General features: G+C 41.1%; 2 protein-coding genes and 1 pseudogene across 5 annotated transcripts; 1 reads left to right on the top strand and 2 right to left on the bottom strand.

Annotated features, from left to right (window-relative positions):
* Window positions 1–70,065: 70,065 nt before the first annotated feature.
* Window positions 70,066–86,512, bottom strand: LOC126484383 (uncharacterized). Of its 4 annotated transcripts, none has more exons than XM_050107874.1 (6): window positions 86,266–86,512; window positions 84,574–84,725; window positions 84,188–84,439; window positions 78,327–78,395; window positions 78,165–78,233; window positions 70,066–72,330 (listed from the first exon to the last, which is right to left on the bottom strand). In XM_050107874.1, exons 2-6 carry the CDS (start codon window positions 84,667–84,669, stop codon window positions 71,899–71,901), a joined length of 918 nt encoding a protein of 305 aa, XP_049963831.1. In that variant the 5' UTR covers window positions 84,670–84,725; window positions 86,266–86,512; the 3' UTR covers window positions 70,066–71,898. The 4 variants fall into 4 exon arrangements, with proteins under 4 accessions (XP_049963831.1, XP_049963830.1, XP_049963832.1 ...); XM_050107873.1 differs by lacking the exon at window positions 86,266–86,512 and adding an exon at window positions 84,866–86,245; XM_050107875.1 differs by lacking the exon at window positions 86,266–86,512 and having other exon boundaries at window positions 84,301–84,439; window positions 84,574–86,248.
* Window positions 86,513–121,138: 34,626 nt separating this feature from the next.
* Window positions 121,139–121,256, bottom strand: LOC126485790 (5S ribosomal RNA; annotated as a pseudogene).
* Window positions 121,257–145,464: 24,208 nt separating this feature from the next.
* On the top strand, window positions 145,465–267,568 carry LOC126484380 (protein FAM219A). The gene is made up of 4 exons (XM_050107868.1): window positions 145,465–145,738; window positions 209,430–209,508; window positions 221,401–221,557; window positions 267,167–267,568. Exons 1-4 carry the CDS (start codon window positions 145,586–145,588, stop codon window positions 267,357–267,359), a joined length of 582 nt encoding a protein of 193 aa, XP_049963825.1. The 5' UTR covers window positions 145,465–145,585; the 3' UTR covers window positions 267,360–267,568.
* Window positions 267,569–269,202: the final 1,634 nt, after the last annotated feature.

Below are 269,202 nucleotides of genomic sequence, written 5' to 3'. Positions count from 1 at the left end.
CGCGCGTTAATGGTTGTGGTTTGTTGACAAGTTTGTTTTATACTAGAAAACAGTTCGGTACGTTAATGTTACAAATGTTAAATATTACGTAACGTAAAGGAATACCATGTTCTTTTACGTAGAAAAATTGAGCCTGGATAAAAGTGAAATGGATTACCAGTTAAGAATACATATTACAAGTTGTTGTGCAAAAAGAGGTCATTTTAAACTAACTCTCTAATACGTGGCACAAATAAATTAAAACTTCTTCATAATTTTTTCACACCATTTCCATTCTGATATTTATTTAATTAATTAGGTTCAATAAATTCAGATTAATATTTATATAGCTTAAAACAAGCTGTAAATACCAGGCTGTATTCCACGTGTGTAGATACAGCTGGAGCCAAGCTTGATAAGTCAAGCTTGAAATATAGCTTGAACTCTGCCAACTTTGATGTTTGTTTCAAGCTTGAATCCAGCTAACAGGCCTGAATATTCCAGCTTTGATCAAGCTTATATACTTGAACTTTACAGCTGGAAACAAGTTTGAAACCGGCTTACTGTGCTATCTGGGATTGCTCCTCTGCTCGTCTCTTTTTACGTGTGAAATGCAGCTGGCCACATCACTGTAGGCTAGGTGTACCAGCTGACCGGCCAGTGCTGTCCAAGTTAAATGCGTCAGTAAAGCTGCTGTCCCGTATTATCGCTAAGTTGATGTGCACATTACGCGCAGCACTGAACGTACCCTTATTATCGTACTTGACAGTACTCGAAACAGCTTGGCTGCAGTCCCATATGAAACGGAAATCCAATGAGGTTCCAACAAACTCAGAAGAATATGCAGTGCCATGTTTACATCAGGTTTATTCTTATGGTGAACGGATTATAGTAAGGTTTCTTCTCCAGCAGTTTTACCAATGAGTTGGTAACTTATACCGATATTTGTTTCTTGTTTCATAATCATGCTTAAACAGGTTATCCTCAAAAATTTGTGGGTTTTGTTTAGAAAACTTAATTGTCTCATAGATATAGGGGCCAGGAACAGTCACAAGATCAAGGGCATTGTCTTTTTTCTGCAACTGCCATGGCTCTAATGATTTTTTTTCTGCAGCCTAAAGACTCTCTGTAAGTTTTTTTTCTCTGATGCCTAAAAAATTATACCATATCTAATCACAGATACAAAATATGCATGTATACAACTTTTTTGACCGGTGTTTCTATTATACTGCTTATAACATTCATTGCAAATATTAGACTATTTACACAGTGACACATGGCATCTACATGGTCTGTCCGTGATATTCTTGTTCAGCATTACACCTAGAAAGTTGGCTTAGTTTGTGGTGGTAAGGTGATTGTCCTAACCCTTTCAGGCCTGGCGTCCAGTATATTGGACATTGACTTTTATCCACATTTTATAACAGTAAACGATTTCATTCACCATTGAAACCCAGTTGCCTGTTTACTGGACATCTCTCGCGTTAAGTTCTATGCATCTTGCTGCCCTCTGTTGCTGGAACTGTGTACTACATCGAAAAGCAATCAAGATGGCGGACCCGTTGCGAAATCCTCCAAGTAAGTCATATTTAGGTGTTAAATACTGCAATATACTCGTTTCCCGGTGCTCAAAAAAATATATTAGATAAGAGCCATCTGTAAAGATTGCGTTTAACGTAACAGATGTGCGATTATGAACATAATTGAGCTAAATTACATCGTCCAAAATTTTGGACATCAGGATTCGGGGGTAATATTTTTTCCCTAATAAGCTGCAGTGAAGTCGTTGATATAATGATTGTTTTCAACCTACTACTGTCTTATAACGTTGTTGCGTTTCTCTTTCGATTCATATCATAATATATTAGCTAATAAATTATTTTATCTCTGGTATCCAGTAATTATCTTTGTATTTTATGATGTTTTCATGTGTAACATACATGCAAGTTTGCTAAAACTCGGTTTTTGTTTGTAGATCACAGGAAGGGTATATAACAAAACAAATCCAGACCACATCAAGGAGATCCTGGACCTCTTAGCAGCAGGAGATGTTTCTGATATCCATATTTCAGATGACGAGGATCATCTTGAAAATATTCCAGGAGCTTTTTCCACAACTCCAAGGATAGGAAGTGAGAAAATGACAGCTAAAGATGATTTCTTGGTGACACAATTTGAATTCACAGAAGATGCAGTGGAGGTAGCGTTGTTTCATAATGATCTAGAAGGTGACGAAGAGCCACATGAGCTATCTGTACCTGCATGTACTGTATGTAATAGTGAAGTACACTTGGAAAAGGCCAGGTGACAAGGGAAGATTTCAATTAGATTACATCATGGTGAGACAGAGATTCTGAAATCAGATACTGGATCGTATGGCGTACACAGGCACAGATATAGACTCAGATCACAATGTAGTAGTGATGAAGAGTAAGCTGAATTTTAAGGTATTAATCAGGAAGGATCAATGTGCCAAGAAGTGGGATACGAAAGTTCTAAGGAATGACGAGTTATGCTTGAAGTTCTCTAAGGCTATAGATACAACACTAGGGAACAGCTCAGTAGGCATTGCAGTTGAAGAGGAATGGACACCTATAAAAAGGACAGTCACAGAAGGTGAAAAGAAGGTAACAACGAAGAAACCATGGGCAACAGAAGAAATACGTCAGTTGATTAATGAAAGAAGGAAGTACAAAAATGTTGAGAGAAATTCAGTAATTCAGAAATGCAAGTCGCTGAGGAATGAAATAAACAGGAAGTGCAGGGAAGCTAAGACGAAATGACTGCATGAAAAATGTGAAGAAATCGAAAAAGAAATGACTGTCGGAAGGACTGACTCAGAATATAGGAAAGTCAAAACAGTGTCCGGTGAAATTAAAAACGAGGGTGATAGCATTAAGAACGCATCAGAATTGCGCTGTTAAATGCAGAGAAAAGGGCGGATAGGTGGGAAGAGTACATTGAAGGCTTCTAGATGTGAGAGAAGAAGAAACAGGATTCGATTTAGAAGAAATAGGGATCCAGTATTAGACTCGGAATTTAAAAGAGCTTTGGAGGACTTAAGATCAAATAAGGCAGAAGGGGTAGGCAACATTCTATCAGAATTTCTAAAATCGTTTGGGGAAGTGCCAACAAAACGTCTCCTCACGTTGGTGTGCAGAATGTACGAATCTGGCGACATACCATCTGACATTCAAAAAAATACCATTCACACAATTCCGAAGACTGCAAGAGCTTTCAAGTGCAAAAACTATCGCACGGTCAGCTTAATAGCTCGTTCATCCAAGTTGCTGACAATAATAATATACCGAAGCATGGGGAAAAAATTTGACGATGTATTAGATGACGGACATTTTGGCTTTAGGGAAGGCAAAGGCACCAGAGAAGCATTTCTGACATTGACGCTGATAATCTAAGCAAGACTAAAGAAAGATCAAGACACATTCATAGGATTTGTCAACCTGGAAAAGGCGTTCAACAGTGTAAAACGGTGCAAGATGTTCGAAATTCCGAGAAAAACAGGGTTAAGCTAAAGGGGAGGCGGCTAATATACTATATGTACAAGGAACAAGAGGGAATACTAAGACTGGACGACTAAGAACGAAGTACTCGAATTAAAAGCGTTACAGGGATGTAGTCTTTCGCCCCTACTGTTCAATCTCTACATCGAAGAAGCAATGATGGAAATAAAAGGAAAGAAGTCGTCGAGACGAATACCGAAAAATATTTTAAACAATAAATTGCGGCAAAATACCATCGAAAGTACTTAAAAGTATGCAGTGGCGGATTTACATATAGGCCCACTAGGTACGGGCCTAGGGGCGGCACCTTAAGGGGGGCGGCATTTTTTGCTCTGTACTCTTTTTAACTTTTTACGTTTTAAAATAACTGCGCTTACAAACGACAAAAATTTTTGATATTGTTAAACAACTTGCTAGTTTAAATAAGCCTTAAGAACGAAATTCGACATACAAGCTTGGAAATATACATAGTTTATTTGGTGACTGAACGGAAATTTAACAATGGTTTTCTGCCTGATATCATCTTCATGACTGTTCAAAATATTTTGAAGTAAGCTGTCAGGACGGCAATCTACAATACAATGTTTGAAGCGTTAGATTCCAATAATGTTATCGGGTTCTACTTGACCCTACCATATTTTCCCCGTGAAAATACCGGGGAAAGCTGTGATAAATGAATCAGCAGTTTCTTAAATACTGTAACATGTGTGGGCCTCAGTATGTAAAACCCGACTCTACTTAAATTTCTTGTAGAAATTACGGCGAAGTATCAGGTCAACCCCTCATTACTGTAATTAATGTGAAAACCCTGTGATCTTCAATATCGGAGATTTGATTTAATGACACCCATCTAACAAAACATGCTGATACTGGGAATGTTTTACATTTTTAAACACATGTTTATATGAAAAGAACATAGCAGAATATCTAATAATGTGTGAAATACACCTCACAACAGTTTAAAAATTTTATTTATTTATTTACTTAATTACTTTTTCTAGCGAAAAAAGAAGAATAAACCAACTTTCGTTTGTCTCATTTACTGTGGTGCCGCCTACACTCTATGCAATCGAATAGAAAGTGGCATTCCAAATTTTATAGGTACTAAACTTCTTGACAAAGTTAGTTTTTTCGAGGAAAGCTTATTTTTATTTTATTTTGGAACAAAAGGTGCATTTGCGTGATTGTGTTCACACAAATGACAACATACCACATCAGCTGCAATCAAGACTACTTAAACTTTGTCTTCTCTGCCCACAAAACCGCTAAAATGTTATAAGAATAAATGGAATAAGAATCTATCCAGCACACCTCACTGTAAGAAATTGTAAAAATTATTTGCTTTTTAAATTAGAAAGACAGTGTCAAGAATATTCAGAACATTCTGCGTCCCAGCTAAAATGCCGGCGACGCAGGAAAGAGAAGCCATAAAAAGGACCGTCCCGTTTTCTTCTAGAGACGAATTCCAGCCGGCAAGTGTGCTTCTACTGTTCACTGAAAACAGAGAAACAGGTGACAATGAATTTAAATTATTCTGCATTGTCGTTCTTTCATAGCACAGTTATGTCGAGTAATTCGAGTTGGTTAGTTCATCGCTCCGTGTTTAAAGGAAAAATTATTGTGCTCGTGTGCCGTATTTAAAGTTAAAAGATTTGTGCTCATGTGCGCAAAAATGTTGCTGATTCAAGTTCAAGTAGTACAGATGATATTTCTGGCATTGCAGCGGCTGTAAAAGAAATAAATACAGACGAAACAAAAGTTAAAAATGAATAAAAGCAAATTGTTCCTGATTTCGAGTTCACGAAAAACGAAGCGTCGAGTCAGACATCACAAAAAGAAATGACCTCGTTAGTGATGATCCTCCTGCGGAATGGTGTGTCAATGAGTCAACAATCGACATTCTTTTAAAACCTGGCATTAATCAAAATTGTAACGGTGATTTTTCTAATTCAAGAAGATCAATACATGATAGAACCAGATATTCCAACAAAAATGAATTTTACCGTACACTTTTAAGTGGTGAATCAACTTTGCGTGATTTTCCAGTATACTCCTGTAGCACCGGTGCTATTTTGTGCACCATGTAAATTGTTCGGAGGTAAGGCCGCGATTGCTACTAATGGTATTGCAGATTGGACAAATATTTCTAAATATTTTATCTCATGTGAATTCGCTTGAATATAAAAATTCTGAGTTATCACTCTTAACAAGAAAAAAGTCACTTGGAACAATAGATAACCATTTCGAGTCATATGTTGAAACAGAAAAAAATGTACTGGCGTTGAAAAGGGTGTTTGCAGTAGTGAAGAAGCTAACAAGTAGTGGACTTCCCCTACGTGGACACGTTGAAAGATTCCATTCATTACATAATGGTCAATTTATGATGTCTCTTGAACTTATAGCCGAGTTTGACCCTTTTCTCGCAGAGCACACTGAACAATATGGAAATCCAGGGCAAAGACGTACAAGTTACCTTTCTTCAACAACCTGTGATGAAATAATAGAGCTTCTGTCTGAACGAATAAAAAGAATTATCATAAGCGATATAAAACAGGGCAAATATTTCTCTATAATAGTAGATTCTACTGTGGACATTTCACTTATTGATCAATTATTTTTCATATTAAGATATGTGAACGAGAATGGTGAACCTTTGAACGTTTCCTTCTGTTTTTACCAAACCCAGGACACAAGTCCGAAAATTTAACTGAGGCCGTACTAAAAGTCCTGTCTACAAATACATTGATGTTACTGAGCGTAGAGCCCAGTCATATGACAAAAGTAAGCAATATGTCACGAATCTACACTGGTTTGCAGGCACGCATTAAAGAACGAAATCCGAAAGCGCATTGTGTGCCTTGTGCAGCACATTCTTTGAGTTTAGTCGGCACTAGAGCTGCAAGCTGTTGTCTGGAAGCGTGTTCATTTTTCAGTTTAGTGCAAAACCTTTATAAGTTTTTCTCTGCTTCTACACAGCGCTGGTATAAATTTCTTTCTTTCATGAAACTCGGAAGCAAAACAGTAAAAAGTTTATCACAAAACACGTTGGTTAGCAAGAGAGGAAGTGTATGTAAGTCTATGTGAAAACTGGGAGGGCTTTATCAATGCCCTCACACATATTGCCAGTAATACATTTGGAAAACCACTTGTGCGAAAAGAGGCTTCAGCGTTGTTGAATCAACTCAGCAAACCAGAAACAGTATTCATGATGACAATTTGGAAGGACGTACTCCAGAAATTTAACAGTGTAAATCTCAAATTGCAAAGTGTAAATATTGATACTAAAATAGTGCATGAATTATATGAATCACTTGTAGGATTTATTGCATCTATTCGTGGCATGTTCGACTATTATGAAAATAAATCCATGGAGATTGTGACTGATATAGACTATGAATGCGCCTATAAAAGATCACGAAAACGCAGAGTTCATGATGACGAAGAAGCGGACTCTGAAGAAGCTTTTCGGACTGGAAGGGAAAAATTTAGAGTCGAAACATTTCTCCCAGTACTCGACAACTTGTACGCCCGAATTAGTGAGGAGGAAGGAAAGCTGTAGAACACTGTCGGACTCCTTCACAGTTTTCAGTAACCTTAAGAACAGTTGCCGGCCGTAGTGGCCGAGCGGTTCTAGGCGCTACAGTCTGTGTGATGTTTGTAGGTTAGTTAGGTTTAAGTAGTTCTAAGTCCTAGGGGACTAATGACCTCAGAAGTCAAGTGCCATAGTGCTCAGAGCCATTTTTTTTAAAGAACAGTTAACCTGACGATAATGAACGTGCAGCAAAACTCCAATCATGTGACACAGATTTAGAGCCTTCCTTCCCTAGTGAACGTGTACATTTCACGGAGCTTTCGAAATCTTCTGAGATTAGTGATATACCAGTCGAAATGAGTAAATTTTTACGAAAAGAGAGGCCGTGTTTCCGAATGTTGACATTTCTCTTAGAATATTTCTATGTATGGCACTCAGAAATTGTTCAGCAGAGCGCTCGTTTTCGGCTCTTAAAAAGACTGAAACCGTACCTACGCTCTGTGTTCTCTGCGGAGAGATCGAATGCCTTGTCCATTCTTCACATCGAAGTCGATCTCCTAACTGATAACCGTCTGAACTACGAGGATATGATCAACGAGTGCCGTCAAAGTCAGACGCAAACTTTGCTGACTGGTGAGTTTGTTTATTCATTCATTTTAGTTTTAAAAATTTAAGATAATAATGTGATTTTTATTATAACTTAGAGCACATTCATTGGATTTACAAACTACGTATTACCTGTTTATTTTACAATTTCCGATGGCAGAACGCAGAACTGAACCTCGTTTACGTCCACTTCACAGTCTAATATATTACACTGTGTCCACTTGACCGAAGGCGCCCGACAGTACTAAACAATACCCGAATGACCCAGGCCGCTCGGCGCTGTACAGTCAAGTCGTAATGATACTGTAGTGTATTAAAACTGATCCGTAATCTTAGCGTCTGCTGAAATGCGTAGTTTTCGCGAAAATATACGTTATCGGAGAGTACGCTCAGATGAAAAAGTGTTAACAAAAAACGTATTTCAGTTCTGTCGATAAATAGGTAAAAGCTTTGCTAATACCGTTAGAAAGAGCTATGGTGAGAGCAGTAGCTGCAGTACAAAACTGTTCAGCCCTTACATGGATTAAATATATTGTGTACACTTATTATGCACCTTCTAGCTACACAGTCCCTAATGCTTTACACGTTAACTATCAGATTATAAAACAAATTTGATTTTTCCTTACTAGTCTGTAAAATTATGTAATTAGCAAATCCAGTTGTGTGTTTGATCGTCTGTATTTAGTTATTAGTTCGTGCACCGAAATGTCTATTTCATTTTCATTTCTTACGCTTTCCTATAGGTTCACGTATTAATACCGAAGCTACACATTCAAGTTATTAGATCGTAAAACGACAATTTAATTTTAATTTTGAATGCATCTGTTAGAGTACGTATTAATTTCTAGTGTATGACACGTTCGCTTCGATTTTTAGATCGTAAAACAACTTTTTCACTATCATTTTCAACAGTTTCGTGTAAAACAACATATTAAAAGTGAATGTATAACAAATATCCGTTGCCTCCTACAAGCTCTACTGAATTTTTAGGCCATAAAAGAAAAGTTATTTTCGTTGTGTTCGTTTCTGTTGTCTTTCGACAGAAGAATGTCTTAACAGAATGTAGTTCTAAGTTTGTGTTATCCGCTGCCGTACACCAAGTACCCTTCAGGAACCATATTAAATTTTGATTGAGCGTGACTAGACCGCTGATTCGTCCTTCTGAACAACGAATTGCAGAGTACGGAAACAGCTCATAGTGCTCCCACACAAAACGACAACTGTGAAGTGATCGGGCAGTAGCTATTATTTAAAACATTTTTTTGGGGGGGGAGGAGGGGGGCGCACATAATATGGTGTGCCTGGGGCGCAAAATTATTATCCGCCACTGAAAATATGTATGAAGTGCCCACCCGGCTAGCGCGTCCCCGGCACGAATCCCCCTGGCGGATTAGGTCGAGGTCCGGTGTGTCGGCCAGGCTGTGGATGGTTTTTAAGGCGGTTTTCCAATCCATCTGCCTCGGCGAATGCGGGCTGGTTCCCCTTATTCCGCCTCAGTTACACTATGTCGCCGATTGATGCGCAGACACTGTCTCCACGTATGCATACACCATTATTACTCTACCAAGCAAACATTTGGGATTACACTCGTCTGGTAAGAGACGTCCCCGTGGGGGAGGGGAGGGGGGTGTCCACTGGGGGCCGAACCGCACAATAACCCTGGGTTCAGTGTGGGGCGGCAGTGGAGTGAGTCGACTTCTGTAGCTTGTTGTGGGGTTGTGAACCACTGGGGGCTCCGGCGGGGACAAAGCCCAAAGCCTCTCCGTCGTTTCTCGGTCACCAGTTCAACATCTGTATTACTTGATGGCCTTCTATACATCCTGCAGTCTGTCGTGTTTTACAACAGTGGGATGAACTGAAATTGCATTTCTCACTATGTAAAACTAGAGAAAATTGTTACAAAGCCGAACTGGTCCTATCTATGATCACAGATACAGACAATTTGCTGTACTTATTTACAGATTTACAGAGTGTCTTAGGTGAAGTCCAAACAGCCATGAAAGCATGTGAGAGTGAAAACTCCAATACTACAAAACTGCAGGACACACTTACCGTTCTTTTCCCATCAATTTGTAAAAGAGCGATTTACGAGCCTGCTATTACAATGAATGTCGTAACTACATCTGTTCAGGGCAGTGGCGGATACATATGGGGGGGGGGGGGGAGGGGGGGGGGGCCGCTGCCCCTTGTGGGGCCGCCCGGCGCTGCCCCTTGTGGCGCCGCCCGCATCACCACCCGCGCCGCCCCAACCAGTCAGCCCTCATGCTATTCCTTCGTTTCTTTCGTCAGTCGACTCGACTGAATCGAGCTATCGAGTAGTTGTACTTTCCTAGGTTGCACGCGCGAGGTGTCATCGTATTTTATCTGGTTCTGTCTGGGACGTGCTAGCCAACACATGCCTACGAGAAAAGTCGCGGCTATTCTAGTGTTCTCGATACGTTATTCTGTCTGGCATTTGATCTAGAAAAGTCGCGAATATTCTACTATTTTCTTGTACAGAGAACCTTCGATACGTAGCGTTATAAATACAGACTATTCGCCGAATAGGAAGCTAGTTTACATTCAGAAGCAGGAATATTAAGACTTAAGAATAAATAAGTAAAAAGTCCTAGTTGCAGCACGTGCATTGGAATTGTCTTGTATATGTGTATAATCAGTTTTAATAAACCTTTCTTAAACTTTGCATGTGACGTGATTATTTTATATTACGGTGAAAGTAAAATTAGCTCAAGAAATCTTTAGCGCCCCCTCTTTGAGGTTTTTCTGTATCCGCCACTGGTTCAAGGAGGTCATCTTAATCCCTATAGTACACTCGGCTACGCTTTTGAAACCTGTTGAAAGTGGAACCTATCTGACGACGGTGTGAAATTGGTACCAAAACGATGTATTGACTTCACAGTGAAGCTTAAAAAAGAATTACAAAATAGACTTCCACCCAATATTGAAATTTTAAGCAAGATGAACAAATTGTCTGTAAGAGAACTTTTACGAACTAAAACAAGCATTCATGATGTCATTGACCTAGGAAAAAATCTGAGATAAAATGACATCAGTGCAATAGAAAAAAATCTCCCAACAGTGGAATAATATCGGATTCATTCGGTGGCAAAACATCAAGAATATAGTTGATTTTTGGACAGAAGTTCGATCCTATGGAGCTGCTTGAAATCGAAATCGATTCAAAGACTTGTGCACTCTTGCATTTACTGTATTGTCATTGCCACATTCAAATGCAGGAAAAGAATAAATTTTTAGTGCCATGAGTTTGGTCAAATTAAAACCTCGCAATCGCCTTGGTCTTGCATCACTGAATTCTATTTTGTTGATCAAAAGCACTGTAAAATGAATGAATAAAAATGTTTTGTCTATGAGTTACCACAAATGTACTAAGACTATTGAAAACAACAAATGATACTCATTTGGGAGAAAAGATGATAGTGAGCTAAGCCATTAGCTTCAATTCTGGGGCAACTTCGACCCCTCAACTGACAATTCCGACAATGACGATGAATAAGTTGTTTTTGTTCTCTTCATTCTGAAATAATAGAAATGTATATAAATATTTTTGTGTTCCAATCCGTCAATCCCATTACATTATTTTAGCGACATCTAGTGACTTTTCACCTTCAGTCTAGCGTCATTTGGTTCAGTCTTCTTGGCGACATTGCCTGTCCTAGGGTAACTTCTTCTTGTTACTTTGGTTTCTTTCTGACTTAAGCTATCTGGAAATTGAAAAGCTCATTCATTTGACGTTTCTCGCTGTTTTTGATAAAGCACCACCACAGTTAGATTGTAATCGTTACCATTAGACGATACTTTTCGTCTCTCTTTCGTTTTGCTTAAGAATGACGTAGTCGGTAGATTACTGGCGGTAACTTTTGTTCCTTGTTCCACATTCTCATCACAACCGCTTCTCCTTTCATATTATCAGAATCTGCAATCGAAATTGCACTTCACTTATTCATTTGTTAAATTATCATCACGGCTTTAACGACCTATTTTTCGTTCATTTCGAAAAATTGACTTGCACGGTTTGCTTTTGTGATACGAAACTGTGTGTTATTCGCAACATATGAAATCAGATTATAAAACACGAACATCCGCAACCAGCGCTATGTTGTCTTTTCATTTGTGTTATAATGCATTACGCATGGTATCAGTGCAAGCAATCATAAGGAAAACTGTTTTTAAGCATGTAATATTAAAACGGATGTTACTTATAATTTTAATAGCACCTGGTGATGCTGACAAAGCGATTTACTTCCAGTGAATGAGTTTTGTAGTTTGCAGTTTCCTTAAGCCAGAAAAATAAAAATACCTGCTGCAGCTACAAAGGAGAACCGCCGAAATGTTCAAATGTGTGTGAAATCTTATGGGACTTAACTGCTAAGGTCATCAGTCTCTAAGCTTACACACTACTTAACCTAAATTATCCTAAGGACAAACACACACACCCACGCCCGAGGGAGGACTCGAACCTCCGCCGGGACCAGCCGCACAGTCCAACAGCCGAAATAATTTTTTCCGTCCTTTATTTGTGATGTTCGAGTTGTGGTGTCGCATCTGTATATTATTCGTAACAACGCTGTAGACCCAAATCATAGTTGCAGAAATACGAACAAAAGGTATTCCTGCTCCACGTTAATGCAGTGTCAGCCGGCTACACCGTGTGTGCATCGGATAAGCTACACGGATGCTTGCCACCACAAGATTCACATCGGCTGAGCAAACGTAGCCTGCCTGTGCTCATTTAGTGGATAACGGGCAACTTAGCAGAACAAGTTTGGCAATCATGTGACCATAGGTATACTTCCTAGTCTGGTTATCCTGCTAAATTCGCTCGATATTTTCTTGCCATTTAGATTAAATATTCTGAATTTTACTCACTTTATGGATGACAGAGGTAGCAGATTCATAATTTTGAGTACAGGAAGCTCTTTTCGACAGAAACTGCGGCTTACTTCGCCACTTACGTTGCTAAATATCTGTCTTAGCTGTCACTAGGACAACAAGACAGCACTCTTTGACATAATTGTATGTTATCTAGGGCCTACATTTACATGGACACCATACCCTGCATACCACATTCAAGTGCCTGGCAGAGCGTTCATCGAACCACTCCGATCACGTACAGCGCGCAGAAAAAACGAACATATACACCATATGATCAAATGTGTCTGGACCCCTGGGTGAAAATGACTTACAAGTTCGTGGCGCCCTCCATCGGTAATTCTGGAGTTCAATATGGTGTTGGCCGACCCTTAGCATTGATGACAGCTTCCACTCTCGCAGACATACGTTCAATCAGGCGCTGGACGGTTTCTTGCGGAATGGCAACCTATTCTTCACGGAGCAATCAGGAGAGATATCGATGTTGGTCAGTGAGGCCTGTCACGAAGTCAGTGTTCCAAAACATCCCAAACGTATTGTGTAGGGTGCATGTAAGGACTCTGTGCTGGACAGTCCACTACATGGATGTTATTGTCGTGTAGCCAATCCGCCACAGGCCGTGCATTATGAACAGGCACTCGATCGTGCTGAAAGATGCAATCGCCATCCCCGAATTACTCTTCAACAGTGGGAAGCAAGAAGGTGCTTAAAACTGTAGACCTGTGCTGTGATAGTGCCACGCAAAACAACAAGAGGTGCAACCCCCTCCATGAAAAATACGACCACACCATAACACCACCACCTCCGAATTTTACTGTTAGCGCTACACATGCTGGCAGATGACGTTCACCAGGCCTTCGCCATACCCACACCCTGCCATCGGATCGCCGCATTGTGTACCCTGATTCGTTACTCAACACAACGTTTTTCCACTGTTCAATCGTCCAATGTTTACGCTCCTTACAGCAAGTGAGGCGTCGTTTGGCATTTTTCAGCGTGATGTGTGGCTTATGAGCAGCCGCTCGACCATGAAAACGAAGCTTTCTCACCTCCCACCTAACTGTCATAGTACTTGCAATGTATCCTGATGCAATTTGGAATTCCTGTGTGATGGTCTGGATAGATGTCTACCTATTACACATTACGATCCTCTTCAACTGTCGGCAGTCTCTGTCAGTCAACAGACGAGGTCGGCCTGTATGCTTTTGTGCTGTACGTGTCTCTTCACGTTTCCACTTCACTATCACATCGGCAACAGTGGACCTAGGGATGTTTAGGAGTGTGGAAGTATCGCCTAAAGGCGTATGACACAAGTGACACCCAATCACCTGACGACGTTCGAAGTCCGTGAGTTCCGCGGAGCTCCCCATTCTGCTCTCTCACGATGTCTAATGACTACTGGGATCGCTGATATGGAATACCTGGCCGTAGGTGGCAGCACAACGCACCAAATATGAAAAACGTATGTTTTGGGGATGTCCGGATACTTTTGATCACATTGTGTAGCCTATATCTTTCCGTGCGAGCTCTGATTTCCTTTATTTTATTATGATGATCGTTTCTCCCTATGTAGGTCTGCGTCAACAAAATATTTTCGCATTAGGAGGATAAAATTGGTAATTGAAATTTCGTTAGAAGATTCTGCCGCAACGGAAAAGTCTTTGTTTTAATGATGACCACCCCAATCTCTGTATCATTTCAGTGACACTCTCTTCCCCCGTCATTCCTATATCGTAAGGATCCGCAGTATCCTAAGACGACGGACAAGCATAATGTAGGCAGTCTCTTTACCAGATCTGTTACTTTTCTGTGTTCTGCCAATAAAACGCTGTCTTTGGTTTGCCTTCCCCACAACATTTTCTATGTGTTCCTTCCAATTTAAGTTGTTCGTAATTGAAATTACTAGGTATTTAGTTGAATTTACGGCCTTAAGGTTTGATTGGTTTATCGTGTAATCGAAGTTAAACGGATTCTTTTTAGTACTCATATGAATGACCTCATACTCTTCGTTATTTAGGGTCAATTATCAGTTTTTGCACCATACAGATATCTTTTCTAAATCGTTTTGTAATTTGTTTTGATCTTCTGATGACTTTACTAGTCAATAAACGACATCATCATCTGCAAACAACTAAGACGGCTGTTCAGATTTTCTCCTAAGTTGTTTATATAAATAAGGAACAGCAATGGTGCTATAACACTACGTTGGAGAACGCCAGATATCACGTTTTACTCGATGGCTTTCCGTCAGTTGCTACGAATTGTTACCTCCATGACGGGAAATCACGAATCCAGTCACGTAACTGAGACGATATTCCAGAAGCACGCAATTTCACTGCAAGCCGCTTGTGTGGTACAGTCTGGAAAGACTTCTGGAAATCTAGAAATACAGAATCAATTTGAAATCCGTTGCCATTAGCACTCAGCACTCCACATGAGTAAAGAGCTAGTTGTGTTTCACAAGAACGATGTTTTCAATCCGTGTTGACTGTGTGTCAGTAGACCGTTCTCTTAGAGGTAATTCTTAATGTCGAACACAGTATAAGTTCCAAAATCCTGTTGCATATCGACGTTAATTACATGGGCCTGTAATTTATTGAATTAGTCTTACTACATTTCTTGAATATTGGTGTGACCTGTGCAGCTTTCTCAGCGGTAAAATGCTCTCTCTTCAAGTAGAAGAGTGTTTTAGTTTTCGGTTCTAATTTCACTGGAGTCAAGATTTTTACATGTTCCTTGAAAGATCCACCAGCAGGCAGATCGACAGTAAAGAAATCGTCAGACAACTTCTCCCTCATAAGTTTTGTCGCTAGCTTGATTTTGTGTCCTGTAGATCTAACGGTAAAAAACTTGCTGAATTGCGCGCTTGTAAGTGCCTGCTTTCTCTGATTCTGACAATTCTATTGACTTAAATGTGACATCGAATGATTTGTTATCTGGATTTAGCTACGTGTCTAAATGTACTGCTATATTTGCATTCTTTCATGATAGTCCTGTAACGCTACTAAATACGACTGTGGACTGAATGTAGGCACAGACCGTTCCGAAGGCGAAAGTGCGTATTATCCTGCTAATTCGTGACAATTTTATTAGAAACAATTTTCTCATAGTGTTATCAGGAGAAGTTGTAATTCATTTGCAACAGCACAGTGCATACTAAACACAGTTTATTAGTTTATTGAACACAGCAGAGAAAAATAGAAGAGACAAATAAATACGCAGCAGTATAGTCTTTAACATTATCTAAAACAGTCTGAATTTGTTCGGATAGTTCTTTGGCTTCACTCCTGTAGACAATATGTTGGTAACATTTCGTCTACGTGCACGTTATGTTGCGTTAACAGACAGTAAAATTGTCCATTTCAGCAAAACGATGAGGCGACCCAGCGTTCTCGCAAATTCTGTCACCGACTGCACAGTAAATGTGTTCTGCTTTGGGAACGATTCAGAATAGGGCACACGTTTTTTGTTTCAAATGAGTGTTCCTTCCATATCTCTGAATATTTACCTTTCCTCCTGGGTCACACTGTATAAAGCCAAGATATACCTTCGCTGTGCAACAGCACTGGTAGTGTTACGGACGACAGCACCACAAAAGTTAAGTTAGCTTTCCGAAATTCTTTCAGCGGAGAAGATAAAGCAATTATTCCAGAATTCGTATCGAAAACAGCTGCAAACGTGAATAATTTGCAGGTACACATCTTTAAGTCACTTAACAAAATAAAGCTTGTGCTCCGGAATGTTAAGCAACGACATTCCTTTCAGAGTATGCTAATGAAATAGCTCAATTTTAACAATCATATACAACCGCTACATAACTAACACTGGAAAGTTGCAAAGGGCACGCCGATTCACCAGAAAGATAAGAGAAGTAATCAGCTGAATTATAGACCAATATTACTGATATAGATTTGTAGTAGAATTCTGAAGCATGTGCTGCTTTCGAATATTATGAAATACTTCGAAGAAAACGATCTATTGATACCCAACCACTGCGGATTCCGAAAAAATCGTTCTTGGAAGCACAAGTAGTTAATACCTGCTATCAACAGAGGAACTACAGTTGATTCCATATTTCTAGACTTCCAGAGGAAGTTTGACACTTTTCCCACAAGCGCCTTCTAATAATATTGCGTGCCTGTTGAGTATCACGTCAGGTGTACGACTGAATTCCTGGTTTCTTGTGAAAAAGGGCGCGATTCGTTGTAACTGACTGGAAGTCATATAGTGAAACACAAGTTATACCTGTGGTTCCCAAGCAAGCGTTATAGCCTCTCTGTTGTTCTTATATCCAGAATGAATAGACATATCAAGGTGAGTTTTTCACCAAGTTATAGCGGCCAATTTGGCGAATTTACTAACGTTCGCAAGTAATTTTTATCCTTTATACTCACCGAATTACGAGACCGACTTTGTTATTTTTTGCTAATGGAATTATATACGTTCTTCCGTAGCGTTTGAAAGGCGCCTCTAAGACAACTTCAACGACGTAACGTGTATGGGAACTGATCAAATACGCACATGAAACAAAGTTTTGCATCACCCCAGTTCCCGACAGCCGATCAGTTCCAGTCATTACACCAGGAAGGAGGTACACGGCTCATATTGTCTGTAGTTCAACGATGCCTAGACGGTCAATACCGCGGTTCGATCGCGTCCGCATTGTTACTTTGTGCTAGGAAGGGCTCTCAACAAGGAAGTGTCCAGGCGTCGCGGAGTGAATCAAAGCGATGTTGTTAGAACATGGAGGAGACACAGAGAGACAAGAATTGTCGATGACATGCTTCGCTCAGGCCGCCCAAGGGCTACTACTGCAGTGGATGGCCGCTACCTGCGGATTATGGCTTGGAGAAACCTTGACAGCAACGCCACCATGTTGAATAATGCTTTTCGTGAAGCCACAGGACGTCGTGTTACGACTCAAACTGTGCGCAATAGGTTGCTTGATGCGCAACTTCACTCCCGACGTCCATAGCGAGGTCCATCTTTGTAACCACGACACCATGCAGCGCGGTACAGGTGGGCCCAACAACATGCCAAATTTACCGCTCAGGATTGGCATCACGTTCTCTTCACCGATGAGTGTCGCATATGCCTTCAACCAATCGTCGGAGACGTGTTTGCAGACAAACCGGACATGCTGGACGCGCTAGACACACTGTCCAGCGAGTGCTGCAAGGTGGAGGTTCCCTGCTGTTTTGGGGTGGCATTATGTGGGGCCATTGTACGCCACTGGTGATCATGGAAGGCGCCGTAGCGGCTGTACGATACGTGAATACTCTGACCAATAGTGCAACCATATCGGCGGCATATTGGCGAGCCATTCGTCTTCATGGACGACAGTTCGTGCCCCCATCGTCTACATCTTGTGAATGACTTCCTCCAGGATAACGACATCGCTCGACTAGAGTGGCCAGCATGTTCTCCAAACATGAACCCTATCGAACATGCCTCGGATAGATTGGAAAGGGCTGTTTATGGACGACGTGACCCACCAACCACTCTGAGGGATCTACGCCGAATCACCGTTGAGGAGTGGGACAATATGGACCAACACTGCCTTGATGAACTTGTGGATAGTATGCCACGACGAATACAGGCATGCATCAGTGCAAGAGGACGTGCTAGTGGGTATTAGGGGTACTGGTGTGTACAGCAATCTGGACCACCACATCTGAAGGTCTTGCATACATAGTACAACATGCAATGTGTGGTTTTCATGAGCAATAAAAAGGGCGGAAATGATGTTTATGTTGATCTCCGTCCCAATTTTCTGTGCAGGTTCCGGAACTCTCGGAACTGAGGCGATGCAGAACTTTTTTTGATGTATGTGGATCAAGAAAAAACAGCGCCGCGAACCACTGTCCCGCAGTCAGAAGAAGATGTTCCACATGCGTCTCCCGTGTTACACGAAATGTAAGCAAGCACGTGACTCAGGTACGGTTCGTACGTTTATTATCACAGCTGTCATACCAAGTGCTCAAAATGTTGACCTGAACATTGCTACACGCTGTAAAGGGACCTTGGAGGAATAATAAAGCACGTTGCAGACTGTTTTGTGTTTCCTGAAAGACCGTTCCAACGCTTGCAGAATGTTCTCTTAGGACGGTCTGTCGTCGCATGTGTGGAATGGGAGGGACATCCATCATTTTGATACCACACTGTTTGCCATATATCCAGGGTGCTGTCTCCTGATAAATGAAGCGGCAGTACATCCTAGGAACTCGAATTACTTGAGTGTATTTAGATCCCTATCAATAAAACAGGGACTAATGATGCAGGTCGTGAAAACCGCCCATCAAACGTTGGTAGACCAAGAGCGTAGTTTTTATCAACTTCTGTGAGTTAGCGTGGAGTTCCAGCTGACGATAGTGCATATTGTGAAGACTGACTTGCCCATGGTTTGTAAACGATGCATCTTTGTGAAACAAAATTTTGCTTAGTTATGCCACATTACATCGCACTTGTAGCAGATAACATTTGGAGAATTGCAACCAATTCTGGAAGTCACTGCCATGAAGTTAGCGAAATATAAAAAGGATGAAATCCCATGGAATATAGTGGAACAGAACACTCGTATGGTTTATATGAAGAGGGTATCTGTTCTTTCGGATACGTCCGAAAGAACAGAGACCATCTTCATATAGTTAAGGCTAACCGGCCACTGACCTTCTTCTTCTGTGCTGGATGCACACGCATTGCCCGAATTCTTACGGGACTCGGTAAGATTGTCTGCCGTGAGTAACGGATGTAGTGGGCAGGGGCACTACTAATGTAGTGTGTGGACATTATGTCAGGAATGTGGGTCTCACGGGGAGCGTGCAAGGGATAAATCCCTGCAGTCGCACTATCCTCTGTTCCCTCGGTGACTCAGATGGATAGAGCGTCTGCCATGTAAGCAGGAGATCCCGGGTTCAAGTCCCGACCGGGGCACACATTTTCAACTGTCCCCGTTGATGTATATCAATGCCTGTCGACAGCTAGGGTCTTGATTTAATTATCATTTCACTCCTCCTGTTGGTTCGTTGATTTGGAGGAGGGGACCAAACAGCGAGGTTATCGGTCGCATCGGATTAGGGAAGGATGGGGAAGGAAGTCGGCCGTGCCCCTTCGAAAGAACTATCCCGGCGTTTTCCTGAAGCGATTTAGGAAAATCACAGAAAATCTAAATCAGGATGGGCGGACGCTGATTTTAACGTCGTCCTCCCGAATGCGAGAACAGTGTACACTCGTTTGGTTGATACCTCTCGGACATCCGAGATGCCTCTTAGTGACATTTGTATTGAATGTTACTGCTGCTAAAATGTTAGTTTCATTTATTTCAACAGTTGCTCTTCTTTTTCCTTGGCTTATTTAATTCTGCACACTTACAGCTTCTAGAACTTACTTTTATAATGTTTGCAAAGACATATCTTGAGTGCTTGGCACTATCTGGATACTTTTCCACATACAATGAGTATAGTGACTTTTCTGGAGACTAGAAATCTACTCTGTAGGAATCAGCACGGGTTTCGTAAAAGGCGATCGTATGAAACCCAGCTCGCGCTATTCGTCCACGAGACTCAGAGGGCCATAGACACGGTTTCCCAGGTAGATGCCGTGTCTCTTGACTTCCGCAAGGCGTTCGATACAATTCCCCACAGTCGTTTAATGAACAAAGTAAGAGCATATGGACTATCAGACCAATTGTGTGATTGGATGGAAGAGTTCCTAGATAACAGAACGCAGCATGTCATTCTCAATGGAGAGTAGTCTTCCGAAGTAAGAGTGATTTCAGGTGTGCCGCAGGGGAGTGTCGTAGGACCGTTGCTATTCACAATATACATAAATGACCTCGTGGATAACATCGGAAGTTTACTGAGGCTTTTTGCGGATGATGCTATGGTATATCGAGAGGTTGTAGCAATGGAAAATTGTACTGAAATTCAGGAGGATCTGCAGCGAATTGACGCATGGTGCAGGGGATGGCAAGTGAATCTCAATATAGACAAGTGTAACGTGCTGCGAATACATAGAAAGAAAGATCCTTTATCATTTAGCTACAATATAGCAGGTCAGCAACTGGAAGCAGTTAATTCCATAAATTATCTGGGAGTACGCATTAGCAGTGATTTAAAATGAAATGATCACATAAAGACGCCAGACTGAGATTCATTGGAAGAATCCTAAGGAAATGCAATCCGAAAACAAAGGAAGGAGGTTACAGTATACTTGTTCGCCCACTGCTTGAATATTGCTCACCAGTGTGGGATCCGTACCAGATAGGGTTGATAGAAGAGACAGAGAAGATCCAACGGAGAGCAGCGCGCTTCGTTACAGGATCATTTAGTAATCGCGAAAGCGTTACGGAGATGATAGATAAACTCCAGTGGAAGACTTTGCAGGAGAGACGCTCAGTAGCTCGGTACGGGCTTTTGTTGAAGTTTCGAAAACATACCTTCACCGAGGAGTCAAGCAGTATATTTCTCCCTCCTACGTATATCTCGCGAAGAGACCATGAGGATAAAATCAGAGAGATTAGAGCCCACACAGAGGCATACCGACAATCTTTCTTTCGACGAACAATACGAGGCTGGAACAGAAGGGAGAACCGATAGAGGTACTCAAAGTACCCTCCGCCACACACCGTCAGGTGGCTTGTGGAGTATGGATGTAGATGTAGATGTAGATACAACCGTGCCACTGTTCTAATGGTTTGGCGACAATCACCATATAGGATATTCACTTTTTCCCCTGTTGTATACATTATGAATGACTCAGTAGCCTTACGAGCATGTTATCTGATTGCTACAACAGCAGAACACAGAATGATGGGCTTCTAGCGTGTAGGTGAACAGAAGAACCACACCTGAGTTACGTGTTTGCTTACCTGTGGTGTAATAGGGCAGACGTTGTCGAACCTCTTCTCCTGACGGCGGGGCAATGGTTTGCGGCGCTATAACCTTGACACTGTTTGAGCGAGTCCCACACATGTCACGTCGCTGAATTTCTCTTAAAAGAAAGTCAGTCTCGTAATCCAACTACTGTAAACTACAAAAATTACATACTAACGTCAGGAAATTCGCCACATTATCCACTGTATCTTGGCGAAGGCCGCACCTCGATATATTTAATCATTCTGGATATATTTTGGGTGTCCTGTCTTAGCTGCCTCGCTCTGTATATAAAAAGTTTCGCAGATAATCTGACGCTGTTGTCTACTGCCCAGTAATCAAAATGGTCCAAATGGCTCTGAGCACTATGGGACTTAACTTCTGATGTCATCAGTCCCCTAGAACTTAGAACTACTTAAATCTAACTAACCTAAGGACAGCACACACATCCATGCCCGAGGCAGGATTCGAACCTGCGACCGTAGCGGTCGCGCGGGTCCAGACTGTAGCGCATAGAACCGCTCGGCCACTCCGGCCGGCTGTCCAGTAATCAGAAGATCAAAACATATTACAAAATGATTTACACAAGGTATCTGCGTGGTTACGAAAAGTGACTATTGAGCCTGAATAACAAAAAGCGTGAGGTCCTCCACATGAGTACCACGCTAAAAGGTTGTGATAAATTTCGGTTACCGGTACACGATAAATCACACAATTCAAGTAAACAGAGGGATTACACTTATGAACAGCTTAAACTGGAACCATCACATAGAAACATTGTAAGGAAAACATACCCAACACCGCACTTTATTGGCAGAACTCTTAAAGACACAACAAATCTGCTGAATAAACTGCCAACACTACGCTTGTTCGACCTCTTTTGGAACATAGCTGCACGGGATGAGATCGTTAGCAGATAGGATTGACGGAGGACGTGGGGAAAGTTCAAAGAAATGCAGCTCGTTTTATATTATCACGCAAGAGAGAGAGTTTCATGCATATGATAAACTGGTTGTGGTAGCAATAATTTAAAAAAAAAGTGTTTTTCCTTGTGGCGAGATATTTTTACGGAACTGCTGTCTCCAAGTTTCTTCTCCGAATCTCAAAAATTTTTTTGACTCACACCTACACAGGGAGAAATGACCATTGTAGTAGTAAAGGTATGTTGTATGTTAACTGGGGACCTAGAAACGACGGAGAGGCTCCGTCCCCGCTGCAGCTGCAGTGGTCCGCAACCCCACGACGACTACCACAGTCCACTTCACCCCTCCGCCGTCCCACACCAAACCCAGGGTTATTGTGCGGTTCGGCCCCAGGAGCCCCCCCCCCCCCCCCCCTCAGGGAATGTCTCACACCAGATTTGAGTGTAACCCCTATGTTTGCGTGGTAGAGTATTGGTGGTGTATGCATACGTGGAGAACTTGTTTGCGCAGCAATCGCCGACATAGTGTAGCTGAGGCGGAATAAGGGGAACCACCCAGCATTCGCCGAGGCAGATGGAAAACCGCCTAGAAACCATCCACAGACTGGCCGGCTCACCGGACCTTGACACAAGTCCGCACGGGCACCAGGCGCTCCTTCCCGCTCCGGAAGGCCGTGCGTTAGACTGCTCGGCTAAATGGACAGGCAAGATATAAAATTTAAAAAAAAAACAAAAAAAAACAAAAAAAAACAAGGAACTAGTCTGCCAAGCACTTAACTGTGGATTGTAGAGGAGAAGGAGGAGGAGATTAGCGTTTAACGTCCCGTCGACAACGAGATCATTGCAGACGGAGCACAAGCTCGGATTGGGGAAGGATGGAGAAGGAAATCGGCCGTCCCCTTTTCGAAGGAAGCATCCTGGCATTGTCTTAAGTGATTTAGAAAAATCACGGAAAACCTGGCCAGACGCGAATTTGAACCGTCGTCCTCCCAAATGCGAGCCTAGTGTGCTAACCGCCGCCGTATCCCGCGCGGTGAATAGAAGAGTAAACATATGGATGTGAATGTGGAAAAAGTCATACTGGAGCTTGCAAGATACTGACCATCGTATCACTGGCGTTGCCCATGCAGTAGCAGTCGGTTATTATAAGTAACTGGTACCATATTTCTTTAATACTCCTTATACGCCACCCAATACGGTCTGAGTCCACGTCCCAGACAGCTGCCGGAACTCTGAGCTCTGAAAACATTTTCAGTGTCTCCAAACCAGCTGAAATCCAAAACACGATAACAGAATAACAAAGCACGTCGCACTGTGCCTGCAGTACTAACTAGAGTGACCAAATACGTACAGTCAAACGAGCACGTGAAGACGACAGCCTGTCGCAGACGTTTGATTTTTATTAGATCAGAGATTAATTCCCGCGGAAGGATGTCACCGCCGTATGTAGTCTGTACCATTAGCAGAAAAGTTAACATACCAGTTAAGATAAACTCCATTTGGCAATAGTACGAGTCACTTTGATGTTAACTGAGTGGCATACTAAGTCGTACTTGATCACATCTTACTGAGAGACAAGGTATCTTTCGTAGATAAGTCGATAATGTGTGCAACACACGTGTATATGTTTCACGAGTGTAGGGTACAATATAGAGGAGGGAATGGCGTTTTCCGTCGGCACCGCACAGGGCACAACGCAGCTCGATGAACGTGATGTCTGTTATTTTGCAACGCCCTTACCTTAAACCACCTTTTAAACTGTCGGAGACCCGTAATTTGGTGACGATTACAATTCCGTATTCGTCGATACTTCACAGCTGACGAAAATGTTTCCGAATTCCTCGTGTTGCGCAGAGTACGATAAAGTGTAACAATATATGATATGCGTCATTTTGAAATTTCCTTATCTACTTAAAAAACAGCACTGCACCATTATTTCATGTTATTATAAAAATTACATACCTGTACCAAAATTTTTGCTGCGGTGAACGAGTGGCCTGCGAAAAGGAAGTTGGTGCGAAATAGTAGGCTCCACTGTAGGAACGAACAAGCACTTCGTTTTTAAACCAATTTAGCCGAACAGAGTCAGGTATATCATTGTGCGAGTAAGGTGTACACTGTCATTATCGCAGTTCTGTTGGCATAGCGTGAGAAGTGCACTGAAATTATGCACCAGCCATTTCAGTAGGTATTAGGGACATTTACATTGATTCAAAAATTTTCGCTTGGAATCGAAAGCACCACTGGCTGTTTCTTTTCGTTAATAGCCTTTTCCTACAGATGTCCGAGGACTGTATCACAACAAACTTTTGTATATGTTTCAAATTAAAGATTCATTACACAAACAGTTTTACAGCCATCGTTAATCCACACTCTGATATGACTTATCTCCCAGGAATATTTTCGCGAAAAGGATTCTCAACTTTTAAAATGAATTCATTAGTCCGACACTATACGACCAACAAACAGACTACCCAATAATAGTGAATAGCATAAGCCGACATAAATCCAACGTAGACTATGCGCCTATGCGTAGGTTTCAGAATGTAGTCTAATATCATGAAGCAAAAGTCTGCAGTAGGCTGCGATTAGAAATCAGACAGGAAACTGGAAAGCCCCAGATATTCAAAAAGAAAATGAAAGGAATTCCTCATTAGGCAGTCTTTTAATAATTCTTCAAAATCTATGGGCTCGTCGTTGTAAATTCCGTTTAATAGTAATGTTCAAATTAAACAGGTTGTTATCTTTTCCAACATAAAGTATTTTCTGAAATCAGTTAAGTTACATAAATGCCTAGTATGAAGTACCTAATGAAAATAAGGCTGGCAATGCGAATACAATAAGAGCAGGAGCCCTGTTACTTGTTTTAAGTAATCAATAAGTGATCGTTGTAATTATCGGTATGAATAGATTAGTACTAGCCATAATCTGTTGTTAGTGTACTCTACAGAAGTTGACACAAACCAAAAGAAATTCTGATGGCATGTGAAGGTTTGTAGTTGTATCAAAGTTAGTGTCCAGTGGCTAGAGAAGAGTCAGGAACTGAAACTGAGGGTACCACAGCAAAAGCTGAAAACCTTAACTCTGTTTTCAAATATTCCTTTACAAAGGAAACCCCAGCCGAATGGCCCCAGTTTAAATCTCGTACCACTGAAAAGATGAGTGAAATAAGTGTTAATGTCAGTAGTGTTGAGAAACAGCTGAAATCGTTAAAACTGAACAAAGCTCCAGGGCCAGATGGAATCCTCATCATATTCTATATTGCTTTTGCGACTTAGTAGGCTCCTCTTCCAACTATAATCTACTGTAGAGGCCTCGAACAAAAAACCGTGATCATTAGTTGAAAGAAAGCCACAGTTCACAACCGTCTGCAGGAATTATGGTAGAAGTGATCCACAGAACTACCATCCAGTATCCTCGGCATCTATTTGTTGTAGAATCTTAGAACATTTTCCTAGCTCAAACATAATATGTATCTCGAACCAGAATGGATTCCGAAAACATCGGTCATGTACAACGCAAATCACACCTTTCTCACATGACATAGTAAAAGCTTTGTAACAAGGTAGTCAGGTAGATGCAGTATTTCTTGATTCCCAAAATGCATTTGACTCGCACCTACACTTCCTGCCAAACGTACGATCATATGGGATCACAAGTGAAATTTGTGACTGGATTGAGGACTTTTTGGTTGGGAGGACGCAGCATGTTATCTTGGATGGAGAGTCATCGCCAGATACAGGTTTGCCCCAGGGGAGTGTATTGGGACCCTTGATATTCATGTTGTATTTTAATGACCTTACAGACAATATTAGTAGTAACCTCAGGCTTTTTGTACAAGGTGTACAACTTTGCTTCCACCGTTTGCCGATAGGTGGCGACAACGGTAAGAAGCGATCGAAAGAAACAGATCGCAGACGGCAGGCAGTTAGCTTCGACCTCGATCCACAAAACCCCATTCAAACATTAGCCGATTTGTGTCTCCGTCTTGAAGTTGTTCTTGATTGAAATGTCAGTTTACTAGCCTAATTCTCGTCATTTGCGGGAGGTGTTACTCTTTTATTTCAATATGAAGAAAACAGCGGCTGAGTCTCATCGAATGCTCTCAAGTACGTACGGTAAGGACGCTATTAGTGAAAGAACGTGCCGGCCAGAGTGGCAAAGCGGTTCTAGGCGCTACAGTCTGGAACCGCGCGACCGCTACGGTCGCAGGTTCAAATCCTGCCTCGGGCATGGATGTGTGTGATGTCCTTAGGTTAGTTAGGTTTAAATAGTTCTAAGTTCTAGGGGACTGATGACCTCAGCAGTTAAGTCCCATAGTGCTCAGAGCCATTTGATTTTGAAAGAACGTGTCGTGAGTGGTTTCAGCGCTTCAAGAAGGTGAATTTAACTTCGTAGACCGGCATAGTGGTGGAAGAGAAAACATTTTCGAAGATGCATAATTGGAGACATTGCTGAGTGAAGACTAGCGTCAAACTCAAGAAGAATTGGCGCATTTAGTGGGAGTGACACAGCAAGCCATTTCAAAACGTCTCAAGGGTATGGGCATGATTCAGAAAGAAGGAACTTGGGTCCTGTGTGAGCTGAAACCAAGAGACATTGAACGGCGTTTGTGTGTTCGTGAACAGTTGCTTCAGGGGCAGAAACGGAAAGGATTTCTGCATCACATTGTGACCGGGGACGAAAAATGGGTTCATTACGATAGCCCTAAACACAAAAAGTCATGGGGATATCCCGGCCATGCTCCCACGTCGAAGGCCAGACCGAATATTCACGGCCCCAAGATCATGCTCTGCATTCGGTGGGAGCAGCTCGGCGTCGTGTACTACGAGGCGTTAAAACCAAGTGAAACAATCACAGGTGCTCGTTATCGAACGTAATTGCTGCGTTTGAGCAGAGCATTAAAAGACACACGGCCGCAGTACAGCGAGAGGCACGATAAAGTAATTTTGCTACACGACAACGTTCTACCCCACGTTGCAAAAGAGGTCAAAACGTACTTGGAAACGTTAAAATGGGAAGTCCTACCCCACCCGCTGTATTCTCCAGACATTGCTCCCTCTGACTGTCACCTGTTTAGATCAATGCCGCATGGTATGACTGACCAACACTTCCGATCTCATGAAGAAGTCACAAATTGGATCGATTCGTGGATCACTTCAAAAGATGAACAATTTTTTGAACGCGCGATTCGTACACTGCCCACTGCCCGAAAGATGGGAGAAAGTAGTGGTCAGCGATAGAAAATACTTTGAATCATACACGTGTAACCAATTTGTTTTATTTAAGTCTCAAATTTTGGGGGAACGGCGGCAGCAAAGTTGTACATCTTGTAGATGTTGCAGTTATCTATAACGAACAACTGTCTGGAAGAAGATGCATAAATATTTAGTCACATCTTGATAAGATATCAAAGTGGTGCGAAGTTTGGCAACTTGCTTTAATTGTTCAGAAATGTAAAATTGTGCACGTCACAAAACGAAAAAATGTAGTACCCCTATGAGTATAATATCAACGAGTCATTACAAACGGCCAACTCCTGGGTGTAAGGCTATGAACTGGAACGATCACATAGGGTCAGTCGTGGGTAAAGCTGGTGGTACACTTTTTGTTTATTCGTAGTGTACTGGGGAAATGCCCATCTATTCTACAAAGGAGATTTTTTACAAATCATTCGAGGGACTGGATCTAGAATATCACTCAAGGGTGTGGGACCCATGCCAAATAGGACTAACAGGGAATACTGAACGTATACAGAGAAGGACAGCACGAATGGTCACAGGCTTGTTTGAAATGTGGAAGAGTGTCACAGAGATGCTGAAGATGACTCTTGAAGATAGACTTTAACTATCCCGTGAAAGTCTATTGCACAGATTCAAGAACTGGCTTTAAATGATGATTCTAGAAATATACTACAACCCGTACTTATCGTTCACATGCGGATCGCGAGGACTGTTGTTGTTGTTGTTGTTGTGGTCTTCAGTTCTGAGACTGGTTTGATGCAGCTATCCATGCTACTCAATCCTGCGCAAGCTTCTTCATCTCCCAGTACCTACGGCAACCTACATCCTTCTGAATTTGCTTAGTGTATTCATCTCTTGATCTCCCTGTACGAGTTTTACCCTCCAAGCTGCCCTCCAATGCTAAATTTGTGATCCCATGATGCCTCAGAACATGTCCTACCAACCGGTCCCTTCTTCTTGTCAAGTTGTGCCACAAACTCCTCCCCCATTCTATTCAATACCTCCTCATTAGTTATGTGATCTGCCCATCTAATCTTCAGCATTCTTCTGTAGCACTACATTTCGAAAGCTTCTATTCTCTTCTTGTCCAAACTATTTATTGTCCATGTTTCACTTCCATACATGACTACACTCCATACAAATACTTTCAGAAACGACTTCCTGACACTTAAATCTATACTCGATGTTAACAAATTTCTCTTCTTCAGAAACGCTTTCCTTGCCATTGCTAGTCTACATTTTATATCCTCTCTACTTCGACCATCATCAGTTATTTTGCTCCCCAAATAGCAAAACTCCTTTACTACTTTAAGTGCCTCATTTCCTAATCTAATTCCCTCAGCATCACCCGACTTAATTCGACTACATTCCATTATCCTCGTTTTGCTTTTGTTGATGTTCATCTTATATCCTCCTTTCAAGACACTGTCCATTCCGTTCAACTGCTCTTCCAAGTCCTTTGCTGTCTCTGACAGAATTACAATGTCATCGGCGAACCTCAAAGTTTTTATTTCATCTGCATGGATTTTAATACCTACACCAAATTTTTCTTTTGTTTCCTTTACTGCTTGCTCAACGTACAGATTGAATAACATTGGGGAGCGGCTACAACCCTGTCTCACTCCCTTCCCAATCACTGCTCCCCTCGACTCTTATAACTGCCATCTGGTTTCTGTGCAAATTGTAAATATCCTTTCGCTCCCTATATTTTACCCCTGCCACCTTTAGAATTTGAAAGAGAGTATTCCAGTCAACATTGTCAAAAGCTTTCTCTAAGTCTAGAAATGCTAGAAACGTAGGTTTGCCTTTCCTTAATCTTTCTTCTAAGATAAGTCGTAAGGTTAGTATTGCATCACGTGTTCTTGAAGTCTGAGGGTACTTCGTCTGTCTCATACATCTCGCTCACCTGATGGTAGAGGTTTGTCAGGACTGGATCTCCCAAGGCCATCAGTAGTTCTAATGGAATGTTGTCTACTCCCGGGGCCTTGTTTCGACTCAGGTCTTTCAGTGCTCTGTCAAACTCTTCACGCAGTATCGTATCTCCCATTTCATCTTCATCTACATCCTCTTCCATATCTATAATATTGTCCTCAAGTACATCGCCCTTGAATAGACCCTCTATATACTCCTTCCACCTTTCTGCTTTCCCTTCTTTGCTTAGAACTGGGTTTCCATCAAAGCTCTTGATATACATGCAAGTGGTTCTCCTTTCTCCAAAGGTCTCTTTAATTTTCCTGCAGGCAGCATCTATCTTGCCCATAGTGAGATAAGCCTCTACATCCTTACATTTGTCCTCTAGCCATCCCTGCTCAGCCATTTTGCACTTCCTGTCGATCTCATTTTTGAGACGTTTGTAATCCTTTTTGCCTGTTTCATTTACTGCATTTTTGTATTTTCTCCTTTCACCAATTAAATTCAATATTTCTTCTGTTACCCAAGGATTTCTACTAGCCCTCGTCTTTTTACTTACTTGATCCTCTGCTGCCTTCATTACTTCATCCCTCAGAGCTACCCATTCTTCTTCTACTGTATTTCTTTCCTCCATTCCTGTCAATTGTTCCCTTATGCTCTCCCTGAAACTCTGTACAACCTCTGGTTCTTTCAGTTTATCCAGGTCCCATCTCCTCAAATTCCCACCTTTTTGCAGTTTCTTCAGTTTTGATCTACAGTTCATAACCAATAGATTGTGGTCAGAGTTCACATCTGCCCCTGGAAATGTCTTACAATTTAAAACCTGGTTCCTAAATCTCTATCTTACCATAATGTAATCTATCTGAAACCTGTCAGTATCTCCAGGATTCTTCCATGTATACAACCTTCTTTCATGATTCTTGAACCAAGTGTTAGCTATGATTAAGTTATTCTCTGTGCAAAATTCTACCAGACGGCTTCCTCTTTCATTTCTTAACCCCGATCCATATTCACCTATTATGTTTCCTTCTCTCCCTTTTCCTACTCTCGATTTCCAGTCACCCATGACTATCAAATTTTCGTCTCCCTTCACTACTTGAATAATTTCTTTTATCTCATCATACATTTCATCAATTTCTTCATCATCTGCAGAGCTAGTTGGCATATAAACTTGTACTACTGTAGTAGGCATGGGTTTCGTGTCTATCTTAGCCACAATAATGCGTTCACTATGCCGTTTGTAGTAGCTTACCCACACTCCTATTTTTTTATTCATTATTAAACCTACTCCTGCATTACCCCTATTTGATTTTGTATTTATAACCCTGTATTCACCTGACCAGAATTCTTGTTCCTCCTGCCACCGAACTTCACTAATTTCCACTGAATCTAACTTTAACCTATCTATTTCCCTTTTTAAATTTTCTAACCTACCTGCCCGATTAAGGGATCTGGCATTCCACGCTCCGATCCGTAGAACGCCAGTTTTCTTTCTCCTGATAACGACGTCCTCCTGAGTAGTCCCCGCCCGGAGATACGAATGGGGGACTATTTTACTTCCGGAATATTTTACCCAAGAGGACGCCATCATCATTTAACCATACAGTAAAGCTGCATGCCCTCGGGAAAAATGACGGCTGTAGTTTCCCCTTGCTTTCAGCCGTTCGCAGTACCAGCACAGCAAGGCCGTTTTGGTTAGTGTTACAAGGCCAGATCAGTCAATCATCCAGACTGTTGCCCCTGCAACTACTGAAAAGGCTGCTGCCCCTCTTCAGGAACCACACGTTTGTCTGGCCTCTCAACAGATACCCCTCCGTTGTGGTTGCACCTACGGTACGGCCATCTGTATCGCTGAGGCACGCAAGCCTAGAATTTTAGAACATGTTTTTTGCTCGAGTATCATGTCGTTTTTGGAAACCCAGAATCTACTATGTAGGAATCAACATGGATTCCAGAAACAGCGATCGTGTGAGACCCAACTCGCTTTATTTGTTCATGAGACCCAGAAAATATTAGATACAGGCTCCCAGGTAGATGCTATTTTTCTTGACTTCCGGAAGGCGTTCGATACAGTTCCGCACTGTCGCCTGATAAACAAAGTAAGAGCCTACGGAATATCAGACCAGCTGTGTGGCTGGATTGAAGAGTTTTTAGCAATCAGAACACAGCATGTTGTTATCAATGGAGAGACGTCTACAGACGTTAAAGTAACCTCTGGCGTGCCACAGGGGAGTGTTATGGGACCATTGCTTTTCACAATATATATAAATGACCTAGTAGATAGTGTCGGAAGTCCCATGCGGCTTTTCGCGGATGATGCTGTAGTATACAGAGAAGTTGCAGCATTAGAAAATTGTAGCGAAATGCAGGAAGATCTGCAGCGGATAGGCACTTGGTGCAGGGAGTGGCAACTGACCCTTAACATAGACAAATGTAATGTATTGCGAATACATAGAAAGAAGGATCCTTTATTGTATGATTATGTGATAGCGGAACAAACACTGGTAGCAGTTACTTCTGTAAAATATCTGGGAGTATGCGTGCAAAACGATTTGAAGTGGAATGATCATATAAAATTAATTGTTGGTAAGGCGGGTACCAGGTTGAGATTCATTGGGAGAGTCCTTAGAAAATGTAGTCCATCAACAAAGGAGGTGGCTTACAAAACACTCATTCGGCCTATACTTGAGTATTGCTTATCAGTGTGGGATCCGTACCAGATTGGGTTGACGGAAGAGATAGAGAAGATCCAAAGAAGAGCTGTGCGTTTCGTCACAGGGTTATTTGGTAACCGTGATAGCGTTACGGAGATGTTTAACAAACTCAAGTGGCAGACTCTGCAAGAGAGGCGCTCTGCATCGCGGTGTAGCTTGCTCGCCAGGTTTCGAGAGGGTGCGTTTCTGGATGAGGTATCGAATATATTGCTTCCCCCTACTTATACCTCCCGAGGATATCACGAATGTAAAATTAGAGTGATTAGAGCGCGCACGGAGGCTTTCAGACAGTCGTTCTTCCCGCGAACCATACGCGACTGGAACAGGAAAGGGAGGTAATGACAGTGGCACGTAAAGTGCCCTCCGCCACACACCTTTGGGTGGCTTGCGGAGTTTAAATGTAGATGTAGATGAAGCCTCCCCACCAACAGCAAGGTCCATGGTTCATGGGGGGAGGGGGGGGGGACTAGATTAATCACAGCACGCACAGAGGCATTCAAACAATCATTCTTGCCGAGCTCCATACGTGAATGGAACGGGAAGAATCCCTGATAACTGGTAAAATGGACGTACCTTCTGCTATGCTCTCCACGGTGGTTTGCAGAATGTAGATGTAGATGTACAGGGTGATTCAAAAAGAATACCACAACTTTAGGAATTTAAAACTCTGCAACGACAAAAGGCAGAGCTAAGCACTATCTGTCGGCGAATTAAGGGAGCTGGAGAGCTATAAAGTTTCATTTAGTTGTACATTTGTTCGCTTGAGGCGCTGTTGACTAGGCGTCAGCGTCAGTTGATGCTAAGATGGCGACCGCTCAACAGAAAGCTTTTTGTGTTATTGAGTATGGCAGAAGTGAATCGACGACAGTTGTTCAGCGTGCATTTCGAACGAAGTATGGTGTTAAACCTCCTGATAGGTGGTGTATTAAACGTTGGTATAAACAGTTTACAGAGAATGGGTGCTTGTGCGAAGGGAAAAGTTCTGGACGGCCGAGAACGAGTGATGAAAATGTAGCACGCATCCAGTAAGCATTTGTTTGCAGCCCAGGAAATCGACTCACAGAGCTAGTAGAGAGCTGCAAATTCCGCAATCAACTGTATGGAGAGTCCTACGAAAAAGGTTAGTTATGAAACCTTATCGTCTGAAATTGGTTCAAGCACTGTCTGCAGCTGATAAGATTAAAAGAATCGATTTCTGTGATTTTATCCTTGCTCAAATGGAAACAGATGAATCTTTCGTTTCAAAGATTGTGTTTAGTGATGAAGCAACTTTCCACACTAACGGGAAAGTCAACCGTCACAATGTCTGTATATGGGGCACTGAGAATCCGCGGGAAACAACTCAGTATGAACGTGACTCGCCTAAGGTGAACGTTTTCTGTGCCATTTCAGCCAATAAAGTTTTTGGTCCCTTTTTCTTCGAAGGTGCTACTGTAACTGGACTACAGTATCTGGAGATGTTAGAGAATTGGCTGTTCCCTCAGCTCGAACAAGAAGCACAACAATTCATATTTCAGTGGGATGGAGCGCCACCACATTGGCACTTATATGTCCGTAACTACCTGAACGTCAATTACCCGAGGCGATGGATCGGCCGCCAGGCAGCCCGTGACAGAGCACTTCGTCACTGGCCGCCAAGAAGCCCTGATCTTACCCCATGCGATTTTTTCTTATGGGGGTATGTTAAGGATATGGTGTTTCGGCCACCTCTCCCAGCCACCATTGATGATTTGAAACGAGAAATAACAGCAGCTATCCAAACTGTTATGCCTGATATGCTACAGAGAGTGTGGAACGAGTTGGAGTATCGGGTTGATATTGCTCGAGTGTCTGGAGGGGGCCATATTGAACATCTCTGAACTTGTTTTTGAGTGAAAAAAAACCTTTTTAAATACTCTTTGTAATGATGTATAACAGAAGGTTATATTATGTTTCTTTCATTAAATACACATTTTTAAAGTTGTGGTATTCTTTTTGAATCACCCTGTAGATCTAGCTGCATCTAACTCGTTCAAATCTCAAGTTTCAACTTGTTCCAGTTCTCTGAAAGTTCGCATTCACAACGAAATACGCAGAATACGACATGTGAAGGACTGCATGAATGGAGCTTTCCCGAGGATGAACAGACACTAATTAATATCTCTGCAAAATAATGCTATGCCCTTATCTTCGTGAGATACGACGATCGCTAGCATTAGAGCGTACATTATTTGGATGCAAAGAAGATCCCTAGCTTAGTCTGGCTACTTTTCCCACGCAAACACGTGTATAGCTTTTTCTGACAGCTTTGGAATATGTCTGCTAAATACACTCCTGGAAATGGAAAAAAGAACACATTGACACCGGTGTGTCAGACCCACCATACTTGCTCCGGATACTGCGAGAGGGCTGTACAAGCAATGATCACACGCACGGCACAGCGGACACACCAGGAACCGCGGTGTTGGCCGTCGAATGGCGCTAGCTGCGCAGCATTTGTGCACCGCCGCCGTCAGTGTCAGCCAGTTTGCCGTGGCATACGGAGCTCCATCGCAGTCTTTAACACTGGTAGCATGCCGCGACAGCGTGGACGTGAACCGTATGTGCAGTTGACGGACTTTGAGCGAGGGCGTATAGTGGGCATGCGGGAGGCCGGGTGGACGTACCGCCGAATTGCTCAACACGTGGGGCGTGAGGTCTCCATAGTACATCGATGTTGTCGCCAGAGGTCAGCGGAAGGTGCACGTGCCCGTCGACCTGGGACCGGACCGCAGCGACGCACGGATGCACGCCAAGACCGTAGGATCCTACGCAGTGCCGTAGGGGACCGCACCGCCACTTCCCAGCAAATTAGGGACACTGTTGCTCCTGGGGTATCGGCGAGGACCATTCGCAACCGTCTCCATGAAGCTGGGCTACGGTCCCGCACACCGTTAGGCCGTCTTCCGCTCACGCCTCAACATCATGCAGCCCGCCTCCAGTGGTGTCGCGACAGGCGTGAATGGAGGGACGAATGGAGACGTGTCGTCTTCAGCGATGAGAGTCGCTTCTGCCTTGGTGCCAATGATGGTCGTATGCGTGTTTGGCGCCGTGCAGGTGAGCGCCACAATCAGGACTGCATACGACCGAGGCACACAGGGCCAACACCCGGCATCATGGTGTGGGGAGCGATCTCCTACACTGGCCGTACACCACTGGTGATCGTCGAGGGGACACTGAATAGTGCACGGTACATCCAAACCGTCATCAAACCCATCGTTCTACCATTCCTAGACCGGCAAGGGAACTTGCTGTTCCAATAGGACAATGCACGTCCGCATGTATCCCGTGCCACCCAACGTGCTCTAGAAGGTGTAAGTCAACTACCCTGGCCAGCAAGATCTCCAGATCTGTCCCCCATTGAGCATGTTTGGGACTGGATGAAGCGTCGTCTCACGCGGTCTGCACGTCCAGCACGAACGCTGGTCCAACTGAGGCGCCAGGTGGAAATGGCATGGCAAGCCGTTCCACAGGACTACATCCAGCATCTCTACGATTGTCTCCATGGGAGAATAGCAGCCTGCATTGCTGCGAAAGGTGGATATACTCTGTACTAGTGCCGACATTGTGCATGCTCTGTTGCCTGTGTCTATGTGCCTGTGGTTCTGTCAGTGTGATCATGTGATGTATCTGACCCCAGGAATGTGTCAATAAAGTTTCCCCTTCCTGGGACAATGAATTCACGGTGTTCTTATTTCAATTTCCAGGAGTGTAACAACCTTGATACTCGTGCTCAAAACTGTAGACTTTAAGGTTAAAACATTGTGTGCTTATAATTTTGTCCCTTAGAAAATTTCCCTATTACGTTTCCGACATAAAAAAAATTCCTGCTGTACATTCATGACCAATTTAATTATAAATCAGTTTCTGCTGCGGAGGGTTAGTGTTTCCATTGCTATGGCGAATGTAACAGTTCGACTTCTAACGTGACTGGAATGTCGAAGGACATCGCACTTGCCGTCGGCGTTACAGTCGAGCGCCAGATGGGCAGCATCGGCGCATTCGTTTATGACCAGTTTGTAGGTTTCCGTCCCACGCAAGCGTCAGGGCATTCACGAGTCATCTTGTGATGAGTGTGAAAATGATTCTGAGAAATATTCTGCCGCCAGAGCCTATAATATGTTTCAGACCAGGCTCATAGTCAGTTGACACGGATCGTAAAAGTGGATAGAGCGGTGATGGTTGACTACTTCCTCTGGGAATATGTCAAGACACCGGTGTACGGAACGTCGGTGACAGTGCTGACGAACTTGGTGCACACATCGTGCCAGCTGCTGGGGAAGTCCGGGACACGACGGGAATTTTCCACAGCTCTCGTGCATCATGGTCCAGGGCTGCAAATTCGAACACCATTCTTTGAGAACGATTGTTGTCTGTTTTTGTTCTATTTCTTGGTATCTGTTGTACTAAGTATAATAAACATGTTTCCTCACCCTGTTCATGTCCTTCATTTCTCGTGTTTTCTGTCGTCACTACCGCGTCAGGAAAGCGTTTCAGAACATGCATTGCTGTGTGATTTTCCATCGTCTACGTGTACTCTCTCTCTCTCTCTGCTGAAAGTCTTTTACCTTTGTTCTCAAACACTCTGTTCTGCACAGGACACTACTTTTGGTTCTTACGTTGTGTGTCCTGTATTTTAGTTAGAAAGGCTTTAGTCCGATAACATATATCTTCCAGTAGTTCGTACATACATATAACGTTCTCTCGTCGACGGTGCGCAACTGTATCGAAAGCTTACCAGAAATTCAGCTTCAACCTGAGTCTGTTATAAGCAGCCTTTCAGGCCTCGCGCTGAGTTGAGTTTCACATGGTCAACTTTGTGGATCCCCCCCAAACATCAAATTTTATACCCCCAAAAAAGCCAGAATACCTGAGCACAAAATGTATTACATAATTCTATAGTGTGCGTCACCAGTTTGTACGGTGTATCACAATGATTCATCTCCTATTGATCATTTCGAACGATTTTTTTTTTTAAAATTCGAAGACTGAGTTCTCTATAATAATCAAGTAATACTGCACTGCGTAAAAAATCAGGCACAGAAACTTTTCAGATGCTCTCAGTACCTTATGAAGATGCGTGTTTGTCGAATGTGCTTGTCTTTGAAAGACATACGGGAAGGTCTGGATTCTGTGGAAGCTGACAAACCATGCTGTCGCATACCCGAGAGATCAAGGGAAATATAACAAAGCTATGAGATGTAACACAGAAAGGCCAAAGACTGAATGTTCGCAGTATTGCTGAAATTTTGCAAGTGGCCAGAGGAGAGGTTTGACATATCTTTACCTAAGGAGTTTAATATGCGACAGGGCTGTCGCAACTTTTCACTGTTGAACAGAATATTATATCATGTGACTAGTCCATGTGAGTGGGAATTAGACGAATGTGGTATTGTAGCGCGTGCGTGTTTGAAACAGCCACTGTTCCGTTCACATCCTTGTACTGTGTCTTGTTACACGGAGATCCATGAGAGTCTGTTCACCGTCATTGTTGAGTGCTTCATAAATAAGCCCGTATTTGCCTTACTAGAAACGTTTGCGTGTACTAGGGGAGAGTGGGGCAAGATGGGGTACTTTAGCACTTAACAATTTTTTATAGGCTTACAAAATGCTCAATAAAAATACCAGATATTCCACCTTAAACTTCAGTATTTCTAGAGTTTATAAAAAAATTAGGACCAAAAAATGTTAATATTTACTATTAAAAAATATTTTTTCAGGGTTTACCAAGTACCCCATCTTGCCCTATAGTGAGGGAAAGATCGGTTACCTCAATACTGTATAAGGTAAACGTCATTAAATGATTCAATGAACACAGGTTTAACAATTTATAAAAGATTTATTTTAAGATCTAATGAAAATGCATTAAGTAAACGTTATATGATATTAAAGTTCAGTAACTATTAACTTTAAAATATTAACTTTGAACATTAACTTTAATTACTAAAGATAATTCCAATAACTAAATAGAGATCATCTTTTTAACATTGTATTATGAAGAAATTATATAAATAGGCTACTAACTTAAAAAAGTAATTGTAACATTAACTTCAGTACCTAAAACACTGTATGATAAAAAGTTATATTAGTTACACAATATATTAACTTCAATAGGCATTACTAAAATAATTCTTGTAAATGGAGGATAAAGATGTTCAAATATTTTTACTTTAAACGCTAGTAGCTTTAGTTTATTGTTATTCAGTTACCATTGTCTTTATGTAAGCAAAATTCACAGACATATGTACCTCAGCATCTTCGTCCTCTTCTGCTGCACATGAGCAGTGAACCCATTTTTTACAAGAGATGCATGAAACCCATCCTTCTGTTGACTGTGAGCAGAAATAGCCGCAATATAGGCAAGCAGTATCATCTTCTTCTGATGTGATTTGTTCCTCATTTTTCCCCATTTTGATCTTCTTTGCCAAGTTTGTCATTGATTTTTTATTTTTCCCACTTTTTCCGTTACAAACAAAGAGAAATTTTTTTAACATTCTTCTCGGGTGCACTCTTTCCTTCTTGTTCCTTCTTTTTGCCAGGCTTAACTTTACTTACACTCTCCAGAAGCGCTCTTTTGTAAGGGGAGCTAGTAACAATAAGTTTTTCCTTTTTTGTGGCCTGTTTTTTGGATGCTTCTCTTTCTGACATGAGGTGTGTGAAATCTTATGGGACTTAACTGCTAAGGTCATCAGTCCCTAAGCTTACACACTACTTAACCTAAATTATACTAAGGACAAACACACACATCCACGCCCAAGGGAGGGCTCGAACCTCTGCCGGGACTAGCCGCACAGTCCGACATGAGGGATCGGGACAATTTGTTCAGGTGAAACAGCAAATGACCTTAATTGATTGGTGTTGTTCTCAGAAGCCTGTTTGTTTGTAGTGGGATAATTGGGGCTATTATCATTCCAAAATTAGCATTCAGGGCTTAGGCCTACAGCAAGCACATCTTGCTCTTTAGGACCCGCTTGGTAGACAGGACCATCACTTTTCTCTGCATAACCTGGATATGTGAGCCAACTGAAGCCTCCTTTGGTCATTATTGACAGTAACATTAGTGGCCTCACTTGTAGATAAAGGAGTGTCTGTAGTGGCAGAAGCTTTAAACACTGAATCTGGGAAGATGTCTGGTTTGAAAGGGCAAATTCCCCTTTTTTTGAAACCGTTTGTGGCAGTCAACATGATTGCAGCTCTGAGAAAAGTTTTGCCCAAAATCTCTGCAACCTGAAATGTGGTAACAACTTTACCAGCTCTTGATTATAGTACATGCTGAGAGGCTTCATGAATGAAACATCTAGAGGCTGAAGCCTATGGATACAATGGGGTGGAAAACAGAGGATGACCACACAATTATCCCTTGCTCCATCAATTATAGTCAGGCTCTGCATATGGGTTGAATGTCCATCCAAATGCTTTAGAAATTCAATGAATTTGTCGAACCATTACTCAAAAATGTCTTTTTGCATCCAACCAGAGACATGACATTCCACCCATATTCCAGGTGAACAATTGTTAAGTAGTTCCAGCTTGATTCACTGGTGAGGATACACTAACATGAGTGGTATAAAACCTCCAGCTGCATTCATGCAAAATTCAACAGAGACAGTTTTCCAACTTTCGGCAGATGATAACGAGCCTACTTGTTTTCTCCCTTACGATGCCAATATCTTGGAAGTGTTCTTTGAAACAGCAGAAATCCCACTTTCATCACAATTATAAATTCAAACTGCTGTAAATTTGTGCTGGTCGTATAGTTCCCCTAATAAACCAAAGAATTTGGATACTTTAACTTTGTTAAAAGTCATTGCTCTAGCTGCGGAGGTTTGCTCAGGTTTCCTAAATGATAAACCTAGGTTTCTTTGCAAAAATCCCCTAAGCCAATCCTTTCCAGCTGATTCTTTGGTCTGGTTAAAATTATGCTGCTTGTTATTTCTCACAGCTAACCCGTATGCCAGCCGCTTTACATCATTACCAATCAAACCAAACAAATGGCTTTCCATATTCTTTATATAAATAACAAATTCTTGTTCTTCTTCAGGGCTAAATAAACTTTTGTAATGTCCCAGTTTATCCTTTACAACAAAAGATTCACTTTTTTCAACTTTATTAGATTCTGATTTGAATTTTTTTACCTTACGTTCCAGAGTTGTTTGGGGCATCTGAAATGCTGTTGCTGCTTGATAATAACCCATTTAACCGTTGACTACTTCAGAGGCAGCATTTTTCAAAGCTTCTTCACTCCATGAACGCCTCTCTGTTTTCCTTTTATATGTCCAAACCATTTTCTGGAAATAAAAAATATAATTAGATTTCTTGCATTATGTATTATGTCATGTGGGGCACCCCATCTTGTCTTCCCTCTACGTACCCCTTCTTGCCCCCAGGGACCATTTTTAGGTTAGGTTAATATTATAGCACAAAGGATACATTCAATTAGTTATTGCCTGCATTAATTTATTGCTAAAAAAGCGCTTTTTGCAATGATAATACTTAAGAGTACGAGAAACAATTACTTCTCTTACCTTTTCATGTCTGAAAACGACAAAAAATTACATCAGCACAGACGAAAACACATTTTGATGTATAGGCCTATACTCTGAATGGTTTGCTCAAAATGGCTGCTGGCACTGTCAGGCATAGCAACAGCCTACTAGTTCAACTATTCCCCACTAGGTTGCGACATCTGCCATGGCAGCACTTACAAAAAACCAGTCTTGCCCTCCACCCCATCTTGCCCCCACTTTCCCCTACTACACAACTGGCGACGAGTTTGGAACCGTTTCCACTTATGCACTCTTTAAGTGCGGTTTTGTCAGATTTATTCATTATGCTACCGGCCCTGACTGAACAGCTTACCGTGGTTGTGGCCCCTTTGTTGGCTTCCATTAACAGGGAGGATACTGTTCCACCTGTCTATCCACTGGCGTTCTCTCCGTGTGATTCAGCTGATGGTTAGGACACTTAACGAAAAAAAGACTCAGACACCATCTTTTTGGCTTTCGGTGTGGCAAACTCGAATTTGTGCAAAGCCTTCCTCCTCTAGTGAATTCCACCTAAGGTGTCAGCTTGCCCCTTAACAAGAACTGGCAGATCTTACTTTTGAACACAAGTGCAATTCATTGTCCAGCTATTGCCGCAATAAAAGGCATGTCATAGCGGCGCGAGTAGAATCCCACCAATGCCCCAAGAAACCAAACCAGTCATACAGGGCCTAGGCAACCGAACTTCATGGCCTTACCCGTAAGTATCAGTTCATTACTGATGCTCATAATGCACATTATGCAGACTGTATTGTGCGCAATGCAATTATCTGTTTAGCTCGGACAAGGAAGTCACACAAGAGGCTAGGACACTCTGTAAAAACTCGCCATTCACAGAAGCTTTGCAAATAGCACTGAGCCATGTGCGGCTTGCGTTCTTGCTGTTCATAACTTGGCGTCTTGTATTAGTGGTAGTGGCGTCTCGTTTCCTTCTTGTGTTAATGGCGCCACTGAGTTTGGTAGTATTGTTCGTCCGTGAGTGGCAGCAGCAGCGGTTATCGATAGCCAGTAGTATCTTTCATGCGACTGCTTGTATTTCCGGTTCGTCGTGTGTTTTGGGCAGTTTGGCATCGGACGGAGCAGCGAGGAGGTCCGCAGTGTGAGGGCAGGCCGGGACCCCTGGCGGCTGGCAGGCACTGTCGAATCGAGGAGCTGTAGCCGATGACCAAACCCAGGATGTTTGAAGTTGAGTGAACCTTATCCAGTAGTGAAACCTCAACTGCTTGAGATCTCACTGTTGTTTGCGTGTTGTTGCTCCCAGTGGCGGTGAGACCAACCGCAACAAGTGGAGTCTGTCAGGTTGGTGGAAGCTATTAGCCACCTTCTGCTGCTTGATATTGTTTGAATTTGGTGTTGTTATTGGTGAACTGCAACGAGCGGTATCTTACTGTCTAGTGGCCACTAACGCCCCAGTTACCTGCCCTGGAGGTTAGCGTGATTTCTGGCACTATACTTTTCCTCGTCTTGCCAATGCTGTTCGGCATGGCGTGTAGTTTGACAGCTCCTTGATTGGGGTATGGATAATTGTTTTTCTTGTCTACCTTGGTTACAGTGGTTCCTTCTTCCTTTTGATGTTTTAAACACCGAATTCTGGAGACACAGTGCTGTCTGTCATCTCGCCCTCGCCTGAATTATTCCATCGTTGTACTGGTTATCTGGCGTTAGGTGGATTTGGTAAGAGGGTTGATCGGTGTTTAAACCGTCTCTAGTTTGAGTTGCCCTCCTTAGGTGAACATTACTCTTGGCTGCCAGTCTCACCACTTGCACAGCTGTAGTGACCTTCCTCAGGTCGATCTTTGGAGCACTGTCTGTGGATCACTCCGTCTTACTTGGTCAAGTTGCCTTAACTGTTTAAAATTTACCTTAATGCTTTAACGAGTAATTGCCTTCCTCATTTGTAATTCAGGCCTTCAGCCATTAATTGTTTGTAACATTGCTTGTGGCTTTCAGCCGACAAATAATTTTCAATTCTGTCTTGATAAGGTTTTCAGCCGTCACTATAGCTTGTTACAGTTTGAGATTGTGAAAAAAAGGTTTTAGTATTTTTAACGTGTAATTGCCTATCTTATTTGTAATTCAGGCCTTCAGCCGTTGAGTATTTCCGCAGCCTTCAGCTGTCAAATAATCTTGAATTCTTCCTTAAACAGAACTTCAGTCGTTAATTGTTTGTAACATTGCTTGTGAGTTTCAGCCGACAAGTAATTTTCGATTCTGTCTTTATAAGGCCTCCAGCCGTCACTATAGCTTGTCACAGTTTGTTAAGATTGCTTAAAAAAGGTTTTAGTATTTTTAACATGTAATTGCCGTCCTCACTTGTAATTCAGGCCTTCGGCCGTTGAGTATTCTGAAATTCTTGTGGCCTTCAGCCGACGAATAATTTGCAATTCTTTCTTAATAAGGCCTTCATCCATTTCTATAGCTTGTTACAAGTTTTTGATTCTTTAAGAAGAGAATATCTTAGTATTTGTTAACGTGTAACTGTTTTCCTCACTTGTAATTCAGGCCTTCAGCTGTTGAGTATTCTTAAGTTGCTTGTGGCCTTCAGGCGACAAATAATTTTGAATTCTTAATTAGTAAGGCCTTCAGGCGTCAGTGTAGTAAATTCCTTTAAAATGATTGTTGAAAATTATTTCCTTAAATAAAGTGTATGTGTTTACTGTAGCCAACGGTAGCTGATTACGGCCCCATCCACAATCGTTGCCTTATCCTGCCTCTCCCTGATGACTTCTAGGTCTCAATTGGTAGCAGAGCGTGGTTACGATTGTGATATTGCCATTACAGTAACTGTTGGTTCAATTTTAATTCTGTCACTGTTACATGGTATTTGTTTCTGGTATTTGGTTGTCTTAGGTGAAGAGTTACAATGGCAGTCAGGCAGTGTCCCGGCATCGGCCTATTCAGGAGGGACCACCTCATTTATGAGCTGGCGGTAAGGCACAAGCTTATTGAGGGTAGTGTTCCGGACTTCAGCCTGTTGACGTCAAGCTGGATATTGTGGGTGAGGCAGAAGCAGCCATTGAGTTTTTATTTACGGCCATTAGGAGCCTTGAGGACACCATAGGCTTCTTGGAGAACACTCAACCTAGTAGCAGTGAGTTAGACAGGGTGCGGGCGCAGTTAATGCATTTAACCAACCAGATAGCGGATTTAGGGGTGTTAAGGTTGGAGGATCGTCATAAGAGATTAACAGCCGAATTGGGGTCCTTGGTTAATGGATTGCATTTTAAGCTTACATGTTTAGAACTTGATGGGAAACGGACTGAGTAGCGGGACTTGTTATCTCCAGGGGGGTGCGGGAGCCGGCCCGGGAGTGATGGTCTTGTGTCTTCCGAAAAGTTAGATGCAGTGTTTGCTAAATTGCCTAATCCTTTGGTGCACCTCCTTCGAGACATCACATAATTAGTTATAGATCGACTCGAGCAGATTTTAATCTTATTATGGTTGTTAGTTCGCCTTGAGCAACAAGCTGCTGCCTTTGGCATTTCGCATCAAGTAGTTTTGTCCCTATTGTATCGATTAGTTAGAGGCGAATTGAGGACCCTTGTACCTCGAGCCATGGCAGAGGGATTCTCATTGCAGCAATTGAGGGAGCTTGTAAGCTCGTAGTTATCGAACGACTGACCATGGGGGTTCGCAAACAGCTCGAGTGTCGCTATATTTGGCAGATGCCAAAGATTAAGCGGTGTTACATCAATATGTGGACAGAGTTAAGACAGCCTGCTTGGCCCTGTTGGTCGATTTGCCAGAACGGGATTTGGTTTCTATTGTCCTGAGGGGAATGCGGACGGCGGATAAGTCGCACTTTGTTTTTCGTGATCGTCCTTCAACCTGGGAAGAGCTTCGTGCCACTGTAGTAGCGATATCTGCGTTACCACTCACGGGCAATGCATGTCCTAAGGTTAAGGTTCAGCCCATGGGCATTGTCAAAGAAAACTCCGAATTATCGTCTTCGGCTGAGGCTGCTAAAAGAGAACCATGGCGTTGTTTCAGGTGTAGTCAGATAGGTGATTTAGTTCGTTCTTGTGTTCAATCGCACACACCCAGAGCCAATAAGTGACGCCAGGCTGGACAGTGACTTCGGGATCGAGCCTTTAAACATTGGTGTACCCGTGTCGCCGCCCCATCATCACCGCCTTTGCCTTATATTTGTTCTCGAGTAGGTGGTGAACCTATTTGTGCCCTTTTGGATTCTGGTAGCTCCTTTTCGTTGTTGAGCTTGGAATGGTTTCTTGAATTTGGTCATCTTACGAGACTTCAGTTGGTCCCTTCTCCGGTGCAGAGATGTTGGTTTGCCAATGGCCAGGTGTTGCCTCTGCATGATTGGGTCCAAGGGAGTATCTCGGTTGGGGATTTCTCCTTGCCCTTGTCTTTGGCCTTGGTTAAGAAGCTCCCGGTTGATTTGATTTTGGGATGTGATTTCATCGATGAAACTGGTCTTGTTGTGGATTATTCCGGACACACCTTCTTCTTTAAGTTCGCTTCTCTTCAGAAGTTTGGGTTTTGTGAATGTGCTAAACGTATGGTGCATGAAAATGGCGGTATGCTGGCTGTTGATACTAATGTTAATAAGTTTGATCTCACCTATTCGTCATCACAGCAGGCCTCTGAATTGGGCGATTTGTTGGGGAGGTTCCCTGAGCTTCTCTTTGATAGACTGGGGGTTACTAATGTTCTTAACTAACACATTCGTCTATCTGACGATATTCCAGCCAAGCAGTCCCCATATCGTCTCTCACCGCATAATATGAAGATACTAAGAGCAAAGATATCTAAAATGCTTGAGCAAGGAGTTATTAGGCCTTCTACATCTGCTTATGCCTCCCCCATCTTCCTTATTCCTAAAGATCAGGGGCGGGATTTTAGGCCTGTTGTTGAGTACTGGCGCCTGAACACCAAGGTTGTCCTTGAATCAGTTACTCTATCTGATCTTCATGACTCTTTTACTTGGTTCGCCGGCGCTATTTGCTCGATTTGAATCAAGCCTATTATCAGATTCCCTTAGTCCTACAATGTAAGCACGTTACTGCATTTGGTACTGATAGGAATCTGTTTGAGTTTAACAGGGTTCCCTTAGGGTCGGCCACTGGCGCGGCCGTCCTTACGCGTTTGCTGGATAATATTCTTGGGGACTTGAAATTAGTCTGGTGTTTACAATTATTTGGACGACTTAATAATTTATGGCCGTTCGTTCCAGGATCATTTGGATCACATTTAGCAAGTTTTTGCTAGATTGGAGGGAGCCGGTTTAACTGTTAAACCCAGTAAGTTGACATTAGGCAGGCAGCAGGTATCTTTCTTAGTCCACCTAGTATCTGGCCAGAGCATTCGAATTGACCAGGAGCGGACTAAAGCATTGAGAGCTCTCCGCCGCCTACTGATAAATGTGGAATCGTCAGGTTCATAGGCATGGCGAATTATTTTCGGAGTTTTGTCCCTAATTTTGTTCACTTGGCGGCTCCTTTAAATGAATTGTGCCGGAAAGGGGTGCGTTTTGAATTCGGACGTGCCCAAGAAGTCGCGTTTGAGTACATTAAGGCAGCTATAGCCAATCCTCCGGTTCTCCGAGAGCCGGATTTCAATTAAAAAAAAATTCATTGTACAAACAGACGCAGCTATTGCGTGAATTTCCGCCGTCCTCCTCCAGAAGTTCGAGGGACAAAGGCAGCCATTAGCGTACGCGTCTCGTCGGTTAACCAGCGCCGAACTCTAGTATTCTGTTTAGGAGTGTGAGGCGTTGGCCGTCTTGTTCGCGCTAGAGAAGTATCGCTTTTACCTTGAAAATAGAGTGTCTCAGTTAGAAATCGACAATCAAGCATTAAGCTGGGTATTAGCCAGACCGCGTAAAACTGGCCGTATCAACAGGTAGGCAGTACCCATTTCAGCGTTTCAGTTCGAAGTTAAACACATAAAGGGATGAGAATGTGCTCGCGGACGTCCTCTGCCGTATGTTCACTGGACATCCACCTAGTGAGCGCGTCCAAGAAACGGAGGCAGGCGATCTTAGTTGTGTTGTGTTAGGCGAGATCCCTCATTTGTTTGGTGATGTTGCCGAGCATCAGAATCAGGACCCCACTTGGGGACGGGTTAAGGAACGCCTATCGGCTGGGGAACGTTTGGATGGATATGTTATCAGGAAGAGCATTTTGTGTAAAAGGGTGGGACGTGCCAAGGAGTGGAAAATCTGACTACCAGCCACCCTGGTACGCCCCATTTTCCATTACTTTCGTTGATTGGTGGGCACTTAGGAACGTATAAGACCTTGCAGAAAATTAAGGAACATCTGACTTGGCCATCTATGGCCCGAGACTTTAGAGAGATAGTTTCTCAGTGTCGGTTATGTCAGGTGGCCAAACCTAAGAACGCTCTTCAGCAGGGTTTCTTGAGTTCTGAGCGCGAATCCTGCGCCATGCACAAATTCTATATCGATTATATGGGATCCTTACCTCGCACCAGGAGAGGTCATCGGTATGTACTGATTAGTACTGACGCGTTTTCGAGGTTTACCTGGCTTCTTCCGAGTCGTAATGTGACTGCTGTTAGCATTATCTTGCATTTAAGTAACGTTTTTAGTGTTTTCTGACCCCCTAAGCAATTCGTTAATGATAATGCACCAGCCTTTCTTTCGGCTCCTTTCAAAGCCTTTTGTTTTCAGAACAGTGTCAAGCACGTGACTACCACGCTGTACTACCCACACGTCTCCTTTGTGGAGAGGGTCAATCGTAATCTCAAATCCGCCTTGATTATTTTCCATCAGAAGACGCCCACTAAGTCGGGCTCTAGTCTCCCTTGGCTTAGCTTCGCCTTCAGTACTGCCAGCCATGAGGCTTTGAAGGCTACTCCGGTCTCCTTTATCTTTGCTTACACTGTTAATCCCCCCTTTCGAAAAATCCCCTTGGTAAATCCATACCTACATTAACCCAGATGTATTTTCCTGGACCTGATGATACATTATCTTGTGAATTAATATTTAGTGTGCATGTATACAGTTTAGCTGGTAAGATATACAAGAGGGGTACATCTTGTGACATTGTTTCCTGAGTAGCTCTCTCCCATAGCAGAAAGTTCCAAGTTCAGTCGTGCCTGACAAAAGATCAATTACAGTGCAATGTTTACCCAGAAAATAGAGTCGAAAAACTGAACAGTATCCCTTAATGTCATGTTGTAAAACATTCATGTGCTCCTTAACTGTTCATCCACAATGCTAAGAGTGAGCAGACTTGTCCCCATTGATTCCACCTGATTGTTACCCATCCACGCAACTTATACTGTACAGACTGAAGTTTCTTCCTCTCTAAGAGGCTCAGACCAACCACTGACGCATGTGCACCCAGAATTTATGTTCCTTGGTATTCACTATGTCAATGAACCAACAATCCATCTCTGCACACATCCTTGCAGTGTAACATTTTATTGGGAAAGACGTCTGACACTTGAGGCAATCCTGTCTGCATTTAGCAAACTCTTCTTTTTATTGAGCTTATCCTGCTTTCAGCTTTTGCAGTAAAACATCTTATACTCATCATCACTACATTCAAAGTACTGTGGATGGCAACACTGCTTCTTCACATGGCCTTCGTGTCCACATCTGTATCATTTGACATCAAAGGGGAAGCCCCCCATGGTCACTCCATTTCTGAGATGCAATATCTATCTCCTACAGCTGTGTGGTGATCCTGATAGCCGAGGATAAATAACTAGTGTTTTCTATCCCCGACCATTGTGAAGTAACTGCTGAAATACCTCTCACAAATACATCTGCGGTCCTAGTCTCTGCTTCCTGCAAGAGGATTCTGTCTGCCCATGCACTGTGCATCAGTTTGTTAAGTCTGGAAGTTCACTTTACAAATTCTGTCAGAGAATACCTCTACTGGCTCATTAGGCTTTTGTGTTAAGCCCATGTGCTTTCCTCTCAAAAATATGGCTCTGTTTTGTTTGTGGCAGCATCGGGTAAGCCCTTCAGCCAGTTTGTATATGTTTTACGAAGGGTTTCATGGTGTGTGAAATATGTTTTAGTATCAACTGTTAACCATAACTAAGCCGTAGAGAAGAATGTCGCAATGGGACAATTCCCTGACCAAGCTGTTTCGTTCACATCTTCCAGAAATGCTGATACATCCCCATATGTTTTCCCAAAAAAGGGCATAATGAGACCAACTGCCACTACGTTGGTGAATGGAACAGAAATTTTAACTATGGTCTTGGTACCCCGTTCCTGGGATTGTGTCAGCCCAGTCGCAGCACGTAATGCTTCTAGTTCTTTCTGCATCTTTTTGCTAGTCTGGCTTTGTCCTGTTTTATACTGGAGGGATGTGAATATCTGACATTTCAAAACATCGACAGCTGCACTCCAAGTTGCTGAATGTGTTGCTGGTCATTCTGTAACCACCATTTTTAATTATACTACAGAATAAGTGGAAACCTTGTGCACTGAGATAATACCAATAACTGAAAGACAACTACATTAATCTTTTCTATATGTCATGTTACAGTGGTATACGCTGCACTCCCATACTTTATTGCCAAACCTTCAAGATTCACACACTACTGGCACTGCCGTAGTACACAGTAATTAGTGCCCTTACAATACTGGCACCTAGTTGGCCATAAGTACTCTCGTTTACAGTTACCCTGGAACTGTGATAGATGAGCAGGTTCTTGTGGTCTCAACAATGTCACTTTGAAGCTTCTGTGTGGATGCTTCCAATTCGACATGGCCCCAAAGCAAAAGAAAATGGGCCAACAAAAATCTGTTACTTACCACATCGCATAATGACAGATGTTGACAGCTGCCATCAGCAATCCTGGTGCATAATTTGTTGTACTTTAGGACTCATGAGTTCTGGCTGTCAAGTTGTAGGACTGCAGGTTCTTCTGACACAAATTTATAGGAGCCTGCCAGATGTAGCCTCTTAATGAGTTTAGGATATTTGAGAAAAGGTGTGGAGTCCTGTGGAGGGTCAGGGCACTAATGAGACATCCTTCAATAAACACTCATTTATTTCCAACAGTTTTACTATCACTGTATCTTCTTCCAAGTGTGGCCTGACAGCAGCCATGCAGAGTCTTCATTGCACAGAGGCGCATGGTAGCAAGTCAGCACCCGGCAGGGAAACTGCTGGTGCAGACCACTAGCACTGTCCAAGGTCAGTGTTGCAGTGGGTACAGTGGCCAGTGCATAGCTGCAGCCTGGTGTGGCTGTGAACAGCTGTCAGGAACTCAGTGTTCTCAGAGAGTGAAGCTGCAGTCAGTCTTGGCCCCAAATATCTGCCTGCCCCTGCTGTCAGGTGTCAAAATGGCACGTAAGCAGTAGACTCAAAAATAACATGAAGGGCATTCCAAAAGGTGATCCTAGCATATGACCAGTAAGGCATTACTTGCACTGGTCAGGAGTGGCAGCACAGGCACCCTGCTTCCAAGTTTAACAGTTTGCAGACTGGCAGATCAGTTCTTCATCCAAAGAAAATCTGCCCGGCCCTCATCTTTGGGTAGTTACAAATGTGACTAACAGGAATACAGCTTGCAGCTTGGTTACATCATGATTGCATACTCAATGGGCATGCTCCATTTAGCATCATCCCAGTCAGTTCCAACAAAATTTTATTCCTGCAGTTAATTACTATTCTGCTGTGCAACTGGACTTAACTAAAAGCTTGTAAGTCCATTTATCCATTAGGAGCATGTTATTAATATGCAGATAAGTTGTTGGATTGCTAATATTAGTAGTTTTATATACTAATATTAGTACTTTTATAAACTGGTAGTAAAACACTACCAACCACCAGTATGGCAGTAAAAATTGTAGTTTACTATTTTTGGTGCCACTTCTTCAAAATAATAACAATGAAGCATTTCATAAATTTGATAGTAGTGGTAGTCATATGTTTCTGAAATAAAGAATAATACTAATCTTGAATGTTCATTATCAAGGTGACTGCAGTCTCCATTTTTCTGATTCTTGGTTTTGTGCAACATAAATGTAACATTGTCAGTAGCTGAAAAACACATGACTTTCAATTCTGACTGAAATTTGAGGTGAATTTACACAGAACTCCAACATTGACATGTGAACATGCTCAAACACTGCCCAATACTATGACTCAACACTGATTGACATAGCACAGTGTACTGGAACTAGTTTGGCAGACACAGCCACTGATCTCTAATTGTATCGCTAACAATCAAAACCTGTTCACTTACTGCTGATATTACAATTTCAATTATGTTACAATTACCGAACATAATTACAAATTAGAATGCCATGCATAATGAAGTAAAAAACAGGTTGGCTATTCAAGAAAATGAAAAGTGTAATATTACAAGTATAATTTTACAATATAAATGCTTTTAATGAGTTATCAAACCTAATTTAACACACTGACATGCATAAGATGGATGTTCACTGCCACACTATCGTGTCAGGTGTGAGGCTCTGCTGTGGGCACCAGCGGCCTCATGACGGTCAACTTGTTAAAAATATAATTAATTCTTTAATTTCTTTGCTAATATTTATGGCAAAAAAAACAATATTACATATTTTCATTCAGCAAGTTTGTTTTCATATTAGTTTATGTATAAATTAGTAATATGATAACGTTTACATAGAAAAGAGAGAGCATTCCTGCAAAATTGATTAGTAACATCAGGCTTTGTCCTCAAGCATAATATACTGATCAGCAACTAGTATAAATGACTAAATAAACTCATTAAAGCATTTACAAATATAACAAAACGTAGCTTAAGCTATATATTTGTACTTGGTGCAGTGTCATATGTTGCAATATGTGCTTCTCAGCCTGTTACATTACAATAGCCAACCTGAAAAATCCCAGATACACAGAATAGAAATATGTGGTAGCAATATGTAGCATCATACACTTTATGTAAATCAAAGAATATGGCAATGAGATAATGTGCAGAGGTATCTTTGACTGCAGATTCTAGTCTTGAAGCTGAGCAGTGGTAGACCAAGATTCTCAGAAGCTACACTGGAATTAAGATAGTAGTCTTTGGATTCAAAGCATGAAAAGAGTTGCTTATCAACCATTCTCTCTAATAATTTAGGTAATATAGCTATTACACCAATTGGTTTGTAATTATCTATACTATGTGCACCTTTTCCCAGTTTCAAGATAGGTACAATAATGTCCTCCCTCCATTTTGGGGGGAAAACTCATTCTCACCATATTTGTTTAGAAATCTCTGAGATACTCTTTAGACTGCCGTTGCTCAGGAGCTGAAGCACCTGGTTGCATATTTCCTCAAAAAATGGGGATTTATCTCTACATGAAGCTTAAGTGCTATGGAGTTCCCACTTATTTAATGGAACATTAATAAATGAAAAGCACCATGGAGCATGTGTATCTAGATGTTGTGAGTTTAAGAAAAAGGTGTAGCTGTCTCCATCCTGAGAAATCTATACATTCATGTGGGTTGTTGATGCTTACAAATAGACCAAATTTTAGTTCATACATGAGGTGATGGAGTACATGTACACATAGGAGACATAACTTTCCCAACATTATTTTCTCTGTTTTTTAATTAAATAAAATGTAACTAAAATGGTCATATATGGATGGTGTTTATGGCATTGTAGTGTCTTTTCATTCTCAAATGGCCTTGGCTGTTTCATCACATCAGGGTATGGGCTTCTGTTTAGAGGGGTCTGTGGAAAAAGGTCTCCTAGTTTCTAAAGCACCTATAATTGCAAAAATAGTATCCTGCACAACCTCATTGATGTCTTTCTCCTGGATGATTTGAGTCCGCACTTTGGATGCATAGGCTGTCCATTTAGCTCTTCTAAGGAACCACTGTAGTAAAAATTTGTCAATGTACCAATTCAATAGGGACAGTATGATCAGGAAGTGATCACAGTCACATAGGTTTCCATGGACATTCCACTGGATCACAGTGTCAATGCTTTGGCTACATACTGAGAAGTGTACAGTGGAGCAGGTATCTTAAGTGGCACTAACATATGTTGGTGCTCCTGTTTTTAGTAAACTGAGTTCAAATTACTGTAAGAAATACAGCAGCCAGTGTTCAGATTCTGAAGGATGTCTTTCTAACAAATGTCATTTACCAGTCTTCGGGCTACTGCTCCACAAGGGATTAGGAGCATTTAAGACTTTTGGAAGCTCTGTTACAATGGTCACTATCAGTAAGCGATGTCTCCATAATGTGGTAAACAGACACTGCATACTGTTGTTTTTCATGATATGTGGTTAAGGATACTAACTGCTTCTAGTTTGCGATCTCAAGTTTTTATGGCGTATTTCCAACTTGAACAGTTCTCGGGTATCCCACCAGGTAGCATCGTAATTTCTCCACAATATTTCGGCAGACATTCACGCTGCCATCTTCAGGTAGTTCTTGATGAATGCGGTGCTGTTCCTCTCGGTGCCCTATATATACTAGCCATTACCCCCTCCATCATTCCTCTCCTGGTGTATTTGGTGCGGTCGGTGCAGCGGCTACTGGAGGTGGTGGGGGAAGCGGCACCTGGGTCTGAACTGGGATCTGCAGTCTTCCTGCTGCCGCCATCGGGGGCGGTCCTTGATCTCTGGGGCTGCATCTTTCTCTCCAGGCTGAGTGCAGGGTTCCAAGCCTGACTAAGTTGAAGGCCGCTGTTTTTATTAATTAGATCATCCTGTAGTCAGATTTCGATGACCTCTTTAGTAACACAGTCCCAGAAGAAGGAGGATTGACAGAGTATTTTTGTTTTTTCATAGTCCATAGTATGGCCAGTCTTTATACAATGGTCAGCCATGGCTGATCTAGTGGCCTGGTGTAATTCGGTAAGGTGCTTGTGTTCGTGACACCTCTCTTCTACAGTGTGGACTGTCTCCCCAATGTATGATTTTCCGCACTGACAGGGAATTTGATAAATGCCTGGTTTTCAAAGGCCTAGGTCATCTTTGACTGAACACAGTAGAGTCAAGGTTTTTGCAGGGGGTTGGAATACACATTTCACATTGTGTTTCCCCAGGATTCTACCAATTTTTCTTGAGGTGTTTCTGACAAACAGAATGCACGCCAATGACTTGTGTTCTCCTGTTTCTACTTCTTGTTCTCTTGGCGCAGTCTGTCTGAGTGCGTGTCTTATTTGCTTCTGGTTGTACCCATTTTTCCGAAATGTTGTCTCGAGGTGCTGCAGTTCTGATGGAAGGCTCTCCTGATCGCAGATCGTTCGTGCCCTGCGAACAAGTGTGCGCAAAACACCTTCGTGCTGGGAGTTGTGGTGCCAACAGAAGGCATTTAGGTACAAATTGATGTGTGTAGGTTTTCTGTATACACTGTGTCCCAGCTTGCCGTCAGGTTTCCCTTTCACAGGACGTCAAGAAACGGTAGGGCACCATCCTGCTCCACCTCCATTGTGAACTGTATGTTGGGGTGCAGCGAGTTGAGGTGTTCAAGAAATTCATTTAGGCTGTCCCGTCCATGTGGCCAAACAATGAACATGTCATCCACTTAGCGGAAGAAACAAGTTTTTTTTGTTTGGCTTGTTCTAGTGCCTTCTCCTCAAAATTCTCCATAAAAAAGTTGCCTACAACCGGTGAGAACAGGCACCTCATGGCAACACCATCTTTCTGTTCATAACAATTTCCATCAGACAGGAAGTATGTTGAGGTGAGCACGAACTCGAAGAGCCTTGTTAGGTTGTTGTCGAATTTCTTGCTTATCAGAACGATGGAGTCTTTCAGTGGTACCCTAGTGAAGAAGGACACTACGTTGAAGCTCACTAACAAGTCGCTATCCTGCTGAAGCCGAAGTTCTTGTATACGTTGCACAAAGTGGATGGAATTGCGGGTGTGGTGTTCGCATTTTCCCACAAATGGACTTAGGAGACCTGTCAGGTGTTGCGCCAGTTCATGTTGCTGACTATTGGAAGCATACGTGTCCCATCCTTATGGACCTTTGGTAGCCCACACAGTCGTGATGGTGCAGCCGCTCGTGGTCAAAGTTTCTTGACAGTTTTTCCATCAAAGGTACTGCGAGGAAGTTCAACAGTTCTTCTTTGAAGGCGACTTGTCGGGTCTCCTTCTATCCTTCTGTACGCTGCGCCATCGAGAAGTTCGTACATTTTTCTCTTATATTCTGAATGCAGGAGGAGTACTGTAGCATTGCCTTTGTCAGCAGGCACGACCACCAACTCAGAATCGCTGCGTAACTCACGGATGGCCACTCTCTCCTCCTTCGAGATGTTCTGTTTCAGTGGTGTGGCCCTGGTGAGTGCACGACACATTTCACGATGTATTTCTTCTGCTTCATTGGCTGGCAGAGTGTAGGTGGCCTGCTCCACACTGCTTATAATGTCCACAATCGGTAGAGATGTCGGGGTCGGGGCGAAGTTGAGTCCTTTCTCGAGCACCGACATTGCTGTGTCATTGAATGTTCTTCCTGTAAGGTTGATGCCAGTACGCTTAGGTGGTTCTTGCATAGTCTTCTGTCATGCTACAAGGCGTTCAAACTTCGATGTCTACTTACTCATAGCTTTTATTCGTATGCTGTCTGCTTGTGTCCAGGTAGCAGTGTCAGCCCATTCCCATAACAAATGGGGAGTCATCCTGCTTCATGTTACAGTGGTTTTGCCAAAACCAGTTTAGATGAATGAAGGTATGGTTCATTTAACAAGGCCATTGTGACAGCTATTCCACTTCCTTCTCCAATGTAGCACTTATCCTGGCTCACAGTATACAGGATACAGGATGTCAAACTCAACCTTACTTCATTCTTATTCGCTTTGCTTGTACACTAGTTTAATTGATAAAGATTGTTACCATATTTTTCAGTTAAGATTGGTCAAATTAAAATGAAAGTCAGGAAAACACTAGAAACAGCCACACTTCCAGGCTCAGGGCTGGGTCTAGTTGGTGGGGAGTGTGGGGAACTGTACCACTGCTCAGGGCAATAGGTTTCTAGAGTCTCAAAATCTTAAATATTAATATGGTTCCAAGGGTATAAAGCAATAATAGTTTTGCTAAATAAAGAACTATAATACTAAGCTGGAAATACAAATCATTCATAAAATCTACTGAAAATTATCTATGGTATTGTGAAACAGATGACAAACAAAGCAGCCAGGATGGTCACATTGTTTGCATGTTTCCAAATAACAGAACCTGCTAGCGGCAGTGTTGTCAACTTAGTTTCTACAACCCATGTACCCAATACTAGGAAATCAACTATATTAGCTTGAAAGCCTCCACAGAAGTGAACAAATCTATAATAAAGATGATTATCTGTATATGATGGTCTAACAAAGCCTTTATAGCAACCTCAAACATCTATAGCAGTATCACTAAGAAAGATACTTTGTAATAAACGAACATAGTATATGTGAAATATGCACTGCCTGTCATATGACATAGTCTTCTGAACCCAGAGAGTGTGATCAAGTGGTGTTTAACATAGAAATACGCATGACATCCTCTCCCCCCCCCCCCCCCTCCCCCCTCTCCTTTGGATCTGCCATTAGTACCATTTAAATTGCTCTCTTTCTTGCCAGTCTCCTCTTAATTAGTTTTGTTCTGATTTGTCTGCAACTTCTTTGAAGTGTTCTCTCATTCCCTTTTCCTTCTCGGTCTTGAAGCTATAATCAACAGTTGTTGGGGAATATAGAGAGACCTTCCGAAGCTCATTTTGGAACTGAAGCAAGTAAACCACACTGCGCAAACTGTTTATCCAATTTCATTATATTTCATGCTTTTTGCAGTCCAACAACTTTACTGATGTTCTAATTGTTACTTTTCACCACAATAAATGAAAAGTGCTTTCTGAACTAATTGTCTTGGGCCATAAACTGTGGTTATGGCATTTTGGAAAGCACACCTGCTTGATATCTGACCATAACCCTTTTTCCTTTATATACTACAGACACACTAAACAAGCACGGTGATTTTTTCAACAGAGAAAGCATTTGTACGTAAGTCATGTAAGTCACTCAATGTCTATAACCTCCCACTTTGCATAGCAGACGTGCTGACAATACCGCTGATGATTAGTACTCAGCTGTGCTGCTTGCTACAGGTCTTGTGCTGCAACTGTTGTTCCAAGTATAGCCACTTTGTCTCCACAGTGATGTTGCAAACTCTCCTCCCCTAGTCAACAACAGCCATTTCATACCAGTGTTGTTTAATTTTTTTTAACCAGATGATGAACATGCAGTGCTGAATCAAAGATGGAAATGTCACTTCTGTAACAGATATGAGAATGAAACCAGAGAATTGCCATTGCAGTAAGAGAGAGAGTGTGTTGATTTGGTGTCAGTGGATAATGTAGGCAACATTTAAAATTTATAAAACATTAACATTTTTATTTACTTACTTTGTAATTTTTCTTTCTCACCTGAAAGGTCCCTACATTGTAAAGAAAGAGAGCTGAAACTTCCTACTAAGAGGGACGTATTCTTAAGCAGCATATCTGATGCATGTAAGACCCCTATGTGTTCATCATTTCTGTGAGTTACAATTTCTGTTTTCACCCCAGGTCACCTGCTGATCCATCAGTTAACCACTCCTGAACAGCATGGACAAAACTCCTGCAATGGCTTTCTTCATTCTGAAGTATAATATAACTGAAAATAGTAATTAGCTGGATGAAAGAATTGGTTCAACTGATGCAAGGTGGGAACAGACTATTGTATGACATGACATTTGCAACAGTGGAAGACACTATCAGAAACTTTACTTGAATGTAATTGTCTGATTTCCTTGACTTCAATTATTGAACCAGTCATAAAGACATGGATGGGCTAAGGACATCAATACTGTCAATTTTAAAGATGAACTTACATTGATTTCAAAATAGCACACGAACTGAAACCCTGAAACTGCTACAAGAGTATAGCTTTGTACCCAATGTAGGATCAAGAATTTTACCAACACAACCAGTAACAGTGGCAAGTGGAAAAATAAGGTTTCTGAAGCATAACGTGATTAAAACATACCCCAAGATCAATAACAAGATACCCCGAGATCAATAACAAGCCAGGCACAACTGTGTGGGCTGGCAGTGGTGTCGACTGAACATGAGATAGCTGAATGTTTGGATTTCAACAAAGTCATACAAGAGGTCACTGTTGCCAAAGCAAGAAAAATGTCTTAAGTAATTGTGAAAATATATGTTTTTCATTAAATTTAGTTTTTATGTTTTATTCATGTTGTGCTTTTTCATTTTTTTTACTTAATAAAGATTTGTTGTAGGGTAGACCTACATTTGTTCTGTTTTATGGTGAAGTAGGCTGCCAAATGTCACCCGCCTGTGCAAACCCAATGTTTGAACTGCTATTTCACATATTGTACTCTTTTTACTTTTTCTTGTTCCCTGAGATCCACAGTTTTGCTTGCAACTCACTGACATAATTCAGAATGTTTTGTGCCCTTTGAAGTTTCTGCCAACATATGCAATCTATCATTGTTCAGTGCTGCAATGAATAATCATTTAGTGTGCAATGAATAGGTGTGCATTTGTTTCTTTGTGTTTGTGGTGTGCTAAGAATATGTACCACATATGAAGATAAACATGTATATAAATTCATGTTTTTAGAAAACCTATCTCTTCTGCTCATCATTTACTCTATATCAAGCAATCAGCACAAAGCACAAAATGTGAGCATTAAAAGAACTGCAAGAACTTTACTGTCCTCTATTGCCCAGTTGTTACTCTGCAAGCAGTAGCCATGGTACTCCTCCCTCTGCACTGCATGATCCTCTCTGGGAAGGGAATAAGGAAAACTGAACAGAATTTAGCTATATACTCTGTGAATGACACAACTTAGTCTTGGTTGACATAACTAATTTTCAAGTTATAATCAAAATCCTTTACTCTGTAAACGTTTCAGTTCTGTTTCACTCTCTGGTGCCCCACACCCGGCTCTGGTCTTAAAGATGTATTCCATTCAAAAAATGGCATATGAGTAAAATCAAACAGTGGAAACTCCAGGTTGGGATATCTACTGTGTAGGAAAAGGTGGATTGTTGCTTATCATAAAGATGACATTTTAAGTTGCAGACAGGCATAATTTACAAACACTTACACATAAGCTTTGGGCCACGAAAACTCCAATTCTCTGGTTTGTTCAAGTCAAGGACAGCTTTAGCTATGCCACTATTGCAGTGGATGTGACTAAATTTGCACTGCTGTGTCAACACTATGCTTCCAAAGTTCAGGACATAATCATGGCTCCACTGGTTGAGAACGCCTAAAAAAATTAAAGATTGAGCTTATTTACACAGTTGCAGTGTTGCAGGAAGACCGTGACAAGTGCTGACTCAGGAAGACACAAGCAACAGAAAACCATCCCAGTACCTGCGTCATATCTGCAGCAAGGTGCCTGACAAGTGCCTGAAAATCTCTTGTACACTCTAGGATTAGCTGTCTGCCACCACAGTTAAAGGTAATCATCACATAGCTGGCAGAGATGTCTCTGGACGCTGTTGCAAAATTGGCTGACCACATCCAAGAAGCCATCACTATGAATCAACAGGTCAGTGTTGTGACAATATCTGGTAGTGGTGTGTCCATGACCCTTCCCATCTCATGCACCGATAACAATACTCTTTCCACCAGAGTTGATAGACTGAGTGCACAGATTGGCACATTGAAGCCACAAGCAGGTTCTAGTTGCTATTGAGGATGTAGCCGTAAGCAATCTAGGAGCCTTTCTTCAACTCAGTCTGTATCAGACACTGGTCCATCAAACTGTTGTTAGAGAAGATTCAGCAAGCAGGCTAAAAAGTGCACTAGCACCTGTGCCTACCCAAATATAAATGGCAGTCAGTTGCAGGCATCACAGACTGCCCAACTATGTCCCAGTCCTAGTCATTATCAACAGGGTATCAGGCTGGAAGTATTTAATACACACAGGGTCCAGTGTTAGTATCTCGCCCAGAACATCAGTACACTGCTGCAGACCACCCACTGCATTTAGCTCGCCTGCTGCAAATAATTTAGTAATTGCGATGTATGGCACATGGCATGAAGAGTTATATTTAGGACTCTGCTGTCAATTCACATGGAATTTTAAGTAGCGGACGTGGTCAAAGCAATTATTGGTGCTAATTTTCTAACTCATTAACAGCTCCCACTGGATGTAGCAAATTCCTACCTAATGGACAATATTATCTAACTTACAGCTGCTGGGTACCACATGGTGACAGGACATACGACGTCAAGGTCATATAGGTTGCAGATGAGGAGTACTGCTCACTGCTGCATGGGTTCCCAACCTTAAGGAGACCTCCAGACATGCCACAGGAAGTTTTGCACAATCTGGTCCCCGACGTAAAAACAACGGATGGATTGCCTGTTTGTTGCCAGCCAAGAATAGTGCCTCCAATATGCCTCACCAATGCTAAAGTGGAATTTGATGCAATGTAGCAAGAAGGCATCATCTGTCCCCAGCAGCTCATGTGCAATCACACGGCATTTAGTACCCAAAAATGGAGGCATCTGGTGTCCATACAGCAATTACAAAGTTCTCAGCTCATAAACCATGCCTGTTCAATTCCCTGTGCCACTATTAAGAGATTATAACTGTGCACTGCATGGAGCCACTATATTCAATGTTATATATTGTATGAAGGCATATACCCAGATTCACATGGAAACAGAGGACATTCCAAAGGCCATGATTATTATGACGTTTGGGCTGTATGAGAACAAGTTTATGATATTCGGCCTACGTAATGCTGCACAAACCTGGCAGCAGTTCATCGACTGTCTTGGGTTGACCCTTTGTTTTGCCCATTTGGATGATTTGTTAGTGTATTCATTGTCCAAGGATCAACATTGCCCCTACCTTGTGACAAAGCAAGCTGAGATCTCTTTACTTCTTCTTGTTTTGCCATCTGCCCCCATAAATTCAATTTTTTTCATTTTTGACTAATTATGACTAACATACATGTGTATAATCTGCCTTTTCATAAAAGAGAAAGGTTGGCCCTCAGTCTTAAGAACTATTGTAGCAGTATGCTGATGTTTGACTGCAATCTATTAATGAGGCTTATCAAAAGTTACCAATAGTGAACTGGCCAAATAACTGTGTAATATTGGGGGTTGTGAATAGGGAAAGTAAAGAACTGTGAAACACAACTGTGCAACTGCCAACTACATCATTTATTGTAGTCAGTGTTGAACTTCCACCCCCCCATTTTTCAGCCAGTATAACAATGCAGTGCGTCAGCACCAAGGACTATCAATGAAGAAATAAAGTACAAACATCACAACCTGAGAGAAGTTTTTGAGTGTTTCCCCAAAGTACAGTGTTTGTTGAACATGGCAAAATGTGTGTGTGTCGACAACCTGAAGTTGAATTCCTTGGCCATCGAATATCTTCAGCAGGCTAATTACCACTCACTGAGAAGATTGAAGTCATATTGCAGCTACCTAAGCCATCTACAATTAAAAATCTACATAGGTATTTAGGTCTACTCAGTTTTTACTGACGGCATTTACCATGCACTGCAGAGCAACAGGTGCCATGGAAGAATGCAGCACTGGCTAGTACCAAGGTAATGAGCAGGTTTCCTGTGCAGTGGATAGACGAGTTGAATGCAGCTTTTGAAGTGACCAAGAAGAGCCTAGCACAGCAGCACTGATGGTGCATCCCAAGCTCGAAGCTGCACTGGCTTTGGTGGTGGACGCCAGTCAGTTAGCCCATTAACAATGTGTGGGCAACATGTAGAGCTGCTGGCTTATTTTTTTGCACAAGCTATTCCCCTCCCAGCGAAGATGGAGCACACACGATAGGGAACTTTTAGCCATATATAAAGCAACCAAATACTTTCAACCTCAGGTTGAGGCAAGAAAGTTTGTGATATACACTGACCACAAGCCCTTAACATATGCTTTCAAGAACAACAGCACCACTTGCTCCCCGTGGCATTACAGCCAATTGGAATTCATTAGCCAGTTTAGTATGCACATTCATCACATATTGGACATCATTAGTGTGGTTGTGGACTGTCTCTAGTGTGGCCAGTCCCATGGCCTAGGAACATGATAGCGCTTTCCAAGGTACAAGAAGAAGATCCCGAGATGCACACCGTATTGCGTGATGACACTGTGACACTTATGTTACGTCTAGTCAATGTGCCCGTGAGAACAAAATATTGTATTGTGAGGTGTGACATTTGCAGAACACTCCCTTTTGCCCCTGTTGCACTTCACAGGATGGTGTTTCAGGCCTTAAAAACAATCTCTATCATTCTGAAGACCAGTCGACATTCAAGTTAGTATCTCAGCTGTTCATGTGGCCAGGGATAGAAAGAGACTGCTGCAAGCAAACAAGCATGTGCCAGCATTGCCAACTTAACTTTGCAAAATCACTTGCCTTTTCATCTCACAATTGGAAAGATCCTGGACACTTCTTCACGCTTCACCAACATTCACCTTAACATGGTGGGACCAATTCCTTCATTGGATGGCCAACATTGTTCAATTATTATGCATATTCAAAATGACTGACAGATACACATGATGGCCTGAGGCAGTACTTAGAGAAAACATCTTCATATAAACTAGCTGTCACTCTCACATTGACCTGGGTGGTGAGGTTCAGCTGTCCACCCCATATAGCTACCAACAGAGGCTGACAGTTCGAGTCAGACTTGTTCAAGCAGTTGGTGAAGTTCTGTGGCTACATCTATCACAAGACAACCAATTATCATTGGCCAGAAAAACATGATATAGAATCCTTGGTAGCAGAACTGGTTTATGGCAAGACTTTGGGCCTGCCATGGGAGTTAGTTGATGCCAGCATACTGTCAAAAAGAACACACACACACACACACACAAATGTTCATCAATGTGAATAGAAAACTGCCCACTGTATCTCTTAGGGGAGTGAAGCCTGCTTACATTTTCAAGTTCGAGAAGGCATCACCCACCTGGTGGTCAAGGTCTGCATGCCAGGGAAATGTGACATCCCAACTTCCAACCCCATTGACACAACAAGTCAAGCAGAACCTACGCACATCACCCACTCCAGTTGACATGTCCACTTCCAGACCCGGTTCAGAGTAGATGTTCCACATTCTGCTTTCACCAAGAGAGATCCTGTAGCAACCACTGCACATGTCAGATACTGTGGTCACATGCATTAGATCAGTTCATGCAATCCAGAGATGCAGTTATGGTATGGGATGAGTGACTGTGTGGTGACATATGGATGGCATCAACTTCCAAGTTTCCGTCGGCCATTTGGAACACTGTGTTAATGTTTATTACTTACTCCCGGAAGTTGTAACTCATTTACTTTATGTCTATCCTGTTCTCTGCTTGCTGTATTTGACGAGTCACCTATAAGAATACATTTTTTCCATTCTGTTATTTTGAGCTAGTGAAACTGTTCAGGCCTATTTTCAGCATGTGACAGAGCACTACACAATCTAATATCACCATCACCACAAAGAAGTAATCACACAATGAAGATTACCGTAATTATCTGGATAAAAGCCACAAGGTGTTGCCACTATTACAAATTGAACTGTTTATTTATCAGGCGACACAGAAGAACTCTGTTTCACTTTTTAAACAAGAATTTATGGAATATGGATTTAGAGATTCCCATATTAGCTCTTCTAGTCATTCACCTTAAATAAGTTGAATGAGTGGCACAAACTGAAAAACTTACAGGAAACTAACCAAAGGGAAAGTTTCCAGATGGTGGGGAAAATACACTTCCATAGAGATTATGGTTTTACCAAAACCAATAGCAAATAAACCAGGAGAGAAGACATTTAGGATAACACAGAGCAGACTTCTGAGTCATTTGTACAGTCTGCTATACACAGAACAAATGTTTTCTAAGAATGAATGTATGGAAATGCTGCAATTTCTATAACAAATTTGACTCCAGAGGAGCTGTAGCACATATTCTACTCCTGAAAGAGTTCCAAATTGTGAGATCTTTCTGTTTTTTCTCCAGTTAGTGATACTGATTTATCATAAGAACAACTGTAAACTGCTCTGCTTTGAGACCACTGTATACCGCAAAAGATGATATGACCGCCTATAAGCTGCAGTATTACTATTCACCAACTAGGTTTGATAGTGCAACCATCTTCTAGTGAACAATATAATACTACTGAAGCTATTTGAGTAAATAGTGACATATTGCAGCTTCTCAACCTCTATCTTTCTTTTTTCCTTCATGTACCTAGTAGCTGTGAGTCACCAGCTGTGAAAAATGTATCATTAAATTTCAGATGAATGCAGCTGAATTTTGTTATCTTAGTGATTAAAAAGCTGCTGTAGAAGTGACAGTTAGTTAGAAGTATCGTTTTACTGTACAGTTGACCCCATATGTGTGTTTACAATAATTGTCAAATAGCGATCATTGTTGAGTTCCTAGGACAACAATGCTAAATAGAGTAGTATTGTTGTAAACAATAACCAATATTTTCCAGAGCACTATTTATGTAGAGCAATTGTGAGCTTTTTGACAATTCAGAAGATAAAAATAACAAATTGCATTACTGTATTGTACGCCAAAGTTGTTCACATCATAGTTTTGAAGCAAACCCAATTTAACAAGATCTTAATCTCTGCTCTAGTGATGGTTAAATCACATTAATTAAACATCGTTTTACAAGGAAAATTTTTTGTAACTTAAAATTTAGCTAATGTATACATATTCATTGTTGTTGTTGTTGTGGTCTTCAGTCCTGAGACTGGTTTGATGCAGCTCTCCATGCTACTCTATCCTGTGCAAGCTTTTTCATCTCCCAGTACCTACTGCAACCTACATCCTTCTGAATCTGCTTAGTGTATTCATCTCTTGGTCTCCCCCTACGATTTTTACCCTCCACGCTGCCCTCCAATACTAAATTGGTGATCCCTTGATGCCTCAGAACATGTCCTACCAACCGATCCCTTCTTCTGGTCAAGTTGTGCCACAAACTTCTCTTCTCCCCAATCCTATTCAATACTTCCTCATTAGTTATGTGATCTACCCATCTAATCTTCAGCATTCTTCTGTAGCACCACATTACGAAAGCTTCTATTCTCTTCTTGTCCAAACTATTTATCGTCCATGTTTCACTTCCATACATGGCTACACTCCATACGAATACTTTCAGAAATGACTTCCTGACACTTAAATCAATACTGGATGTTAACAAATTTCTCTTCTTCAGAAACGCTTTCCTCGCCATTGCCAGCCTACATTTTATATCCTCTCTACTTCGACCATCATCAGTTATTTTGCTCCCCAAATAGCAAAACTCCTTTACTACTTTAAGTGCCTCATTTCCTAATCTAATTCCCTCAGCATCACCCGACTTAATTAGACTACATTCCATTATCATTGTTTTGCTTTTGTTGATGTTCATCTTATATCCTCCTTTCAAGACACTGTCCATTCCATTCAACTGCTCTTCCAAGTCCTTTGCTGTCTCTGACAGAATTACAATGTCATCGGCGAACCTCAAAGTTTTTATTTCTTCTCCATGAATTTTAATACCTACTCCGAATTTTTCTTTTGTTTCCTTTACTGCTTGCTCAATATACAGATTGAACAACATCGGGGAGAGGCTACAACCCTGTCTTACTCCCTTCCCAACCACTGCTTCCCTTTCATGTCCCTCGACTCTTATAACTGCCATCTGGTTTCTGTACAAATTGTAAATAGCCTTTCGCTCCCTGTATTTTACCCCTGCCACCTTTAGAATTTGAAAGAGAGTATTCCAGTCAACATTGTCAAAAGCTTTCTCTAAGTCTACAAATGCTAGAAACGTAGGTTTGCCTTTCCTTAACCTTTCTTCCAAGATAAGTTGTAAGGGCAGTATTGCCTCACGTGTTCCAGTGTTTCTACGGAATCCAAACTGATCTTCCCCGAGGTTGGCTTCTACTAGTTTTTCCATTCGTCTGTAAAGAATTCGTGTTAGTATTTTGCAGCTGTGACTTATTAAGCTGATAGTTCGGTAATTTTCACATCTGTCAACACCTGCTTTCTTTGGGATTGGAATTATTATATTCTTCTTGAAGTCTGAGGGTATTTCGCCTGTTTCATACATCTTGCTCACCAGATGGTAGAGTTTTGTCAGGACTGGCTCTCCCACGGCCGTCAGTAGTTCCAATGGAATATTGTCTACTCCGGGGGCCTTGTTTCGACTCAGGTCTTTCAGTGCTCTGTCAAACTCTTCACGCAGTATCGTATCTCCCATTTCATCTTCATCTACATCCTCTTCCATTTCCATAACATTGTCCTCAAGTACATCGCCCTTGTATAGACCATCAATATACTCCTTCCACCTTTCTGCTTTCCCTTCTTTGCTTAGAACTGGGTTTCCATCTGAGCTCTTGATATTCATACAAGTGGTTCTCTTTTCTCCAAAGGTCTCTTTAATTTTCCTGTAGGCTCTATCTATCTTACCCCTAGTGAGATAAGCCTCTACATCCTTACATTTGTCCTCTAGCCATCCCTGCTTAGCCATTTTGCACTTCCTGTCGATATCATTTTTGAGACGTTTGTATTTCTTTTTGCCTGTTTCACTTACTGCATTTTTATATTTTCTCCTTTCATCAATTAAATTCAATATTTCTTCTGTTACCCAAGGATTTCTACTAGCCCTCGTCTTTTTACCTACTTGATCCTCTGCTGCCTTCACTACTTCATCCCTCAAAGCTACCCATTCTTCTTCTACTGTATTTATTTCCCCCATTCCTGTCAATTGCTCCCTTATGCTCTCCCTGAATCTCTGTACAACCTCTGGTTCTTTTAGTTTATCCAGGTCCCATCTCCTTAAATTCCCACCTTTTTGCAGTTTCTTCAGTTTTAATCTACAGGTCATAACCAATAGATTGTGGTCAGAGTCCACATCTGCCCCTGGAAATGTCTTACAATTTAAAACCTGGTTCCTAAATCTCTGTCTTACCATTATATAATCTATCTGATACCTTTTAGTATCTCCAGGGTTCTTCCATGTATACAACCTTCTTTCATGATTCTTAAACCAAGTGTTAGTTATGATTATGTTGTGCTCTGTGCAAAATTCTACCAGGCGGCTTCCTCTTTCATTTCTGTCCCCCAATCCATATTCACCTACTATGTTTCCTTCTCTCCCTTTTGCTACACTCGAATTCCAGTCACCCATGACTATTAAATTTTCGTCTCCCTTCACAATCTGAATAATTTCTTTTATTTCATCATACATTTCTTCAATTTCTTCGTCATCTGCAGAGCTAGTTGGCATATAAACTTGTACTACTGTAGTAGGTGTGGGCTTCGTATCTATCTTGGCCACAATAATGCGTTCACTATGCTGTTTGTAGTAGCTTACCCACATTCCTATTTTCCTATTCATTATTAAACCTACTCCTGCATTACCCCTATTTGATTTTGTGTTTATAACCCTGTAGTCACCTGACCAGAAGTCTTGTTCCTCCTGCCACCGAACTTCACTAATTCCCACTATATCTAACTTCAACCTATCCATTTCCCTTTTTAAATTTTCTAACCTACCTGCCCGATTAAGGGATCTGACATTCCACGCTCCGATCCGTAGAACGCCAGTTTTCTTTCTCCTGATAACGACGTCCTCTTGAGTAGTCCCCGCCCGGAGATCCGAATGGGGGACTATTTTACCTCCGGAATATTTTACCCAAGAGGACACCATCATCATGTAATCATACAGTAAAGCTGCATGCCCTCGGGAAAAATTACGGCTGTAGTTTCCCCTTGCTTTCAGCCGTTCGCAGTACCAGCACAGCAAGGCCGTTTTGGTTATTGTTACAAGGCCAGATCAGTCAATCATCCAGACTGTTGCCCTTGCAACTACTGAAAAGGCTGCTGCCCCTCTTCAGGAACCACACGTTTGTCTGGCCTCTCAACAGATACCCCTCCATTGTGGTTGCACCTACGGTACGGCTATCTGTATCGCTGAGGCACGCAAGCCTCCCCACCAACGGCAAGGTCCATGGTTCATGGGGGGATACATATTCATAGATGGGTTTATTCTGTAAGTTACATACATAGTGGTACTGTACATTGTAGATTTTTTAATAAATAAAATTGTAATATGTCATGTAATTGCAATTTTTCATTGAGGAGCAACCACTAAAATTTTCTACCTCCCAGTGTTGAGAGCAGTGTATCAATTGTGGAGGAGAGTATTTTGAAGGAGACAATGTCAATAAGCAACAGGCAAGTGTAGAAAAATATTGCGGTCAAAGTTCTGGAATTTTTTTAATAGACATTGTATTTGTGCTAAGACTTCTTTAGAGTAAATGATTCTGAAAGACATAGCTGCTGAATAACAATAGACACATTTGCAACAATTAATGGAGAAACAAAAACCAGTAACTTGGACAGTACCAAGTTTACCAAACATTTGGGCTTTTCTGAAAAAAACATAAGATGTTTGTTAAAAGAGAGGGAGAGAGAGAGCTTAAATGAAGGACACCAAGGAATACAAACTTATTTCTGCAGGTATGCTATGCACAACAGAAGATCATCTAGAAGCCACAGAATCTGAACAGATGCACTTAAATGGGTACAGTTTAGTATCACATTACTGTAAGCATAGTACAAGGAAAGTAGAAGTGGCTATATAAACCAAAAGTGAAACAAAGTCACAGGCCACAGACCTCAGTTAATACTGCATCCAACAACTGTTTGAGTGCTGAACTTCAGTAACATAATTGAGATCTTACAAGATAGAAGCTTTGGAAGTCTGTAGGCCACCAACAGGATTTTTTTAAAAACCTAATTAAGCACTTACATGGATCACTAATAACACCTGGTAAAATATCTAAACGTGATTGTATGTGGAGATTTCAATACAGATTTACTCTATGATAGTTCTAGTCAAGAGGACCTACAGTTACTGAAGTCCAGCTTTAGTCTGACCCTCACGGTAATACTCCCAATAAGAATATGATGAAACAGTGCGACAGTGGTTGATGCCTTATTCATAAATCCTTCTGAATTAATAAAACAGACATGACAGCCACAAAAATGGTTTATCTGACCATAATGGATCAAATGGCATAAATGAAGCATCTCCGTCAATCATGTTTAACTAATAAAGAATAAGTAAAATTTTGCAGCATTGTGAATGCTGACAGCTACACTATTCAGAGAAAATTTACAGGATGAAGAATGGGAGAAAGTTTACCAAGGACATGCTGCAGATCAGAGAGTTAATTCTTTCTGTAAACATTCTTACAGCATTATAAATAAATCCATATTGTAGATGACAGAGTTAAATCTTTCTGTACATATTCTTACAGTATCATAAATCCAGATACCCTTTACTATGGGTCATGGACATTTGCAGTGCAAGCTAACATCTGGGCCCAAAATATCTTAGCCAGGAGAGAGAGCATTGTTTCATGCAGTGGATTAGTTCTAATGAACAGTTAAAAATTAATTACAAGCATTGCTCCAAAATTCTTCAGTGTGTCCTCAAAAGGCAAAATCATATACTATGCATAAAAAAAAATAAAAAAATCCAGGAAAAGTTCAAAAATAATCTGGGGCATTATTAAGCATGAAATGAATAAACTCAGCAAGGAAAAATCTTAATGAACTCCCAAATGAAAGTAGCAGCAAGATAGATGATACGAAATTCAAATCATTGACTAGAAAATTCAGTGAATTCTTATTAACAATAGCTGAGAGCACAAGCAAAGTGGGTCCAATAAACTTATTTAAGCAGGCAATGCATACTGCACCACTGCACATCAGTTTAGCCATCTCATCTGTTATAGAGATTACAAAATAATCATTTGGTCACTAAAAGCTAGTGACTCTTCTGGCTATGACAGCATTTAGCTAAAATACTGAAGTCTTGCTTAGACTTGGTAGCACTACACTTGTGTTACCTTTGTAAACAGTCAATTTGTATTTCCTGAAAGACTGAAGTATTCAGTAATAACACCAATTTACAAAAGAGAATATAAGCAACTGACCTCTAATTATAGACCAGTCTCCCTCCTTCCTATATTTTCATTTATTTCCTTTGGTAAAATAGCTTACAACAGTATAACTTTCTAAGAATAACCTTTTAACTGCAGCTCTGTTTGGCATCTTAATAGCTTTTCTTCTGAAAAAACAAATGCAACCACACAAACTGAATTTCAGTAACCAAGCAACAAAAGTTACCTGTTGACATTTTCAGTGATCTTGACAAGGACTTCGACTTTGTAGGTCATCAAATTCTGACAGGGAAACTAAAATGTTATGGCATTACAGGTCTTCCCTTGCACAGATCAAACCATATCCTGACTACAGAGAACAGAGAGTCACAATAAGAAATGATACGACAAGAATAAAATTAAATTCTGAGTGGGGAAATATTAAATACAGTGTTACACAAGAGTTTATGCATTGCTTGTTATGGTTTCTAATCTACATAAATTATCTATCTGGAACATGGAGAACTATTCAAAAACTGTAACATTTGCTGATGACACATATATTGATACAGAGCCCAAACACACCCACAGTAGGCACAATCAGCAGGCCAATGTAGCAGTCTTACACCCAGTTCACAGCTGACAGCTTAACCCTCAATGTTACAGAAATAAAATTTGAAGTGGCACAATTGTGTGGATATTAACAAATAAAGTTCAGTTCTGGCTGCTTTGCATTCAGAAATCTCTCTTCTGTGTTGACCTGCAGACTTAGGTGTCAGCATATTTTTAGCCATTTCTGTCCAATGGCATAACGTTCTGAGACATTAAAAGGCAAGGTGAAAAAATGTTTATTCTGCTGAAATGTGCACTAGAAATATTGCTTAAAGTTGACAACCAAACATCTTGTAGAAGCCCTTCCAGCATCCAAGTGATCCTTGCACTCACATACCAGTATATACTTCCTCAGGTGAATCCATCAATTCACAATAACAAAATTAGGTGCAAAATTAATTTGTATACATTCCAGTGCAGAAGTCTGAAACAAGTTACCAGTGGACATCAGGCAGGAAACTGAAAATATTCAAATACTTAAAAATTAAGTAAAACAACTTTCAGAATACTTAGGTTACAGAATGTAAATCCCGTGTAACTCTAATATTTCTTTTAAATAGATCCTGAGGTCTAATTACTTCTTTTCATTTCCTTGTGTTAAACATAAAATGTGTGGGCAGTAATTTTCATCACAGAAAGGAGCTATTGAATAGTTCCAAAATTGTGTTTTTGAGAGACCAATACCAGAGCGGAAAAAATGTTTCAAGAACTGGTCCACACTCATGTAAAAAGTGTGAATTTAAAAGGTAAAGATTTCTGGAAAAAAAAAAAAATTTTCTTCTCATTCTTTTGACTAAAAAATATGGTATGTAATATTCTATGAAATGCTTTAGGCCTGGTGGTGGAGACAAGCATGAAGTGGTTTTACTGAAAAGAAGCAACTTACTTGTCATGTGTGTGTAAATGCGGCTGTACAGGTTTTTTTATTATGAAGCAGAAGGTTGTATCCCTATCTGCCAGCACTTGTGACAATATGTTTCTGTGAACAGCAAAATAGTCTCTTCTGAGAAAGAACATTTGCTGTGAGGCCTTTAACAAATAACTAAAATAAGAAAGAGGAAGGTTAACACTTTATGAATAAAGAAGGTCACTCACGATTAGCAGGAGCGTTGTGTAGTTGGCAGGAAGACACAAAAACAAAAGAAAACTTGCTAGCTTTTGGAATAACTCCTTTCTGAAACTACAGAAAAAAACCACACACACACACATCTGTGCCCCTACCTAGTGCTGGCTGGATACACAGGTGGCATAGACAAGCTTAAATGTTATAATATTTCAACCATATTGAGGGATATCTCCTACCTCCGATCACACAGAATGTTCATCAAGACAATCAAAGATGAACTGAAAAATTTAGTGTCATCACACATAATCAACAGCAAAGTGGGTACTTTGCCTAATTATTTCAGGTTTATGTTGAATATTTAAAAAAAAGCCAACAGAAAAGATTGAACATATCATTTTCAGATGGCAACAACATTTAAGAGTGCATTGTAGTGTACAGTTCTCAGTACAAGAGGCACTAGTTTGTCAATGACTAGCATCAGAAGACTGAGTAACAGACACTAATAAAATGAACATAACATCCAACAGTTTTTCTCGATCGTTTTATTACCACCAGATATGAACCTTGGTGATGGGACATATTAAATAATTATTTTAAAATAATTTCATTTATTTTGTACAGTTTGAACATTCCACATTACTTTTCTTTGTCTTCTGTATTTCACGAATTATCTCCATCTGTGCATCCATTATGGCTTGGAGTATTCGGTGTTTTGCTCTTGTCTTAATACAAATGTAATTGTCCATTTTTCGTAACTCTTCTGCCACAAATTTCCCCAGTGTGTCATCTTCAGTTGTTCGATCTAAATATGAACTAACTTTCTCCAACACTGACAATGTGGATAAGAGCAATGTATCATCATCATCTTTCTTTTGTCGCTTTGAAGGCTTTTCATAATGACGTTGTGTTTCTGCATACAGATGATGTGTTTCTGGTGGCTCTGGAGCATCTTGTGTCTCAGTAGTGACACACTCTGAGGGCATCACATCAATTTCAGTTTTCACTTCAACGATTTCTGTGGAAAACTCTGAGTGATTATCCTGAAAATAAGCAAATACAAACACTTTTAAAGGTGAATACCAAACAAAACATGTTATATTACATCAAGTCAGGTAGACAATCTCTTGTAACAATCCTCATCCAGGCTTTTCCACATAATATGTGTGCTAGTTGGCACAATAGTGAGCGAGTAAACATACTCAGGAGGAGCTGGTTTAAATACCAGTCTGACCGTACCAATCCAGTTTTTCACTGTTCTGCATAAATATCGAAAATTTACGATAAAGTTCCTTATAGAAGCCAAGACCACCTCCATTGTCCTTCTTCAACAAATCCAGTGTTCTAACTCTACTGTGCTGTTTGCTAATGAGACAATGCAATCCATTATCACTAATTATAATGATACTTAATACAATTATGGAAGTAAAAGTGCATTTTATTTTATGTAGTAAATACATTTAATTATTATTAATATAAGGTGTTGTATATAATGATATTTAATACAATTATGGAAGTAAAAGTGCATTTTATTTTATGTAGTAAATACATTTAATTATTATTAATATAAGGTGTTGTTTTCATAAAAGAATTTGCGAAACCAAGACAAAAGACTCTTCATTCTGAAAGAACTGAGCAGTTACTTTGATGAGCTGTTGCAAGAGAAAAGAGAAAACTACAAATGACAGTAAGCAATCGGCAACCATTAGATGACGTAAAGACAAAATGATTACTTGGGTGAAGGGCATTAAGAGCCATGAAAATAAACAAGGATTCTGCATGGTCCTGGAGGGATTCAGATAGTTAAATATAGTTCCAAGTAAAATAAATACTAACCCAAATGTTTAAAGGCTACATGAAATGGAAAGGTGAGCTGCCTGAACAATGGAAACTGTTCTAGTCACACCTACATTCAAGAAAGAAAATATGAAAAAGTACAATTATGGACAAATCAGTGTTACTACTTAGTTACATGTTCCATAGAGCATTTGAATGATTCTTCTATCAAAGTAATAAGGAATGAGTTAGTTTACAGTATATGTTTACATGATTAGTGTTAAATGAAGAAATTATTAATTTTAGTCCTACTCCTGCAACTACACTTTTTTATTGGCTTCCAATTTTTAAGTAAAATTTCATCAGTGAGATAGAAGGAGTTGTGCAGGAGAAATGATTTTAAATTAGATGTAAAACTTACTTCACTACCTGTCAGACATTTTATGTTGTTGGGCAAATGATCAAAATTTTTGTTGCTGCGCATTGAACTCCTTTTTAAGTCACTGACAGCTCTTACAATGGGTAATAAAGGTCATTTTTCCCCTCTAGTGTTACAGGTATGTGCATCTTGTTCTTCTCAAATTGTGACAGATTATTTACGACAAATTTCACTAGCAAATATAGGTATTGTGACAGCACTGTTAAAATGCCTAGCTCTTTGAAGATGTACCTACATGACATCGATGGGTGAAAATCACTGCTCACTTTTGTGCAATCAATACTTTCTTTCTAAGTAATGACATACTGGTACCCAAGAAAGTTATTCCATATGACACTATTCAGAAGAAATATGCAAAATATGCCAGGAGGCTGATAAGTTTGTTTCCAAGACTAGCCATTGTACGAAGAGTAAAGGTAGCTGAACTTAATTGTTTGAAAAGCTGAGTAATATGCTTCTTCCAGTTTTTATTTTCAACAATATGTACACCCAAAAATTTGGAGCATTCTACACCATTTAATGACTCCTCCTCATGTAGTACATAAATTGTTAGTATGACTATTTGTTGTACAGTACTGAATGCAGTTTTTTTTTTTTTTTTTTTCAATATTTAGGGGAGTCCATTGTCAGAGAACCACTTAATAATTCTTTGGAAAATATCATTTACCAACTGTTTTGTTGCTTTCTCTGTAATGTGATTTATTATAGCTCTAGTATCATCTGCAAACAGTACCAGTTTTGCTTGTTAAATGTTACATGGAAGGTCATTCACATATACCCTAAGGAACAGATGTGGATCCAACAAAATTGAACCCTGTGGAACTTCCTGATTCCCCCCACCCCCCAGTCGTTAAAATTTTCTACTTTTCTCACATTGTGTGAATTATTCAGCACAGTGTTTTGCATTCTGTTTGTGAAGCATGATTCAAACCAGCTGCATGTAAAGCCATCAGTTCTATAAACCTTGAGTTTTTCTAAGAGAGTATCTTCATCTAAAGAATCAAACACCTTGGAAAGACCACAAAAAACCAGCTCATGATATATTCTTATTTAAGGCTTCTGCTATTTGATGAGTGAACGTATAAATAACATTCTCAGTTGAGCAACCCCTCTGGAATCCAAGCATCACACATATGGTTAATTAATTTCTCCACTTACATTTGTGACTACTCTTGAGTTCATAACTTTTTTGAATATTTTGGAAAAAGATGTCAGTAAGGAAACTGGACAGTAATTGTTTAAGTCTGCCTTGTCACCTTTCTTATGAAGTGCTTTAATTATTACATATTTTAAACAGTCTGGAAAAATTCTCAGTGCCAGTGATGCATTGCATGTATCACAAAGGACATTAATTATTAACTTGGAACAATTTTTCAGAATTCTGTCTGAAATTCGATGAACTCCACGGACACATTAATTTTTTGGGATTTTTATAAATGCATCAATTTCCATGTAGGATTTTGGTGTTACTTCTAGTTGCTCAAAGTTTTGTGGAACAACATTCTCTTGATTCTTTGCTGTATCATTTAATCCTCTATTTGCTGCTACAGTTAGAAAATGATTGTTAAAAGTACTTGCAATTTGTAAAGTATCAGTCACAACATTGTCATTTAGTGTAACTGTTATGGATTCTTGTACACTGACTGGCTGTCCTGTTTCCCATTTGACAATGTGCGATATAGTTTTAATATTACTATCTGTACTATTTGTTTCTGTCAGAATATGCATACTTCTGGACATTTTAATGAATTTCCTCAAAATACTACAGCATTTTTTGTAGTATGCAAGATACTACAAGATCTGGCCTTTAAGCAAATTTCCTTTTTCCTCTTACATGAGAATTTAATTCCCTTGGTTGTCCAAGGGTTACTTTTTAATTGATCTTCTGCTATTTTTTTAGGAATGCAACTTTCAAATATTGACACAAACTTACTATGGAATAAATTGAATATGACATCAGTATCTCTCTCTACATATACCTCATTCCATAACTCCCCTCTTAGCTTACTCTTAAAACATTATATCCTGTTCTCACTGCTCTGTGTGAACCTGCCTCAGGGTTGTAAGATGCATACTGTTGCTGCACATGAGTGGGAAAATTGACTACTGAAATTACATTGAAACACCCAAATAATAATTCTAGTTCATTTTTTCTGTGAATATCTGTTAAATAATCTACAGTGAGAGCTACACAAACTACTAACTGTTTCTTGTTGTCTGACAGGTGGCTTGGTAATGCTTCTACATTTCTCATAAACAGCTGAAAGTTTCCAAGAGGGGATCTGTAAATTGTTACGATTATCAGAGGAGAAATCTGCAATAACAATGCTTCTAGGTCCTGATTAACACAAAAACTATTTTTTTCAATATCTTTGACTCTGTGTCCAACTTTTACATATATTCCATTTCCTCCTTTCTCCATGTTAACTCTACAAGGAAATGATGCAAGTCTGCAATCCATGATATTTAACTTCTCCATCCCTGTGGTTACATGAGTTCAGAGAGATATATAACACCTATCACTTAAATGATTTTCACATTTTCTATGCATAAAATAATTTTTCAACCCTCTTAATGTTCTAATGTTCCGAAGAAACAAATTAATTTTATTTTCCTGGTAACTGTTACATGTGTTATGGTCTTCTACTGCTCTAATTTATTTCAGTACTCTCAGTCTGTAATCTGACTCTAACCTAAAAAATGTGCTCATTTTATTCCAGTAATTATAGGGATTTTGTCTTGTGCACTTGTCCCCCACCCTGCTCCTCCCCTTACACTTTCTGCAAGCTACTCAGCCAACAATATTTCCTTCCCTCTCCTGCTCAGGCACAGGGCAAGATTAGTGTATCCCCATCACCCAACCAAACCAACAGGCACAGCACAGACACGGGACGTTGTTTCAATCAAAAGCTATTTGCTCACTTCTTTGTTCACACAGCTAACAGCCTTGTTAACCTAGAGCTGGTCATGTCGCTGCACAACTTTGACAAAATCCACATAAGTGTGAGCTGTTGCAGCTCCTGTTTGCTCCTGATCACCTTTGATGCTATATTCTAAGACGGTAGCCAGGCTGTTTCCTGCTCCCCCTAGTATAAGTATCTGGCAGGTTATATGGTTGCATTTTAAAGGCAAGGATTGAGCTAAAGGCAAGATCTAGCACAAAAGAGTGGTGTTACATCTGGAACATATTGCACTGACATATTGTGTTTCAGAAACGTGACAGAAAAATTGCACATGAGGATTATGAAAATCATCCTTACTTTAATAGACATGAGGAAGGCTTAAGACACTGTGTCTCTGGAATCAGTACCTTCTATATAAACTCTGTAAAAGGCTTCACTACTCACAATAAGTCCTCAGTAGACTGGGAAAATGGTATCTCAGAGGAGTCTTAAACAATTAACGGTTAGCTGCAGGGATTTTGTCTCTCTCTAATTGCATTTAACATGTGTCTCATTCCTCTTCATTACTGGACAAGAAACTTCCATGCAGTGTAATTACAGCTTGGCAACTCATACTGCCACATACTACTGTTTGCACATGATCCAGTAGTAATTATATCTATGCTGAAGATGCTATGTGCATGCCTCTGAAGTTTGAGAAGAATGTAAGAACTGTTCTTGGTAAATTATGCAAAGATCTGGTGATATAATCTGATGAAGATTTGTATATTTGTGGGAACACTGTTAGAAAAATAACAGAAATATCTCAGATCTCTGTCTGATAAGATTCAGATTGAGGAAAGGATGTAGAACACTGAGAAAATCGGGGGCAGAAGGCTACACAACTAAAAGGTATACTGTGGAGAGAATTCATAAGTACTGAAATTAAAAAATGAATATATTATGCAAATATTGACATAATTATGCTCTATAACTTAGAAGTATGTGATGCAAGAGGAAATTAGAAAGTATGGAGACAGAAGTCATAATACAAAGCTGCAGGGAACATGGAGCACAGGAAACCATGAACATTGTGTGGCTGGGGAGATGACTCTACACAGACATATTGGATACAGAAGCAAATGATGCAAACATACTTAAAAATATAATTCTAATCACTGTTACAGACTACCTTAGTTTATATTTCAAAAACACACCATCACAGCAAAGGGCTTGAACATAAATTAAAGCATTGTAGGCTCACCCAAAGGTACCACTTCAACAACCTGCAGCGGAAGAAAATGTGGTTACTGTTCCTAGATTGGCCTGGGTAGGAAGCATAGAATAATGAGATTTCTGATGACAGGAATACGTGCCTACATCCTGGATAGAATTCCTTGTCTCTTCACAGTGTCCTTGGAAGAGGGCATGAGACCCTGTTGATAAAGATCTATCTATCTGACATGGATTTAAAGCATTGCTCTATCCAAGACTAGTTGGCCATGCAGTGACAGGCTCCACACACTCTCCTTGTAATTAATATCTCATTCACAATACTACAGACATACAAAACCAGTCATCCACATTAATAAAGTGTCTATCATGAACTACAGGTGTTAACTTGCACAAGAAGAAAATGCCTACACCATTTCCAGTTATGACATCTGAACAACCACTTGGGAGCTCTGTTCTGACAGCACCTTATTATCTCTTTTGTACTGTGTAAAGGCCATTGCTTATGCTGTAGATTTTCATTAAGAAAATTCCATATTTTACTTACACTGCCACTGTCTGCAGTGTCCTCTGTACTTCTGGATTCCACTATCTGCAACTGAGGTCCATCTGAAAGCTGGAAAGTGTTTCACAGTTTCATTTTGAGCTTTATAAAATACCACTTTACCCAATGCAGAGTTATATGAGGAAGGATGGTTACTGCACTTACATTATAACAATCCATTAGGTCAGAGGAGTGACTGGAATCCATGGATACTGCCTGGGGCTTATATGAAAACTGAAGGGAAAAATATAAACACATCAGTTACCTGAACATACTGCTGGAAAAGAGATGTGCATAATTTTACAACAAATAACATTTAGTCTCAAGTTGCTCTGATCATTTTTTGATAATCGTACCTAAAGCGTGACAAGTTACAACTGTTTGTTGGACCAGGACTTGAAGCCCTTACACCCGTCTTTTGCAGTCAGTCCTTTAGTACTTGAGTCATCTTCATGAACAGACTCACAGCTCTAACTTGACACTCCACAGTGGAAGAGCCACTATGGAACTGGAAAGGAACATAGTGGAGGCAGGGATAGGTTGAACCTGTGAAGTGGACTCAAATAGAAAACCTTCTCCACAAAATGATGGGTATCTGGGTCAGAGAACTAGTCCAACAGACATTTTTAATTTTCTACACACAAACAATAGTTGGACAAAAATACACAGTGTTAAATTCAGAAAACCATTCAGAATAATATCTTTAAATTTTTTGTCTTGTTGAGCTCAGCTGTGTGTAACATACATTGGTACCTTCCACATTTGGTCTATCTAATTGCAACTGCATTAAATGATTTTCTTTTCCCTTTGTGCCACACATAATTTCACCTTCATTTTTGAAAGATGTCAATAGTGTTAAGTTGTAGATGCTGTTCTACATGTTTTCTTGTTCTGGTCCTAGAGTTGCTTTTCTGCTTACTGTCATTCAAATTTCATTAGCACAGCACAAAGAAATGAATACTCATTTACTTCATGTTATAAAATTTGTTTTATTCAGTTGTAAGTAGGTGGGCCTACTGTGAAAATCAATGTAAGTAGAGAAATGATCAAAAATGAGAAACAATATAAATACATGTAAGAAGGTTAAAAATAAGTAAATCTGAGAACACATGAAACAAAGAAACTTAAGGAAACAGCATGTATAATAAATCACTTTGAATTATTATACTGTGAACATCACTAATGGCTAAATATAAAACAATAAGAAACACACTTTTCTCCGAGCATCTTTCCATCACTTTTACTCACTAAGGTATGTAACATCATATTTTTGTTTCTTGCCTGGCAGTTATTTATTGTGAAATATGGGGGATATCTTACACACAGCCTAATATTATTTGAAATTTAAAATGTAGTAGTAGCAGAATGTGATGACAAAAACTTCTGACCACAATAATTTCAAATAAGAAGTTAGGGGTGTAGAACTCTGCAAAATACAAATCTTTGGCAAATACAGTAAAAAAAATTAAATCTATCCATCACACTTGAAAGTTAAACTAGGTATTCACCATAATTAGGACCCAGCGATACCTAATCTTTATTATTCACATTTTGCTTATGAGGATAGGGAGCTTGGTCACTGATAACTTTGTCATTGAGTGCCCCAAAACCACAAAGACACAGATAGGAAGCTATGATATTTCAAAGTAATCAGCAATTAAAATTTTGAGTATGTTACATACTCTCCACAAGGGTGGTCAGGACACCTCAAGAACTGTTGTCATAAAGAGACAAGAATGCAGTCAGAATGTGGATAAATACTTCATTATGAACCTAAATAACAGGCACTAGTATAGCAAATGATCAACACCCATTCCTGCTCTTGCCACTAGGGATGGTTTCTAAATCTGCTATTGAACCACAACCTGCTAACAATAATTCCATCAGTCACCAACTTAGAATAGTTGGCATGACAGAGGAACACCATTGCCCTCAAACTACACTATTTCAGAAACATCAGTTTTGAAATAGAAAGAACACTCAATAGATACTGAGAGTAAACATGTTGTTTGAAAGCAGTTTCATATCACTGGGGCAACCAATGTCTAAGAGTAAATTACAGGGAACAACGAAACACTACAGCACTAAAAAATGTATGATCTGCTTCTGTAATAGACATTTCCTTCTCTTCTCCCATAATGATTGCAGTATCAGTACATGCAGCAGAAAAAAATTGGTATATACAATACACAAGAAGCATTTTTTGTGTCCCATGTTACCTCCGCAACTCTTCTACATATACTGTTGAACAGCAGTGCTAGAAGACAACACTGTGTGTGTGTGTGTGTGTGTGTGTGTGTGTGTGTGTGTGTGTGTGTGTGTCTTTTCTTAGCTGCGAAAGCCTTTGAAAGTTAAACAGTTTTCCAACTTTTGTAAGTACCTGTAGGATATAGGGAGGGGGGAGAGAGGGGCAAAGTGCGCCACCGCGCAGGGTGGCAGTTTTTTGGGGGGTGGCAAAATCTTAAATTTTAACGTGGTTCCAAAAGGTTGAATCAAACAATACAATGAAAGTTTTGAATAAATGAAAAAGCATGAAAATAAGCTGTTAATACAAATCATTCATAAATCTACTATCTTACTGGAAATTATCCATGATACTGTGAAACAAAGGACAAAAGATACTCTCTACTTGGTGCATCTTTCAAAATACCGAAGCTTGCTAGTAATGTGTTGCCACCTCAGTTTCTATTGTGCGCCTACAAAACACTTGAAATCCACCTGCATGAGTATGAAAGCTCCTACGGAAGTGAAAAATTTTATAATAAAGATATAGAGATACATGTCAGCATATGTTGACCAAGCAGTTCCTGTACAGGAAGCTTAAATACCTATAGCAGTATCACTGAGACAAACTCTTTGTAATAAATAAATAAGTAAATACTGAATAAAATATGCAATGTGTGTCACATGTCAAAGTCTTTTGAAACCACAAATTGTGATTAAGCAGTGTTTACACATGGGCAGATGCATGGCATCCTTCCCCACCAATCCCTCTCACTTGTATCTGCCATTAATACTGAATGGTTATATACCTGCCCTAACATTGAAGTCAATGAGTACAACAAGATGGGAAAATAGGATCACTATAGTCACCACTCTTTACCATAACATACGAGACATCTATGATGCACAGATCATAACACACAAAGACAAAAATATGGAGTGAATGGCAGTTTATCAAACCTTATCCATGTTTTTACATTCATTATGTATGATATATTACTCCACATTAATGTTGTCAGCAAAAGCACAAAAAATGTTGCCACACACATCTCGAAAGTTATTGACTTACTTGAAAAGTTATTGACTTACTTGAAAAAACAGCAGATTATTTCACAAATCACTGAGAGGACCTAAAAATTCCATGATAACCCACTATGTGATGAGGAACTGGCATCCAAACTATGTATAGAAAATCTGACCTTAGGTGGTAAAATACAGATACGAAACTGATGGAAGAAGAAACAGAAACAGAAAAGTATGAGGAACAAGATGAGAAAATTGAAGAACCAGAATTGCAGTACACAAAAGTTACACTTTAAAGTAATGGATATGCTCCCAGTGAGAGATTTCAATTGCTGAAAAGTCACGGTAACCTTTGTATTTTTTTATGGCTTCGTAAAATTAAATACGTGTCACTTGACATTGTAACTGGCAAGTGTTGCATATTGTGACACAATATTTGCATTGTATCCCACAATATGGAAAGATTCTTTGGACCCATAAATAAATGAGAAACAGATCACACGTGAGTAGCCCACATCAGTTCATTCTAATCATAAAATCAGATTAGCAGGCTACTGGATGCAAAGAAGTTCAAAGTAGGTGTACTGCAGGGCAGCATGTTTGGTCCCATTCTCTTCCTGTTTTATATAAATGACATTCAGACCTCAGTAATTGCAGCTAAGACCATGATGTTTGCACATGACATTGTAACAGTGAACAATGTTAAGAAATCTCTGTCCACAATAACTGATCAACTCCTCAAGTCCTTGGTTGTGTTCATGGTTCACAGCTAATGTGCTGACCCTTCATGTGAAAAAAAAAAATCTGTTCAATTTGGAAAAAAAGAAAAAAGAATTACAACCAAGAGCGCCAAGTGGTACTGGGCAGAAATGTGAGAGAAACGGTATAATGCACAAAATGTTTAGGAATGTAACTCGATCAAGACTTAAGCTGGAAAGATCATGTGCATGAACTCTTTCAGAGACTCAGTTCAATGTATTTTGCTCTAAAACTTATTTCTAAAGACTGCTTCTCGGAAGGTGCTTGAAATGCTTATTTTGGTTACTTCCAGTCCCATGTAACTTATGGAAGTGTTTTCTGGACAACACCAACAGTTGATTATATGAAATTTTTACATTACAGAAAAGGTCAGGGCCTATTCAAATCTTGTCACACAGCTCTACTAGGGCTTACCGCATACCTCTATTTAAAAAGTTGTGTGCACTCCTTGTGTGTACACACAAGAGTGTGTTGATGGTAAGAGCAAAAATTGGTGACTTGCAAACCAGTAGCAATTACCATAGTTGTAACACTTGCAACTGTGGGTCCCTCCATGCAGAACAAATACATGTGAGTACTTTGGTGTCACTATGTATAATGCACTGGCCACATACATAAAGATGAAGGAGAAGGAAATGGATTTTAGAGCAGAATTAAAATCATTTCTTGCTGAGATGTGGTTCTACAATGTAAGTGAATATGTTAGCTTACAGGCATACTATGCCATATTTATAGTTGGGTATTTTTTAATTTGTTAACTGCTGTACCATTCATGCTGCGTCTGTCTTTGCAAAAGATTGTTTCTGCTGTAGGTTTGCTGTTTTCTCGGTTCCAAATGCAGTACAATACACCTCCCTGGAGATGGGATCTAGTGCAAGATTAGTTGTGATGGGTATAGAGTTTTCTTGGGATGGTAGCTCAGTATGTTTGCTTGGGGGACTGGCAACCCTTTGTAACAAAAAAATTTAAAAAAACAGATTGCAGTACCAGTGATGGAATTTGAAAGATGTCATGCAGCATCTGCGCAGAACCACTGATGAAACAATGACAAAGAAAAAAGAGCAATAATGTGCCAGATTACAAATGCAAACTTCTCGGGCTTGATTCTCAGTCAATCATAGGATTTTCATCTGTTGCTTATGACTTACTTTCACCTCTGGCAATGTTTGTTCATGAGAAAAATGCTGAGTTACACCATGGTTTGGAATCAACATTTAACTGTTGGTCGCCCTACAGCTGGCTGGTCAGAGGAAGGCAATGGCATACCACCTCCAACAAAACCACTGTGGTGCTCAAAACAATCTTTGGCTTGATGACTGCTTCACTTCAATGTTACATAATATGTTTTTATTTATTTTCAAAAGTGTAATATGACGAAGTATCATGTTGTAGTTTTATATTATTGTTTATCCTTCATTTGCATGTTGCAACATTTTCAGAACTAGGTATATGTACCTCTCTTTCCTAATCACGTACTGAACGAGGTGTCTAAATCTGTGAACGCACTGGAATCGCATTTGGGATGAGTTGGGTTTGAGCACAGTCTGGCCATTCTGACTTGCAGTTTTCACGGTTTTTCCATGTTGCTGCAGTGAATGCTGGGTTGTGCCACTGAACTGGTCATGGCCAACATCCTGCACCATTCTCGCCTAATCCTATTCTACTTCATGTTTTATGTATGTCTTTATTATTTATGTACCATATTATATATGATAGGTCCAATACTGTTGCAGTGAATGGTCCAATGGCGAATAAATAAAGAGGGACAAGCATGAAACAACAAAGGGAATGCATATGGAGGGGTGAGGATGGCTGATGGAACTGACTACCCATTCACGAATTAGATTAACTGGGGATAGTATGCACAGGTTTTAGCAATATAATGATTAACTACTGGCAGAAATCAAAGTAGAACAACAAATTTTAAAGATTTGTGGCTATAAGTGTGTAAGAATAACTGTGTTAGATTGCAATAAAGCTCACAATGTATACTAACAGCAGACAAAAATACAAATACTCACAAATCTTTCGGGAATATTTGAGTGTGACGATCTGGGTACAATTCGGTTTTTCAGAAACTCCATCAGTGGAAACCACCACACAGTGGGTGAGTAAACTACTCCGGTTTCCTTACCGGTTCGCATCTTCTTAAGTTCAGCGCCATAGTGCGACCGCAAGGTTGCAAATTTGCTTTTGCAGTCATTGGCTGTAACTCCAGGTAGCACTTCCCCAACCCTTTGTGCAACTTTTGCAAGTTTTTCCTTTCTATTGACCTGAAATAATACAATTTGTTTATACGTACCGGTAACACTTCCTTCAAAGTAAATTTATTAAGGACTTTTTTAATACCGATAACAAAATTACTTTTTGCCATTTTTAACAAAATTAAAAATAGTTAACAATTTACCTTCAAATGATATTGGGGGTGCCTGTGATCGAAGAGTGAGGGTTCGTCTTTGTATGCTTGAATGAGAAGCTGAATGGATTTTCTGTTCCATTCCATATCGATAAACACAGGAGCCCACACGTATTTATATCAGTTTAATAGAAAAAAATGACCTGCCAAATCATACAACGTAATCACAAGGCGAATCATGAGGATACCTCATTATTTGAGCGCCCAAAGGGATTCTATTTGAAACACATTCCACAACTGCGCGTAAACGCCTACGCAGCTAATAAAAAAAGGAGCAAAATACCTATGCCTCGTCCTAAGTGCAAGAAATAAGCTACGTCATAACTATATCACTATGTGCCCTCGGTTCAGGTTTACACGAGTAACATCAATGTGTATATAGATCACTTGTGGTAGGTGCACGTTGTAGAGTAGCGTGTAAATTATCCTCCCAACGACGTCACAAGTGGGTCAGTGACGTCAATAGTCAATTGATTGTGGTGAGTGTGCTGAAAACTGCGCATGCTCGGAAACGATAGAATTATGACATTGATGCTAACGGCGGACGGTGGCTTCGTTTGCTAACATCGAAGTTGTCCTATTCTCGCCGCACTTATTCATGAGAAATTGATTTTGATATTTTGCGTCTTTTTGATGGTTATTTAGCTATCCTGACATAGCGCAATGTTTGCGTGGATTCTACCAAATAGCCTATAATTATAGACTATTTGGTACTACCCCACCACGAGATTACTGCACTTGGTTTTGCGTGGCCGTTATTGGAAACATACGGTGGCGTTACAGTAATCAAGTATAGCAGAGACTATGGCAGATGCATCGTACTATGAAAGATTTTAATAATGTTGTGCATATACTATCAAGTGTTTCAGCGTATCCTCGTAAAATATCACGATAAAAACTCAAAATAGGCCGACTGAAGCGCCCTCACTCCCACGTGCAATAATATTGTGGTCGTCAAATTCCTAATTATCTAATTTATACTTTACCTATGCTTTACTTATGCTCAGTATGTTAGTCAGGTGGTAAACTTCGATGCCGTATATAACGACGGGCAACTCGAAAGGTCATAGGTTTGTGTGTATTGAGTGATGAATCTATTGCTGCGATGTGCATCGCGAAAACAAGTTTATGCTAACTAAAGCTCGAGCACAGACATCCCGGCAATCGTTCTTTCGCACTCTGTACGCGATTGGGTCGGGAAGAAACTATAACATGTGATACAGTGGTAAGTACCCTCCGCCATGTATTTCACAGCGATTTGCAGGGTTAAGATAGGCCAAATATCTGAAGGCATTGAGGTATTTGGGTTTTACTATGTCTGAACAAGTAAAAAGAACGTAAATAGACGAAAAACTTTTTTTTTAATCTACGTTGCTTTAATAGTGAAAAAACTCTGCTGTTACAGGAGGAAACAATTTGGATTTTATTTGGCGTCGAGAGAAAACAAGAAACAAACTGTGAGGGAAAAGGGATATATTTACTGGCTTCTAAAAATTGTAAGTTGCGTTTTTGTAAATATATTTTCTCGAGCAAATAAACGTTTTCAAACGTTAGGACAACAGATAAATTTCCCTTTCTTTTAGTTCTCAGCAGTGTGGAAAGGTTATTATTTCACCTTAGTGAAGAAGAATCGTTATGAATCTGGTTTTCGTTATTAAGAAATTCCATTACAGTTGCTAGCACCTTAATGACGTTACATTCCGATCTTTTGCAAGTCGAGCTGTTCCACATAACCAAATTTTCGCAGCACAGTTGTGGCCTACCGACATGTTTACGTTAATGTTTCGTTTAATGTTAAGTGTTAAAACACAAGGGGGAAACCATAAACTTTCAGGAATCGTCTCTTAAAAATATCGACGCTAAACTGCATGCTAACTCTGTCGAGTCCGAAGTCTACGCCCTGACATGGGAACAATTACGTCATATATCAGTCTGCGACATTTGAGTCCTAAGATCGGAACATTCCGCTAGAGGCGCTGCAGTATGCTTTCTTGTCACGAGTAGTCGATTGAGATAATCGACTAATTGTCGCAAGTGAAAATACTTCAACGCCCTTGACATACACTACTGGCAATTAAAATTGCTACACAACGAAGATGACGTGCTACAGACGTGAAATTTAACCGACAGGAAGAAGATGCTGTGATATGCAAATGATTAGCTTTCCAGAGCATTCACACAAGGTTGGCGATGGTGGCGACACCTACAACGTGCTGACATGAGGAAAGTTTCCAGCCGATTTCTCATACACAAACAGCAGTTGACCTGCGTTGCCTGGTGAAACGTTGCTGTGATGCCTCGTGTAAGGAGGAGAAATGCGTACCATCACGTTTCCGACTTTGATAAAGGTCGTATTGTAGCCTATCGCGATTGCGGTTTTTTCGTATCGCGACATTGCTGCTCGCGTTGGTCGAGATCCAGTGACTGTTAGCAGAATATGGAATCGGTGCTTTCAGGAGGGTAATACGGAATGTCGTGCTGGAACCCAACTGCCTCGTATCACTAGCAGTTGAGATGACAGGCATCTTAGCCACATGGCTGTAACGGATCGTGCAGCCACGTCTCGAACCCTGAGTCAACAGGTGGGGACTTTTGAAAGACAACAACCATCTGCACGAACAGTTCGACGACGTTTGCAGCAGCATGGACGATCAGCTCGGAGACCATGGCTGCAGTTTCCCTTGACGCTGCATCACAGATAGGAGCGCCTGCGGTGGTGTACTCAACGACGAAATTGGGTGCACGAATGACAAAACGTCATTTTTTCGGATGAATCCAGGTTCTGTTCACAGCATCATGATGGTCTCATCCGTGTTTGGCCACATCGCGGTGAACGCACATCGGTAGCGTGTTTTATTCATCGCCATACTGGCGTATCACCAAGCATATCACCCAATGGGGTGCCATTGGTTACACGACTCGGTCACCTCTTGTTCACATTGACGGTACTTTAAACAGTGGACGTTATATTTCAGATGTGTTACGACCCGAGGCCCTACCCTTCATTCGATCCCTGCGAAACCATACATTTCAGCAGGATAATGCACGACCTCATGTCCTGTACCGGCCTTCCTGGGTACAGAAAATGTTCCACTGCTGCCCTGGCCAGCACATTCTCCAGATCTCTCACCAACTGAATACGTCTGGTCAATGATGGTCGAGCAACTGGCTCATCACAAAACACCAGGCACTACTCTTGATGAACTGTGGTATCGTGTTGAAGGTGCATGGGCAGCTGTACCTGTACACGCCATCCAAGCTCTGTTTGGCTCAATGCCCAGGCGTATCAAGGCCGTTATTACTGCCAGAGGTGGTTGTTCTGGGTACTGATTTCTCAGGATGTATGCACCCAAATTGCGTGAAAATGTAATCACATGTCAGTTCTAGCATAATATATTTGCCCAATGAATGCCCGTTTAGCATCCGCATTTCTTCTTGGTGTAGGAATTTTAATGGCCAGTAGTGTATTAATTGTTTACTGGTGAGACTCGCTGGGAGTAGTTTCTGTTTACGCGCTGGCGCCAAATTTACGTGGGTGCTGAGTGCAGCCTATGTTATACTTCGACTTCATTAAAGCCTCTTGTTGTGACTTTATTTTACAGGTGTATCTTAGTTATTTGAGGATTTACACTTTTTTACGTCAGATTTAGTGTTTCTGCGAATTTACAATATGCATTTTAACTGCAACTATGTAACTATTTCTTCAGTATTTAACGCATCAAATGGGGTCGAACCTGCTGGGAAAAGCTGCAGTGTTGATTACAAATGGCTTATTCCAAGAAAAGAAAGACTGAAGCGGCAGTAATAGATATTGCTGGGTGCATCCCTAACTCCAAAGACGAAAGGACGGCATATGTACATATATTTAAAAAAATTTAAAACATATTTTCATTTCAAATTTAATAACAAACTTGTCACAAAACACGTAAGTGTTCTATGCATTGAGCTGCATATGATAATTCTTAGGCTATTGTAGCCATGCATACTCAGATGGAATACTTGTTTTACTAAATTTATTTAGACTGATTGTATTACCACACTGAATTTGTACACAAGTCAGATTTCACATAATTGCCACATTATTTGATATTGTTAATAACATACACATATCAGTCAGATCCGCTAAGAGAGTCATGAATGTGGCATAAGGAGTTGGCCACCACTAAATCTTGCAGACTCCCCTTAAACTAAACCTTAGTGTAAATTAAACTTTTATGGCTGCTGGCAAGTTATTGAAAATGTGTGTGCTAAGTAATGACCACCTTCCTCGACCAAAGTAAGTCATATAAAATCTTTGTGAGGATTGTTCTTATTTCTAGTGTATTGTACATTTATGTGTTATCTGACAAGTTTATTATTACTTTTTAAACGAAAATATATTTAAGGGGACCACACACTGCCTATCTAACCCATGTTAATTTAGGCAAGTATTTGACCCATTCCTGAAAAATCTATTTGATGCAGGACCTTAATATTTTTACTGTATGTTACATAATGCTAATAGGGTCAACTGCACTAATATCTACTTTATCTGTTTTATAGTTTTTAAGAAATACTTTTTAAAATTTATTAACAAAAAATATTAAGTTTTTTCTGTAGAAAATGTTTTTTGTGAACTTCCTAGTGGGGGAATATTAACGAATGTAGTACCAGAGGTGGCTTTTTATGTTATGCAGAGTCTCTGAAAATTTCATTCATTTATCTATGATAGTTTCTGATATAATGGGGCATATGTACTGAAAATTTTAGTTTGCGGGAAATTGACTTTAAAGAAAAATCTTTTAAAATTTGTTGCTTACAGTTAATTAAAACTGTCCTGCTGCATATGATGGCCCTTCTTTGGCCTCTAGCAGATCTTCCAGCTTCTTTTTCACCTTCCTGGATATTTGTCTTGCTTTCTTGGCCATATTAGATGCAGACCTGTCTGCATCGGCTATCCTCATTTTATCGCAGTGTTGCAGCCCAGTGATTATATTTTCACCAGGATTAATTCCCAAGTTTTTCAGTACACAACACTTTCCAATATTATCACAATTGAATGTAAAAGCAGCATCATGAACGCCTAGTCTCATTGTATGCATGCCTACAAATACAGTTTTAGGATGGCAGTTCCAAACATTCATTTGGGTTCTGTGTCTGCCCATGCAGACATTTCCTTAGAAGGTCAGGATGAGCTAAATCTCTGAAAATAGGTTTAATTAATGTAATAACAGCAGCAGGAAGAGAATGCTGGTGAGAATAAAATTTTCCAGTCGCCTGAGTCCTATTGTATTTGCACCACGAATTTTCTCCTGATGGACACAATCCATGACATGGCTTATCATCAGTAGAGGACTTATGGAAGAATATGGCCCAAACATATCTCTTCATTACCTCTAGATTTTCTTTATTTCTCCTAATTGCCTACCCATAGTATACCTGCAAGTTTTCTATTTCAGTTTTAGTTAACCGACCACGTCCAGTCAACAATTTTCCATTTTCTAATTTTTTTCCTCTCATATCAACAGTTTTTTCAGCCTTGTTCCCAAACGTTTTTGAACATGGCCTACACATTCTATTTTGCTAATAATGGCATCTCCGTATGGCTTAGAGTTCACCACATTGTTGTATGCCTTACTGTCACCATCACCCAAATATTTAGTGTACCATATGCCTCTTGTTTCTATGGAGTGATGAAATATTTGTTGTACTCCGTGAACTTCCATACCACCACTTGTTCCTCTAAAATTAGCCACACAGTTGTGTTCTTTGTGTTCATTGACTTTACAACATTTGCAATATTTAGACATTATCTCCACGTCAAACACTTAACCTGTGTCTACACTCAAGGCAGTCACTACTCCATTCAGAGAAGTATGTCCTCTTTTCTGCCAACTTCCATCAAGTCCAACTGCAATATCCAAACATCCATCATTTTCTTCCACTGCTTCCCTAGCAGCCAGTTTCATGCTTTCCTCACTGACCTCACATACTGCTTTCTCTAATATTGCAGTCAGTTTTTTCAAACTTATTTGGTGGTTGATGTAAGTTCATCCCTGAACAAAATGTTCTCCCTGCCACCATGCCCTTGCCAAAGGATCATAAGGCATAAACTAATCTAGTATTGACTTCATAATGGCCACTTGCATCTGGTGTTCAAGAACTCATAAATTAAATAAGAGCTGAGCATTTAGTGCAAATTAAATCCAAAGCAATTGCTAGACCTTTTCTCCCACTGGCACTCTCACAAATTTTCACACTCTGTGACTCACCATCCTGTCTACATTGTACAAATTTAGAAATTACATCTGATAATATTCTCAAAACGGCCTTGCTGTGCTGGTACTGCGAACGGCTGAACGCAAGGGGAAACTACAGTCGTAATTTTTCCCGAGGGCATGCAGCTTTACTGTATGATTACATGATGATGGCGTCCTCTTGGGTAAAATATTCCGGAGGTAAAATAGTCCCCCATTCGGATCTCCGGACGGGGACTACTCAAGAGGATGTCGTTATCAGGAGAAAGAAAACTGGCGTTCTACGGATCGGAGCGTGGAATGTCAGATCCCTTAATCGGGCAGGTAGGTTAGAAAATTTAAAAAGGGAAATGGATAGGTTGAAGTTAGATATAATGGGAATTAGTGAAGTTCGGTGGCAGGAGGAACAAGACTTCTGGTCAGGTGAATACAGGGTTATAAATACAAAATCAAATAGGGGTAATGCAGGAGTAGGTTTAATAATGAATAGGAAAATAGGAATGCGGGTAAGCTACTACAAACAGCATAGTGAACGCATTATTGTGGCCAAGATAGATATGAAGCCCACACCTACTACAGTAGTACAAGTTTATATGCCAACTAGCTCTGCAGATGACGAAGAAATTGAAGAAATGTATGATGAAATAAAAGAAATTATTCAGATTGTGAAGGGAGACGAAAATTTAATAGTCATGGGTGACTGGAATTCGAGTGTAGGAAAAGGGAGAGAAGGAAACATAGTAGGTGAATGTGGATTGGGGGACAGAAATGAAAGAGGAAGCCGCCTGGTAGAATTTTGCACAGAGCACAACATAATCATAACTAACACTTGGTTTAAGAATCATGAAAGAAGGTTGTATACATGGAAGAACCCTGGAGATACTAAAAGGTATCAGATAGATTATATAATGGTAAGACAGAGATTTAGGAACCAGGTTTTAAATTGTAAGACATTTCCAGGGGCAGATGTGGACTCTGACCACAATCTATTGGTTATGACCTGTAGATTAAAACTGAAGAAACTGCAAAAAGGTGGGAATTTAAGGAGATGGGACCTGGATAAACTAAAAGAACCAGAGGTTGTACAGAGATTCAGGGAGAGCATAAGGGAGCAATTGACAGGAATGGGGGAAATAAATACAGTAGAAGAAGAATGGGTAGCTTTGAGGGATGAAGTAGTGAAGGCAGCAGAGGATCAAGTAGGTAAAAAGACGAGGGCTAGTAGAAATCCTTGGGTAACAGAAGAAATATTGAATTTAATTGATGAAAGGAGAAAATATAAAAATGCAGTAAGTGAAACAGGTAAAAAGGAATACAAATGTCTCAAAAATGAGATCGACAGGAAGTGCAAAATGGCTAAGCAGGGATGGCTAGAGGACAAATGTAAGGATGTAGAGGCCTATCTCACTAGGGGTAAGATAGATACCGCCTACAGGAAAATTAAAGAGACTTTTGGAGATAAGAGAACGACTTGTATGAATATCAAGAGCTCAGATGGAAACCCAGTTCTAAGCAAAGAAGGGAAAGCAGAAAGGTGGAAGGAATATATAGAGGGTCTATACAAGGGCGATGGACTTGAGGACAATATTATGGAAATGGAAGAGGATGTAGATGAAGATGAAATGGGAGATATGATACTGCGTGAAGAGTTTGACAGAGCACTGAAAGACCTCAGTCGAAACAAGGCCCCCGGAGTAGACAATATTCCATTGGAACTACTGACGGCCGTGGGAGAGCCAGTCCTGACAAAACTCTACCATCTGGTGAGCGAGATGTATGAAACAGGCGAAATACCCTCAGACTTCAAGAAGAATATAATAATTCCAATCCCAAAGAAAGCAGGTGTTGACAGATGTGAAAATTACCGAACTATCAGCTTAATAAGTCACAGCTGCAAAATACTAACACGAATTCTTTACAGACGAATGGAAAAACTAGTAGAAGCCAACCTCGGGGAAGATCAGTTTGGATTCCGTAGAAACACTGGAACACGTGAGGCAATACTGACCTTACGACTTATCTTAGAAGAAAGATTAAGGAAAGGCAAACCTACGTTTCTAGCATTTGTAGACTTAGAGAAAGCTTTTGACAACGTTGACTGGAATACTCTCTTTCAAATTCTAAAGGTGGCAGGGGTAAAATACAGGGAGCGAAAGGCTATTTACAATTTGTACAGAAAGCAGATGGCAGTTATAAGAGTCGAGGGACATGAAAGGGAAGCAGTGGTTGGGAAGGGAGTAAGACAGGGTTGTAGCCTCTCCCCGATGTTGTTCAATCTGTATATTGAGCAAGCAGTAAAGGAAACAAAAGAAAAATTCGGAGTAGGTATTAAAATTCATGGAGAAGAAATAAAAACTTTGAGGTTCGCCGATGACACTGTAATTCTGTCAGAGACAGCAAAGGACTTGGAAGAGCAGTTGAATGGAATGGACAGTGTCTTGAAAGGAGGATATAAGATGAACATCAACAGAAGCAAAACAAGGATAATGGAATGTAGTCTAATTAAGTCGGGTGATGCTGAGGGAATTAGATTAGGAAATGAGGCACTTAAAGTAGTAAAGGAGTTTTGCTATTTGGGGAGCAAAGTAACTGATGATGGTCGAAGTAGAGAGGACATAAAATGTAGGCTGGCAATGGCAAGGAAAGCGTTTCTGAAGAAGAGAAATTTGTTAACATCCAGTATTGATTTAAGTGTCAGGAAGTCATTTCTGAAAGTATTCATATGGAGTGTAGCCATGTATGGAAGTGAAACATGGACGATAAATAGTTTGGACAAGAAGAGAATAGAAGCTTTCGAAATGTGGTGCTACAGAAGAATGCTGAAGATTAGATGGGTAGATCACATAACTAGTGAGGAAGTATTGAATAGGATTGGGGAGAAGAGAAGTTTGTGGCACAACTTGACCAGAAGAAGGGATCGGTTGGTAGGACATGTTCTGAGGCATCAAGGGATCACCAATTTAGTATTGGAGGGCAGCGTGGAGGGTAAAAATCGTAGAGGGAGACCAAGAGATGAATACACTAAGCAGATTCAGAAGGATGTAGGTTGCAGTAGGTACTGGGAGATGAAAAAGCTTGCACAGGATAGAGTAGCATGGAGAGCTGCATCAAACCAGTCTCAGGACTGAAGACCACAACAACAACAACAATATTCTCAGATTTATAATAATGTTCCTGCACCCCTGCACTCTCTTGAAATGATGAGAGCTTCTTTTATGATGCACTTGTTGAAGAATTACATTTAGAAACATTGTTGCCATTCGACATAACCTCTTGCACAGAAAGCTTTCTAAGCTCGTTTCCTCTAAATTGTCGTTTCTTGAAAATACCTTTATGTTTCGTCATCTTCAACAAACACAACAAAACACATGTACACAAGCACTGCAAACGTAAGTATAATAACTACTCGCAATCACACTTGAGCAAAACTAACCATGTGTTTGGAAGTGTGTTGTTTACAAACAGTAGAAACAAAAGAATACAGACCGTTGCATTCCAAGGATAGCCAACACACTCGGGAGTTAAAAAGAATCCCTAACGTGCAATGTAGGGGATATAAACATCTAAAATATATGCAGAAAAGTGGGTGACAGAAAAGTGGGCATGGCACATAAACACACGTGGTAGGAAAATGTTCAAAAAAATTTTTTTTCAGCAAAATACTTATCAGAGTACTTAAATAAAACCTTAATCTGTCGAAATATGATGAAAACCGAAAATCGATTTTTTTCGACCTGAACCATGATGTGGTCCCCTTAAGGCTTTTTGACTTTTTCCACATACATGGCATCCATCTCCCTTTGGATCCGTTGATGTCATGAGAGGTATTTGGAAATTAAAGTCCGATTTCTTATAAAACATAAATTACAACACATTTTTCAAAAATATGTTTTTTATTTGAGTAGCTCGGCTGCAATCGTGGCTAAATCAATGTTAGAAGATTTTGAGGAAAAGCAGGAAAACATACCCTCACTTTTACGGAAGTGGTAGAAGTGTTTTTTTCTCAGTAAAAAGGCATAACAAACATAATGATCTAATGATGAGCGTCTCTAAAATACCATGTTAAATGCTAAATTATTATGCTTATATCAAAATTTATGTTTATCCAGTTTCGCAACCAAATGATCAAGTTGGACACTTGTGCAACAACATCTGTAGCCATGCTCAAAATCCAATTGGTTGCAAAAGCAGCGACAAAAGTAATTCGGGTGCATATCTTGCTATCTCTCGAAGTACAGTCGACTACAGGAGTATTTTAAAATAACGTGAAATGGAGAAGCTTAAATGAACAAACTGCTGAAAAGTCATTTTATTTTAAATCTTTTAAGAGGTTTAAACCTTTACAGTTGAAAATAAAACTTGAACTGTTACGAAGTACAGTAATAATCTTAGTCATTGAAATCAGACTTAATGTTAGTAACTTCTTTAATGAAAATGAGAAATCTATGGGAAACGAAAATATTTCAAAGAATGGATCACAATGTAAAATGACTTACACTATTTTTGGGATATCATAATCATCCGAAAGCTCAAAATGAAGCTCTTCAGCCTCGCAGTTTTGATTTTCGCGTTTTCACTAGCTCCTGCTGATTAGTAACCTGTGTATAGCATTTTAACTTTTCTTCCTTGGGCCACATCTCTCCTCAGTGAAGTGCTAGGAGCCTCTTGATGTCAATAACTTTAGCTTTTTTCAGACGGACCCCATTTGGAATATCTTTAGGAGCTTCTTTTGGGAAATGTTTGCCTCTTTTAAAAATAGATTTCAGCTTTCCATTCCCAGAAATGAAGAATGGCTCTGCTAGCAGAAGGCACGTTTTCCTGTTTGCTGATTTTGTGAGAGTAACTTTTTTTACTTTTGAGACTGAAAGTGCCAAGATCCAAAAGCTCTGATGACGTCATCGGTGAGCTTCTTCCAGTCTCTCATTTCGCAGTTGTCAGTCCTCTTCTTTTTCTCGACATTTAGTTTCCATTGCTCTATATTTCTTCATCTCTTCCTGGAACTGCAGTTTGTCATGGCCTCTTCCCTGTTATGACCAACGTTACTCTTAGCACTATGTTCATTGCTCTTGTGCACATGTGCTTCTATAGTAGAAGTTTAGTCTTCATTATCATCATCCATTTCAGCTTGCCCTACAATAAAACTGATCACAAACTCCTTCTAAAGTCAACAATGCAACAAATGTGCTGGCTAGTCAGTTTATGATAAATCAACACCTTCTCATACTTTCCGCAATAGATGCAAAAACATATGAGATTCTCTCCATTTTGGTCGCAGGCTGCTGAGAACCGCAACTTTTATGAAGTGTAGCGTATGGAAAGATGAATGTCCTGTTCTGCATCCATATCCTTTGTTAGTGGCCATGATTCTTTAAGACTTGGCCTATTTTGCAACCGATTAGTATTTGCCTGGTTTTGCAATCCAGTGCATTGAGACTACGGCCGTGTTCGCAGGTGCGCGCGATTTTTCCACCTCATCTTAATAGTCTTAGAGTCATTTTTGCAGGCTGATCCATATAGCGTTAGACAGATAGTCAAAAAACGTACAAGAGGGCGGCTCTACCTCACTTCTCGTTTCCGGGTCACATAGCCACATTTGCCCTGGGTTACTCATTTAATTCCTTACATGTTTCTCTATATTTCTATATAGATTATGTTATTGTTTAAACATTTGTCATAACTTTCTACAAGCTTTTGTATCAATGAGTCTTAGACGTCCGCTGCCTGTGAGGATAACCAGTATTTAACTGCTTCTTTCAGCTCGTAGTCTGTTGTGTAGCTCTTACTACCTAGAAACTTTTTTACGAGTAGGTAGTGGGACAAGTGAAAATCGCTCAGTGCCAAGTCAGGGCTGTACGATGGGTGGACAATCTGTTCCCATCCAAAACATATGATTAGATTTTGGGTGTGAACGGCAGAATGTGACTGACATTGTCTTGCAGCAACAAAACTCCAGACATCAAAAAACCACACTGCTTATTCTGTATTGCACAATGAAGTTTAGGCATGGGAGTGCTGCAAGTGGCTGCATTTATCATGTACTTTTCTGCATAAACTCGACTAACAAGACTCCATTTCTATCCCATGTTGAAGTTGTCTACCTGGCCTTGACTTTTACTTGTGATGTTGTGTGATGCCACTCCATTGAATGACATTTAGAGCCTGGGGTCATGAGAGAAACCCAAGTCTCACGCCTGTGACAACATTCAATAAAAATTGATCACCTTCCTTATGATATTGGTCAAAACATCAAGAGTGCAAGTCATTCTTTCCTTTTTGTGTTTCTCAGGAAGGAACTGAGCATATGCACAATTTGCAAAACTGTAACTTTTCAGAGACAATTTTGTGCAAAGTTGCGTTCTGCCAACATTTAGAAATTCCAATGATAAAGTCGAAATTGTGAATCGCTGGTCCTTGCGAATCTTTCTGTCCATTGCTTTGCCTAAATCTTTTGAAACCATTGATGGTTGGCCTGATCGCAGTTCATCATGGACATCTTTCCATCCATCCTTGAAAGCTATCACCCACTTATGCACTTTGCTGTCGCTCATTGCAATGGGGCCATACACCTCACTTACTTGTCGATTAATTTCTACTGTTGCATCATCCCTTGTCGTCATAAAACCGAATCAATGACCGTATTTCACATTCAGTCCGCTGATCTATAGTTTAAACATTTGGAACTGACTCTGTAAACAGCACACTGTGACAGTATCACTGCAAATGGCGTCGTTCGACGAGCAAAGCATGGCAGAGGTGGTGTGCATGTGGTTTTCAGTGTGTGTGCGACATTGTATTAGCTGTGGCGATTCGGACCTTACTTTCTGACTATCCCTTGTACATTAGCATATTTATTTTCCTTTGTAATTGTGTCTTGTGTTTTCTCATTTTGTGACATGTTCTACAACCTTGAGAATCTACTGGCTATGGATCTATGGAACAAAAAGTACATCTATTCTAATTTAATCTGTTGTTCTTGTAAATTAATGAAATTATGAATGAGAATGTTTGAATTGCGCCACAGATGGGTTCAGTGGAGTGATTAGGAGTTTGACCAAGCTGTATATTGCTACACCCATGTTTCAGTCTATAGGCTAAAGTGAGATGCTCCACTTGTAGACTTTTAGCACCCCATACAGTTGTGGTGGGCAGACAGCTCGTGGTCATAGTTTCACCACTTCAATGAAGTGACCTGTTCTTGAGTTTTTATGTCGCCTTCCTCTCCACCAAGGTGAGGACTAGGTTCCCTGAGTTTGTGCTCATATCAGCTTACTTCCCGTTCAATGGAAATTATTATGACAGTTGGACAGTATCACTGTGGGTGTACTCTTTGACAGAGTGTGGTGTATTTCTAGTAGAAGAGCTTGTAAAAAGCCCAGTTAAAACCAAACTGTTTCTACCATTACATGACAAGTTCGTCGTTTGGCCCCATGGCTGTGACAGCTTAGGTGAATTTCTCCCTTACCTCAACTTGCTTCAACTCAACATACAATTTACCACACAGGTGGAACAGGGTGGTGTCCTCACATTTGTCTGCGTCCTATTCAAATGGAAACCATATGGCAAGCTGGGACACAGAGTATAAAGATCGTATCTACATACCTCTAATAGTCGCAACAACTCCCAGCGTAAAGGCATTTCCTGCACACTTTTTCACATGGTGTGAGCAATCTGCAACCTAAACAGCCTTGCAACTGAGCCAAAGCACCTGGATACAACATTCTGAAAGAATGAGTACAGCAACTGGCAGATATATCATATGTTTTGTCAGGTTGAACCTAGACAACAGCAGGAAGAAAAAGAACACAATAACCAGAGAGCATCCTGATTGTCAGCAATATCTCCAGAAAAGTCAGTAGAATACCGGAGTGACACAATGTCAAATGTGTATTTTCACACCCCCTCAGAAGAACGCAAAGTCCCTAAGACTGGCTAAGTTTCACGGAAGCTCGAAATTTAGTGCAAACGTCAATGCGAGATGCTTTTAATAGTTTCCAAAATGAAGTGTTGTCTCAACATATGGTAGAAAACCCAAAGAGACTCTGGTCGTATGTAAAGTACACCAGTGGCAAAAAACAATCAATACTCTCACTGTGCAATAGCAATGAAAATGTTACCGATGATGGTGCCACTAAAGCAGAGTTACTAAATACAGTTTTCCGTAATTCCTTCACGAAAGAAGACGAAGTAAATATTCCAGAATTCGAAACCAGAACAGCTGTTAGCATGAATGGCACAAAAGTAGATATCTTAGGTGTTGTGAAACAACTCAAATCGCTTAAGAAAGGCAAGTCTTCCGGTCCAGATGGTATACCAATCAGGTTCCTTTCAGAGTATGTAGACACAATAGCGCCTTTCTTAGCAATCATATACAACCGCTCACTTGACGAAAGGTCTGTTCCTAAAGACTGGAAATTAGCACAGGTCACACCAATATTCAAGAAAGAAACTAGGAGTAACCCATTGAATTACACACCCATATCACTGACCTCAATTTGCAGTAGGACTTTGGAGCATATACTGTACTCGAACGTTATGAATCACCTTGAAGAAAATGACTCATTGATACATAACCAACACGGATTCAAAAAGTATCGTTCTTGTGCACCACAGCTAGCTCCTTATTCCCATGAAGTAATGGGTACTGTCAACAAGCGACCTCAGATCGATTCCATATTCCTATATTTCCAGAAGGCTTTTGATACCGTTCCTCACAAGCGACTATTAATCAAATTACTTGCATATGAAGTATCGTCTCAGTTGTGTGACTGGATTCGTTATTTCCTCTCAGAGAGGTCACAGTTCGTAGTGATAGATGGTAAATCATCAAGTAGAACAGAAGTGAAATCTGGCGTTTCGCAAGGTAGTGTCATAGGCCCTCTGCTGTTCCTGATTTATATAAATGATCTAGATGATAATCTGAGCAGCATCCTTAGATTGTTTGCAGATGACGCTATAAATTACCGTCTAGCAAAATCATCCGACGATCAATTCCAATTACAAAATGATCTAGAGAGAATTTCTGTATGGTGTGAAAAGTGTCAACTAGCACTAAAAAAAGAAAAGTGCGAGGTTATCCACATGGGTACTAAAAGAAACCCGCCCAAAGATGTAAACAATAATGCATGAGCAGCATCTATTAGACAGAGGGGGTCCAACAGCCGACCAGTTCCAGTCATTCCACCAGGAAGGAGGTACACAGATCGTGTTGTTTGTAGTTCAACCATGCCTAGATGGTCACTACCGCGGCTCGACCGCGTCCGCATACTTACTTTGTGCCAGGAAGGGCCCTCAACAAGGGAAGTGTCCAGGTGTCTTGGAGCGAACCAAAGCGATGTTGTTTGGACATGGAAGAGGTACAGAGAGACAGGAACTGTCGATGACATGTCTCGCTCAGGCCGCCCAAGGGCTGCTACTGCAGTGGATGATTAGTACCTACAGATTATGGCTTGGAGGAAGCCTGACAGCAATGCCACCATGTTGAATAATGCTTTTCGTGCAGCCACGGGACGTCATGTTGTGATTCAAACTGTGTGAGGTCCATGGCGAGGTCCATCTTTGCAATCACAACACCATGCAGTGCAGTACAGATGGGCCCAACAACATGCCAAATGGCTGCATCTTTTAACTGTTTCTCAGTCTCCCCCTGTCATTCCTGCAGCTTTGTCCATGTGATGGTCCCAATTTACTTCGAAACTAAGCAGAAGTCGGAGAGTGCTATATCTACCAGTTTCTGCAACCTGCGTAGAAACAGGAAGAGCTGAGTTAATGCGACAGGACCATGTTTTGACCGCTGGAAAATGGGAACATATTGTCGTAGCAGGGGAATGGAGTACGTCGCATAAATCTTCGTTCGTCTAGAAGAGGGTGCTAAAACAGATTGGACTTGCTTCATCATCATCATACGTGAGCTGGAAGTCATCTGATGACTGTGTAATAAAGAGGTTTGCTGTTAACGGTCGCAGGTAGATACTGCTCTAAGTCACTCATAGAACACACCATTGTATACGAGTCGAACGCAGGTTATACCGCACAACTGATATGACCTGACAGAACAATGGGGAAAAAATGGTTAAATAACCTGCAGCACATCTCCCTCTCTTTCTACAGTGCATCAGTAGATTACTATTAGATCATAACTCGTTACAACTCCATCTCTACCTATCATTTCATCCCCTTTCTGTCATCCTTTCAGGCAGATACAAGTCAATTTAGAGGCCGATGTATGAGTCTCCGACTTCTGCTCAGTTCCGACTTAAATTGGGACGATCACATGGACAAAGCTGCAGGGATGGCGGGGACAGACTGAGGAACGGTTAGAAGGTGCAGAGGTACTGTCTAGGAGCATGTTGGAGTTTTACTGTAGCAGATAGGTTCGAAAAAGTTGACTCGTTTCCAGGTATGAGAGTGCCACAAATATGGTTCACTAGTGGCTTTAATCATAAAAATACATCTCCATAGGATCCAAAACAGCTTTGTGTTTGAATGGAAAGACTTGATTCCAAATCACAGATAGCATTTCTCCCTAAAAGCGCAACGCTAGAGATCTGAAAAACCAGTGTATTGATCACAGGATTTTGTACATTTCTTACATCCTCAATCTACGATTTGTGGCGTAATACACCATCTACTGTAAGTGATCATTCTCTAGCAGCCATCATCCTCCCTCACCTACGACCCAGTGTATATATCGCAGAATCTGTGGCATGGCACCAAGATAGAATGTGTTTGAGATACTGTCTGTTAGCGTGAGAAATATCTAGCGGTGGCATGAGGGAGTTGAAAATACCGGCTTAATACCACGTTCCTAAGCCGAAACACTTTCTAAATTCGGTGATTTTATTACGAGCTTAGAGCGCTGGTGACGTTCACCCGCACCTTTGGTCTGTTAATACACACCCCGCGATCATTGTCTATATTCAATGCCTGGTAGACCACTTCATTAGGAGGCAACACCATATTTCGTTTTATAAATCTTGCATAGTAGTTGACATGGATATCATTAGAGATACATGTGTGCGCCAGTAGAACCAAGACTGTGTTTTATGCAAGGTGACAGTAACGTAGCCATTGGTATCGTGTTTTGTAACAGCTGGCCGTTTATAAGACGATTGCGTCTCTCTTTCTAAGACACACTGGTACCACATTAAAGAAAGGGGAATGAAAGATTTTTTTTACGAGAAAAATTATGTCCAGACATAAGAAGGATACAAATTTTCGTATTTATAAAGTTACAGTCGTCAGGAAGAGGTGCTTCCACACTTTGCTCATTGTCGAATATCACCAGATTGAGACTGCAATCTGAGGCGTAGCGCCGTATAACGACCCTGCTTTGGAGGTGGTTAAGAGTGGGAGAGGTGACTCAGAGCTGGATGGTGACAGATGGTGACGCGAGACTGGACGCGCACGAAGTTTATGTATCAGCCGTTAGAGGACAATACTGGATAGGGGGACTGCGATTTTAGTTTCGAGTGTGCCCACTAGAGTGCCCTAAGTAATAGAATGTTTTTCATGAACTGTTCCAGTATTTTCATAAAGTGTTACTCTGTCATTTTGTGTATGTAAAATGTTACAAATATGTTTTAGCAGTATGAATGATGCGTGAGTGTGGTTTATGGGTTAATATGAAGATAAATATTTAACGAGTTATGTAGTGGGATTTAGTGTGGGAACATTTCGAAGAAGTATGGATATGGACTAAGGGGAACTTTTGTAGATTAGATTTGTAAAGTAAGTTTATGGTAAAGGGGAAGTTAATTCAGGTATAAATATAAATAGCAAATAACTTTATGCATAAACAAAACTTCAACATATTAGAAAATTACGTCGGTAAAAAGTGCAGTCGTGAGGTTTACTATTTTGCGATTGGTTTTTGATGAAAAGCGCGGACTGACGCGGGAGAGTGTTGTTTTGCTATTGGCTGTTGAGTAAACTGACTAATGGTAAAGCAATATTCTTCGCGCGCCTTTTTCTGCTGGTAGAAAAGACTTAGAGTATTCTAGAGAGGAGTCGAAGCCTAGCCATGAAACAGATCGGACGTGTGTAGTAGTAGTTCCGATGGAAATGATAAGTTGCCGGATCTAGCAGTGTTTCATACGTCAAAAGTGTTGGAAAGTGACAGCATAATTATTCTGATGTGTGTGTAGAAATTTCGGAATTTTTAAGTGAATTTTGTGACGACAAGAGACATATATTGCGCATGGCATATTGAGCAGGTCGGTGGCTTAAAACTGTGACTGCATTTCGTACCGACAGACTTAATATTTGGCGAGTGTTCTCAATAAAAAACAATTAGTATTTTGTAGTTATTACGCTTTCGGGAAAGCAACGCCATAAACTTGCTACCGTGAGTGAAAGGGATTTTGAGTGACTATGTTAAGACTAGCACGGGCTTGGCAGTGATACTTGTTCACCTAAGTTTCAGAATATATTAATTGAGGACAAAGTTTCCAACCCTTCATTTCGTGTTTCTCCCGAAACGTAGATTAGTGAATTTAATTGCGGCCTGGTTCACGTCGAAGTACAGTAGGTTTCACTCGGCTTTCCTACTGATGATCTGCTCAGACAATGTTCACAGGAGGGTGCAGGTTCGTCGTAAAGGGACGGAAAAAACCGCACCACCGCAAATCGTAATATTTAATTATAAGTACAGTGATAAAATATATGTGGAGATCGGTTTCAAGCTGAGAAATTCAAGCTTTCCTCAACAGTAGCAGAACAGTGTACTTGAGTAAGTGTCTTCGGCAGTAGTTTCCGTTTTTCATGATCTGTAGACCACTTTTGCAGAGTTTCATTTTCAGTGCAGTATGACTGCTGTATGTATTTTTCTCGATCTGTACTGAATAGTTTTGCCACTTAAACTCTCGTAATTTGTCTGTCTGCAGAAAATGGCGCACAGTTCTCCCACACCGGCAGCATCAGCAGTTTGGTGAGTAAATTCAGTAAGAACCATTCAGAATGCTCCATTCACAAGAAGGACCATGACATCAGAGAGTCACAATACAACTCTCGTGCGTGGGATAGTAGCCCCTACAGATTGGTTCAAGCAAGACGGGGACGAGGGATCTACGAAAAGTTCATTGAATTCTGAGAGTCATGTGATGTCTTCTTTGTTCGAGAGTACAGAGAAAAGTCCAAGCAGACTGTCCTGCTTTGTTTCGGTCAGGTGGGATGCTGTCCCTCATCTGCCATTGTGGCTTTAGAGCATCTCCAGACCAGCAGCTTTATGACATCGAAAATTTACCGAAAATTTAGCCTTTTTCCCATCTGTAGGACAATGCTTCAAATTCTGTTTGTGTGATTATTCTGATATTCCCATCTGTGCTTAGGCACCAGTGTGTGCTTTGAGAGGAAAATAACAACCCTGACTCCAGCAGCAGCAAACACAAAACTAAGCCCACTCACCATTCCAGAAAAATCATGAACACAAATGAGTTTGATTTAGTAACTCCTGAAGCAGTCCTTTATCAAACATAAGGGTATTTCCCACAAAAGCGTGTCAAGTGTCTCAAGGGTGGTTTCACAATTGTGCCGTGATGGTTTTAGAGTCAGTGTTAAAGTGTGGCGGTATACACTGCAAAACTGAGACAAACTACTGTGCAGCAATCTTTTTGAAAGCGCGTTTATAGACATATAAAATTGGATTTAGTAACTCCTGAAGCAGCTCGTTCTCAAAGACAAGGGTATTTTCCACAAAAGCGCGCTAATTGTCTCAGGGGTGGTTCCTAAGTGCGCCGCAATCTTTTTTTGGAGTCCACATGTAAGTGCAGTGGTGGTATTCCTCGGAATAAAACATGTAACTACATCGAAAATTGTTTAAACATTCTTGCAACATCTTCAAAGCTCTCTCACTCTCTATGTGCAGTGGTACATTTAGTTCCTGTGACATCTGCAAGTTATGTATGTGACAGTATTCCGCACATTCCTTGAACACCTGGTGTAATAACCCCCAAAGCAGTTCATGTTCAATGACAAAGGGTGTCTGTGCGCCAGAGATCGGAAGAGGGAAGGCTGTGGGTATCTGCAATTCAACAGGAAGGACACGGCTGCTCCTGTAGATACCATGCAGTGGTGCTGTGAGCCTAGCGTGTGGCCTCTCTTCCAGTGGATGTGGAGACTCCGGGGTGAATGTCTTGCCCCTGGCACTTCAGAAGACAGACTGGACTTTTTCGAATGACCTACAGTTAGCCCACCCAGCTAGTCGTGCGGTGTTACATGCTGCTTCCCACTGCCAGAAGGCGTGCCAGTCCCCAACATGAATCCGCCTGGCAGATTAGTGTCGAGGTCCAGTGTGCCTGCCAGCCTATGGATGGTTTTAACATGGTGTTTCATCTGGCTCAGCGAATGCGGGATGGCTCCACCTCAGTTACACTATGTCAGTGATTGCTGCCCGAACACTGTCTCCTCATATGCGTACACCAACCATAATTACTTTACCAAGCAAACATTTGGGGCTACACTCATCTGGTGTGAGACATTCCTGGGGGGGGGGGGGGGGGGGTGTCCACTGGGGGCGAAACCAAACAATAACCCTGGATTCGATGTGGGGTGGTGGAGGGGTTGGTGGACTGCTATGGCCTGTTGTGGGGTTGTGAACCGCTGAAAGCTACAGTGGAACAAAGCCTCTCCGTCGTTTCTAGGTCCACAGTTCAATACACACATACCAACAGTTACAGCACACTCGTTTACCAGCATTAGTTGCAAAGTGTAACTTAGCTGCATCCTACTGCATCTTCATTATCTGATTAAGTGTATTTATCTTCTTCTTACACTCACCAAATATAATTGCTTTTCAAACATCATCCAGGTGGCTATGGACACAGTCCTCAGCAGCATGATTACTGCTAATATACCTGTTAAACTCCTCCTTCTCCATCACAAACATCTCATCCATTGAACACATAGTACACACTGTAAACAATTATGCCCAGCAGCTAGATACAGAGTGACCAAACTTCTCGCCATTTTTCCCCAGACCGTCGTCTTTCATTACACCATGGGAAGGGGAGGGGGCAGGGCCAAAGTGCCCACTGGTGGTGGTGTTGTGAACTAGGTCAGTTGGACTCTGAACATCAAGCTGACCACACCGAATAGAGCTACTGCCTATGATTACTCATATTTGTAGTGGGTGGGTGCCAGGAGGTGCCGTATTAAAACTCGGCCAGAACTTTCCAAGTGATTTATTGTTTCTTAGCTACAGTGCCCTCGTTCCTCTTGGTCTGCATCACAGGACCCCACAATGCTGAGGAAGCACACCAGTGGCTCATGTAATGCAATGCTGTGTCGAGACGGCTTTGTACGCCAGTGGAGTTGCATCATCGTCAGGATGCCAGAGTTGACTAGGCAGTCTGCGTCCCTGCTGATTCAGCTGTCCCCATCCTCGTTGTCTCTGCGCCACTCCAAGGAGCTGCCAAGCAGCCCGCTGACAACTGCAAGATAGTCTCTTCGCCGGCATGGCTTAGGATGTGGCGACGACCAGCGGCCGTGATCCACAGCGGAGTCTGTGACCCCCGCCTCGGTTGTCACCAGCGTGCGTTTGAAGCCAGAACGACTGCCCGCGGTAGCGAGCTGTGGAGTGGCCCACTGCTGGCTGGTTGGCTATGGACCCTGCGTTGGCGTCAGAGGGTCGAACCAATGACCAGCTGTGGACTCGAATTCTGGCGCTCCATCTGATGCTGTGTGAGGCTGGTGGTGTCACGTGCCCCACCATCCAGGGGAGCTGGCCATCCAGGAGAGCTGCTACACTTGAATGAATCTCGTTAGAAAACGGGACCTATTTATTTTCGGCTGTGCACCTCTGTTTGGCCAAGTGCGCCGCTTCACGTCACATACACATAGCACGCTAAGTTGGCCAGTGGCTCCTTCTGCCTGTGACTTGTGCCATACAAACTGCTGTGTGTGCCTTCTCCGGCAGTTCTACGCTCTTGTAGTGTCTATTTGCCTTCGCAGCTGCTGGTATGCGCAACCTACTGCAATCTGGCCCGTACCTGGCTCTAATTCATGCTCCGAATATCACACAAAACTAACTTTCCCTATCCTAAACGGTGGTGCCGCTACATTATCCCCCTCTTTAGACAGACCCGGTCCCTGTGTCAATCCTTAACTAGCTCTCAACTTGTTTGGGTCGGCACCTATGGCATAATTCCTTACTACTAGCAAACTTAAACATGGTCTAGTGACCTCTTAAAACCATGACATGAAATAAAACGTAAAAATTCCTTACTGGACGACCACTGCTCAATCAACCCCTTACCTACTTGTCTCACGTTCTCGGTATCCAGTCCACGCTAAGTTGGCCAGTGGCCCCTTCTGCCTGTGACTTGAGCGTCATTCAAACTGCTGTGTGTACCGTCTCTGGCAGTTCTATGCCCTTGTGGCCTCTATTTGACTTCGCAACTGTTGGCATGCACAACCCACTGCAATCCGGTCCGCACCTGGCTGTAATTCGTGCTCCGAATATCACACAAAACTGACATTCCCTATCCTAAACGGTCGTGCTGCTGCAAATTGTTTAAACAAACAATGCATGCAAAATAAAGACTTTTGTCCATCCTATCCAGCAGCTCAACACAGACAGTCCTTCTTCCACCAATTGCCAGATGGGGGAGTGGAGGGTTGGTGATGGGAAAGGGGCGAGGGGAGGGAGGCTGGAGTTTGGTTAGTGGAGGTAGCCAATTGACCTGTATGATTGCCATCATGGATTCATCATCTTGTAGAAATTTGGCAACAGTGCAGAGTGGAGTGATGCCTCCTTTGCCCCCCTGTTGGTGGTCAATACAGTAAATTGCCGCATAGTAGTGACTTAAGATGGTAGTTCGGAAAGTAAGTTCTGTTTCCATTTTTCTCCACGACACTGCTACGATCGCAGTTCCGCTCATGCCAGTAGCAACTCTAGTTGAGGCAGAACGAAATGATTCCATTTCGAGCTCTCTCTGTGTTGAGTGTCGTTCACAGTGATTGTTTAGAATGGTATCGTTGATAGAAAATCCCACCCCGTGTGAATTCAGATCTGTGATTCGTCTTCCGAATGCTAATAACGGTAAGCCAAGTGACATTCATCGACAAATCTGCGAGGTTCACGGAGAAAGTGCGATGAGTATTTGACTGGTGAGAAGCAGGTTCCAACAATTTAAGGAAGGATGTGATCAGTTGCACGACGATGAACGAAGTGGGCGTCCATCTGTGGATTCTGATGAATTGGTTAGTGCAGTCGAAGCAACGATGAAGAAAAAACGTAGGTTTACAATTAATGTTATTGCCCGTCATCTTCCACAAATTTCATGAATAGTAATTTACGAGATTCTTACTGAAAAACGGGGGTTTCATAAACTTTGCATGCATTGGGTGTCTAAACTTCTTAGGGCAACTTGCAACAAATGTCTATAACAAAGGAATACATAAACTTACACCACACTATGAGAAATGTGTGAAACGTTATGGGGGGGCTATATTGAAAAGTAGTGTAATTTTTATAGATTTTTGTGAAATAAGTTGCTTTCTTTATTTGTATTCGACTCCTTTTTTATTACCAAATGAAACCTACTTTTCAAACTGCCCTTGTATTTAGTTTCATAAGCGAAAAAATTTTTCACACATTATGCTGATCGAAATCTTTATGACGTTTGCTATCTCTTTGCGTAGATGTGGAAACTCTGGTCAAGGAAAACAATATAGACCACCTAAACAGCTTTAACGTAAACGAATTTCTCTCTCAAAAGAGAATTACTTCGCAGGTCAATCAGTACAATCTGCACATGCACAGCGGCGCTTTCAACTGAAACGGTAAATGGTCTCGCAAACAGATGTAAGAGTTTCCAGAATGAGATTTTCACTCTGCAGCGGAGTGTGCGCTGATATGAAACTTCCTGGCAGATTAAAACTGTGTGCCCGACCGAGACTCGAAGGTACCCGGCAGAAGTAAAGCTGTGCGTACTGGGCGTGAGTCGTGCTTCGGTAGTTCAGTTGGTAGAGCACTTGCCCGCGAAAGGCAAAGATCCCGAGTTCGAGTCTCGGTCGGGCACACAGTTTTAATCTGCCAGGAAGTTTCAGATGTTAGAGTGGCAATGTCCACAAAATGTTTAGAAAACCTTCCTTGTAATTCTTTCAAAGCCGCCATGCATTATCCAAAACTCGCGATTTCTTTAGAGCCAGTGAGCTTAGGGAAACGAATGGACAGTGTATGTGGTCAGAATTTATCGCTTCCTCCATACCATTTTGCAATCTCTTACTGTGGGCAGTCTGCAGTCGAGTCCACTTAAAATACGAGGTCTGCAACAAATTCCGGATATTCTAATATCAGTTCCTGCTTTGGTTTTTCCTTCATAAATTCAACAACAGCAAGTTTTAAAACAAAAAGTTGTTCCAGGCCTCCCCCTTGAATTAAACAATGTACTTTGCGGTAGTATATGAAGTCTCCATACCCTTCCACAATTCCATCGAAAGCAGCTGCAACTGAGTGTTTAATAATGCATGCGCAATCAGTAAATTTACTATTCGCACCATCAATTTCATCACGTTCTCGGTGCTTACAGATCTAGCACTATTTCTTGATGTACCGCAAAGTGAATCCCTTCGTCGATTGTCATAATTTTTGGCTCTTTTATCGTCAAGTAAATCTTTAAATTCTTTCCATATAGTGTTGTCATTCCATAGCAAATTTATGCTATCCATCCATAATACGACTGCATAATAGATATTGAGAATTCTCATCCTACTTTTCTGTCATTCCCATTCATTTTAAAAGCTTGTGATGACAGATCTCGCAACTCCCTCTTTTTTTGCAGAATGCTACTAGATCTGTCAACTCCCTTTACACTGCAGCACACACACTGCAGGGAGCGGTGACTGAGAGCCAGGATGATGTAAGCTGGTGGCTGAGTTGAGAGGGAGCCGAGGAGGCTCCAGAGAAAGGCGGCTGCAAAGGTAGCATGTTCTTAATTGTAGCAGCTGCACTGCTTAGTACACAGATGCAGTTGCCGGCTGGCTGCCGTGTTCTCCTGGGCTGGCTCCTTGCTTGCCTCATGATGCTGACATGGAATCTCTGCTGTGTGCCAGCGGCCTTGTTACTTAAGCTGGCCATGTGGCTTTCAAGCTAGTGTCATATACACATGATGATGCCGTATTTACTGTGGCCCCAGGCGATGCCTGGTTGTACCATGGCAGAAATGTCAAGCACAGCGAGACACCTGTCCTTTGATGGCAGAAGACGGCTGGTACAAATGGGGAGTGACTCACTGCCCATGGCAGGAGTCGACCATGCTGCTGGAGTAGACCTAGGATGGTTTTCTGTGCTGTGGCACTAAGTCCAGGAAAATAAAATAACTTGCTGAATTCAGTACATCATTCTTTTCTAGAGGCTCTACAACACATAACATGTCCACAGGTAGACCTGGCTTCACATTCACCCAAAGCAATTTCCCAGTGCCACGTGGCTCACAACCATGTGAATCAGGTCATAGTGTAAATGGACACGGTTAAACTGGTTTGCTAGACTATGCTCGTGACATTTCTACACTGACAACAGCTTCCCCTAGCTGGAATGTCATTCTACTAAATTCTACAGTATGTTGCCCATGGGTCACTTTTAGCAGTGTTGACACTAAAAGTCTAAACGGAGGATCATGCTATAGCTGTCGCTTAGTGTCTACTCATCACTTAAACTGAATTTACCATACGTGATAATGTATGTCCAGTGATAATGTATGTCCAGTGACCTCAATGGTCTAATGTTATTATCATCGACTCCATATAACCTACAGTGGGGTGGGTTCCTTTGCCTCTGACTTGCTAAGTCTTTACTGGCAAGCAACACATGCATCTCTGTGCCCAACAAAAACTTGTACCCTTTCCTCTTATAACTCCCATCATTGCAGACTCCGCCTCTACATATGTATTCGTTACATCTAATTTTGATGGGAACACCTTTAGGTGGATTTGGGATTCCCTCTTGAGTTTAATGTCTGCTTACTACCCCTTTGTCCACACCTGTGTCCATTAGCAAAACTTTACTGCTGATACCTTCCATTTCCTCTATTTCTCTGTGAATGGCGACAGTGCCTCTGTAAGTGCCCCACCCATCCACACCTGTAACACTATATGTTCATGGAAAATATCCCTTGCCTATCCCATAACCTGTGGATATGTCAGTGTGTTCTCATTCCTTTGCAAACCTAATAGCAGTAAGCAGATCCTTTGGTGCACCTGTTTATGCACCCTTTCTGCATGTCCTCCAGCAACCCATTCATAAAACCGTCAAGCACCCTCTGCTCAGCTTCTTGCAACAAAACTGCTTTTGCTGCATCACTATGTCCCGTCTCGTATGTGTTGAAACGTCCCCTTTGAACAATTATACATGACTGTGCTTATACTGACACACAATATTTTTAGCGCAACGCAATCTGACTTTCAATAATCCCTACAAAAGAATGGCCCTGACTAACATTAAACTATACCTTTCACAAATCTTCGTTAAGCCCGGTCCACACGCAATGATCTGTCTGCGCAGACATCGGCGCAGATGTCTGTACATGCAAAAGATCGCTGCAAATGTGGTGTGTTCACACGACACAAACCCCAATCTACTATTCGCCCGCCATCTGTCGGTGTAGAAAAGAAATATTAGTGGTAAGCGACTACGCTCCCCGTAAACGTCAAAAATTTAATTCATTTATTTTGAAATATAGAAATGGAGGAAGTTCTGTTGTAGACTGTGTTAGCAATTTGTTTTGCAAAAAACATTCAGACCAACCGCAGGAAACAGACAAAGCGGTCAAAATGGTGTAGACAGTGGCTGCTAAAGCGAAAGCAGTTTTCTCGCGTAAATTTACTGCGAGATTTGCAGGGCGAACCTTAAGAAAGCCAAGCAGATCAAAATACCATTACGTTGGCTGGTATACTTGATCTACTCCTACACCAGATCTTCTAGATTTCTGAACTTTGGATAACTCTTTTCGGTAAACAGTTCGCAACGAATTTTTTTTTTTTTATTACTGTTTCTCTGTTTGCCGAGGCGTGAACTGCCCGCAATTTTTCAATTAGAGCATTGTATCGTGCTGTCTTTTTGTCTCGGTCACTATATTCTTTACTTTTAATCTTCCACAAACATGGGTGGTTTCTATATATTTCAATGAATTCACTTACAAACTCTCGAGAACACTGACGAGTATCAGCCACTTTAATGCCCTGTGCGCACAAATACAAACACTAGACTGAGCAAACAGCTGTTTCGCGCCAGATTTGCGGCGATCTCCTGTCCACACGCTCCAACTTGTCTGCGCAGATGTGGTTTGAACCCACAGATTTGAGAGGTTTCGCTCAAACCTCCAACTCCAACTTCCAGGTTTGCACACATCTCAGGTTGGTGCAAATCTTCTGTCCACACGCAACGATCTGTCTGCGCAGATGTGATGTGCGCAGACATTTGTGCAGACAGATCGTTGCGTGTGGACGGGCCTTTACTCAACCTACTGCAATACAGCGAGCGCCACTACTGCCGGCTAAATAAAAGATTCAAACTACTGAAGGCACTAACTACTGATAGGCATAGTTAGCAAATGAAAGATTTTAATAGAGAACAAACAATGTGTTTACCTTAATAGTCATAATATATATAGCAGTTCATGACATCCAGTCTTACAAATTTCAAAACTCTGCCATTTCTCTCCCCACATCCACCACTGCTGGCGGCTCACCTCCAACTGCTCAACGCTACGCGCTGTTCACATCCAGCTGCCCAACACTACAATGGCAGACAACAATGCAAACTAGCCACAGACGGCACACAGCACAGCCAGTGATTTTCATACAGAGCGCTACGTAACGTTGCCAATAAGAAAACATTAACAGCCTGTTCACTAACTTTCCTTATTCTGTATGCGAAATCTCCCAGTTTCCCACATATCTTGACAATAGTGCTCCCCCACTCACAAAAATACCTCACAATATTCTGTCTTTTGTATCTGTGCAGAAACCCCTTCTTCAACTGTGCAAAATATACTGCATTCTTTAATGCTTCAACACACCTTGTGCATTCTTGCTTCTCCCACTAGTCACAATCTTTCTACCCACAACAACTGACTGTTGATACAACCACCTATCTCCTCTGACATCTTCATGTCCACAAAGAACAACCACACATCCTCAGATGATTTTCCAGAAAAGGGAGCAATTCATGCTACAGCAGCTGCATGCTCCTGAAGCATCGCTAACTTTCTTCTCTAGGTATCAACTGCCAATGTAACTGCGTATTGTCCATTGTTAACTGCACCAACTTTTCTAAGAATACACATAGTGCTTCCAACCCTGGCACACCTTCCATATCTGACTCTGCCATTCCAACATTCTTACTTCCCATTATACCCAATAACACAAAAAGAAATCACAGCTCCAAAAATCATAACAAAATATTCTTTCCACCATATTGTGAGGCACCTAGACTCTGTGCACTGCCTTACAATGTGACCATATTGCTAACATGTGTAACAGGTTAGAGGCACTGAACCCATGCACGGCATGGCATACCCAAAGAAGTTATACTGCGTACACCTTAGAGACACCAAATACTGCTCTCTACAATTACACCCAAACTCAGATAAGTCAGTCAGCTCTTTCGGCCTAAACAAGCTAAACATCAAATAAGGATGGAGTCGCACCTCACTTTGTGTCTATTTCTCCCCAAAAAATAACCAAAAGATTCATCACTAACCACATCATGTTGGAACCTTAGGACCTGGTCCAGATGCTATGCTGAGTGAAGACGACGCTGCTATTATGACATCAAACTACAACCCCTCTTCCCCACCTCCCACTGCAAGGAGGGGCAGCTATGAGCCAGGATACTGCGAGTGGGTGGCAGAGGTAAGGGCAGAGCCCAGGAGGCTCCACAGAAACGTGGCTGCAAAGATAACAAGTTCGTTAGTCTGCACTCAAAACAATGCCATATCTGCCGAGACCCCGGGTGGTGCTGGGCTGTGTCACGGCAAGTGATGCACACCACAATGAGGTGTCTATCTTGTGAAGGTGGAGACGGCTGATGTTTGTAGGGAGTGGCTGCTGCCCACTGGCAGGATTCAGCCATGTTGCTGGAGCAGATCTGTAATGGCCAGCTGCACCATGGCACTAACCCCTGCCGTGGCCTCAAACCAGTGATTTCTACTCGCAGATACATATGATAACGTTGCCTAGCACGGCCCCTCTACCTGGTAGAGCTGTAAGACTGAGAATAATTTCATTACAAAATGTCCAATACTTGTAATCAGGAGCTGAGCCCCTGTACACATATGCCACATACAATCATGTATCCTAAAGCTCCGCTGCCAGTGTGGAAATCTACCTCCCTGAAGAATGTTGTGCCGACCGAAACACGCCGCAGCGCAACGCTAAATGAAATGTTGTGGTGTACAAAGTACTTTCGAGACGTACTGAGCAAAGCAGAGACAGACCGGCATAGGCCCACATGTATGCAGCACATTGTGCACGCGTCCAGTTTTGCACGTCATGGCCAACCCTGACATAGGAGATACGTGTATGTACCTGCCAGAGAATACACAAACTCTAAAGAATACACATGCTGTGTCCTGCGCACAATTCACTGAGACCGATGGCTCCTTATTCTTCACTTTGTAATGATCCGAAAAGTGTTATTACATTGTCTGAATTTCCGCTTACAACTGATTCAAAGCGGGCGTTATACTCTGGTAATGTACAGATCGAAATCTATCACTTTCATTTTCTACTTTAATTCTTATCTGAGTAAATTGAAAGCACTGTTTGGAGAGCAAGCAAATAATTGATGTTTGCTGAGCAAAGAAGTGTTACAGATTTTATTTGCACAATAGATACGAACGTAATTTTGTCAGAGCCAACGTTAGAAGAGGAACTTATTTCTTTCTTGGAGTATCTTCAATGTTATAGTGCACAGTGGGAAAGTCTTCCTCGAGACGTTTATTTCATGTTTGTTTTGAATTTAGACACAGCTAGATTTTAGGGCGTGGGCCTTAGGATACATCATGAATCAACAGGAATGCTCGATAAAACATCTGGACTTGTATGCTGTTAACCAACGAAAATAAAGAACAAACTTGTATTGTTTTCAAATCGAGGAAATACGACAGTCTTTGCTGAAAACTTTCGTTTAATTTTGTTTCTGCTACCGTGATTGTTATCTGACTGGACGACAGCCACAACACACACTTCGACTACACATGGGGGCGGCATAGCTTACGTTGTCGGCTGCTATGTTTGCGAGAAACACGCCTACTACAGGGCGCTATACTTCCCTGAATATCATCTAATGAGGGGCATTTTGTTGCTTGACATAGACCGACAAGAGCATATTCTAATTGGAAAGTGTACAGTTTGCGAGTTAACACAGACATAATTTTCATCATTGAAAATCTTTTTGTATCATTTGACGACTGTTTTTTATCAGTTGGAGGAGTGCTGAAATCTTTACCTAGCCATGTCAGTTGTTACAGTGCAGCATTCTGTAACCTACGACATAGCATTTATATTTGTACGAGAAAATGCAACTCAAAAGTTGTGAAACAGGTTGTGTGGGTTCATAAGTGACCTAAACAAATATAGCTACAGCAGGTCATTGAAATTTCATTCAGTTTCATTTTAATAGTTTTAATACTTGTGTTTTAAAAAAACTGTTCATTGTATCAAGTGTCAAGCAATTGTGTATAACTATTTTAGTCATGACTGTCTCCATTACAAAATTATCTATGCAAAGTGTCCCATTCATCTTGAGCACCCAAAATAAATTTAGTCCATGAGAGAAATAAAAATTTACCATGTAAATGTTTTGTAGCTGTCATGGGTGCTTTTACCAGCATGATTGCCTTTCTTGTAACTTTACTCATTACAAAGATTTGAACAGCAGTATGTCTTTTTTAAATGGGACCCTATTTTTTTAGCCCACTTCCATATCTCAAGGCCCATTCAGAAACGATCGCCATATATACAAGATGCTATGAAAAACGAAACACTTGTTGATACTTACTATCTCGTACTGGCACACAGTGGTGCAGGAACTGTTACATCCACCCCCTCTATTACTACAAAAATTATAATCAAGTTCACTATCTTTAGCTAACTTAAGACTAGTATAGTGCAACCATGTTAATTGAGAAGGAAGTATGATCGGATTTGTTAGTTTAGAAAAAAGTACTGTATGTTTCGGTTTCGCCCATCTAATGTTTTATTTTATTCATTTCACTTTCTGTATTTTTATGTTTCCTCATAACAGTTCAAATCATTCACCATACTAATTTAGACAACTACTTCGAACAAACAACTTTACCAACTCCATACAAGTAGTACTAACTCACACCATACCTTGTTAAATCAAGAAGAACAAAGATACAACTAATCGCAGCACAGTGATCTCATAGAGAATCGATCCATCTAGAAATAAATATATGATTCATCTTTTCTTTTACAAATGTTTACAGAATAAATTACAGAAACAACAACAATGACAATGTAACTGTGATTTTGAATTAAATCAAAAATATAGTCACAATTATATTTTCTGAAAGAAAATAAATTTTGTGTTAAATGTATGCTTTATCACATTTACTTTTTATAAATATATAAGACTATTTTAGTTATGCCACAATAACTAAGCTATTTGCAGGATTGCCATTTGTACTTTATTGGATTGTGTTATGAGTTTATCACATTGTCAGATACTCTAGTACAGGGTGAAAGTAGGTCCACTGACCAGTTCCAATACAGTACCCCAGATAACATAACTCTTCCACTTGCTAGAGTTGACAGTAAACTAATGGACATGCAAGGAAAATGCTCATCAGCCATTCAGCCAACAATCTTCAGAAATGATGCCTTTACTGTACATAACATGTCGTTTAAAATCACTACAATATTGTACTACGTGTACCCATATCGTAAATAAGACAACATTATCGCAATTACTGTTCTGATAAATTACATTTTCCATTGAAGGATAGCATTTCTGTCTTCTCTTTGTAGGTGTACATCATATGCAAACCTTCAGCTGAGCTAAACACTTGTGGTTGCCCCAGGATTGTGCTCTATTCTGAAATCTGCCATAGATCGCCGCCTATTCTACTTTACAATTTGGACAAACCTCTCACACTCACATTCTTTGATGACGCGTGGACGCCCGACAACTTGTCTCCTACTAGTGTTTTCACCATCATGCAACCGCTATACATAGACATTCCCAGCAGTAGGGGCGAACAGCTGGCCATCATCGCCAATTCCAAGATGCTCGTTGCTAGGCGCCAAGTTGTAACAATCTGCCCTTGGTCAAAGTCACTTATGTCAATGTATTTCTCCATTTTCGGCCTGTACCGCCGCTAGAATGATGATCCATTTGTCTCCACTACGCTTATATTCTTTTCTTACCAGGTCACATGCCCACAATGCCACCAGGTGCATTTAATTTCATGGTGACTGGTGGTCGTTACATTTGTGCTCATCACTCTACTGTCCAGTGAATGGTCCACAATTGTTTTAAACTATAGTCGCAGGTCTTCTACATGATCCTACCCATAGGTAAATGCTTTTTATTTCCACTTAGAAATACGAGAACGCTACTTCTTTACCTATGTTTCCAATGTTCAGATATTCCTATTTGTTTTAGTTGTCCTTTGTACTTTAGTAATCATGGTCGCTACAGTTGCCTCACAGTCAATGGAACTAACTTTAACATGGACACCTTCAAAGAAGTTAATATGCACTGAGGTGTCAAAAGGCATGGTATACCTCCTAATATCATGTTGGACCTCCTTTTTCCCAGCGTATGCAGGAACTCGACGAGTCGTTGTAAATCCTCTACAGAAATACAGTACTGAGCCATGCTGCCTCTATAGCCGTCCATAATTGCGAAAATGTTGTCGGTGCAGGATTTTGTGCACAAACTGATCTCTCTATTATGCCCTATAAACGTTCGATGAGATCCATGTCGGGAGATCTGGGTGGTCAAATCGTTCACTCGAACTGTCAAGAATGTTCTTCAAACCAGTCGTCAATAATGGTGGCCCAGTGACATGGCACATTGTCGTCCATAAAATTTCCATCGTTGTTTGGGAACATGAAGTACATGAATGGCTGCAAATGGCCTCACTTGATTTAGTTGGACCAGAGGATCCAGTCCATTCCATGTAAATACATCCCAAACCAATTTATAGCCATCACCAGCTTGTGCAGCGCCGAGTTGATAACTTGGATCCATAGCTTCATGGGGTCTGCGCCATACTCGAACCCTATCATCAGCTCTTACCAACTGATATCAGGACTCATCTGATGAAGCCAGGGTTTTCCAGTCATCTAGGGTCCAACCGACATGGTCACGAGCTCAGGAGAGATGCTGCAGGCGATGTTGTGCTGTTAGCAAAGGCACTCATGTAGGTCGTCTGCTACCATAGCCCATTAACGCCAGATTTCGCCACAATGTCCTATGGACTCTGCATACAGGGACAGTAATGTCGGTCATTAGTACTAGCCAGTATTGGCCACTAGTTGTTCTCTCTGCACTGTCCCCATGTGTAGGGGTACTTCTGGCTCACCATCTAGTAGGCTATTGGCGACTAGCAAACGCAAGCATGTTTGAGTTCAGTGGACGCCAGAGTACCATTACCATGGTCACATGATCTAGTGGCAGCCGCTACTTGACGTGTTTTAAAAGGTACTGCCCGCCAGTAGAGTGCTAGACACAGCTGAGAGAGAGGAAGTACAGTCATACATATTGTTGCAAAATGTTTTCAGCATCTGAAGAAGCGCTGTCAAAACCAACTGCTAGTGTTAAATGAAGTGCAGACAATGTAAGTACATTTTTAGAAACTTACGTGAAGTATGAACTATTATGGAACATATGTCACTGCGATTATGCCAACAAGGAAAAGAGGGAAACTTCTGTGATGAAATTGAAGAGTGACTTAATGTGACTCAGGATCGCAGTTCCCGACATGTGCTATTTGAGAGCCCATATAAAGACTATAAATGCCATGTACAGAGGTGAACTCTTGAAAGTAACTTCATCAAATACATGTGGAATGGGCGCTGACGACATCTACATACCCAAGTTACCATGGTTCACTGCAGCTGACAGTTTCTTGCGAGGTGTAATCATCACGAGGACGTCAACATCGAATTCGGTAAGTCTGGTTTGTAATCTTTGTGTGTGTTTGATCAAACCGTGAGTGCAGGTAACTCGGTAAACAGGTATTCAATTAATTGTCACCTTCCTAGACATTAGGTCATATAATTTCTGTTACATACTAAAACAGAAACAAAAGTAACAAATATATTTGTACAGATGAGGGGAACACAACACCCAGTCCCTGAGTGGAGAAAATCTCCGACACAGCCAGGAATCGAACTTGGGCCTCCTAGCATGGCATTCTGTCTCTCTGACCACTCAGGTATCGAGGTGGACATGTCAGTGTTTAAACAAACTGTGTCATTCACTGAAAAATAACGCTAGTAATATGTTAAGAACCGTTTAGATTACATAATTCCTCAATAGCTAATTAGGGCCTAAGTACATTTGCTGTGCCACTTATGTCATGCCAATAGCATTCATTTGCCAACACAGTCGTCCTTCGCCACTGAAGTAGTCAGCCAGTATCTTCCTTGTTTCCAACGCAGTTTTCGAATATGTGTTTGTCGAAAGAGCCCTTCTCAATGACAATATTCCTGCTCCAGTGGAACACCATTGGCTCAGGTGAAACATTCTAGTGTGAGTGTCTTCATGGATAAGCCATTGTCTTTCAAAATACGTTGCAGGTGACGGTCGGAACCAGTTGTGGAGAATACATGTACGTTGTACAATCAAATATACAGTTTATAAATCAGCTTATATTTCTTTTTGAAAGAGTCTCAAATCTTGCTGCCATTATGCCAAACGCGTTTTCCACCACTCTGACATGATAAACGAGATTTGAATATATGTTCCCCAAATGCCAAATTGCGTTTGGAAAAGTGCTTTATTAACATAGTTGACAAAGGGAACGTGTTATCACCCAAAGTAAAGTGGTTATTAGGAAAATTTGGTGTACGATTGTCTAAGGCTAACTAGAGCATCCCATATCCGTTATAGAAACTTACAATCAGCATCTACCTATGCCAAAAGTATAACACTGTAACCTCCTTTGTAGTTGTAAAACTGAGGGCACCTCCTAGACAGACACTTTACGTCCACATGCTGGCCATTAATAGTGTCACAACAAAAGGAAAATTCAATTTTGTTTCAAAAATTTTGCGTATTTCCACCCATTCCTCCATTGTCTTTGGAACCTAAAGAAGAAATATTAGCTACAAACTAAAATTTGGAAGTACATACAAGCACATTGACATAAAGATTGAGAACTTTGAGTGCGGTTAATTCTTGGTAATGTTTTAATTTCAGTTACATGAGCCACCACTGCTAACGATGATGGGATGGATGACGAAACTGGTGCATCCACTCCTCAAACCATTGACAACATGCAGGATGTCAAGGGCTCATCTCAAACCCCACTTGTGCCTACACTTCCAAAAAACTAAGAAAAAAAAATAGATTGTAAGCAAGTTGACAAAAGTTGAGAGTGCCATTGAGAAATTGCAGAAAATGTCCAAGAGTCGTTCATCAGCTTCAAATAGACCTCAGCCCAGTAAAGTTTACTTATTTGGGAAATATGTTGCAGCTCAGTTGAGGGACCTTCCCGTGAAAAATAGACTTACATGCCAGGACCAATCAATGCTGACAAACGAGAGACTAAAGTTGTTGGAAGCCCCAGAATTATCAGCTACCCTGATGTTATCATGTACGTCTTCTAACGCTGATGACACAGAAAATGAAATTATATCTGTGGAGATTTTCTTTACAGGCATTTACAGTAAAGTGTCATTGACTGAAAGACAAGTTTTCTTCTGAATCCAACATTTAATAATAATTTATATATTTTGTTTAATCACCTCTCCTATGATTGACATAGTTGTTAGCAGTGACAACCCCAAAATATACTTGCACATTTCTGCATGTATTTACTTTTAACAGAGCAGCATTGGTAAGAATGTTCTCCACATTTAGAAATGTTTATTACATGATATACAAAGACAGGCCCACTCTTTTCTTCTACAATACAAAAAAGCACTCCGTCTACAGGCCACAAGTGGCCCATCGGGAACATCCGACCGCCGTGTCATCCTCATATAAGGATGCGGGTAGGAGGGGCTTGTGGTCATCACACTACTCTCCCAGTCGTTACGATGGTTTTCTTTGACCGGAGTCGCTACTATTCGGTCGAGTAGCTCCTCAGTTGGCATCACGAGGCTGAGTGCACCCCGAAAAATGGCAACAGCGCATGGTGGCCCAGATGGTCACCCATCCAAGTGCCAGCCACGTCCGACAGCGCTGAACGGCGGTGATCTGACGGGAAACGGTGTATCCACTGCGGCAAGGCTGTTGCCCCTTCTACAATGCGCTATAAATTAACTAATTTAGTAAGTAATTATTTGTGAGATCTTACCTCCATATATTATTGTAATGCCGTAACTATTGCTGTAAGTACTTCTGGCAATGCATATAAAGCGGAACATGTACAAATCAGAAAACTAAAGATCCATAGCTTTCCTGCCAGGCATATAAAAAAATGATAAAAAAGTGAAGCACCAGAAGAAACAGTTTGGTAGCTTTACAGACAATCAGAATATATGTGAATGATTAGAATTGCAATTCTCTGTGGCAAGTAGAACTGCCAACAGAGTATATTACTGTTTTTCATGTCGATACCAGGTCTGGCAGAGTATGTAAGTGGTGTGAGAAGCATCATATGTGCATTCTGGAACAGTCTGGATTATTACCAGATTTCTGATGATTTCACCACATAATGGCATCACCTAATGACATCTGCCAGATCTCTACCCCACTCTTCTCCCACTACTCTGACATCATAATTCAAGATGGCGGACACAAGCCAATTGCCCTAAGTATAAAAGGGTGGGAAATTCAAAAAATGACGCTAAACTGGAAAACTCCTGGTTGTCATTGATGTCATAGCTCACTTGTGCTAAGAACTCAATTCTCCTAAGAGCAAACTGGCGGAAAATTCAAAAAATCCAAGATGTGAAAATACTATATTGGTGGGATAGTCAAAAAATTCAAGACAAAGAATCAGGTAATTTGTGTATAGAATCCAAAATAATGGACCTGAGGCTACTGAGCAGGCTACTGGGACTGGCTGTAGAGTTGCCATATCCCATGTCCCAAGTATAGAATCCTAGGTGATGGACCTGAGGATATTGGCACAGCCTGCTCGGTTACCAGATCACTTGTGCTAGATGTAGAATCCAAGACGGCCACTTCTCCTTCTGGGTTTTCCCATTACGTCATAGCTCACTAACAGAGCCAGCATAGTTGCCAGGTGACTTGTGCTAACAAGGGAACCTCCCCATCGCACCCCCATCAGATTTAGTCATAAGTCGGCACAGTGGATAGGCCTTGAAAAACTGAACACAGATCAATCGAGAAAACAGGAAGAAGTTGTGTGGAACTATGAAAAAATAAGCAAAATATACAAACTGAGTAGTCCATGCGCAAGGAAGGCAATATCAAGGCTAATTTGAACTCAGAAGCGCCGTGGTCCCGTGGTTAGCGTGAGCAGTTGCGGACCGAGAGGTCCTTGGTTCGAGTCTTCCCTCCAGTGAAAACTTTCATTTTTTTTTTTAAGTTTATGTGACAAACTCTTATGTTTTCAACACTTTTTTGGGAGTGCTTATCACATCCACAAGAAAACCGAAATCGGGTAAGGTAGAAGAATCTTTTTGCCCATTCGCCAAGTGTACAAGTTACGTGGGTCAGTAACATATTGCTGTAATGTGGCGCACATGCCGTCACCAGTGTCATATAGGATATAGCAGACGCGTTTTGCTGTGGAAGAGTCGGTTTACCTATGACCTTGCGATCAAATGTTTTCGGTTCCCATTGGAGAGGCACGTCCTTTCGTGTACAAATCGCACGGTTTACCGGTGCGGTCGCAAAACACAGACACTAAACTTATTACAGTGAACGAACGGACAGATCATAACTTTGCGAAAATAAAGAAATTAAACTTTTCACTGGAGGGAAGACTTGAACCAAGGACCTCTCGCTCCGCAGCTGCTCAGCTAACCACGGGACCACGGTGCTCCTCAGCTCTAATAACTTTGATGTCTTGCGCATGGACTACTCAGTTTGAATATTTTGCTTATTTTTTCATAGTTCCACACAACTTCTTCCTGTTTTTTTGATCGATCTGTGTTCAGTTTTTCAAGGCGTATCCAGTGTGCCAACTTATAACTAAATCTGAGGGGGGTGCGATGGGGAGGTTCCCTTGTAAGAGTGTACTTGTGTCAAGTTTAAATTCCTAGTTTAAAATGGTGTCAAGTTAAACATTTATAGTGTGTTTACAACAATAAGACAGGAACAGCTGCAGCAGCGTTTCGTTTGTTTAAACAAATACTACACTGGGAAGGCACCTTGTGCTATGCAGGAGAGAGGTTCCACACTGAACTGCCAACCTGCAGGCCACTCACGCTCTGCTGGTTGACAGCCGTTCTGTCAGCTCAGGAGTCTAGTGTGGAGATTCCTATAGCCAGCGGCACATTTCCTTTCAGTTTTGATTTTATATCACTCATCACAATGTGAGATTACATATGAGTAATCTTCTATCTTCATTTCAAATAAGAATATCTTACAATAAACATAAATTATCCTAAGACTCTGTGGTAACATTGAACACAACGGGCTACTGTTAATAAAGTGTAAATGCATTATTTCTTGTAGAAAGCATGTGTGCAAGTCTATTGTGACTGCACATTGCGTGATCTACCAACATTTATTGAACTGTTATAAACAATTATTTGAAAAATATGGCAGAGTTGATGTAGAAAAGAAACAATTAGCTAGAGTGAAATGAAGTATACGTACTTTTCTCACAGGTACAAACTGTATGTCTTATAGGTTGGAACAGTTCATACAATTTCACAGTTAAGCCAATGACATGTTTTCACAAATAACAGGCTACAGAACTGTGAATAATATTTTACAAAATACTATTTATAATAATATAGTAGTTTAACAGTTTACAATACTCGAGTATTTACAAAATTTACCTCCTGTAAATTTAACAGCTTTACAGTTCACAAACACATGCACACACACCCATATATATATATATATACACTCCTGGAAATTGAAATAAGAACACCGTGAATTCATTGTCCCAGGAAGGGGAAACTTTATTGACACATTCCTGGGGTCAGATACATCACATGATCACACTGACAGAACCACAGGCACATAGACACAGGCAACAGAGCATGCACAATGTCGGCACTAGTACAGTGTATATCCACCTTTCGCAGCAATGCAGGCTGCTATTCTCCCATGGAGACGATCGTAGAGATGCTGGATGTAGTCCTGTGGAACGGCTTGCCATGCCATTTCCACCTGGCGCCTCAGTTGGACCAGCGTTCGTGCTGGACGTGCAGACCGCGTGAGACGACGCTTCATCCAGTCCCAAACATGCTCAATGGGGGACAGATCTGGAGATCTTGCTGGCCAGGGTAGTTGACTTACACCTTCTAGAGCACGTTGGGTGGCACGGGATACATGCGGACGTGCATTGTCCTGTTGGAACAGCAAGTTCCCTAGCCGGTCTAGGAATGGTAGAACGATGGGTTCGATGACGGTTTGGATGTACCGTGCACTATTCAGTGTCCCCTCGACGATCACCAGTGGTGTACGGCCAGTGTAGGAGATCGCTCCCCACACCATGATGCCGGGTGTTGGCCCTGTGTGCCTCGGTCGTATGCAGTCCTGATTGTGGCGCTCACCTGCACGGCGCCAAACACGCATACGACCATCATTGGCACCAAGGCAGAAGCGACTCTCATCGCTGAAGACGACACGTCTCCATTCGTCCCTCCATCCATGCCTGTCGTGACACCACTGGAGGCGGGCTGCACGATGTTGGGGCGTGAGCAGAAGACGGCCTAACGGTGTGCGGGACCGTAGCCCAGCTTCATGGAGACGGTTGCGAATGGTCCTCGCCGATACCCCAGGAGCAACAGTGTCCCTAATTTGCTGGGAAGTGGCGGTGCGGTCCCCTACGGCACTGCGTAGGATCCTACGGTCTTGGCGTGCATCCGTGCGTCGCTGCGGTCCGGTCCCAGGTCGACGGGCACGTGCACCTTCCGCCGACCACTGGCGACAACATCGATGTACTGTGGAGACCTCACGCCCCACGTGTTGAGCAATTTGGTGGTACGTCCACCCGGCCTCCCGCATGCCCACTATACGCCCTCGCTCAAAGTCCGTCAACTGCACATACGGTTCACGTCCACGCTCTCGCGGCATGCTACCAGTGTTAAAGACTGCGATGGAGCTCCGTATGCCACGGCAAACTGGCTGACACTGACGGCGGCGGTGCACAAATGCTGCGCAGCTAGCGCCATTCGACGGCCAACACCACGGTTCCTGGTGTGTCCGCTGTGCCGTGCGTGTGATCATTGCTTGTAAAGCCCTCTCGCAGTGTCCGGAGCAAGTATGGTGGGTCTGACACACCGGTGTCAATGTGTTCTTTTTTCCATTTCCAGGAGTGTGTGTATATATATATATATATATATATATATATATATTTGCTTAGCGCCATGGCATGACAGCGCAATTTTCAGGTACATCACACTATGTACCACATGTTCTTATGATTGATAACTGACTTAACACACCAGATGGGAAGAAGGAGGAGGAGGAGGAGCACCATCTGCACTGCCAATACTACCCTACAAGCGCTCAAAGTAATCTTCAACCACAAGAGCCATTGTGTCCATATGCTGTACAACCTTATCCTATCTTAGGATGGCACCCCTCTCTCTAAGGCATTTGTACATTTTAGTGGAAGCCTACAAACTCGACTATCTGTGGCCCTTTCACCTCTTCTTTCATCAAGCTGATAACCTGATTGTTTGTCAGCTTTATGTATAAGGATTAGCAGCTGCATATTCAGACATGTCGAATGCATGGGAGTGGCACCTTACTGCTTCTTATGGATCACACCCTTCACCAAATAAATAATGCTACCCATCTGCTTATAAAATAACTTTGGGTCTTGAAAATGAAACGGATACATGTGGAGTTTAGATGGATTTTATGTACTCATGCTTACGTAAACAGTTGTCATGCACTGTATCAAATCTTTCACCATCTCCAGAGCCACATATTCTTTTTTTGAAGATTGTAGCCCATTTAAAATGTGACTTGACGATCTATCGTCTTCCACCACAATGATTCTCCCACAAACTGACTATAGAAATGTCATAATGTTTCTAACATTCTGCATTGTTTTCCTGAAAACTGCATTTGTCGTTAACCTGTAAAAGTCCTTAGCAAACGAACATTGCATGGAAGCCCTCCTTCGATATTTTTATCGATATATGCCTTTCAACAAGGGATTCTACTTGAAGGCAATAATGCTGTTGACTCAATTCAGCTGCAATCCTAACTTGAGACATTTCTGGGGGTTCTGGGGGTTTCAGTAATGTAGTATGTGTCTTGTTTTTCCCTCTTGCGTTGTCAACAGCTTGGGGTGGGAACCATTTTGCTGAAGTCGCTGTGAGCATCATGCAAACTGCCAGGATACATTATGACTAACGCCAAAACGGGCCCTACACCAAAATGTGGTGCCACAGTTGATAAATTACCTAACCTGACGGCTGCAGCACTAGACATCCCTTGAAACCCTGCAGTAGATAGAAATTGTTACATGTCAGTCCGGTGTAAATTGTTGACATCTAAGTACAGGCTGTAACTGTAATGGTTAGATATTTTATTGAACTTCTCATTCATCTGTGGGTTATTTGTCTCAGCATGCTTATGGACACAGTGGCAAAGTCCTCTGTGAATCTCATGCTAAAAAAAAGGAAAATGACAAGATTGATTAAGAGTTTGAATTCAACAGCTGTAAATTTCTGGATGGTGTTCCATGAAAACTCTGGTATGTGTAGGATCAGGATGTAGCATGTATGTTTCCACACATACATTCCAGAACTGCTCAGAAATATCTCCAAGTATGATGTCTGATATTTCTGTATCGACATCAAGTCTTGCATGCACACCTATATTAGAGATGTTTAACTTCTGCAAACACTCACTGATTATCTGTACTCCATATTCATTATAGTATTGCCTGTAAGTTTACTGGAGATGCGATTGTGTTGGGCACTATGGTTTCTCTGTTTAATCTAGATATTTGTATGGGAAGATCTCTTTCTTTGTTATGAACTAAAAAATAGCATCATCAGGATATGCAGCTTGAGTGAGATCATGTGGGATATTGAGTACTGCAGGTGTGATAGCAGAATAGTGACACAGCTCAGAGATACGATTTCCATACTATTTATTACTGAGCACAATATACATAACTCGCGTATTCATTACAAGTGCACAGAGTACACTAAATTCTCCTTGCCGCCTTTTCTTTAATCAGGTTCCACTGATCTCTTACTGCAAAATCTGGATGGGCTCCCAGGACTGGTTCAGTTGCCTCTTCCACTACGAATGTCCAAGCTATTTGCATATCTGTTCTGAGGTCGAGAGTGATGTGTGCAGTTCCAGCAGCTGTGGTTACAGAGTCATTGCTGCATGCAGTTGTAGCTTCTATGGCGACAGAGTAGCAGGCGTGAATGCAGGTGATACAGTGCTCATATCAGCGCCGGTATCAAGTAGGAAATACGTGTGCAGGAGACTGTCATGGACGAACAGTCGGCAACTGTCTGCCCATTAAAACGCTGATTCGGTGCCTGTTTTGTCATGGTGTTCAGAGGCATCTTGTTAGCGAAGGGCAGCCTGGTGCGCTTACGTCAGGTCGCCATTCTACTTTGGGTAGGCGGAGGCTTGCTTGCAGTGCTGTGCAGCTGCCCAAATTTGGTGTGAAACCAGCAGTAGCGGTGCTGTGTTTTGGGCGTGGAAGCAGGTGATGCACTTGGTCGGTGTGGCTTTTGTTTATACACAGAGTTAGGGCAGTGGCCAGTTGGAGGGGGAGGAGGGTAATAGCCTCGGCTGTCGCAGTAGGCGACTGTCGTGAAAAGGGAGCCATGAAGGGCCCTCTGGGTGGTAGAGGCGTGGGGTACAGCTCGGTTCGGGTCCATCAAGTCGTCAACGGGCAGTCCGCGACTACGCAGAAGGCAGGGTGGCTCGGCTGGGATAGTGCAAAATCGGTTTTGGTGCAAGTGTACTGGGTGTCAACTGCAGTGTAGTGCTCTTGTTTGTTGGTTGGAATGCTGTGTTGCTGTAGTAGCTGCATTCTGTCAACTAGGCAAAGTTTTAACTTCAGAGGTACCTTCCCATGCGCTATCATCGATGTCTGAAAGTCCTCTGGCAGTTTTGGGAGCCAAAGTGGTCATAGCGCACGGTCAGGCAGTAGCACTGAATCAATTAGAGCTCTCAGGTGTCACCACAGCGAAGACAGCGTGCTGTTGCCCAAAGTGGTCTCGTTGATGACGAGATGTAGGTGCTTTTCAGACGAGCGTGTTAGACATTGTAGCAGTGACGCGGCTGACGCGGGTATGACGTCACTCGAACTGGGAGGCAGCAACATCTGATCTTTCCGAGGCGAGGTCGTGAAAAACGCGTTCACGGAGGCGGGAGTTTTGGTGTTGGGTGTGGGTTATACACATGCGAAGTACGATGCTGGAATGGAAGCGATTCGGTTGTGATGACCTGTGTGGCTGGGATATGAATGACGTCATAGTCTGTTTCGCTGACTTCGCATTTAGTCGCAAAGGTAGGAACCGAATTTGAAAAATAGGAATGCACAGGAACTGAAAGATGATGTAAACCTTGATCCAACTGTCCATTGACAGATGGATGGCGAAACAGAATGGCGGAGTGGTATGGTGCGGCCATTGTTCTCCATTCGTAATGGCACTGTGGGAGGCGTCCATATGGTTCAGGTCACTAAAACAAGTGTCATAATGGTCAGGGTAACCAGCACTGGAACACGCGGTGTTTTGTTCTGTGAGAAGCTCGAAGGCATCTAAATTAAAGATTGTTACGGAAGCAGGTAGCCATAGGTCATTGTGATTCTCTGCAGCACTTTTGTCTGAAGTACCAGGAAGTGATTCACTCAGTGTCAAATCTTGAATGTTTATGGTGAAGTCACTCTGTAATTTTGACACTCGTCGTGGCACAATTTGCTGCTTGACATCAGCGCCAAAGATGTTGGTGAACAATGAAGGTATTGTCGCTACATCGTTCGGCATTGTAGTATCGCCCGAGTCTCGGTGGGTACTTAGCGACTTTGCCCACGGAATGATCATGCAAGTCACTACCACTTGTTGAGAGATGCTGTCGGCGAGTCAGTAACGGCAGCATTCTCGATCGTGTAATCGACATGGAAGATTTTCGACTTAACAGCAAAATCGCGGGGCGGCGCGGAAATTCGGTTCACCACTGGGACAAATAGAGTATCGGAGGTGTAGCGGTAAAATAGTGACACACCATAGAGATACGATATCCTCACTATTTATTGAGCACAATATACATAACTTGTGTAATCATTACAAGCATACAGAGCATGCTAAACTTTCCTTGCCTCCCACGGCAGCGGTCTTCCTTTTCTCCAGCCAGAGGTGTTACACTGCCACATGTATATCTTCTTGGTTCATGCAGACATCTCTTCAGAAACTGGTTTCAGCTAGTTTCCGAAGAGATGCATGAATCTTAATGAATGCAGGTAATGCAACATAATATTCTTGGTGGCTCTCCAGGAAAATGAAATATATTTCTCTGTGTTCTCAGCTAGGATAATAACCTGATCATTGTACAAACAAAAATCAGCAAAATGCTCAATAAAGAAATGAGCATCAGACCCACTCAAATTGTACAATATGTCATGGGAGTAATTCAGACTGCAATGAATTGTGCACTGAACCATAGAATTTAGCGATTCAATAGCAATGGAGGGTAAGCTACATTCCAGCTGTATTAGCTAATGGCAATCTCAAACAACAGCAGAGTTGCATTATCATACAAAGATTGTATTTCCCATGTGATAATTACAGGAATGTTAGTGTGTTAAATCACAACTTCCTTCGCAAGCTCTTCAAGCATAGAGAGTAACCATCTTCAGGATCTTCCCTAATGTATTATCTGAAACAGTTACTGCTCAAGTTGTATGAACATGCAATCTGATACACTATTGCCAATGGCACTTGTCGCTCTACGAGGGTTTTATCTGAGGCAGTGGCGTCACCCTCACAGCCTGCCACAGAAGTTCGTTTATACTATAAAGTCTACATGCTCCTTATGCAGAAAATTCTTCAACTTCAAGAACTTAATTTTTTCACCCCAGTAAGCATCTCTACATGCGCTGGTTCCTGTGTAGCAGATGCACTGTTAATTCCTCACTTGAATAAAATGGGTTTGGGTACCTAGGACAAATATGTAATAAACCATGACGTCTTGAAATTGGGATTAAATTAGGTGGGACATTTTCTTGATCCATCAGTAATGCTGGTTCTTCTCCTAGGAGATCATCAACAAATCTGCATATTTCACATGCTGACTAGCGATATCTGAGAAGTGAAGCGGTCCAGCAAATTTATGAAAATCATTATTGTGCTTATCAGGCTTGCACGCATCCAAGCTGTGTACATAAATAAGTATATGGGAATTCTGTCTCTGAAATTTAGCGACATCCTGGAGTTTCGTGAGGAATTCACTATCATAATACCTACGAATATCACCCGTGAGTTAGTGATATTTATATTCAGAATGTATGTTAATATTTCTCTGTCAGCGCAGAAATGAGCATGAAAAGCAAAAGTTGTTGTCATTTTGATCATTAATAACGTCCTTTTTACTTTGGAAGAGGATTATAAGAAAACTCCCTACTTACTGGATCAAATACATGTCTCTTAACGCCCAAATAAAAGAATCTACGAGGGTTGGAACTTTAATAGTGGCAACTATTTATTTACAGCTCGTACAAAATAGATACGTGTTTCAAAGTTTTAATGACCTTCAAAGTAATCACCAGCATTGTGTATAACCTGTTGCCAGTGATGTGGAAGTCGTAGGATACTCTTAGCAGTGCCAGCTGTGTTGTCAGTTCGAGTCTATTACCCGACGAATTTGTAGCAGTTCCAAAGTGAATGCCGTGAAGTGTTTCCTTCAGTTTAGTAATCGAGTTGAACTCACGAGGGCTTAAGTCAGGGGAGTGCAGCAGGTGGTATAGCACTTAGCAGCCCCATCAGTCAGACAAATCAGTAACAGCTTGCACTGTACGTACTTGAACATTATCTTGCAAAATGATGGCCAGATTCTGCAGAAAGTGTCATCTCTTCTGTCTCTAACCTGGTCATAGGTTGTGTTCCAAAAATGAACAGCATAGAGACAGAAGTGATGACACTTTCTGCAGGACCTGACCATCATTTTGCAGGACAATGCTCAAGCACATACAGTGCAAGCTATTACTGATTTGCTTCACTGATGGGGCTGCTAAGTGCGATACCACCTACTGTACTCCCCTGACCTAAGCCCTCGTAAGTTCAACTCGATTTCTAAACTGAAGGAAACACTTCACGGCATTCGCTTCAGAACTGCTACAAATTCGTCAGCCAATAGACTGCGCCGCTCGAACTGTCAACACAACTGGCACTGCTAAGAGTATCCTACGACTTCCACATCGCTGGCAACGAGTTACACACAATGCAGGTGACTACTTTGAAGGGCAGTAAAACTTTGAAACAGGTATCTATTTTGTACGAGCTGTAAATAAATATTTGCCACTGTTAAAGTTCCAACCCTCGTACTAACAGCTTCCCTGGAATCTCTTCCTTTGAATCACAGAATCGCACATGTATGTGTTTTAAGATAAAGTTCCTATACCACTCACCAGTTGAGGTGCATTGCAATACCTTGTCAATTTCATCCCAGACAGGTATGAGGGATGTGCTAGCAACACCTTCCAGTTTTGGCAGACCTATGAACTCATAACATATTGCATCACTACACATAATGGTGGGATATCATGGATTGCCTACGATCTTGGAAACTTCTCATTACAAAACTTGTTGACAGTTGGTTAGGAGTAGGGTAGGCTCACAATACCTAACTCAGTTATCGATGTGAGCGATTTATATCCTCTCCTCAAGTGCTTTTCAAATTACTGAGTGTGACTATGCTGTGGTGCAACATACCTGATGTGCGTGGGCACTAACAGAAAAGGCCGAGAAGCTGCTGCTGCTCCAAAAAATGATCATTATTAACAGTTTTATATCCCCATCCAGAGATTGACAGTCTGGGTCAGGTTGATGTAGATGCCATCTATGTGGGTAATGGTGCGGGCCAGAGAGCTGGTGACAGAGCAGATGATACCGCAACACTCATGACACTCTTAGTGTGGGCGACAATGTCTGTGGCAGTGCTAGGAATGGTCCAGATATGGGCAATGATGCTGGCGGTAGTACTGTCGCTTGTTATGGTCCAGGTGTGGGCATAGGTGGTGGCAGACTGAAATTATTCAGGATTTCTGAAAACAATACAACAGTCTGTAAGTACCACGTAAAAAAAATTATATATACAAATATAGAGATAGAAAGACAGATACATATAATCTCATTAGCAGCCACTTCACTCTAGTTTCCTTGTGAAAATGCATAACCCTCCAGCTCCTTCTCGAATATGCATGCACACTCTTACTCATCTGCAAAATCAAGTTACAAGCCCTGAGATGGTGCAGTCAACTCATTACCCAGATTGTTAGGCCACCTGCCCTGAGACATTGCCTACGCATTGTTATTTTTGCCTAGGAAAAAAATATTGATCTGAAAGTATACATATACACATATATAAAAAAATTATTGTATGATAGTTATACTTCTTTCATCATCAACATATGGTGGTTTGGGTGCCATATCATCAGAGTCCTGAGATGACATGAACTGGTATGAATCACTGTTCCAGATGTATCAGCCCATGATGTGTAGCCAGCCATGCAACAATGGCATGTGTTTTACATTTCCAACTAGAAAAAAACAAGTCTCTAAGTACACACACACACACACACACACACACACACACACGTACATGCGCGCGTGCGCACACACACACACACACACACACACACACACACACACACACACACACGCACACTTACGCACGTGCACATACAGTGTGGAGAAAAATAGTGTCACAAAATTTTAATCCTGGATAGCTGATGCCAGTAGGAACCAAAATTACTAATGTTGTGCAGATTGACAACACATAATATTTAAACTATGGAAACTTGGCGCCACATGCTCCGACTGGCCACGGGATTGCCCTGTTGCCGGATGCTCTGGACAATGCATGACCACGAATGCTTTGCCTGCCGGAGATCATGATGTATCGAAGGTGGCCTGCACACTCTGTGGTAGCGCGCCAGCCTCCCACTCTGGGGGCCCGGGGGCGAATCCCCCGGGATCCTGAAACATCCTTTGTAGTTTCATGATAAGATGTACCAGAAACAAACCCATCAACAAGTGTTAGTTCGCTTACAGAAAGTCTTTTACAAGTTGCGTCAGCGCTGAAAAGAGCCTTTTTTGTAGCTAGGACATTGTTTACATAAAGCGGTGCTCGAACTGTCGTCCCTCTGACGCGACAAAAGTTTTATAACGTCGAACAGTGTTTTTCTGAACTCTTTCAAAGATTCCTGGCATTGCCCTGATGTGATTGGCAGCATGTTGAATGCAGTCCATTAATTCCTCTTCATTTCTAGGTGGTTTGCGTTCAGGTGGGTGAACTAGAACGTTGAAGAATACCCACAGGGAAAAGTCCAGTGGTGTGAGGTCTGGTGATGGTGGGGGCCATGTCCTACGAGCACCTCTGCCAATTACCCGACCGTCGAAGAATTCATTTAAATATCTGCACACAGCACCCTCTTATGTGTGGGTGTTCCTCATGCTGCAACCACATGCGAAGCGGTATGTCCAGGGGAGCATCTTCCAGCAGGCCAGTTATAGTTCTTGCCAAAAGTGAAGGTAATTTGCTCCAGTAAATCGAGGAGGTAGACAGACCGGCCAAATCAGATGGTCATCCACAACACCTGCCCAAATGTTGAGCGAAAATCGTTCCTGGTGTCCATGCAGGTACGTGATGTGAGGATTTCCCCTTGACCAGTGTGAACGTTTCGACTGTTGTAAAGGCCATCCTGATAGAAGATGCACTCGTCGGTAAACAACACAATGGCAGGGAAGTTGGTATCTCATGCAACACATTGCAGACACCACCGGCAAAACCCTAGCCTGTGTTCATAGTCCGCCACAGGATTTAGGTCTTGACTAGGGTGGAAACTAAATGGATGCTAGCATCATCCCTCAAAACATACCAGTCTAACTGATGAGTGACCCCCATGTCATGTCCAACCACTCGAGTACTTGTTGTAGGTGCTTCCTTGAAGCACTTGAGAACAATCTCTTTAACTGTAACATCCCATCGAGTTCGAAGTCTTCCAGCATTATCATGATACCCCACTAACAAGCCTGTTTCGCCAAGTCGCCGGTGAATATCTGTAAACATTTGTGGGTGTGGGTGGCGTCTTGCTGGGTGCCGTTCCACATAAAACTGTTGAGCTCCATGTGCATTACCATTGGCTAGTCCATAAACAAAAACCATATCTCGTTGTTCTTCAAATGAATACTGTGCCTCCATGCTTACTTTATGACTAAATCATAGGTGATGTGTGTGTGCTCCGAAGCAAAGCATATGTGAGAATGCTTCTGATGTGAGGTGCAGACAAACAGCAATATCAGACTGGGGAGTGATAGGGCGAGGGACGTTTGTACGTGTGAACTGACAACCATAGTGCTGTCCATCAACTGATGAATGGCAACAGGGCAATCTCACGGCCAATCAGAGTGTGAGGCACCAAGTTTCTATATTTTAAAAATGGTGTGCTGTCGGCCTACACATCAGAAGTAATTTTGGTTCCTAATGGCATCAGCTATCTGGGGTTAAAATTCCGTGACACAATTTTTCTTCACCCTATATATATATAAGAAACTTCTGAAAATTTTTTTGGTACTGACCATCATTCAGATGCCTTATTTTATCAGTAACCAAAAACTCATCCGTTGTCTGATTCTAGCAGTCTCTGTATAAATTTATAAATTCATTGAATGACATGTCAGTTCACACATTCGTTAGATAAATATGTTTTAAATTCGTATTATCTTGCTTGAAAGCAATAATAAGGTTCGAATTATCTATTACCAACGATTTGGAATCCTGGAGTATGTCTGACTCAAACAAAAGACATCGACTTCAAAAAATGGCTCTAAGCACTATGGGACTTAACATTTGAGGTCATCAGTCCCCTAGACTTAGAACTACTTAAACCTAACTAACCTAAGGACATCACACACATCCATGCCCACAACAGGATTCGAAGCTGCGACCATAGCAGCAGCATGGTTCTGGACTGAAGCGCCTAAAACCGCTCGGCCACAGCAGCTGGCACATTAACTTCATATTTTACCTGTATGTGACTGATCCGCATTTTCCAACAGTACATCATCAAATATAAAGACAGGATTCAGCTTTACTCCTTGAGGTGGTGGGATATCACTGCTTTGTCTGGAAGTTTTCTTTGTAATACCGTTGATGCCTGTCAGTATCTACTACAATAGTTGATGAGTGGGCTAGAATATTGTTTTTGAAAATATTTATAAATGTTTGAAGTGAAGTGAAGTCAGGATGCACTAGCAAAACCATAAGAACATTTCTCTTGTCACTGTCCAATAGACCTACAACTATCGATCGTGTATTGCCTGGCAGTAGTGAACCATTCCTCTTCTTAGTCTGTTTTTCTGCATTGTTCTCAGACCAATTAATTGCCACAAAGTCCTTCTGCAGGCAGTGTTTCATCCATCCACTCATCCCAGGTACGTTTTCCGGCCGGGATGGGGATTTTTCTCTGCCCAGGGACTGGGTGTTTGTGTTGTCCTCATCACTTCAACATCATCATCATCATCATTCGTGATAGTGACTCGATTTGATTGTGTAAAACTTGGACTGTGTAAAAATTGGGACTTTGTATGGGCGATGAAGATCATGCAGTTGAGCGCCCCACAAACCAAACATCATCATTATCACCATTCATTCATTATAACAACTGTGTGATTATATCAGCATACATGGGATTTTGTAGGAAAAAACATACACTTTCTTTTAGTTTTTTGTAAGCTCATACATATAGTTGGATATATGTAAATGCTCAAATATGAATACAGTTCTAAATGTGCTAAACTTATACATATTAGTGCATATTGATGTGTAACAAGTGTCAAAATATTGAACTAAGTTTTCTACTGGGGGCTCAGCTGTTTGCCATGATAATTTTGTTAAATTGAACCATAGGCATTCGTCAAATCTGAACATACACGGCTGCCCACTCAGCCTCTGGTTGAGTGCACACTGTATAGTGTAACTAGCATACATTAAATTCTTAAAAGTCTTCACCTGCATATGAGTACTCCCTGTTTAATTGAAAAGTTCAGTTGCCCATGGAAAGTAATCTGCAGTGATCTTGTGATTGCGTAATAACACTGTGGGAATCTATTTCGAGCAAATGTGCCTGCTATTGCAACTCAGTAACTGCATAACCAACACCATTCTGATCCAGCTAGTATCACTTTCCTGCAGCAGTATCGTTGGTTTTCAAATACCACAATTGGGTAGAACTCACTGTCAGACATCATTCCAACACTGACACTTTTATTTTGGCTAGAATATAAATTAAATAATATATTGAATACTGATATGCTCTCCTGTTGTAGTGTTTTCATCAGTGGTGCTCCACTGGAAATAACAAAAACAAAAAAATCAGTAAAACCATGCACACATATACATGTATACAGGGTGGTCCCTTGATCGTGACCGGGCCAAATATCTCACGAAATAAGCGTCAAACGAAAAACCTACAAAGAACGAAACTTGTCTAGCTTGAAGGGGGAAATCAGATGGCGCTATGGTTGTCCCACTAGATGGCGCTGCCATAGGTCAAAGGGATATCAACTGCGTTTTTAAAAATAGGAACCCCCGTTTTTATTACATATTCGTGAAGTATGTAAAGAGATAAGAATGTCTTAGTTGGACCACTTTTTTTGCTTTGTGATAGATGGCGCTGTAATAGTCACAAACACATGGCTCACAATTTTAGACGAACAGTAGGTAACAGGTAGGTTTTTAAAATTAAAATACAGAACGTAGGTACATTTGAACATTTTATTTCGGTTGTTCCAATGTGTTACATGTACCTTTGTGAACTTATCATTTCTGAGAATGCATGCTGTTACAGCATGATTACCTGTAAATACCACATTAATGCAATGATGTCCGTTAACCTCAATGCATTTGGCAATATGTGTAACGACATTCCTCTCAACAGTGAGTAGTTCGCCTTCCGTAATGTTCGCACATGCACTGACAATGTGCTGAAGCATGTTGTCAGGCGTTGGTGGTGGATCATGATAGCAAATATCCTTCAACTTTCCCCACAGAAAGAAATCCGGGGACGTCAGATCCGGTGAACGTGCGGCCAATCGACGACCAATCCACCTGTCATGAAATATGCTATTGAATACCGCTTCAACCACACACGAGCTATGTGCCGGACATCCATCATGTTGGAAGTACATCGCCATTCTGTCATGCAGTGAAACATCTTGTAGTAACATCAGTACAACATTACATAGGAAATCAGCATACATTGCACAATTTAGATTGCCATCGATAAAATGGGGGCCAATTATCCTTCCTCCCATTATGTCGCACCATACATTAACCCGCCAAGGTCGCTGATGTTCCACCGGCCACAGCCATGGTGGATTTTCCGATGCCTAATAGTGCATATTATGCCGGTTTACGTTACTGCTGTTGGTGAATGACACTTCGTCGCTAAATAGAACACGTACAAAAAATCTGTCATCGTCCCATAATTTCTCTTGTGCCCAGTGGCAGAACTGTACAAGACGTTCATTGTCATCGCTATGCAATTCCTGGTGCATAGAAATATGGTATGGGTGCAATCGATGTTGATGTAGCATTCTCAACACCGACGTTTTTGAGATTCTCGATTCTCGCGTAATTTGTCTGCTACTGATGTGCGGATTAGCCGCGACGGCAGCTAAAACACCTACTTGGGCATCATCATTTGTTGCAGGTTGTGGTTGACGTTTCACATGTGGCTGAACACTTCCTGTTTCCTTAAATAACGTAACTATCCCGCGAACGGTCTGGACGCTTGGATGATGTCTTCCAGGATACCGAGTAGCGTACATAGCACTTGCCCTTTGGGCATTTTGATCACAATAGCTATACATCGACATGATATCGACCTTTTCCGCAGTTGGTAAACGGTCCATTGTAACATGGGTAATGTATCACGAAGCGAATACCATCCGCACTGGCAGAATGTTACATGATACCACGCACTTATACGTTTGTGACTGTTACAGCGCCATCTATCACAAAGCGAAAAAAGTGGTCCAACTAAAACATTCATATTTCTTTATGTACTACACGAATATGTAATAAAAATGAGGGTTACTATTTAAAAAAACCGCAGTTGATTTCTGTTTGACCTATGGCACCGCCATCTAGTAGGCTAACCATAGCGCCCTCTGGTTTCCCCCTTCAAGCTAGACGAGTTTCGTTCTTTGTAGATTTTCGTTTGATGCTTATTTCGTGAGATATTTGGCCCGGTCACCATCAATGGACCACCCTGTATATATAGTGACAATACTTACATGATGGTAATATGGGCTGTTTTGGTGTTTGGTGCAGTATACTGAATAGTAGTGATGTTAACTCTTTAACATTTCATTTATAACTGAAATTATTCTTTATTGCTGGAATATGTGTACATATTACTGTATTTTCCCATTGTAGTGAGAGTACCAACTGAGGAAAACGTGAAATGTGATAAAGTAGTAGAGGAACCTTATGTTTGAATCTATGGAGTTAATGCACTGCTGCTGCTGCTGCTGTTACTGCTACTACTTTACCAAATGCACTACACTAACTATGCATTTTGATGAACTTATAGGTGGGATGATGATGATGATGATGATGATGTTGGGGTTGTGGGGCGCTCAACGGCGTGGTTATCAGCGCCCGTACAATTATCCAATCTTTGCTCAGTCCAATTTCGCCACGTTCCTGGATGATGATGAAATGATGAGGACAACACAAACACCCAGTCATCTCGAGGCAGGTGAAAATCCCCGACCCCTTATAGGTGGGTGATGATATAAGAAGAATACAGTAACTGTCAGCTTCAAGCTTCCTTATTTGCTCTCTACCCCCCCCCCCCCCCATCAGTTTTGACTAAATATGTTCTTTCATTACCATATCTATGGGTTTAGTAGTTACACTAGTATCTGAAAGTTTGTAGCCTTCAAAGCATGTAGATTCATTGTACTTGGAAAGATGTGTGAACTGCCCTGTATCGATTTTGTCCAAACATACCCACTGTATGTGTGTGTGTTTGTGTGTGTGTGTGTGTGTGTGTGTGTGTGTGTGCAATGGCTTGAGGCACTATATACAGTGTCCACCCTAAAAGTTGTGAGACACATGTTTCTGGTGTTTCTGTAGATATTTCCAGTTTCATTTTTGCAATATGTAAATGGAGTGCCCCAGCAGTTTTGTGCTGGAAGGAGGCTAGGTGTAAGTAAATCAACTATGAACAGCAACCGTCCTACATTGGAATGTGCTACAGATTTAGACATGTGTGCATCAGTTTCAACCTGCAAGGTAATGGCTTAGAGGAAAGTAGGTCAAGCAAGTATGTTTGTGCATGCCTAAGTGCATTCCTACATGTTATAAATGGAATACCAAAAACTATAATGTCACATATTTCATGTAAGTCCAGACACACCAACGCAGGCTCCAGCCTGCCTGCTGACATATGCATCAGGTGGCAGTCGGCATGGTCATAGCAGTGTGGCATTGGCCATGTATCACACCATACTTGTCAGTTGTCAGTGGCATGCCCTAGGGACTGAAAGTCATTGCAGACACAAGTGATGCCATGCAGCTGGACACTGGGTGGTGGTAAGGTTTTAGAAAACTCCCCACTACACTCCAGAACTGACAGAACACACATTCGGGTGATGGAGTGGTGGTTTTTGAAACCCTCTGCAGCACAACATGAGTGGCCTTCCCCATGTGGCGTTTGTTTAAACAAGTAAGATACTGATGCGATTGCTCCTATCCTATCCTATCCTACTACAGACATTGTAAATGTTTAATATCGCACCATTTTGAACTGGGACTATAAACTTGGCACAAATGGCCTCTTAGCATGAGTCACCTGGAAACCACATAGGCTGTTCCCGTGATCTGTGACATGAGAAGAAAATCCGGTGGGACAAGTGGACATCTTGGATTCTTTACTTAGTGCAAGATGACCCAGTAATCTCAGGTCTATCATCTGGAAGTCTATACTTAGCAAAAGTGTCGTATTTCTGCTATCTTGGATCGTCTGACTATCCCATCAATAGTACAACTGCCCATCTTTGATTTTTTGACTTTCCCATCGGTTTACACTTAGTACAATTGGGCTCTTAACACAAGTGAACTGAGGCATTAGAATGGTCGAGAAAACTGAGGTTTTTGTGAATTTCTCGCCATTTTATACTTAGGGCAATTTGCCATTTTGGAATGTGATGTCAAATGTGTGGGAGAGCATTCTGGCAAATTGCATGATGTCATTGGTAACATCATGGAAATATGGCAAGACAGCAGATTGTCCCAGAATGCACATTTTCCCACTGTTGTTGTGTTCCATCTCTTTTAAGTCCAAATCCTAACACAATTAAATATTTCTGACATATTTTGTTACCAGAGACAGATTAGAGAAAATGAAAATGTGTAATAAATAAATAATTTAAATAATGAATATACAATTATATAAAATCCTGTAGTATAGTAATGCGGGCTCAAACGAATAGCTTAAAGTTCAAAATAAATTTTTATTCCAGAAATGTGAACATAAATATATGATTAATAAATGAGTTGAAAATAGTTAAACCAGTAGTGCAAAATGTGATGATGTAATGCAAGCAAAGTATTTAAACACAGTAGCATGGACAAAATAATTTCATACAGCCATGAATTAACTCACAAAAAACAGTAGGAAATCTTGAAGTTTAGCAGCCAAATCTGAAAGGACATCGTCATGGAATCTCACCGATAGTCACAGCAAAAACTAAAGTTCATCAATCACGAACACTATTGCAACAAATACTTAACACGTTCGAGACACAATTGGAAATAATGATTGCAGTGAAATAATACGGTTCCTAGCCACGTAAAATATATAAATGACGAAAAAGTCCGCGAGATCACAACAAGCAGCAACTGAAGACACAACAGAATCCTTGAACCCCAAAGAATTTAAAGCTCAGAACTCACTATTAATCTAATCTAATCTAATCTAATCTATCATGAAACTGTCGTAAGTGCTGACTGTTTTCCGAGTGTTCAACACTTAATCAACCACCTATTTACAGTCTCAGAAACACTATCTTATGCCATGTGGTGCTCTGGCTCTCGAAATACACTCACAGAACTCTTATCCAGAACACTTGCCAATGGAAGATCATGAATGTTGTTCCACAAGACACTTTATGCTTTTAGTTATGTGACTACTACTGAATCGTACACCCACATACATGTGTACTCCACAAGCCACCATATGATACATGGTGGTATATACACTCCTGGAAATTGAAATAAGAACACCGTGAATTCATTGTCCCAGGAAGGGGAAACTTTATTAATACATTCCTGGGGTCAGATACATCACATGATCACACTGACAGAACCACAGGCACATAGACACAGGCAACAGAGCATGCACAATGTCGGCACTAGTACAGTGTACATCCACCTTTCGCAGCAATGCAGGCTGCTATTCTCCCATGGAGACGATCGTAGAGATGCTGGATGTAGTCCTGTGGAACGGCATGCCATGCCATTTCCACCTGGCGCCTCAGTTGGACCAGCGTTCGTGCTGGACGTGCAGACCGCGTGAGACGACGCTTCATCCAGTCCCAAACATGCTCAATGGGGGACAGATCCGGAGATCTTACTGGCCAGGGTAGTTGACATACACCTTCTAGAGCACGTTGGGTGGCACGGGATACATGCGGACGTGCATTGTCCTGTTGGAACAGCAAGTTCCCTTGCCGGTCTAGGAATGGTAGAACGATGGGTTCAATGACGGTTTGGATGTACCGTGCACCATTCAGTGTCCCCTCGACGATCACCAGTGGTGTACGGCCAGTGTAGCAGATCGCTCCCCACACCATGATGCCGGGTGTTGGCCCTGTGTGCCTCGGTCGTATGCAGTCCTGATTGTGGCGCTCACCTGCACGGCGCCAAACACGCATACGACCATCATTGGTACCAAGGCAGAAGCGACTCTCATCGCTGAAGACGACACGTCTCCATTCGTCCCTCCATTCACGCCTGTCGCGACACCACTGGAGGCGGGCTGCACGATGTTGGGGCGTGAGCGGAAGACGGCCTAACGGTGTGCGGGACCGTAGCCCAGCTTCATGGAGACGGTTGCGAATGGTCCTCTCCGATACCCCAGGAGCAACAGTGTCCCTAATTTGCTGGGAAGTGGCGGTGCGGTCCCCTACGGCACTGCGTAGGATCCTACGGTCTTGGCGTGCATCCGTGCGTCGCTGCGGTCCGGTCCCAGGTCGACGGGCACGTGCACCTTCCGCCGACCACTGGCGACAACATCGATGTACTGTGGAGACCTCACGCCCCACGTGTTGAGCAATTCGGCGGTACGTCCACCCGGCCTCCCGCATGCCCACTATACGCCCTCGCTCAAAGTCCGTCAACTGCACATACGGTTCACGTCCACGCTGTCGCGGCATGCTACCAGTGTTAAAGACTGCGATGGAGCTCCGTATGCCACGGCAAACTGGCAGACACTGACGGCGGCGGTGCACAAATGCTGCGCAGCTAGCGCCATTCGACGGCCAACACCGCGGTTCCTGGTGTGTCCGCTGTGCCGTGCGTGTGATCATTGCTTGTACAGCCCTCTCGCAGTGTCCGGAGCAAGTATGGTGGGTCTGACACACCGGTGTCAATGTGTTCTTTTTTCCATTTCCAGGAGTGTACCTTGCACCTCTACTAGCCACTCCTTCTCCTGTTCCACTCACAAATAGAGCGACAGAAAAATGACTATCTATATGTCTCCATTATTCCATAATATTTATTATCTTTTTTTTCACAGGCTTTTCGCAAAATTTATTTGGTGAAATTAGAATCACAGTCACCTATAAAAGCTGGTAATGTCTTACGAAAAGAACTCATCCTCCCTCTTGGGATTTCCATTTGAGTTCAGGGAACATTTCTATAAGACTCTCATTTTGACTGAACAGTCTACTAAAGAGACTGCTTACACCACGCTTGTCCGCCCTATTTTGGAGTATTGCTGTGCAGTGGGTGATCCGCATCAGGTGAGACTGATGGATGACATTGAAAAAGTTCAAGGAAGGGCGGCTCGTTTTGTACTATCGCGAAATAGGGAAGATAGTGCCACAGACATGATATGTGAATTGGAGTGGCAATCATAAAAACAAAGGCGTTTTTCTTTGTGATGGGACCTTCTCATTCAATCACCAGTTATCTTCTCCGATTGCAAAAACATTGTGTTTGGACCCACCTACATTGGGAGAAATGATCATCACGCAAAAATAAGAGAAATGTGGGCCAGCACAGAAAAATTTAAGTGCTCGTTTTTCCCGCGCGCCTTTCGAGAGTGGAACAGTAGAGAGAGAACTTGAAGGTGGTTCATTGAATCGTCTGCCAGGCTCTTTATTGTGAATGGCAGAGTAATCACGTAGATATAGATGAACCTGCTGGTAATAAAGCTAGCAGCACGGCACTGAATTGCTTCATTTTTCTACATCTAGAGCAAGCTGTCATTTATGACACTGAACAAAAATACTGTCTAAGTCATCATGTATAGTCCTACAGTCGCGCACAATGACGACACCTTCTTGTACAATACAGCAGCATCAGGTAACAGTGTTATGATTGCTGCTCACCCTGTCTGTCGGATCAGTTTTCGAGTAACTCATATCTCTGGAAACCTATTCTATATGTTCGGATCTTCATTAACAGTCTTCGGTGGGAGACTGTGTCAAACACTTTCTGGGGTCCGAGAAACACAATATCTACCTGTTGTCCATCATCCATGGTATGAACAATGTCGTGTGAGTGGAGGACAAGCTGAGTTTCGCACGAGCGATGCTTTCTAAAACTGTGATGAGTTGTGGATAGAAGTTCTCCTGTCTCAAGGAAATTAATTGTATTTGAACTCAGAACATGCGAAAGATTTCTGTAGCAAATCGCTGTTAAGCATGCAGATCTTTCTTTTACCCTTCTGTATACAAAAGTCAGCTGCACTTATTTCCAATTACTTGGGGTTTTGTTCTGAGTGGGAGATTTGTGATAGATGGAAGCTAAGTAAGGCTCCAGTACTGAAGAGTACTCTTGGTGAAACCGAACTGAGATTGTATCGAGACCTGGCATCTTGTATGTCTTCAACATTTACAACTGCTTCTCAGTGTTAGGGATGCCTGTTTCTATGTCTTTCACACGGAAGACGTTGCAACTGTCAAACTGGGGTATGGTATATCTCTACCATCCTCTTGAGGGCACGAGCTTGTAAACGCGAAATTTAAAAGACATTGTTAATCTTGTGAAATGGATTAGCGAATATTCTGACAATAATAATAATTTCACGTGTCTCAATGGCCTGGTGCAAGTCTTTCAGTTGCACGCTGCTTCGGCGACTTGCGTGTCCCAACCACTATCCAACTATGGAAAGGGAGGAATCCGAAACACGTGTCATTTGTGGCAAGTTACTTATGTATAAGAGAATTTTGCCATTAAAAGCGACAGTGAGTGGAAAAATTTACAAATTAACTAGCTACGGAGAATATAGGGCTGTTGCCTTATAGTTCGACTTTGGTAATTCAGTAAATATAATAGTGTTTGAGAATTTCTATTCATTAAATATTTATGCATATAACATATACTTCTTGTCAGGTAAATAAACGAAAAATTTCTTCGTTAGTCCACAACCTCTTTCCTTTCACTCTATACAAAATTTTTTCGCCCTCATAAACCATCATTTTAAAAGCATTTAGCGACGTGAGAAGCAAGTAACACTTTATATTCGTTACAGTTGAACGTTTAAAAGGAACGAAACCCGATGGCGTAATCGAAATCCTACAAGATACACGTTTTCAGAAACGAAATTAGAATGTTTATATGATCGTCAAGAAGAAATAGGAATACATAAACCCAGTTTAGCGAACCCACGTAAACATAGTTGTAACAAAAACACTACAAAGTCTCTCGTACAAGATCAGTCGCTAGCGATAAAATACGTATTCACTAATCCTGTGCGCATGAGGATTAGGCTATAAAATCTAGCCATTTATATCACATGTTTGGCGAAATTTTCATTTACTGCTCGCGTGTAGGAATGAAGTTATCAGACCTCACATGGATGAGTGTTGTTTCTTACGTTGACTGGTGCTACTCTTTGAAATACAAACACAGATTTTGTGTTTATGTCAAGTGTCTTGTAGCATATGGTGTTGATTGTGGGAAAATGAGTATGTAGTAGCACCTAGTAATATTTTGTCACATCGTTGCCTGAATTGCTGCAAGACATTAAATGGCAGGAAATGGATCTGTCAAAATTTTGGATAACAGCACACTTATTTGGAGCTCTAGAAAGGATTCTGGGAATGGGGCTGCAGTGGACGATAGCGGAATTGACAGCGATCCAAAACAGCAAACAGCTCACGAAGACGACAAAAGCTTTCATGTAAGAATGGAAATAGTTCGTTTTCGGCACTTCATTCAAATTATACCGTTGTTCGTAGATGCAGCGATGTAGTTGCTTGTCGATCAAACGCACACGTCATAACAAGCCAAAAAAACAAGTCGTTTGAAATTCCTAAAACTGTAGAGTTACTCATTTCCTAAATCACTCATCGTGCGACTTGAAATGAGTTAAAATTGGGAACCTGATCTAGAGTCTGGTGCTGTGACAATTGTATTGGAACAATCAATCTTCAGGGGGGGAAAAGGGGAAAATTTGATATAGGCGTAGAACGTAATATTAAAAGTTTTTTTTATGAAGTAACATAAAACATAGCTTTGGACAACATTTTTATAGTTGTGGAATGAGGATGAACGTAGCTCCACTGACACGTCAGATATCAAGGCGGGGTAATGTGTCTTGTCATTTGGGTGTACACGCGGATCAGTATTTTTGAACGCTTTATTATAGCGTGCCGCATGGGGAGTGAAATGTATATTCTTTGTTTTTATTTCTTATTAGTTTACATATCGTGTAACAAAACTATCAGCAGCAGCACTTACGCGGAAGCGAAATGACATGATTTGTGGACGAAAACATATGTCTTTTAAAAAAGCAGCATGGCAGTGACAAGTGTGGGTTTGATTATTTTCTGCTTCAACAATGCTTCGCTCAATTTGCACTGTACTGCCAGAGCTTATTTATTTTCACTTCTTTCCCCAACTGTACATAATTTCAAATTAATTTCAGTGCCCTGCTGGTACATATTAAGTATGTAAATATTCTAAAGTGTAATTAAGAAGGACTTGTGTTGCTTGAGTTGGTTATCTTCCTTCCTTTTTCTCTTTTTGTTATTTTTCCTAAAATAATTCTAAGTGAATGTTATGCATAAATGACAGTTTCTCCTCACTAATTTTATAATGAGAAAAATGTTATTTGTAAGAGGTGGAATGCACATTACATGTGAAATCAACATGAAACGTCATAGCATTATATTTTCCTATACCTTAAAAAGGCCAAGAAGTGCATCACATCAGTAATTCTTTAATGCATGTAATCATTCGTGATGGGCATTGTAATTTGTACCCCATATATTTACCATTTGATTATGATTTACATATGAGTATGGTGAAGGCTCTAGTTTTGGCCACTACCCTACTTATGGCCACCTTGATGTCAAAGATTAATTTTTAAGCTTCTCTGGAATACCAGCCAGTTGTACCATAGATTATTATAAACTTTGTGAAAGGCTCTATTCATTTGTCTACATAATCATTCTTTTGTCTGTTTTTGTTTGGAGACACCACTTTGTGAAATGATCAGTGTTGAAGAAGCTCGGTTTTGCAGATGTTTTCTTTAAGCAACACATGATCTGTTTTTTGTATTTTACGTGTTTAAATAAAACATCAGAAGAAACTTAATCTGTTCAGAGGTAAGATAAGACATTATATTTTCATTTCTTTTAAGTTTTATATGGCTCAGCCTAAAAACATGTTATCAAAAGTATGTGGCCATTAACAGATCCATATTTAGCCCTGGTTCAGTGTTATGGCCATGCATGTGGCCGTAAGTGGAGACATAGGCCTACATGTATCCTGTTTTGGCCACTTCTAAAAACTGGTACAAAAACATCAATATTGGTGTTCTGTCCTACATTACACTAGGCTAATTTTATTTAAATAGGCTTATTAAAATATTTTTGGTATTTTTAAATCAATATATACCTCATTGTTAGTATTTTCTTGGCATATCAAACTAATTTACCTATGCTTGTAAGATACAAAATATGCAATAGCCACTATTCAAATATGCAACATTCTGTAACTCTATCTTTGTGCATTATTTATAGAAAAATGAGTCAACCAAAGAGTAAGAGGTTTCAGTATTCTCCCAGCAACATTAAAGATGCTCTAGAGGCTGTTGATGAGGGAATGAAGGTTGCTATTGCAAGCAAGTTGTACAAAGTTCCAAGGACAACATTAAGAAAGAAAATTTCTGGTGTACCTCCACAAGAATCTACCGGCCACTGTGGTCCATATTCTGTCTTAGGAGAACAAATTGAAAAAAAAAATTGTGGACTGGGTTTTGTACTGTTCTAGCATGGGATTTCCAGTTACTAAAGAAAATCTCTGTGCATCTCTGCAAAAACTTATTGAGAGTGCAGATATGGAAAGTTTTAGGGCTACATTTACTAACAATCGACCTGGAAAAAAGTGGTATTATGGATTTCTTAAGAGACACAAGGTTCTGTCACAAAAACATGCAGATTATGTCAATAGCGTTGGAGGTTTTGTTACAGAAGAGAAAATAAGAAACTGGTTTCACGAAGTATCCATCACTTTAAATGATACGGACGTGTTAAAGGACCCAAATAGAATTTTTAATATGGATGAAACTTCTTTTTTTCTGGCTCCTAAAGGGGAATTAATCATAGGTCCTCGTGGCCGTCATGTTTATGATGAGTCATGTAACTCTGACAAAGATAACGTTACTACATTTTTTGCAGTGAATGCTGCTGGAAAATTTGTTCCTCCCTGAACATTGTTCAAATATGTAAGGATTCCAGCATCATTGGTGAAAGCAGCTCTTCCAAACTGGTGCATTGGAAAAACAGAAAATGGGTGGATGACAGGTGAAAGTTTTTTTGAGAATATAACAAATGTATTTGATTCGTTCTTGAAAGAAGCTGAAATTCCCCGGCCTGTAGTAATATTTTTAGATGGGCACTGCTCTCATTTGAAACTTCATTTGAGCAGATATTGTAGGGAAAATCAGATCATTCTAGTTGCTCTCCATCCCAATTCTACACACATCTTGCAACCATTAGATGTAGCTGTCTTTGGACCTTTGAAAAAAAATGTGGAAGAAGATTGTTCAGAAATGGCATTTTGAAAATAATGGCACTGAAATTTCAAAATCTGATGTACCTTCTGTTCTGTCGCAAATTATTACAGAACCTAAAATGGTAGCAAATATTTGTGCTGGTTTCAGGGCAACTGGTCTGTTTCCATTTAATGTGAACAATGTAGATTACAGCAAGACAGTTGTTCGTAATGTACCAGCCTCAACCACAGTTCAGACAAATGAGGAGCTTCAGAGACATTTCTCATATACAGAAAAGCAAATTGATTCTGTCTTCCTTGATGAGTTCAGAGCAACCAAGAAAAGGAATCATGAGTGGGAAGGAAATCGAGAAGCATTATTGCTTTTCAAGTTCTGGAGAAAAATAGCTGATGACGTTAAAATGCATGGTGCTAGTGGTAACACTGATGACATTCTAACAGATAGCATACCACCTCCCTCTGAAGATAATCCAACAGAGAATCTTTCACAAAACACAGATGGACTTAATCCTTCAACCATTCAAAATGTTGATAATATTGACATATCTTCAACACACAGCATTTTACAAAATTCAGATTTTCCTTCAACACCCACCAATAGTCTTATTCCTGCAGATATATCAACAACCCTCAATAGTATTTCATATAATTCAGGTACTCCACCATCCAACCATAGTCCATCTTCAGTGCGTATCCAACTGACACTACCAAAATCATTGGCAACAGTTTTTGAAAGTCTCATCACTTCGCCAGAACCCAAACAACGAAGCACATAGAGAAAGAAAGCACACACACCCACTGTTGTGACTAGTGACAAGTGGGTGGAATATCATGAACTGAAGGAAAAAGAGTAGCAGCAGAAGGAGCAGGAAAAAAGGAAGAGAAAAGCTATGAAGGAGTTAAAGTCCGAAGAGCAGCACTTGGCATTATCTCATGTAAAAAAAGGGGAAAAAAAGAAACAGACAAGAGTTAAGTGATAGGCCAACAAGTTCTCGCGATGAAGAATGGACGGACAGTGGAAGCAGTTTAGATGACTACGTAGGAGGAGATGAAGATGAAATACCAGAACATGTGAAATTATCTTCAAGTGAGAATTTGAAAGTAAGGGACTTTATATTGGTAAAATTTAGTTTAACAGGAAATAGAACAACAAGACCTGCAATTTTTAAGTATGTATCTGTAATTTTGAAAGGTCTTTCTCATTGTGAATATGAAATTCAGCGCCTAAAAAGTTCTAATGTTCAGAAAAGTTGTTTCGAATACATTGAAAATGATGATTCGACTATAACGGGTGAAGATATTATAGGGAAACTGCCAGATCCAGTCTTGATGCAAGAAGGACATTCATTAAAAACAAATTTTCCTGGTTCCATTGATACTCGTGAGAAATAAACTTGTCTGCAAGTTGATTTAAGTAATTACTGGGACAATACTTTGCCTAATGATTTTTTTGTTCTGTTCATTCAGTTGCTGTACCTTTTACCTATTTCCTGTATGTTTGTTGTCTGTTGTCTTATATACTTGTATAAAGCACAAATTACTTTTTGGCACATGGATTGACAGTTATTTTAGCCATAGTTTTATTATAATATGAAGTGGCCATAAGTGGGGAAACAGCTGGCCATAGGTGGGGTTAACATGGCTAAAACCAGTGAAATGCGCCATTTATTTTTCAATATTTTTTTCTGCTTTTGTTATACAACTTAGAATATTTGTTTTTGCATGGTTGTAATGTGTAGACTTTGAAGCAATAGATACAATTTTTTGAAGTAATTTGTATACTTTCTTCCTATAATAAAAATGTGATGTATCTCAAATTGCCCTTAATGTGGCCATAACTGGGGCCTCGACCCTATGTATAATAATGCATGCAGAACAACTTGCACAAGAAAATAGTTTTGCATTTAATAGCAACAAAAGGTAAGTACGTGAGTCAACATGCCAAACTGTGATGAGAAGAGAAATCATGATCACATATAAGTGAAAATATTTACCGTCAATTATACGCACAAATTGTTGACAGATTGAGGGTGTCTTTTGTAGCCTCACATCTCAATGACACTTTAGTGAAAAGTGTACATCTTAAGTGCCAGTTTCCTGCTATTACACTCATTTATGATAACACAGTAATTCATTGTTTGTGTTAAGTAATGTTTGTACTGAAGGAACATTAATTGTAAAACGTGCATGAGCAGTCGAACTTTTGTATGAGGACAACACAACTATTTGATGAAACCCGAGACCTCACATTGAATTCTTCATTATTTGCAGATACATCGTCTTTTTACAGAGTTTTTTTTTTTTCATACTTGATAAAGGCAGTACTACACCATAACTGTAGAACAGTTCATTTAATGGCTGGCATGTATACGCTGTGTTATCAAAACCATCCGGACAACTAGTTGAAAATGACTTAAGAGTTCGTGGCACTCTCCATTGTTAGCACTGGAATTCAATATGATGTTGGCCCACCCTTAGCTTTGATGACAGCTTCCACTCTTGCAGGCATACTTTCAGTCAGGTACTGCAAGGTTTCACGTGGAGTGGAAGCCCTTTCTTCAAGGAGTCCTTTACTGAGGAGAGGTATTGATGTCGGTCAATGAGGCCTGGCATGAAGTCAGCGTTCCAAAACATCCCAAAGGTGTTGTATAGGGTTCGGTTAAGAACTCTGTGCAGACGAGTCCATTACAGGGATGTTATTGTCTTGTAACCATTCTGCCATAGGCCGTGCATTGTGAACAATTGCCCAATCGTGTTGAAAGATGCAATTGCCATTCCCGAATTGCTCTTCAACAGTGGGAAGCAAAAATGTGCTTAAAACATCAATGTAGGCCTGTGCTGTGATAGTGCCATGCAAAACAACAAGGGGTGCAAGCCCCCTCCATGAAAAACACAACCATACCATAACACCACTGCCTCCGAATTTTACTGTTGCCACTACACACGCTGGCAGACGACATTCACTAGGCATTCGCCATACCCGCACCTTTCCATTGGATCGCCACATTGTGTGCTGTGATTCGTCATTCCACACAACATTTTTCCACTGTTCAAATGTCCAATGTTTACTGTCCATGTCGTTTGGCATGTACCAGCGTAATGTGTAGCTTATGAGCAGCCGCGTGCCCATGAAATCCAAGATTTCTCACCTCCTGCCTCACTGTCATAGTACTTGCAGTGGATCCTGATGCAGTTTTGAATTCCTGTGTGATGGTTCCGATAGCTGTCTGCGTGTTACACGTTACGACACTCTTCAGCTGTTGGTGGTCTCTGTCAGTCAACAGATGAGGTCGGTGTGTACGCTTATGTACAGTACGCGTCCCTTCGCATATCCACTCCACTGTCCCATTGGATACAGAGGACCTAGGGATGTTTCGGAGTGTGGAAATCTTGCATACAGACGTAAGACGCAAGTGACACCCAATCACCTGACCACATTCGCAGACCGTGAGCTCTGCGGAGCTCCCCATTCTGCTCTCTTATGATGTCTAATGACTACTGAGGTTGCTGATATGGAGTACCTGGCAGTAGGTGGCAACACAGTGCACCTAATATGAAAAACGTATGTTTTTTGGGGCTGTCCAGGTACTTTTGATCACATAGTGTATGTGATACACAATGTTATGTAGCCCAGTTCAACTGTACTGTTGGTGAAAAGGTGATTGAATAGTTTTAAGTGTAATATCAAGTTGCAAGTACAAGGAAAATTGTAATTTTTAGTTTTCGGTATGAGAAAGCTAAGTATTGTGTTTGGCCCTGTTTATTTTTAATAAACGTTATCAATTACAGTCTATTACAGCTTGTTTCCTGTTTACAGCATATATTTTGCAATTCATTTCAGAATGAAAATTTCTTTTGAAGAATGGAAAAATTGGAACTGCAAAATATAGGAGTTGTCATAATTAAAAAAAAAGTATCAAACTTGTGCCAAGATTTGTAGACAGCATTAAAACAGACAAAGTAAGCTGAAAAAATAGGTCAAAAGTATTGCAACAGTGCATGTTAAAAAAGTAAATTACATAGTCTAAGTCAGGAATAACAGTAGGGAGTCAAGTCATTCAACTGAGAACAGAAAAAAAAAAAAATTAGAAACTAATGAGTTCCCTCAATTTCACAGGGGTAGCATTATTGTCTATGACAGGACAACTTGTCTTTTGTATCAGAAATACCTTACGTACACAAACATTCTTTGTGAATCTTTACATCTGTTATTGAAAACCATACCAAAAATCCTAAAGTAGGTCCTGAGATTAACCTTGACACACAAACAGCAAAATGTGGCAGGGGACTTTAATTTATAATATGTGACATGTATTACATGGGTAGCCTACACACTTATTATTTCACCATAATACTTTATACAGAAAAAAATTATGGTTGATCGTTTCCATACATAGATCCTATGTACAAGAAAGAAAGCAAATAAGGGAATCAGTGAACCGCTTTGTGGAGTTAAGACACTATATTACATAAACAATTGTGGTTTACCACCGTCTAAATTTTAATAAAATTTCTGTATTTTCGCCATATTGCCCAGATTATTAGGTAATATCCAGAATACGACATGATGGTCCATGTAACTTTCGCAATCCTGACATGCAACTTAAGCTGAAGATGTAATTCTGTTGGCGGTATATGTTTGGAATGAAACTGGCAGTAACTTAACTGCTCTGTAAAGTAACTAGAAGTCTTAGATTAAGTTGGAAGGTGATGTTATTGTTATGATTTGGTGTCAATAAATGCGACACCAGATAAAGCTTATCTTCAGTTGCTTAACACTCAAGCTAGGCACATCGTTTTTCGTAACACGAGTGGCCGCGCAGCGTACTTTGTACCTTTGTAATGAAAAGTTGTCTTTATGTTACCAAGATAAATGTGCGTGAGCAGAATCAGAGTTTAATCTTAGTTAACTTACATGAAGATAAAATAAACTTACATTATATCAGCTAAATCACTGGTTAATTAAACGATAATGAAACAAACATACATTATATCATTCTGTTGCCTCCTGCATTTGTTACCCCACACTATTGACCCACTAAAAGCATTAAACAGCGCAGTTGCATCAGATCCCTGCCAACTGTTTATTTGATTACTATTTACCTCACTGATCACTGCCTCACTGTTGGATTGTGCTGCTAGCTCAGAATCTGGGTCTTTTTCTTGCACAGATTGTAATTTTTTCTTCATATTACTGCTCACTTGGGAAACACAACTTATCAGTGTATTTGCTCAAGTAGTGTTGAAGAATTAGGTACAGGCTCACAATTTTAAAAACAACAGCGGAATGGTACACAATTTTTTTTTTATTTTGTGATTGGCACACTTTTTACATACATGCACTTGATTGTGGGTTAATAGTTCGAGTAGTAATTCTATAGATGGTGAATATTCAGAGATTATGTTTGCCTCATGTGCAGTTGGTACACAGATATCAGTGGCCAAAGCATATGGCTTGCATTGAAAACTCATCTTTATCCAGCATGATGTCACATAGACATAAGAACATAACAGTAAAGAATTCACTCTCTCAAATACTATAAAGGCTTGTTTATTTTCTAATCACATCAGTTCACAGGGTGTTAGCAGCATTCTAAGTGGGACACTTCCTCTTTTCAACTTCTGTTGAAGTGCTGGTGCATCCAGCTGTATTGGCGGCAGTTGAGATTTAAATTATGGAAGTGGCCACAGCAAATCAATCCTCCATCTTTTATATTGGGGGGAGGGCTCGGGGTCAGTCATATCGCAACTGGCTTCCACTTTTGCATAAGATGAAGCGTAATGTCACATCTGTCTCACCTCTGTTCTGTAGCTTCCGAAGTGAGCTGCCAATTTGCACTGAAGAGAAAGTAAAACTGTACTGCTTGACCCCAACAATGAATTTTATATTCTTAGATACAATGTCGGTACTATAAAAAGGCTAGATTGCTACTCACCTTATAGAGATGATGTTGAGTTGCAGACAGACACAACAAAAAAACTTGTATACAGTTAAACTTTCAGTCAAAGGGCCTTCTTCTGAAGTAGAGTGAAGTAGAGGGGGGATAAAAAAAACACACACAAAAAAAACACCATTTGGTTGGTGTTAGTAAAAAAGGTAGTATTATACCAAAATTCCGTAGCCAATCAGTTGATATTGTTAATTTAGAAAAATGTACTATTATGCTAAAATTCCATCACCAATCAGTTGTAATTGTTCGTAACAAACATAGTATTATGTGTGCTTCAGAGAAGTTAGCAGAAAATTGTGTTGAAATGGAGAAAGAATGCGGGGTAAAATTCCTTAATGAGAAAATTGGCAGCAAGCAAATAAGTGAAAATATTCTATGGTATTTGACATATTAAATGCAGAATGTCATTGGAACCAGTCAAATCAATGAAATATACAGACGTAACAGCTTCAGTGAATGTGAGATTGATTAGGCTCGAACTCATTGTTTATTGCATCAACCCAACATCCAGTATATGTGCAGGAGCTCATAAGCCATCGGCCTCAACTGAATAATGTCTCCTAAGAGTAAGATACCCTAGACCATATTATTGTTACTGTAATTGTTAAAATATAATTAATTTTCTTGGTCCAGTTTGTAGGTGACTATGTAGGTATGGGTAATGTATAACAAAACTATTCATAATCTGAACTACGATAATAGCTTCTGTGGTTAGGTGTCGATGAGGCTAAGACTGAAACAGGTAATTGCACTCTCTAATTCCATGTAATTGAAATGTATAGCATGTGTAGTAGGGCACTTTCTGCTTTATATAAAGCATTTAAGTGGATGACATGCCACCATACTAAGAAATTTCTCATCTGTTGACTCTCTGAATACCTTCCACTTAACATGGGAGATCCAGACAGCAGAGAGAATGGTTCACACTACTCACAGAGCCCTCCTGATCATTCAAAATGAAGGGAATTTTTTGTTAGGTGCCATGCCATGTGTTAAAGAGCATAAAGGATCATCTTCACTATTCCAGGTTAAATCTGACATTGGCACAGAAAGGGGTACCACAAAAGTCTTTGGTCATTTACCAAACAGCATCAAAAGTCTGACAGAGAGCTAACTGGCATTTACAAACAAGTTAAAGGAATTTCTGAATAACAACTCCTTCTACTCATTAGATGAACTTTTAGACACGAAGCAGTAATTATAAAAAAAAGAAAAATTTAATTATACCATGTAAAGAAACCTTTTGTGAAACTGCCACGTTCCACATCGTTCTGAAATGTTGTACTGAAGATCCATGGAAGAAATATTAATGTAATGAGTCAGTGGGAAGAAGAGTTGCTGCAAGTAATAGACAACAAACTGTGACTAATATGAGGGTGGTTTGATAAGTCTGGTAAATTTCCATGAAAGAATGGAACATTTTTGTTGCACCTTCATGGCTGGTAAGCTTGATTATTCCAAGGATTGTGTGAAGAATTTCAACCGAGTACAGCACACATTTCACATCTGGCAGCCAACTCAGTTGGTCAGTAAGTCGGCTGAAATTGAAAATGGAGAAAACCAAGTTTCATGCTATTACTTTAAAACATTTCTATTTGAAGACATGGACTGATGCTCACATCAAACCAGAAATGGATGAAGTACTTGCAGACTCTGCATCTATCATTGAAGACTATTTACTTTCGGATTAATGAATTTAAATGTGGTCAGCAAACAGTGAAGAAGAAGTGTGCTCAGGCCGTTCAGTTGAGGTTATCACAAAAGAAATCATTGACAAAATCCATGATGTGGTAATGCAAGACCACTGAATAAAGATTTTTAAGGTTGCTGAGACACTAGGCATCTCAACTGAGCAAATGCATAAATCCCACATGGAGAATTTGCTATGAAGGAGCTGAGTGCAAGGTGGGTGCCGCAATTGACCGAAAGCACATGTGGCGTTATTTCAGCACAGTGCTTGGCGATGTTTAATTACAGTTTGCAAGACTTTCTGTGATGATTTGTCACTGTTGATGAAACCTGGATCTGTCATTACACGCCTGAGTCAAAATGCCAGACAAGACAATGGACAAAGGCTGGTGAAAGTTACCGAAGAAGGCAAAGAACATTTTGTCAGCTGATAAGCCAATGGCCCTGGTTTTTGGGATTCACAAGAATAATCCTTGTAGATAATATGGAAAAAAGGCAGAACCATAACTGGACCATATTATGCTTCATTGTTGGGTTGTTTGAAACTTAATGTTGGCTGAAAATGGTCTAAGGTTGGCACGCAAAAAAGTGCACTTTTACCAGGATAATGCACCATCCTACACATAATCGATAACAATTGCAAAAAAATGGCTCTGAGCACTATGTGACTTAACATTTGAGGTCATCAGTCCGCTAGAACTTAGAACTACTTAAACCTAACTAACCTAAGGACAACACACACATCCATGCCCGAGGCAGGATTCGAACCTGCGACCGTAGCGGTCACGCGGTTCCAGACTGCAGCGCCTTTAACCGCACGGCCACACCGGCCGGCCGATAACAATTGCAAAAGTGGATGAATTAAGCTTGGTTTTTCATCCACCCTGTTCATCAAGTGTAGTCCCAAGTGACTTCTTCCTATTCCCTAACTTGAAACTTTAACTTGCTGTGAAATAGTTTTAATCAAATGAGGAAGTGATAGTTGCAGTCAACGAGTATTTTGCCGAGTTTGACTGTTTTTCCAATGGGATGGAAAAGCAAGGGGATTGATGGACTAAGTGTATACCTCTTGAAGGAGACTATGTTGAGAAGTAAGGTCAGTTCTTTTATGAAAGAAAAATTTTTTTCTTGTTTTTCTACCAGACTTATCAAATTACTCTCATAAAGTCAGCATTATAGCCATGGTGCGTACCCTCCCTAACACAAAGACAGAAGGAAGTGATAAAAACCATACTTAGATTAAGTCATTAACTGATCTAGAACAGTACTCTGCAAGCCACCTGACTGTGTATGGCAGAGGGTACTTCTTGTACCACTGACTGATTCCCTCCTTCCTGTTCCATTCACAAATGGTGCATCTCCGATTCCTCGAATTTTCTTATTCTGGTCATTTTGCGAGATGTATGTGGGAGGAAATAATATTTTGTTCGACTCTTCCCAGAATGTAATCTCTCAGAATTTTAATAGTAAATTAGTCTGTGATGCACAATGGCACTCTTGTAGCGTCTGCCACTAGACCTTCTTGAAAATCTTTGTAGCGCTCTTATGGTAACTAAACAATCCTGTGACGAAATGCACCACTCTTCATAGGTTCTTCTCTCCTTTCCATTAGTCTTACCTGCTAAGGGTCCGAGAGTGATGAGCAGTATTCAAGAATTGATAGCAAATGGATTTTGTAAACCATTTCTTTCTCGAATGACTTACATTTCCTTAAGATTCATGCCATACAAGTCTCTGTTGGGGCATCTGCTTTTCCTACTGTTCGCTTTATGTGGTCACTCCATTTACACTCACTCCAGATGTTTACTCCTAGATAGTTTATGGCAGATAATGGTTTCCAGCAATTTGTCATCAATGTTGTGGTTGTACAGTAGTGGGTTTATTCTCCTATATATGAGCAATATGTTGCATTTGCTCTCCTCTGTGTTAACTGTCAGTCCCTGTACCATTTATCAACCCTATACAGGTCCTTTTGCAAATCACTACATTCTTCTGGTGTGGCTAGCTTTTTATAGACAATCACATCATCTGTAAAACCTTACGGAGCTTCTGACATTTTCTATGGGATTGTGTATGTATGATGTCACCTTCATTCTGCCAACAGCCTTGTCAAAGAGGGCAGAGTAGTGGACAGAGGTTCAGGGAACACTCTTGTCCTTGGGGTGGGAAACTGCCCCTAAAAGTGGAAGAATCAGCAATAATCAATGGCATGATGATGCAGAAGGCAATGGAAACAACTGCACTTATAACACATATCCACAGGACATATGGCTTTCAACTGAAAAAGTGTCATGGTGATCTCTCCATTGGCAAAATATTCTGGAATAGGCCCCCATTTGGATCTCTGGGAGAAGGTTGGTGATAGGAGAGGTGACCATGAGAAAAAGATTGGATAACCAATGAAAGGATAATGGTTTATGAGCCAGTGCATGGAATGCCAGAAGCTTGAACATGGTAGAGAAGCTATAAAATCTGGAAAGGAAAATGCAAAGGCTCAATCTAGATATAGTGGGGGTCAGTGAAGTGTAATGAAAAGAAGACAAGGATTTCTGGCCAGATGAGTATAGCAGAAAAAGGTGTAACGGATGTCATTATGAATAGGAAGATAGGGAGGAGAGTGTGTTACTGTGAACAGTTCAGTGATAGGGTTGTTCTTATCAGAATTAACAGTAGGTGAACACCGACAATGGTAGTTCAGATATATACATTGATTTCGCAAACTGAAGATGAATGGAGAGAGAGAAAGTATATGAGGATATTGAAAGGGTAATACAGTATGTAAAGGGAAATGAAAATCTAATAGTCATGGGAGATTGGAATGCAGTTGTAGGGGAAGGAGTAGAAGAAAAGGTTACTGGAGAGTATGGACTTGGGACGAGGAATGAGAGAGTAGAAAGACCGATTGAGTTCTGTAATAAATTTCAGCTAGTAGTAGCGAATACCTTGTTCAATAATTACAAGAGGAGGAGGTATACTTGGAAAAGGCCGGGTGATACGGGAAGATTTGTTAAGATTACATCATGGTCAGAAAGAGATTCCAAAATTGGATACTGGATTGTAGGGCATACACAGATACAGACTCAGATCACAGTGTAGAAGTGCTGAAGAGTAGGCTGAAGTTTAAGAGATTAGCCAGGAAGAATCAATACTCAAAGAAGTGGGATATGGAAATATTAAGGAATGAAGAGAAGTGCTTGCATTTCTCTAAGGCTATAGGTACAGCAATAAGGAATAGTCTGTAGGCAGTGCAGTTGAAGAGGAATGGACATCTTTAAAAAGGGCAGTCATAGAAATTGGAAAGAAAAACATAAGTACAAAGAAGCTAACTGTGAAAAAAACCACAGGTAACAGAAGAAATACTTCAGTTGCTCAATGAAAGGAGGAAGTATAAAAATGTTCATGGAAATTTAGGAATACAGATACACAAGTCACTGAGAAATGAAATAAATAGGAAATGCAGGGAAGCTAAGAAGAAATGGGTGCTTGAAAAACGTGAAGAAATCGAAAAAGAAATTATTGTTGGAAGGATGTACTCAGCATATAGGAAAGTCAATGAAAAGCACGGCTGGTAACATTAAGAGTGCAACAGGAATTCCACTGTTTAATGCAGAAAAGATAGGGAATAGATGGAAAGAGTACACTGAAGGCCTCTATGAGGGGGAAGACTTGTCTGATATGATAGAAGAAGAAACAGGATCTGATTTAGAAGATAGGGGATCCAAAATTAGAATCAGAATTTAAGAGACCTTTGGAGGATGTAAGATCAAATAAGGCAGAAGGGATAGATAACATTAAGTCAGAATTTCTAAAATCATTGAGGGAAATTGCAACAAAATGTCTATTCACATTGATGTGTAGAATGTATGAGTCTGACGACATACCATTTGACTTTCGGAAAGGCATCATCCACATAATTTCAAAGACTGCAATTGCTGACAAGTGCAAGAATTATTGCACAGTCAGCTTAACAGTCCATGCATCCAAGTTGCTGACAAAAATAATACACAGGAGAATGGAAAAGAAAATTGAGGATGTGCTAGATGATGATCAGCTTGAGTTTAGGAAAGGCAAAGGCACCACAGATGCAATTCTGACATTTCCGTTGATAATGGAAGCAACACTAAAGAAAAATCAAGACACGTTTGTAGGATTTGTCAACCTGGAAAAAGAATTAAACAATGTAAAATGATGCAAGATGTCCAAAATTCTGAGAAAAACATGGGTAAGCTATAGGGAGAGATGGGTAACGTACAACATGTACAGGAGCTAAGAGGGAATAATAAGAGCTGACGAACAAGAACAAAGTGCTTGGATTAAAAGGGGGGTAAGGCAGGGATGTAGTATTTCGCCTCTGCTATTCAATTTGTACATCAAAGAAGCAATTTAAGCCCTACTGTTCGATCCGTATATCGAATAAGCAATGATGGGAATAAAAGAAAGGTTCAGGAGTAGAATTAAAATTCAAGGTGAAATGATATCAGTGATACAATTCACTGATGACATTGCTATTACCAGTGACAGTAAAGAAGAATCATATGATCTGCTAAAGGGAATGAACAGTCTAATGAATACAGAATATCGATTGAGAGTAAATTGAAGAAAGACGAAAGTAATGAGGAGTAGCAGAAATCAGGACGGAGTGAGAAACTTAACATAAGGATTGATACTCATGAAGTAGGTGAAGTTAAGGAATTCTACTACCTAGACAGCAAAATAAACAATGATGGACAGAGCAAGGAGAACATCAAAAACAGAGTAGCACTGGCGGAAGGGGCATTCCTGGCCAAGAGAAGTCTACTAGTATCAAACATAGGCCTTAATCAGGAAGAAATTTCTGATAATGTATATTTGAAGCATATGGACTGTGGGAAAATCGGAACAGAAGAGAATCAAAGCATTTGAGATGTGGTGCTACAGGCGAATGTTGAAAATTAAGTGGACTGATAAGGTGAGGAATGAGGAGGTTCTGTGCCGAATTGGAGAGGAAAGGAATATGTGGACACTGACAAGGAGAAGGGACAGGATGATAGGACATCTGTTAAGACATAAAGGAATGACTTCATGGTACTAGAGGGAGCTGTAGAGGACAAAAACTGCAGAGATTGGAAAACATCCAACAAATAATTGAGGGCATAGGTTGCAAGTGATACTATGAGATGAAGAGGTTGGCACACTAGAGGAACTCATGGCGGGCTGCATCAAACCAGTCACAAGACTGATGACTCACGAAAGAGGTAAAGTTCCTATCACTCTTCCTTGGAGTAAAATTATCCTTACGTGTCAGTTTTTTTCTGTTAAGAGCAACATGTTGATTTCTATATGGAAGAAAGCCTTGAACCCAGTCACAAATCTGGTCTGATATTTGGTAAGCTCATATTTTTTCTCTGGATGGCGGTGCATGATGGTGTGGAATACTTCAACGGAGATGAAAGGACACTACTTCGACCTGAGTGCTGATGTCTATGTCATGGTGGACCTCATGGAGGAACAGAGCTAGCTGAGTTTCGCAAGATTTCTGTTTACGGAATCCATGTTGATTTTTATAGAGATTATTTCCATTATCTGAAAATATCAAAATACGTGAGCAGAAAACATGTACCTTAATTCTATAGTGGATTGACATCAGTGGAATAATATATGATTATGTGCATCTGTCCAGTGAACCTTCTTGAAACCACAAATAACCTGCACTTTTTTCCAGCTGCTAGGAACACTTCTTTGCTCCAGCAACATTCAATAAACTTATGCAAGTTCTTTTGCATTATTTCTATGGCATTGGTCCTGATGTCTTTCCACTACTAAGTGATTTGGTGCTTTGCTGCTGCAGGTTTACTTATCTCAATATTTGCCATTTCGACATTCGTACAATGATTGAATGGAGGAGACCATATTACCATTATCCATGATGAAATGATTTCGAGAGAGCGAATTAAGTATTCTGTCTTCTCTCTGTCACTTTTTGTTTTGGTGCCACTATAATCACTGAGTTACCAAATAGATGACTTTGATTTGCTTACTGATTTTACATAAGATCAAAACCTCTTAGGATTTTTAGTCAGATCTGTTGGCAAAATCTTAACTTTGGGGATCATTGACTGCTGTCATTGCACCTCTTACACTTATTTTTGCTTCTTTCAGCTTCTGTTTGTCACCTAGGTTTTGACTAGTCCTTCCCATCTCTTTAAGACATTGCTTGTAACATAGTTATCTACAGCATATTGAATGATACATTTGAATTTTTTTCCATTTGTACCCCACATATTCTTCCCCAGCACTGACTATTTGATGTTGACTACTCCGATACTGCCCAATTTGTATCCTGTTATCCTTGTTAAGCAAAAATATTTTCCTTCCTTTCTCACAATTCCTTGTAATGGATGTAGACATAGATACTGTCACAGCCTTATGATCACTGATGTCCTCCTTTACAGTAACTGATTCAAAAAGTTCAGGTCTTTTCGTTACTAAGAGGTCTAAGGCATTACCTCCACAAGTTGGTACTCTCTCTATCTGCTTGAAGTAATTTTCAGACAAGACACTCAGAACAATATTACATGAACCCACATCTCTGGCACCAGTTCTGATCACATGACTCTCATTCTGTACCTCGTAAGTTCAAGTTACTCCGAATTACAATAGCATCATCAGGACACTTTCACAAAATTGTGCAAGTTCTTTTAAAAGTGCTCTACCACTACAGCTTCTGATTCAGGTGACCTATGAAAGCATCTGATTACAATTTTTGACCCCTTTCTGATGCTAGCTTCACCCAAATTGACACACATTCTGAATCTTAGATAACCTGACTAAATACTATTAAATTCATTACTGAAGCAAATACACCACCACCTCTGGTGTGAAACCTATCCTTTCAATAATTATTCCACCTTGAATTTAGGATTTCAGTGCTATTCACTTCCAGTTTCAACCCACCACTGTTGCTAATACTATCCGGGCATTATTACCTTCAATAAGTGATACTAATTCTATAGAAGCTCCTGCAGTTTACTGATATCAATTATCCTTTTCTGTTTCTGATGTGTGAGGTCTAGCATTCTGTAAGAATAGTGTGGCTGATGTATCTTCAATTTTGGGAGGCAGTTCATCACTTATCCCAGGTGAATGTTCCTTTAACCTTAAAACCTGTATGTGCATGCCACACATACTCCACTACCCTAGTAGTTGCTTCCTGTATTTAATGCACACCTGACCTATTAAGAGGAACCCAAAAACTCACCACCCAAACGTGGAGGTCGAGAAATTCGCATCCTATACCGTCACAGAATTGTCTGAGCCTCTGGTTCAGACCTTCCACATTGCTCCAAGTTAGAGGACTGTGATTGGTTTTGGGCACAGTTGTGCAAAATTTGGTGTAGCCTGAACCCTGAGTATGATACTAGCTACCTTCTCCAAATCAGCCATCTGCCAAAAGTAACCAAGGATGGCCTCAGAAACCAAGTGGCAGGTGTCATTCATGCCAACATGTGTTATGATTTGCTGCCTGTTGAACCCAGTGCTCTTGATAGCCACTGCCAGAGCCCTCTCAGGGGCTTGGCATTCATTTGCTGGTTATTGGCCTGGCGACCCTGGGTTCACTGAGCTGGGGCTGGTAAGTGCTGCCAGTCCTCTGTCACCATAAGCTTTGGACATGCTTCAACAAGCACCATGCAGCACAACAGTGGAACATTGCATGTGACACAGAACAGGGGTCTTGGCTTGACTGTCCGGATCGCGAGGATGGTAAAAACTTCTATAAAAACCCCTCAACCTCAAGTTTGCTGCGTGCCAATGAGATATGTGGCTATTGAGGCAGAACAGTTGGTAGCAGGCAACCTCTGGGGAACTGCCACACCTGTCATATAAGGCTTACTTAGACAAGCGGAGCTCTGTCTGAGTAGACCTTTGTATCCCTAGCTGCTCATGGACTGACATGGAACCCTCGAAATTTGCTTCTCCTCCTTCCAGTGGAATGGGTGGGCTGCTGGTTGTTACTAACGCCCAATCTAACAAGAGGGCTCATTTAGCCAGCCCTCCAAACTCAAGGAATATTTCAGAGCTCTAGTGCATGAACACATGCTACTAATCAGAATGTGTTTTATTAGTTAAAAGGAAAGAGGGCAGCACTGAAAAAGTCTCACCTTTTTACATTCAAAAGAGGTTAGAGGGGAGTGAAGGTATATTAAAATATGTTAAGCAATTGGTCAAAACCACTAATTCCCAACAAGCAACAAACCTGCAGAAAGTCAAAAGCCTTGGGGAATATGCCATTGAGACTGAGCTCCTTATCGCCTTAACTACAGCAAAGCTGTTATGTCATGCAGGAATCTAGTGGACATTCCCATAGACAAACTTAAAGCTGTATGGGCCCAAGAAGGCATTGTTGATGTCCAGAATATAATGAAAAGAGTGGATGGTGATCGGGGTTAAGACGGAATCATTTATACTTATTTCTAACAGCACTAAACTTCCAGAGCACATCAAGGCAGGTTTCCTATTCCTAAGCATCTGGCCTTATGTCCCCAACCTAATGTGCTATTTCCAATGACAGCATTTTGGAAATACTACTCTTGGGTGTAAGGGAGAAGCCACCATGTGCAGCAAATGTGACAAAGCTGCTAATGAAGGAGTTCCTTGTTCATCTCCTTTGAAGTGCACAAATTGCTCCAGTGATCAGCCTGTCTTGAGTAGCATCTATGGTGTATATCTTGAAGAACAGAAGCTACAAGGGCTTAAAGGGATGAGTACATCCCATATGGTGAGGCCAAAAAGATGTATAAAGCCATGCTGCCACTCACGTTTGCTACCTTCTTTGCTTCTGTTCTTAAACAGCCAGTTCGTAAGATCAATGCTGCTACACAAAAAGAGGTTGCTAATGTTGGCAGTATTACCTGCATTTATCAATAATCTTGTGCGTCTGTAGTTACTTCAAAACCCATATATCCAACCAGAACATCAGAAAAGGCTGTGGTTTCCAATGTTGTGGAGATCTATGCCTCCTCCTAAGATTCAGTCTGATTCACTGTCCACTGCTGTCATTACCACTTCAAATGTTGTGGCTCTGAAGCTTCCCCAAGCAAAAAAATCGATATCAAAGCAATTAATCAACCACTGATGGAGATGAGAAATAAGCAGTCTGATGATGTTGACATAGCTCTCACTGATGTCTGCCATTACTTGTCTTCAAAGTCAGTGGGTCGTGACGTGAGCGTGGAGTGCTCATCTCACCTTAAGACCAATCCTCCAACCACTACAGACTCCCACCCTGATGGAAAGATAGAGTGAAGATGCTACCCCACATGATAAATGGCCCCCATACTGCAGTGGAACATTAATAGGTTCAGGACAAAGGTGGAGAAACTGGAACTCCTTGCACAGGAACGTGCCCTGTGCTTATATTTTGCAGGAAACACATTTTAAAGCACCTGATAACCCTGTATAAGGAGCTATTCCTCCATGGGAAGGATAACCTGATTGGAGATAGGGCCAGGGAGGGGCCACTGTGCTTGTTGATAAAGATAATGCACACCACTCCTCTGATCTCCCCTGGCTACTGACCTGCAAGAAGTTGCAGTTGAAATTCATTTGACTCAGAGGGCCACTGTTGCTCATTGTACAGTATTTACCTCCTCCAAAATGTGATAGACTCTGAGGCTCCCACGGATCTTATAGAACATCTACCCCAACCATTTTTCCTACTGGAAGGCTGCAATGCCCATCATGTCTTTTGGGGCTCGACCTCTACTTGCCCTCGGGATCAGGATTTGGAGAGCCCCAAGACATCTCATGAGCTGTACATCCACCACACAAGCTCTCCGACTTGTTTCTGTGCTGTCAATGGGTCATCTCCAGCCATCAACCTCTCTTTTTGCGAAGTCGTTCCAGTGAGCACTTCCCACTCTGGATTCATCTACTGAATGTCTTCTAAGGACAGAGCCACAATTAATGATGAGCGGAGCCAACTTGGCACTCTTCAGCCAGCTGACTGTGTTTGAATGCCACGACAGAATCCAGGAGTGGGTAGACCACACCACATGAGTAATCCACCACGCAGCTGACTTCTCCATCCCAAAGTCCTCTTGTCATCCTAGGAGACCACCTGTCCCATGGTGAACTGATGAGTGCTGTTCAGTAATCCACTTCAGGCATGCAGCTCTGTGATGGCTTAAGCACTGCCCAATGGTGGAAAACCTCGCAGCCTTTCCCTTGGCAAGGGCTGCATGATGTTGAGGTGGAAGTTCGGGTTAGTTACACCAAACTACACCATTTTAACAGTAGTTCATTTATTCACTTCTTTACACAAGCAAGGCTTACAAAGAACTGACATGGCGGAACTGCACAGAGATAATCTTAGCTTAGTTCAAAGACGATACTCAGATCGATGCTGGTGTCGCCCTCATCAGCGCCACAAAGCCTAGCCCCCCCCCCCCTCCCGCAGTACGGAGTACTCTTGAGAGGCCGGGGGGGGGGGGGGGGGGGGTGACTATGGAGGAGCTGTGTGGGTAGATGCCGTGAAAGAAGGTTCGACCACCGAACCTGGAAGTCCTTGAAGCGAGCTGGGCGTCGTACTGGGTGTGCTGGTCGTGCAGCGACAGGTAGGCCGGCGGTTTACAGGTGGAACGGAGCGACGACGACAATGTCTCCTGTGGGCGTGGCGAACACACGAAGCATGTCCAGATTAACGTCGGGCGAGAGGGGAACACATTTCACCAAGCGGCAGGGAATGGCGGAGGTTGTGTCATAAGCACTGGATGAAGGGAAACACACGACGAACAGTGTATCATCGCATAGTATTATTGAGATGTCGTGGATTATGTCCGGGGGACAGGCACAAACACTTCGAGCAAGGGTACGTTCAAGATGGGGGGAGGGGGGGCTGACAAACCTTGACAGGGCGAGGCAGGCGACGGTGGAGAGGTCGAAGGGACCGGCGAAGGGCCTGGCGGCGAGGGCGTGATCGTAGGTAAGCTCGACATGGGGAGCATGTGGTCACTTGACAGAGTGCGTGAGACTGGAGTAGAGGGCGAGGTCGGAGGAGAGCTCGACAATTGGAGCTGGAAGTCACTCGACCGAGTGTGAGAGTCCGACGTGGAGGGAGTGGTCAGAGTATCGTGAGCCACGATGGTGAGTGGCGTGGTCATGGCCTGAAGGGGGGTAAAAGAAGGCTCGACATGAGCAGGCTTACGTCTGTTGAGAGAGATTGTAACAGCTGAATCTTTCATCTGGATGTCATAGGTGTTGGCTGAGTGCCGGAGAACCTGGTATGGGCCGGTGTACGGAGGTTGGAGGGGAGCACGGACAGTGTCATCTCAGAGCATGACATACTCACAATTGTCCAGAGATTTTGGGACGTGAACCTTAGGGCGGGAATGGCTAGCGGGTGGGGATGTGGAGGCTGATGAAGTGACGTCTGACGTGGTCCACAAAGGACGGTAAGTCAGACTGAGGGAGAGAAGCGGAAGGGCTCACAAGTTCGCCAGGGAGGAAAATGTTATGGCCGTATACGAACTCGGCTATTGTGCCTTTGAGGTCTTCCTTCTAGATCGCACGAATGCCGAGTAGCACAAGGGGAAGGGCCTCTGTCCGTAGAGAGTTGTGGCTTCGAAGAGCCGCCTTGAAAGTGTGGTGCCAGCACTCGACTAGTCCATTACTTTGCGGGTGATATGCTGTGGTATGGATGTGCTCGATGCCGCATATGTTACAAATCTCATTGAAGAGGGCTGACTCAAATTGTCTGCCCTTGTCAGTCGTGATGATAGCTGGACATCTGAAATGCGATACCCGTGACTCGACGAAAGCTCGAGCAACACTTCGTCCACAATTTTGAAACAGGTTGTTCCTCTGTCGGGATTAAACAGTGGCAGCGTCAGTAAGCATTGTAGAATGTTCGGAAGAACAGGTTGAGTTGAGTTCGTCGGGGCACTGCCTGAATCGAGCTGTTGTTGCTGTAGTGTTCCCAGAGAGTGTGCCTCCAGGGGATGAGGCAACGACGGCTGTTCGGGTGGCAGCGTGAAGGTGACACGTTGTGGTTGAGTGCGATCATTCGCGACGCGGAAGGCCGATGCGGGTGAGGCACCGTGATGTGTCGATTGCAGTTGCAGAAGCTCAACACGTAGCGGGTGTGTCCGGATTGACGCATCGCGGAACAAGACGCGGATGAGGCACCTAGATGTGCCGAGAATGGTAGCGTATGTCGAACGTGGAACGGAATGTGTGAATGTTCACTGTTCATAGCCACTCCACTCAAAACGGTGTGCAGTTAAGGTAAATGTCGTGGCACAAAACACTGAGGCGTAGCACTGGGACAGAGATGGAGGTCAGGCACAGATAACAAGTTATTGTTCCTGTTGCAGGCCGAGGTATCGAAGTAGGAAGGCATGTGCTGATGCTGAACCAAGGCAGGCGTGGGCATGGTTGGATGCTGAGGAGGTTGACCTGTGAACTAAGCAGTTCCGGCCACGTGGCAGGTATCCGCGTGGTACTGCATGGATTGCGGCGTGGCAAATCATTGTCCTGGCGGTGGTAGGTTGTCCAACGAAGCATTTGCAGAAATCGGCGTTGGTCCCACACTGCACAGAGATCCATAAGAGGTAACTGCACAGTCAATGAGGGAGGGCACATGTGGTGGGAACAAAGGCGTTTGATAGCCGGAGTCATGCACACTCTGAACCTCACTTATTGTTGCAGGCTCGAAAACGTCCGTTGAAACTGGCGTAAGAGGCATCGTGTTGCAGTCCTGGTGGGTGTACATCGCCCGCAACATGATGCATGTCGATCACAAAATCCGGCTTTAGGCACTGGGCCGAAGTCATTGTTCGAATGCTGTGTCAATGTAATACACCTGAAAATAACCAACACGGAGGTCACGGACACAGTAAAACGGTGAAAACATGATGTTACAACTCGGGGTCAGCAGTGAGGAAGTTCGGGTTGTTTACACCAAACTACACCATTTTAACAGTAGTTCATTTATTCACCTCTTTACACAAGCAAGACTTACAAAGAACTGACATGGCGGAACTGCACAAAGATAATCTTAGCTTAGTTCAAAGACTATACTCAGATGGATGCTGGTGTCAACCTCATCGGCGCCACAATGTGAAAATTGTCAGTTGACCCTAAATAATGAAAAGTGTGAGATAATCCACATGTGTGCTAAAAGGAACCCATTACACTTCAGTTACTTGATAAATCAGTCAAATCTAAAAGCCATAAATTCAATAAGTTCTTAGGAATTACAATTACGAACAAATTAATTTGGAAAGAACATACAGAAAATTTTGCGGGGAAGGTGATCTAAAGAGTGTGTTTCATTGTTTTATTGGCAGAATACTTAGAAGATGCAACAGATCTAATAAAGAGACTGCCTACATGATGTTTGTCTGCTCTCTTTTGGAGTACTGCTGCACAGTGTGAGATTCTTACCAGATAAGATTAATGGACTACATCGATAAAGTTCAAAGAAGAGCAGCACATTTTGTTCGAGGGTAATCCCAAAAGTAAGGTCTCCTATTTTTTTATAAGTACACAGACCTGTTTATTTCTACAATGGTTTATATCAGTTTACAGCTTGAACCTTTAGCTAGTTTTCAACATAACCACCAATTCTGTCGATGCATTTTTGTAGACGCTGTGGCAGTTTTTGTATGCCCATGTCATACCAGCTTGCCGCCATGCTGCGAAGAAGGATGCTGCGACTGGCATGACTGTTGCTTGGTCTCGGGTGTAAAGTGGTATGTCCAGGTGTCATCACCTGTGACAATTGAGTCCAGAAAGTTTTCCTGTTCGGGTGCAAGGCGGTAAAGAAACGCAAGGGAAGCATCAACTTGTTTCCACATGTGGTCCTCAGTCAGCATGCGTAGCACCCATCTTGTGCACACCTTCCGGTAGTTCAATGTTTCTGTTAAAAGTCTGTGAGCGGCGCTTCAGGAAACCTCAGGAACCAATGTGCAGAGATCATCCAGGGTGATCCACCGATCTTCACGCATGCTTTGCTCAACCTTCAACACTGTCTCCTCAGAAATTGATGGTCTCCCACTCCCTTGTTCGTCGTGAATTTTGGTCCGACACACTCTAACACCACTTACGAACATTTTTGACATCGATGCACGACTCACCATACACTTCCGTCAATTGGCGATGGATTTCAATCGGTGCAGTGCCCTTTGCGTTCAAAACCGAATAACTGCGCACAATTCGCACTTGGCGGTAACATCCAATGGGAGCTCTGTAGTGTTGGCAGAAGCGCCAACACTGGGTTGCTACAGGAGGCCGAAATGCACGCGTTTTATTACACGCTGACTGGCATGAGGTCTGGAACAGGACAATATCTTGAGAATTGCAAATAAAGTAAGTAGTTCATATAATACTTAACTTTAATCTACAATTGTAGAACATCGCTCTTGATGATACATGCTTCACATAATAAATATCAATTGAATACGACGCCTTGCTAGGTCGTAGCAAATGTAGCTGAAGGCTATGCTAACTATCGTCTCGGCAAATGAGAGCGTATTTGTCAGTGAACCATTGCTATGAACGTCGGCTGTACAACTGGGGCTGAGTGCTAGTACGTCTCTCTAGACCTGCCGTGTGGTGGCGCTCGGTCTGCTATCACTGACAGTGGCGACACGTGGTTCCGGCGTATACTAATGGACCGCGGCCGATTTAAAGGCTACCACCTAGCAAGTGTGGTGTCTGGCGGTGACACCACAAGCTCCATTCTCAACAGCTGCCAAGCCAAGACTGAGTGCCTAAGCGCGGTGTGCGCATGTTTACACACAGCGTGTGAAGCCCTCTTCATAACAGTGTGACCAACTGCCACACAAACAGAGTTCTGTACTTATAAAACAATAGGAGACCTTACTTTTCGGATTACCCTCGTATTATCCAAACATAAGGAGTTGAATGTCACGCACATGATTCGGGATATGGAGTGGACATAATTGAAACAGAGGTGTTTCTCGTCGCTGCAGGATCTTCTCATGAAATATCAGTCACCAACTTCCTCCTCTGAATGCAAAAATATTTTGTTGGCACCGATTTATGTAGACAGAAATGAACATCATAAAAAAATTAGGGAAACTAGAACTCGCACAGAAAGATATAGGTGTCCATTTTTTCCACATGGTGTTCAAGAGTGCAGTAATAGAGAATTATTGTGAATGTGGTTCGATGAACCCTCTGCCAGGCACTTCAGTGTGATTTGTGAAGCATCCATTTAGATGTAGATGAAGGCTTGATGCATCACAAGGAGAATGAGAGGAGGTCAGGGCAAGGATTCCTGGACACTCTCTGCTGTCCCATTTGTATATTTTCCAACATTTTAAATGAGCACAACAACTATGTAGCTCTATTCACAGATGGGTCAAAACAGGGGTTTTTCTGTTGGCTACTCTTCTGTTTTTCCAGATCATATCCTCACTATTCGGTTGCCTTCAGAATTCAATGTATTCAACGCTGAATTATCCGCAATCTTGAGGGTGCTGGAGCAGACGAGACGTACCATGCCTGCTAAGTTCCTCATGTATTCCGACTCCCTGAGTGCCCTTCAGTCTCCTTATCCAGCCAATAAAGTAATCCAAGGTATACAGGATGCCCTTCTCCACTTACAAAGTCTATGGAAGGAGCTGTCTTTCTGCTGGGTGCCAGGACACATGGTTATTGCGGGGAATGAAATGGCAGATATAGCAGCCAAGGAGGTGTGTCATGATTCTCAGTTAGTTCCCATCCCATCCCCGTGCATGCTGCCATCTCACTGTTGAGGTACAGAGTCATGTGTCAATGGGAAGATGAGTCGTTGTAAGTGACAGACAATAACCTCTGCTTAATAAAGCCCACAATGCATCCATGGTGTACCTCCTTCCAGCCATGCAGACAGGATGAGGTCCTCCTTACTTGTCTTCACATAGGCCAGAGCATGTGATGCATGCTTCTTGCTCCAGTGAGAGAATTTTCCAATGGTGCTTGAAGCAGGCAGATCACTGTGTACCACATTCTATTAGTCTGTGTTTTATTTTCAGACCAGTTTTGCCAACAGATCTGTCTTCTGTTTTAATGTGGTTAGAATTTTAAGGTTTTGTGATATGTCCAACTTGTTTCCGAAAATTTTAGGGAGATTTTAAGGTGTTAACGTGTGCTGGCAGAGCCTCCTCCACATCTTGGATGAGATTCCTGCCTCTGGCAAATGTAGATTAGGTTAGATTTACTTTCATTCCAATTGATTCATAGTGATGAGGTCCTCCAGTATGTGGAACATGTCAGAAAAACAATAATACATGACAAATATTTACTGGACGCACATTGGCATTCTGTCCTGACCTGCCAGCTATTTTTCTGAGGGGCTCCATAACCCACATGACATTGGAGCTCCCAAAGACTAGCGTACTTGTCCTCTGCATTTGTCTAGACTGGACAGGAAAGTCGGCGTCTGGCCTAACAAGAGAGATATCCCATGCTGGCTCAGAAGTATTATCAGCACTGGATAGCGTGTCATACCAGTTGGTAAGGTGTAAGGAGACAGCTGTACAGCCCTTTCCCACTTTTGCCTTGTGCCCAGAGATATGCAAACCCACCACCATTCACCACTCATTCTCGGGTGAAGATGTTGCTTATTGGAAGAAACAGTGACAATGGACGTTACTAGGGGATTCCATTGTCACCAATGGTATTGCAGAGCTCGTCACTGGTGGCACAGGGTCACAGCTTTGAGCAGTAGCTTTAAGCCTGTCAACAATGACCAACACAGCTTCCAGCTGTTTGTGAATAGCAGATGTTTCTCCTTGTGTCCACACACTGCAAGCACAGTCCCTACCCTATCGTACTGTGTAAAAATATATCTGTTTAAAATCTCAAAAATATGAGAAAAGCAGCCAGGACTAATTGAGGAAGAACAAACGGACCCCCATAGGAGAGAAAATCTCTCAACTGTGGTGCAGCTGAGGTTGGAATGTACACGAAATATAAACAAAAAGAATAAACAGATAGTAGCATCTGATCTGCAGAGTTCTCACTAAACACAAAGATCATGAGATCCACATGATATTAAAACTGAAATAAATTTCACTACTGAAAACAGATGCAGCAAAAGTTACTTTTGCACTAGAAATTCAGTTCACCCAAAAGCTACTATAGGAAATAAATATGCAAGCTCTAAATGTAAATAAACACTAGAAAGTCAGATAAAAACACACAATATTCACTTCCTGACAGAGGTTTGTGAGACAGGGACTGCAAATGCTGGCATTGCTGGATGCTCATCGTGCCTGAGTAGCTGAAATTAGACTGCATTATAAACTATCTTCCTAAATGTGAAAACCCATGATGTGTGATTCCTTAGGTGTTTGCTTGCCCTGTATTTAATGCTTTAATTGTAGGTATCTTAAATTCTGGCAGGAAGATGACCCTATACTTTCAGATGAACTATCACCAGTTTTGCTATGTCCACGAGTCGTTGCATACTGGTGCTCATTCAGAGAACATGGAAAATGATGGTGATACAAGACGGGAAGACAGCCTGCGGTCAGGACTCAAACCCACAGCAGAGTCAAGCAACAGGGTGGACAAATGGTGGATCTCGACACAAAAGGAGCAAGACAATAGCAAACTAGGCTACAACAAAGTGCCAGAATCTTTTGACACAATGCTGCCAACAGATCAAGTAGAAGCCACAATCCAAATTGAGACCAGAAAGTCTTTGTCAAGTATTCTTCAGCAATAGTCAGCAGTACGGAGGAAATAGTAGTGAACGCTATCAGACAAAGTGCATGAATGACTGAGTGGTCGAGTTGTGGCAGTATTTATTCAGGCTACAAGGGACACTGTTGCTGCTGTATTCATGTGATGAGACGGTGGCGCACTCAATAGGCGAGTGCAATGCCGTGGTGACACTGCCCTCAATGCTGTGGCAACACTGCCATCTATAAGCCATTGTGATTCTTTTGTTCCAGCGGGCATTCAACTTCCACTTGGCCCAGTACAAGAAGTTTTGTCTAGCAACAGTGCAAAAGTCACTTACATTTAAAGTTTGAGATAAACTGTACAACCTCCGTTAGCTTTTGGGTGGAAATTTTATTGTGTAACAGAATGGCTGGCTCATCCCTCATTTTGTATCTTTGGGAAGATAGTCCAATTTATTTGTGGAGGAATTTTATCTTGTGTCTTGTTATATCAAATTTCAAGTATTAGTAAATTTTAACACACAAGTCCTATTACAGAGTCAGTACAGAGACTTTATTTTAAAATTATGATTGTGTAAGCTCTAAGACTAGCCACCATGTATCCTCAGAGTGAACCACCACTACCACTAGCCTCCTTCCAGAACTTTTAAACCATAATGATCTAGAAAAGAAGAAAGATTGGTGTGTATAGCATTGAGAAAAGAAAAAGTTTCTTAACTCTTTAAGATTAGAAGATACATCAGGTACAAGAGTATTGCTAAAATTAATAAAGGAAGTGGAACAAATATTTAAAAGCAGGAGTAATAGTGAGGTTTTAGTAAGTCAGGGACAAGAGATTAATTTGAGAAGCATGCAAGTGGGACAAAAGGATATAAAGACAGGAAAAAGTGAGAAAGAGATTTGTTGAGTTAACTTATTTGGCAATGAAATTGATGTATGATCTATTTTTATTACACATTTCAAATCTGATATCACCTTAGCCGAAAGTATATTACCATATACATTCTTTGGCACTCTGTGCTCTGTAAAATGCCCATTCTCTGAAATAGTTGTATTGATGAGTATGATAGTATATTTAAAACTCTTCCAGAGCTGCTTTCAGTTGTATGATTATTAAAATGCTTTCTTAATTAGTACATATAGAGCACAAATTGCTATATAACACATTTCTGAAGAGTTTTGTGACAGCTGCAGTTAAGAGGTTCTTTCAGAACTAACTGTGTTGACCAGTTAATGTGCCATATGGATTGTGTAGACAAGATTAACTAACTGCTGCATGCACAGAGGCAGTTAGGCAGTTGCTCTTTCTGCACTCCATTTTTCGGTAGATTGGGCAGAAACCATAGTACACAGTACAGTTAGGGGTATCCTGTGACATATATTTCACATTCGTTTGCAATTATCGATATAGATTCAGATAACCCCCTTATAATATTTGTTGAAAGTTACATAGTGTGTCAGTGTCGTTTTAGCTCCAGTATACCATTTACAAATGATGCAAAGGTAAAATGAATCTTAGTACATATTCTGAAAGCTGGAATCTCTCTAATTTTGCCTTGCCATAATGATCATTATGTGAGATACATATAGTAGAAAGTAATCTATGTTTATGCATTTTGAAACATCAGTTCATAGTATTTTAAGTATCTTTTGTGATGCACGGTGTCCTATTCTGGGGAGGCAAGTGAGCTTCCTCGTAGCTGCCACCACTGTGTCAGCTATCCATATCCAGAGCGCAACAGTGACCTTGCAGCCTGTTGTGCACTCATTTTAGATCCCCACAAGAAAACTGGTGCAACAAATATAATGAGGTCAATGCATAGAACATACGATGAAAGCATGTTTTGGAAAGTTTGTCAAAATTTTGGAGATGTCTCTTTAATATGTTTATTACCACTAGGGAATGGCACTAGAGAGCTGTAATTCAGCAGTAATGTGTATTTCCTATAAAGCAAGCATTCCCAATGCTCATTTATAACTATCTGCTATTTTGAAATTAATGATTCCAATAAATATTGTGAAAACTGTTTATTAACTACCTTTGATTTTTATCACTCAGTATCAATATTTTGGTGTGTTGTACATTATAGAAGTACAGAAGTTGTAGGGATGTGTGGTTTTAGAGTAATGCAAAGCTCTTACTCCAGCCAAAAGAAAATTTTTTATACGTTCCTTCAGCTCCCTCAGCTGGCCCAGCCAAGACTTTAATTAAATTCATGTGCCTTTATTTTGCAGACTAGAATGATACTTTTCTCTGGGCTGCATTCATAAAAATTTCCATGTATGTTAAAACAATATAAAGCTATAACAGAGACCCAAATGAGAATGCTGTAAGTGATTTAGTTGGTTGGATAAACCACATTTTTCTCGGAATGAAAGCAGCCACTAGTGAATTGAGAGTGGATGTCCCATCTACTCCACCAGGTGAACTGTGTGCCCCTCACTGGCCAGAGGGGAGTGGGGGTGATACGAGGACTCCATCACTGTGGTAGTCTGTGCTTTGCCATGGAAACCATGTGAACTTGATGATTTTTCATTAGGCTAGATTTCGTACTCAATTTCAGACTCTAAAGTTTTGTTGAGGCACTGGAGCACGATAAACCTTATAAACTGTTTCTTGTGTAACATCAACACATATTATCCTGTGGTGAGTGGATTCTTTTCACATTAAGGAATTTTAATTGAACTTTATAGTTTCCAGAACATTCTTTATTGTGAGCAGTTAAATGAATTTTTCTGACATAAATTGCAACTTCTCTGTCAGTTTGTAAAGCTATGTTGAGTGTGAGCTCTGAATGTCAACTGTGAGAAGCAAATTACATATACAACTGCTGTGAAGGACTTGATTGAGTTACGTGTTTTTGAAGAGTTTGTTCCAAAATATACGTAGTGTGTTTTTCTTCTCTGTAGTCAGTCACCACCACACTAAACCAATGTAGGGATTGTCTTTCAGGGTATACACCTGAAGGAGCCTGCAGATAGACAGACAGTCATGGTACTGCTTTTTCTCAGTAATTTTGTGGTGCCAATACCATCTGTCTGAGTTGCTAGTGTTGAGTTGGATCAATATTTCTCCTTGATGTAATTAACCAACAAACTACAAATAAAGAACTTCATGCATCCCTGCACACCCATATTAGGCACAAAAGTTAAGCTTCGTAGTGATGTCCTCATTCTGATTAAACAAAGTGTAATCATTTGTTCATTATGTGAAAGTTGGTACAATCTAAAATATCTAAAAATTTGGGCAGTTTGTGCGAGGCAAGCAAATGAAAATGATTTAAACATTTTGTAGCTGAATTGAGTTAGTCGCTTGATGTCCTACTATTACTTTACAAATTTGTTTGCATTTGTGTCCAAATGCTCTAACACAATAGTCTGAAGTGCTGGTTGAGTTCCCTAACTCTTCTAGTTTGGCTAAAAGCATAGGTCACTAGCCAGAGTTGAAGGAATGAGCCTCAGTGTGTGCCGTTTTCAAGGAATGCCTCCAAATTATTGGTTCGTGCATAATACCAGATTCCACTTAAAACACCATGCCTCTCTTCTGTATAATCTACCATTTCAGAAATACAATAAGCAGCTACTGATCAGACAGTTTAGTTCTTTGAATTTATTTTCATATGATGAGCTCAGTGTCAGTTACACGGTCAGTGAGAGCGCACCGCTAGTTCCTGCTACTAGTAAGGCGAGTACACCATTCGTTTGTTGCAAATTTTTACGAGCTTCAAACATGAGCAACTGCAGTAATGGATAGGAACTGTGAGTGTTGTGTACAGATGCGAGCTGAGCTGGCGACCCTTCGCTCACAGCTTCAGGCTGCGTTGGCTTCCATCACACAGCTTGAGGCTGTTGCCAAGGGGCATCACTGTGGAGGATCGGATGCAGGGATGTGAGGGACGTTGAGCAAGTCCCATGTGTCCTCCGATGGGTCCACTGCTGCGACCTCACCGGGTTCTGCCGGCACTGAAGTTGACCCCTCTCCCATGGCCGAGTGAGAGATCATCCCTAAGTCTGGCAGGCAGCGAAAAACTTTCTGAGGGGCCGATCATAGGGCCTCCCTGGTTCATTTGACAAACAGGTTTTGGATGTTATCTGTGGCTGACAATGTCTCTGAGCCGGATGCAGTCTTCCACCCAGTTCCAGAGGAAGCTTCTCGGTCCACAAGGTCTGGGCATTTACAGAGGGTGGGTTTGCTGGTAGTTGGGAGCTCCAATGTTAGGCACGTAATGGGGCCCCTTAGGAACGTGGCTACCAAGGAGGGGAAGGAAGCCAGTGTGCACTCCGTGTGCAATCCGGGGGGAGTCATTCCGAATGTGAAAAGGGTGCTTCCGGATGCCATGAAGAGCACAGGGTGCAGCCAACTGCAGGTGGTGGCTCATGTCAGTACCAGTGACATGTTTTGCTTTGGATTGGAGCAGATTCTGTCTGGTTTCGGGTGTCCTGCGGAAATGGTAAAGACTGCCAGTCTTGCTTCCGAGATTAAGGAGCAGCATCATCGATAGAACTGACTGTGGTCCTTTGGTGCAGAACCGAGTGGAGGGTCTGAATCAGAGTCTCAGGCAGTTCTGTGACTATGTAGGCTGCAGATTCCTTGACTTGCGCCATTGGGTGATGTGTTTCCAGTTTCCGCTTAATAGGTCAGGAGTCCACTACACACAGGAGGTGGCTGCACGGGTAGCAGGGGCGGTGTGCAAGGGACCGGGTGATTTTTTAGGTTAGAGGGTCTCATGGAACCACAGAAGGGATGTCCGTCTAAAAGTAGGCAGGTAAAACACAGTAAGGTAGTTGTAGATACGATTGGTATTGTAATTGTAAATTGTCGTAGCTGTGTTGGGAAAGAATCAGAGTTCCAAGCCCTAATAGAAAGCACTGAAGCTCAAATAGTTGTAGGTACAGAGAGCTGGCTATAGCCGGAAATAAGTTCAGCCGAAATTTTTTCAAACAATCTAACAGTGTTCAGAAAGGATAGATTAAATACAGTTGGTGGTGGAGTATTTATTGCTGTCAGACGTAGCTTGCATTGTATCGAAATTGAAGTTCTTCTTAAATAGTATGGGTACAGGCTATACCTGACAATCGGACTAAACTATTAATTGGATTGTTTTACTGACCCCCCGACTCAGAAGACATAGTTACTGAACAGTTCAAAGAAAACTTGAGTCTCATTTGAAATAAGTACCCCTCTCACACAATTATAGTCGGTGGTGACTTCAATCTACCCTTGATATGCTGGAAAATTTTTATGTTTAAAGCCGGCGGCATAAAACATCCGAAATTGTGCTGAATGCTTTCTCAGAAAATTATTTTGAACAATTAGTTCATGAGCCCACTCGAAGCGTAAATGGTTGTGAAAGCATACTTGACCTTTTAGCAACAAATAATCCTGGACAAATAGTGAGTGTTGTGACGAATACAGGGATTAGTGACCACAATGCAGTTGCTGCTAGATTGAATACCGTAACACCTACAACCATAAAAAAGAAACACAAAGTATATCTATTTAAAAAAGCTGATAAAAATGCTCTTAATGCCTTTTTAAGAGACAGGCTTCACTCCTTCTGATCTGATCATGTAGGTGTAGAAAAGTTGTGGAATGTTTTCAAAGAGGTAGTATCAACAGCAATTGAGAGATATATACCACATAAATTAATAAGTGATGGTACTGATCCCCCATGGTACACAAAACGGGTCAGATCGTTGTTACAGAAGCAACCAAAAAAGCATGCCAAATTTACAAGAACGCAAAATCCTCAAGATTGGTAAAGTTTTACAGAAGTTCGAAATATAGCGCATACTTTAATGCGATATGCTTTTAATAATTTCCACAACAAAATTCTGTCTCGAAATGTGGCAGAAAACCCAAAGAGATTCTGGTCATACATAAAGCACACCTGTGGCAAGACGCAATCAATACTTTCACTGCGTGATAACAATGGTGAAGTCACTGATGACAGTGCCAGTAAAGCAGAGTTATTAAACATGGTTTTCCGAAACTCCTTCACAAAAGAAAACAAAGTAAATATTCCTGAATTCCAATCAAGAACAACTGCCAAGATGAGAAACATAGAAGTAGATATCCTTGGTGTAACAAATCAGCTTAAATCACTTAGGCAAGGCATCTGGTCCAGATTGTACACCAGTCAGGTTCCTCTTAGAGTATGCTGATAAAATAGCTGCATATTTAGCAATTATATACAACCACTTGCTCACAGAAAGATGCTTACCTAAAGACTGGAAAATTGCTCAAGTCACACCAATACCCAAAAAGGGAAGTAGAAGTAACCCGCTGAATTATAGGCGTACATCACTAACATCGATTTGCAGTATGGTTTTAGAACTATTACTGTGTTTGAACATTAAGAAGTACCTCAAAGAAAACAATTTATTGACGTATAGCCAGCATGGATCATTCTTGCGAAACACAACTAGCTCTTTATACTCATGAAGTAATAAGTGCTATCGACAGGGGATGTCAAATTGATTCCATATTTTTAGATTTCTAGAAGGCTTTCAACGCCTTTCCTCACAAGCGTCTTCTAACCAAACTATGTGCCTATGTAGTATCGCCTCAGTTGTGCAACTGGATTCGTGATTTCCTGCCAGAAAGGGCACAGTTCATAGTAATAAATGGAAAGTCATCGAGTAAAACAGAAGTAATATCCACCGTTCCCCAAGGGACTGTTATAGGCCCTCTCTTGTTCCTGATCTATATTAAGGACGTAGGAGACAATCTGAGTAGCCGTCTTAGATTGTTTGCAGATAATGCTGTCATTTACCGTCTTGTAAAGTCATCAGATGATCAAACGACTTGCAAAATGATTTAGATAAGATATCTGTACGGTGGGAAAAGTGGCAGTTGACCCTGAATAAAGAAAAGTGTGAAGTTATTCACATGAGCACTAAAAGAAATCAGCTAAATTTTGATTACGTGATAACTCACACAAATCTGAGGGCTGTAAATTCAACTAAATACTTATGGATTACAATTACAAATAACCTAAATTGGAACGATCACATAGATAATATAGTGGGTAGAGCAAACTAAAGACTGTGATTCATTGGCAGAACACTTAAAAGGTGCAACAGGTCTGCCAAAGAGACTGCTTACACTACGCTTGTCTGCCCTTTTCTGGAGTATTGCTGTGCGGTGTGGGATCCGCATCAGGTAGGACTGACGGATGAAATTGAAAAAGTACAAAGAAGGGCAGCTCGTTTTGTATTATTGTGAAATAGGGGAGATAGTGTCACAGACGTGATACGTGAATTGGAGTGGCAATCATTAAAACAAAGGCATTTTTCTTTGCAACAGGATCTTCTCATGAAATTTCAGTCACCAGTTTTCCCCTCCGATTGGGAAACCATTCTGTTGGTACCCGTCTACATAGGGCGAAATGATCATCACGATAAAATAGAGAAATCAGGGCTCGCACAGAAAAATTTACGTGCTTGTTTTTCCCGCATGCCGTTCGAGAGTGGAATGATAGAGAGACAGCATGAAGGTGGTTCATTGAACCCTCTGCCAGGCACTTTATTGTGAATAGAAGAATAATCACGTAGATGTTGATGATGGACAAAATATTTTTATTATGTGCATTAGGCAGTCTGCCATAAATTCACAATCATGAGACTTTGCAATTCTAATGCAAATTATGCCACTCATATGCATTTTGTTGATTACAGTGTACTGTTTGCCTCTAATGCAAGCCGGCCGTTGTGGCCGAGCGGTTCTAGGCACTTCAGTCCAGAACTGCGTTGCTGCTACAGTCGCAGGTTCGAATCCTGCCTCAGGCATGGTTGTGTGTGATGTCTTTAGGTTAGTTAGGTTTAAGTAGTTCTAAGTCTAGGGGACTGATAACCTCAGATGTTAAGTCCCATGGTGCTTAGAGCCATTTGAACCTCTGATGCAGATAAACTTCTACAGTGAGTGGATGGACATAATACAGCAAGTTGGAAAGTAGGTCCAGAAAATCTGTTGTAATAAAACTAAAATAAAATACAATGAACACATCAAAAAGAGAATTTTAGAACCTAACAATGAAATTTTAGGATCATTTAATGAATGTATTTAGAACAGTTGAAGATAAGGACCAGGTGGACAGCAAAGGAAATGAGCAGCAGAGTAAGAATGACTTGGAGTGCTTTTTCTAAATTAAATAGAATTTTTATATATTTTTTGAAAATTATGATATCTGATCATTGCGTATTGCCAGTTTTGTCTGCAGTAATAAGTGATTTTTTGATGTGAAAATCATTCAGAAACAGGTTTCCTTTGCAAGCTATAGGGAGACAGAAAAATAAACAAACAGATCAGAGCCCAGACTGGAGTAGGGGTCATAATCATGCCAAAAAATAAAATACAAGTTCACAGGACATGGCAAATGGGATGTGGCTGGACGATGGAAGTTCTTTGGTGGATTACTAGAAACAAGTAAGGACTGAGAAAACAACTAAATGGAAGATGAGCGTATGAAGTTACAAAATTTTCAGAAGAAATTTGGGTATGTATAGCTGAAGACCATAAAGCATGGAAAGGTCTTGGAGCAGTTAAAAGTTACAAGTGTAAAGGAATCTATGAAAACAGGTGACATGAGCTTACACAGTGTATCCGAAGAGCAGTTTTTTGTTGGATGGAAAAAGTCTCTCCCCCTCTCCCTCCAGTTTGAGCAGTCAGATTTAGGTTTTCTGCAATTTCCTCCAATAGTGTAAGGCCAACAAGGCCCCTTTGAAAGGAATGCAATTGATTTCCTTCCCCAATCTGAGTGTATGCTCTGTCTCTCCAACATCCTCGTCATTGACAGGAGAGCATAATCTCTTGTTTTTCCTTTTCCATTCTTTTAATATCTTCAAAAATTGTGGTTAAAAGTTACATCTAGCTACATAGGAAAACAGCAGATCAAATTTATTAACACTGCTTAGTCACAATGGGAAGATTACAAGTAAATGATTTTGAAACCAGAGACTAAATAAAAAAAGTTCTTCCCAACAGCACTTCCAGTCCTGTTACCCCCTAAAATGAATGAATGTAAAAATTAAACAGAAGCATGGACAAAGGCTGGACAACATCTAGGATGAAAGTATCTTGTATTAGGAAAAGAAACCTCTTCACAATTCAGAAGCCTAGCTATAATTAAAAGGTGAAGTTCCATTACCACCAGTGTTGTAGAATTTCCAAAATGTTGTAAAAAAGTGAAAAACGTGTATTAAGCATGAAAGTAAACCACTGTAGCATTGTTAAAGAGAGGGAGATCTAGCAACAGTGAGGCAAATGAAACTGAATCCTCAGGTAATATCAGTGGCTTAAATGATGGCACATTTACACTGTCAGCATCCATTAGTTTGAGAATTACAACTCAAAAGGAAATATCAAAAACAGTAATCTGCTAAAACGGAGTACTTGTTTTAACTAAGGAAATGTTTCTTGCATAGTATTAAAATCTTCAGCTGATTTGATGGGGAGACTTACGAGCTATCTTTGTAATCAATAAAATATTTATATTTGAAGTAGTGATACTCATCTAGAAAGAAATTAATATAATTAATTCATCAATAATTACACAGACATTAATTCATTTTATTGTCTAAAACTATAAGTGAGAAAGTGGCCTGGTGCTGAATACCGATTCATTATTTGTAGCGTAACTCGATAAATGTCTCCCAGTTTCCTTTCGTAAGGGATTCACTACAATGATTGTCATATGTGGTTTCCATGGTGCCATCCTGATAGTGGTAAACGAGAAAATATATCTTGTTGGTATGTTTCATGTCCTTGATCAGGCCTTTGATTGTGTGAATTATGAAATTGTACGTGGTAAACTAAAATGTTACAGCAGTTAGTAGTGCACTTTTCTATAGGTAGATGTAAATGACCTTCATGATATTTTATGGAATTTTTCAGAAGGGCCCAAATTCAGTTACATTAAGTAAGATATAGGCTTTAGCTGAACAGGTCTGCAATTGGTTCACAGCCAACATTTTATGTCTGAATATCACAGAGCGTGTTATTTTGCAATTTTAAATAAGAAAATACAAGGATGAACAAAAAGTAGTGCCTCCTGTATCATGAATTTGGTAATGAATTCATAACGATGGAATTAGTACAGATCATAGCCTGATCTGTCCTCTTCACAACACTACTGTTCATCACCAAGCATTTGCACCATCTTTGAATCCAGGCATCAATACCAGTTTGTAAAAATTGATGGTTTTGTTTCTTAACCCATGATTCTAAAAATTCAGGTTTCACTGTTGATTGTGAACTATAACATGCCTGTCTCCTCGAATTGTTTCATTAGCACATCTTCGACTGGCATCCGTGACACATGTTGTCGGTCAGCTGCTGCTCAGTGTGATGTCCGTTTCTCCATTACCAAATTTCTTACGCATTGCTGATGTACATCATAGTGTCCTCATCCACTTTCTGCATTAATAAGATTAAAACAACCTTAAAATCATGTGTCAACAATCAAAACACTGAATTTTTCCCTAGTGGTCTTGATGCCTGGGTTCAATGGTGGTGCAAATGTGTAGAAACGCATGGTGACTATGTTGAATGCTAACGTTGTGTAAAGGATAGTTCAGGCAATAATCTGTACTAATTCTGCCATTATATGTTCATTATTAAATTTCTTATGACACAGGATGCAGTACTCCTTGATCCATCCTTGTGTAACTATAAATAAACGTTAATGATCATATACTAAATGAAATACTGTGTTTACAATTCCGTGGGTCCAGCTGAATAGCAAACCTAAATGGTCTTAACAAATACTACAGAATTGTAGTTCTAGTATATAAGTATGATAATGTGCAGGGTGCAGTCACCTTCAAGTTGTGGCTCATGTCGGCACCGATGACATTTGTTGTTCGTGTTCTGAGGCCATTCTCTGTTCATACAGATGATGATGGAAGTGAAGAAGATGGCTGGCATTGCTCATGAGGTGCAAGTGGAGCTTACAGTTTGCTGAGCAGAATTTATCACAGGCCTCTGGTTTGCAGCCAGGAGGGTCTCAACCAGAGGTTCCATCTATTCCATGACAGTTTGTCTGCAGAATTCTGGCACTTTGTTGCGAAGTGGAGAATTGTAGGATTCCCTTGATAGCTCAGGGTTGCACTACACAGAGAAAGCAGCTACTTGGGGGAGGGAGGGGGCGCAAGAGTACTTGGTATTATAATTAAATTTTAGCTACTTGAGAGGGCTCCCGTGAAAGACAATGAAACTTTGTAGAAACATTTTTAAGGACATTCAGAAGACAAATAACATATAAGCCATTGAAATTAACACACATTAATTTCCACATGAGAGGGTAATGTTTGTTATTTGTGTACCTTGTTTATGTTCCAAGTTACAAACATTACTTAATGTGACTGAAGCGGGAACGTGTTGTATCCCCGCTTACAGTCGCTCATGTGCAGTGAACCGGCATTTATCGCCGCGCCCACGCACTATGCTCATGGGAGAGGCTTTGTGGCAATAAATGACTAAAGCGGTTTCTGGACAGGACACATTTATTTTTCCTGCCATTACAATAAATGACAAATAATATACTTCGCTAATGTCCGTCTACATAGGCGCGTTGCACTGGCGGCACGGCTCGGTCACCGATCCCGGAGGGTGTACACTCCAGTGACGAGCCGTGGCGCGACCGCGTGGACCGAGCGAGACAAAAGGCAGCGTCACAGAATGTTCTGCTCTTGGCGCGACCGGAGGCGCCGTAACGTCCGCGAAGAAACGAAAGACAATTTAACGGCGACTGCGTTTACGACCGCGCGTACGCATTTACGGCGGAGTCACGTTGACTCGACGCACGTGGTCCGCGACGGAAGAACTGGGGAGACGTGTGTCGCGTTGCGTCGACTAGCTCGCACTGCCGGCAGCTTTGTTCCCGTGCGGTCCGGTGTGCGACGCACCGTTGCCGAAATTCCGCATAACGGTACAGCTGCCCCTACTTGTGTCGGCAGTGCCGTAGTTCAGCCCTTCGTGCGTTGGACGGTGCTGCCGCCACACAGAGAATTGTTCAAGAATGTCAGCGTACGGTCCGGGGCACTTCACGGGTTTAACGCTGTAGTGTGCAGCCTGCCGGCGCTGTCCCGCTATCTTTAACTTAGTCGCGGCGTCGATGAGCTGGCCGTTTGCAATGTCGGCTAGTAGCCCGTAGTGGCCGAGAAAGTCTGCGCCCAGGATCGGCTCATTGACGTCGGCCACGGTAAAAGTCCACGAGAACGTGCGCCGTAGGCCCAGATCTATATTGCGGCTGTGTGTGCCGTAAGTTTTAATCGTGGAGTTGTTCGCCGCTGTAAGGCAGAGTGCCTCGGCCCGCCTGCGGTCTCGTAACATAGAACGGGGGAAGATCGAGAGGTCCGAACCCGTGTCGACGAGGTACCTCACGCCTGCCCCCCGTTCCGCAACAAACAGACGCTTCGATATCATATTGCAGCCGGGTGCGCCTAGGTCCGGTCGCAGCTGGCGTTTGGGTGCGAGCAAGGGGCGCGGCACCTGGTTGCTTCGTTGCCGAAGCGGGCGTGGTACCAGCAGTAGCCGTTTTGTGCGTGCTGTGACGTCGGCGGGGTACCGTTGGAGCGGCTGTTGCTGCGTTGCCGGCTGCGCGAGCCACGCCGCCTGTCGCCCGGTCTGCTGCCGCTGCGGCGGGTGCTGCCCTCTTGCTGCGAGCGCGCCAACCGGTCGACTTGCGTCGAGAGAGCTGCCACCTGTGCGGTCAAGTTTTGCACTAGCTGGTGCAGGTCGGCATCCGATGCGGGTGCGGGAGGCGCTGGCCGCCACGGTGGTGGGGGGACGGAGTCGTAAGCTGCCGCAGCCGCGGTGCTAGGCGCCGTTGTCAGCGCGTCGTGCACCCTGTCGGCCAAGTTAGCGACGGCGTCCGCGCGTGTAGTCCGTGCCTGTAGCTCACTCTCTAGCCTCGTGTTGCGTGCGAGCAGTTCCTCGACGGTCTTTTGCAACTCCTCTAGTGTCGCCATCTTAGTTCAGAGTCGAATCCTCGTACAAGAGGAAAGTACACAGTGAAAATAACACAAGGGAAACACACGAAAAGAAAAAAATAACACTAAGCAGTCCGCGATCAAAATATACGCACACAAAAACAATACAAAAAAGTTAGTTAAAAAAAAATTACTACGGAGCACTGTTCGGCGCGGGCGTATGCGCGCAAGCCTACTCGCGGTTCCACGTCTCTCGTACCGACGAACGTTTGTCACCACGTGTTTTTTTTAGCCTCAGATCACGTCGGGGTCACCAGTGAAGCGGGAACGTGTTGTATCCCCGCTTACAGTCGCTCATGTGCAGTGAACCGGCATTTATCGCCGCGCCCACGCACTATGCTCATGGGAGAGGCTTTGTGGCAATAAATGACTAAAGCGGTTTCTGGACAGGACACATTTATTTTTCCTGCCGTTACAATAAATGACAAATAATATACTTCGCTAATGTCCGTCTACATAGGCGCGTTGCACTGGCGGCACGGCTCGGTCACCGATCCCGGAGGGTGTACACTCCAGTGACGAGCCGTGGCGCGACCGCGTGGACCGAGCGAGACAAAAGGCAGCGTCACAGAATGTTCTGCTCTTGGCACGACCGGAGGCGCCGTAACGTCCGCGAAGAAACGAAAGACAATTTAACGGCGACTGCGTTTACGACCGCGCGTACGCATTTACGGCAGAGTCACGTTGACTCGACGCACGTGGTCCGCGACGGAAGAACTGGGGAGACGTGTGTCGCGTTGCGTCGACTAGCTCGCACTGCCGGCAGCTTTGTTCCCGTGCGGTCCGGTGTGCGACGCACCGTTGCCGAAATTCCGCATAACGGTACAGCTGCCCCTACTTGTGTCGGCAGTGCCGTAGTTCAGCCCTTCGTGCGTTGGACGGTGCTGCCGCCACATGACAACCATCTGCATCCACAACAACCTGGAACCCCTCTATAGGTTGATCTATCGCTGCCAGAAATACCTCAAGTAGGATGTTGGGTACCTTTCTTCAGATAATGCCACAGCCAGAAATCACACAGATTCAGATCTGGTGGTCTTGGTGGCCACACAGTTTGGAATGATTGGCCAATGATTTGTTTTCACCAAATGTGTTATTGTTTTGATAAAACCGCTTCATGAGTAAAGCCTTGCTTGCCTTCTCCAGACCATGTTGACTGTCTGCAACTGTAATGCACACTGATGCCTGTGTTTCAACCCTACATTGCCGTAGCATTACTGGCAAGCCATGACATTAACACTACAAACAATGCAAATCCTGCAGCACACAGTCTAAACGTCATTCTCAAAAAGCTGGGTACCTGTAAGGTCAATAGTTTTCTGCATACATGGTCTCTAGTAGCAAAAGTTTAACTGTAACCACCCTCCTCATGTGGAATGCAGATGGGTGTTTCTTTTGGCTACGTGGTAGTGTGATGTCATCTGATGAATGCACACCAGCTGATATGCAGAGAGTGAAATCAAATCACATACAAAGTGAAGATACTTTGAGTGTCATAATTTTAACAGTAAATTGCTGGAGCATCCACAACGAAGTTCATGAATTTATTATCTTCTAGGAAAGCTGTTGCACTCAAATCATACTCAGAACCGAGAACTGGACAGGACCCAAAGTAGAAAGAATTGTAATATTTAATGAAGCAGTGAACACACATACACTGAAGAGCGAAAGAAACTGGTACACCTGCCTAATATTGTGTAGGGCCCCCACGAGCACGCAGAAGTGCCATAACATGACGTGGCATGGACTCGACTAAGTCTGAAGTAATGCTGGGGGGTGGGGGGGATGGAACTGACACCATGAATCCTGCAGGGCTGTCCATAAATCCATATGAGTACAAGCAGGTGGAGATATCTTCTGAACAGTACGGTGCTCAATAATGTTTGTGTCTGGGGAGTTTGGTGGTCAGTGGAAGTTTTTAAGCTCAGAAGAGTGTTCCTGGAGCCACTCTGGACATGAGTAGTGTTGCATTGTCCTGCTGGAATTGTCCACATCCATCGGAATACACGATGAATGGATGTAGGTGATCAGACAGGATTCTTACATATGCGTCACCTGTCAGATCCGTATCTGGAAATATCAGGGGTCCCATATCACTCCTACTACACACACCCCACACCATTACAGAGCCTCCACCTGCTTGAACAGTCTCCCGTTGACATGCAGGGTCCATCGGTTCATGTGGTTGTCTCCATACCCATACACATCCATCTGCTTGATAAAATTTGAAATGAGACTCTTTCGGCCAGGCAACATGTTTCCAGTCGTCAGTGGTCCAATATCGGTGTTTCAGTGGTCCAATATCGGTGTTGGGCCCGGGTGAGGTATAAAGCTTTGTGCTGTGCAGTCACCACGGATACGAGAGTGGGCCTTTGGCTCCGAAAGCCCATATCGATGATGTTTTGTTGAATGGTTTGCACACTGACACTTGTTGATGACCCAGCATTAAAATCTGCAGCAATTTGTGGAAGGGTTGCACTTCTGTCACAATGAACGATTCTCTTCAGTCGTTGTTGGTCCCATTTTTGCAGGGTCGGAGATTTGATGTTTTGCCAGATTCCTGGTATTCACGGTGCACTTGTGAAATGGTCATATGAGGAAGTCCCCACTTCATCGCTACCTTGTAGATGATGTGTCCCATAGCTCGTGCATTGACTTTAACACTATGTTCAAACTCACTTAAATCTTGATAACCTGCCATTATAGCAGTAGTAAGCGATCTAACAACTGCGCCAGACACTTGTTGCTTTTATAGGCCTTGCCGACTGCAGTGCCGTATTCTGCCTGTTTATGTTTGAATAAGCCTGTTTACACCAGTTTCTTCGGTGCTTCATTGTAGAAAAGACAGGTTAGTTGTCTGTAGAGATCGAAGTTGGCTCTGATTGCGAAGTTATCTGGATGCAAGTAACTGGCTTAGGTGAACTCAAGTTTTTACATCTGAAGAATCGTGCAAAGAAAGTCTGCTAAAAGCAGTGCAGAAGTACTGTGACAAGCAGTACTAGTTGGAGGTGACCTTAATGTAATTGAGTATAGACTAGGATGTCTTATGAGTGCACTGCAGTTGGTACAGACAAATGTTCTTGTGAGCAGTTCTGAGGACATTTTCTGAAAGCTGTTTTGAGCAGCTAGTTTGACATCCGTCTTACAGTGAAAATACTGTAGACCTTGTATCTACAAACAAGCATGGCCTTATTGTTAGTGTCAGTACAGAGACAGGTATTAGTGACCACGATGTCATCATAATGACAGTGCTTACTGAACTTCATAAATACATCAAGAAGGCAGCAGAATTTTTATAATGGAAAGAGTAGATAAGCAATTGTTAGCATCCTATTTAGACGATTAGTATACATTATTTAATTCAGTTATGATGGACATAGAGGAGTCACGAGCAAAGTATAAACTAATTGTAAATTGCACTCTGGAGAAGTGTATGTCGTGTAAGTGTATTAAGGATGGAAGAGACCAACTGTAGTTCAACAACAAGATTCGGAAATATGAGCAAGCAAGACTGGTAAAAAGAGCAGGTGGCTCCTGTATATAGGAAAGCTAAAGAATGGACCCAGAAAATCACAAACCAATATCCTTAAAATTGGGTTATTGCAGAATTCTTAAGAATATTCTAAGTTCGAATACAATAAATTTCCATGAGGCAGAAAAGCTTCTGTCCACAAATCAGCACAGATATAGAAAGCATTGCTTGTGCAAAACTCAGCGTGTGCTTTACTCATGTGATATCCTGCAGACCATGGATGAAGGGCAAGATATAGCTACCATATTTGTAGATTTCTTTAAACTGTTTGACTTGGTGCCCCGTGGCTCGAAGACCTTAAATAATAGCCTTCAGGGATGCAGCATTTTTTTGCTGGTTACAAGCTTGGCAAATTGGAGGTTCCTGAGCTATGGACTGATGAGTCCTCTGTCACTGTAACCTGACTGAGGATGTCAGCTTAGCTGCCTGGGTCATGAGAATGGTGCAGACCTCTCTAAAAAAGACTGTCAGTCTTAGAGTGTTGTGCACGCCAATGAGGTGCATGGCTGTTGGAGGGAAGCGGTCATTAGTGGGTAACCACTGTGGACCTCTTGCCCCTCGTTTGTATAAGGCGTAGCTGCTCATGGGACAGAGATGGGACCCTTGGACCATTTGGGATTACTCACGCCCACACATCCAAATGAAAGAGGGAAGGTAGTCCTCCTGATAATCAATTCGTAGTTAGTAACAGGGCTTAAGAAGTCATAAAACAGAATTTGTCTGTAGCGGTAGTGATCGAGAGGAAGGAGAGGATGTTTGAAAAAGTGTCCCATTTCTGTATGGCTTAGAAGGTCTTACTGGTACCTTTAGAGTCTATTATGTGGTTACAAAATAGTTCCTTATTGATTAAGACTAACAGGGTAAAGCAAGTGGAAGCTCTTAGGAAATCAGAAAAATTGGGTGACTGAGATGATTGTTGAGTTGCATGACTCCATCCGTTGAGGCAAGGGTGTGGTCACATGCTGCGTTATTATGGACGTAAACATCTGAGAACTTAAACAAGTATGGGCATACAGTGGACAGTGGATGTGGAGCAAAGGACGTGAATGAATAATGGTGAAATTGAGAAGACTGCCATCTTAATTGTGACCTTCAGTTCTCCAATGCTGTGTGAACACATTATGCAGGTTTACACGTTTTGTACCTCACCCTATGTGGCGCTACGAATGTCAGCAAATTTGCAATGCACCACTGAGTTGTGGAGGTGAAGCGCCGTATGGTAAGTGTGGGAAGGTAGCACATGAATCTGGGACTGAATGCCCGTCTCCTGCAGTATGCGTCGACTGCTCTGAGAGCCACCCATTCTGGAGCTGAGGCTGCCATGTTTATACCAAAAATGCAAAATTTGGTAACTAAACTATTAAGAAGCCAAAAAAGAATATAAGGCAATAAAACCCTGTGTTTGCTACTTTGTATTTTTGAATGGTGCAAAAACCTGTTCCCAAGGTAGACGGTTTGCCACAGAGCCCAGAGCACCTGTACATGTCAAATCAGAGTGAGTAAAGACATAGCAACGCAGGCAGCTACAACAGAAGAGACCAGCAACATTTTCACAGTAAGTATTGAGAAGGCACCCCAAAAGCAGAGTACCTCTCAATGCTTCCTTTCCCATCATCCTCGAAGGGGGAGGAAACAAGGAAAGGGTCACGATGTTCTGCTCAAAGGCTGTCCTGGATGCCATCAATGTCATTCTGGCATGTGTGACTTTTGAGGAGGACATAATGGATTTAACTACCTCGTCCCAGGACCCAGGCAGCCCCTCCACTCCCTCTCTCTCTACAAATGTCTCATCATTCCAGTGCAAGGATACAGGTAAAACAAAACCATATGGCTAAGAAGGTTCCCGTACTTCATTGGAATATAAACAGATACAGGATTCATCGGAGGAACTGAGACTGTTTGTAGAGAACAGACCTTTTTCTGTCTCCAAGAGACTCACTTTAAACCGACTTATGCATCTACATTTGGAGGCTGACACCTCCAAAGAAAAAATATCTTACTGGTGACAGGGCGAAAGGTGGAGTAGCAGTGTTCATCAAGGACATACTCCAATCCTCACATGTACTTAACCGCAATGCTACAGGCAGTTGCTGTTTGGGTACTGGCCCATGTTGCAGTAATGGTGTGATCCGTTTATCCACTGCCCCCATAAACCCATTGACAGTGAGGTTCTCACACGTTTTCTTGATGAACTACCAAGTTCTCTTACACTTTTAGGGGACTTAAATGTACACATTGTGGTATGTGGTTGTAACATCACTTGCCCTTGCATTTGGATACTTCAGGATCATTAACTACAGACATGAGTCAAGCTTAGCATTTTAGCCCTGCTATGGGTTCATCTGCACCCAAAGACCTATCCTTCTGCTCGCCCACCCATGCAGACACTGCTCATTGTGGAGTGAATGATGTCCTTCGTGGTAGTGACCATTACACTGTGTGGACCCATTTGCCTAATAAGAGCAGACCCCGAAAGGATCCTGTCAAAATGGCTGTTCAGAAATCCTAAATGGATGCTTTACAGGCAGTTAATTGTTTTCGAGCCATGTGACGTCCAGGACTTCTACATCTACATCGATACTCTGTAAATCATATTTAAGTGCCTGGCAGAGGGTTCATCGAGCTACCTTCACAATTCTCTATTATTCCAATCTTGTATAGCGCGTGGAAAGAATGAACACCTATATCTTTCCATAGAAGCCCTGATTTCCCTTATTTTATCGTGGTGATTGTTTCTCCATATGTAGGTCGGTGTCAACAAAATATTTTTTCATTTAGAGGAGAAAGTTGGTGATTGGAATTTTGCGAGAAGATTCCGTCGCAATGAAAAACGCCTTTCTTTTAATGATGTCCAGCCCAAATCCTGTTTCATTTCTGTGACACTCTCTCTCATATTTCGCCATAATACAAAACGTGCTGCCCTTCTTTGAACTTTTTTGATGTTCTCCGTCAGTCCTATCTGGTAAGAATCCCACAATGCGCAGCAGTATTCTAAAAGAGTACAGACAAGCATAGTGTAGGCAGTTTCCTTACTAGATCTGTTACAAGTGTCCTGCCAATAAAACACAGTCTTTGGTTAGCCTTTCCCACAACATTTCCTGTGTGTTCCTTCCAATTTAAGTTGTTTGTAATTGTAATACATAGATATTTAGTTGAATTTACGGATTTTAGATTAGATTGATTTATCGTGTAATCGAAGTTTAGCGAATTCATTTTAGCACTCGTGGATGACCTCACACTTTTCGTAAATTAGGGTCAACTGCCAATTTTCGCACCATTCAGATATCTTTTCTAAATCGTTTTGCAATTTGTTTTGATCTTCTGATGACATTATTAGTTGAGAAAGGACACCGTCATCTGCAAACAACGTAAGACAGCTGTTCAGATCGTCTCCCAAATCGTTTATCTAGAAAAGGAACAGCAGAAGGACTATGACACTACCTTGGGGAACGCCAGAAATCGCTTGTGTTTCACTCGATGACTTTTTGTCAATTCGTATGAACTGTGACCTCTCTGACAGGAAATCACAAATCCAGTCACATAAATGAGACAATATTCCATATTTCACTACAAGCCGCTTGTGTGGTACACTGTCAAAAGCCTTATAGAAATCCAGAAATACGGAATCTATCTGAAATCCCTTGTCAATAGCACTCAACACTTCATGTGAATAAAGAGCTAGTTGTGTTTCAGAGGAAAGTTATTTTCTAAACACATGTTGACTCTGTGTCAATAGACAGTTTTCTTCGAGGTAATTCATAATGTTCAAACACAACATATGTTCCAAAATCCTGCTGCATATCGATGTTAACGATATGGGCTTGTAATTTAGTGGATTACTCCTACTACCTTTCTTGAATAATGGGGTGGCCTGTGCAACTTTTCAGTCTTTGGGAATGGATCTTTCGTTGAGCAAACGGTTGTATATGATTGTTAAGTATGGAGCTAATGCATCAGCATACTCAGAAAGGAATCTAATTGGTAAGCAGTCAGGACCAGAAAACTTGCTTTTATTAATCATTTAAGTTGCTTCACTACTCCGAGGATATTTACTTCTACGTTACTCATGTTGGCAGCTGTTATCGATTCGAATTCTGGAATATTTACTTCATCCTGGATAACATTCAGGAGGGTAGCCAGAGGTGTTCGCAAGAGTTCTTGAACTCCAGCAATAGGTCCTCATCTGCAAGTAAAGTATGGGAAGCCATCAGGAGGATCTCAAAGCGGAAATCACGACCACCAACAGCGGCTATACGACAATAGGTATGCCTCCTAACACCACCAAGAGACATTCCTCAATGGCTCGATTGCATAAGACCATTATGCCTGATTCTAGACATGATCCAACTTTCTGTTGTTTTTGGGGGACAGAGAAGAAGGCTGATTATTGAGGAAAAAGACCTTGTTGCACAAAGCGCCTAGCATCCCGCACACGTTGGTCTATCGATTACTCATATGATTTTGAACGCATCCCTGTTGGTTTTTGAACATTTTTGATCAAAATCTAAGTTGATTTGTGAGTGAATCGTAAGTTGATTTCTGAATGCGCCCATAGTACGAGGTAGCATTCATCTCCCGCTAGCTGAGGAGAGCCCTACGTCATAGTGACGTACCGTTACGTCATCGTGACGTAAATACACCTAAATCGACTTCATGGGTACGTGTATCGATCTTTGCGGTTGTACCACAGAGGTTGCACGGTAACGTGAAAGCTAAATGTGATATGTTCAGCCCAGTTGAATTACTTATGAATGAATTACTTATGAAGCTGGAATCTCAACAGTTTTGGATGTTATTGTGTGTTTCTTGAACATAATGAATGTCTGAACGAAGGAACCATAACGAAAGAAAAAAAGAATCACTTGCATTCATTTTTTTTTTAAAATCCGATGAATCATCCAGAAATCATGTGGAAGAAATGCGAAATAATTAATAATTAAGATGTAATCCAAAGAATTTTGGATGTTATTGGGTATTTCATGAATATAACGAAAGTCAAAAAAAGCTTGTAGTCATTTTTGAAAAATCCCATGAATCGTGCATGATTGTGTTGACAGAAATGTGAAATAATTAATTATTAAGCTCTAATCCCAAGAATGTGGGATGTTATTGTGTTATAGCGAGTATCTGAACGAAGGAACCATAACCACAATGGAAATCAAATAAAGCGAGTAGTCATTTTAAAAAATCCAATTAATTCTGCATAGATCATGTGGACAGACACGTGAAATAGGCAGAAATTAAAGTGTTTCGTATTTTTATATAAGCGAATGGATTGTACATAACTCTTCTGGGCAGAAACGTTAAACCGAGAAATTAATGTGGTTCCAAAAATAATTCAGAATGTTGCTGGAGTTTTAATTTTGCCTTCTTCCTTTATACGCTGTATACTGTGAAAAAACAATGATATTTCGTCTATAATTGTTACTCACATTTTAATATGTAAGCAGTATCAACTACAAAAAAAAGGAAGTTGCCAAATGATGTTGGAACACTGGCTGTCACAATGGTTGAGCTACTTGACAGAATAGCCACAACAGCCTACAGTTTTAGCTGCACTAAGCGATGATTCATATGCGACGGTGGAATACTGTGTTTGTTTATTCTCTCAATAGACATGGTATTAATTTTGGGGGTATTTGGCTCGATTACTATAGCTATTTCTATATTGCCTAAGAGTCATACAAAAAAATATCTGAAAATGGCAAAAGCACTCACTGCTTCCAGTTGCTTAAAATTCTGGTAAATGTGACTTGCATGTCATTGTTTTTTCACAGTATACAACATATGAAGAAAAATAATGACGTGTTATAACAGGTCAGTACATTATAATCATCAGCAATAACTTATTTCTGAAGAGCAAAAGTGCCTGTGCAGATCTACAGCATGAAGGCAAAATTAAAAGTCCCGCAACATTCGGAATTATCTTTGGAACCACATTAATTTCTCATTTTAACGTTTCTGCCCAGAAGAATTATGTACAATCCATTGGCTTTTATAAAAATACGAAACGCTTTAATTTCTCTCTTTTTCACGTTTCTATCCACATGATTTATGCACAATTAATCGGATTAAAAAAATGACTAGAGGCTATTTCTGACTTTTGTTATTGTTTTGTTTCCTTCGTTCAGACATTCATTACATTAAGAAACACACAATAAGATCGAAAACTGTTGAGATTACAACTTAATAAGTAATTCAACTGGGATGAGCATACCACACAACTGCTGTCACTTCATTTGTACACGTGTATTTACATTTAAGCCGGATTCACACAGACAACAAAAGTATCGCCACTGCGAATGGCGAACTGCAGTTGCTTCGTAGTTGCATGTGTGAACTCCTAGTTTTCGGTGGCGCCATTTAAGAAGCGCAACTTTTGTCACGCCACAAAAAGTTGAACTTGGTTCTACTTTGTTGCGCCATTTTGCCTTCTCCACAATCGAATAACGTCATTCGATTGGTACCTCGCGGCTGGATTGAAACCTTTCTAGTGCGTATTCGTTCGCAGATAGTGCTTTTGTTTTTGCGTTTGCTATTAATATGTCGAAAAAGTGGTCAACAGCGACAATTATGAGATTCTTGGAGGTGTATCAAGAACGAGAATGCCTTTGGAACCACAAAAGCGAATTATACAAAGACAGACATTTGAGAGATGCTGCATTAATTGAAATAGTAAACAGTATGCGTGAATATGTACCTGGAATTGATGTAGCTACAACAAAGTTAAAAATTCGAAGCATTCGAAATGCTTACATGAATGAACATAAAAAAGTACTGAAATCACTTAAGAGTGGTGCGTCTACAGACGGTATTTATAAACCCAGCCTTGCTTGGTTTGAAGCTGCAGACCGGTTCTTAAAACATGCAGTCAAGACAAGAGAGACGAGTATCACTTTGGTAAGTAATATTTTACATTTATTATGTTTCCAAAACATCTTATTTAGTAATATGTACAGCCGTTTAATCAGCTGATACATGTGACGCCATTTTGCAAACTGCGCAATTACGAAGAATTTGTGGCGTCCTGTGTGAACGGTAGCTCACAGCGCCACTTCAGAATGACTTGACTTGTGGCGATACTTTCGTTGTGTGTGTGAACCCGGCTTTAGCTTTCACGTTACCGTGCAAGCCGGCTTTAGCTTTCACGTTACCGTGCAACCTCTGTGGTACAACTGCAAAGATCGACATACGTACTCTTGAAGTCGATTTAGGTTTATTTATGCCATCATGACGTAGCGTTACGTCACTATGACGTAGAGCTCTCCTCACCTAGCGTGAGATGAATGCTACCCGATAGTACGTGTTGTCTGTCAGGGGAATCCCCACCGCATCTAGAAATAAAGAAAAAAGGGGACGGGGCTATACGAGCTGAGCGAATAAAGCCGAACGGGCGAATGCCAATCGCTGTTTATGTGGTAAACTGGGTTTGCAACTGATCAGCGTTGTTATAATTACTAGCGAATTAGATTGATTCAGACTACCAGAGTGGAAATAAACGACTAACAGGAATAACAGGCAACAAAGATTATGCATTTTCTTCTCCATGTATCCAAGAAAATGAAATGTTGACAGTAAATTTTTGCCAAACCGCGCTACACTACTAAGGGCCAGTTACACAGTCCCCGGCTAGCAATCGCTAAAGTTCTATTCTGGGAGTCGCGCGGAAAATGCGTTGTACGAACGTGTAATAACACCTTACCGGAGAATAAATGAGGAATAAATAAACCGGTGATTGTGGCAGGGTTAGTGAAGTTAAACAGAGAATAAGTTTTGACACTGGCAGGAATAGTGATGACAAGATTGTTTGCTAGAACGAGGAAGGAGAAGAAACGGGGACTCTCACAAATTACGGAAGAATATGACGATTCCAAACTTATATAAAAATTTCGTACTACTACTTTTCGAGCTCATGGTTCAGAAGCTAGAGAGTATGAATCAACATGTGAAACTATTTCCTAACACAAAACTTTTTGCATGTAGTAGGCCTAATAGGCATTTGATATTGGTACTTAGTGAATTATACTCTGTTGTGTTATAAAAATGACCATTTATGCCATAAGATTCTCGTTTATTTGGTGTGCGTAGCAATTGCTGCAATATTAGCCAGGGCTGTTTCGTTTTATGTAACAAACAGTGACAAAATACACGTAATCAGATCGAGAAACCACTCCAGTCTTGGGTACTATTTGTATTAACAGATTTTCTAGTATTAGCAACGAAATTTCGTTTTTTCATGTAGCAAAACTTTGATGAACTTTGATGATGTAACAGATTCTTTCCCAGAAAGGAAATTACGCCGTATAAAGCTGTGGCAAGATTAGAGAGAAAAAAAGCTAGGACTTAAGGATTGAAGCAATGCATACTGTCTTGCTTGTCTCTTGTCTTTACTCATTTTATGTATCCTATGTTTAATTTTATGTCACACAAAACAGTTATTAGCTAATAGGCAGTAAAGACTGCAAATTCTCTGAAGAGCTCTTGTTCTGCCGGTTACAAATAATCCCATCTAGTATTAATTGTGACATTTTTTTAAAAGAAGGGCAGGATGTCAAACCGGCCGACTGGGAGCAGGAGAGGCACCACAGGACATTTTAATTTCCACTGGCCTGAATATAGTTTGATGGCACCCATTACAAAATATTACAGGTTTGAATTCCACAGAACATAATACAGAGACGTGCAATGGAAGAATGCTCCGTGAAGAGGCATGGCAGTGCACTTCGGCACACTTAAGACCAAATAACATGTCTTATGTTCCCTTGAACATATATGTTTTATGTATCAGAAAGATGTGCGCTAAAAAATGAAGATATCTTTGAAAAATTGAATTTTTAAATTTATGGCGTCCTACCTCAAACGCTCAAGGGAGGGGGAGTGCCGCTATCTAATAGTGACCCGGTTTGGAAATACCGTAGATCCGGACTTGATGCACAGAGTCATCTGAGTTGTTGTGGGGACGTGGTATTTTCTACGTGACCCGTGTTTACGTTAAGTGATTTTGCTGTTTCCTCTTCGTTTATTGCTCTCACGTCAAATGAAAACAAAACGGATTTCTGTGGCTGGGAGCTATCAAGCGAATTAAAATACATTCACATAATTACGGAAGGCTAAAATATGGTATTAGTTTCAGATTTTATTTTATTTCCACCTTTCTGAGAGTAAAGCATTAATCGCCTTGCAGAACAATGAAGTCATTTTTGTCGGTTTGTTAAAGAAATTTGACTTTTATTAATCTTCTCTGCTGAGGCAGTCAATTTATTTGAAACGAAGTGCTTAATTGAGCACTATTGGCTAGTTTCAACTGTTCGCTGCATTTCAAGTTCACATTTTCATCTTCTAGCACATATGGCGTTATGCCATAATTAAGAACCAAACATGAGATAATACAGAACTGGCACTCCAAGAAAATTTACATCTGACTCTGGACATACGAATGTGAACTTTAAGCCGAATTATGCATTTTAGTATGGTTCACAAAATTCCCATGCTCTTGGAGTATCCTCTAATGTCTTGTTCTTTTGTGACATAATGGAAGATCTTTTAATGTTTTACATGTACGAACACACTGGCTTCCTGCGTCATCATAGCTGCGCAAGCACGGTGACGCCTGTTATCTGGCGCTCTCTGGCAACTTCTGAAACAAATCTATTTCTAACAGGGCGCAGGAAAACATTCCGAATGGTTGTTTGAAAAGTGTTACTTTCAAAGTAAATTTCCTTTTTCGCAAGATGAAATCTGTACGCGAATGTCCGATGAATTTCTTAAATCACAGAGCATTTGACTCTCATTCAAAAATCGTATCTTCGAGGACGATCATTTAGAATATTTTCGCGTCCAGGAGATCAGAAATTTATTTTGTCGTTAAAAAATTTACTGGCACGTTTGTGTGATGTGTCTTAAAGTGTAACACACGCAAAAAAGATCAACTTAATGTGTGGCAGCTTAGTTTCTCTTGCAGCCTATTTATCTTAGAGACCAATATTATACGTAAAAGCTTTTCTTTTCTTGTAGCAACACTATTAATTAAAACCATTATATTTTTCTTTTTGTGTGTTCGTGCTTCTTAACAGTGATGTTGCTATTGGCTGACTACATCATGTGTCCTGTGCTCTGAATATCCGCTGCCATTGGCTGGCGAGATCGCTTGACATGAGCTACGACTGGCTTACAAAAGTGCATCACAATCTCGATTTCAATCCTTCGGAAAGTAACATGTGGTGTGTGGTAGAATTCGAATTTATACTTTTTGATACGAAAATATTCATTGTACATGTTGCCGCACATCAGACATCTTTCCAAAACGTGTTTTTCCCCCCGAGTTTCGTTTTCTAAAGTGCCGGGAAATTCTACACTGGTGTACAAAACCACAACCATTGAAAGGATTGATAAGTTCCGAGGAAAAGTATACTGTTACTTAACACGGAAAAAGTGTATTTTCATCCAGGAGAAAGTGTATTTTTAAACGGGGAAATCTGACAAAAATTCGGGAATTTTTTTTCTTCGTCCACATATACACCCTGGCTAGGTTTATGGATTAGCAAGGCCTTCATACCCCAAGATGCTATATGTGGTTCAGCATGAGGGTATTAGGCTGTCAGCAAGGGTTATCGCATGAGGCCAGTTACTAGCCTGTGCACAGACGCTGGTGACCCTCTGCTGTCTATTTGATGTCATCTCCTCATGGTACACCAAGCATAAAGGGCTTTGCCCATTCCATAATCATGAGCATCCATCTTTGTTGCACAGCCACCACTGGAGCAACTGTTCCATAACCAATCATGGGCAAGGAGGTTATTTGGAATCCATGTAAGGGAGCGTCTTGAGTCACTACACGTAGGGGAGAGAGGGGGGGGGCATTAATATCCAAAGCAATCGATGGAGTAGGGGATCCTCCTGGCTACTAAAGTGGCCCACTTTACTTTTCGAATTGGCTGTTTATCAGAATAATTGTACAGCAGACTATATTTTTAAAAGTAAATTCAACCAGATTTTACACCACCACCCAGATTGTGTTGCTGTCTACATGGATGGGATTAAGCAAAGGGGTTTTATCTGCTGCTCTGTTATGTTCCCCAAACATTGTCCTCAGGAAAGGGCTCCTAGAGCAGTTTTCAGTTTATTAGATTGTTAGCTACCCTGAGGGCAATGGAGTAGATGGGAGGCCATGGCAATAAATTCCTCATCTGCTCAGATTCTCACAGTGTTCTTCTCACTACAGGTCAGATGTACCCAGAACATCAGTGGTGCAAGAAGTACAGGATGCTCATCTTCTCTTGCAAAGACAGGACAAAGAAATAATTTTCTGCTAGGTTCCAGGGCACACACGGACTCGGGCAGTGAACTTGCTGATGCTGCTGCTGCCAAGGAAGCTTGCTTCCTTCCACTTCGTGTTTGGTGTTCACTCCTCATGCAGGCTGTTACCTCATTTGTGACCAATATCATCAGGTATTGTTGGTATGCTCAGTGGCTGGAAATGAGGAATAATAAGCTACATTCCATAAAACCTTCAGTGAGATTGTGGTTTACCTCCTCGTGACCATGATGAGCTGAAGAAGTGGCCCTTACGTGGCATAGAGTGGGACATTACCCATTAATGCATGGCTTTCTCTTGCATCAATAGGAGCCCCTGGTGTGTCACAGATGTGGGACAAAGCTGTTGATATGACAAATTGTAACTGAGAGTATTTTATGTGACAGCCTGAGGGGTGGTCCGTGTCTCCCACATGACCTGTCGTCCATTTTAACTGATGATGGGGTGAGTCTGGTTTGTGTTTGAAGATTTTGTGTGATGTCTGGAATTCTTCCCAAAATACTAGATGTGAAATTTTAATTTGTCACAGAATGGCTCAGTCACTCATTATATCTAAGTGATCACCCAGCCAAAGTCACCTGTGCTTTTTTTTTTTAACAATGTCTGTACTGGTATTTTATCCTTCATTTCATCTAGTTATTCTGCAGTATTTTGTCTGACTTTTTTGAGGTCTTTTTCTGGTCACCTTATCAGGTTGTCTCATCAGTTCTTGTTGGTCAATGCAACTTGACTGATTTATTATTATTTTTTAATAGGTTTTTACCATACTTGTCTGTATATCATTTGTGCAAGGCTGCTGATTACCTTGCTTTTTAGCACTCTCACCCACATATCATCATCATCATCATCATCATCATCATCATCATCTTAAACAATAGAACCCAGTATGTTGTCCTGGACAGTGAATGGTCATTGGCAGCAAGGGTATTGTAAAGTTGTTCCAGGGAAATGTAAAAGGACCATTCTTGTTCTCTGTATATGTGAATGATTTGATGAATAAGTTGAGTAGTAATCTGCAATTGTTTGTTGATGACACTTAATTCCTTTCTACTTTGGTAATCACTGTTGCTTTATCACCTGATAGTCACTGACACCAGTTCCAACATGGATGTACACACTAGGGTTACCATTAAATCTATTTGCATCATGAGTAAGTTTCCTAACAATCTGTTTTAGATAGTTTTCAGAGAAAATGTTTAGTATTATTTTGCAGGACATATTGTTATGTCCAACATGTATAAAACTGTAATTAACTCAACCAACTGTTGGATGATTAAAGTCTCCTTCAATGATGGCAGTATTAGGGGAGAAAGTATGTACTAGATAGCTGAGGTTTCCTTAAAAGTTTTTCACTAATGGCTTTACTTCCAACTGCCTTGTAGGCCTACTGCCAGTTGTTAGGTAACTGTAAGAAGATACAGGATGACATAGAATTTCTATTTGGAGTGATTAATGACAGCTTGCCATAAATATAGAAGAATGTAAGCTGATACAGGCATGAGGAAGTAGTGGTATTAGTGAAAAACTTTTAAGAAAACCTTAGCTATCTAGTACATACTTTCTCCCATAATACTGCCATCATTGAAGGAGCCTTTAATCATCCAACAGTTGATTGAGTTAATTACAATTTTATAAATGTTGGACATAACGAGATGTCCTGCAAAATAATATTGAATATTTTTTCTGAAAACTATCTACAACAGATAGTTAGGAAACTTACTCATGATGCAAATAGATTTAACAGTAACCCTAGTGTGTGCATCCATGTTGGAACTGGTGTCAGTGACTATTAGGTGATAAAGCAACAGTGATTACCAAATTAGAAAGGGAACCTAGAACAAATAGTAAAACAAATAAAGAGGTGTAGTTTTGTACCTGAAAGTGGAAAATGTAATGTTTAACTATGAGCTGGAAGATGATAGAGTGGGCTGTACCAGTTCGCATAGCTGCTAGCAGCAGCCAGGTGCCCACAGGCACAGGTAGCTAGGAATGGAAAAACAGCTGATGCATGGGTAGTCAGACAGTTGGGCTGTAGCATATGTGACTATACTACAATGACTGGCGGCCTGTGGGCAGCAGTGGCCAAATGACCAGGACATGTGCAGGAGAACCATTTGGCAGGTAGCGTACCCAATGTGTGTATGCTCACAAGTAAGCTGAACGGTACCTGGCACTGCCAACAACCTATTGAGTAGCATTGGAACAGACCAATGTAGAGGAACTGTGGCTCAATTTTAGAATACTAATCAACCAAGCACTGGAAAATTCTGTACCTATCCTGCATTCATAAACCTGATGTATACATTACATGCTGTATTCTTCCATGTTTGCTGGAACCTCATTGGATTTTGTTTCACATGGAATGGAAGCCAAGCTGTCTCAGGCACAGTCAAGTACAATAATGAAGAAACATTTTGTGTTTTTTGTTACCCGCAAATAAACTCAATGATGATCACGGGCCTGAGCTTTGAAAGTGTGAGTGAAACATTCGACTTCACTGTTCAATTGAGGAGAGAATGATGCCATCTGGATATGTTGAATTAAATTTGATTGGCAAAATCATTGAAAGCCTGATGAAGAAAATTTCAGACAGTTCTCCAAAACAACTGTTTGTGACAGACCTTCTAACCAAAGACAGAAGCAAATGCTTCAATAATTCTAGCACTAGTAGCTGAATGCACTGGAATAACAAAATAATATTTGAAATTACCAAATATTCAGCAACCAGTCACAAAATCATGTTTTATTTACTCACTTTTGCAAATTGATTTCATCTGATTAACAGCCATCATCGGTGCTTACAACCAATATGCGCCCTGAGTAGTAATACTGTCTTAAGCAGAGGTTTTTTTATGTTTGACCTCTGCTTAAGACAGTATTACTACTCAGGGCACATATTGGTTGTAAGCACCGATGATGGCTGTTAATCAGATGAAATCGATTTGCAAAAGTGAATAAATGATTTTGCAACTGGTTGCTGCATATTTGGTAATTTTATGGTTTGAAGTAGCTGCAAGACTTGGGAACCACATGGAGCCCACCATTCAAAAGAATATTTGCTGTGTGTATCAATGATAATGAGCCATCTTGTGTTCCAGAAAGAATAAGCAAAATCAATAAGAAATTGTCATCAAGGACCATCAGGTCAGGTCGAGGCCCATTTAAAAAATTCTTGGCCTGGTGCTGCCAGGTTATCTATACATGAGCAGCATTGGGCTGTCATATCTTCAGTCTGTTTATCAAGCCCAAGCTACAAACAATGCTGGCGAGCTAGCTGCTTAGTTCTAATGATTCCTTAATGCCCTCTGTGTGATAGTTTCAACACATGTTGTTGCAAAGGTGTGGGGATGAGGACTCATGTTTGTTCATTAGGAGAATGCAGTAAAATTACACCATTCTGAAGAGAAAGGCTGCTGTGCATGGTATTTGCAAACAAGATTTATTTCAGATTACGAGGCCAACCCATCTGAATGTAGTGTTTGAGTAGTCATGGCTGATGGCGTTCAGTGGTTCGTTTGATCCACTGAGGTTTAGTGGGAAACATTTGCAGTGCTTGTGAATCAGAGTGATCAATTTGGAGATGAGGAACTTCTGATGTGTGTAAACAGGGATCATTTACTATAGGTAAGAGACAGTGTATCAGCATTTGCATGCTTTGTCGGAGGGCCATTGAGAATTTCATACTTATAATTGGAAAGAAGTAGTGACTGATGTTTCAGCTTCTGTACTGTATGATCAGGTACATCTTTTGCCAGATGAAATAAAGCAGTCCTTGGCTTATGATCAGTCACAAGGATTAAAAAAATTCTACTACCCAAATATTGATGACATTTTGTGAGACCATAAATTATGACTGAAGCTTCGGTTTCTAGCTCATTGTAGTTGACCTGATCCTTGTTCAGTATCTTTGATGCAAATACTATGGGGCATTTTGTGTTACCAAACTTGTGATATATAACTGCCCCTGTTCCATGTGATGACACATCAACTCCAAGCACTACACTCCAAACACTACTGTTTTTTTCTGATCAAAATGCATAAACATGGGTGACAAAGCAAATGTATTTCAGTTTCTGAAAAGATTGTTAACTTTCATAGTCCATTCAAGAGCAGCAGTTTTATGCTGAAGGCAATGCAAAGTAGTAGATATTTGCACTGCACTGAGACTGAAGTTAATGTAAGTATGTCAGTTTGCCAGGAACAGGTTAGAGTTTTCATACATTTATGGGAGAAGACAGTCTCTGTATGGCTTCTAAATCTTAGCTGAGGGACAAGTGCAATAGAGGTCAGTGATATATCCCAAATATTAAATTTCAGTATTGAAAAATGAACATTTCTGTTAATTGCACTTGAGTCCTGAACTGGATAAAACTTAGAAAAGAGACTACAAATTTTTAAGATGCTGTTTTGGTGTTTGGCTGAAAACAGGGTGGAACTTCTGACATCATTTTTTAAGAAATCCTTGAAATAATAAAGGAGCAAAGGCACTTCCAAATGGAAGCTGTCATTATCGAAACAAGCTGTTGTGCATGTTAATGACCATAAAAGTTTTGTTTCCTCATACAGGGGGAAGATGAAGATAAGCATTGGCTAAATCAATTTTTGGAAAGAATTGTCCACATGCTAGGTGATCCAAAAGTTCATCAGTACATGGAACCAGAAAGAAGTCAATCACTGTTTGAGTGTTAATTATAACTTTAAAGTTAGCACAAAGTTTGATCTTCCCATTTACTTTTCTCATGATCATAAGGGGAGATGCCAATAAACCTGTAGAAATGGGTTTAAAAAGTCCAGTTTTCTGTAATCTGTGGAGTTCAAAAGGAACTTCATCATGAATAGCATCGTATACCGGACAAGTGCAGCAAAATTGAGATTTTGCATTGTTCTTTGAGTGTAATGTACACATAAAAATTCTTCATATGTCCTAGTGTGCTGCCAAACAATTGCCCATGTCTGTCTTTCACACAAATGGTGACCACTGGTGTGGGAAAATTGTATATCAGTAGCAGGCATATTCCCTGAATAGTTAAAACATAAAAACTCAAAAGCATTCGTGCCAAAAAATATTGTGGCTAGGCTGTGACTGAACTATTGTGAAAGGTGCTGATGTAGTTGTATTTTTGTATTTTGCTTGTAAAGTATGCACTCCAAGAACAGATATACTTTTGTTACTTAGGCCACGAACTGAAGGCATTTTGTTTTTGTATATGAATATCTCCCAATTCATCATAAATATTTTCATTAATTAGTGTGACTGAAGCATCAGTACATAACTAAAGTGGTACATATTGATTACAAACCTGCAGAGAGGTAAATTGTTTGCCATTTGCTAGCAGAGAGGTAAATTGTTTGCAATTTGCTAGCAGAGAGGTAAATTGTTTGCAATTTGCTCTCTGAGTATGATTGCCTGTTCAGACTTTCAGGGAACTGTCTTTGTCTGAACTGCTATTGAAAAAGCCTTTAGCTGTACATCTAATAGAGGAGAGCTGGTTTGAATGAGACAAGTTTTGCTTTTGTCCATGTTACCTACCTGGATTGCCAGGAGTACTGCATACAGACTCAAAATGAGAGCTCATATTTATTTCAATTTTCTCAAATCAATATTTGCGTGGAACAGAATTTACATTGTGTTTGTTTCACATGTATACATGCTGGGAGCCCCGCAGTGTTGTTAAGCTATTGCCTGTGGTGCCAGTTATCCCACGCAATTCATACCAGAGTCACTGCGAGCTATCTGCAGTCACTTTTGCAACAATAGGTACATTACAGTCAACTTCAGCTGAGTCTCACATTTCCTGAGCTCTGATTACTTTAAGCATGTCATTAAGATGCTTTAGAATGTCAGTCCACATTCTGTTATCAGCAGGGTTTTGAATAATAGCATCGTGAAACATATCTTGAAATGGGACTCCACAAAAGCAGATAAAATTTACAGTTTCTAGTCGTGCCCTTGAGTTCAGCTATTCATTCCTTGTAAGACTGATTATTATGACATGTATGAAGAAATTTAAAATGAGTCCAGCTACATGAATCTGAGCTATGAAGAAGTTGTCCATTTTCAAGCAATGTTTATGTAGGATAGGGTTTGTGGCACTTAACTAAGGAAAGAATTCCTGAAAAATGTAAAAATATACACTCCTACCTACAAAAACAAGGAAGAGCATCATGATTTACCTGATATGTTGTATGCTGCTAAATATTGCTTGAGTTGCAGGTAGTACTCTGTCCATTTCTCTTGTTTTACACCAAAAGAGTGGAAAGGAGGATATCGCACTTGGCATTCTGTGCTTTGGTTGATGCTGGTTTCATTGTGCATCCATCAATCTGGCAATATTGGTTAGTGAAGGATAAGTGTAGTGAGTAACTGCTCTCCATAAGTTGCCATAGCATATAGAAATTAGAGATGCTGTGAAATAAATACCACACAAAATGCTGTGAAATATATGTTGTTGTTGTTGTGGTCTTCAGTCCTGAGACTGGTTTGATGCAGCTCTCCATGCTACTCTATCCTGTGCCAGCTTCTTCATCTCCCAGTACCTACTGCAGCCTACATCCTACTGAATCTTCTTAGTGAATTCATCTCTTGGTCTCCCTCTACAATTTTTACCCTCCACACTGCCCTCCAATACTAAACTAGTGATCCCTCGATGTCTCAGAACATGTGAAATATATACCATACAAAAATTATTAAAAGTTTTATGTATTTATAACAACTGCCACACTTATGCAGAAGACTGATTTCCAGTGGATATATGATGTGTCAGTAGTTTAAGGGGCCAATTAATACAGTCAGACATCTACAAAAAGATAATGCATTAATGAGTTTATTTACAATATGTACAGTTAATAATTGAGATACACACAACTTTGTGCAGCTGTAGGTCTTCTGTGGTGCTCAGTTATCTGCAAAGTGTGTGGTGTTCTTAATACAGAAAGAAATAGTCTTGGATGTTGATATGACCTGGTAAGTCACTGAATCTTAGAAATACTTAATAGCATTCTGATATGTTGATGCAAGTCTGAAAGTTCACTGAATCTGGGGTGAAGCTATGAGTGTGGCTGCTTATAAAGATGCACCAGTCAATCAGAGTTGCATGTTAATTCAGCATTCTCTGGCAGTGTGTATGCATGACACCCCTTCCACTCTCTCCCCTACCTCCATCCTTCCCCCTCCCTCTCCCAACTCTCACCTCCATCCCTCATCCTCCCACCCCCAACCCTCACCCCCCACTACCCACCCCCCCATCCACCCACCACCTCCACCCCATCCGAGATGGCAAGCAATGGAAGAGCGAGCTGACTGGCAGGACACAGATGAGATATTTAAAAGTGCCATCTCCCATGTAACTGTGAGCGGGTTGCCAGATGCAGTCGACAAAGATGCCATCAATGTCCCATGATCAAGTTCTACGTCCTGTGCATTACAGCTTTCTTTTCACAGCAGGAGCCTCTTTGTCAGAAACCTTATTTGCAACCTCTCTGATATGTTGTACCTCAACAGTGACTTAATACTGTCACCAAAACAAACTTTTGTACTGCAATACATTGTGATAATCGTATTCTGTTGACTGCGGATATTGTTGAGGTCTTTCTGGAGTATGCCAATATTATATTGTGGTTAGCTCTTATATTTTCAGTTCACTGTTGAGAAATGAAGAATTAATAATTTGTTTTATTTTGTTTCTGTTTATTTCCAGGCCAGTGACAGTTCATGCAGTAGCACCACTGTGGCAACTCCTCAAAAAAGCAGTGCAAAACAGCTCCACAGAAAGCTCGGTATGAATGTAGCTGATCAGTATTCTTGTTTACTGTGCATACTGTCACACTAGACCCAAATATTGGGTGTTACAGCTAATACTGGGAAAGAAGAAAGCACAAATAAATTAATATAGAGGACCTTTGCTCATTTTAATTTTTGACTGTACATATTATTACATTATGTCATCATTTATAAAGCTAAATTGTATAAGAAAAATATTGCTGAAATTTTATTAATGCTGACTCTGCACTTTTGACATTACTGGCATGTGAAAGTACCAGTGCCAGCATTACCTGAAAGGTGATATGTCCCATTAAATGGACACCCATGCTTTGACTGTAACTGATGTATTAATGTCAAGCACCTTGCCCATCTTTCTCTTGACTGCTATACCAATACTGCTCAAGTCACACACCAGAATTATTTTGTTTACAGTGTGACATTAGTTATCCATCTTGAAAATGACAGCCATTTATAATTTAGTTTCATGTAAGATTATTTTCAGAAGTTATGTGTTATTTGCGTGTGCTAGAGAATTAGGACTAGATTGACTTCCTGATTGGCTGGAGATTTTGTAAATGTTTCTTAGCAGTCTTTGAAACAGCACTTGAACATTTGTTTGGTGGTCATCAAGCAGTAGTCAATTGAGGTGGGATAAAATAAATAAAAGTTAAAAATGCAGTTTCTGTACTTTGAATTATCAATCTCATAACAGTGTATATACCATGTGACTTGTGCAAAATGCACTATACTTTTTTTGACAGTGAGTCGTGAACACAACAAAAGGTGCACAGTCAAACCTCATTCAATGCAAAGGCCTAATGCCACCTTACTATGAGGGCCTATATGCCTGTGTGGTACCACTCTACTGGTCAAAGTCAGAGCCATCATCCTGCTTCATCAATAACCCTCCATACATCAACGTACATGATTCTGTTTGGGATTGAACAGGACTTAGAAATAATTGTCCAAAAGCCATATTCAGTAAAGTTTAGTTTGTTACGTTATTGGAATCAGGATACTATGACTCATTTTCAGATGCGCACTGTTCACAGACTGAATCTGATAAGCTGGCGGTATGTTACACCTTTGATGTATCTGTAATAGGTAAACAGTACATGCAATGGCTTCCAGTGCTGTTTACCACTGATGTGTGCATCTACAGACTAACATATTAACAGAACACCAACTCAAGCCAGTGGAAGGTGCGCCTTTGAAAATGGATGGTAATCTTCTCAAACCAGTAAATGAGGGACGTTCAGCAAGTAATGCAACACATTTTTTTGTCAAACAATTTTGGCTGAAAAAATGCAGTTTGTTGTGGAACTCATGGAATATTCACGTTTCAGCTTCTGTAGTTTCCTGGGGATGCTGTATGTAGCTTTCAAAATGGCATCAGGAATATAGGTGCTTTCTAAATAGAGAGCTACCATTGGGTTTCATTTGGTGGACAATGTCTGCAGAGACTTGGCACTGAACAAAAGCCTGGTGACTTGTTGGATGACATGTCTGTAATTGTCGCAGAAAGATCTCAGAGACCTATCTGATCTCCCATGTGCCAACCAGCCGCACACAGCTGTGACTTCTGCAGTGTTGGAACATATGGACACATCATGCTGCTCAACTGGATTTATCTGTTGCTAGTGCTGACACAGTCATCCATCAGTTATGTTACTTAAAGTGTGTCTTCCCACTGGGTTCTGTGTCGTCTAACAGAGAACCATAAAGAGCATCGAAGGACCTCTGTATGGAACTGATAGCACATTATGAGGCTGAACATGACAATTTTTTGTCAAACATCACCACAGGTGATGGAACATGGGTTTATCACTATGAACCAGAAACAAAATGGCAATACATGGAGTGGCACCCCACCACCTCTTTTCTGAAGAAAAAGTTCAAAACTGGACCCTTGGATGGTAAAGTCATGGTGATGGCCCTTTGGGGTTTTGAAGGGATTATTCTGTTTGATGTTCTCCCTTATAATGCAACAACCAACTCTGAAGTGTATTGTGCTATCCTCAAGAAATTGAAAAAATGAATTCAACATGTTCATCACCACAAAAATGAAAATAAATGTCTCCTTCATGACAATACAAGGCCTCAAACAAGTCTTCACACCTGAGAGGAACTCAAAAAACTTCATTGGGCTGTTCTTCCTAATCCAACCTACAGCCACACAGCTTGCGATTTCCATTTGTTTGGCCCTATGAAGGATGCAATCCATAGGAAGCAGTATGTTGATGTATCGAAGGTTATTGATGAAGCAGGATGACTTTGACCAGTAGAGTGGTACCACACAGTCATATAGGCCTCATAGTAAGGTGGCATTAGGCCTTTGCATTGAATGAGGTAGTGGTGAAAAGTAGGGGTTTACAACCAAAAGATTGGGGAATATCATGGAGTATTTGAATACTGAATAAAACCATCCTGTTTTCAGACAAAAATGTTAAATTACTTATTGAATGCCCCTCATGAAGTAAAGAAAATCATGCTGATGGTGACCATCAAACAGTGATATCTATCCATTTCTCCAAAAGTAGGCTTTATTTTTTATAAATCAGTATGAAATTTTTTTTTAGAACCTTGTCAGAGGTATTATTCCAAACTCTGTAGTAGCCCATCATTTATACGAAACAATATGTACAATTTCAAGGATATATAGTGAAGTGTCCTGGCAATACTCTCAGTTATTTTGATGGCATTTTGTAGCTTACAAGTGCTCCAACTTTCTTGTCAACACCTCCTATTTGTTTTCTGCAGCTTGAATCTACAGATGATATTTGCAGTCTTCCTTTTTATGAAGTCACTATTCCATGAAATGTCCTGTCAAGAATAATACACTACTTCCTGTCTTTCCATTTATTTATGACCACATGAATTTATGATATCTAGTAACTGGGATGAGGAAAAATGATGTGGAAAACTGTGTTGTCTGAAGGACAAAATATTGAGGAAATGAAAGCTGAAATGTACTCTGCCTAACCTGAGACAGTCAGTGATGTGACAATGGTAATGTAATACTAACACATTCACACTATGACTTAATTTAATGGGATTATAGTGGTGTACCATTACCAGTTATGAAGTTAACAATTCCTTCTAAAAGAGGAAATGAGATAATTAGAAAAAAATGAAAGAGAAAAATATAAAGATTCTATTGAATAATTAAATGCTGTAAATCATGGATAAGAATGTGATACATAAAGTGTGCTCAGGTGGTGTAATTAACAGGACACTGCTTGAAAAATGCAGGAATTAGGTCTGAATTGCAGACTAGCATATAGTTTTAACTTTTCACATGCAAGTTAAACTACTTGCAAGATTATACCACGTATTTTTATTTGTGTGTTTGTCTGCCATTTTTCAGTGTCTATTATGGGAATTGATAAGCATACACTCTTTTTTTATTTGTAAAATTGGCAATATTTATTGGTGATGTTCATTTTTATATTGTCATTTTTATGGTTTCATTGTTGCTTTTATTTCCATCTCCTCTATCATCAAATCTGCACATTGTAATGTCTCCCACATACACCTGTGGATTTGAGAGTTGAAAAATTGGCTCCACCTGTCATTTTGTTCATACCCGCATTTGTTTATACCTGCATTCATATCTCTTCAAAAATTTTACATACTGCTTCATATCATGCCACAACGTATGATAAACATATTTATAACAGTTCAAATACAACACTATGTGTCACAAGAGCTTACCAGTTGTTCATACTACATGGTTCCCACATCTGACAGAGAGAAAATGAAGGCAGAATCAACTCTCTGTTGTAAGGTGTTATGAAGAAAGAGATGGGAGATACCAATAATGCTTTCAAAACATTTTAGTCAGTTGGGATGTGTCATTTTGCCCCAGTGGTGCTTCATAACATGATAGTAAAAAGATAGAACTTGATAACTCATAGCTTTTCTAAACCTATCCAGGTAAATTACACTATGTTCATGTTAAAGCTTTTAAAATAATTTGTAAGTTATGACTTGGCAATACAATTGACAGACAACAGATAACAGATAACAAAAAGCAGGTTTTTATGGATGGATTATGGTTCCTTACATGGTTGTAAAGTGTCTTTAATGTTCTGGTGAATAAAAACTATACAGAGAGAAAAAAATCATTCAAGTAGCAACCCTGTCGTGGTTGTTAACTTACTCATTACACTATGTTTTGTTTCCCAGGAGTGATAGTTCTGTAGGGTCATCAGAGGAGCTTATGAGAAATGGTGGGAGAAAGTGGGAGTTCAGATGGTTTGCACAGAGCAAGGTAATACAGTGGTAAGACAGTGGTCACTTATACAGGAGGACAATGGTTGAAATTCACACTGGCATCCAGAATTATGTTTTGTATGGTTTTCCTGAATTGTAGAAAGGCATATTGGGACGGTTACTTTGAAAGGGCATGGTCGAGTATCTTCTCCATCCTTCTCTGATCAGAGCTTGTGCTTCAAATGTCACTATTCCATCAAAATATATTCAAAATTAATAATTTTAGATATAATTAACATATCACTATAATGATATTTCTTTCTTTTTAGCACAAAAACCACATAATCACCACCACATGTCAGTGGTGGAGGTAGCAGTGCTAGGGATAAAATTGGCAAAAAGAAAAAAAAAAAAAAAATATTGCTACCAATAGAAATTGGTAGCAAGGTGAGCTGGTCCTTGAGTATCTTTAATGAAGTACTTTTTCTTCCATTTGTACTTTAATACATAAAGTGAAAAAATCATACAATCTCTACCATTTCAGCCCTAAGCCACCTGGCCTCCACTGAATTTCTATTTGTAAAAGCATAACAATCATCTGGAAACATACCATTATTGTGTAGTTCATTTACAATTAAATTACTCACATTACAATAATTTTACATTGCTTTTAATGCTGTGTAGTTCTTGCTTTGTGTTTTTTCACGGAAAAATTATTTTTTTACACGATTACATTAATACTATTTAAAATTCCAACTTGGTACATTGGTTTTGATCATCTGGAATATCATTAATTATTCAGCGCTTGCTTAAATGAGTACAGTGATTAAAATGTCATGTTAAATTTGTAATCAGTTTTAATTTTTATTTAAAAGTCACAGCTTACGTAAAATTTTACAATTTATGTAATGTAAGCAATGAAGTGCACCATTCTTGTGTATCTTTATTAGACGTTATATATTTCACCAATTATCTCCCAGGGTACTGTCTCTGGTATCCCACAAACATCGCCTCAACATATTCTAATAATGTTGGTAGTGAATGCATGACAGATTGAGTTTCAGGTAGACATGGGCTCAACAGTCAGCCTAATTAACTCAGATAGTTAAAGGCTCTTGGGTTGCCCTGTGTTGCAACAGCCACTATGTCATTTTGTGACTTACGGGAACAATGCATTCCTTTTAGGGAACAATTCTCAGTCTCTGCATAATATAAGAACATTGAAAGGCAACTTAATGTGTTAGTAGTGAATGCATTTTTGGTGCAAAATATTTTGGGGTTAGACACCTGTTGTGTTTTTGGCTTCCATGTAGTTGACAAACTACATTTAGTGTCGCTCAGACCCCTTCCAATATTTGAACTCGTAACTGTGGATATACAACCAGCTGTTTCAGAATATCTTGGGTCAAACAGAAAATTTCAAGGCACACGCCTCCCTTAAGCCATTGGTGGTATCTAATTTTGTTGCTCCCCACCCCATTCCGTTTGCCATGTGTGACAAGCTCATGGCTGATTTGCAGGATTGGTTACATCTCGGGGTCGTTTCTCTTATTTCCTCGAGTCAGTGGGCCATACCTTTGGTTGTGATTCAGAACCCAGACAGCACCATGCGCATTTGCAGTGGTTTTAAACACATGGTCAACATGCAATGTATTGTGGATTTGTATCCAATTCCATGGCCAAAAGAATTGTTAGCAAAGATGTCAGGGGGCCAGTATTTTCCATGCATTGTCCTGTGCGACACATACCCAGAGTTACTGATGGGTGCTGCTTCTTGGAATTTCCTGGTGCTCAAAATGTGCTGAAGGGCTTTACTATTTTAATCGCTTGCCTTTTGGAATCTTGTGTGCACCAAGAATTTATCGACGATATTTTGAGCAGTTGATTCAGTGCATTCTCTGTTGTGTAAACTGCCTCAGTGACATTTGGATAGTGGGGTCTACATGAGAAGAGCATTTTAAAAATCTGCATCTGGCCTTCTGACATCTTCTGTAGAATAACCTTTGTTGTAATCTGGAAAAATGTAGTTTTTTTCCTCCCCAAAGGTGCAGTTTTTGGGGCATATGCTAAACAAAGATTGCCTTGCCCCTGTGGATGAGACATTTCTGGATTCTTGTTGATAGTACAGTAGGCTGTGGCTGCAATGGCCACTGTCCTGCTTTTCTGGAAAATAATTTCCCCAGTCCAGATAGAGGATGACCCGAGTGCACTCCTTCTGAAGCAGCTTTGGTATGGCATATGTTTTTTCTATTAAGCTTAGTGTTGTCCAGGGTGTCCTCATGCTTGCCACAGAGGAGCAAAGCTGTTGAGTCATCCATCTGGCATTACTGCATGTGTTGTGCTGGAGTATGTATCATCTGAAGGCTTTGGTGTAGCATCATATTTGCTGGCTGGTGACTGATCGCTTTTGTGTCATGACTGAGAGAGCTACACCATTTAATGTACCCAAGAAGCAAGAAGTAAATGAACTTTATTTACTCTCATCAACTAAATACAACAAAACATTCGTTCAGACTTGAACCAGCACTACTTTTTCCAGTCCACTGGTAGTTCCTGACATAGCACTGTGAAGGACCCAAAAAGGGCTATACAGTGCACCCAGATTGGTGGAGAGCAGTAGGGATCGAAGATGGTCCAGGATAGAGGTCCTGGCAAGGGAGAAGGTTGTAGCCAGTCGGAAGTAGCATGGCTGCTGTGGAGAGATGGGCTACACTGGAGAGGCCATGGACCCAGCTGGTGTGATCTGGAAGTGATGGTGAGTTGTGCCGTGATGGCTGCTGATGTAAGGTCCCAACATGAAGAATTTGGATGAGATGTGGGGTGTAGACTTCAGACATGGCTCAGAATAAAGATGTCAGTAGCTTGTACGGAGAACTCAGATAAGATTTGGAGAGAAGTCTTGGCTGCTACTCTGAGCGAACAACTGTGTTGGGATGAAAGGATCTCTGATTGAGGGCCCAGTGGATGCTGTTGGTATTCAGCCCAAAGTGAATCCTGATACAAACTGGATCTGGTCAGCTGAGTGTCATATTTTATAGCCAATGGAAGGACACTGCTAAGGTGATCAACAGGCATTTGATGTGCAGAGGAAGAATTGGTGTCTGCAATTGCTGTGCCAAATGCCACACCTCTCACACCTATAGCGATGAAGCTGGTGCCATGTGTTACTGTAGCATCTGTAGGAAATGCAGTTGGCAACAAACACAGAGTGCTTATGTTGTGGTTGTACTGTTTATCCTGCATCTCTCATGGTGATGTTGCCAGTGGCCTGGAGAGGCAGCAGCCTGCAGTACGTGTCTGTGTTGCTTAATGGTGGATCCCAGAGAATAGGGTAGATCGTGATATTAAACACCTTATGCGGGCTTGTGTGGCCTGTGCGCAGAATCAGTCTGCATTGCCATATCAGTTTTCCCTTTGGCCAGTTCCATAGCATCCTTTGGACAGGGTGCTCATTGATTTTGAGGGCCTCTCTTTGGGTAGTGTGTATTTTTGGTGGTAAGTGCTTTATCAAATTTTCCGTACATTGCCAAACTGTCCTCCACTATGCTGACAGCCACTTTTCCTACATCTACATTCATGTGTGGCTGGCCATTTCTGGTATTGGGCTCGCCTCGGACCCTAGTCTCTAATAACACTTAGGAATTAGTTTCTTGGGAGTTCACAGATTTTTCATTTTTTATCCAAAATGGTATCCAGCATACGACTACCACACAGCTTATAAGGTGGAGGTGGAGTAATTTGTGCAGATGTTTAACACTCAGATAGAAAAGACTGTGTCTGCCACATCCCATGATGAAGCAATATCTAGTTTTCTTGCCATATACCAGGTGATGCTGGTTAATGACTGCAGTCCAGTGGAGTGTTTGCATGGGTGCCAGATTTTGGGTTTTTGAATCCGTTGCGTCATGAGTCACATGCCCCGACCATCACGGCCCACCCTATTTTCCTCACTGGGCTACTGTTTGGGCCCAGTCTTTTGCCTGACAGCAGGGGGGCTACCAGAAAAGTGGTGGGCCATAAAAGTTGGCATTTGTTTATGGTGGATGTCATACGGGAGCAGCTGACTCATAATTCCCGTCAATTGCACCCATGACCTGTGGGGCCCCCACTGCCACCATCTCCAAATAGACCACGTGATGGAGTTGGTCACAGCATTGGTCAGGTAGAAGGCTCCCAGTTACCTCACCATGCACTCTCTGCTGCTCCCTCTACACCTTCTGCCATTCTATCTTCGAGCAGAAAATCAGGCACCAGCGGGGACAGCTCCCATGACCGCTGATGAGAAGGCCATGAATTTGACCTGGCACCCTCCTTCCCCTACTTGCCAGAGGTTGAGTCCTCATTCCTGCAGATGGCTAATCTTCACCACACCCTCCTCAATCTTCCACCTCTCCAGCGGAACTAGTTGCATCCTTTTGTGGTCGGAATCTCTTGCCCTTGCTGGTTTTTTGATGGAGATTGCAGCCAAAGCCGTGCCATTTTTGGGCCTATGTGAAGAAAAGGCCTTTTCAGGGGGGTGGGGGGGAGGAGTATAATTTTCACATGTATGTCAATAATACTTTTTATCATGGCTTATTTTATTGTTTTAAGCTGTCGACAATCCACTAGCTGCATTTTTTATTTTTCCCATGTTTTCCTGCAGATCTGAAAATGGTCATTGCTGACCAAAACTGGTAGTCTGAGAACCTAATAAGTTCGTGATCATAGACAAGAAATAAAGAAATTTATTCTACACTTTCTGCATGTTTGTTCCTTTTGCGACCATCTCGCAGCTTGTGAAATTTGTGTTTATTCTCATGCTCATGTTCAGGTGGTGTCAGGACACTCTGCTCCCCATAGATTGACTTGCTCATTGAGTTTCATTCCCTCTTCCAGAGTTCAGTTATCAGCTTTGCTGTTGAGCCACCATCAACTCATATAATTTATGTTTGTGCCAACAATGACAGTCTGTGCTCTTGTCACACCTTGTGCAGATAAAAGGATGGAAATGATAAACAGAAGTGAGGGAAGACAATAACTCACCTGTAGCTGATTGTGGTATGATGCGTATACATATGCATCAGCACGGAAATTTGATTAACTTTCAAACTACCACTATTTGTCGTTAGTATTTATTCTGAAAAACACAATCACACACATACCTAAATGCACCCGTCTGCAGTCATGGCGACACAAAGTGTCAAATACAAGTAGTAGTATAAAAGCTAGTTAAGCCCCTGTGCTGTTATATGTATCTGTGTGCCACATACCAAGCATGATGATGATGATGATGATGATGATGATGATGATGATGATGATGATGATGATGATGATGAGGTCCCATACTCTGAGGAGCGTAGGGGACAATGCGGGAGACCCACACTGTCGTACTAGGCAAGGTCCTAGCCAAGGTGGCTTCCCATTGCCTTCCTCCGACTGTAATGGGAATGAATGATGATGATGAAGATGACACAACAACACCCAGTCATCTTGAGGCAGGAAAAATCCCTGACCCCACCAGGAATCGAACCTGGGACCGTTGATTCAATTCTCTTCCTTTTTTTAATTTTTTGACATTTTTGCAACCAAAGAGTTCAAAGTGATTTTTGTGTGTGTTATTTTCAAAATCATTTGATATTCTATTTCCGGACTCTGATATCTAATTGCTATAATGACTCAAATCCTTGTGACTATGTATTTCATGTATATAACAAAACCAGTTTTCCTGTTACTTTTGAAACTGTGTTGTTATTATAGTCTAAATATTTTAACTGTTGTCGAGTTTTGTTTGAATTGTGAGAGAACACCATGGAAATGTTGGATTTGGCTGACTTGTGAAGACAGATGCAAAATATCACACAAAATCCTACACAACAAATATCGAGTGAGGAATATAGAGGTATTTTTCAGTCCCCTACATATTATTCCCATAAGGACCTTGAAGACAAGATTAGACTAATTACAGCATGCACAGAGACATTGCAGCAGGTATTCTTTCCACACCATTCACGAGTGGTATGTGAAAAAACCATTGCATCTGGTGGTCAGTGTGGAACAACACTTAGTACCCTCTCTCATACACTTCCCAGTGGTTTCCAGAGTATGGATGTAGGTGTAGATATATGCATTTGTAATCGTGTTTGATCCAGAAATCTTTTTCCTTGTGTCAGTAATGATACTTCTGCTTTTGTCCTCTCTGGCTTTGAGTTTTTATCCAATACAGAAAGTATAATTTCCATTCATATAACTGTAGGCCAGAACATCAGTGGGAAGCCTGAATAGAAATGTTGTAAGAGGTGTCACTCATCCTTGAGACCTGCAGATCATTTCGGCTTGTGACAGGTGAAAGCTGGCAACCTACCCGATGTCTTTTGTTGATGTGTTGAATATGAACAGAATAAAATAAAATTTAACTGTACTGAAAACTATGAGGAGACTTCAAAAAGTAAGCTACGCATGATTATGGCAGGTCAAGTAATTTTCACTGAATGCTGCAGTACATTTCAAAGTGACACAGAAACATGACACTATTTTTCAACAGTCACAAGTCTTTGTAAACAATTGGCAGAATGTTCTGTTAGTCAATCTAATCTAATCTAATCTCATCTCATCTCATTCAAGTCCTTGATAACAGAAATCCACTTGTTTGTTGCAGAGGCACTCGAGAACTGCTATGTGAATGTCCTCATTGTTGGATCTTATGTGATTAGTGCAAATCAGTTCTAGAAATAATTCAAAAGCCAAGATCGCTTAAATACTGCTCACTGGCTAACCGGTATGCTGGCCATTGTTAGTCAAGCAGTGGTCATGTACCAAATAACTTTATCCTGTGGCTGCGGTGTTACATATCTTATGAAATGAATGACCATGAGAGCAGTTGTTCTTTTATTTTTTGTGACAATTATTTTATGTCAGCTGGTCTGCTTCATGTATCATTATATCCAAATGGTCTATAAATGTTAATCTGCATTCAGATCTGATGATGGCACCTTTAGTGTGTTGAAACTGGTTATCCTGTAAACAGTATTTAAGCGATCTTGGCTTTTGAATTATTTCTACAACAGTGTGATCTCCCCACTATGCATTATGTGTTCACTGCAAATCAGTTCCTCAGTTGCCTGGACATTGTCTCTAATTTTTAGTGTCTATGGCCTTTCCTGATCAGCATAATGTACACCCTTGGTCAAATTGTTGGCACTTTTCCACTATGGTTGGACGCTGGTTTGCATTTGGTCTCTATAGTGCCAGAATGTCATGGTGACTCTGTGTCCAATTTAAGACATTTTGCCTACAAGAATTGTACTATTCCTTGTACATCAACTTTGGTGTATGCTTCCAGTTGCCACACCATTTCACCCCAACATTGTAGTTCACATGTTAACCACACCATGATGGAAATATGTTGGCAGGAAATCTGGAACCGGTGTTCTCTTCCCCCCAATGCAGCGTTCTTGTTGTACAATGGTCTTAGTGTGGGACATGTGTAACTAACTGTTTGAAGTCCCCTAATAGCATAACAATGTGAAATAGAATAGTAGTGCTTATTGTGACTACTATGGAGCATTGAGATATGAAACTTTACAGAAAAGAGCCACACCCCACTTCTGACCTTTTTCACCGTTTACCTTTGTTGTATCTAAGGCTTATAAAACAGTTTTGTGACTGTCATATCACTTTAATTTTACGAACAGCACAAGTCTTCTCATTTTCAGAGCAAAGGATAGAGCAAGCTAAAAAGAATCACAGACTTCAAGAATATAAAAAGAATTCCAGTCTAATACCTATACAGAGACTACCAATTCCGAATAAACCAGGTTCCTCGACCCAAAGGGAACAACAACCATTAGTTGAGTGGGAAACAGATGAAAGGTACTGTATCTTTTTAGTTTTTAATTTGATCATAGTATTATCTGTTCATGAGGAGATAAGTTTTCTTTCAAATGTTGATGCAGTGAAAGTATGAGGAGGAGTGAAAGTGGTGATGAGAAGAACTAGGGAAAACGTGGGGAATGGTTAGTGCAATGAATAAGAGGTAAGATGATAAATGAAAACACTTTGGAACTGATGGATCATAACAGAATACCCTTGTGGTGACTATGGGCTAACAGAATAAGGTGCAAATAGAATTATTACTGTGTCATAATGGCAAAAATGTAAACAATGAAGAAAAACTGCAGAATTTTGGAAATGAACTTCCTGAAAGTGAATATCTAGGGCTATAGCACGGCAGTCAACAGATTCTGAATTTTGCATCAGGTATCTTATTATAAGTCTCCTTCTTTGTGTGGGAAGCACATACTTTTAATCACCAGTCCTTTGATAAAAGGAAATTCAATCAGTTTCCAGCCATTGTTATTTGATTCCCAAGTAACTAAAGCCTAAATTTAATGAGAATAGGAGAATATGGTTTCCAGGCAACCAGTGTCATCATAAATGCATAATACTATGTACTCTGTTTGCACTACTAGAACAGCCAATGTCAGTATATTTGGCGACTTTGCAGGGGCTAGGAGATGAAGAGTAATTTCTCAGTTGTGCTCATGAATATATTTTATGAGAAAAAATAATGTGTTAGTTAGTTGGAGGTTATTAGCCATAAGGTTCTTGAGCTGGTTGCACCCAAATGGAGAGTGACTCCCTCCAACTGTCAGAAAAAAACTGCAAAAATTTATATATCAAGGGATTGGGCTAATTTAATCAGATTAGTTTCTAGGCAACCACTGATAAATACACTTGAACATGAGCACAGCATTTTTCTTAATTTCAGTGAACTTCTTTGTTGATGAAAAAACACTTTGGGAGAGTTAGTTCCTTGGCTAAAGATAAAATGGTTGCAATACATGTGTAATTCACCTGGGAATGTATACTATAAATTTTACCTTCAGTCCATAAGAGGAGTTCAGGATATTAAATCTACCAAAGAGGCAAATATCTCTTGAATTATAACTTGCAACCCATTCACATGACACCTAAACCGTTATCTGCAGAAAAGGTCAAAAACCTACAGCCATCAATGTCTTTTATACATCCACAGAATAGGGCATTTTACCAGCAGGAGACTGTGTGGGGTACTTATCAGATGAAAGCAATGATGGATAATGTTACAGTATGAAAATCATATTTTATTTGAGTTTTTAGGAGTTGTTTCAGCTTTTGCTATTATGAACTGATACACACAGCAGTGATTCCATGTGGATAAGATATTCAGATATTCAGATATTATAGGCAACATTATCAAATATTGTTTCTTTTTATACCAATATAAAGGGATAAGACTGAAATATAGAACATACTCTGTTTTTAATTACACAAGTACCTGGTTTTATTCTGTTACCTAAAACAGCAAAAATATGCATATTTCTTAATTAATAAAGGTAATAAAAATAATCAAATTCTAAAAGTTACTGGAACTAATTCAATACAAAGATGTCCAATGTCCAAAAATTATAGTTCAGAAAAGCACAAGAGAGCTTTTAGATAACACCAATAATAGCATTTATGATCATGTTTATTAGTGCAGATTAAAGTACTAATGTTTAATAAAGTGATTGGGCTTTATTGCAAAATGCAATCAAGATGGATTGCTTTATTAAAATTGAATTTAGATCACTGTTTTCCACTCACGTTATCAAAAATAGCTTTTCTCTGAATTTCAATTCTTGACTTCCACAAACAAGATTTTTTTTGTGTTGGTTGTTCTTGCATTAAACCACATACATATTGAGTTTACTGCATTCTCACTTAAATTTATGTCTCGCTGATATGTGTATTCATACAGAATCACCAACTGAACATAATAGATATTTTGGTACTCTACTGTTCTGCTCACAGTACTGCATCCCACAACAAATAGTCAACACTAGTCTGGATGCAGTTAGTTTATACATTTTCAAGACATGCATGCAAGCCGATACTGGATCCTTCTATCCAGGAACACACAATGAAGTAGTTCAAGAACTGTGGATCTGGACAATAAATATTTTCAGGAGGTGCAGCACCTACTTGATTCTGCTAACAGTCATTATTAACACATGGAATATTGCTGAAGATTTAGAGCCTATCAGACAAGACTATTTAATATGAATCTGGGAAAAATTCCAAAGTTAATGACCTATCAAAAAGTGCTGTGGATGGAGTCAAAGCCTGTGGAGAAGCAGCTGGGTGAGGTGGTAGTGGTGAAGCCTAGCAGAGTACTCCATGATGGCAGTGGAGGATTCCAGTGGTCTGCTGTGAACTGCTTTAGCTTCATTCTGTATCTTGGCAGTGGATGTTATAGTGGTGGTTGAGGCATGATTCTGACCTCAGAGTGGTTGGTGTTGACATGTCTGCTTACATAGGGGGTATGGGGTTATGCCGTCCCCACTTTTGAGCCAAATTTCCTTGTTGGTTGTGACGTTGAGCTGGGCTCTGCCTATGAAAGAGGGAGCAGTCTGTCCTGCTATGGGCTATAGGGATGGCTCAGTAGATGGGTCATTGGATGATTCCTGTTTGTGGTGGCCATAGCTGCTCCTTGGAGGTCAGTGATGGTTATGCATACCCAGTGGTGTTGATGGCCAAAGCTGTTGAATAAATTAAGTACTGTTCGTGATTGGTGTCAATGGAATAATTCAACAGTGCCCTTACCAATGTTGTGGTAGGTGATTATAAAGGTGGTTAATAGTGTTGCACAGTCAGTCTCCTGAGGGGCAGAGGCCATTTGTGTATGGTGACTCTATACTAGGTGTTCCACTGGACCATTAATATATGAATGGAATGATGATGATGATGATGATTATGTTGGTTCGTGTGGTGCTCAACATCGTGGTTATCAGCGCCTGTACAAGTTCCATTCTTTCCATTTCCAGTCTCGCTACTACCCAGATGACGATGAGGTGATAAGAACAACACAAACACCCAGTCCCCGGGAGGAGAAAATCCCTGAGCCAGCCAGGAATCCAACCTGGGACCCCGTGATCCAGTGGCAGCAATGCTAGCCACTAGACCATGAGCTGCATAATATTGCTTATAGTACATGGCAGATACTAGTAATGTCACTGAAGTTCTTCAATACTTGGTGTTGGACTTGGAAGAGATCTATTGTGAATTTGTTGACTAATACCTTAATGGTGACTTCCACTAAGATGTTAGACATCCAGATCACACATGAGAAATATGTCTTTGCATCTGCACTACCATTCACATATATTTCTGAAATGGTTCTGTAGAGATCACCTGAAAGCAATAGTACTGCCCTTTGGTTGTGGGTGGACTGACACTGCTGATGAGGCGTTTGCTGGGATGTACCACACACCTTACAATGTGCAGCCATCTCAGTTGTGTCGCTGTTCATGCTATGCCAATACACATAGTGTTGCACAAGCTGTTTGTCTCTAGTGTTGTCCCATAGTCTGTTATAAGGAGTGCTAAGATGTCTGACTGTGAAATAATTAGATAGTTGTCTTCAGTCATTGTGGACAGCAGGAATGCTACCTAGTGCTTCTCAAGTAGATGGATGGCGAGCATGGCCCTAAGACTTTTTGGTCAAAATCCTATAGACCAGCTATTGCAGATGTAGTCAAATTCATGCTGTAGAAGGTGATCCTTGACTGTCATTTACTTGACATGCAATGCTGTTACTTACAGATCTTTGAGGTGTGTTGGAGGTTGATCCTGTAGTAACACGATTCACATTTCTGTCGCACTTCACCTAGTGTAGACCGGAACAGTCTGCTAGACCTGCCCGATGTGAACTGACTGGGCCCGGCCCGTGCTGCCGGAGTTGTTGTTGTTATGCCGGCAGAGGTCGCGTCCGAATTCTCGCGTGCCCTCTGGTGGACGGGACTCTACTTGCAGCAACTACTGTCCGTGACGCGCCGTGCCAATGTGCGCCTCCCGTGATCTTTCTGGTGGCTACAGCAGATCCTCAGTGTGACAGCAGACGTGGTGAGGTGTTTTTGTCTGGCCCCAGTGATAGGATATTTGCATTGGCATGGTATGCCATGGATTAGAATGAAATTCTATGTTGAATACCAACGTTGAACCATGCCTCTCCCAGGTCACACCACTATCCAGCTGTGATCTTTCCCCACCTCCCACCTAACCACTCCCTAGTCACCTGTAGGAATTTCTTACCTCCAACCTGGCCTCACCATCCTTACCCAGGTTCCTTCCTAAGAACACTAACCTTTCCGCAGAAGAAAGGATAGCCATACACAACCTCAAAACAGATACAGATTAATCATCCTACCACCAGACAAAGGTTAAAAGTTCTACCACTGTCGTTAGGAATCACAGTTGTGTGGCTTTGTGTGACTCCTCCACCTATAAACTCCGCCAGTGTGATCTCATCCCAGAAGTTGTAATCTACCCCTCCCCCACATCATTTTTTGATTTTCACTGTCTTCATAGTTAACTCTTTTAATAAACTTTGAGAGGAGTAAGGTCTACAATAAACATTTTACATATCACCTTTTCTCGTATTGGTTCCAGTTCTTCACTTCTAGGGGCTCATTCGTGAAGCTGAAATTTTTGACACTGTAGGTTCTCATGGTTCCAACTGACATAATAATTTCAAAGTAATCCTGTGCTGACTTTTCTTTGTTTTACTCAAAATTTTATTCTCTCACATTTTTCTATATCACATTGTCTTTACAGCTTCCACTTAAACAAAGCCAAGAAACCATCTGATCACATCAGAGGCCTGCTCACTACCACTTCACTCTGCGGTACTATCAATATTCCAAAGAATTTACAAATTCTCGTGACAAATGAATTCCTATGAATTTCTATTTTTATTTTATGAATAAATCCAGAAATGAATTTAATAAATTGCACTAAATTGCAAAATTAATAATAGAGATTTTAAATGTGCCAAATATTTTGTAACTTTAAACGTTTCTAAAAGAAAAGTCATTTTAACTGTATATTCGGAGCTAGTAGATATCGATTGTAAAAAAGAAAATAAAGTAATTCCTTTTTATGGATTTTAGCCATAAATATAATACACAGTGTACAAAATCATTTGAAATTCTTTTAGAAAAACAGCTGAGATAATATTAACCTACTCAAAATTTGAAAAATATTTTTGGTATTGATTACTTCTGTTGAAGAAAGGTAATGCTAGAGGAGGGTGTCCCTTTACAAAGTCAACATAACCTCCAATCCCTACGTAAACCCTTAGGCCCTTCCCAGAACCTCTCACCTGAGTCGATGTCCTCACCTCTGACACCCCACACACCTACCTTCTGCACGCTTCCAAAGTTCCACAAACCTAACAATTCTGGATGCACTATTGTAGCTGGCTATTGTGCCCCCCACTGAAAGAATTTTGGCCCTCATTGATCAACCATGTCCAACTAATTGCCCAAAATCTAACCTCTCACATTAAAGATACGAGCCACTTCCTTCACCAACTCTCCACCATCCCCATCCCTTTAACTCCTGGATCATTGCTCATCACTGCTTAGGCTTTGACATCCCTCACACCTCTGGTCTGGCTGCAATTGAACGCTACCTCTCCCAGTGTCCATCAAATTCTAAATCCACTACGTTATTCCTCATACACTTTACTAACTTTATCCTAACACACAACTAATTCTCTTTTGAAGGGCAGCTATACAAAAAAATCTGTGGCACAGCCATGGGCATCAACATGGCACCCTCAATGGCCTCTACATGAACCATGTAGAGGAAGCCTTCCTAGTTTGCAGAAACCCCAAACCCCTGGTCTGGTTCAGGTTCATTGATGATATCTGTGTGATCTGGACTCATTTCAAGACACACATATCCTCATTACTTCACAGCCTCAGCACTTCTCTCCCATGCACTTTACCTGGTCCTCCTCAACACAGTGTGCTACCTTCCTGGACATTGGCCTCCTCCTCCTCTCTGATGGCTGTCCTGTTAATAAGCTGGTACATTATTTCCCTATTCTTGGTCACACCTGTATGCCTTGTTGCAGGGTGTTTGTAGAGTGGGAAAAGACTACTGAAAAAGGAAAATGTTCTTTCACTGACTGAATACTGTAAAGTGCTGTAACAACATGGCATTGTCAAGGTACTAAATAAAGATTGAGAAGCAAACGATATCAAGTCCAGTGAACTAAAAGTCTTGTGATCTAAGACGCCTTTCAAAATAACTGCTCAGTAAGTGATGAGTTATGAAAAGTGTGTGAAGAAGGTAGTGGTGTAAGTATCAGCCATTTATAATGAGGAATTGTTGTAGAGGTTGAGGTATGGAAATCCAGAAACTACAGCCACAGAGTGAGGAAAGTAGCCACCTTGGAACAGAAGAACATAATCAGCAAGGAAAAGAAAAATGATGTCTTAAAACTTATGAAGCATTTTTAGCAAAAGAAGGGGAAGGGTTTTATGATGTTGTTTAAATTGCAGTATTGTGTAGGCAGTATTTTGTGTTGTATTTCACTAATATTTGTTGCTATTTTGCACTTCTGCTTAGCAAGCATTTATGGAAAAATATGGTATTACTATGTTATATTGTAGTACATTACTGTATTGCTATGCCATGTGAACAGTAAAGTAGTTTTCTGTGTAATTAATCTTAAAGATAAATAAGAAACAGAAAAAAATCAGGACTGTGTATATTAACAAAACTTTTACTTCCATCTTTGCATTTATCAATGTTTAAACTAATGCACCACAATTTTGAATTTTATTTTGTAATAAACTGTGCTTAATTTCCTCCACTATTCCACTTTCCATGAATCTTATATAAGTGTCTCTCCCATAGCTTAAATCTTGGGTATGCTCTTGATGATCTGCATTGAAAAATTTATTCTACTTTTTACATTGTGTCTGCAATTACAGCCATTTCTCACGTCCATAACTTCCACAACCTCTCAAACATAGATTGTGTAGATAAACATAGATTGTGTAGATAAACATAGATTGTGTAGATAAACATAGAGTGTGTAGATAAACTTAGATTGTGAAGATAAACTTAGATTGTGTAGATAAACTTAGATTGTGTAGATAAACTTAGGTTGTGTAGATAAACTTAGGTTGTGTAGATAAACTTAGGTTGTGTAGATAAACTTAGGTTGTGTAGATAAACTTAGGTTGTGTAGATAAACTTAGGTTGTGTAGATAAACTTTGTTTGTGGAGATGGTAGGCTGTGCCACAATGGGTTTCCTATGTGTTATAACCTTTAATCACCAATAATTGCGTGGATATTCAAACACACTCACTTAGAAACAATAGCTCGTTACATGATAACAACTCAGTATCTCTTCTTCGACTGCCATGCCGTGACATGCGGCCGGCACCATTCATAGCCAGGTGGCGCTCCCGCGCTCAGCCGAGTTGCGGAACGCCTCTATCGCCGTTTGCGTGTACTGTCGTGGCGGCACTGTTAAATGTCATGGCACTGTCAAGACACTTTTCCCCCCTTGAAAAAAAAAACACTCACTTCCTTGGAGACATGGACAGTGCAGAGACATCCATGGCCTATTGTGAGGCCCCGAGAAGATCCCGCGGAGAGACACGAGAGTATGGTCGAAAATGTCAAGGACGGAAGCTCGTGCGTGAAACGTACCTCCTGGATGAGATGATGGGTGAAAACTCCGGAGCAGCATCCATAGGTGTCGTGGACCTGGGGGTGTGCTCCAGCGAGATGGGTCCCAGAGAAGGTGGCGTCGTGACTGGGGCTGGTTCCAGCATACTCAGAAGCAGTAGCGACGTCGGCTGCATCAACACGTATGGTAGATTGGCAGCAGCGACAGGACTGGCTTCTCGGGCTGGTGGAGGTGAAGGAAGGGGCGGCGGCACCGGCGTGGCCACCACTCGTGGGCGCATCTGGTTGTAATGGCGAACAACCATGCTGTCGTCCATACGTATTTCACAAAGCCGGCAGCCGCGAAGAGCCTTGACCACCCCTGGAATCCATTTAGGGCGAGATCCATACCCTCGTGCCCACACGTTGGCACCCACCGAGTATTTTCCCGCACTAGGGGACACAGCACAAGGCCTGACAGGGTGAAGCAGGTGCAGTAGAGTGTGCGGTTGGCGGCCATGCAAGAGTTCGCGGCCATGCAAGAGTTCAGCAGGTCTACACTCACCCAGAGGCATGAAGCGATAAGAACTCAGAAATTGCAGCAGAGCGTCATCTGTGGAAAAATCACTAAGGAATTTTTTCATCTGGCTTTTGAAAGTGCGGACAAGGCACTCGACCTCCCCATTCAATTACGGATGAAAGGGCGGTGCTGTAACGTGATGAATACCTTGTCCAGTACAAAAATCACGGAACGCCTGTGAAGAGAACTGAGGGCCATTGTCCGTGACGATCGTAGATGGAAGACCTTCTAGCGCAAAGATTTTGGACAAAGCCAACATCGTCACCGCAGTGGTGGGCGACGGACATCGAACAACAAACGGAAACTTCGAGAAGGTGTCAGTCAACAGTAGCCAATAAGTAACGAGGAAGGGGCTGGTAAAGTCAGCATGCACCCGTTCCCATGGCTGCGCCAGATCAGGCCACGGAGAGGGCATTGTACGAGGTGCAGCCAGTTGTTGAGCACACTGACCACACGCAGCAACCATGTGGGCGATGTCCGAATCAATACCGGGCCAATAAACATGCCTGTGGGCCAGGGACTTAGTCCGAGAAATACCCCAATGGCCTTCATGCAACAGTTTAAGAACATCTTTGCGAAGAGAGGCTGGCACCACGACCCGTGGAGATGTGCCATCCATGGCCAGAAGAACAACACCATCACGAACAGACAGACAAAGGTGCAAGGCATGGTAGTTGCGAAGGGGATCCAATGCCCGGCCCTTGGTCCTGTCCGGCCAACCCCGTTGAACAAAACCGATCACCTGACGCAGGACCGGGTCCTGCACAGTAGCCGACGCGACCTGCGAACCTGTAAGTGGAAAACCCTCGACTGCACGACGTTCTTCCTCATCAATGTGGAAACAGAGTAGTTCATCATGATTGAAACCCAGGGCCCATCGGCAATCGCGACAATGCGTCAGCGTTGGCGTGCTGGGCCGTAGGGCGATAGTGAATCTCGTAGTGAAAACGAGACAAATATAAGGCCCAACGTTGCAGGCGGTGAGCTGCCTTATCTGGAAGCGACACCGATGGACTGAACAGAGAGACCAGCGGCTTGTGGTCGGTGATGAGGTGAAACTTAGAACCATACAAAAAAATGCTGAACTTTTTTAGAGCATAAATGATAGCGAGCGCCTCCTTTTCGATTTGAGAGTAATGCTGTTGTGCATCGTTGAGGGTCTTGGAAGCATAGGCGATGGGTCGTTCTGACCCATCCTCATACCGATGGGCGAGAACAGACCCTAGGCCATACTGTGACATGTCAGTCGCCAGAACCAAGTGCAGACCCGGATGGAATGTGGCAAGACAAGGCGCCGACTGCAAATGAGCCTTCAGGCGGACAAAAGCCTGCTCACACTTGTCGGACCAACAGAAAGGGACGTTTTTGCGTAACAGCTGATGCAGAGAATGAGCTACCACTGTCGCAGATGGAATGAATTTGTGATAATAAGCAATCTTGCCTAGAAACGCCTGAAGTTCTTTGACTGTAGACGGCCGGGGTAGAGCGTTAATGGCCGCAACGTGCTGACGTAGAGGACGTATACCCTCACGGGACAAGTGGAAACCAAGATACACAATGGAGGGTTGGAAGAACTGTGACTTGTCCAGATTGCACCTCAACCCAGCCGAATGCAAAACCCGAAACAGTGAATGCAAATTGCGAAGGAACTCCTCAGTGGAGGCCCCCGTGATAACAATGTCATCCAGATAGTTTATGCAGCCGGGAACGGAAGCCGTGAGCTGTTCCAAAAACCGCTGAAAAATGACCGGCATGCTAGCGATGCCAAATAGTAACCGCTGGTACTGATACAACCCACAAGGAGTGTTGATGACAAGAAATTCCTTGGAAGAAGCATCCAACGGCAACTGATGGTATGCCTCCGATAAGTCAAGTTTGGAAAAGAACTGGCCCCCAGCGAGCTTGGTAAATAACTCCTTAGGACAGGGAAGAGGATAAGTGTCAATGAGGCTCTGAGCATTGACAGTGGCTTTAAAATCACCACACAATCGCAGACACCCATTTGGTTTAGAAACCACCACGACTGGCGATGCCCATTCGCTGGAGGTAACAGGAAGGAGAATCCCTGAAGCTGTTAACCTGTCTATCTCAGCCTTGACAGGTGCACGCAACGCCACTGGAATAGGGCGTGCCCGGAAAAACTTAGGGCGAGCTGTAGGTTTAAGAGTAATGTGGGCTTCAAAATCCTTGGCACGACCCAGACCAGCAGAGAACACGGACGAAAATTCAGAACACAATCCATCCAGCTGTTGATACGGAATATCCTCAGATATGAGGTGCACATCATCATCAATGGAGAACCCGAACAACTGGAAAGCATCATAACCGAACAGGTTTTCAGTGCCCGCATGATCCACCGCATAAAATGTGAGGGGCCTAACAACAGGCTTGTAGGCAGTGGAAGCATCAAACTGGCCAATGATAGGAATTTTTTGTTTACTATAAGTTCTCAGATTTCGCGTAACTGGAGACAAGGGAGGGGAGCCCAACTCCAAATACGTGCAAGAATTAATGAGAGTAACTGCAGAGCCAGTGTCCACTTGCATGCGAATGTCTTTATCCAGAACACGAACAGTAACAAACAACTTATTTGTTTGAGAAAGCACACAGTTAACATCCATGTCCGATGCCTCGTCATCGTCGACAGGAACTTTAGGGGACTGACACACAGAAGCAATGTGGCCTTTTTTCCTACATGAATTACACGTGGCCCAACATTTTGGACACACGGTCCTGTCATGCTGTACAAAGCAACGTGGACAAGAAGGAAGTGCGGAACGAACCTGCTTCTGTGGTTGCTGATTTCGCTGCGAGCGTTGCGGCCCAACGTGAGTGAACTGCCACCACATCTTCGTTCTCCCGTGAAACAGGCAAATTGTCCGTGTCGAAAGTTGACTGTACAGTGCCTACATCACACCACGCGTCTATTTGCGCACCAGCAGTGTGAGACACTTCAAAGGATTGAGCGATGCTTAGAACTTCCGACAACGACGGGTTTGGCAGTTGTAGGGCATGTTGCCGAACTTCTTTATCAGGAGCAAGCCGTAGAATAGCATCCCTAACCATTGAATCAGCATAAGACTCATGATGAGTGTCTGTGACAAACTGACATTTCCTACTCAGACCGTGTAGTTCCGCCGCCCAAGCCCGGTAAGATTGATGGGGCTGTTTACGACACCGGTAGAATGCCACGCGGGCGGCAACGACATGGGTATTTTTTTTTTTCGGCAATAGTTAGACAATAAGTCACACATTTCTTGGAAGGACAGAGAGGCAGGTTCCCGCAGAGGGGCTAACTGAGATGGCAGCTGATAGATCCGTGGGGAAATCCAAGATAGAAATAACGACTTACACATAGGAGCGTCGACAATGCAGAAAGCCAAGATGTGTTGCCGCAAACGCTTCTCATAGTCCTCCCAATCTTCAGCGGCCTTGTCATAAGGAGGGAATGGAGGCAGAGAAGAGGAAGTCAGACGATGTCGACAACGCCTGAATAGCAGCCGTCAGCTGTGTTTGTTGTTCAATGAGCACTTGCATAAGCTGTTCCATGTCTGCCCCGTCACGAACACACAAATCCACAACGCAGTGAAAATATCTGACCTTGTCGCCAAAAAGTGTTATAACCTTTAATCACCAATAATTGTGTGGATATTCAAACACACTCACTTAGAAACAATAGCTCGTTACATGATAACAACTCAGTATCTCTTCTTCGACTGTCGTGCCGTGACATGCGGCCGGCGCCGTTTGTAGCTAGGTGGCACACCCGCGCTCAGCCGAGTTGCGGAGCGCCTCTATCGCCGTTTGCGCGTACTGTCGTGGCGGCACTGTTAAATGTCATGGCACTGTCACAACACTATGATTTACTGAAATATAAAGATAATTAACAATGGGAGGATTAGGTTGAACGACTAGAGTATCCATTTTCCTGGCTTGTGTGCTGAGACCAAGTAACTGCCACTTGACAGTTGAGAAGTCCCCTCATGTTGTGTGAAACATACATCACCATCTCTTTCATTGTCACCAAAATTCCATCATGTTGCTTACTGGGAGCAGACACAGATGCTATCTTGTTTCTGATAGTGCAACATCTGTATAATCTGATGAATCCCACAGTTTGCTCTCTGCCTTCATCATCTGCAAGTGATTATTAGAATATTCTTAAATGTTAATGTGAATGGCGAGTGAACAATGTGAAGGCACCATTAGTTGTTTCATTTTTTCCTGCTTATCACATCTCCAGGTCTTGCCATTCTCTGGAAATTGTGTTACATCCTGCTGAGATCCATAAACTCATGAGGTTGTTGGAACCGATAATATAACATAATAGCACCAACTTCCTCATTTTCTTAGATTCTGTGAGTAATGTTAAGACTATCCATCAGTTGCACTAATTGAAAAAGAAATTCAGAGAACCTAGAATCCTATTCTCTGCCTTCAAAATCTTGTGTAGGAGATCTTGCGGGATGTAAATGATGACTATTTACAATGTACCACAGTGGTGATGAACAGTTCGATACAGGACACTTGCGATTTTTAAAGCTGAAAACCACCTCACATTGGCCAACAAAAGTTATTTAAACTACAGCACATGCTCAGCACACAAATTAGGTAGTTAATTAGTTAGTTTCATGTTCCATAAATCCTTTGAATGATTATTTATATCAAAATAATGGGCAGTGGGACAGTCTACAGGATGTGTATACATGATTAGTGTCAACATTAATGAATGCATTATTATTTTTAGTCATGTGGAAGATTGTCAGTATCCGTTTGCTCTCTAATGCTGCTGTCTTAGTTGGCTTTTTCATTGGCATAAATTTAAACTTTCCCATGAGAGTAAAAAAGAAAAAAAGACTTTTGTAAACATTATGCAGAAACTAATTTTGTTTACAATATCATCTAAATTTAATCCTCTCAAGCATAGCAGTTTTGTAGTAAGAAGGGCAGATAAATAAAATGATTTAATTCCAAATTTTAGTTTTAAAGTGTACAATATCTTTAGGAAAAATTTACACAAAATCAATTTACATTTTTACGTTCAATAGCAAGGGGTTTTTAAAATTCAAGGATGGTATTAGCCAGAATCTCATTCAGCATGCATGCGCTGTATCTTAGGTGGCTTTTGTAGACCAATTTGGTCTGTTTTCCAGCTTGACAGTCACACGTGTTGTGTAATAATTTGTTCATCTCAACTTCCACTACAGCACTGTTATACATTTTAAACAGTTACCATTTACACCCTGATTACAGTACATCAGATTTTAGCTAATTGTGTTTTGTGTGTGGATAATATGGAAAGTTCTCAGATTATTAGAGCCTTGACCTCTACTTTAGCTGATCATTGGATGAACTGAGAATGAACACTGAACCCCTCTGTATCTGAGCTACAAGCTTCTCTTTATTTTGTTAGGAAGCATTTGTCCCAATTTGTTAGCACCTAGAGCTGCTAATGTTGGTTTGTTTTTAACAGTAAAATTCCCAACAAGAAAATGGCAGAGCACAGTAGTAATAAGAGATGCCTAAATCCAACTGTTATTTCATGAAACAGGTGTGAGTGCCATAAGAAATGGTTCATTAGACCATAGTGGTCAAATGGCAGCAATAAAGCAGTCAAAACAGCTGGTTTCTGCTAAGAAGGAAGATGAATAGTTTCACAGAATCATATATATTGACTCATTTACAGTGTTATACAGAGAATATACTGGATGAGCAATGGGAAGAAGTTCACCAGTGACACATTAGGTATTATTACAATAAGATGAGTCCAGTTTCCCTTGACAAATTGGGGAAAGTACAGTGGAAGATGAGAGGAAAGGTGGCTAACATCTGGGATCAAAGTACCTTGTGCCAGGAGGAAGAGTGTTGTTTAATAGAAAGGACTAGATTTAATCATACATTGAATCTGTATGAAAATCAGCATTGCACAGTTCTTCATCCTGTCATCAAAAAGGAAAAGTTATGCACTTAGCATAAAAAAAATCAAACATTAAAATAAGAAAATGAAGGAAATTTAGAGCATTGTTAGACACAAAATGAACCTAGCAGCGTGATAATTGCAGTCTTGGGTATATCTTCCAGTGCCACAGGCACTTTAACAGTCAATTACACTGAAGATTGATGCGTCCGGTAACAGTTGTTGATGTTCAGCACTGGGTAATTGTCTATTATGGTCCTCATGTTTAAATACCTGTAGTACTCACGCATGTGAAATTTGCTGTCATGTTTGGTAGCGAGGTAAATAGGCAACAACCAATTACTGTCCAATGTCTGTAGTATACCTGCAGCAAACAGATAATTAATTTTCTGTTGTGCCGCACATAATTTAATAGAGTTGATGTGTTTGCCTTTATGCTGGATAGGAGGGCCGTCAGTAGTAAGTATCTTATGCATTGTCTCGTCAGTGACGGAGAATACTGAATGCTGCACATGAGGGGTTCCTTGTTTACAAACGTGTCCGTGGTGTGGGGAGTATGCCCATGGGTTGAAGTATGACGATTGAAATGAGTAGGACAAAGGAATTATGTTTCTACAGTGGATAAACATTTACAAAAAGAAAAAAAATAGGGTATAGAATGTCACTGTCAATACACTTTTTACTTTCATGCCTAGATCCTGCAAAACTTGGATCCTTTTAGTGGAAAACAGGGTACACCCTTCTAACAAGGCATTCTTACCATAAAACATTGTTATCAGTGATGAAAGATTACTGTTGATTTTTCTTTAGAGAGATGGATGAGACATCTTACAAAAGAAAAGCATCCTCATCCCATATCTCAACATAAATTGACATTGAACTCTGTAATGAAATAACATTTTTAATTATGTTTACTGTTTTGATGGTCTATGTGACATTTCATGTAATAAGATGACTGTTTCGATGTTTTAAGTTAAAATAATTTTAGGATTAAGTGTATCTGTTTTGGTTTTATCCATGTTCACCACATATTTTGTATCTCATAAATGAAACATTATTGAGAAAATATAGTTGCGCCTCTAAATTTAGCATCCCAAAAATAGGAAAATTCACCAATTTAAAAAGCGGATGAAAAAGTTATGATTTGCTGATCAGTGTTATGATTACTACATCTAGACTCTTTTCATTTTGTTATCTCATAAATCAAGATATTTGTATACTGAAAGAAAAGCAGTCTCTTTGAAAAAAGACACTACTCTTCTTTCCTCACTACTCAGCTGCTTCATATTGAGTACGTGGCATTGATATAAACATCGAGTTGCAAATGACGATTCTCTCTCGCTCATGAGTTCTTTGGATGAAAAGTCTGATATGATACCAACTGTTTATGTGACTTGTTGTATATACACATGTAGATGCTTGTACTTAAATATACATCTGTAATGAAATATAAAGTGGAAGTGTTTGATTTTGTGACAGTAACACAGCCCATTCCCACAATGGTGATCCCATTATGAATATTGAGTACATTCTGTGTCTCCTGCACTAGTTCATTGTGCTACAAGTGGTTGTACACTGCCATAACTTCTCTGCGCAATGCTTTCCTCATGGGCTAAGCAGCTCAAACCAACTTTCCCGACGTATTCGTACATCTCCCGTGACTGGATTTTCTCGTGCTGACTACAATCCACATGTTACACCCACAGCACATGAGATGTTTGTCTTGCCACATCAGCTGTTTGCTACACCTCTGGCCAGAACAACGGGCAATACAATTTGTATCACTAGATTGTATTTGTCACAATGTGCAGTTCAACTCAGATGATATTCAGAACAGTCTTTTTTGCAATCATAATCTGAAATGACAGGTTAGGTTGCCCCCGCAGCTGAACATTCATTCACAGCGTGCCCCCAAGACAGTTACTGTCATGCCATATGCAAGGCCAACATTACTGCAACGCGTAACATGTTTCAATCAGCTGTCCTCTGCACCTGTTATGTCACCCATGAATACTAGCCACGGACACATCATCACTAATAGTGCACCACAGGCCTTTCCAAGGACTTCTTCGCAGGCCATTGACCATGAATGTGACAAAATAAAACACCTACAGTCATCCTTATGATTTTATTTTATTTTGTTACAACCAGTTTCAACACTTCAATGTCATCTTCAGGCTGTTGTTGATATGACCCATGAGTTGATGGTTGGAGTGCTGACATGTAAGTTTCAGATTATCTGCATATCCAGTAATGTTGGCAACTGATGTGATATATATAGGGATCATATCAACCCGTACTGCATCAACAACAGCCTGAAGATGACGCACTGAAGCGTTGAAACTGGTTGCAACAAAATAAAATCATAAGGATGGCTGTAGGTGTTTTATTTTGTCACAATAGTAAACGACCTTCATCCCAGAGACCTCTTGCCAAAAGGATGGACATACAAAAAAAATTGGCCATAATAGTGCGAGTTCAGTTGCTGGGCCACCACCTGCTGCTAGTGTTGTGCAATCGATGGATGCATACCCTCACCCCCATCCTGCGATGCACATCACCACACAACAAACTTTTCCTCAGCCTTGTGTTGTAGACTTTAATTCGTGTCGCACACATTCACAATCCATTCCCCCTCTACCACCCCTGCCTGCTCAGAGGGTTCCAGTTCCTTCCGTAAACCTTTCACTGTTTCCACAGCACTGGCTGTGCCTGCCATGACGGCCTTCTGCATTTTCTCTGAAGTTGGACACTTCAACGTGACACCCCTGGCCAGTGTATCAGTTTCAGGTACCCCAGCTCCTGCTGCCTTTCCACCTGTTCATTCCACAGAACCAACCATACCTGCTGCAATGGCCTTCCACGACACAACAGGTATGCTCAGTGATCACACACATGGCAGGTATGACAAATGTGTTTTTGGACCTATACCCCCCTCCACTGTTATGTCCGTTTTCTCTGCGGGACTACCCATGCCTGCCGTGCCGGAGTGCCGTGCTACCATTTCCTGGCCAGGACGGGCTCACAAAGACAATTCACTGTTCCCAGAGATTCCTAATTCTCCTCCGTCTCCTCCCACTGGATGCCTACCAAAGTTACTGCCACTGTCAGAAGACAACCCTGCGTCGTGGTTCGCTTAGGTAGAGCACATTTTCAAGCTACACCACATTTCCGATGACAACTCCAGGTTCCCATGTCGCATGACTCACCTTCATGACCAATCGGACCTGATATGTGACCTGCTCCTCACTCCGCCATATGCTCCAAAGTACAACTTCACCAAGAAGAGGATAATTGAGAGTCTCACCTGTTTCCCCCAGGAGCTCATCCTAAAAATTTTATATGAAGATCACCTCGGGGACTGGACACTGTCACAACTCTGGTGCCACTTATGGTTGCTAGCCAACGAACAAACTATGACGGATATAATGTTCTGGGTGGTGTGGTCTGCTAAGCTACCCACCGATCTCCATATACACCTGCTACCACATTCCTTCAAGTCAGTCAGATCACGCTTACAGATTGCCGATCAGTTGCACTCTCTCCTGGGACAGTGCCAACTTCCATGTTCTCTGCCACAGGTTGGTATGCCTGCATCAGAGATTCACCTGGTTGCTGCAAGGGGCAGGGCCTGCTCCACTGCTCCATCCTCCATGGTGCCTAGCAGCCCGCCCTCACACTACCCACTCTTTGAACATTCGTGGATCACACACACACCGTACTTGCCAGTTACCTACCTAAAGCAATCGGCGATGACAAGCCGCCCCCTCCTGCTAACTCTCCACCTCTGCCACATCCAGCTCATCCATACTGCTGGTATCACAAGGTCTTCGGCAATGCAGCACAGAAGTGTAGATCACCTTGCCAGCATCCAAATGCCATCCGCAGGGCACAGTAGACACCAACTCTGTACATTCCCCCATTTTTCCCAAAAGCCGACTGCATGTAACAGACATTTCTTCGAAACTCAATTTTTTGGTCAACATGGGCGCGATGTATCTGCAATCCCTACATTGATATCTCCACCTACGCCTTCTCCATCGACTTCCCTCCTGCGAGCAATCACTTTGACCATAAAAGCTTCTGGCTCAGTCAAAGTTAAAGTTCGCCTATCACAATTCTTGTGTTTACTCTGGGCTTTCTACATAGCCAACATAGACCAGCCGATCCTAGGGGCAGATTTCTTGTCACACCACAAACTTTCTGCAAACGTCATTCAGGGCACAGTGCTGCACCACCCTATGAACACACACATACAGTGTGCTCGCCTTTCACTTTCCTGCTCAAGTGTTCTCGCAGCAAATAGTTTGGTGCGCGAGTGTTCCACCCTCAGGGGTGACATTCTGAGGAGTGTGAACGTTTCACTGTCAGAGTATGAGTGTGCAATGAAAATCCATCAGGAGAATGATGCCACATTTCGCTCACCTCTAACGAGCTCACCTCTGCCAGCATTCAGCTGCAGAACCTGCAAGTTGTGACACCAGTAACATGACAAGTTTCTTCTACCGGCTCTGGCCTAGCCACTTCTCAGGTCAATCCTATGAAACGTTCTGCATGTGATGAAACGGTTTCTGCAGCAGGCATACCACCCACAATGTGCCTGTCCCTCCCTGTGTCGTGTATACAGGCAGGGTGCCCGAATGCCAAACCTGCTCTCGCACAAGTGACACGCCCACCTCCTCCGCATGGACTGACATGCCACGTGTTGATAAACAATCCCCCTCTCCCACGTGCCAGCCACATGACTCAGCCAACAACTCTGTTTCTCACACTTACCCAACACCACTCACGGCTGCACCGGCTTCCACGTGCACTAGTGACAGTCAACATTTGCCACACATCCTTGCTTGCCATTTGCTGCACTCACTACCGGTCTCCCGGCATTCTCACACATCACATGCGTTAGCCAAACATGTCACTTTCACACTGCCATGGGTCATATCAACCCATACCGCATCAACAACAGCCTGAAGATGATGCATTGAAGCGTTGAAACTGGTTGTAACAAAATAAAATCAAATCATAAAGACTTCTCTATGTTACCCAAAAAGCCATGAACAATCACTTTGAAAGAAGCCAAAGTGTGTAGCTCAACTTAGCGTCACCATAATTTTTTGACAATTCTATGGAAACTTGGCAGTGCAGTATTGCAGAAGCCATAGACAGCTGGCAAGCGCAGGGTATCAGCATGCTGATTACAGCAACAGGACTGTTTACACATTGTGAGACAGACCAGGCCTGGTACTACAAATCTGTCAGCACAATAGGAAGACCAGTGTCTTATAGAATAGGTCAATCAGTTTTTCCGCCAGCAGGTGGCAGAAATGTTGCCAGGAAAGTTACTAGAAGTGGCACATTGGTACAACAAATGAGCCGATATATTGTATAAATAGCTTTAACTTTTTAGCCAAGATATATATATACAGCCCAGCAAACAGTATACAACAAGAGTGCTACACAGACAGTATTGCACCATAGGTCAGCCAACAGACACCATGAGTCCAGCCAGCTGCCATCACCACACCACCTGCTAGCACCAGGCTCTCCATCTGGAGTGTGATGCCTCTCCTCTGGTGGGCTGCTGCCAAGCTCACAACGCCATCAGCTCGACTCCTGTTTGGGGCCCATGGGCTCTGACCAGAGAAATACAGCCCATCTCCCTTCTATGAAGGGTTAGTAGAAGTGGGACTTCCCGTGAGAGGCTGGCAGCCTCTGGAACTGTTCTGGTCATTTTGGGTGCTGCTGATGCCATTCACATGCAGTGCAGCATGCCTAACTTGGATGTGTTCTGTGGGTGTCAGCATACGACCCACTGGCTGGCCACGAGCCATCATCACACCACATGCACTTGCAATACCACATGCTTAGAGGGGCATGACCACCACACTGCGGCATAAGAGGGTAGCTGCGAGGTTTATAATGAAATGATTCAATTGTCAATGTTTTGCTAAGCTGCCAACAATCAACATCCTTGCTATGATCCACTGTTGCCACCCACTCCCGTGTGGAAGTGGCCTATCACACCTGGGTTGATTGCAGTTGGTGACAAACAGGGATTGATGAAGCCTACAATCGCCATCTGTGGATGGTGTAGGGATTGAGTTGTTTTGGGGAAGAGACCAAACAGCGAGGTCATCAGTCTCATTGCATTAGGGAAGGACAGGGAAGGAAGTCAGCCGTGCCCTTTCAAAGCAGCCCTCCTGGCATTTGCCTGGAGCAATTAAGGGAAATAACGGAAAACCTAAATTAGGATAGCTGGACATGGGATTGAACTGTCCTCCTCCTGAATGCGAGTTGAGTGTGCTAACCGCTGCGCCACCTCACTCAGTCATCTGTGGATGATGAAGATGACTTGTCTGTGACAGAATTAGAGTTTCGAGGGACTGAGTGCAGTCTTTTTTTCCCCCTGCAGTTATCTTTTGCCAGGTGTGTGATTGTACTGATAAGCATAGTATGTGGCAGTTAGTTGCAGACAGTGATCTGTGGGTGTGTGAATAAGAATGGTAATTTTGCAATATGTGTTACTGTGAGCTGTAGGTTCAGCTTATTATCTAGAAGTATATGAGAGTTTAACCACATGTATCGATTCAGGAGGGGGAGCTGAGTGCTATCAAAGAAGTATTCATTGTTGTCAGTTTGTAAGTAGTAGGTCTGAGCAGCCACTCAAGTGGAGTAGTCTAGTTACAGTAAGAGGTATTATGATAATGTTATGATTAACTGTCCTCCTCATAATTTTATTATATTCTGCTGTGTAGTTATATTTATTAAACAGAGTTTGTTGAACACAACTTCATACACAATGGTAAGGAGACATGGGTTACTGAGTGGTGTGGCAACTGTCGTCGTAGGAAGGCTGGAGAGAAGCAGAAATGGTTAGTGAATAAGTTAATGCATTAAACAAATTTACTTAACTTGTATTTATCCAAGCACACAAAGGCTCATTACAAATAATGCAGCAAGAAACAAGAGTCCATCTCTGATCCAATAGCAACAAGGATGCGACTCTCTTCTCTGAGCTAAAGCACGGATAATGATGATGTCAGAGCAGTGACAGGCGGTGTCTACGTAGCATCACGCAGTGAATGGACTCTGAGTGTGAGTGGGCTGTATGGCTGCCACTAGCCGTACTATTATGGCAGCAGTGAGTGCTCATGGTATGGAGCTGCTGGAGATGTGGCTCATTGGGTGTGCTCCGTTGCTGTCAGTGTCTGACAGAAGCTTACAACTCTGTTGCCAACTTATGATGTCCATGGGGTGGCACTGATATGTGATACCACAGAGTTTAAATGACACCAGAGAGCATTGTAGGAAATGTGTGTTAGTTTGTGCCACTAGGAATTGGCAGTGGTGTTGAGCAAGGAACTGTAGCTCAGTATGTAAGCATGTAAAATAATGAGAAGTTCTGGTATAGTAGTATGCTTAAATGTCATTGTCGTTTGCTTTCCAGTGGTTGACAAAAGGATAATCATGTTCTGGAGTTTTCCAATACCACAAGGAGCTATCAAGAAGGATGTGTTAAAAATTGTAGCGTCCGAAGTAAACACGATGCAAGGAGACAATGCAAAGTTGTCTAAGAGACTCAAAGCACACTAAGTTAGGGAGGAGGAAGTAGGTTTTTGTAATGCACTGGATTATGTGGAGGAGAGAGAGAGAAGACTCGATGACTCGTGGATTGTAAGTGGACTTCAGAAGGTGAAAAGAATAGGAAGATTTTGGAGGGGATGGAAAGAATGGAAAAGGAGATGGCAGAGAAGGAGAAAGAAAGGGAGGGGAACAGACTTGTGTCAAGTTTACTGGTTCACTCAAGGCATCCAACTACCATTGGTGTAGTTAAGCCTGTCAAACCTGTGAAGAGTAGGACAAAACTTGACAGCTGGTGAGACGATCTTTTAAATGGGGAAATTAAGATAGTTAATAGAGAGTGTACCAGTGTTGCAGAAATCCCTGAGAGTTTATGCAATATGTGTACATTGTGGATGTTAAAAGGAGTAATGTAGAGGTATCAATTCTAATATTGTGTGGAATTAAGGAGTCTGAGGCTTTAATGGCAGACAAAGTAAATGTGGGCTCCACCAAAGTAAATAATGGAGTAGATAGCAATTTAAATGCAGTAATATGTATGCCATTGGGTGATAGTTCGTGCTGTTTAGAAACCATGGAGCCTGGGCCAGATGTACAGGGCAGTACGGTGTTACCACGCTTCACACACCCACCGCTCCATGTACCCAGAGGGGTGTGGCCATTACACTGCAAAATCAGGGGTGGCTGCATGGGTTGTAGTAAAGCAATTGACTTGTTAATGTTTTCTTAAGCTTCCACCAACCTGCAGCCACACCACTAGCCACTGTCACTGCCCTGTCCATCATCCACAGTTCGGCTTCAAGACATTCATTAGTTTAGCTTCAGAGGTCACACTGATCAGCAATTTCCAGATTTGTGGTCCAATAAATGCAACTTCTTTCAACTTGGTCTCAGTGGTTTCACAAAAAACTTTTTAAAAAAGATTGAACGCCATACCCTGTGTTATCAAGAGCCTTTGCAAAATTAATCAGACCTAACCTAACATGAAGCAGAGGCAGTATGTATTTGGCACAACTAATGGTCTGTTCTTAACATATTTGTGTTGTAGGCCATTCCATAACAATATAGTAGGTTTTGATGTTTTAGCTGTCCCATAAACAAGGAGGAACAGTACTTTGTGCAACCAGCCTGTAGAGCTGTTAAGTAGTGCAACTGTTCAACAAACATGATCTGAATACTTGCTGGTTTCCAGTAGCAGGACTATACTTTCTTAAGTTCCCCTCTCATGCACTAAATGAGCCAAAGATACTGATAGAAACATTTTGCCATTATGCAGATTTCAAAACTAACTGATGTGACCATCTCACTGTATTCCGGCAAAGAAATTGGCAAATGATACCTATCTGCCAATCAGTGAATTTTTTAAGGGTGACACTATGTAATGTGAAGAACTAATAAAGTAACTTCATTGTGACACTTTATGTATTTTGAATGTATATAGAAATAAAATAATAGAATCAACTGAAAATGTATGAAAATAAAAAACAAGTTTAAGAATCGTGAAAACTTTACTGATATCACATTTGTAAGGGTACGGTTTGCTTCTACAACTCTCTCTCTCTCTCTCTCTTTCTCTCTCTCTCTCTCTCTGTCTGTCTGTGTCTGTGCTTGCGAGAGCACACACCTGTGTGTGTGTGTGTGTGTGTGTGTGTGTGTGTGTGTGTGTGTGTGTGTGTGTGTGTGTGTGTCTAAAAAAATCAAATTCGTAATAGTTTATCAGCAGCATAATTGTCAATTTTCAGTAAATCAGCAGTGTGGTAGTTTTGCTGGTGCAATTTGCAGACATAGCTGTAGTGGTTGATACTCCTTGTTAATGTATGTATTGGTCATTTCACCTGCCTGGAGGCTCTGCTTCATGATGATATTTATGGAACACAATATGAGGAAGAGTGACTGGAAAAAAATATGTTTTTTGGAAGTTAATCATTGCTTTAGTGTCACTTGCAAACTGATTTTATACTAACAAAAATTTAAGAATTTAGCTGTTGCATGAGTAACTGTCACTGTGCATTTGGAAAAATTGGGTTCACTGTTGTTGTTCTTACACATAATCGATCTCCCAGCATATATCAAGGAAGCAGAAATAATTATCTTTGCTGATGATGCAAATATTATAATGAAGCCTATAGGAGCAACTTTAACACTTGGAAATATAGATTATATTTCTTGAAAGCTAGTAAATGTTTTTCTGCTAGTGAACTCTCACTGAATTTGGATAAAAGCAAATATATGCAATTCATGACAGCACAAGGCCTGACCACACCATTAGAAATAATGCACGAGGGTAAATTATTAAATGAAATGGAATATTGTAAATTGAGGAGTGCTTTTCTCAAAACTCACAGATAGAGTCTTTCATAAAATGAGTGTGTCTATTTTCGTCTAGACAGATATATCTAAACATTTGAATTTTTACATGATTACTAGATCTCACTGAAATAAAGGAAGCATTGTCGTGAAATATATTAAAATTTGATTTTGTTTGTTGTTGTTGTTGTGGTCTTCAGTCCTGAGACTTGTTTGATGCAGCTCTCCATGGTACTCTATTCTGTGCAAGCTTCTTCATCTCCCAGTACCTACTGCAACCTACATCCTTCTGAACTTGTTTAGTGTATTCATCTCTTGGTCTCCCTCTACGATTCTTACCCACCATGCTGCCCTCCAATACTAAATTGGCGATCCCTTGATGCCTCAGAACATGTCCTACCAACTGATCCCTTCTTCTAGTCAAGTTGTGCCACAAATTTCTCTTCTCTCCAATTCTGTTCAATACCTCCTCATTAGTTATGTGATCTACCCATCTAATCTTCAGCATTCTTCTGTAGCACCACATTTCGAAAGCTTCTATTCTCTTCCTGTCCAAACTATTTATCGTCCATGTTTCACTTCCATACATGGCTACACTCCATACAAATACTTTCAGAAACGACGTCCTGACACTTAAATCTATACTCGATGTTAACAAATTTCTCTTCTTCAGAAACACTTTCCTTGCCATTGCCAGTCTACATTTTCTATCCTCTCTACTTTGACCATCATCAGTTATTTTGCTCCACAGATAGCAAAAGTCATTTACTACTTTAAGTGTCTCATTACCTAATCTAATTCCCTCAGCATCACCCGACTTAATTCGACTACATTCCATTATCCTTGTTTTGCTTTTGTCGATGTTCATCTTATATCTTCCTTTCAAGACACTGTCCATTCCGTTCAACAGCTCTTTCAAGTCCTTCACTGTCTCTGACACAATTACAATGTCATCAGCAAACCTAAAAGTTTTTATTTCTTCTCCATGGATTTTAATACCTACTCCGAATTTTTCTTTTGTTTCCTTCACTGCTTGCTCAATATACAGATTGAATAACATCGGGGAGAGGCTACAACCCTGTCTCACTCCCTTCCCAACCACTGCTTCCCTTTCATGTCCCTCGACTCTTATAACTGTCATCTGGTTTCTGTACAAACTGTAAATAGCCTTTCGCTCCCTGTGTTTTACCCCTGCCACCTTCAGAATTTGAAAGAGAGTATTCCAGTCAACATTGTCAAAAGCTTTCTCTAAGTCTACAAATGCTAGAAACGTAGGTTTGCCTTTCCTTAATCCATCTTCTAAGATATTATATATAGCATTTTTTATTTACAGTTTTTAACTTCATTGACAATACAAAAAATAATAACAAAAATACAGAGGCATAATACAATAATAACAATGATAACTATTTTAGCGTAATTATGTACCCTACATCACTATTACCAAGACTACAAAAAATAATATATGAATAACAGTGCTATAAAAAGTGTTGCATATTATAGTTACACTGTTATTATCAAGTTTTCTCTCATATAGCTGTACATTATTAATCTAGGACATCTTTGTAAAACGACTTTATATCATCTGTATTTCAAAATACAGTGTTATTCTAAATGATGGACCCATTTTCAAAACTTCGTATTTATCCAAGTGCAAATCCAAAAGGAACAAGCTTTATACCAATGAAAAGAGGAAGTTTCAAAGTTTTTTTTATAATGTTTTGTATCAATTTAATACGTTTAATAATTAGTAATTAATTAGTTTTAATAATTATTTAGTAATTATAAATGTGATAAATGTTATAAATGTTCAGTGCGGCCACCGTTGGCTGCATGGCAAACATTGATGCAGTAGCCAAACTTGTCCCACACACATGAAAGTGTCTCTGCTTTTACTGAGTGCATGGAAGCAGTGTTCCAGTTCCACAGATTGTTCAGAGAGGTTGGTAGAGGTGGGACGTGAACAGCTTCCTTCACATAATCCCATAAGCAGTAGTCACAGGGTGTGAGATCAGGAGATCTCGGTGGCCAGAAATGCAGAGCCAGGTCCTCAAGTCCCCTGCAACTAATCCAGTGGTGAGGAAGGGAGTCATCCAAAAAGCATTGTACATCACGGTGCCAGTGGGGTGGAGCTCCATTCTGTTGGAAAATGAAGTCCTGGGAATCTTCCATAACTTGAGGGAACAGCCATTGTTCCAACATGTCCAGGTACATGATTCCCATTACAGTACTTTCCGCAAAGAAAAATGGTCCATAAACCTTTGTATGGGATACAGAACATGTTGATCTTCGGTGAGTGTCTTTTGTGTTGCAGTGGTGAATGTGGATTTTCCAAACCCCGTATGTGAACATTGTGTCTGTCAACTTTTCCAGTAAGGTGGAACATCACTTCATTGCTAAAAATTACACACTTTAGAAATGTGCCATCCTCCATCTTTGCTAGCACATAACCATAAAATGCGAGATGCTTCTCTTTGTCATTGGGGTTGAGAGCCTGGAAAAGTTGTAATTGGTAGGGCTCGTATAGCAGACACCATCTCAGAACTTTCCATAGAATTGGTTGGGGTATTCCAAGTTCTCGACTGGATCTATTGGTAGACTTACTGGGACTGTGCACAAAACTCTCTTGAATCTGTTGGTCATCATCCTCCGACACATGTGGTTGGCCTGTGCTTTTTCCTTTACATACATTCCCAGTCTGTTTAAATTACTTAAACCAATGGCTAATGTTTGTGTGTGTTTGTGGTCAAATACCAAATTTGGTACAAAATTCCTGCTGCACTGCAATTTGTGACTCACTTTTTGCGAACTCAAGGATGCAGAAAACCTTGTGCTCCACAGTCACCATCTCACTCACTACTGACAGTGAAACAAAATGATGGCCCTTTTGCCACACGAACTCTATCGGCTGCTTCTGAAACCATCACCGCCCACCTGCTGCCACCTGCCAAAAGCTTTAAAACTCCCTCTTTTCATTGGTATAAAGCTTGTTCATTTTGGATTTGTACTTGAATACATACAAATTTTTGAAAATGCGCCCATCATTTAGAATAACCCTGTATTTTAGCAAGGTAGAAAAATCTGTCTTCATTCCTTTGCTAACCATATTTTGCTTTAATAAAAGGGTGGATGTTATTACTGTTGGAAAGCAAGGCACATACATGTGGCCACAAACAGGAAAGAAGTGATGAATACGATTGAATTTTGTGCTCTATTCCAAAAACACTGCAACCACAGTCATCATATAAGTGTTTTTATTTTGACGGGTGTAAGAATCTGAGAATAAGTGTATAGTACTGATGCCATCATTTGGTTGTTTGTTAACTAAGTTGGAAAGAAAGTCCTGCAAAACCAAAGCAATATGATTGCACCCACTTGAAGATTCTGTCTCCAACTAGGTGTAGAAAATGATGCTTCCCTTTGTGCTCATTAGTATGGATCATGATACACAGATTTTATAATGATACTTGTCTAGCATAGGAAATCTCACTGGTTGATAGTTTTTGAACAGACTGGTTTTGCTGCATGTCAGAGGAAATTTTAATGATAGCTAGATTATTATCCTTCATTACATCACAAAACTGCTTTGCACAAATTTTATATAATCTGTGTGTAGTTTGTAATTCATTCTTCTTCTCCAGACATGTTTCTACTTTTATTTCCATTAAACCAACCTTAAAAGCAAAAAAGGTTTCCATATGGGGAGGTCTGCATGATAAACTGAAATATTTGTAAAATATGTTTTTGTACATTGATAGGGGGATTTACTCAGTACTAAGCTTTTTATTTATTCACAGAATCTCTTCAACATTTTAATCACTGTGGAAACTTAAGGCAAATAACCTCTCATAGGCTTCCCCCTGCCATGGTGACTCTCCGCATTTTTATTTCTTTATATCATTCTAATAATGACAATATAATGGAAGGAAACATTCCACGTGGGAAAAATTATATATAAAAACAAAGATGAGGTGACTTACCGAACAAAAGCGCTGGCAGGTCGATAGACACACAGACATATTTTGTGTCTGTATGTGTGGATGGATATGTGCGTGTGTGCGAGTGTATACCTGTCCTTTTTTCCCCCTAAGGTAAGTCTTTCCGCTCACGGGATTGGAATGACTCCTTACCCTCTCCCTTAAAACCCACTTCCTTTCGTCTTCCCCTCTCCTTCCCTCTTTCCTGACGAGGCAACAGTTTGTTGCGAAAGCTTGAATTTTGTGTGTTTGTTTGTGTGTCTATCGACCTGCCAGCGCTTTTGTTCGGTAAGTCACCTCATCTTTGTTTTTATATATAATAATGACAATAGTTATATCCTTACAATCCTGTCCAGTGCTGTCATCTTCTCTCCTTTCCTTTGCAAACCTTCCACCTTCATGGAACCTGTATGCTATATAGGACAACCTGTCCTTCAGCATGTCAGTAATTCCTTGGAAAGTGGCAGCACAGACAGACATTATTTCCCTTTTCTAATGGTATGCTTCACTGTCTGTGTTTTCTACATTTTTGCATTCTGGGTGTTCACTACTCAGGGACAAGGTGAAGAAATATTCAGAAATTTTGACAGAGACTAATTTGATCTATTTTATTCAATGATGTCACATAGTGATCAGACAGGGTAATGTCTTCATAACAAAGTTCAGCAGCTTTGCATTCTTTCATTCCTTTAGCTTTTGAAGATGAAACCTCAAGTCCATGAGTGCACATAATAATAGGTTCTTTTTACATGTTTTGCTTGGTATTTCAGGGTGATGTAAGCTCTTCTTGAACTGGGATTTTCTCCCACCAAAATGTTCTTAAACCTGTGCACTGATTTTGGAATAACATGAAACATCATCATCATAATCCATTGTGCGTTAGACTGCAATACTTCTTTGTAGGTTAGCAAAAGAACATCAAGTGAATACTTGTCTAAAAGTAAGCTGTAGGTGTTCTGATGACAATAAAGTCTCACTGTAACTCTATTCCTGCCATTAAATATTGTTACAATAATGAGTAACAGGGCACACAGCAATGTGACATCCCAGCCCACTCCATTATTGTCAACTGCTTGCTATGGGAAGAAAGCTAAGATACTTGAGAGTAATTTTTTGCATTTGTTGACTTTTGTTTTAACTCTACATCAGGTTTTTCTAAAACTTTGTGATTTGGAGTGCTTAAGCATGTGGCAGTATTTGACTTTTGCTAGAACTTGGTTAAGTCATCTATGTAGGAGGTCAACATTGTGTCATTACTGTTCCTAAACTCAGTTTGGAAATTTCATGCGTTTCTCATAAGTTTTTATGTTGATAAGGACCAGAGCTGGAAATCATGTTACAAATCTTAATTGTGTAAGCTCTGCAACTTTTGCATTATGGTTAATACCAAACTTCGGAGATGAAAGTCAGAAGTATGTGTATTGCACTTTTAACCTACACATATTTGCCTAGTAGCCAGGCTACCACACATTATCAGCAGTACAACAGTAGTATTCATGTTCTTAGGTGTAAAGGATCTCGATTTTCAGAACAGGTTCTGCTGATTTACTCCCATCCAAGCCAAGCTATGCCCAACCCAAGCAGGCTAAAAGGATCTTGGTTGCCTACCCATCTTTCACTGTGCTACACTATGTAGCAGTTTATTATGTACACTTCCATTGTAGTGTTATACATAGGGCTCAGAAGTTGATGAAAAGTCATTTTTTACACAAGTGTCACAAGATAAAGACCAATATAATATGAGAGTGGTTTGAAATGTTCTCGGAAGAAAATAGAAAAAAAAGTACTTACATCACTGAAACTTTTTTCTATTTTTCAGTGTAGTCTCCTTGTAGATTAATGTGCTTGGTCCAACAATGTCTCAGTGCCTTGATCCCATCTCGAAAATGAGTTTGCTCCAGACCTCCAGCTATCAATTCTTCGTTCGAGAAGAATCTTCGTCAGAAAAATTTTCAGTTTTGGGAAGCAATGGAAGTCTGATGGAGCCATATCAGGTGAAAAAGGTGGGTATGGCAACAATTCATGTAATTTTGCCATGCCAATGGCACGTATGTTGGTGCAGATTGTCGTGATGGAAGATGACTTTCTTCCTTGCTAAACCTGGCCTTTTTTCACCTATGTTTTGTTGCAATTTGTCCAGGAGCTTAGCACAGTATTCTCCAGTAATTGTTTGCCCAGTGGGGAGATAATCTACAAACAGAATCTCCTTCACATCCCAGAACACTGTAGCCATGACCTTTACTGCTGAAGGAATTGTCTTTGCTTTCTTCGGTGGCAGAGAATCAGCATGTTTTCACTGCTTTGTTGTTTTGTCTCTGGGGTATACTAGTGCACCTAAGTTTTGCCTGTGGTCACAAACTGGCACAAAAAATCTTGTTCATTTCTCCTAAAATAGGCCAAACATTGTTCCAATATTTCCATTCTCATGTGTTTTTGATCCAGCGTCAAGAGTCGCAGCACCCATCTTGCAGATAATTTTTTCATATCTAATTCTTCAGTTAAAATGTGATACACTTAAAATGTGATATACCCTTTCAGATGACATCTGGCAAGCAAGAGCAATTTCACTCACTTTCAATTGGTGATTCTCCATGACCATTTTGTGCACTTTTGCAATGATTTCTGGAGTAGTGACAAATCGTGGCTGACCACTGCATGGATCATCGTCATCTAAGCTCTCCTGATCCAATTTAAATTCATTTGTCCACTTGGCAAAAGTTGAATATGAAGGAGCAGAGTCCCCCAGTGTATTCTGGAAATTTGCATGAATGTCCTTTGCTTTCATACTTTTCTTTACGAAGTACTTAATCATTGCTCAAATCTCAATTTTTTCCATCTTTGCAAATCACTATGCGGGAACAACAACAGAGCCACATCACTGCCACAGCTCTCTTCCAAGAGTATTGACGTGGCATGTGTTTACAGGCAACAGTTCAATGAATATCACGTGAACAACTCGTTGCGCTAGTGCTGAGATCTTGTGGTGATTCCAAAACTTTTCAAACCACCCTTGAATATATTCATTTCAAGTCATTGTAGGCCAGAAAATTGTGGATTTTATTTGTCCTTTTTTCCTGTTTGGCATTTTTGGGGCTTATTTATTTTTAGATATGAATGTTTTTCTCTGGAGCTGCACCTTATTTTGACTAGTACTTGCCATTCTAAATTCTTGATTTGGACTGTCATTGAATCACAGGTAACACATTTTCTGTAATAAGCAGAACCTGCTCTGAAAATCGAGATCCTTTGCACCTAAGAACATGAATACTACTGTTGTACTGCAATGCCTTCTAAAGTAAGGTTTAGGAAAACCAGTTTCTGTAACCTTCATGTGTTTTAGCCAAATATGACCCCAGTTTTACCAACTTTAATTACTTTTTCCAGGGTGGGTGTTCGGGGTTTGCTGAATTCATTCTGAATTGCCAAAATAGTTCACTATAAATTCCCCAAATACATTTTAAGTAATGCGAAGTTCATTTTTTATATTATGTTAATCCACAAAATATATGTCAGAAAGAAGAAGCTTTTCACTCATATTATGCTTTCTTTGCACTGAGTTATGTACCACCAGAATTTTGTATTTTTAATTTGGTTTACATTTTTGTGCTATTTTCCAGGCTTTATGTCCTTATAGGAATGTTACAGGCTATTTTTATAACTATCTTCAGGCAGTTTGTAAGTCTGCAACTTCTGAACCATAATTATGAGACTTCTGTTAATATACAAATGCAAGAATGAAATTACTTTCTGTAGTGTATATGGGACTCAACACAAAACATTGTTCATTTAAACAATTTATATTAGGTATTGCCTTGATTGATAGCAAATGAATATATTATTCTGCAGAACAGATTTAAATATGTACAAAATATCCTTCATTTCCACTGCACAAATTATCTCAACCAAACCAGATCATCTTAAAAAATGTTTCACTAATTAGCAAACATAAGTAAGTGAAAATAGTTTGTCAACAACAATAAATATAATTTGAGAGGATTAAAATGAAAAGGTTTAATCTCAAACAAAAATAAATTGCTTAAGTAGTACCTTATAATACATTGCCTCAGTAATCGTCTCCGAAAAAGAACAACAAAGAAAGCTAAACACTTGAATACAAAATTTTAACTCATATTTTCCTATGTACCATTTGTGGTTTTTAATTCTGATGTTTAAGCTGACTGTATTCTTAGTGGGTGTACCAACTATGGTGTGATTGAGCTTTGATGAGATTGTTACACCTTTCTGCATGAAGATGTGATCATCTTTCAGTAATTATATTTGCCATGCAGCAAAAGACTCTGTCACTGGAGGAAGCAAGCTGAGGGAGCCATTGGGAGTTATTTTTCCACTACTTTATACAATTTTTGTTGATTATGTAGCTTTCATGTAAGTATCTACTGACTTACAGAAATAGATTTTTATACTGCAGTGGACTATGCACTGATGTGAAACTTCCTGCCAGAGTAAAACTTTGTGCCAGACTGTTCAAACTAGAGATCTTTGCCCCTACCCTAGCGCTTCTGCCACTCTGGAATGTATGTGATGAGGTTCTGGTGGATTGTGAGCTGTGCTAGGGTAGCTCAGTCAGTAGAGCATTTGCCAGCGGAAGGCAAAGGTCCGAAGTTTAAGTCTCGGCCAGGCTCATAATTTTAATCTACCAGGAAGTTTCATGAACTGACTTCATCATGTAGGAGAGGAGAATCTCTTACCTAGTCCTCAAATTTCATCTTCCTATAATGCACTGAAAATATAACAATATTATGAGAAGGAAAGTTGCTTTGCAAAACTATAACAACATTATGAGAAGGAAAGTTGCTTTGCATATTTGCATCTTTCTCTCTCTCTCTCTCTCTCTCTCTCTCTCTCTCTCTCTCTCTCTGTCTGTGTGTGTGTGTGTGTGTGTGTGTGTGTGTGTGTGTGTGTGTTGTTGACGGAGGCCTGTGGCTGAAAGCTTTAATTGTGAGAGTCTTTTCGTTGGGCCTATCTGCGACTCAGCATTTCTGCTGTATGGCGAGTAGCAAACTTCCTTCTCATAATATTGTTACATTCCATCCTGGATTTTCCATTGTTTGATTTATGCACTGAAAATATTCATTCATGTTCAGAAAAAAACAGAATACCTTGAACAACTAGAGATAGGATGTTCATATTCATAGGCCTTGTGCATTAGTATGTTCTGCAGAAGTGATCAGCATTTCAGCCACCTCGGTTCAGCATGTGTCCTGTTGCCTAGAAAGCACAGGACCCACCGTGGGCCATGATAACTTGGTCCACGTGTGATGGCATTGACGTATATAAGACGCAAATGGCATCCTGTGATGTAGGCATATCCCATAAATTTTCTATTGGTGGCAAGTCTGCGACATGGCATGCCAGGTTTAAAGGCTGACAGCCTGTGACACCAAGAAGACATGTGTTTGTGCAGCAACATGTGGTTGTGCATTGTTGTTGTTGTTGTTGTGGTCTTCAGTCCTGAGACTGGTTTGATGCAGCTCTCCATGCTACTCTATCCTGTGCAAGCTTCTTCATCTCCCAGTACCTACTGCAGCCTACATCCTTCTGAATCTGCTTAGTGTATTCATCTCTTGGTCTCCCTCTATGATTTTTACCCTCCACGCTGCCCTTCAATACTAAATTGGTGATCCCTCGATGTCTCAGAACATGTCCTACCAACCGATCCCTTCTTCTAGTCAAGTTGTGCCACAAGCTCCTCTTCTCCCCAATTTAGTCAAGTTGTGCCACAAGCTCCTCTTCTCCCCAATTCTATTCCATACCTCCTCATTAATTATGTGGTCTACCCATCTAATCTTCAGCATTCTTCTGCAGCACCACATTTCGAAAGCTTCTATTCTCTTCTTGTCTAAACTATTTATCGTCCATGTTGCACTTCCATACATGGCTGCACTCCATACAAAAACTTTCAGAAATGACTTCCTGACACTTAAATCTACACTCGATGTTAACAAATTTTTCTTCTTCAGAAACGCTTTCCTTTCCATTGTCAGTCTACTTTTTATATCCTCTCTACTTCGACCATCATCAGTTATTTTGCTTCCCAAATAGCAAAAGTCATTTACTACTTTAAGTGTCTCATTTCCTAATCTAATTCCCTCAGCATCATCCGACTTAATTCGACTACATTCCATTATCCTAGTTTTGCTTTTGTTAATCTTCATCTTGTATCTTCCTTTCAAGATACTCTCCATTCCGTTCAACTGCTCTTCCAAGTCCTTTGCTGTCTCTGACAGAATTATAATGTCATCGGCGAACCTCAAAGTTTTTATTTCTTCTCCATGGATTTTAATTCCTACTCCGAACTTCTCTTTTGTTTCCATTATTGCTTGCTCAATATACAGATTGAATAACATCGGGGATAGGCAACAACCCTGTCTCACTCCCTTCCCAACCACTGCTTCCCTTTCATACCCCTCGACTCTTATAACTGCCATCTGGTTTCTGTACAAATTGTAAATAGCCTTTCGCTCCCTGTATTTTACCCCTGCCACCTTCAGAATTTGAAAGAGCGTGTTCCAATCAACATTGTCAAAAGCTTTCTCTAAGTCTACAAATGCTAGAAATGTAGGTTTGCCTTTCCTTAATCTTTCTTCTAAGATAAGTCGTAGCATCAGTATTGCCTCATGTGTTCCTACATTTCTACGGAATCCAAACTGATCTTCCCCAAGGTCGGCTTCTACTAGTTTTTCCATTCGTCTGTAAAGAATTCGCGTTAGTATTTTGCAGCTGTGACTTATTAAACTGATAGTTCGGTAATTTTCACATCTGTCAACACCTGCTTTCTTTGGGATTGGAATTATTATATTCTTCTTGAAGTCTGAGGGTATTTCGCCTGTCTCATACATCTTGCTTACCAGATGGTAGAGTTTTGTCAGGACTGGCTCTCCCAAGGCTGTCAATAGTTCTAATGGAATGTTGTCTACTCCGGGGGCCTTGTTTCGACTCAGGTCTTTCAGTGCTCTGTCAAACTCTTCACGCAGTATCATATCTCCCATTCCATCTTCATCTACATCCTCTTCCATTTCCATAATATTGTCGTCAAGTATATTGCCCTTGTATAGACCCTCTATATACTCCTTCCACCTTTCTGCTTTCCCTTCTTTGCTTAGAACTGGGTTTCCACCAAAGCTCTTGATATTCATGCAAGTGGTTCTCCTTTCTCCAAAGGTCTCTTTAATTTTTCTATACGCAGTATCTATCTTACCCCTAGTGAGATAGGCCTCTACATCCTTACATTTGTCCTCTAGCCATGCCTGCTTAGCCTTTTTGCACTTCCTGTCAATCTCATTTTTGAGACGTTTGTATTCCTTTTTGCCTGCTTCATTTACTGCCTTTTTATATTTTCTCCTTTCATCAATTAAATTCAATATTTCTTCTGTTAACCAAGGGTTTCTACTAGCCCTTGTCTTTTTACCCATTTGGTCCTCTGCTGCCTTCACTATTTCATCCCTCAAAGTTACCCATTCTGCTTCTACCGTATTTCTTCCTCCCATTCCTGTCAGTTGTTCCCGTATGCTCTCCCTGAAACTCTGTACCACCTCTGGTTCTTTCAGTTTATCCAGGTCCCATCTCCTTAAATTCCCACCTTTTTGCAGTTTCTTCAGTTTTAATCTACAGTTCATAACCAATAGATTGTGGTCAGAGTCCACATCTGCCCCTGGAAATGTCTTACAATTTAAAACCCGGTTCCTAAATCTCTGTCTTACCATTATATAATCTATCTGATACCTTTTAGTATCTCCAGGGTTCTTCCATGTATACAGCCTTCTTTCATGATTCCTAAACCAAGTGTTAGCTATGATTAAGTTATGCTCAGTGCAAAATTCTACCAGACAGCTTCCTCTTTCATTTCTTAGCCCCAATCCATATTCACCTACTATGTTTCCTTCTCTCCCTTTTCCTACGCTTGAATTCCAGTCACCCATGACTATTATCTTGCTGAAAAATGGTGTCTGGGGTGTTATGCAGAAAGGGTATGGCTATGGGTCGCAGGGTGTCATTCACATAGGTCACTCTGTTCACAGTGCCCTGGATATGCAGGAACTGTGATTCGTGGTTGTACCCAATAGCACCACACACTGTAAGGGCTCAAGTTGGCACTGCATGTCATGTGCGAATGCAGTCACTGTGATGCTGCTCTCCCTGTCTGTGGCAAACCAAAGTGTGACCATCATTTTCAAGCAAATAGAACTATGTGATGCCATTCCTGCCCCAGTGATGTCATTTCGTACACCATTTCCATCTAGCATGTTTGTGCACATTCGTCAAAGGTAGGCGGAGGAGTGGACGACATGCACATAACGCATGCCATAATAACCAGCGATGCACTCGCACTCCTGATAGTGTATGATGTGTTACACTGTTCCACTAGAACTGAGGAGGAAGCAGATCTGTCCTGCAATGCCATTTGGACAAGGTGTTGGTCTTTTCGGGGGATGGTCTGAGTGGTGTGGCCTGCCCTATGGCCTTCCGTGAACCATTCGGCACACACCTGTTGCGCTGCTGAAACACACGCCAATAATGCACCCTCTTTCAAACTCACTGATTTGATGGTACAGTTTGTGGCTGCAGCTGCGAAGTATCCTGCACTTCTGCTCAAGTCACACTGATCCATTACCTTTGGTTTATAGCAACAGCAGGAGCTGAGGGCACATTTTACCAGTAGGTGATGTTGCACTGTGATATCAATGTTGAACTAGAACCTGTGGGCTGACATGATTCAAATGCTAATCATTTCTGCAGAACACAGTAATGTACATGTCCTGTGAATATGAATTTCCTATCTCCTGTAATTCAAGGTATTCTGTTTTTTCTGAACATGAGTGTACATATGTTCAAACTAATACTTTCTGAATAATGTTGGGATCCTACAATTAGTTAACCTGCACATAATTAAAATAAAGTATACAAAAACTTAGAAACTTACCTTTAGCACACATCTTTTGAGCTGCTTGATACACACATTTTTTCATCAGTTGGCTTCTTTAATGAATGATATTTAGGCACCACAAACATAGCAGTTTTATACAACATACTAATGTCCATTTTCTGCTCTAGAAAGGAACTCGCAGCTTGTTCCAAACGTTTCAGGCACTGAAAACACATTAATATCAACATTTAAACTTCACAAGAGATGTCATAAGATACAGATGAAATAAAATAACATACCTCTTCATCATTATCCTACAGAATACAGTGTACTTTTGAGGCATAAAATCACATATATCACATAATTTGCTGTCAGATGTACAGTTCGGCTTTAGAAGTGGTTTAACAACTGAAAATGCTATATTCTCTTTTCTCTATGAGATACTGGATGGATTAAACAAAAGGTTTTGAATGCTAGGCATTTTTTTTTGGTTTAACAAAGGCATTTGATTGTGTTGATTACAAAATATTGCTCCAGAAGTTGGACCATTATGGAATACGGGGAGTAGCTCACAATTGGTTTAACCTCCAACTTTAACAACAGATGGCAAAAGATCATGATTCACAGTGTTGAGAGTGGCTGTGATGTGGGATCTGAATGGGGCATGGTCAAACGGGGCAGGGGAGGGTAAGGGCAAGGATCAGTGTTGGGCACCACTCCTGTTCCTTATTTATACAAATGATGTGCCCTCTAGTGTTACAGGTAATTCTAAAATATTTATGTTTGCTGATGACCCTAGTTTGGTAGTAAATGATGTTGTGTGCAACATTGGCTCTGTTTCAAATAGTGCAGTTCATGACATCAGTTCATGGCATGTAGGAAATAAACTAACACTAAATCACAGTAAGACTCAGCTTTTACAGTTTTAACCACACAATTCAACAAAACCCAACGTTTTAATTTCACGGAATGGGCATATGATTAGTGAAACTCAACAGTTCAAATTTCTATGTGTACAGATGGATAGTTAACTGTTGTGGAAAGCCCATGTTCAGGATCTTGTTCAGAGACTTAATGTTGCCATCTTTACTATTTGAACAGTATCTGAAGTAAGTGATTGTTCAACATGAAAATTAGTCTACTTCACTTATTTTCATTTCCTTATGTAATATGGTATTATATTTTGGGGTAACTTTTCCCATTGTCACAGGATATTTTTGGCTCAGAAACAGGTGGTTCGGGTGATAAGTGGTGTAAGTTCATGAACCTCTTGTCGACCCCTGTTCACTAGTCTGGGTATTCTGACATTAGCCTCTCAATATATATAGTTTTTACCACTGTTTCTTGTTAACAATATCAGAAAGTTTCCACAAATTAGCAGCTTTCACTCTGTTAATACTCGGCAGAAATCCAATTTGTATTTTGATCACACTTCCTTAACTCTTGTGCAGAAAGGTGTGCAGTATACTGCGGCATCCACTTTCAGTAAGGTACTACAGGAATTCAAAAATCTTAGCAGTAATCCACGTGCTTTCAAATCGAAACTGAAGAGTCTCCTCATGGATCACTCCTTCTATTCTGTCCAGGATTTTCTTGAAAAATTAAGCTGATTCCTATTTTATATTGTTGACTGTGTTTACTTAAACATATGGCTTGATTTCTTTTGGGTTCATAAACATTTTATTTTACGTGTTATTACTTTATGTTGTACTTTCATGTACTGACACGTTCTATGCCCTTGGAGATTTGCTCCTTAATTTGATCCTACAGAACTAGATGACCAAATTAAAAAAAAAAGTAGAACTAAATATAAGATTGTCTCTCCATCACCCTCTAGATCGACTATGGCTGCTTTACATAGCTTGAGAAATGCTATAAGCTGGCCAGTTATATGGTGGTCATAACCTAGCATTTTATCAGAGCCACCATTATTTAAAACATCCTGCACTGACTCAGTCTATGTACTGATTAAAGCATGTTAAAATAACTGTTCCAAAGAGTTGAAACTTTCTGCTTTTAAGATGAATTTAAGCTTGTACAGTGACCTCTTCTCTTGGAGTAGTAAACTATCCTCTTCTCTTAAAGTAGGAAACCATAGTCCTAACTGAATTAAGAACGTCTAATACATCTGGGACATTTTCTTTCAAAATCTGTTTGCTCAAAATGTGCCTGAAAACCCTGTTTATACTTGTGTGGAAGACATTTATATGTGTTGAAAGCCTTAACAGTATTATTGTATGATCTGTGACAAATGTAATCTTAAATGTTTTTTTATTCCAGTTTTTGACCACAATATCAATTCTTTAGGCGATGACCGGTTTCAGTCCGTGATGACATCCTCAGATCTTTTTTATACCATGTCCTAAAGTGATAAGGCCATAATTGCATCATCAAAACATATAAATATAATCAGCACAGCATCATCACATTATATTTATATGTCACATTATATTCATACACTCCTGGAAATGGAAAAAAGAACACATTGACACCGGTGTGTCAGACCCACCATACTTGCTCCGGACACTGCGAGAGGGCTGTACAAGCAATGATCACACGCACGGCACAGCGGACACACCAGGAACCGCGGTGTTGGCCGTCGAATGGCGCTAGCTGCGCAGCATTTGTGCACCGCCGCCGTCAGTGTCAGCCAGTTTGCCGTGGCATACGGAGCTCCATCGCAGTCTTTAACACTGTTAGCATGCCGCGACAGCGTGGAAGTGAATCGTATGTGCAGTTGACGGACTTTGAGCGAGGGCGTATAGTGGGCATGCGGGAGGCCGGGTGGACGTACCGCCGAATTGCTCAACACGTGGGGCGTGAGGTCTCCACAGTACATCGATGTTGTCGCCAGTGGTCGGCGGAAGATGCACGTGCCCGTCGACCTGGGACCGGACCGCAGCGACGCACGGATGCACGCCAAGACCGTAGGATCCTACGCAGTGCCGTAGGGGACCGCCACTTCCCAGCAAATTAGGGACACTGTTGCTCCTGGGGTATTGGCGAGGACCATTCGCAACCGTCTCCATGAAGCTGGGCTACGGTCCCGCACACCGTTAGGCCGTCTTCCGCTCACGCCCCAACATCGTGCAGCCCGCCTCCAGTGGTGTCGCGACAGGCGTGAATGGAGGGACGAATGGAGACGTGTCGTCTTCAGCGATGAGAGTCGCTTCTGCCTTGGTGCCAATGATGGTCGTATGCGTGTTTGGCGCCGTGCAGGTGAGCGCCACAATCAGGACTGCATACGACCAAGGCACACAGGGCCAACACCCGGCATCATGGTGTGGGGAGCGATCTCCTACACTGGCCGTACACCACTGGTGATCGTCGAGGGGACACTGAATAGTGCACGGTACATCCAAACCGTCATCGAACCCATCGTTCTACCATTCCTAGACCGGCAAGGGAACTTGCTGTTCCAACAGGACAATGCACGTCCGCATGTATCCCGTGCCACCCAACGTGCTCTAGAAGGTGTAAGTCAACTACCCTGGCCAGCAAGATCTCCGGATCTGTCCCCCATTGAGCATGTTTGGGACTGGATGAAGCGTCGTCTCACGCGGTCTGCACGTCCAGCACGAACGCTGGTCCAACTGAGGCGCCAGGTGGAAATGGCATGGCAAGCCGTTCCACAGGACTACATCCAGCATCTCTACGATCGTCTCCATGGGAGAATAGCAGCCTGCATTGCTGCGAAAGGTGGATATACACTGTACTAGTGCCGACATTGTGCATGCTCTGTTGCCTGTGTCTATGTGCCTGTGGGTCTGTCAGTGTGATCATGTGATGTATCTGACCCCAGGAATGTGTCAATAAAGTTTCCCCTTCCTGGGACAATGAATTCACGGTGTTCTTATTTCAATTTCCAGGAGTGTATGTTTTGACGATGCTATTATGGCCTTATCACTTTAGGACATGGTGTAAAAAAGATCTGACGATGGTTATTACAGACTGAAACTGGTCATTGTCTAAAGAATTGATATTGTGATCAAAGATTGGAATAAAAAAACATTTGACAGTACTGGATCACTGTTTGTATTTGCGACTATGTCGCAGTTGGTGAAAATGTAATTTTGGCAGTGCCCTTAAGAGAAACACCAACAGTTTTTAATTGATCTTCTGACCCACTTCAAATGTTTGTTCCAGTTTCTGGACAATTAGGAAATACTGAACATATTAATACATACTTATTCAGATGCCAGTCTGAATTTCAGTAGTGCATTTTGACAAACGTATAATGCATTCCTTTGTAATTGCCTGTTCATATATCACATTTACTTGTGCAGGTACCACAATAAATTGCACACACTATGTCAGGTTTGGATTTTCATACATACTGTCACACGAGAAACCATAAGATTTTCCAGATCCATTGAGCCTTTTTTTTTCATATTTCAGTCAATGTTTGTCATAAAATTAGAAAGTCTGCTCCCTCTATACTTCTAAACAGCACCAAGTTCTTATCATACATTTGTCAGCCACTATGTCTTTGTCTTCTTTCACAATAGTTCTGGAGTGAGGAAACTGATGACCAAATTTGCAAATATGACATAAGATACTGAGATTCCCAAATGAGTGCTTAGTAACTTTTTACACAGTTTGCATTGTAAGATACCTACTGATTTATTTGAAGCTGCTTCATAAACACACAAAAACTTTTCCATTGCTGGACTTGAGCTAATTTACAATATCCATCATTCAGCCTTAGTGTGGTTCCCAAAGGAGTGATGTATTCAACAATAAAAATCTTTGACTGTCAGCTGAGAGATGTAAAAAATTTATTAAATAATGAATTTAACCTCAAACACAAACTGAAAAGTAACTTAAGAAATCATGTAAATGATAAGCACACTGCCATATTTTCTGCTGAGATGTTCTGTAATTTTAAAGCTGACTCCTTGCATATTGTAGCAAGAGGCTGCAGTTATGATCCATGGAACATGCAGATAACTAACTACCTGACTAGTCCTTAAAACAGTTTTGATCTCAAGATTAAAATATTATTGATGTTAATGGTTGACAAGTGACAAGTGTTAAGTGGTGCAATAGAAATGCAGCTATCTGTTTTATCTGTCTACTTCCACTCTCCGAATAAGTACACCTCTTTCCTCTGTTACAGTCTCACTGAAGCAATTTTAATGCTATCATTTGTAAATCTCTTGTGAATAAGACTTGGAATTACTTATTGTTGCCCTCTTGAATCCAAAACAAGCCCATAGTTCCATGAAGTTCACGTCAGAGTTTCCACCACATTTTTCCTTTTCATTACAGAAGATGAAAAGTACTGCATTTGGTTCAGAATTCTAAAGATATTGTGCCCATGTTTATTTATTTAGTTTTGATCAAGTTTTATGACTAACACTCTTCCATCATTCAGTATAACATAGCAGAAGGCTATAATATACATCATTTTTACCATTATATCTTTATTCAGACACTGTGTTTTATAAAGCAATACACAGGAAGATGCAATAACCAAAGAGGGTGTGTGGAGTACATTGTACACATGTAAAGAATAGCTGTCTTTATGTTACCAAGGTAAGAATGTAAGGGAAAAATCATAGTTTAATTTAATTAAACAATGATAAAATAAACTTACATCATATGAGCTAAAGCACTTTTTAAGAACACAATAATAAAATAAAGTTTCCTTGTATCACTCTGTTGCCATCACAAGTGTTACCCCATTGTAATAATCCTCTCAGTAAATTAAACAGTCCAGTTGTATCAGATCTCAGCCAACCACTTATTTGATTACTCATTATCTTGTAGACAACTACGCCATTGCGGGATTGTGCTGTTAGCTCATAATGTGGGTCATTTTCTTAAATGGATCATAAATTGTTTCTGACCTAGCTCACTGTTTATTTTTTGTTACTGCTGCTCACCTGTACATATTACAACACAATTTGTCACTGTGCTGACACAGTTATGAAGCAATAAATATGGGCTTACAACTGTGAAACAACAATGGAAAAGTGCAAAACAGTTTTATTTGTGTTTGGCACATTTTATACATAGGTGCACCTGCTCGAGGGTTAAAAGCATTTTAGTTAGTGTTGAGAGATGTTTTGCAGTAACTAAGGAACTTAGTGAATTTCAGATTTGAAGGTGTCTCATAGTGTTGGTGCAGTAAGAGAGTGAAGTTATTTTTAAACACAAAATAGTTTTACATACACAAGATTAAATGGAAAAACAAGTTTCTCTTTTTAATCACACCAATATCGACGACCAGTGTCCATTAGTTTGTCATATCATCAACAACTTAGTCTGTTTACATGATGTGTACAGTTGGCCTGTGACAATATATGTTCTTATGTTACCCATACTGCAAGGGATTGCTCTCCTGATAGTGTGTTTCTCATCCCATATACAACCTAGACTTTGGACATTGGACATTGAAATTTCCATTTGGTCAGAGAAATGATATGTGTGAGAAGAGAATGTCCCACTGGAAGTTAACCAAAGTCCAAAACGGAGAAGTAGTGCAGTCTGTCACCAAAGGATGGGAAACCTCATTGTATTGCATAACACATGATTGATTCATATGAGTGACTGTTATTTTTTTTTTTAAAAAAAAAGTTTTGCTGCAAAACAGTGGTGGTCTTTTATTTTATTTTATTTTTTTGCTATTCATTGCCGATAATTCAGGTAAGCTTAGTCTAATTTGTAGGCTGCTTTTTTAAAGAAATGGACTTTCAGACCTCTGAATCTATTGTGTTGACAAGTCTTTCTGCTTATTGACTGCTTTTGTATTAACAAAGTATATAACTACATTTCATTTAAGTTAAACAAGTGGTTTTGTTAACAGCACAGTGGTACTCAGAAAAGCAGCTAATAGAATGATTTAGATCTTTTAAAGTTACCAGTAGTGGGTCCGAATTTTCACTTTAATTGGCTGAAGTAGTTTAAATTTCTTTTTAAGTATGTAATGAGTGTAACTGTTAAGTAGGAAATATATGTACGTAAAGAATAGCCATACAAATAAAACTACAGGGTGTACATGAAGTCTGGGAACACTTTCAATTATTTATTGCACCAGAACTTAACATTGTATAATTGCCATACATATTGTATTTTGAAGAGAAACTCTGAAAGTTTTTTTTTACAGACATTTGATATGTGTACCTTGAGTGACCCGGAAAACGTCAGTATGGTAATCGAATTCTTGCCATATCCTTCCCAGCATGGCATTGTCAACTGTGGCAGTCACTTCCTGTATTCTCTCCCAGAGCCCTGCTACATCACATGGTAGAGGTGGTTCATACACCAGATCTTTAATGAGTCCCCTCAGAAAAAAGTCACACGAAATGAAATCTGGTGATCGGGGAGGCCATTTCATGAAACAGCTGGCCCCTTCTGTAGCACGGCCACTCCACCGACGTGGCAGCTCCGTGTTCAGGTACCCATGAACTTCACAATGAAAATGAGGTGGAGCTCCATCCTGCTGAAAGATGAACGGAGAGTCCGATTGCATTTGAGGCATCAGCCATTGCTCCAACATGTCCAAGTAGGAATATCCAGTGACAATGCTCTCGGCGAAGAAGAATGGCTCCTACAGTTTTCAATGTGACACGGCACAAAAAAACATTTACCTTTGGGGAATCACGCCCAAAATCAATGCATTAGTGTGAATGCTTTGTACTCCAGATTCGACAATTACGCCTGTTCACTTTCCTATTAGTGTGAAAAGTGGCTTCATCACTAAAAATTAAGTAATCAACAATTCCATCCCCATCCTCATTCAGTTGTTGCAGTTGTGAACAAAACTCAAAATGCTTGTCTTTGTCGTTATCATTGAGCTTCTGCACTAGCTCCAATTTGAATGGTTTCATAGACAGCTTCTGTCATAGGACTTTGCACAGTGTCATTGGAGTCATTTAGAATTCACGGGATGCATGATGCACTGATTTCTTTGGGCTACTTATGAATGTCTCTCGTATGTGCTCCACATTCACGTCACACACACACACACACACACACACACTGGGATGTCTGCTTCTCTTTGCTGGGCACAAGCAACCCGTCATAACGAATTTTTTGTGCCAGTGGTAAATGCTCTTCCTTGTCCATGGCTTCTTACCATACATGGTTCTAAACATCCATTGAACAGCTGTAGCACACTTGTTTTTGTCGAACTCCAACTTACAGAAAGCTCGCTCCACACCTGACCTCATCATGTTTGCGACTAGTGCTAACTATTGGCAAATTATCAAACTACACTGTGGTGGTATACATGCCAGGAAAAAAAAAAAAAACTTTTCAGGGTTTCTTTTCAAAATGATGTGTAGGATATCTGTACAATGTTTGGTTCTTGTGCAGTAAATAATTGAATGTGTTCGTGGACTTTATGTACACCCTGTATATGCTAATTTCACATTGTCATGAATTAAACAGTGACCTGTGTATAGAATAAATTTCCTTTACTTCATGTCTATGGTCACAATTTTTTCTTTGTCATTATAGACTGAAACCGGTAGCCTAATCAGAAAAAAAAGGTGACCATAGATGTCTATGGTCACAATTTTTTCTTTGTCATTATAGACTGAAACCGGTAGCCTAATCAGAAAAAAAAGGTGACCATAGATGTGAAGTGAAGGAAATTTATTATATGGTAATTACCAAGAAACTTAGAAATTTATTTGAGAAGTAATAAAAAGAACATTTTGCAAATGAAAATTAATCAGTTATTTAAAAAATTTTCCTGTGTATTTGATAATGTGAGATCTTCTTTATTTGTAGTGATGAAGACATCAATTTCTTCCCACTTTCAAGAATGAAGGATGGTAAACAAGAACTAACTGACACATTTAGTATTGAAGATTTTGATGTTTCTCCAGATGAAGATGATCTTAATTTATTGCCTCCAAAGCCAATGTACCAAAGATGTATTTGTTGTGTTATTCCTGCAGACTGGAAATGTAATATTATATAAACACAGAATGAGGTTCCTCTAAGAAAGTCATTCCATCGTAGGATATGACAACTTACTGTTGCTTTATTTCTTGATGTTGTACTGCTTAGTGTTATGATCTCATTTACTAAAGTCTAATTTATTCTATTGTTGAATTAAATAAATGGTTTAGAAATCCTGTTAGAAATAGTACAAAGAGCACAAATAATTTTTATTTATTGTAGTGCGTGTGACATCATGTGCACCTGTGATACAATTAACATACTTAGGAAATTACGGCTTTTATTTCCACCCATGGTTGACTGGTTCAAATGCCAAACTTTCTTTCATTCTATATTTTGCTTTCACATTAAATGCGACCAGTGACTGGAATTCCATGTTCTTCCGTAACAGACACTATTTAATTGTGAGCAAAGTGCAGTGATACTGATAGTGCATTATGTCATCTTAAATTTTAAATGCAGAGAAAATACTTGAAGAAGTACTTAACTTTTATAAGAATGTGCCAATTTTTTAATAATTTTGTTTGTAATCACTAATTACTTTGTCTAGTCATATGTTAATACAAACAGAATTACTTTAATTTATATTTACATACAAATACACAGAATGTATGTATGGTGATATTGTGTTGTGCTACATGTTATGCCAATTTTACAATGTTTGTTGCAAATATTTTTTATTGCAAAAAACTGAAAATGACTTTTGTATCCCATATATATTAAAATGCGGACAATTTATAATTTTTGAGACCACAAATAAAATTTTTCAGTTATGAATGCGCACAAATTTTATTTTTTATTAACTATTTCATTGGTTGGTTGACTATGGATAAATCTTTCATCCAGAGAAGTATTTGAAGGCAAATCAAATAGTTATAATGTACATTTACCATCAGTGCATGTCTGTTATTCATATGTAGAAATACTTTTCAAAAAATATTTCATTTCTTGTGAGGGATGTGTGTTGTTTAGGAAAATTGTGTGCTATAAATGTATAAATGAGATACCTAGCTGAGTTGCTAACATAGAAAAGCATGCAAGTGACAAAAGTAAAATTTTCAGGAGAAAGAAGAAATTTAACTGGGATCTTGAAAATGATTTATTTGTGTATTTTTATGTAAAATCAGTGCTATTTTGTGTTTTCGGCTATTATCATTAATAATTTTATCAGTAATTTTAATAATCATTGTTATCCACAAAATACAAAATTAGGAAGAACAGATTTCGTCATAGAACTCATGATGTTTTGGGTTCAGATAGTCCAGTGTTGCCAGTAAATCTTTTTTCTTGCCAGCACTAGTGGATAGTGGATATTACCAGTGTGTCACTGTTGAAGGTGTGTACGTTCTTGAATTCTGCGTATTTTCCCTTTCTCAAAACAATGTGATCCTCCCACTCTTCCATTTTTCTGAAGATTTTCTTTGTATTTATTTGTGAAAAATTTCTAACTGATATTTTAATCAACATTTTATTAATGATATTCAATGATGATGTGTTATGAACATACCAGATTCATGAGAGACATCGAAGAAATCAGTTTTATCTATAGTCTTCAGCCAAAATGGATTCTAAAATCTGCAGTTCTAACTACAGTCTGAATTTCTTCAGATACCATGGCTTTGCAGACATGCAAAATCTTGATCACAAGGCATATAAGAATGTCTGGAGACCAGAAACTTCAGTTCAGTGTAATCACAGTATTCTGCAGCCACTAGATATATTAGAACACGCAGCATCGTCCTGTTATTGTGTTCAGTGCAGTTGTCAAACCATATTTTCAGTAGTGTTTGGGTGTAAACTGAGTGAACAGAATCTTTAAAAGACATGAACAGTGTTGCTTCCATATTCTCCTCCTCCTTCAT

This window comes from Schistocerca serialis, chromosome 6 (genome assembly GCF_023864345.2).
Source record: "Schistocerca serialis cubense isolate TAMUIC-IGC-003099 chromosome 6, iqSchSeri2.2, whole genome shotgun sequence".
In the NCBI taxonomy this organism is placed as follows: domain Eukaryota; kingdom Metazoa; phylum Arthropoda; class Insecta; order Orthoptera; family Acrididae; genus Schistocerca; species Schistocerca serialis.
Note: the sequence above shows the minus strand (reverse complement) of the source record. Positions and strands in the feature narration are given on the sequence as shown.

Excerpts from the sequence above, each read along its gene's own strand:
- LOC126484383 (XM_050107874.1), bottom strand. The coding sequence starts at position 84,669 with ATGGAATGGAACAGAAAATCCATTCAGCTTCTCATTCAAGCATACAAA. Across the intron at positions 84,440-84,573 it reads ACCCCCAATATCATTTGAAG|GTCAATAGAAAGGAAAAACT; the intron begins GTAAATTGTTAA and ends GTATTATTTCAG. Across the intron at positions 78,234-78,326 it reads ACCTAATGGATTGTTATAAT|CTTTCAGATGGACCTCAGTT; the intron begins GTAAGTGCAGTA and ends AACACTTTCCAG.
- LOC126484380 (XM_050107868.1), top strand. The coding sequence starts at position 145,586 with ATGGCAGGAAATGGATCTGTCAAAATTTTGGATAACAGCACACTTATT. Across the intron at positions 145,739-209,429 it reads AAGACGACAAAAGCTTTCAT|GCCAGTGACAGTTCATGCAG; the intron begins GTAAGAATGGAA and ends GTTTATTTCCAG. Across the intron at positions 209,509-221,400 it reads ACAGCTCCACAGAAAGCTCG|AGCAAAGGATAGAGCAAGCT; the intron begins GTATGAATGTAG and ends TCTCATTTTCAG.